The sequence below is a fragment of the Pleurodeles waltl genome, chromosome 3_1 (genome assembly GCF_031143425.1).
Source record: "Pleurodeles waltl isolate 20211129_DDA chromosome 3_1, aPleWal1.hap1.20221129, whole genome shotgun sequence".
Classification (NCBI taxonomy): Eukaryota; Metazoa; Chordata; class Amphibia; order Caudata; family Salamandridae; genus Pleurodeles; species Pleurodeles waltl.
The window spans coordinates 1,271,077,352-1,271,365,709 of NC_090440.1; positions in this window are offsets into that span (position 1 = coordinate 1,271,077,352).

The following is a 288,358-nucleotide window of genomic DNA, read 5'->3' on the forward strand; positions in this document are numbered from 1 at the left end:
TGGGCCCACCAGAGAAGAGCTGTGCCAGGGACAAAGAGAGTGTCCCACTCTTGATGGCCTGGGCAGACTGCTGCCAGGCAAGAACAAGGGGATACCAGTGGGACCCACAAGGTTTACTGGGAGGATGGAGTTCTCTACACTGAGGCAGGGGACACCAAACCAGGGGCAACCAGGAGAGTAGTGGTCCCCCAGAAGTATAGAGAATTCCTACTTACTTTAAGCCATGATATTCCCTTAGCTGGACATTTGGGACAGACCAAGACCTGGAACAGGCTGGTCAACCATTTTTATTGGCCCCAAGTGTCAGAAAAAGTCAAGGGGTTTTGCAGCTCCTGTGTCACCTGCCAAGCCATTGGCAAGGCAGGGGGCAAGACAAAGGCTCCCTTGATACCACTGCCAGTGGTTGGGACTCCCTTTGAGAGGGTGGGGATTGACATTGTTGGTCCCCAAGACCCACCAACTGCCTCAGGTAACAGGTACATTTTGGTGGTTGTGGACCATGCCACCAGGTACCCTGAGGCAAAACCCCTCCGGACAGTCACTGCTCCCACAGTGGCTAGGGCCCTACTTGGTGTGTTCACCAGAGTAGCATTCCCAAAAGAGGTGGTCTCAGATAAGGGCACAAACTTTATGTCTGCCTATCTGAAATCCATGTGGGATGAGTGTGGTGTTACTTATAAGTTCACCACCTCCTATCATCCACAGACCAATGGTCTGGTGGAAAGATTTAATAAGACCCTGAAGGGCATGATCATGGGTTTGTCTGACAAACTCAGGAGGAGATAGGATGTTCTCCTCCCATGCCTGCTGTTTGCCTACAGAGAGGTGCCACAGAAGGGGGATGGATTCAGCCCCTTTGAGTTACTGTTAGGGAACCCTGTAAGAGGCTCATTGTGCTTGAAGCCTCTCAGAGAGTCCAAGGAGAATGAGCTAGATTATGTGCTGGGCCTGCGGTCACGCATGGCTCAGTACATGAAGAAGGCAAGCAGAAACCTGGAGGCCAGCCAGGAGCTCATGAAGCTCTGGCATGATCAGAAGGCTACCATGCCTGAGTATCAGCCAGGACAGCTGGTTTGGGTTTTGGAGCCCATGGCTCCTAGGGCACTTCAGGCCAAGTGGACTGGGCCCTATCCAATGCTGGAGAAAAAGGGTGAGGTCACCTACTTGGTGGACCTTGGCACCCCAGGAATCCTCATAGGATCCTGCATGTTAACAGGTTGAAACCCCACCAAGACAGGTTGTGAAACTCTGCCAGACCTCCTGTCCTCAAATGCACAAGATGGGTCAGTGGAGAGAGTGGTACTCTCTCCCCAGTTGACAAACCAGCAACAAAAAGACTGCAGACAAGTTTTGGAGCAGTTTGCTAGTCTGATCTCCCTGACCCCTGGACTCACCAATTGGTGTGTCCATGATGTTGACACTGGTGACAGCTTGCCTGTCAATAACAAGCTGTACAGGCTGTCTGACCAGGCCAAGGCCAACATCAAAGCTGAAGTGTCTAAGATGTTGGAGCTCAAGGTAATTGAGCCCTCTGACAGTCCTTGGTCCAGTCCGGTGGTACTGGTGCCCACACCCAATCCCCAAGGTGGGAAGAAGGAATTGAGATTGTGTGTGGACTACAGAGGTCTAAATGCAGTCACTAGGACTGATGCTCACCCCATACCTAGAGCTGATGAGCTCATTGATAGGTTGGGGGCTGCCAAATTCCTGAGCACATTTGATCTGACCTCAGGATACTGACAAATTGCCTTAAGTCCAGGAGCTAAGGAGAGTTCAGCATTTTCCACACCAGAGGGCCACTTTCAGTTCAAGGTGATGCCCTTCGGCCTGAAAAATGCACCTGCCACCTTCCAACAGTTGGTGAATAGAGTCCTGTCTGGGTTGGAATCTTTCAGTGCAGCTTATCTGGATGATATAGCTGTATTTCGTTCCACCTGGGAGGACCACCTGGTCCACCTAAAGGAAGTGCTTCAGGCCCTGCTTCAAGCAGGCCTGATTATCAAGGCAAAGGGCAAAGCTCAGTTGTGTACCCGGGCCACCTTCTTGGTGGAGGCAATGTACAACCTCTCCAGCTCATGATCTAGACTATCCTGGATTGGGAGGCTCCTAAAACCCAGACTGAGGTCAGGGCCTTTCTTGGCCTGACTGGGTACTACAGGAGGTTTGTTCAGAATTATTGGACCATAGTGACCCCTCTGACTGAGCTCACCTCCAAGAAACAACCCAAGAAGGTCTTTGGACCCCAGAGTGTTAGAAAGCTTTTGACACCCTAAAACAGGCTATGTGTTCAGCACCAGTGATACTGGCTCCTGACTATAGCAAGGAGTTTATAGTGCAAACAGATGCTTCAGAGGAAGGGATTGGGGCAGTGTTAGCACAAGTTAATGAAGAGGGCCAAGATCAACCAGTTGCCTTCACCAGCAGGTGACTACTCCCCAGAAAGAAAAGATGGAGTGCCATTGAGAGGGAGGCCTTTGCTGTGGTCTGGTCCCTGACAAAGTTGAGGCCATACTTGTTTGGCACTCACTTCCGTGTACAAACTGACCACAGACCTCTCAGATGGCTGATGCAGATGAGGGGGGAGAACCCAAAACTGGTAAGGTGGTCCATTTCCCTACAGGGGATGGACTTCACAGTGAAGCACAGACCTGGGACTGCCCATGCCAATGCAGATGGCCTTTCCAGGTTTTTCCACTTAGCTGATGAGGACTACCAGGGTGTAGGTTAGTACCCATCACCTTTCATGTGGGGGGGGCAGTGTAGGAAAGCCCTCCTTTTTGCCCTGGTCACCCCCACACTTTTTGGACAGGCAATGGTGGTTACTGACTCTTGGCTGTGCCCTGGGTACTGCTTACCAGTCCCAGGGCCAGTGCTCTGTGTAAAAAGATATGCAAATTGGGCTAATTATAATTGGCTAAGTTAACCTACCTATAAGTCCCTAGTATATGGTAGGCCATGTAGGTTTAGGGACCACAGCATAGGTAGTGCACCCATAGGTGCACTGCTGAGGTGCCCAGTGTCATTTTAAAGACAGACCTGCCTTGCTGGCTGCTTTTAAATTAAAGTTATATGCAAATTCGACTTTGGAATTCAAAGTAGTTCCAAAGTCTTAAACTACCTTATTTTTACATATAAGTCACCCCTAAGGTGTGCCCTATGTGCCCCTAGGGCTGGGTGCAATGTAACTATAAGCAGGGGCCTTATAAAAATAGGTTTTTAAGCTCTGGTGAGGTAAAAACAGCCACATTTGTTTTTCCCTCATTGTAGTAAATGGCCTTCACAGGCTACAATGGAGAGACTTTGGGGGTGATTCTAACTTTGGCGGGCGGCGGAGGCCGTCCGCCAAAGTTCCCCCAACAGAATACCGCTACGCGGTCAGAAGACCGCCGCGGTTATTCTGTGTTTCCCGCTGGGCTGGCGGGCGACCGCCAGAAGGCCGCCCGCCAGCCCAGCGGGAAACCCCTTCCCACGAGGAAGCCGGCTCCGAATGGAGCCGGCGGAGTGGGAAGGGTGCGACGGGTGCAGTAGCACTGTCGCGATTTTCAGTGTCTGCATGGCAGACACTGAAAATCTTTTAGGGGCCCTCTTACGGGGCCCCACGACACCCCTCACCGCCATCCTGTTCCTGGCGGTCAAAACCACCAGGAACAGGATGGCGGTGAGGGGGTCGGAATCCCCATGGCAGCGCAAGCTGCGCCGCCATGGAGGATTCCTCAGGGCAGCGGAAAACCGGCGGGAGACCGCCGGTTTTCCGTTTCTGACCGCGGCCATACCGCCGCGGTCAGAATGCCCTTGGGAGCACCGCCAGCCTGTTGCCGGTGCTCCCGCGGTCGTTGACCCTGGCGGTCAATGACCGCCAGGGTCAGAATGACCCCCTTTATTTTAATTTTTAAAGTCCCCTTAAATGATGGATACCAGGAGTTTGGTATCAAATTAATTGTTATAATAAATCCCACAACTTCCAGTTGTGGGATTTAATATAACTTGTTCAGGTAAAGAGTTTTAAACTTTACCTGAAAAGTTGCCAATTTCAGCCCTGCATTGTTTTTGCTGCTGTGCTCTGATTGGCCAGCCTCTAGAAGCCTGGCCAGGCTGCCTTGATGAGGTGTGAAGTGGCCTGGCTTCACACAAAGGAATGTGCATGTGGGAGGGAATCTCCCCTCAGCAGATGGTGAGGGAGGAAGGGGTAGGGCTGCCAAACTGGTCTTCAAAGGCAGAGAAGGGAATTTGGAGCAACCAGCAACACCCCCACATCCTGCAACCCCAGACAACTAGGTGCCCCTTGATTAGATTAGGAGAGGGCAGGGGAGGGGTGTGTTTATGATTTTTAGCCACACCAGTGGGTGGGCTCAGCCAGATGTAACCTCCAAAAATCAGATTCAGCCATGATGGATTTTTGAAGAATGTTGTCTCCTGGGATTGATTTTTGCCACACTTCCCAGGAAGTGGTCATCACAGGGGGAAGGACCCTGCACCTGATTGGAGAACCAGGACCCCACTGCTTTTCACCCAGGAGCAAGGATAAAACTGGCAGACCTGCACCCACACCTCAGATCCCCATCAGACTCCAACAAGGAAGAAAAAAAGAAGAGAAAGGACTGTCCTGCTGGACCACTGGCCTGCACCTGGAACCTGCACTTAGAAGGACTGCACCAGCTACACACTTGGGCTTCACCACAAGAAGGACTTTGCCTGGCTTCATCTGGTTCAAGGAGGGACTCCCTGTTTGCTACAGGTACAAAATTGCTAACCAGAGACCCCTGCACCAACTCCTGAAGAAATCAACCAGCTGACCACTGCCCAGTGGCCAAAAAGGAGTTTGCACCAGGTGCATTGTGGGATTTGTAGTCTGCACCCCCAAGGACCATCTCAGAACTTCTGGACCCTTGAAGTGAGCTGTGGACCTCAAAATAACCTTTAAAAGGACATCTGGGAGAAGCCCCGGAAGTTTGGAGAGCTTTGGAGAACTTTTGAAAAAAAGCTCCATAGAGGGACTGACCCGACGAGGCAACTCTAGCCAGCTTGCCTCAACCACGACCGGCCTAATTTGCTGGTTCATCCCGGTAAAGAAAATCTCCGAAAAAGAGACTAAGGTGGTCATTACAACATTGGCGGTAAAAGGCGCTTACCGCCGTGCAGAAGACCGCCAATACACCGCTGCGGCGGCAGAATTCCGCCACAGCTATTATGTCACACATCTCGGAAACCGCCGAAATTCAGACACCCACACAAGTCTGCCACACCAAAGGTCAGTGATAAACTGGCGAAAACAAAACCTCCACGCCAACAGAAACACGCCCATGCTATTACGACCCATGAATCCACGCAACGGTATTTCAACCGCGGTATTCCATTGGCGGTACACACCGCCGCGCTCAAAATACACACACATCTCCAAAACACCACCACATTGGACAATTCCAAATGCACACACCTGATACACATACACACACCACTCCCACACACCCAACACAATATAAAACACACACCCACATCACCCACAAACCCCTACGACCACAATTCACGGACGAAGGCCAGAGAGACAGCACAGCCAAGCCAACCCCACCATACAGAGGCACACAACACCATCACCCACACAACATCCACGCACAAAACACCACACACCACTACACATCACCACACACATCAACACTCACACCGCCCCACACATCACACACACCACCTCATGGCACGCCAAAGACACCCCCGCTTTTCCGAGGAGGAGCTCAGGGTCATGGTGGAGGAAATTGTCCGGGTAGAGCCACAGCTATTTGGCTCACAGGTGCAGCACACACCCATAGCCAGGAAGATGGAGCTATGGCGAAGAATAGTGGACAGGGTCAACGCTGTGGGACAGCACCCAAGAAATAGGGAGGACATCAGGAAGAGGTGGAACGACCTACGGGGGAAGGTGCGTTCAACGGTCTCCAGGCACAACATCGCGGTTCAGCGGACTGGCGGCGGACCGCCACCTCCTCTCCCACAACTAACAACATGGGAGGAGCAAGTCTTGACCATCATGCATCCAGAGGCCTTCGGAGGAGTTGGTGGAGGATGGAACACTGGTAAGTCAAATCTTAACTATCATATCCCCCACCCTACCTGCATGCTATCACACACCCTCACCCTCACACCCTCCCCTATCACCCCAAATCCTCACTAATGTGTTCATAACACAAACTACACATGCCAACACCAAGCCCTGCATGAGACAACTAAGCATGGACACCTATCACCTAAGCATGCCCACTGCACATACCCAGAACAACCCCCTAACCATCATCTCACAAGCCCCCACATAGGAATGCTTGCACTGGGGTACACAGACACCCACCCATTGCACACCATCACACACACAAATGCTATAATCATGCTCTCATGCCCCTGCAGGAACACGAAGGACCGTCACCACACCAGAGGGTCCAGACAACACCACTCCACCCCCAGAAGAGGCCCACAGTGACGATAGCAGCTCTGCCCTACTGGAGCCTGATGACCAGCCTGGACCATCGTGGGCCTCAGGACAGTTGGTTCCCCTTGCACAGGCACAGCCCAACACTGACCTTCCACCCTCTGGTAACACCAGCACAGCACCCACCCAGCGGGCCCAAACCTCCGTACCCAGGACAGGTCAATCAGCAGTGTGTCCACCACTACAGGGAACCCAGGATAACCGACCACCCCAACAACAATAGGGACCTGGTTCTCACCTGTGTGTCACTGGAAATATTGCTGTATGACTGACTCCCTGTTGTCGTTGTCTTCTTCCTCAGCTTCCTCCTCATCACTGTCCACAGGCTCCACAGGCTCTACAGCTGCCACAACACCGTCATCTGGACCATCCTACTGCAGAAAAGGCACCTGGCATCGCAAAGCCAAATTATGAAGCATCGAGCAGGCGATGATGATCTGGCACACCTTCTTCGGTGAGTAGAATAGGGAACCACCTGTCATATGGAGGCACCTGAACCTGACCTTAAGGAGGCCGAAGGTGCATTCGATCACCCTCCTAGTCCGCCCATGGGCCTCATTGTACCGTTCCTCTGCCCTGGTCCTGGGATTCCTCGCTGGGGTCAATAGCCAGGAAAGGTTGGGGTAACCAGAGTCCCCTAATAGCCATACACGGTGCTTCTGGAGTTGACCCATCATATCAGGGATGCTGCTATTCCGCAGGATGTAGGGGTCATGCACTGAGCCAGGGAACATAGCATCAACCTGGGAGATGTACTGGTCTGCCAAACAGACCATCTGTACATTCATGGAATGATAACTCTTCCTGTTCCTGTACACCTGTTCACTCCTGTGGGGGGGGGGCAGAGCTACATGTGTCCCATCAATGGCACCTATGACGTTGGGGATATGTCCAAGGGCATAGAAGTCACCTTTAAATGTAGGCAAATCTTCCACCTCAGGGAAAATGATGTATCTCCTTACGTGTTTCAGCAGGGCAGACAACACTCTGGACAAGATGTTGGAAAACATAGGCTGGGACATCCCTGATGCCATGGCCACAGTTGTTTGAAAAGACCCACTTGCAAGGAAATGGAGCACTGACAGCACCTGACCGTCAGGGGGGATTCCAGTGGGATGGCGGATTGGTGACATCAGGTCTGGCTCCAACTGGGTACATAGTTCCTGGATTGTGGCACTGTCAAACCTGTAGGTGACGATTACATGTCGCTCTTCCATTGTCAACAGGTCCACCAGCGGTCGGTACACCAGAGGATTCCGCCATCTTCTAACATGTCCCAGCTGACGGCGCCTACGAAGGACAACAGCGACGATAAAGTCAATTTTCCTCCAGGTATGTACCCACAGTTACACAGAAGACTACACCAAACACTAAACCCTTCCTGTATGTGTGTTGAGTGTAGGCCTAGCTATGTGTGAAGCAGAAGTAAATGAAGCCATGTGGGCCCCTGAAATGGCGGCTGCCTGACCTCTAAACTGGGACAATGGGATTGTGGGGTAACTGCGCTGGCGTTGCACACCGTCGCGGTAGGCGGTCGTAGACCGCGGCGCAATGCTGCATTGGTTAACATATGACCCTATGGGTCCCAGGAGCCAATGAACAGGTGCGCCAGTGGTGATGATACGCACCGTCGCGGATGTCATCGCCGCGGACGTCACCGTCATTTTCTATCTGTTCAATCACTAGATACCTGACCTTCGACAAGAGAGGACCTACACTGCAAGTGCTGCTGTGACCTCGATCTGGAAGCGACGATGGCTGCTGCGTCTGGGGAAAGGGCCACTGCCTTCACTGCTCAGGAGTTGAAGAAACTGGTAGACGGGGTCCTCCCCCAGTACACGCTACTCTACGGTCCTCCAGACCAACAGGTTAGTACACAGGGAGCACGTTGTATGGGCTAGGCCTGGGTGGAGAGTGCTGGTTGAAAGAGGGAAGGGGGCAGAGTTCAGGGTACATTAATGTATGTCAATGAATGGGCCACATGGCTAGAGTAGGGAGGGGGCCACTCACATCGACGGTGCAGTTGGTAATGACTTTTCGTCTTCTGTTGTGCATGTCATGTAGGTCAGCGCCCACCAGAAGAGGGACATTTGGCGTGCCATCGCCACGGACATCCGGAGCCTGGGGGCCCACCTGAGACGGGGCACCCACTGCCGGAAGAGATGGGAGGACATTCGCCGCTGCAGCAAGAAGACGGCGGAGGCTCAGCTGGGGATGGCCTTCCAACGTGGGAGGGGTGCCAGTCGCACCATGACCCCCCTGATGTTCCGGATCCTGGTGGTGGCCTACCTGGAGTTGGATGGGCGTTTGAGGGCATCACAGCAGACACAAGGGGGTGAGTACAACCTCATTCTGTGGACTTTGCGCGCAGTAGAGGGGTCTGGGTGGGGGAGGATGCCTGTGGGTGTACCTAGGCCAGCCAGAAATACGTAGACTAGGCCCCTCTGTCATGCAGGCCATGTGGCGCTCCACACCACCGCAGTAGAGAGCCAAGTACAGGTATATATGCCCCTGTGGCATCCATGTGTGCAGATGTCCACCATAGCCATGTAGCCCATAGCCCAGGAATTGCAAAAGCAGAGGCTAGGAGCACGGCGTAGTGCAGGGGGCTGCTGTGTCTGTCTTGTCCGCCAACGGTAGCGGTATGCCATGCACTCAACCTGTTCTTCTTCTGTCTCCCCCCCTTTTTGTGCTCTCCCTGTTCTTTTGTGCATCAGCATCATCAGGCGGAGGTACAGTGGCACCGGAGCACGAGGGAGCTGCATCCCACATGGCCATGGAGGGCCACACCACGGACTCAGAATGCACCTGTGGGACGGAGGGCGAGGGGAGCTTCACGTCGGCCACCAGATCACCAACCAGTGACACGGACTCGTCCTCCGATGGGAGCTCCCTTGTGGTGGCGGCACCATCTGTGCCCCCCACTTCTACAGGTACAGCTGCCACCTCCCCTACCAGCACCGCCCTCCCAGCAGCCCCTCAGCATTCGCCCCTTGCCCGCTCACCAAGGAGGGTGGGCATCACCTTCGTCCCAGGCACCTCAGGCCCTGCCCCAGTCACCCCTGCTGCCCTCAGTGAGGAGGCCATTGACCTCCTCAGGTCACTCACTGTTGGGCAGTCTACCATTGTGAATGCCATCCAGGGTGTAGAAAGGGAGTTGCAACACGGTAATGCATTCCTGGAGGGCATTCATTCTGGTCAGGCTGTCCTTCATCGAACCCTGCAATCTCTGGCCTCAGCAATGATGGCAGCCATTGTCCCTGTGTCTAGCCTCCCCCCTCCAACCTCCTCCACCCAGACCCAATCCCCTGTACCCCAGCCCATCCAAAGCACACCTACAGACCAGCATGCACACAAGTCAACACACACAAGTAGCTCAAGCAAACATAGGCACCACACAACCCACAGGCACTCACGCAAGCCTCAGCCACATACAGACACAGCAACATCCACTGCCTCCACTATGTCCCCCTCCTCCTCTTCTCCCTCCTCCCTCCCAGTCCTGTCTACACACACACCTGCATGCACTACATCTACAGGCACCAGGAGCCGCTACAGAACACCCAGCACCACTTCCCCCTCACCTGCACTCATCACCTCCACTGCCATTTACACTTCCCCTGTGTCCTCTCCCAGTGTGTCTGTGACGCCCCCTCCCAAAGTACACAAACGCGGCCACCCACACACCCAGCATCCATCCACCTCACGACAGCCTCCAGTACCTGCACCCAAAACACCTAAAGTGACACCTCCTACAACCACCTCCTCTTCCTCCACTCCCAGGCCCCAGCCAGCTACCCATCCCAGTGTTCGTCAGAAACTGTCCCTCTGTAAAGTTGACCTATTTGCCCCCACCCCCCCTCCAATTCATCAGTCCCGTCGTAGCACCTCAGCCAAAAAGCCTCCAATGCCAGTGGTGCCTGTTCAAGGTGTGTGGAGTGCACCGGCCACCAGGGCAGACAGTATGACCCGGAGCCAAGGCACTGGCAGCCCACCCCCTGTAAAGGCTCTGAAATTGGAAAGAGGACGACGGGACCGTGTGAAGACTCCTGGAGGGAAAACAACTCACAGGGGTCCCATGGGGATTGGAGAGTCAGCTGTGACTCCACCAAAGGTCGGGAAGGGCCAGAGGAAGTCTGCCCAGCTTGTTGTGAGTATCACAGCGGAGAAGGGCGGCATCCTTCCCAGTGGTCGAGATGCCACCTCCAGCACCGTCGTCACTGGTCCGGAGACAACCGCCAGAGTCAGTGCCCAGGAGGGCCCAAGTATTGTCACTGGTCAGGAGACCACCGCCGGAGTCATTGCCCAGGAGGGCCCAAGTATCGTCACTGGTCCAAAGACCACCGCCAGAGTCAGTGCCCAGGAGGGCCCAAGTATCGTCACTGGTCAGGAGACCACCGCCACCACCGGAGTCAGTGCCCAGGAGGGCCCAAGTATTGTCACTGGTCAGGAGGCCACCGCCGGAGTCAGTGCCCAGGAGGGCCCAAGTATCGTCACTGGTCAGGAGACCACTGCCACCGCCGGAGTCAGTGCCCAGGAGGGCCCAAGTATCGTCACTGGTCAGGAGACCACCGCCGGAGTCAGGGCCCAGGAGGGCCACGGCTGCCACAGCCCAGGTGGGCTATGAGGGAACGTCATGCCACACACCAATGCCCAGTCCAGGGAACGTCATGCCACACACCAATGCCCGTTCCAGAGACCGCCATGGCAAAGCACCGCTGAACAGTCCAGAGACCGCCATGGCAAAGCACCGCTGAACAGTCCAGAACCGCCATGGCAAAGCACCGCTGAACAGTCCAGAGACCGCCATGGCAAAGCAACGCTGAACAGTCCAGAGACCGCCATGGCAAAGCACCACTGAACAGACCAGAACCGTCATGGTAAAGCACCGCTGAACAGTCTAGAGACCGCCATGGCAAAGCACCGCTGAACAGTCCAGAGACGCCATGGCAAAGCACCGCTGAACAGTCCATAGACCGCCATGGGAAAGCACCGCTGAACAGGGCATGCACCGGGTAAGAATGAAATGACCGCCACATCAAGCATCGTTATCCCATGTGCAGCTGGGACAGTGATGGGACAGGAACTTTCACGGGGAGGCTAATCCATTCTGGGCACCAGTCCCCCTCCAGAGACAGTGGCGGCTGTTATCTACTTGCGAAATTGTGGCTTGGCACTCCCCAGGATGGAACAGTGGGCAAGCCACCCACTGTAGAGACTTGTGAGACTGTGGCTTTGCACTCCCCAGGATGGAACAGTGGGCAAGCCACCCACTGTGGAAACTTGAGAGACTGTGGCTTTGCACTCCCCAGGATGGTCCAGTGGGCAAGCCACCCACTGTAGAGACTTGAGAGACTGTGGCTTTGCACTCCCCAGGATGGAACAGTGGGCAAGCCACCCACTGTAGAGACTTGTGAGACTGTGGCTTTGCACTCCCCAGGTTGGAACAGTGGGCAAGCCACCCACTTGTGAGACTTGAGAGACTGTGTCTTTGCACTCCCCAGGATACATCAAGGGGCATGGAGCCCGGTCGTGGATCTGGCGTGGTGCTGTAATCCGGCTGAGGTGCCCCCCCTTCCCTTCCCCCTGAGGTGCCTGTAGTATTTCTATCTGATGCCCCGGCAGTGTTCTCTCCGATTGTGGACAGGTATCTACTGTGGGCTTCGCCCATGCATTTTTGGACTAGTGGTGCACGGACATTGCTATGTGCATATCTGCACTACTTCTCGTAATGTATATTTTCTGGCTGATTTTCTTATATATCTGTATATTTTTGACAGACATGTATATTGCTACATTACAATGTTTGAACTGATTTCGCTTTGTCTTTGCATTCTTCTGGGGGGATTGTGGGTTGTTACTGTGATTTTTGTGGATGCATTAGTGTGTATGTTGTAATATGCGAGGGTGGGGGTGGGGGTGTTTCGTGTGTGTCCCCCTAACTTTTGCCTCCCCCAACCCCCATGTCGTAGGTGCAGTACTCACCGTTGTCTTCGGCAGCGCCGCTGTTGGTCTTCGTAGATGAGTAGGAATACAAGGGACGGTAGAATGTGTAATTCGGGCTCCATGGAGTCCTCGTTCCTCGTGGGATGTGTTCAGGTGAGCGTTTTCCCATTGCAGTAACTGTTTCTGCCGTGTTTTTATCCACAGTGAATCCGCCCCGGAAAAGGTGGCGGATTGGCCTGTTGTAATATTGTGGGCGGTACATTGTCTTCCGCCTGTCTGTTGGCGGTCACCGCCGCGCTGCTTGTCTGTACCGCCGTGGCGGGCGGTGTGTTAAAGTGGCTGTCTTTGTTGGCGGTTTCCACCAGGGTCATAATTTTTTTGTCCGCCGGCCTGTTTACGGTATTGCCGCACCTTTAACACCGTCCGTCAGGGTTGTAATGACCCCCTAAGTTCGAAGGTAAAAAATTGACCGGGACCTTCCAGCCAGCGTATCCGAGGAGGGCTCCAGGGATGTCGGATCAAGATCCAGGTTTACCCCGGTTGAAGGATTTTCACCTCAAATGAACAACTAAGTCAGAAGGTAAAAATCTCCACCGAGGATTCCCGTGATGAGTATCCGGAGAAGGGCTCCAGGAGGTCAGATTGGACTGGCAGGTTCGTCCCGCTGAAGAAAATCTTCAGAAAAGAGACTAAGGGGGTCATTCCTACACTGGCGGTCCGAGACCGCCAGGGTAGGGGACCGCGGATGCACCGCCAACAGGCTGGCGGTGCATCCAGGCCCATTCTGACCGCGGCGGTAAAGCCGCGGTCAGAAAAGGGAAACCGGCCCCACATTGATTTCCAGTGTCTGCATAGCAGACACTGGAAATCGCGACGGGCGCAACTGCACCCGTCGCACAAAAGCAACTCCGCCGGCTCCATTCGGAGCCGGCTTCATCGTTGCTGTGGCTTTCCTGCTGGCCGGGCGGGCGGCCTTTTGGCGGTCGCCCGCCCGCCCAGCGGGAAAGCCAGAATGACCGCCGCGGTCTTTTGACCGCGGTACGGTCTTCTGGCGGTTCCCGCTTGGCGCTAAGTGTGAAGGTAAACTTTTAACCAAGGCCTCCCGCGGACTGTAGCCGAGCAGGGCTCCATCGCGGTCGGCCTTAAACTTTGACTTTGCCCCGGTCGAGGTGCAACCAGATGACACGATTGGCACTTTTTGTTTCTAGATGCTAAAAAAACAATAATTCTTTAAAAAATCATATCTCCGGTTCCCCTTATCCGATTTTATTCGTTGTTGTGTCATTTTAAAGATAAAAATATAATATATATGTTTTTTAATTGCTTTTGGATTTTTAAACTGTTTCTTGTGTTTTATTTAATTACTGTTTTGTGATATTTGAATGCTTTACACTCTGTCTCCTAAGTTAAGCCTTGTCGCTCGTTGCCAAGCTACCAAGGGTTGAGCTGGGTTTAATTTACTGAGACCTAACTGGACCTAAGTGTAGGTTAGTGGCCTATTGCTAAGTGTAGCTACCTACCTGTCCTTAACAATAACCCATTTTCCAACATTACCCTACTACCCCAGAAACACACTAAAGTCATGATATGAGATTCTGCAAAGACAACAACTGACTGCAAAGCACTGAATATGGATTCCTGGACCTGAGGACCTGTAAAGGAAGGGGACCAAGTCCAAGAGCCACGCAAGTGTCCAGGGGAAGCAGGAGCCCACTAAACTCCAGATGAAGGTGCAGAAGGGCTGCCTCATGGTGGAAGAAGCTGAAGAGTCTGCAACAACAGAAGATGCCAGGAACTTTTCCTTTGCACAGAAGATGTTGTGCTGGAGGATGCAGAGTTGTTTCCACACAGAAAGACCACAAACAGGCCTTGCTAGCTGCAAGAGTCGCGGTTGAAGAAAATGGATGCTGCCTGGGCCCGGGAAGGACCAGGAGGTTGCCCCTTGGAGGAGCACAGAGAGCCCATGTAGAAGCAGGCAAGCACCCGCAGAAGCTCTTGAACAGGCGTTCAAGAAATATGAGCACAGCAGTCGTCTCAACACTACAAAGGAGGGTCCCAAGAAGTCGGTGGTCAACTCAGCAAGTTGGGCAATGCAGGATGGAGTGCTGGGGACCTGGGCTATGCTGTGCACGAAGGATTCCTTGCAAAAGTGCACAGAAGCCCTAGCAGCTGCAGTTCATGCAGTACACAGGATTACTGTCTGGAGTGGGGAGGCAAGGACTTACCTCCACCAAATTTGGACAGAAGGACCACTGGACTGTCAGGGTCACTTGGATCCAGCTCCTGTGTTCCAGGGACCAGGCTAGTCAAGATGAGAGGGGACCCAGAGGACCGATGAAGCAGAAGTTTGGTGCCTGCGTTAGCAGGGGGAAGATTCCGTTGACCCACTGGAGATTTCTTCTTGGCTTCCAGTGAAAGGTGAAGGCAGACAGCCCTCAGAGCATGCACCACCAGGAAACAGTCGAGAAAGCTGGCAGGATGAGGCACTACAATGTTGCTGGTAGTCTTCTTACTACTTTGTTGCGGTTATGCAGGCGTCCTGGAGCAGTCAGCGGTCGATCCTTGGCAGAAGTCGAAGAGGGAAGTGTAGAGGAACTCTGGTGAGTTCTTGCATTCGTTATCTGATGAGAAACCCACAGGAGAGACCCTACATATCCCCCAGAGGAGGATTGGCCACATAACCAGGTAAGGACCTATCAGGAGGGGTCTCTGACATCAGCTGCTGGCACTGGCCTTTCAGAGGCATCCATTGTGCCCTCACACCTCTGCATTCAAGATGGCAGGGGTCTGGGGCACACTGGAGGAGCTCTTGGCACCACCCCTGGAGTGGTAATAGACAGGGAAGTGGTCACTCCCCTTTCTTTTGTCCAGTTTCGTGCCAGAGCAGGGGCTGTGGGATCCCTGAACCAGTGCATACTGGTTTATGCAAGGAAGGCACCATCTGTGCCCTTCAAAGCATTTCCAGAGGCTGGAGGAGGCTACTCCTCCCCAGCCCTTAAAACCTATTTCCAAAGGGAGAGGTTGTAACACCCTCTCTCAGAGGAAATCCTTTGTTCTGCCTTACTGGGACTGGGCTGCCCAGACCCCAGGAGGGCAGACGCCTGTCTGTGGGTTGGCAGCAGCTGTAGCTGCAGTGAAAACCCCAGAGATCTAGTTTGGCAGTACCCAGGCCCATGCTGGAGCCCCGGGGAAGCATGTCATTGGCACCCCAATACCAGATTTGGCATGGGGGACAATTCCACGATCTTAGACATATTACATGTCCATATTCGGAGTTACCATTGTGAAGCTACATATGGGTATTGACCTATATGTATTACACGTGTGTAATGGTGTCCCCGCACTCCCAAAGTCCTGGGAAATTGTCCTGAACAATGTGGGGGCACCTTGGCTAGTGCCAGGGTGCCCTCACACTTAGTAACTTTGCACCTAACCTTCACTAAGTGAGGGTTAGACATATAGGTGACATATAAGTTACTTAAGTGCAGTGTAAAATGGCTGTGAAATAACGTGGACGTTATTTCACTCAGGCTGCAGTGGCAGTCCTGTGTAAGAATTGTCTGATCTCCCTATGGGTGGCAAAAGAAACATTGCAGCCCACAGGTGCAGGAGGCTGGCCTGGCTTGTAGTGGGTACCAGAGGTACTTACACCTTGTGCCAGGTCCAGTTATCCCTTATTAGTGTAGAAGAGGTGTTTCTAGCAGCTTAGGCTGATAGAAGGTAGCTATGGCAAAGCAGCTTAGGCTGTGTCATATGCACAATATCATAAGAAAACACAATACAAAGAAGTACTAAATATAAAGGTACTTTATTTTAATGACTATATGCCAAAATTATCTCAGTGAGTACCCTCAGTATGAGGATAAGTTATATACACAAGATATATGTACAAAATCCAAAATTATGCAGGTAATAGCAAGAAAAGTAATGCAAGCAGTGTAAAATTACAGTAGATTGCAATAGGAGCACATAGGTATAGGGGCAACACAAACCATATACTCCAAAAGTGGAATGCGAACCACGAATGGACCTCAAACCTATGTGAGCTTGTAGAGGGTCACTGGGACTGTAAGAAAACAGTGAGGGTTAGAAAAATAGCCCACCCAAGACCCTGAAAGGTAGGTGTAAAGAGCACCTAGTACCCCCAGAGAGCACAGAAGTCATGATAGGGGGGTTCTGCAGGAAGAACAAACACCAGCAATGCAACAACAGTGGATTTCCGGACCTGAGTACCTGTAAGACAAGGGGACCATGTCCAAGAGTCGCAACAGTGTCGAGAGTGGGCAGGAGTCCAGGAAATGCCAGCTGAGGGTGCAAGGAAGCTGTCACCTGTTGGAAGAAGCTTGGAGTTCTGCAAGAAAGAAAAGGACTAGGAACTTCCCCTTTGGAGGATAGATGTCCCATGTAGTGAAGAAGCTTGCAGAGGTGTTCCCACACAGAAAGACCACAAACAAGCCTTGCTGGCTGCAAGGGTGGTGGTTAGGGTTTTTGGGTGCTGCTGTGGCCCAGGAGGGACCAGGATGTTGCCACTTGGAGGAGGAGACAGAGGGGGCGCCCAGCAACGTATGGAGCCCTCACAGAAGCAGGCAGCACCCGCAGAAGTACCTGAACAGGCACTTAGAAGAAAAGTGAACCGGAGTCCACACGAAGTCACAAAAGGGAGTCCCACGATGCCGGAGGACAACTCAGAAGGTTGTGCACTGCAGGAAGTAGTGTCGGGGACCCAGACTTGGCTGCGCACAAAGGAAATCCTGGAAGAGTGCACAGGAGCCGGAGCAGCTGCAAATCACGCGGTACCCAGCAATGCAGTCTAGCGTGGGGAGGCAAGGACTTACCTCCCCCAAACTTGGCCTGAAGAGTCACTGGACTGTGTGAGTCACTTGGACAGAGTTGTTGAGTTCCAGGGATCACGCTCGTCGTGCTTAGAGGGGACCCAGAGGACCGGTGATGCAGTCTTTTGTTGCAGGCGGTTGCAGGGGGAAGATTCCGTCGACCCACAGGAGATTTCATCAGAGCTCCTGGTGCAGAGACGAGGCAGGCTACCTCCAGAGCATGAACCACCTGGAAACAGTCGAGAAAGCCGGCAGGATGAAATGATACAAGGTTGCTAGTAGTCATCTTGCTACTTTGTTGCGGTTTTGCAGGCGTCCTGAGCAGTCAGCGGTCGATCCTTTGGTAGAAGGTGAAGAGGGAGATGCAGAGAAACTCTGGTGAGCTCTTGCATTCGTTATCTGAAGAATTCCCCAAAGCAGAGCCCCTAAATAGCCAGAAAAGGAGGTTTGGCTACCTAGGAAGGAGGATTGGCTACCAAGAGAGGTAAGAGCCTATCAGAAGGAGCCTCTGACATCACCTGCTGGCACTGGCCACTCAGAGCAGTCCAGTGTGCCACAGTCACCTCTGTTTCCAAGATGGCAGAGGTCTGGGACACACTGGAGGAGCTCTGGGCACCTCCCCTGGGAGGTGCAGGTCAGGGGAGTGGTCACTCCCCTTTCCTTTGTCCAGTTTCACGCCAGAGCAGGGCTGGGGGGTCCCTAAACCGGTGTAGGCTGGCTTATGCAGAGATGGGCACCATCTGTGCCCATCAAAGCATTTCCAAAGGATGGGGGAGGCTACTCCTCCCCAGCCTTCACTCCTATTTCCAAAGGGAGAGGGTGTTACACCCTCTCTCAGAGGAAATTCTTTGTTCTGCCTTCCTGGGCCAGGGCTGCCTGGACCCCAGGAGGGCAGAAACCTGTCTGAGTGGTTGGCAGCAGCTGCAGTGGAGACCCCGGAAAGGAATTTTGCCAGTACCCGGGTTCTGTGATAGAGGCCCGGGGGATCATGGAATTGTCCCCCCCAATGCCAGAATGGCACTGGGGTGACAATTCCATGATCTTAGACATGTTACATAGCCATGTTCGGCGTTACCATTGTGACGCTGTGCATAGGTAGTGACTTATGTACAGTGCACACGTGTAATGGTGTCCCCGCACTCTCAAAGTCCGGGGAATTTGCCCTGAACAATGTGGTGGCACCTTGGCTAGTGCCAGGGTGCCCACACACTAAGTAACTTTGCACTCAACCTTCACCAGGTGAAGGTTAGACATATAGGTGACTTATAAGTTACTTAAGTGCAGTGGTAAATGGCTGTGAAATAACGTAGACGTTATTTCACTCAGGCTGCACTGGCAGGCCTGTGTAAGAATTGTCAGAGCTCCCTATGGGTGGCAAAAGAAATGCTACAGCCCATAGGGATCTCCTGGAACCCCAATACCCTGGGTACCTCAGTACCATATACTAGGGACTTATATGGGTGTACCAGTATGCCAATGTGAATTGGTAAATTTTGTCACTAGCCTGTAAGTGACAAATTTGGAAAGCAGAGAGAGCATAACCACTGAGGTTCTGGTTAGCAGAGCCTCAGTGAGACAGTTAGGCATCACACAGGGAACACATACAGGGCACATACTTATGAGCATTGGGGCCCTGCCTGGCAGGGTCCCAGTGACACATAGACTAAAACAACATATATACAGTGAAATATGGGGGTAACATGACAGGCAAGATGGTACTTTCCTACAACAGGAATCTCCTGGAACCACAATACCCTGGGTACCTAGGTACCACATACTAGGGAATTATAAGGGTGTTCCAGTGTGCCAATCAGAATTGGTGAAAATGGTCACTAGCCTTCAGTGACAATTTTGAAAGCAGAGAGAGCATAAGCACTGAGGTTCTGGTTAGCAGAGCCTCAGGATCACATTTAGGGCCAGATGTATCAAAGGGTTTTACCCATTTTGTGTCTATGGGAAAATGCTTTAGTACATATGGCCCCTAGACACCAAACAGGGAACACATAGAGGCCACAACCTATGAGGACTGTGGTCCTGGCTAGCAGGATCCTAGTGACACAGACAATACAAACTGACACACAAGTAAAAATGGGGGTAACATGCCAGGCAAGATGGTACTTTCCTACAAATATGTTTAAAGTTACGATGGTGCTCTGCTAAAGACGGTGAATACCATTGAGCTGATGGACAGGTTTTCAAGTTCTTTTGACAGAAGTCAGCGGGCCAATTTATTAATAGTATTAGCAACCCAGGTGTTAAAAGTGGTAACCCTTTCTGATATATCACCTCCAAGAATGGGAGTTGTAGTAGATAACTCAGTAGAGAAGATAAACGTTTTATCCTTTGGCGAACATTGGGACTAGATAATAGAATCTTGGTGTTACAACTGTTACTTTACAACCCTAGCTTAAACAGGATTGGCATGTGGTCAGACCAAGCCTGTCTTATCAGGGGGTCAACTACTAAGTTAGAGATGGTGGAAAAGACTTAATCGAGGGTATGTCCAGTGATATGAGTAGCAGAGGTGGTCAATTGATTCAAACTTAATGTGCTTAGAATATCCATAAAATTTACCACCTCAGTATTAATTTTAGATTCTAAATGTAGATTAATGTCTCCTACGAGAGTTAAACATGCATATCTCAAGATGGGCGGGCAATAGCCTCGCCCAGGGAAGGTGAGAAATTAGCACAGTGCCCAGGGGGATGATAAACTAAACCATCAACAAATGATGCGGAGGGGTTAAGCTTGAGTGAAAAACACAAAATTTCTTCCCCTTCGAGGGGACCCAACTCAAATGTCTGACATGGAAATACATCCAAAATAATGATAGCAAGGCCTCCCCCTCAGTGGATGGGTCTGTCCTGTCTAAGAATGGTGTAGCCTGGTGGTAGAACCTGGCCAATATCAGGATTGCACTAGCCATGACTCTTTGATAAATAAAAAGTCCAGCTTGAGTTTATTGACCAAATCAATTATTTCTCACATATGTTTGCTTAGAGAACGTGAGGTTATACGGCCTTTGAGAGAGACTTCCCCCATATGACTGAAATGTGTTATCAAGGTGGGCAGAAGAGGTCCCAAACACAGTTCTGCACTTTATGTAGGACAGTGGTCCCTCAATTAAGGGGAAATAAAAGGGATCACAGAGCTTACTGGCCACATTTAAGGTTTTTAGAGTGTCTGGTATCATAAACGTATCTTGAGGAAAAAAGGACAGTGTGGTTGGTGCTGGTAACGTCCTGTGCTATTTCGGAAATAGTGTAATCAGTTGGTATAAAAAGCTGATTCATTTTGATCATGGTTAATCTCACCACGTTTTCAGGTGAGAGACTGGTCCTTCGCACTGCAACAACTGCACCAGCTGAACTGAACACATGTTCAGCAGACATGTTGGCTACAGGACAAGCCAGATACATTATTGCCAGCCTGCTGAGCTCTGTCTATTGCTGTGCCTTCCCATACCAATACACTAATGGGTTTTGATCCCAATACACCTCTTTTGAGTCATCCAGATACTCCTGAAACATTGGTACTGCCACTTGCTTGGCCTCTTTTGCCTTTGCCTCTGTATTGGCCTAAGACCTGCCACTTGAAATCAAGCCAATACAGAGGTTGGTCCAATGCTTCTAATGCTGTTGTTGCCGGTGTTCTTGTTGCTGGTGTTGGTTGCTATGAGACAAGACTGCCTTCTCTGGAAATTGAAGGTGGCACCCCAGAACTGGGGAGTGGGACTTTAAGTTCCAACTGTTCTTCTTCCAGTTCTCCAGATTGCTCAACAATCCACCTTTTAGATTTTTACGCATTTCCTTCAGAAAAAGGAACTAAAGTGGGAAGAACTTTTTTGCAGTGTGGATCAAGTAGGGTGGCACTGATGTACTCTTTGGACAAGACAATGTAATATTTCAGCCTTGCATTGCAAGTCAAGCGATAGCTTAGATTCTTAACCAAGGCATGTGCTTCTGGGTTTTCATTCATACCTCCAAGTGCGAACCTTTCAGACACCTTCTTTAGCTGCTCCAGTAGCAGATGCTACAATGGGATAGTTTGGCCCATCGTATTGTCCTCCTTGCTTCCCTTGTGAGAACTTCAAAATGGAGCAGCAACTGTTATCAGGCATTTGACCAGGCCCCATTTGTCCTCATCCATGGTCAAAGCCTTCCCATTTGCATCCCCTCCTCTTTGAACAGCACAGTCATTAAGCTGTCTGTACTGCTCAAACAGAGGCTGCAACATATAGTAGGTTGAGTTCCAATGTGTTGATACCTCCTGTATCAGGGTTTTAACTGGTACTCTGTTAGCATGCTAAATAATCTGCAACTGCTTCCCGGCTTTAAAGGAATGGCTGAAATGAGTTCAGATTCATCTGCAGGTGGCCATTATGTTGCTGACTGTGTCTTCTTTTTTAGAAAGTCTTGCACAACCAGGTTGATGCAGTGCTTGAAACACAGGACCCCAAAATAGCCATGGCCTGTCATTGTCTGTGGCAATAAATCCTATTTGGAGAACTTTGGGTTGCAGCCATTCAGACACCTTGCTATTACGTGCACCCAAGATATTTGCAGCTGTATGCGATTTCTCCGTGTCAAACATGGCTACTGTTGCATGCCACCAATGCTCTTAAACATTTCTTCAGGGCCAAGACCTGTAGATAGCTTTTGCTTTACCACTGCAAAAGAGATCCAAATTGCAGTGTTGCACAGGCAATCAGTAGCCTGAGAACTGGTCCACATGTCTGTTGTCAGGTGGATAGTGTAGACAACACTTTGCTGCAACACTTGTCCAACCAATTGCAGCACATCGTGAGGCACTGCTGGAATAGCAACTTTGGCAAAATAGGTTTGACTTGAAACCTTCTTTTTTATTCATAGGGCTGCCACAAAATCTATGGATTCCACTCCTTCCAAAAAAGAAAAAGGGAGGAGTTCCAGCGCTAACATTTTAGCCAGCTTCCCACTGTATAAACCTGCTATTGGGTGGTTGCAGTTGTAGGGTCCCTCCTGCCTAAACATGCCCATAATAGTACCCTGGATTTCCTTCTTTTCTGGGGCCACTGACGCAGGTGACTTTCGAGAAGTAGGTGCTAGTAGACTCAATGGGGCATATTTATACTCCGTTTGCGCCGAATTTGCGTCGTTTTTTTCGACGCAAATTCGACGCAAAACTAACTCCATATTTATACTTTGGTGTTAGACGCGTCTAGCGCCAAAGTATGAGGAATGAGCGTCATTTTTTTGCGTGAACGCCTTCCTTGCGTTAATGAGATGCAAGGTAGGCGTTCCCGTCTAAAAAAATGACTGCGACGCAAATGCGTCGTATTTATACTCCCGGGCAAAATCACGCCCGGGAGTGGGCGGGGCAAAAAACCCCGCATTTGCGCCTCTTTTTAACGCCTGGGTCAGGGCAGGGCAGGTCAGGGCAGGCGTTAAGGGACCTGTGGGCTCAAAATTAGCCCACAGCTGCCCTCCCATGCCCCCAGGGACCCCCCCCTGCCACCCTTGCCCACCCCAGGAGGACACCCAAGGATGGAGGGACCCATCCCAGGGACATTCAGGTAAGTATAATTTTTTAAAAAAAAAAAAAAATTTTGGCGTAGGGGGGCCTGATTTGTGCCCCCCTACATGCCACAATGCCCAATGACCATGCCCAGGGGACATAAGTCCCATGGGCATGGCCATTGGGCAAGGGGGCATGACTCCTGTCTTTACTAAGACAGGAGTCATGTAAATGGCGTCTGGGCGTCGTTAAAAATGGCGCAAATCGGGTGGAGGCGATTTTTTTGCCTCTACCTGACTTGCCCCATTTTAAGACGCCCTAACGCCATTTTCCCCAACGCCGGCGCTGCCTGGTGTACGTGGTTTTTTTCCACGCACACCAGGCAGCGCCGGTCTGCTAGCGCCGGCTAACGCCATTCAATAAATACGGCACCCGCATGGCGCTTCAGAATGGCGTTAGCCGGCGCTAATCTTTTTGGCTCAAAACTGCGATAGCGCAGTTTTGCGTCAAAAAGTATAAATATGGCCCAATGTGCGCTGTGGTGCAGTCACTGTATGCCAATGTGTCTCCTTTTGACTCTGAGTCTTCCTGTGCCATTGTGAGGTTGCTGAGGTGGGTGATTCTGGTGCACTGCTGGGGACATTTGCTGTTTTGCGTGAGGCTATCACCATCATCTTCCTCACCTTTTGCCGTGATTTGACCAGTTGTAGCTGATTTTTCAGCGCTCTCCTCACCTTCACCACTGCAACCACATTCAGCAATTATTTTTAAGGTTCTCCCCCTGCCGGATTGGGTGATGTTTTTTCATATAGTCATCTGGCCTTTGGTACCATGATATGAACCAGGCCTCCCTCGATGAACAATTACATGGCAAATGGAGCATATTGCAATGTTCTCCTCCTGTTTGCCAAGCGTAAAAAAGTCCAAAACTGGAGAGGAGTACTTTCCTAGTGAGCCACTGCCAATGCTTGATGAAGAACTGGAGGTAGGTGGGTGTGTTGATTGCTTCATTGCAGTGCATACTTCTACTGAGGTAGGAGTTGGTGCAGGTCTCGGCTGGGGCCTTACAAATATGGGAGCTGGCGGTGCTACCTATGCCACATCCCTTGCAACAGGTTGTAAAGTAACACCAGACTTCGACAATGACTGTCTCATTGTTGCCATCCTCTTCTTCATCCCCTTCCATGATTCTAGGGCTTTCTGGAACTTTTCTTTTCCCTCGCCTCTCTCTGCAACTCCTGGACTCTTCCACGATCCACTCCATGTCTCTATCATTATCACCAGAAGTGGTGCTTGGAGAAGATGTGAAGTAGTATCCTTACTTTTTCTTGCTGCAGATCTGGGGGCCATTGGTTCTAAAAGAGGAGGTTCTTACTAAGAAGGAAGCTTGACCTCCTGTTCTGCTCCAACTTCAGGAAAATCTACTATTGCCGGCTGCAGCTGTGGTGCACTTTGATTTGTTTCCTGAAACAATTAGGAACTATTTTGTGAAAAGGACAAATCAAATTCAGTGTCACTGCTTGTCTGCATCACCATGATTGCAGTGACTGTCTCAATGACAGACATGGTCTTGGGCTTAGGTTGGGGTGGTGATGTTGATGCGGGAGTTCTCCCAGGCTCCTCCCCATGGGCCGTTGTGGCAGGCACACGTCTTCTGAAAAAGGTTGTGGTTGGCATGCCGCTGGTGAAAAGCTGCTTCTTCTCACTGATCATGGAAACAACTTTCTTTGGGGATGTCTTAAAGCTCTCAATTGACAGTGTAACTAAGCTGCAAAAGTGGAAGAGATTAGAGGACTGAAAGCACTATGTAGGCCTTCTATTTGGCAGTGTCTTCTTTTCTCTTCTGCACTTGAAGGCAACCAAGCAAGAAAAACATGTAGTTAGTGAAAAGTGGTGTTTCTCTGGTTGAAATATGAAAGACTAATGCAATATTAGTTTGGTTGGTTACTTTTGTAATAAATTCCAATTGAATCAAACATTGTAAAGTCAGATCACATCACCACAACATAAAATTGAATTTCAAGCCAGGCACCACAACATGCAGAAATAGATCTTTGCTTTATCTCCATCTGTTTTAAAGGAGACACCTGTGGTAGTCAGAGAAAGCTGAATGGGTAAATGGAACAATCCTTAAAAGATCTATGGAGTTAAGGTGGTCCAGGGGAAATGGAATAATAATTCAAAAGAAGAATAATGCTCCTGATGTGTCTGCTGTGCACTGCAGCGAGGGTGTCCAGGAGAAAATGGAATTATTATACACCTAAACAAACCAAATGTTGTAGTGCAGCTGTGAAACTATTGTGGATGGGTGGAAGGGTGGATCAAGGCGAAATGCAGAACTAAATAAATTGAAAGAATAAAAAAATTTAAAAATTGAAAAACTGAAAACCAAAAATATATATATATAAAAAACAAGAGACTAAATTAAAAATAAAGCATTAAAATAAAAAATAAAAAACAAATTAAAAAATAAACTTTCATTAAACAAATGATCAATAATTGCCAAGGTGTGTATGGGAGTACAAGAAGACAAAAAACCTATTGTGAAGAAAGTACAAAGGAAGCACAAAATAAAAATGTTAAATAAAAAAAAGTAAACTAAAAAAGTATAAATAAAACAATTAAAATAAAAATGTAACTAAATTAGCCTATATACTTAAATTAAACAAATGATCAATAATTGCCAATGTTTGTATGGAGGGACAAGGAGAAAATACCTATTGTGAGGAAATGGCAAAGAAGGCACAAAACAAAAAATGCAAAAAAACAGAAGGATATATTATAAGCAATGTCAATGATCCCGAAACATATCAATATTACACTCATATCATATCAATCCATGCAAGCCCATGGCAAAGGCACATTGGATAGATGCACAAAATCTCTGCCAGCCACATGGTAAAACAATAACAACAAGGGGCAAGGATCCATGGGGTATGGCAAAGGCACACTAGCTGGATGCACAAAATGGCTACCGGCCACATGGTCAAACAATAACAACAAGGAGCAAGGAAGCATGCGGAACAAAGGACACATGCACGCTTTTGGCAAGAAGACACCAGCTGGATGCACAAAATGGCACCAGCCTTATAGTCAAACAACAACAACAAGCAAGGAGGAATGGAGAACAAAGAACACATGCGAGCCTATTGCAAAAAGACACTGGGTGAGTGCTCAAAATGACCACCAGTCTTGTGGTCGAAAAACAAGAATAAAGAGCAAGGAATCATGGGGGACAAAGAACACAGGCAAGCCTATGACAAAAGACACTGGCTGGATGCACAAAATGGCCACCAGCCACATGGTCAAAGAACAACAACAACAAGGAGCAAGAAAGCACCAGAAACAAAGAACACATGTAATCCTATGGCTAAAAGACACTGGCTGGATGCACAAAATGGCTGCCAGCTACATGGTCAAGCAATAAGAACAAGGAGCAAGGAGGCATGGAGAACAAAGACCACAGGCAGGCCTATGGTAGAAAGACACTGATAGATTGCACAAAATGGCCACCAATCACATGGTCAAACAACAACAACAAGGAGCAAGGAGTTGTGGGGAACAAAGAACACATGCAAGCCTATGGCAAAGGTACACCTGTTGGATGCATGAAATGGCTTCCAACAACATAGTCAAAAGGCAAGAAGGTACAAGGAGGAATAGGGAATACATAAAGAAGCATATGCAAGCCCATGACAAAAACACACCGGCTGGACACCAGCCACGTGGTCAAACAACAACAAAAAAGCGGGAGCAAGGAGGCATGGGGAAAAAAACCACATGCAAGCCTATGGCAAAAAGACACTGGCTGGATGCACAAAATGTCTGACAGACACATAGTCAAACAACAACAGCAAGGAGCAAGGAGAACAAAGAACACATGCAAGCCTATGGCAAAGACACACTTGCTGGATGCACAAAATGGCTGCAAAAAAGGAGGCATGAGGAACAAAGAACACATGCAAGCCCATGGGCATAGACTACACCAAATGGCACCTTGCCACATGGCCTAGAGAACAAAGACAAATGGTGGATACTGGCCATGAAGAGGCATGGTAGTAGCAGTGAAGAAAACACTAACATTAATTCAGCAATGCAAAACACGAAAATTAACTGAGACATAAAATCGTCACAACACACATCCTCCTATGCCATCAAATATTACCCCACAAAATATACACTTTTGCAAAAAATACAAATAATAGTAAATATGTTAAATTTAATCCAAAGCAATCACTGCCCCAAACAGTAAAAGCATAGATAACTGAGACATGTATTTCATGTACTGGTGATTACTAGTTCTGGCCCTACTGGCTAGATGGCCCTTTGAAAATCTAGGCATCGTAGCAAAATGAAATTGCACATTACAAATATGTAGAAAAGGTACTAAGCTGTGCAACAATTTTGATTTACAAAAGATGAAAAATCTATGAAATGAAAAATAAATTATAACTGGGTTTATAATAAAATTTCTGGAAATTCACCACTATAAAATTTAAAAATCAAATTAAAGTGCAAAGAAATATTGGTGCATGCCCAAGCAAACAAACAACACCATTATGCAATAGTTTTTTTGTCTTACTTTTGTGATTTCACAAAAACAAATCCTTAAATCCAAAGGTATATCCAGGAGACAAAGGGAGTGATCCTTCCACCTCACAATCCAAGTCAAAAGTGACCAAGAGATAGACAAAGCACTGAAACAAGCATGCTGCACAGGAATAGAAAATGTATGTCTCTGGGGCACTTCTTTGCTGTTTGAAAAGAAATAGGTTTTTCACACTACAAAACAACCTGAAGGGTCCATTGGAGAAGAAAACCCTCTCAAAAACTTATTTTTGACTAGATTTAGATGCATCTTGAGTAGAAAATCTACTCCATGTGAGTTTGTGCTCGCGGCACTGCTTTGGCCATTGTCACATCCAGAAGCAGCATGAGAGAACATGAAGTCTTGCATGCTTGGCTGGAAGAAGAGCGTTTGAACGCCAAGTCTTGCACACATGGCAGGAAGAAGTGTGATGAAATACAAAGTCATGCACGCACTCACTAGCAGCCCAAGAGTATTGTGGTGTTCTTGAGTGAGTGCCAAAACCAATTCTTGTGTGCAGGAACAAACGCTGCTCCACCCTGGATGGTGGAATTTGAGAACTCTGCACTAGCACGAAGTGCCTGAATTCAGAAAACTCTGCCGGCGTAGTGGAATTCTGCACCTGGGCCTAATCTACAGTAGCAGCTAATTACCCCAATGACACCATTTGCCTATGTATTGACCTTAGAGCAATAAATAGAGAGGTAATTGTTTACAAACTTCCTCGTACCCAATTAGAGGAGATTCTTTCATTGGCTGGTGCAAAGTGTGTTTTAACGCTTGATCTCACATCAGCCTATGCTTAATTTTCTGTTGATAAAAACCGTTAGGCTCTGACCACTTTTATCACTTCAGTGTGGGTATTTGGATTTAGATGGATGCCTTTTTGTTTGATATCAACGGTTACAGTATTTGGAAGAGCTAGGAACCCAATCTTGAACGGTGTCAGTGGTTTAAAATTCTATCAAGAAGGCCTCTTGGTGTATTGTACCATGAAAAATGCAAATGATACTAGGCTACTCAAAGTACTTTTGGGGTTGATGGAGTCTGGTTTAACCCAGAAAGCAGATAAATATAGGTTCAGATTGAAAGACACAAAACATTTGGGACATTTGATCACTGAGAGTGGAGTTAGTCATAAAAAAAGACGTGCTGGTTACCATTGTCCGATTGAAAGAACCGATCAATAAAAAAGAAATATTCTCTCTATAGAGATCATTAGAATACTGTGGAAAATGTTTAAAAACCTATGCAAGTCAAACATATAATATGAAAAGAATTTTAGGCAAGAAGTTGTATTTGTTTGGGATGACAAGTGTATGAAGGAATTGAAGGACAGGAAGGGAGAATTTCAATAAGCACATTGTTTGCAGACCTGTGAGCAAACAGACCTTTTTACAGACACCAGGTCAAAAGGGTTGGGTGAAGCATTATCGCAAAGGAAAGAGTGTAAAGAACTTCTCATTTCAGTGTCAGGGGATGCTTCTGGGAGAAAGTATAATTTACAAATATACATAACTTGTGCCTCAAGGGCACTCTGAAGTGGAGAATATAATTATCCCTTAATTAATACGGAACATCTCAGGGTATATTAGGTTTTATTGAATCAGGAATTACATTTTTGGAACCAAATTTAAGGTCAGCACTGATTACAAACTTAGTGGAACTTTTCATAAAAAGTGTATGTTTGCGCATCTTCAAATATAGGGCGATGGATTATAAGTTTGCAAGATTTCTCATTTGTGGTGACATCTATATAACTGGTATACACAATTGTGGAGTAGAGTTTTTGTCTAGGATGGCAGGGTTACAAGTAAACAATAAAGCAATAAGTGACTCAGGAGATTCGGTAAAATCTAATTTGGTTGAAAGGAATATCCATTTGCGTATTGTGACTCCAGGTTTGATTTTAGAAGAAGAGTGGAGGTTAGAGTTGACAAAAGATGAAGAGTTGAAACAAATTTCACAGGGTTTTAAAGATAGGAAACTATTTAAAGATCCTTTAACTAAACTAGGGAACTTATAAGGAATGGTAAGACATGAGCGATAGATGACATACTGCTGGCGGCACCAGGTTTAAGCATCCTACTAGTGTTCATAGAAAAGTGTTTAAATTAGCTCATAAAGATCAACTAGGCCTTGTAAAAAGTAAAATAAAAAAACTTTGTAGTGATTTCTGGTGATCTTCATTTGACAAAGATGTGGAGATGTAGGTAAGGGAATGTGTGGAATATTTAAAAAGTGATAACCTTTGCAAGGTAAGTCTAACACCTTTGCCATGTTTGAGTTACCAACTTACCCAAGGGAAGACATTGCTATTGATAAAGTAGGCTTTTAAGAGGAACACGTGCCACTACTTATTTGATCCCCCTAATGATTTCTATAAAAGATGGGTGGATGCTTCTTGTGTAAGAGAAGTTCCTGCAAAATCCATTATTAGATTCCAGGAAAACATATTGATAAGTGAAAGCTATCCTAAGTACTTCATATCCAACAGTGGTGTGCAATTGTGTTCCAATACAATGGAAAATGGTTGGAAAGATTATAGAACAATAAGACACAAGTAATCTTCTTTGCCTCACACAGAGACTGATGGTGCATTAAAAGGACAATCAAGAAACTAAAGTAGGTGCACAATTGGCTGGAGCTAACGGAATAGACTGAAAACGAGACCTCCAAATGTGTTTATCAGCTTATCAGATGTCTCCTCAAACAACAACAGGAGAATCTCCGTTTGTGTTGTTTAAGGGATGGATGACACTTACCGATATTCTTCAGTTCTACCCAACTGTAAATGAGGCTGTTGTCTTTACGAGGAAGTGCTCTCTCTATCAAACAAAAAATTAGGCTCTAACTTACTTGCAAGAATTCATTCTGAGATAAACATGTTTCACTATTACTTTCATTCACTGAAAAGAGATTCTAGATTTTGAAAAAGTGTCAGCTGGAGATTCTATGTGAATGTGTCACTTGGTTACAAGCTGCTCTGCAGAGCAAAATACCAATTTGGGGAATGACTTAGGAATATTGTGCATCCAGCAACACTTCAACCTGTAGGACACTAAGGGGCATATTTATACACTGTTTGTGCCAAATGTGCGTCAAAAATTTTGACGCACATTCGGTTCAAACCGTGCACCATATTTAAACTTTAACGCTCGAGCCCGCAGACGTCAAAATTCCTCTGTGTGCGTCATTTTTTGGATGCGGGAAACTGCCATGCGTTAATCACGTGCAAGTTAGGCGTTCCCGCCCAAAAAAATGACTTTAAGGCCTGTGCGCCTTATTTATACTCCTGCGTCATTTTGACGCACAGGAAGGGGCTTGAGTCAAGAATGTATAAATATGGGCCTAAAAGAGCAGCTTAGGGCCAGAAGTAGGAGTGATGGTGCAAAGCACAACAAGGTGAAATGGAGGTCGTGAGTTGGTGGCCGTCCTGTTCCAAAAGCCAGGTGTCTAAAGAATTTGAAGCGCAGGTTACAGATGCTGAAGTGACACCACAATGTTAAAGCAGGGTCCACTGCTTTTTTGTATGATTTATAAAAAGACCAAAGCTGGCATCATACATATATTTGCTATCTTATGTTTGATTTGGCAATAGATCTTTAAAATGTAGTAACATTATTATGATGGTACTACGAAGGTTTTTCCATCTTTCAGGTATGTATGAAAGAGTCACTATGCATTATTCTGGTCTGTGAAGTTTTATTTTAGTTAAGTGAGCAAAGGTTGCTTGTGTTGCTGAAAATATAGAAAGAGAAGGCCCATTTTTGCTAATACATGAGTTAGGAGGAAAACGTGCAGAGTCATATATGCTCAGAGAGGAATACAGGCCCGAGTGCTCATGGCATCCAAGTAAAAAGGTCAGTGCAGGAGGCAGAGAAGTGAGACAAAGGCATAGTTATTTACAATGCAATTGTAGTAGAAGGGCCTAGAAGCTTGAATCATAACTCGATAATATGGTCACAGGAACGGCACGCATTTCAATTCCACGTTCATAAGTAAAGGGAGTTTCAGGACAGGACCACAATGAGCATTGATGCTTGAAGGCCAGCAGCTGTGTGAGGGAGGCCAGACAGACGGGGGGTTCCAAGTCTAGAGTTAGAAAAGGAGGAAATACAGACAGCCTTTAGAACGTGAGATAAAAAGGTATTGCTGTTTATTAATAAATAAATTACATGACAGATATGTAACCTTCACTTTCCTGAAAACGTGTAATTAGATGCTTTTTCATGAAAAACGTGGCTTTATGCTGACGTAAGTAGTGATACAATGTACCAAACAAGCGCTTAAATTAAAAATGCATGACGAGTGATAAGACACCTTCAAGGTGGCAAAAACATATAAAAAGGGCTGCTTGAGTTGATGAATTTGAGTGCGGTTTCAGACTTAGAGCTGTGCTGCCCTCCCGGCAGTTATTCATAAATGCTCATATTAATTGCCAAACTGAGTCCTGTCGTTCTTTATTTGTGACCTGCCAACACTTGCAAGGACCTCATATTACAGATATATATTATTATAATTGGGCTCTCATTACAGATATGTTCTGTCTGTCTCAGAGGATGTTTTTTTTACCAAGTCCACATAAAGGCTGAATGGACTGCTTTCCTATCCGCGCTGCCATTTTCTGCTCTGTGCTTCAATGAAAAGCTGAGCAGAAATGTTCCTACTTTCCAGAAAAATGCAGTGTACCCTCACGCAAACCGACAGTGACTTTATTCTACCCTCCTGGATGGTGGCTTTGGTCGTCAAAAACTCTGACTCTATAACACATCTGAGGGATACCCACTGCACCCCCAAAAGTAAAAAGCATGTTTAGGTTAGAAAAAGGTTGGCCTCAGAGAGGGTGATGTATGTCTGCATATATAGCAACAAATTTGTTTTAGTACTTGGCAGTTGTAGAATGTAGCTATAGGCGCATTAGTGGCCCACATACATTTACAGTTCACACCAACATTCCTGCTCGCAGGGGTCACCAACGAATCACTGCTAGCACAATGTGAAGCAATCGCAGGTCCCCACACTCCAACCACTACCAGCCATTAATACAAGGAGGGGTACGGCATAAGGTAATGGGGCCATTGTGTCACTGTAATAATTTTCGATGTAGGTGGAGTAGGCTAGATGGCTCAGTGGAGGGTATTCAGGAGGCAGAAAAATTGGAAAGTAGGAGGAACCTACTGGGTATTTCAAAAAAGGAGTTCAATTAAGGAGGTTCATATAAAAGAGTTGTTGGCATCCATTTCAAAATCTACCCTAGCTTGCTCTTGCCACCCACTTTCCTCCATAATGCTGCTGTAATTATTCCCTGTCCTATGTCTCCAAGGGAGGAAGAAATGCCCACAGTGCACATTTCAAACCATCACAGCAGGAGATGGGATTCTCCTCCTCTTTCTTAAGGTGAAGCCCCCTTTTACTTGTACTCCTCCATATACACTAAGTAACCTTAGCTTTGTGTGCTGCCAGAGTGTTATCCTGTGGAAGCATTGCTTGAAGATGTAGCATGATTCTTAATGCACTCGCGGTGCACTGCGTTGTCATAAGGGTACTATATTGGAAGCACTGAGCTGGCTATAAGAAGAAAAAGCTGAATGAGCAACATTCATGTTGCTGATCTGTAATATATCTATTTGTCACCATGATAAATTACAAAACACCTAAACTTATCTACCACTACATTTTTTCACAGTTTCACTCCCATTCTTTATATTTATTTTTCGTTATTGTCTTTAGTTCTAAATTTCTTCTCATTGTCATACCGGACGCATTTTCTTTTTCAATTGGTACGTTTTCACCCACTGGAGGGTGCTGCAGGTTTTCAGTCATTGTGAACTGTAATTTTTGCACTGATACAAGTACTGAGCTGCCATCTGCTAGTACTTTCTTCTCATGTGACTCCTTCACCGCCTCCTGTCATACCTTTTCTCCACTGCTGCTTACAGCAGTCTCACTTCCTGGTGTCACTTAAGATCATGCTGGATTCTATGGGAAGCCGTTCATGTCAAAATTACAGCTCCCCATATTGGACACCTCCTGAAATGCATAGCGTGCTGCAAAATGAATATGACACACACCAGAATGAATGTACTATGTGTCAAAATAGTTATGATACCTGACAGAGTGAATCTGAACTGAACCAAAACAAATATGAAACCTGGCAGAATGAATATGCTACTTAGTGATTAATATGAATAACACACACACACCAAATTGAATAAGAAATATACTGAAATATATGGCCCTCACTGTAAACAATAAAGCAATCACTGAAACAAATACAATATTTACCAAAAAGAATGGGGCATTTCTTGAAATGATTGACTTATGCCAAGAGAAATATGACATACATTGAAATTAATATGGCAGATTGAAAATAATATAAAGTATTGAAACAAATATATTATATTCTGAAAAGAAAACAATGCACATTGAAACTAACACAATGTACATTGAAATAAACATTAAACATATTGCAATGAATTTGAATTGTGTTGAAATAATTATTACCGAGAAGGCAATGAATATAAGACACACAGAAATTAATAGGAGACGATTGAAAATGAATATGGCTTGTACTGAAATTAATGCAACCCCATTGAATTGAAGTTGACATGTCTTCAAATGAGTATGACCACAGCTCAAATTCACATGAGATTTGTTCAAATGAATATGGCACGCCTTGAAATTAAAATGACACATATTCAAACTAATATGATACATATTCAAATTAGGATGACATATGTTAAAATTGATAAGTTGCATCTTAAAATTAACATGACAAGTGTTAATATGAATATGACATCCATTGAAATAAACTTAACATTGATTGAAAAGAATATAACACATGTTAAAATTAATATGACCTATGTTGAAATGAATATGACCTTCATTGAAATGAATTTGACATGTTTTAAAATGAATACGAGTAACGTTAAAATTATCATGACATTTATCACAATGAATATGGCTTGCATTGAAAGTGATATGATACACATTGAGATGATTACAATATATGTTGCAATGGATATGATTCATGTTAAAATTAAGATGTGTTAATATGAATGAAGCATCCATTGAAAGAAATATGACACATGCTAAGATGAATATGACATGCATTGAAACAAATATGAGCTCCACCGAACTGAATTCAACATGTCTTAAACTGAATATGACCAATGCTGAAATTAAAATGAAACTTGTCAAAACGAATATGTTGTGCTTTGAAATTGATATGATACATAGCAAAGTAAATACTGCATATATTGAAATTAATATGACCTATGTTGAAATGGATATGACCTGTGTTAAAATTAATATGACAGGTGTTAAGGTGAATATGACAACCATTGAAATGAAGGACATTCGTAGAAAGGAACATGACACATGTTAAGATGAATATGAGCCACTTTGAAATGAATATGACACCTGATGAAATTAATATGGCCCACATCAAAAGTTATATGACATTCTGTAACATGAAAATCACACTTTTTGAAATGAAAATGAAACAGTGAGATAAATGTAACATGCTTTGAAATGAATTAGGCAAATATTGAAATGAACACAAGCCATGTTTAAATGAATATGACTGCTGTTTAAATGAAAATGGCTTGCTCTGTACTTATGTGGATTTGCTTTAAAATTAATATTACATATTGGCAGTCAGACCACAGTATTACAATGCTGGCAGTCCCATAGGGAAAGTCTGCCGCAGTCCCGCCAGCACCACCAGGCAGCGCAGACCACTGCGGTGGCGAGGCACGCAAAAAAGGCCGACAGAGCCGGTGTTTCAGATGGAAACATTATGATGTTGCCTACCGCCAGCGTGACCGTGGCAGTCCAACCACCACATCCTAACAGGTGGAAACGGAAAGCATAAAGGAAGCAACTCACCTGCAGGCAGTGTTCCCTGACCGGTGCCGCCATGGAGCCCATCACACACACGTCCTGCCGCTGGTGCTGCTCATCGATGGACCCACACAGCACCCACATTGCAACACAATGGAAGGTCAATGGGATGCACAATAGGTTGTGAAAGGAATATCCAAAGCTCACAATGCAAACAATACCTGCATAATAGTGATGGCGACATCAGGAGCATTCATGGACACATTTCACTTTGCACATGCCCCTAAAACAGCATTTGCATAGGAACTGACCCTTCATGTATCTCAAGGACAAACAATATTTGAGCCAAGTGATATGCCTAGCTGCCAAATGTGTAAGTGCAAGTCTAGAAAGCACATACAACGGCAACAGCATGGTCCAGACATCTAGATGATATAGCCGTAAGGTACACATATCAAAGTGGACACATGGTCAGTCAAATCCAAAGGAAGCTACCACGATTTAACACCCTCCATGTGTGTGTAGGAAAGTACCATCTTGCCTGGCATGTTACCCCCATATTTCACTGTATATTTGTTGTTTTAGTCTATGTGTCACTGGGACCCTGCCAGGCAGTGCCCCAGTGCTCATAAGTATGTACCCTGTATGTGTTCCCTGTATGATGCCTAACTGTCTCACTGAGGCTCTGCTAACCAGAACCTCAGTGGTTATGCTCTCTCTGCTTTCCAAATTTGTCACTAACAGGCTAGTGACTAAATTTACCAATTCACATTGGCATACTGGTACACCCATATAATTCCCTAGTATATGGTACTGAGGTACCCAGGGTATTGGGGTTCCAGGAGATCCCTATGGGCTGCAGCATTTCTTTTGCCACCCATAGGGAGCTCTGACAATTCTTACACAGGCCTGCCAGTGCAGCCTGTGTGAAATAACGTCCACGTTTTTTCACAGCCATTTACCACTGCACTTAAGTAACTTATAAGTCACCTATATGTCTTACCTTCACCTGGTGAAGGTTGGGTGCTAAGTTACTTAGTGTGTGGGCACCCTGGCACTAGCCAAGGTGCCCCAACATCGTTCAGGGCAAATTCCACGGACTTTGTGAGTGCGGGGACACCATTACACACGTGCACTGTACATAGGTCACTACCTATGTACAGCGTCACAATGGTAACTCCGAACATGGCCATGTAACATGTCTAAGATCATGGAATTGTTACCCCAATGCCATCCTGGCTTTGGGGGGACAATTCCATGATCCCTCGGGTCTCTAGCATAGTACCCGGGTACTGCCAAACTGCCTTTCCGGGGTATCCACTGCAGCTGCTGCTGCTGCCAACCCCTCAGACAGGTTTCTGCCCTCCTGGGGTCCAGGCAGCCCTGGCCCAGGAAGGCAGAACAAAGGATTTCCTCTGAGAGAGGGTGTTACACCCTCTCCTTTTGGAAATAGGTGTCAGGGACGGGGAGGAGTAGCCTCTCCCAGCCTCTGGAAATACTTTGATGGGCACAGATGGTGCCCATCTCTGCATAAGCCAGTCTACACCGGTTTAGGGATCCCCCAGCCCTGCTCTGGCGTGAAACTGGACAAAGGAAAGGGGAGTGACCACTCCCCTGACCTGCACCTCCCAGGGGAGGTGCCCAGAGCTCCTCCAGTGTGTCCCAGACCTCTGCCATCTTGGAAACAGAGGTGTTTGTGGCACACTGGACTGCTCAGAATGGCCAGTGCCAGCAGGTGACGTCAGAGGCTCCTTCTGATAGGCTCTTACCTCTCTTGGTAGCCAATCCTCCTTCCTTGGTAGCCAAACCTCCTTTTCTGGCTACTTAGGGTCTCTGCTTTGGGGAATTCTTCAGATAACGAATGCAAGAGCTCACCAGAGTTCCTCTGCATCTCCCTCTTCACCTTCTACCAAAGGATCAACCGCTGACTGCTCAGGACGCCTGCAAAACCGCAACAAAGTAGCAAGACGACTACTAGCAACCTTGTATCGCCTCATCCTGCCGGCTTTCTCGACTGTTTCCAGGTGGTGCATGCTCTGGGGGTAGCCTGCCTCCTCTCTGCACCAGGAGCTCTGAAGAAATCTCCCGTGGGTCGACGGAATCTTCCCCCTGCAACCGCAGGCACCAAAAGACTGCATCACAGGTCCCCTGGGTCCCCTCTCAGCACGACGAGTGTGGTCCCTGGAACTCAGCAACTCTGTCGAAGTGACTCCCACAGTCCAGTGACTCTTCAGTCCAAGTTTGGTGGAGGTAAGTCCTTGCCTCCCCACGCTAGACTGCATTGCTGGGTACCGCGTGATTTGCAGCTGCTCTGGCTCCTGTGCACTCTTCCAGGATTTCCATCGTGCACAGTCAAGCCTGGGTTCCCGACACTCCTTCCTGCAGTGCACATCCTTCTGAGTTGTCCTCTGGCATCGTGGGACTCCCTTTTGTGACTTCAGGTGGACTGCGGTTCACTTTTCTTCCAAGTGCCTGTTCAGGTACTTCTGCAGGAGCTGCCTGCTTCTGTGAGGGCTCCCTGACTTGCTGGGTGCCCCCTCTGTTTCCTCCTCCAAGTGGCAACATCCTGGTCCCTCCTGGGCCACAGCAGCACCCAAACACCTGTACTGCAAACCTTGCAGCTAGCAAGGCTTGTTTGCGGTCTTTCTACGTGGGAATACCTCTGCAAGCTTCATCGCGATGTGGGACATCCATCCTCCAAAGGAGAAGTTCCTAGCTCTCTTCTTTCTTGCAGAACTCTAAGCTTCTTCCAACAGGTGGCAGCTTCCTTGCACCCTCAGCTGGCATTTCCTGGGCTCCTGCCCACTCTCGACACTGTCGCGACTATTGGACTTGGTCCCCTTGTCTTACAGGTACTCAGGTCCGGAAATCCACTGTTGTTGCATTGCTGGTGTTTGTTCTTCCTGCAGAATCCCTCTATCACGACTTCTGTGCTCTCTGGGGGTAGTAGGTGCAATTTACACCTACCTTTCAGGGTCTTGGGTTGGGCTATTTTTCTAACCCTCAGTGTTTTCTTACAGTCCCAGCGACCCTCTATAAGCTCACATAGGTTTGGGGTCCATTTGTGGTTCGCATTCCACTTTTGGAGTATATGGTTTGTGTTGCCCTTATACCTATGTGCTCCTATTGCAATCTATTTTAATTTTACACTGCTTGCATTACTTTTCTTGCTATTGCTTGCATAATTTTGGTTTGTGTACATATATCTTGTGTATATATCTTATCCTCAAACTGAGGGTACTCACTGAGATACTTTTGGCATATTCTCATAAAAATAAAGTACCTTTATTTTTAGTACTTCTGTGTATTGTGTTTTCTTATGATATTGTGCATATGACACCAGTGGTATGGTAGGACCTTTACATGTCTCCTAGTTCAGCCTAAGCTGCTTTGCCATAGCTACCTTCTATCAGCCTAAGCTGCTAGAAACACCTCTTCTACACTAATAAGGGATAACTGGACCTGGCACAAGGTGTAAGTACCTCTGGTACCCACTACAAGCCAGGCCAGCCTCCTACATTGGTTGTGCAGCGGTGGGATAAGTACTTGTAACTACTTACCACTTTGTCATTGTGTACTTTTCATCAGAGAATAGTATACAAAACAGTTCAGTGTATGCACACCTAACCAAAAAGTTTTGCTTTTCTCCTCTTAAACTTTTTACAAAGTGCTGAAAAGTATTCTAAAACTTTTAAAAGTTTGAAAACGTTTTTTTCTCTGTTCTTTAAAAAGTTCTAAACCTTTTTCTTCCTTCTCACTATTTCTAAACCTTTTGCTATCATGTCCGTGGTAGATTCTACTCTTAAAATGGTCAATACTACTTATGACAATTTGAATTATAAGAGACTAAGGAGTCTCTGCTTAGATAGAGGTTTAGTGATAGGAAAGAACCCTACAAAAGAGTTTCTATATAACTTGCTTATTGTGAATGATGAGTCCCAAGCAGGCACATCAAATGAGAGGTTAATAGAAGGTTCCCATTCTGACTCAGGGGCTCTCCTTGAGGGAGGTGGGGAGGGTTCTGTACCAGATCTGCCCCCTAGCAGGACACCTAGTAATGTTGGTAGTAATGGAGGTTCCCATCACAGTAGGGGAGTCTTTATTCCTGGAGGCCAAGTTGCTAGGGTTCAGTCAGTTAGGGACAGATCCCCCTCTGTTGTTTCCAATTACCCTTCTGTGTCCAAGCATTCCCAACCCACCCACCCTGAAGACAACATGTTAGAAAGGGAACTCAAAAGGTTGAGGGTTGAAGAGACCAGACTGAAGCTTAAACAGCAACAGCTGGCCTTAGATAGGGAATCCCTATACCTGGAGGGAGAAGGAAAGACAGAGATTGGGGTTAGGGCCCCATGGTGGCAGCAGCATTATTACTGATAGTAATCCTGTTAGAGAGCATGATTCCAGGAATCTGCAGAAGATAGTCCCCCCTTACAAGGAGGGGGATGACATCAACAAGTGGTTTGCTGCACTTGAGAGGGCCTGTATGGTACAGGGGGTCCCTCAAAGGCAGTGGGCTGCTATATTGTGGCTATCTGTCAGGGAAAGGGTACAAATAGGCTCCTTACTGTTAGAGAAAGTGATGCTAATAATTTTACAGTTTTGAAGGATGCACTCTTGGATGGATTTGGCTTAACCACTGAACAATACAGGATTAAGTTCAGAGAAACCAGAAAAGAGTCCTCACAAGACTGGATAGACTTTGTTGACTATTCAGTGAAGGCCTTGGAAGGGTGGTTACATGGCAGTAACGTTTCTGATTATAAAAGCCTGTATAATCTTATTCTGAGAGAGCATATTCTGAATAACTGTGTGTCTGACTTGTTACACCAATATCTAGTGGACTCAGATCTGACCTCTCCCCAAGACTTGGGAAGGAAGGCAGACAAATGGGCCAGAACAAGAGTGAACAGAAAAGTTCATACAGGGGGTGACAAGGATGGCAAGAAGAAGGATGGTAAGTCTTCTGACAAGGGTGGGGACAAAAGTAAAACTGAGTCTTCATCAGGCCCACAAAAATCCTCTGGTGGGGGTGGTGGGTCCAAATCCTCTTTCAATAATCAACCTAAAAAGCCTTGGTGTTATTTGTGTAAAGTCAAAGGCCATTGGACAACTGATGCCAGTTGTCCAAAGAAAAACACCAAACCTCCCACTACCACAACCCCTACTGCAAATTCTAGTGTCCCTAGTAATAGCAGTGGTGGTGGGAGCAAACCTACTAATAGCCAATCCAAGGGAGTAGATGGGCTCACTTTTGGTAACTTAGTTGGGGTTGGTCTTGTTAGGGAGACCACAGAGGCTGTATTAGTCTCTGAAGGTGCCGATGATTTGGCCACCTTAGTTGCTTGTCCCCTTAATATGGATAAGTACAAGCAACTTCCCCTAATAAATGGTGTTGAGGTTCAGGCCTACAGGGACACAGGTGCCAGTGTTACCATGGTGATAGAGAAACTGGTGTACCCTGAACAACACCTACTTGGTCAGCAGTACCAAGTGACAGACGCTCATAACAACACTCTTAGCCACCCCATGGCTGTTGTGAATCTCAACTGGGGGGGTTACTGGTCCAAAGAAAGTTGTGGTTGCCTCAGATTTACCTGTAGACTGTCTACTAGGGAACGATTTAGAGACATCAGCTTGGGAAGAAGTGGAGTTGGAGGCTCATGCAGCAATGCTGGACATTCCTGGGCATATTTATGCTTTGACAAGGGCTCAGGCCAAAAAGCAAAAATGACAGGGTAACTTGTATCCTGGAACAATGGACCAAATGCTCCCTAAAGCTAGGGGTAGCAAGGGTAAATCCCTACCCACTATCCCTCCCTCTACAGATGATTCTCCTTCTGAGGAAGAAGAATTTCCTCCCTGTGCAGAACCTTCACCAGATGAGCTGGCAGCAGACACGGCTGAGCTTATGGGTGGAGGGGGGCCTGCAAGGTGAGAGCTGAGTGTGGCACAGCAAAGCTGTTCCACATTAGAGGGTCTCAGACAGCAAGCTGTCAAACAGCAAATTGGGGATGTCAGTGACTCACATAGAGTTTACTGGGAGGACAACCTCTTGTACACAGAGGCAAGGGACCTAAAACCTGGAGCAGCCAGGAGAATGGTCATTCCCCTGCAGTACAGAGAGTTCCTCCTAACTCTTGCACATGACATTCCTTTGGCTGGGCAGTTGGGTCAGATCAAAACATGGGAAAGGCTTGTCCCCCTGTTTCACTGGCCTAGGATGTCAGAGGACACTAAATATTTTTGCAAGTCTTGTGTGACCTGCCAAGCCAGTGGCAAGATTGGTGGCACTCCAAAGGCTCCCCTTATTCCACTACCTGTGGTTGGGGTCCCCTTTGAAAGGGTAGGGGTTGACATAGTTGGCCCCCTTGACTCTCCTACTGCTTCAGGCAATAGGTGTATCTTGGTGGTTGTGGACCATGCCACAAGATATCCTGAAGCAATTCCTCTAAGGACCACTACAGCTCCTGCAGTGGCAAAGGCCCTCCTGTGAATCTTTTCCAGGGTGGGTTTCCCTAAAGAGGTTGTATCAGACAGGGGTAGCAACTTTATGTCTGCATACTTGAAAGCTATGTGGAAGGAATGTGGTGTAACCTACAAATTCACCACTCCTTATCATCCACAGACTAATGGACTGGTAGAGAGGTTTAATAAAACTCTCAAAGGTATGATAATGGGACTCCCTGAAAAACTCAGAAGGAGATGGGATGTCATGTTACCTTGCCTCCTTTTTGCTTACAGGGAGGTACCCCAGAAAGGAGTGGGCTTCAGCCCCTCTGAACTCCTCTTTGGACACCATGTAAGAGGTCCACTAACAATTGTGAAGGAGGGTTGGGAACAACCTTTAAAAGCTCCCAAACAGGACATAGTGGACTATGTACTTGGTCTAAGATCCAGAATGGCTGAGTACATGAAAAAGGCCAGTAAAAACCTTCAGGCTGGCCAAGAGCTCCAGAAGCAATGGCATGACCAGAAGGCTGTTCTGATCCACTACCAACCAGGACAGAAGGTGTGGGTATTGGAGCCTGTGGCCCCAAGAGCACTACAGGACAAATGGAGTGGACCCCATCTGATTGTTGAGAAAAAGGGCGAAGTCACCTATTTGGTAGACCTGGGCACTGCCATGAGTCCCCTTGGGTGATTCATGTCAACCGCCTAAAACCCTACTATGACAGGGCTGATCTCACCCTACTCATGGCAACAGATGAGGGACAGGAAGAAGAGAGTGACCCTCTCCCTGATCTCTTTTCCACCTCTGAAAATGATGCTTTAGTGGAGGGAGTAGTTTTGGCAGATTGTCTGACTGCAGAACAGAAAGACAACTGCATAAATCTCCTTGGAAAGTTTTCTGAACTCTTTTCAACTGTGCCAGGCACCACATCTTGGTGTGAACACACAATTGATACTGGAGACAGCTTGCCTGTCAAAAGTAAAATCTATAGGCAGCCTGACCATGTCAGGGACTGCATAAAACAAGAGGTTCAGAAAATGCTTGATCTAGGTGTGGTTGAACCTTCTGAAAGCCCATGGGCGAGTCCTGTGGTGCTTGTACCAAAGCCTCACTCAAAAGATGGAAAAAGGGAGATGAGGTTTTGTGTAGACTACAGAGGTCTCAATCAGCTAACAAAAACTGATGCTCACCCTATACCCAGGGCAGATGAGCTCATAGATACACTGGCATCTGCCAGGTATTCAAGCACCTTTGATTTGACTGCAGGGTATTGGCAGATCAAATTGGCTGAGGATGCTAAACCTAAAACTACATTTTCAACTATAGGAGGGCACTGCCAATTTACAGTGATGCCCTTTGGTTTGAAAAATGCACCTGCCACTTTTCAGAGGTTGGTGAACACAGTCCTGCAAGGGTTGGAGGCTTTTAGTGCAGCATATCTAGATGATATAGCTGTCTTTAGCTCCACCTGGGATGAGCACCTGGTCCACCTTTGGAAAGTTTTGGAGGCCCTGCAAAAGGCAGGCCTCACTATCAAGGCCTCAAAGTGCCAGATAAGGCAGGGAAAGGTGGTTTATCTGGGACACCTGGTAGGTGGAGAACAGATTGCACCACTGCAGGGGAAAATCCAGACAATCATGGATTGGATTCCCCCTACAACTCAGACCCAGGTGAGAGCCTTCCTAGGCCTCACTGGGTATTAAAGGAGAGTCATTAAAAACTATGGCTCCATAGCAGCCCCTCTTAATGATCTCACTAGTAAGAAGATGCCTAAAAAGGTATTATGGACAGCCAGCTGTCAGAAAGCTTTTGAGGAGCTCAAACAGGCCATGTGCTCTGCACCTGTCCTAAAAAGCCCATGTTACTCCAAGAAATGCATTGTTCAAACTGATGCATCGGAATTAGGGGTAGGGTCAGTCTTATCACAACTGAATTCTGAGGGCCAGGATCAACCAGTTGCTTTTATCAGCAGAAGGTTGACCCCTAGAGAAAAGCATTGGTCTGCCATAGAGAGGGAGGCCTTTGCTGTGGTCTGGGCACTGAAAAAGTTGAGGCCATACCTGTTTGGCACTCACTTTATTGTTCAGACAGAGTACAAACCTCTACGTTGGCTAAAACAAATGAAAGGTGAAAATCCTAAATTGTTGCGGTGGTCCATATCTCTACAGGGAATGGACTATACAGTGGAACATATACCTGGGAGTACCCACTCCAATGCAGATGGACTCTCCAGATATTTCCACTTAGACAATGAAGACTCATCAGGTCATGGCTAGTCTTATTGTCCTTCGTTTGGGGGGGTTGTGTAGGAAAGTACCATCTTGCCTGGCATGTTATCCCCATATTTCACTGTATATATGTTGTTTTAGTCTATGTGTCACTGAGAACCTCCCAGGCAGGGCCCCAGTGCTCATAAGTATGTGCCCTGTATGTGTTCCCTGTGTGATGCCTAACTGTCTCACTGAGGCTCTGCTAACCAGAACCTCAGTGGTTATGCTTTCTCTGCTTTCCAAATTTGTCACTAACAGGCTAGTGACTAAATTTAACAATTCACATTGGCATACTGGTACACCCATATAATTCCCTAGTCTTTGGTACTGAGGTACCCAGGGTATTGGGGTTCCAGGAGATCGCTATGGGCTGCCGCATTTATTTTGCCACCCATAGGGAGCTCTGACAATTCTTACACAGGCCTGCCAGTGCAGCCTGCGTGAAATAACGTCCACGTTATTTCACAGCCATTTAAAACTGCACTTAAGTAACTTATAAGTCACCTATATGTCTAACCTTCACCTGGTGAAGGTTGGGTGCAAAGTTACTTAGTGTGTGGGCACCCTGGCACTAGCCAAGGTGCCCCCACATCTTTCAGGGCAAATTCCCCGGACTTTGTGAGTGCAGGGACACCATTACACGCGTGCACTATACATATGTATAGCGTCACAATGGTAACTCCGAACATGGCCATGTAACATGTCTAAGATCATGGAATTGTCACCCCAATGCCATTCTGGCATTGGGGTGACAATTCCATGATCCCCCGGGTCTCTAGCATAGTACCCGGGTACTGCCAAACTGCCTTTCCGGGGTCTCCACTGCAGCTGCTGCTGCTGCCAACCCCTCAGACAGGTTTCTGCCCTCCTGGAGTCCCGGCAGCCCTGGCCCAGGAAAGCAGAACAAAGGATTTCCTCTGAGAGAGGGTATTACACCCTCTCCCTTTGGAAATAGGTGTGATGGCTGGGGAGGAGTAGCCTCCCCCAGCCTCTGGAAATGCTTTGATGGGCACAGATGGTGCCCATCTCTGCATAAGCCAGTCTACACCGGTTTAGGGATCCCCCAGCCCTGCTCTGGCGTGAAACTGGACAAAGGAAAGGGGAGTGACCACTCCCCTGACCTGCACCTCCCAGGGAAGGTGCCCAGAGCTCCTCCAGTGTGTCCCAGACCTCTGCCATCTTGGAAACAGAGGTGTTTGTGGCACACTGGACTGCTCTGACTGGCCAGTGCCAGCAGGTGACGTCAGAGGCTTCTTCTGATAGGCTCTTACCTCTCTTGGTAGCCAATCCTCCATCCTTGGTAGCCAAACCTCCTTTTCTGGCTATTTAGGGTCTCTGCTGTGGGGAATTCTTCAGATAACGAATGCAAGAGCTCACCAGAGTTCCTCTGCATCTCCCTCTTCACCTTCTACAAAAGGATCGACCGCTGACTGCTCAGGACGCCTGCAAAACCGCAACAAAGTAGCAAGACGACTACTAGCAACCTTGCATCGCCTCATCCTGCCGGCTTTCTCGACTGTTTCCAGGTGGTGCATGCTCTGGGGGTAGCCTGCCTCCTCTCTGCACCAGGAGCTCTGAAGAAATCTCCTGTGGGTCGACGTAATCTTCCCCCTGCAACCACAGGCACCAAAAGACTGCATCACTGGTCTTCTGGGTCCCCTCTCAGCACGACAAGCGTGGTCCCTGGAACTCAGCAACTCTGTCCAAGTGATTCCCACAGTCCAGTGACTCTTCAGTCCAAGTTTGGTGGAGGTAAGTCCTTGCCTCCCCACGCTAGACTGCATTGCTGGGTACCACGTTATTTGCAGCTGCTCCGGCTCCTGTGCACTCTTCCAGGATTTCCTTCGTGCACAGCCAAGCCTGGGTTCCTGACACTCCTTCTTGCAGTGCACAACCTTCTGAGTTGTCCTCCGGCATCGTGGGACTCCCTTTTGTGACTTTGGGTGGACTCCAGTTCACTTTTCTTCCAAGTGCCTATTCAGATACTTCTGCGGGTGCTGCCTGCTTCTGTGAGGGCTCCCTGACACGCTGAGCGCCCCCTCTGTCTCCTCCTCCAAGTGGCGACATCCTGGTCCCTCCTGGGCCACAGCAGCACCCAAAAACCTCTACCGTGACCCTTGCAGCTAGCAAGGCTTATTTGCGGTCTTTCTGCGTGGGAACACCTCTGCAAACTTCATCGCAACGTGGGAAATCCATCCTCCAAAGGAGAAGCTGCTAGCTCTCTTCTTTCTTGCAGAACTCCAAGCTTCTTCCAATAGGTGGCAGCTTCCTTGCAAACTCAGCTGGCATTTCCTGGGCTCCTGCCCACTCTCGACACTGTTGCGACTATTGGACTTGGTCCCCTTGTCTTACAGGTACTCAGGTCTGGAAATCCACTGTTGTTGGATTGCTGGTGTTTGTTCTTCCTGCAGAATCCCCCTATCACGACTTCTGTGCTCTCTGGGGGTAGTAGGTGCACTTTACACCTACCTTTCAGGGTCTTGGGGTGGGCTATTTTTCTAACCCTCACTGTTTTCTTACAGTCCCAGCGACCCTCTATAAGCCCACATTGGTTTGGGGTCCATTCGTGGTTCGCATTCCACTTTTGGAGTTTTGCACTATACCTATGTGCTCCTATTGCAATCTATTGTAATTTTACACTGCTTGCATTACTTTTCTTGCTATTACTTGCATAATTTTGGTTTGTGTACATATATCTTGTGTATATATCTTATCCTCATACTGAGGGTACTCACTGAGATACTTTTGGCATATTGTCATAATAATAAAGTACATTTATTTTTAGTACTTCTGTGTATTGTGTTTTCTTATGATATTGTGCATATGACACCGGTGGTATAGTAGGAGCTTTACATGTCTCCTAGTTCAGCCTAAGCTGCTTTGCCATAGCTACCTTATATCAGCTTAAGCTGCTAGAAACACCTCTTCTACAGTAATAAGGGATAACTGGACCTGGCACAAGGTGTAAGTACCTCTGGTACCCACTACAAGCCAGGCCAGCCTCCTACAGTGTGGACAAACAAAACTCTAGCTCCCCCACATGAAACAAAAGTACAATCTATATCAGGGGACAAATCTACACCATACATGCTGACATTGGCCAACACAAGATTAAATACTTACCCTAGCAAGCATAACACAATGCAATGACACCCCATTTGGATCAACACCCACATATCCATACAATGAACATCTACCCTTGTCTTGGTTGACCAACACTTCCCACAAAGTCAGATATAAAAAAACAACAGCAAATGTGGTGGATGTGTCTGTGGGTGTTGTGGTGGTGCCTGGGGGTATGGTGACTGAGGTGTGAGGTGCTGTGGGTTGTGAGCTGTTGTAGTAGGCTGGCCTGGCTTGTAGTGGGTACCTTGGGTACTTACACCTTATACCAGGTCCAGTTATCCCTTATTAGTGAAATGTAGTAGTGTTCTAGCAGCTTAGGCTGATAGAGGTAGCTGTAGCAGAGCAGCTTAGCTGAACTAGGAGGCATGCAAAGCTCCTGCAATACCACTTATAGTTACACAGTACTTATACACAATAAAAGACAATACTCTTATTTTAGTGACACAAGACCAAAATTATCTTAGAGGCAATACTCCTTCTGGAGGTAAGTATTATACACAATATATACACTAGGCACCAAAATCAGGTAAGCAAATAGTCATAGGATAGTGCAAACAATAGAAAATACCATAGAATGCAATAGGAAGAAATAGGCCTTGGGGCAACACAAACCATGTACTAAGAAAGTGGAATGCGAATCACGAATTCCCTCCTAGGCAAGTGTACTGTGTAGAGGGGCACTGGGAGTGTAAGAAAACCACAAAGGTTGGTAAAATACCCCACCTTAGAGCCCAGGAAAGTAGGAGTAAAGTACTGCAGGTTTCCTTAAGACACACTAAAAGTCGTGAATAGAGTTATTGCAAGAACCAAGCAAGACTGCAAGCAACAAATGGTGGATTCCTGGACCTGAAGACCTGTAAAGACAGGAGACCAAGTACAGAAGTCGCAGAAGATTCCAGGAAGGACAGGAGCCCCTGCCAACCTAGAAGATGGTGCAAAAGAGGATTCGCCGGTTGGAAGAAGTCTGCAGAAGAGCACCACAGAAGATGGCTGTGGGTTCCTGCATGATGCAAAGTATGTCCCACATGGAGATGTTGGATGCAGGCCAGTTGTAACGCTGGATTAGTCTAACAAGCCTTGGTTCAAGCAATGTCGCAGATTGTGTCAAAATGGCGCTGCCTGGACCCAGGAGGGACCTGGGGGCTCCAACTCAGACTGAGGAGGCAGAGGGGGCTCCCAACACTGGAGGGAACCCACAGATGACCAGGCAGCACCCATAGAGGTTCCAGGACACGGGGACAAAGAAGGTGCAAATTCCGGTTGCTGCAGCACTACAAAAGAAGGTCCCACGTCGCTGGAGAACAACTCAGCGAGTTGAGCATAACAGGATAGAGTCCTGGGGAGCTGGTCCAGGCTGTGCATGAAGGATTCTTACAAATAGTGCACAGAGGCCTCAGGAGGTGAAGATGACGTGGAGCACAGGGGTACTGTCGCAAACTGGGAAGGCAAGCTCTTACCTCCTCTAAATTTGGACTGCTGGACCTTAGGACAGTCTGTGTCAACGGGGTCCACCACCTGTGTTCCATGGAGCACGCTCGTCATCAGGAGAGGAGTCCCAGAGAACCTGTTGTCGTCTTAGAAGGTGCCTGCTGGAGCAGGAAAGTGACTCTGTCACTCCAGAGGAGATTTCTTTGGTCCTTCTGGTGCAGGGTGAAGACAGGGAGTCCCCGGAGTGTGCACACCATGGAAACTGTTGCAGTTGCTGGTTGGAGCTGAAGTTGTAGAGTCGCAGTAGCCTTTCTGGATAAATTGTTGCAGTTACAGCGTTTTCTGGAGCAGTCTGTGGTTGATCCGAGGTCAGAGGATGAAGCAGGAGTTGCAGAGGATTCCTGGTGGAAACTTGCAAGCCACATCTGAAGAGGAACCCACAGGAGAGACCCTAAGTAGCCCTGAGAGGGGGATAGGCTACCTAACCAGGTATGCAATCATCAGGAGTGGTCTCTGACGGCACCTGTTGGCACTGGCCACTCAGAGATTTCCAGAGTGTCCCCACACCTTGGTAAACAAGATGGCTAATGCAAGGGACACAATGCAGGAGCTCTGGGCACCACCCCTGGAGTGGTGATTGACAGAGGAGTGGTCACTCCCCTTCCCATTGTCCAGTTTTGTGCCAGAGCAGGGACAGGGGGTCCCTGAACCGGTGTAGACTGGCTTATGCAAGGAGGGCACCATCTGTGCCCTGTAAAGCATTTCCAGAGGCTCTGGAAGGCTACCCCTCCCAAGCCTGTAACACCTATTTCCAAAGGAAGAGGGCGTAACACCCTCCTCCCAAGGGAAATGCTCTGTTCTGCCTTCCTGGGACTGGGCTTCTCAGACCCCAGGAGGGCAGAACCCTGTCTGTGAGGTGGCAGCAGATGTAGCTGCAGTGCAAGCCTGAGAGAGCTGGTTTGGCAGTACTAGGGGTCTATGGTGGAGCCCACAGGATGCATGGGATTGGCCCCCCAATACCAGATTTGGAATGGGGGGACAATTCCATGATCCTAGACACCTTACATGGCCATATTCGGAGTTACCATTGTAAAACTACATATAGGTATTGACCTATATGTAGTGCACATGTGTAATGGTGGCCCCGCACTCACAAAGTCTGGGTATTTGGCCCTGGGCTGTGTGGGGGCACCTTTGCTAGTGCAAGGGTGCCCTCAGACTTAGTAACTTTACACCTAGCCTTCAGTAAATGAAGGTTAGACATATAGGTGACTTATAAGTTACTTAAGTGCAGTGAAAATGGCTGTGAAATAGTGTGTGCACTATTTCATTCAGGCTGCAGTGGCAGTCCTGTGCATTGGTTTGTCTGAGCTCCTTATGGGTGCCAAAAGAAATGCTGATGCCCATAAGGATTTCCTGGAACCCCAATGCCCTGGGGACCTAGGTATCATATACTAGGGACTTATAAGGGGGGGGGGTCCAGTGTGCCAATTGGAATTGGCATATGAAGTCACTAAACTATAGTGACTAATTTGGAAGCAGAGAGAGCATAAGCACTGAAGTTCTGGTTAGCAGAACTTCAGTGACACAGTTAAGCACTACTGAAAACACACACAGTAGGCCACAAACTATGGGCACTGGGGTCCTGGATAGCAGGATCCCAGTGAGACAGTAAAAACACACTGACATATACTCACAAGCCAAAAGTGGGGGTAACCATGCTACAAAGAGGCTACTTTCTCACAGGTGTTGCCTGGGTGTATGGTGGGTGTGATGGATGTGTCACTGGGTGTTGTGGTGGTGTCTGGGGAATGGTGGAAGTGGTGTGTGGGTCAGTGGGAGTGTCTGTTGAAATGGTGGCTGATGTGGTGTCTGTGGATGAATGTTGAGTGCCTGCATGCTGGCGTGCCTGGTAGAGTTTGTGTTGCTGTGTGCTGCTTGTGTGTGTTGAGGTTGGTGCATGAAGATGTGTCTTTATGCTTTGGACAAGTAGGGGAATAGGGAATTTGGATAGGGAAGAGAGGGGATGTGGGAGGGAGGATTGGGGATAGATTGCTGTCATCATTGAGGAGGCCAGAGCCTGAAAAGATTTCTTTAGGCCAGACACCATCGAAATCATGAACATCATCCACTCTGGCTCTCCATATGACCCCTGCACTCACCACATCCTCAACAAAGCAAGATCCGTCATCGCACCCCAACTACGGAAGATCATCAACAGCTCCTTCAAATCTGCCACCTTCCCAGAGAGCTGGAAACACGCCGAGATCCACACCCTCCTCAAAAAATCCAGGGCGGACCGAAAAGACCTCAAGAACTTCCGGCCTATCGCCCTGCTCCCCTTCCCTGCAAAATTCATAGAGAAGGCTGTCTACACACAACTAAACCACTTCCTCGAGGAAAACTGCACTCTGGACCCTTCCCAATCCGGATTCCGCAGCAACCACAGAACCGAAATCGCCCTCATTGCCGCCACCGACGACATCAGAACCATACTGGACAAAGGCGATGCCGCGGCCCTCATCCTCCTGGACCTCTCGGCTGCGTTCGACACCATCTGCCACCACACCCTACGCTCACGCATCAGCAATGCAGGAATCCGCGACAGAGCCCTGGACCGGGTCACCGCCTTTCTCACCGGCAGAACCCAGACAGTCCGCCTCCCCCATTCCGCTCGGATGCCACCAAAATCATCTGAGCCGTACCCCAGGGTTCGTCCCTCAGCCCGACCCTCTTCACCGCCTACATGGCCCTTCTTGCTAACATCACCTGATCCCACAACCTCAACATCATCTCATACGCCAACGACACCCAGCTGATCCTATCCCTCACCAAGGACTCCACCAAGACCAACCTCCACAAAGGAATGAAGGCCATCGCCGAATGGATGCCTCAAACTCAATTCCGACAAGACGGAAGTCCTCATCTTTGGCTCCACCCCCTCTGCATGGGATGACTCCTGGCGCCCTGCCACACTCGGAGCCGCTCCGACTCCCACCAACAATGCACGCAACCCAGGATTCATCTTGGACTCCCCATTATCCATGACCCAACAAGTCAACGCCATCTCCTGTTTCAACACCCTCCGCACGCCCCGAAAGATCTACAAATGGATACCCACTGAAACCAGAAGAACAGCCACCCAAGCCCTTGTAAGCATCAAACTGGACTATGGCAATGCCCTCTACGCAGGAACCACGGCCAAACTCCAGAAGAGGCTGCACTGCATCCAGAACGCCTCTGCACGCCTTATCTTGGACATCCCCCACCACTGCCACATCACAGACCACCTGAAAAACCTGCACTGGCTCCCAGTCAACAAAAGAATCACCTTCAAACTCCTCACCCACGCTCACAAAGCACTGCACAACACCGGACCAGAATACCTCAACAGACGGCTCTACTTCTACACCCCGACCCCGCATCTTCGCTCCGCTCCACTGACCTCACCCTCACAAGCGTCCCACGCGTCCGGAGAACTACAACCAGCGGTAGATCATTCTCTCACCTCGCCACCAAAACGTGGAACACTCTTCCAACCCACCTGCGCCAGACCAAAGACCTCCTTACTTTCAGGAAACTTCTAAAGACCTGGCTGTTTGAGCAGTAGGAACACTCCCCCTTTCTCCCCCTCTCCTCAGCGCCTTGAGACCCTCATGGGTGAGTAGTGCGCTTTACAAATTCCTGATTGATTGATTGATTGACATGTCACTATGAATGTCTTCCAGGAAAGCATTTGTCTGAAGTTGGCTTACCAACCCCTGGATGGTATTCACAATGGCAGTCTGCCCCACAGAAGGCTATTGACCTCCTGATACTCCTCAGGAGGTCAATAGCCTTCTCACTCAGGGCAGCAGGATAACAGGGGCCGGCACTGAGGTACCTAGGGCAAAGGAGACGCCCACCCTTTTAGGCGAGTGGGCATGGCCAATTGGGTGGGGAGCAAAGAGGAAGGGTGGTGCTAGTACTGGGGGTGGCGGACAAGGATGGTACAGGAACAGGTCCTGATGGGTCCCCCACCACTAGGGAGTGGCCACTGGAGGTAGAATCTAAAGATGACGAGGTTGATCCTGTGTCCTTGGTGGCACTCCCCTCACCTTCCGGGTCACTGGGTCCCTCCGTGTCGGTGGTGTCATGACTGGATGTACTGTGGCCAGATGCTTCCCCACTTGGTTTCGTCCTGTCTCCTTCACTTGCCTGGGATTATGCTCCAAATACAAAAGGGAAAAGGGTCTCCACATGTTCCTGATCACACCTGAACAAAAGCTGTGATTTACAAACAGAACCATGACGTCAAGTAGGCCCCAGCAACAAACTACTTCAAGGTGACTCCTACATGAATCATACATATGCATGTATGCCATATGAACTGTCAACAGTTGCCCACAGAAAAATCAGGTCTCAGATCTTCAATTGCACGGGTGAAGTTGTGCAATCATAATAACCATTGAACAAGTAGACCATATCACCTTCAATGCTTTGCCTCATGGACCATACCTGTTGTAATACAATAGAAGGCCAACGCCAAGTTCATTCCAACAGATCCCACAAGGTCATGCAGACATCTATTTGTCGCATACTCAATAACACAACAAGAAATAATGCTCCAAATCCTGCCATGTTGCTGACAGCAGTACAGTATCCTGAAGAAGGTGACATGGAAACATGTCAACAATGCACACTTCACCATGTGTAAATTGTCCTAATTGAGTCATGGAGGTAGTACTAATGTTGCTCAGATATACTATACTACATATTTGGCAAGGAAATGTACACTGTAGTAAAAATGTGCAAATTGACAGGGAGATATGTTGCTGAAATACATAACACAATGAAACAGCTAGGCCCCTGAAAATCACCACTACTATATGGCACCCCTTACAATGATTGCATCAGTAGAAGCCATTAGTTCTTTGTATATTGTAGAGGCCCGTGGATTTACAAGAACTTGTAGAAGGCCTTGGACATGTTGCCCAATGGGAAGCTACATCACTGTCTCCATTTTGGTCCTGCAAACCCAGATGTCCGTGGATGAATGGTTCTACCCAACCTCATGTGATTCCAACAAAACTGGAAGTCACTCCATGATGTGTGCCAACAGTCCGGCAACAAATCTTCCCATTTAACATGTGCAGTGCACTTTGCCACTTGATGCCACATCAATGGCATGGGAATGGACATTGTGTGTAAAAACTCAAGTCCTACATGTCATATCTCTCATTGCTACTGAAGTTGTACATACCAAATGACATGCAATGACGGGTGAAAGTATGTGTGAGCCAACAATCAATGGTGACACAATCCTGTCTGTGGCACCACATAAAATGTAGCCCCATTGCATATGTCCAATTCCAAAGACAGGTTGGCATGCAACTATATGTGAGGGAATACAGAAATATTCCTGTGAACACAGGTAGACGAAACATGAAACAGCACATTTTGTTAAAAGAGAATGGGACAAATGCTAACATGTCAGCACAAGGAATTTTGGCAACAGTGAAACAGGGACATAAATCATGTCAATGGGCATTCACCAATTACCAAGGGAAAGTTTTGATCTGTAGCTGCACCCAAAGAACAATGTATGCTCTGTCACATGTGTGATGCCACATTCACATGTCAGACAGTAGTGAGGCACCAGCACTCATCACACACTGAAAATAAGTGGCCTCTTGGAAGCAGATGCCAATTTACTCACTTAACCAGACACATGGCTGAGGACAATGATCCATCACTTCTTTTTCTTTGGACTGTAACACTGAGAAGTAGGGGTCTATTGCGTAGAATTTAGACGCACTACAACAACAAACCTTCCTTGATTGATCACTGTACAAAGCAATGTGTTGTCCTCTAAGAGCAATTGTTTTGTGGATTGTACTCAGTTGTGATCTAGGTCCCGGGGCTAAAAGGCAAAGCACATCAATATGCACCAAATTACATATCTGCACAAACAGTTACTCATCTTGTGTGTCGCACATGGTCCATCCCCAGTCATCAGGAGGAGATGTCAGAACCTAACACATTAACATGGCTGTGTGACAGGCAGTAATATGTCCTGTACTCATTGTGGCTGCTGTGCTCCCTGCAAATGCCCATCAAGGTCCGGGTATGCTACTGCCAGAATGCGGGCCCTTTTGGGGGGTCATGCTTCCAGGTGTGCCCGCCCACATTGGGAGGAAAGCCCTATCTGAATCTCTGAGATCTTCTGGCCCAGCACCTCAGGTCCTTCCACCTCTTGCAACAGTGGGCACTTTGCCGGCTATGGTACCCCAGGGTCTGCACCTCCTGGGTGATGGCTCTCCAAATCTCCTTCTTTTGATGGGTGTTTACCTATATGGATGCAGGAGACAAATCAAGCGATTACAAACACAAGTTTTTGCTGAAATGGTTGTGTCACACACGTCAGAAACACCAAGCATAAAATGGGCACTTTGGCAACACACCACAAGTGTGAAGCACATGCCAATAAGTACAGGGACATGACTACACACTTCTGGATTCATTTGCAGACTAACCCACTACACTGCTCAAGGCCTACTATGACTAAGCAAGCCTAATGACATCAGGTATTCGATGCTCCAGCAACATGTACTGTGATGTGAGCCACAATGAAACACCACACAGCAAAAGGGTAAACTTGTTAGGCCTGACTGGACAAACACATTTACACTCTGCAACACGGACTCAATGCATACATTCCCTACAGGCAACTATCATAGTACAGATTTCACCCTTACACTTGAGTGGCAATGAAAGGGCTGTCATGGTGGGCACGGAAAGAATCTTCCCTGTGCATGTGTGGACATGTGGCCTAGCAAATGCAGACTAATGTCACTTCAGAGTAGGTTTCAGTGGTATGTACCTGTACCACAAAACACTCATTTAAACATATGTTTCTAACCTACAAACAGAACAACTCAGCAAGTTGAGCGTCACAGGATGGAGTGCTGGGGACCTGGGCCAGTCTGTGCACAAAGGAATTCTGCAAATAGTGCACAGAGGCCTCAGGAAGTGAAGAAGATGCAGTACACAGGGGTACCGTCACTGTTAGGGAAGGCAAGGTCCTACCTCCTCCAAATTGCGTCAGCAGGACCTCAGGATAGCCTATGTCGATGGGGTCCTCCATCTGTGTCCATAGGAGCACGCTCGTCGCTGTGAGAGGAGTCCAAGGGTACCGGTCGTCGTCTTGGAAGGTGCCTGCGTGAGCAGGGAAGTGACTCTGTCATCCCATAGGAGATTTCTTTGGTACTTCTGGTGCAGGATGAAGACAGGAAGTCCCCAGAGCGTGCACACCGTGGAAACTGTTGCAGTTGCTGGCTGGAACTGAAGTTGCAGAAGAAAAGTATCCCTTGTGGATACTTTGTTGCTGTTACAGCGGTTCCAGGAGCAGGCTGCAGTTGATCCGAGGTCAGAGGGTGAAGTAGTAGTTGCATAGGATTGCTGAAGAAAACTTGCAAGCAGAATCTGAAGAGAACCCACAGGAGAGACCATAAATAGCCCTGAGAGGGGGATTGGCTACCTCATCAGGTAAGGACCTATCAGGAGGGGTCTCTGATGTCACCTGCTGGCACTGGATACTCAGAGCCCTCCAGAGTGCCCTCACACCTTGCAAAGCAAGATGGCTGAAGTCTGGGACACACTGGAGGAGCTCTGGGCACCACCCCTGGGCTGGTGATGGACAGGGGAGTGGTCACTCCCCTTTCCTTTGTCCAGTTTTGTGCCAGAGCAGGGCACAAAGGGTCCCTGATCCGGTGTAGACTGGTTTATGCAACGAGGGCACCATATGTGCCCTTCAAAGCATTTTCAAAGCCTGGGGGAGGCTACCCCTCCCCAGCCTGTAACACCTATTTCCAAAGGGAGAGGGTGTAACACCATGCTGTCAGAGGAAATGCTTTGTTCTGTCTTCCTGGGACTGAGCTGCTCAGACTCCAGGAGGGCAGAACTCTGCCTGTGAGGTGGCAGCAGCTGTAGCTGCAGTGCAAGCCTCAGAGAGCTGGTTTGGCAGTACTGGGGGTCCATGCTGGAATCCCCAGGATGCATGGAATTGGCTCCCCAATACCAGATTTCGCAGTCGCAGTGCAATGCCATATTGCTTTGTGACCGGGAACGCAGTCGCAAAGCAATCGCAGTTTGCACCCATTTGAAATGGGTGGTAACGAATTCGCAAAAGGGAAGGGGTCCCCATGGGCCCCTTTCCCTTTGTGAATGGAACTGCAAACATTTTTTCAGAGCAGGCAGTGGTCCTGTGGACCACTGCCTGCTCTGAAAAAATTAAACAAAAACATTTCATTTTTTAGTTTTGTAATGCATCTCGTTTTCCTTTAATGAAACCAGGCTGCATTACAAAGAAAAAAAAACTGCTTTAATTAAAAGCAGTCACAGACATGGTGGACTGCTGTCTCCAGCAGGCCACCATCCCTGTGAGTGCTGCGAGTCTCAAGGGGGTCATGTTTCAGACCTGCTACTGCAGTGTCTGTATCTGCAGTTTTAAACTGCCATTTCAACCTGGCAAGTGCACCCACTTGCCAGGCCCAAACCTTCCCTTTTTACTACATGTAAGGTACCCTTAAGATAGGCCCAAGGCAGCCCTATGGGTAGGGTGCAGTGTATTTAAAAGGTAGGACATATACTGGGGTATTTTACATGTTTACATGATAATGAAATACTGCTGTAGGAAAGTACCAAGGGCCAGATGTACGTTTATTCCAATTTGCGCTTGCAAATTGCCAGTCGGAGCGACTCGCAATTTGCGAGTCGCAAAATTGGACTGTAGGATGGTGTCCCTGACACCATCTGTGACTCGCAAGGGGGTCGCAAAGGCCCACCTCATTAATATTAATGAGGTGGGTCGCAATTTGCAACCCCCTTGAGACTTGCGGCACTCACAGGGGTGGTGGCCTGCTGGAGACAGCAGACCACCTTGGGGGTCATTGCAACATTGGCGGTAAAAGACGATTACCGCCGTGCAGAAGACCGCCAACACACCGCCGTGGCCGCGGAATTCCGCCACAGCTATTATGACCCACATCTCTGAATCCGCCAAAATTCAGACACCCACACAAGTCCGCCACACCAAAGGTCAGTGATAAACTGTCGATAACAAATCCTCCACCGTCACGCCAACAGAAATACGCCCACACTATCACGACACACGAATCCATGCGGCGGTCTTTCAACCCCGGTATTCCATTGGCGGTACATACAGCTGCGCTCAAAATACACACACTTCTACAAAACATCCCCACATTGGACATTTCAAAATACACACACCTGAGACACATACACACACCACTCCCACACACCCATTACAATATAAAACACACACCCACATCACCCACAACCCCCCACGACAAAAAATTCAGAAAGAAGGCCAGAGAGAGACACCACCAGCAAGTACAACAGCATCCACAGGCACATAACACCATCACCCACACAGCTTCCACGCACCTCACACAACACACCACTACATATCACCACACTTATCACCACACACTCCACCCCACACATCACCTACACCACCGCAAGGCACGGCAAAGCCACCCCAGGTTCTCGGAGGAGGAGCTCAGGGTCATGGTTGAGGAAATCGTCCTGGTAGAGCCACAGCTATTCGGAGCACAGGTGCAGCACACCTCAATTGCAAGGAAGATGGAGCTATGGCGAAGAATAGTGGACAGGGTCAACGCAGTGGGACAACACCCAAGAAATTGGGAGGACATCAGGAAAAGTTGGAACGACCTACGGGGGAAGGTGCGTTCCGTGGTCTCAAGACACCACCTGGCGGTTCAGCGGACTGGCGGCGGACCCCCACCTCCTCCCCCACAACTAACAACATGGGAGGAGCAGGTCTTGGCGATTCTGCATCCTGAGGGCCTCACAGGAGTAGGTGGAGGAATGGACTCTGGTAAGTTACATCTTAACTATTACATCCCCCACCCTACCTGCATGCCATCACATACCCCCACCCTCACCCTCACCCCCAGCACCCCAACTCCTCACAAATGTCCCATCATCACAAACCACACATCCCAACACCAAGCCCTGCATGCAACTACAAAGCATGGACACCCATCACCAAAGCATGCCCACTGCACATAGCCATACACCCCCCTAAACCACCATCACACAAGCTCCCACACAGGAATGCTAGCACTGGGGTACACGGTCACCCACCCATTGCACACCATTACACACACAGATTTAACAAACATCCTTTTATACCCCTGCAGGACCCCTACCCAACGTCACCGGACAGGAGGGTCCACACATGTCCACACCACCAACAGAAGAGGCCCACAGTGATGACAGCACCTCTGTCCAACTGGATCTAGATGACCAGCCCGGACCATCGGGGACCTCTGGACAGTCGGTTCCCCTCACACAGGCACAGGCCACCACAGACCTTCCCCCCTCTGGAAACACCAGCACAGCACCCACCCAGCGGGCCCATACCTCCGTCCCCAGGACACGTCAATCAGGTGTGTGTCCACCACTACAGGGAACCCAGGATAACCCACCACCCCAACAACAACAGGGACCTGGGGGCAGTGGCAGTGGGCACACGGTCCAGGGGACGGAGGCCCAGGAACACAGGGGAACTGGGAGGGCTGCCGTGCGACAGGGGGCGGACAGGCCAAGGGAACCCACTCTCCACGAGGCCCTCTCCTCCATCATGGGAGCATACCACCACTCCCAGGAGACGATGGCAACGGTACTGGCCAAGTTTCAGGAGACCCAGCGCATGCAGGAGGAACAGTATATGGGCTTCAGGGAGGAACTCAGAACCATCAGCTCCACCCTGGGCACCATTGTAAGGGTGCTGAAGGAAGTACTCAGCACCAGGAGGGGCACTACAAGGGGCCCCTGACACTAGCATGGACGATGAACTGCCCACCACCTCCGCCGGTGCTAGTGGACAGGACGCCCCGCCACAGGACCACCACACCAGCACCCCACCCCCTGCAGAGGGAGAACCACCCCGCAAACGGTCCCTGAGATCCAGGAACAAGACAGAGAACGATGCCAAGACCCCTCCAAGAAATGAGACCACCCTGATTGTCATCCTACTGTCCCACTTTGTCACCCTGTCCATAATTAAACTGCCCCAGCTCCACTTCCTATGCCCATATGGGCAATGCACCTGTGAGACTAATAGACTGGACTCTGCCATGGACACTCCTCCGCCATCACTCCTCACCATTTAACTTCTCCCTCCAATATTGTGCATTTAAATAAACACATCTAAAGCACAAAATGATCTGGAGTCTGTCTGTGATTTCGAAATAGTGTATTTGCAATTACAGTGACAAAATGTTTTTGAAATAGTAATGTCAACATACCTATGTCACTTAGCTCTAGTCCATGAGGAATTTAAGCAGATGTCACACAGTGGGACCCACATCTGTGAAACCATAAGGGAAAGTGACAACTCAGTGACCATACACTGGGTGAAAACGACAGACAGGAGAGAGGTAGTAGTGTAAAAGTACATGTAGTAGTCAGGATTGTATTCTTACCTGTGTTTCACTGGAAATATTGCTGGATCACTGAGTCCCTGTTCTGCATGTCTTCTTCCTCTGCTTCATCCTCATCACTGTCCACAGGCTCCACAGCTGCCACAACACCGCCATCTGGACCATCCTCCTGCAGAAACGGCAAGTTGTGAAGCATACAGCAGGCCACGATGATCTGGCACACCTTCTTTGGTGAGTAGAATAGGGATCCACCTGTCATGTGGAGGCACCTGAACCTGGCCTTCAGGAGGCCGAAGGTCCGCTCAATCACTCTCCTAGTTCACCCATGGGCCTCATTGTAGCGTTCCTCTGCCCTGGTCCTGGGATTCCTCACTGGGGTCAGTAGCCATGACAGGTTGGGGTAACCAGAGTCACCTGCAAATGGTGAGGGGCAACTGTTAGACACATACTAACCTGTAGGGATAACCCCAGACCCAGACAACCATTCCCACTGACTTACTTCCAGGTGCTCACCTAATAGCCAGACACGGTGCCTCTGGAGTTGACCCATCACATAAGGGATGCTGCTATTCCGCAGGATGTAGGTGTCATGCACTGAGCCAGGGAACATGGCATTCACATGGGAGATGTACTGGTCTGCCAAACATATCATCTGTACATTCATAGAATGATAACTCTTCCGGTTTCTGTACACCTGTTCACTGTGGGGGGTGACCAAAGTCACATGGGTCCCATCAATGGCACCTATGATGTTGGGGATATGTCCCAGGGCATAGAAATCACCTTTCACTGTAGGCAAATCCTCCACCTGAGGGAAAACGATGAAGCTCTGCATGTGTTTCAGAAGGGCAGACAACACTCTGGACAATACGTTGGAAAACATAGGCTGGGACATCCCTGATGCCATGGCCACAGTTGTTTGAAAAGACCCACTTGGAAGGAAATGGAGCATTGACAGCACCTGCACTTGAGGGGGGATTCCTGTGGGATGGCGGATTGCTGACATGAGGTCTGGCTCCAACTGGGTACACAGTTCCTGGATTGTGGCACGGTCAAACCTGTAGGTGCATATCAAATCTCGCTCCTCCATTGTCGACAGGTCCACCAACGGTCGGTACACCGGAGTATGCCGCCATCTCCTCACATGTCCCAGCGGACGGTGCCTATGAAGGACAACAGCGAGCACAGAGTCAAACAATTCAGAGGTACGTACCCACAGTTTACACAGAACACCAATCATACACAAAAGGTGGCCTTGTATGTGTGTTGAGACTAGGCCTAGGTATGTGTGACGCAGTTGAAAATGAAGCCATGTGGTCCCCTGAAATGGCGGCTGCCTGACCTGTAAAGTGGGACAATGGGATGTGAGGTAACTGCGCTGGCGTTGTACACCATCGCGGTAGGCGGTCGGAGACCGCGGCGCAATGCTGTATTGGTTAACATTGGACCCTATGGGTCCCAAGGAGCCAATGACGATGTACGCCGGCGGTGATGGTACGCACCGCCGCGGACGTGACCGCCATTTTCTATCTGTTCAATAACTCGATACCTTATCTTCAACAGGAGAGGACCTACACTGCAAGTGCTGCTGTGACCTCGGTCTGGAAGAGACAATGGCTCGTGCGTCTGGGGAAAGGGCCCCTGCCTTCACATCAGAGGAGTTGGAGAAGCTCGTAGATGGGGTCCTCCCCCAGTACACGCTACTCTACGGTCCTCCAGACAAACAGGTAAGTACACAGGAAGCATGTTGTATGGGCTATGCCTGTGTGGAGAGGGCTGGATGTAAGAAGGAAGGGGGCAGAGTGCTGCATGCATGAAAGATAGTGAATACATGTGCCACATGGCAAGGGTAGGGATGGGGGCCAATCACTTTGACGGTGCAGTTAGTAATGACTTCTCTTCTTCCCCTGTACATTTCATGTAGGTCAGCGCCCACCAGAAGAAAGGTATATGGCGTGCCATCGCCAAGGACGTCCGGACCCTTGGGGTCTACCACAGACGGAGCACCCACTGCCGGAAAAGATGGGAGGACATTCGCCGCTGGAGCAAGAAGACGGCAGAGGCTCAGCTTGGGATGGCCTCCCAACGTGGGAGGGGTGACCGTCGCACCATGACCCCCCTGATGTTCAGGATCCTGGCGGTGGCCTACTCGGAGTTGGATGGGCGCTTGAGGGCATCACAGCAGACACAAGGGGGTGAGTACACTCTCATTCTGCTGACTTTGCATGCAGTGGTGTTGTCTGGTTGGGGGAGGAGGGCTGTGGGTTTCCCTAGGCCAGGGCGAGTTCCGTAGGCAAGGCCCCTCCGTAAGGCAGGCCATGTGGCACCCCAGCCCACCTCTGTAGACTGCCAAGTACAGCTATTCATGCCCCTGTGTCATCTATGTGTGCAGATGTCGTCCATAGGCTTGTAGGCCATTTCCCAGTAATTGAACAGTGGAGCCCAAGAGCGTGGCGTAGTGCAGTGGGCTTCTGTGTCTGTCTTGTCCGCCAACGGTAGCGGTAATCCATGCACTCAACATGTCTTTCTTCTCGTCTCCCCCCTTTTTGTGTTCTCCCTGTTCTTGTGTGCATTAGCATCATTGGGCGGAGGAGCAGTGGCACTGGAGCACGAGGGAGCTGCATGGCCCTGGAGGGAGAGACTACGGACTCGGAATTGACCAGTGGGACGGAGGGCGAGGGGAGCTTCATGGCGGGGTACAGGAGCTGACACCAGCGACACCGACACGTCCTCTGATGGGAGCTCCCTTGTGATGGTGGCAACATCTGTGCCCCCCGCATCTACAGGTACAGCCGCTACCCCCCCTGCCAGCACCGCCCTCCCAGCAGCCCCTCTGCCTTCGCCCTGTGCCCGCTCTCCCAGGAGGGTGGGCATCACCTTCACCCCAGGCACCTCAGCCCCTGCCCCAGTCACCTCTGCTGCCCTCAATGAGGAGGCCATTGACCTCCTCAGGTCCCCCACTGTTGGGCAGTCTACCATTTTGAATGCCATCCAGGGTGTAGAAAGGCAGTTGCAACAAACTAATGCATTCCTGGAGGGCATTCATTCTGGTCAGGCGGCCCTTCACCGAGCTTTTCAAACTCTGGCATCAGCACTGATGGCAGCCATTGTCCCCGTCTCTAGCCTCCCCCCTCCAACTTCCTCCACCCAGACCCAATCCCCTGTACCTCTGCCTATCCCAAGCACACCATCAGACCAGCCTGCACACACCTCACCACACAAGGGAAGCTCAGGCAAACATAAGCACCACACATCCCACAGACACTCACGCAAGCAACACACACATGCAGACACACCAACATCCACTGCCTCCACTGTGTCCCCCTCCTCGTCGTCTCTCTCCTCCCTCCCAGTCTCGTCTACACTCACACCTGCATGCACTACCTCTACAGCCACTACGTCCCTCACCAGCACACCCCGCTCACGTGCAGTCACCACCCCCACTACCATTCACACGTCCCCTGTGTCCTCTCCCAGTGTGTCTGTGACGCCCCCTCCCAAGATACACAAACGCAGCCACACACCCACCCAACAGCCATCCACCTCACGACAGCCTCCAGCGCATGCACCTGCACCCAAAGTCACCAAACGTACACCTCCTACTACCACCACCTCTTCCTCCACTCCCAAACCCCCTCCAGCTACCCATCCCAGTGTGTCCAAGAAACTTTTCCTGTCCACCCTTGACCTCTATCCCACACCTCCCCCACCCCCTCCATCTCATAGGTCCCGAAGTAGCACCTCAGCCACAACATCTCTGGGACCAGTGGTGCCTGTAGTCACCGGTATGTGGAGTGCACCGGCCACCAGGACAGCCAGTGTGGCACGGAGCCACAGCACAGCCAGTCCCCCACCTGTGAAGCATCAGAAGTTGGCCAGTGCCCGGTGGGAGAGGGGGAAGACTCCAGCCACCAAAGCCGCTCCCAGGGGTCCCGGTGGGAGTGTGGAGTCAGCTGTGATACCTCCCAAGGTGGGGAAGGGCACAAGAAACCCGGCAAGTCTGGGAAGAGCTGCATGGCGGAGAAGACCGCCATCATCCCCGCTGTCCAGGAGGCCACCACCAGCCCCAGCCCCGCTGCCCAGGAGGCCACCGCCAGCCCAGCTGCCCAGGAGGCCACCGCCAGCCCCAGCCCAGCTGCCCAGGAGGCCACCGCCAGCCCCAGCCCCAGCCCAGCTGCCCAGGAGGCCACCGCCAGCCCCAGCCCAGCTGATCCGTGAAGGACCGCCAGCACAAGCCCCGTTGGGCCATGAAGGACCGCCAGCACAAGCCCCGCTGGGCCATGAAGGACCACCAACTCAAGCACCGCTGGGCCATGAAGGACCGCCAGCACAAGACCGCTGAACAGGGCACCGCCAGCACAAGCCCCGCTGGGCCATGAAGGACCGCCAGCACAAGCCCCGCTGGGCCATGAAGGACCGCCAGCACAAGCACCGCTGGGCCATGAAGGACCGCCAGCACATGCACTGATGGGCCATGAAGGACCGCCAACTCAAGCACCGCTGTTCAGGGCACCGCCAGCACAGGCACCGCTGGGCCATGAAGGACCGCCAACTCAAGCACCGCTGGGCCATGAAGGACCGCCAGCACAAGCCCCGCTGGGCCATGAAGGACCGCCAACTCAAGCACCGCTGGGCCATGAAGGACCGCCAGCACAAGCACCGCTGGGCCGTGAAGGACCGCCAGCACAAGCACCGCTGGGCCATGAAGGACCGCCAGCACAAGCCCCGCTGGGCCATGAAGGACCGCCAGCACAAGCACCGCTGGGCCATGAAGGACCGCCAGCACAAGCACCGCTGAACAGGGCACCGCCAAAACAAGCACCGCTGAATAGGGCACCGCCAGCACAAGCACCGCTGGGCCATGAAGGACCGCCAACTCAAGCACCGCTAGCCCATGAGCGGCAGGGGCACTGACGCAACTTGGTCCGTCACAGGGTGAGTGATGCACTCTGGGCACCAGTCCCCCTCCAGAACTAGTGGAGAGATCCATCCACTACCTCTGTCCTTCAAAGGATGAAGCACTCTGGGCACCAGTCCCCCTCCAGAACCAGTAGAGACATCCATCCACTACCTCTGTCCTTCACAGGATGAAGCACTCTGGGCACCAGTCCCCCTCCAGAACCAGTGGAAACATCCATCCACTACCTCTGTCCTTCACAGGATCAAGCACTCTGGGCACCAGTCCCCCTCCAGAACCAGTGGAGACTGTTATCCACTTGAGAGACTGTGGCTTTGCACTCCCCAGGATTGAACAGTGGGCAAACCACCCACTGTAGAGACTTGAGAGACTGTGGCTTTGCACTCCCCAGGATTGAACAGTGGGCAACCCACCCACTGTAGAGACTTGAGAGACTGTGGCTTTGCACTCCCCAGGATTGAACAGTGGGCAAACCACCCACTGTAGAGACTTGAGAGACTGTGGCTTTGCACTCCCCAGGATACATCAGTGGGCATTGAGCCCCCTCGTGGATATGGCGTCGTACACTAATCCGGCTGAGGTGCCCCCCCTTCCCTTCCCCCTGAGGTGCCTGTTGTATTTCTATCTGATGCCCCTGCAGTGTTCTCTCTGTTTTGATTGGGTATTGAGTGTGGGCCTCGCCCATGCATTTTGGGCCCAGTGGTCCACGGACTATAAATGGTGCAATACCTGGACTTGTATTATTGGTGTATATATTTGTTTATGGTGTATATATATTTTGGAGTACTGGATTTTAATAGATTACAATTGTTACAATCATTTCCTTTTGTCTTTGCATTCTTCCAGGGGGCTTGGGGGGTGTAACTGTAATGTATCAACATGTATTAGTGTGTGTTTTGTAGTGGGTGGGGGTGGGGGTGTTGCGTGTCTGAGTCCCTGTTTTTTGCCTCCCCCCTCCCCTGTGTCGTAGGTGCAGTACTCACCGTGGTCTTCACCGCGGGCGTTCGTGCTCCTGGTAGAGGAGCAGGAAGACTATCGCAGGTAGAATTTGGAGTTCCGGTTCCATGGTGTCCTCGTTCCTCGTGGGGTATGTAGAGGTGAGCGTTTTTCCTTCGGGATTCCTGTTTCCGTCGTGTTTTTATCCGCGGTGAATCCGCCCCGGAAAAGGTGGCGGATTGGCCTGTCATAATAGTGTGGGCGGTACATTGTCTCCCGCCTGTCTGTTGGCGGTGACCGCCGCGTTGTTTGTTTGTACCGCCGTGGCGGTCTGAGTGTTAAAGTGGCTGTCTTTGATGGCGGTTTCTGCCACAGTCGTAATTGCAATTTTTTTACCACCGGCCTGTTGGTCGCTTTAACACCGTCCGCCAGGGTTGTAATGACCACCCATGTCTGTGACTGCTTTTAATTAAAGCAGTTTTTTTTTTTTGTAATGCAGCCCGTTTTCCTTAAAGGAAAACGAGATGCATTACAAAACTAAAAAATTAAACGTTTTTGTTTAATTTTTTAAGAGCAGGCAGTGGTCCAGAGGTCCAAATGTTTGCAGTTCCATTCACAAAGGGGAAGGGGTCCTATGGGGACCCCTTCCCTTTTGCAAATTCGTTACCACCCATTTGAAATGGGTGCAAACTGCGATTGCTTTGTGACTGCGTTCCCGGTCACAAAGCAATCTGGCATTACACTGCCACTGCGAAATCTGGTATTGGGGAGCCAATTCCATGCATCCTGGGGATTCCAGCATGGACCCCCAATACTGCCAAACCAGCTCTTTGAAGCTTGCACTGCAGCTGCAGCTGCTGCCACCTCACAGGCAGGGTTCTGCCCTCCTGGAGTCTGAGCAGCTCAGTCCCAGGAAGGCAGAACAAAGCATTTCCTCTGAGAGCATGGTGTTACACCCTCTCCCTTTGGAAATAGGTGTTACAGGCTGGGGAGGGGTAGTCTCCCCGAGGCTCTGAAAATGCTTTGAAGGGCACATACGGTGCCCTTGTTGCATAAACCAGTCTACACCGGATCAGGGACCCCTTGTCCCCTGCTCTGGCGCAAAACTGGACAAAGGAAAGGGGAGTTACCACTCCCCTGTTCATCACCACCCCAGGGGTGGTGCCCAGAGCTCCTCCAGTGTGTCCCAGACTTCAGCCATCTTGCTTTGCAAGGTGTGAAGGCACTCTGGAGGGCTCTGAGTATCCAGTGCCAGCAGGTGACGTCAGAGACCCCTCCTGATAGGTCCTTACCTGATGAGGTAGCCAATCCCCCTCTCAGGGCTATTTATGGTCTCTCCTGTGGGTTCTCTTCAGATTCTGCTTGCAAGTTTTCTTCAGCAATCCTATGCAACTACTACTTCACCCTCTGACCTCGGATCAACTGCAGCCTGCTCCCGGAACTGCTGCAACAGCAACAAAGTATCCACAAGGGATACTTTTCTTCTGCAACTTCAGCTCCAGCCAGCAACTGCAACAGTTTCCACTGTGTGCACGCTCAGAGGACTTCCTGTCTTCATCCTGCACCAGAAGTACCAAAGAAATCTCCTGTGGGATGACAGAGTCACTCCCCTGCTCACGCAGGCACCTTCCAAGACGATGACCGGTACCCTTGGACTCCTCTCACAGCGACGAGCGTGCTCCTAAGGACACAGAGGGTGGACCCCATCGACATAGGCTATCCTGAGGTCCTGCTGACGCAATTTGGAGGAGGTAGGACCTTGCCATCCCTGAGAGTGACGGTACCCCTGTGTACTGCGTCTTCTTCACCTCCTGAGGCCTCTGTGCACTATTTGCAGAATTCCTTCGTGCACAGACTGGCCCAGATCCCCAGCACTCCATCCTGTGACGCTCAACTTGCAGGTTAGAAACATATGTTTAAAGGAGTGTTTTGTGGTACAGGTACATACCACCGAAACCTACTCTGAAGTGACATTAGTCTGCATTTGCTAGACCACATGTCCACACATGCACAGGGAAGATACTTTCCGTGCCCACCATGACAGCCCTTTCATTGTCACTCAAGTGTAAGGGTGAAATCTGTACTATGATAGTTGCCTGTAGGGGCTGTATGCATTGAGTCAGTGTTGCAGAGTGTAAATGTGTTTGTCCAGTCAGGCCTAACAAGTTTACCCTTTTGCTGTGTGGTGTTTCATTGTGGCTCACATCACAGTACATGTTGCTGGAGCATCGAATACCTGATATCATTAGGCTTGCTTCGTCATTGTAGGCCTTGAGCAGGGTAGTGGGTTAGTCTGCAAATGAATCCAGAAGTGTGTAGTCATGTCCCTGTACTTATTGGCATGTGCTTCACACTTGTGGTGTGTTGACAAAGTGCCCATTTTATGCTTGGTGTTTCTGATGTGTGTGACACAACCATTTCAGCAAAAACTTGTGTTTGTAATCGCTTGATTTGGTAAACACCCATCAAAAGAAGGAGATTTGGAGAGCCATCACCCAGGAGGTGCAGACCCTGGGGTTCCATAGCCGGCAAAGTGCCCACTGTTGCAAGAGGTGGAAGGACCTGAGGTGCTGGGCTAGAAGATCTCAGAGATTCAGATAGGGCTTTCCTCCCAACGTGGGCGGGCACACCTCGAAGCACGACCCCCCTAAGGGCCCGCATTCTGGCAGTAGCATACCCGGACCTTGATGGGCATTTGCAGGGAGCACAGCAGCCACGAGTACATGACATATTACTGCCTGTCACACAGCCATGTGACATCTCCTCCTGATGACTGGTGATGGACCATGTGCGACACATAAGATGAGTAACTGTTTGTGCAGATATGTAATTTGGTGCATATTGATGTGCCTTGCCTAGTAGCCCCGGGACCTAGATCACAACTGAGTACAATCCACAAAACAATTGCTCTCAGAGGACAACACATTGCTTTGTACAGTGATCAATCAAGGAAGGTTTGTTGTTGTAGTGGGTCTAAATTCTACGCAATAGACCACTACTTCTCAGTGTTACAGTCCAAAGAAAAAGAAGTGATGGATCATTGTCCTCAGCCATGTGTCTGGTTAAGTGAGTAAATTGGCATCTGCTCCCAAGAGGCCACTTATTTTCAGAGTGTGATGAGTGCTGGTGCCTCACTACTGTCTGACATGTGAAGGTGGCATCACACATGTGACAGAGCATACATTGTTCTTTGGGTGCAGCTACAGATCAAAACTTTCCCTTGGTAAGTGGTGAATGCCCATTGACATGATTTATGTCCCTGTTTCACTGTTGCCAAAATTCCTTGTGATGACATGTTAGCATTTGTCCCATTCTCTTTTAACAAAATGTGCTGTTTCATGTTTCGTCTACCTGTGTTCACAGGAATATTTCTGTATTCCCTCACATATAGTTGCATGCCAACCTGTCTTTGGAATTGGACATAAGCAATGGGGCTACATTTTATGTGGTGCCACAGACAGGATTGTGTCACCATTGATTGTTGGCTCACACATACTTTCACCCGTCATTGCATGTCATTTGGCATGTACAACTTCAGTAGCAATGAGAGATATGACATGTAGGACTAGAGTTTTTACACACAATGTCCATTTCCATGCCATTGATGTGGCATCAAGTGGCAAAGTGCAATGCACATGTTAAATGGGGAAGATTTGTTGCCGGACTGTTGGCACACATCATGGAGTGACTTGCAGTTTTGTTGGAATCACATGAGGTTGGGTAGAACCATTCATCCACGGACATCTGGGTTTGCAGGACCAAAATGGAGACAGTGATGTAGCTTCCCATTGGGCAACATGTCCAGGGCCTTCTACAAGTTCTTGTAAATCCATGGGCCTCTACAATATACAAAGAGCTAATGGCTTCTACTGATGCAATCATTGTAAGGGGTGCCATATAGTAGTGGTTATTTTCAGGGGTCTAGCTGTTTCATTGTGTTATGTATTTCAGCAACATATCTCCCTGTCAATTTGCACATTTTTACTACAGTGTACATTTCCTTGCTAAATGTGTATCTGAGCAACATTAGTACTACCTCCATGACTCAATTAGGACAATTTACACATGGTGAAGTGTTTATTGTTGACATGTTTCCATGTCACCTTCTTCAGGATACTGTACTGCTGTCAGCAACATAGCAGGATTTGGAGCATTATTTCTTATTGTTGTGTTATTGAGTATGCGACAAATAGATGTCTGCATGACCTTGTGGGATCTGTTGGAATGAACTTGGCGTTGGTCTTCTATTGTATTACAACAGGTAACAGGTATGGTCCATGAGGCAAAGCATTGAAGGTGATATGGTCTTCTACTTGTTCAATAGTTATTATGATTGCACAGACTTCACCCATGCAATTGGAAATCTGAGACCTGATTTTTCTGTGGGCAACTGTTTACAGTTCATATGACATACATGCAAATGTATGATTCATGTCGGAGTCACCTTGAAGTAGTTTGTTGCTGGGGCCTACTTGACGTCATGGTTCTGTTTGTAAATCACAGCTTTTGTTCAGGTGTGATCAGGAACATGTGGAGACCCTTTTCCCTTTTGTATTTGGAGCATAATCCCAGGCAAGTGAAGGAGACAGGACGAAACCAAGTGGGGAAGCATCTGGCCACAGTACATCCAGTCATGACACCACCGACACGGAGGGACCATGTGGCCCGGAAGGTGAGGGGAGTGCCACCAAGGACACAGGATCAACCTCGTCATCTTTAGATTCTACCTCCAGTGGCCACTCCCTAGTGGTGGGGGACCCATCAGGACCTGTTCCTGTACCATCCTTGTCCGCCACCCCCAGTACTACCACCACCCTTCCTCTTTGCTCCCCACCCAATTGGCCATGCCCACTCACCTAAAAGGGTGGGCGTCTCCTTTGCCCTAGGTACCTCTGTGCCAGCCCCTGTTATCCTGCTGCCCTGAGTGAGAAGGCTATTGACCTCCTGAGGAGTATCAGGAGGTCAATAGCCTTCTGTGGGGCAGACTGCCATTGTGAATACCATCCAGGGTTTGGTAAGCCAACTTCAGACAAATGCTTTCCTGGAAGACATTTATAGTGACATGTCAATCAATCAATCAATCAGGAATTTGTAAAGCGCACTACTCACCCATGAGGGTCTCAAGGCGCTGAGGAGAGGGGGAGTAACGGGGATTGTTCCTACTGCTCAAACAGCCAGGTCTCTAGAAGTTTCCTGAAGGTAAGGAGGTCTTTGGTCTGGAGCAGGTGGGTTGGAAGAGTGTTCCACGTTTTGGTGGCGAGGTTAGAGAATGATCTACCGCTGGTTGTAGTTCTGCGGAGGCGTGGGACGCTTGTGAGGGTGAGGTCAGTGGAGCGGAGCGAAGATGCCGGGTCGGGGTGTAGAAGGAGAGCCGTCTGTTGAGGTATTCTGGTCCGGTGTTGTGCAGTGCTTTTTGAGCGTGGGTGAGGAGTTTCAAGGTGATTCTTTTGTTGACTGGGAGCCAGTGCAGGTTTTTAAGGTAGTCTGTGATGTGGCAGTGGTGGGGGATGTCCAAGATGAGGCGTGCAGAGGCGTTCTTAATGCAGTGCAGCCTCGTCTGGAGTTTGCCCGTGGTTCCTGCGTAGAGGGCATTGCGGTAGTCCAGTTTGCTGCTTACGAGGGCTTGGGTGGCTGTTCTTCTGGTTTCGGTGGGTATCCATTTGTAGATCTTTCAGAGCATGCAGAGGGTGTTGAAACAGGAGATGGCGTTGACTTGTTGGGTCATGGATAATGGGGAGTCCAAGATGAATCCTGGGTTGTGTGCGTTGTCGGTGGGAGTTGGAGCAGCTCCGAGAGTGGCAGGGCACCAGGAGTCATCCCATGCAGAGCAGGTGGAGCTGAAGATGAGGACTTCCGTCTTGTCGGAATTGAGTTTGAGGCATCCATTCGGTGATGGCCTTCATTCCTTCGTGGAGGTTGGTCTTGGTGGAGTCCTTGTTAAGGGATAGGATCAGCTTGGTGTCGTCGGCGTATGAGATGATGTTGAGGTTGTGGGATCAGGTGATGTTAGCAAGCAGGGCCGTGTAGACGTTGAAGAGGGTCGGGCTGAGGGACTAACCCTGGGGTACGGCGCAGATGATTTTGGTGACCTCTGAGCGGAATGGGGGAGGCGGACTGTCTGGGTTCTGCCGGTGAGAAAGGAGGTGACCCAGTCCAGGGCTCTGTCGCGGATTCCTGCATTGCTGAGGTGTGAGCGTAAGGTGTGGTGGCAGATGGTGTCGAACGCTGCTGAGACGTCCAGGAGGATGAGAGCCGCGGTTTCGCCTTTGTCCAGTATGGTTCTGATGTCGTCGGTGGCGGCAATGAGGGCAATTTCGGTACTGTGGTTGCTGCGGAATCCGGATTGGGAAGGGTCCAGAGTGCAGTTTTCCTCGAGGAAGTGGTTTAGTTGTGTGTAGACAGCCTTCTCTATGAATTTTGCCGGGAAGGGGAGCAGGGCGATAGGCCGGGAGTTCTTGAGGTCTTTTCGGTCCGCCTTGGATTTTTTGAGGATGGTGTTGACCTCAGCGTGTTTCCAGCTCTCTGGGAAGGTGGCAGATTCGAAGGAGCTGTTGATGATTTTCCGTAGTTGGGGTGCGATGACGGATCTTGCTTTGTTGAGGATGTGGTGAGTGCAGGGGTCATATGGAGAGCCGGAGTGGATGATGTTCATGATTTCGAATGGTGTCTGGCCTAAAGAAATCTTTTCAGGCTCTGGCCTCCTCAATGATGACAGCAATCTATCCCCAATCCTCCCTCCCACATCCTCTCTCTTCCCTATCCAAATTCCCTATTCCCCTACTTGTCCTAAGAATACAGACACATCTGCATGCACCAACCTCAACACACACAAGCAGCACACAGCAACACAAACTCTCCCAGGCACGCCGGCATGCAGGCACTCAACATTCATCCACAGACACCACATCAGCCACCATTTCAACAGACACTCCCACTGACCTACACCCCACATCTACCATTCCCACAGACACCACCACAACACCCAGTGACACATCCATCACACCCACCATACACCCAGGCAACACCTGTGAGAACGTAGCCTCTTTGTAGCATGGTTACCCCCACTTTTGGCTTGTGAGTGTATGTCAGTGTGTTTTTACTGTCTCACTGGGATCCTGCTAGCCAGGACCCCAGTGCCCATAGTTTGTGGCCTACTGTGTGTGTTTTCAGTAGTGCTTAACTGTGTCACTGAAATTCTGCTAACCAGAACTTCAGTGCTTATGCTCTCTCTGCTTCCAAATTAGTCACTATAGTTTAGTGACTTCATATGCCAATTCCAATTGGCACACTGGACCACCCCCTTATAAGACCCTAGTATATGGTACCTAGGTCCCCAGGGCATTGGGGTTCCAGGAGATCCTTATGGGCAGCAGACAAACCATTTCACAGGACTGCCACTGCAGCCTGAATGAAATAGTGCACACACTATTTCATAGCCATTTTCACTGCACTTAAGTAACTTATAAGTCACCTATACATCTAACCTTCATTTACTGAAGGCTTGGTGTAAAGTTACTAAGTGTGAGGGCACCCTTGCACTAGCAAAGGTGCCCCCACACAGCCCAGGGCCAAATACCCAGACTTCGTGAGTGCGGGGCCACCATTACACACGTGCACTACATATAGGTCAATACCTATATGTAGTTTCACAATGGTAACTCCGAATATGGCCATGTAAAGTGTCTAGGATCATGGAATTGTCCCCCCCATTCCAAATCTGGTATTGGGGGCCAATCCCATGAATCCTGTGGGCTCCACCATGGACCCCTAGTACTGCCAAACCAGCTCTCTGAGGCTTGCACTACAGCTACACCTGCTGCCACCTCACAGACAGGGTTCTGCCCTCCTGGGGTCTGAGAAGCCCAGTCCCAGGAAGGCAGAACAGAGCATTTCCCTTGGGAGGAGGGTGTTACGCCCTCTTCCTTTGGAAATAGGTGTTACAGGCTTGGGAGGGGTAGCCTTCCAGAGGCTCTGGAAATGCTTTACAGGGCACAGATGGTGCCCTCCTTGCATAAGCCAGTCTACACCGGTTCAGGGACCCCCTGTCCCTGCTCTGGCACAAAACTGGACAATGGGAAGGGGAGTGACCACTTCTCAGTCAATCACCACTCCAGGGGTGGTACCCAGAGCTCCTGCATTGTGTCCCTTGCGTTAGCCATCTTGTTTTCCAAGGTGTGGGGACACTCTGGAAATCTCGGAGTGGCCAGTGCCAACAGGTGCCGTCTGAGACCCCTACTGATAGGTGCATACCTGGGTAGGTAGCCTATCCCCCTCTCAGGGCTACTTAGGGTCTCTCCTGTGGGCTCCTCTTCAGATTTGGCTTGCAAGTTTCCACCAGGAATCCGCTACAACTCCTGCTTCATCCTCTGACCTCGGATCAACCACAGACTGCTCCAGAAACTGCTGTAACTGCAACAAAGTATCCAGAAAGGCTACTGCGACTCTACAACTTCATCTCCAGCCAGCAACTGCAACAGTTTCCATGGTGTGCACACTCTGGGGACTCCCTGTCTTCACCCTGCACCAGAAGGACCAAAGAAATCTCCCGTGGAATGACAGAGTCACTGCCCTGCTCCAGCAGGCACCTTCCAAGACGACGACAGGTTCTCTGGGACTCCTCTCCTGATGACGAACGTGCTCCTTGGAACACAGGTGGTGGACCCCTTTGACACAGACTGTCCTAAGGTCCAGCTGTCCAAATTTAGAGGAGGTAAGAGCTTGCCTTCCCAGTTTGCGACAGTACCCCTGTGCACCACGTCATCTTCACCTCCTGAGGCCTCTGTGCACTATTTGTAAGAATCCTTCATGCACAGCCTGGCCCAGCTCCCCAGCACTCTATCCTGTGACGCTCAACTTGCTGAGTTGTTCTCTAGCGGTATGGGACATTCTTTTGTAGTGCTGCAGCAACCGGAATTTGCACCTTCTTTGTCCCCGTGTCCTGGAACCTCTGTGGGTGCTGCCTGGTTATCTGTGGGTTCCCTCCAGTGTTGGGAGCCCCCTCTGCCTCCTCAGTCTGAGTTGGAGCCCCCAGGACCCTCCTGGGTCCAGGCAGCGCCATTTTGACACAATCTGCGACATTGCCAGAACTAAGGCTTGTTGGACTAATACAGCTTTACAACTGGCCTACATCCAACATCTCCATGTGGGACATACTTTGCATCATGCAGGAACCCACAGCCATCTTCTTTGATGCTCTTCTGCAGACTTCTTCCAACCGGAGAATCCTCTTTTGCACCATCTTCTAGGTTGGCAGGGGCTCCTGTCCTTCCTGGAATCTTCTGCGACTTCTGGACTTGGTCTCCTGTCTTTACAGGTCTTCAGGTCCAGGAATCCACCATTTGTTGCTTGCAGTCTTGCTTGGTTCTTGCAATAACTCTATTCACGACTCTTAGTGTGTCTTAAGGAAACCTGCAGTACTTTACTCCTACTTTCCTGGGCTCTGAGGTGGGGTATTTTACCAACCTTTGTGGTTTTCTTACACTCCCAGTGCCCCTCTACACAGTACACTTGCCTAGGAGGGAATTTGTGATTCGCATTCCACTTTCTTAGTACATGGTTTGTGTTGCCCCAAGGCCTATTTCTTTCTATTGCATTCTATGGTATTTTCTATTGTTTGCACTATCCTATAACTATTTACTTACCTGATTTTGGTGCCTAGTGTATATATTGTGTATAATACTTACCTCCAGAAGGAGTATTACCTCTAAGATAATTTTGTTCTTGTGTCACTAAAATAAAGTACCTTTATTTTTGGTAACACTGAGTATTGTCTTTTATTGTGTATAAGTACTGTGTAACTATAAGTGGTATTGCAGGAGCTTTGCATGTCTCCTAGTTCAGCCTAAGCTGCTCTGCTACAGCTACCTCTATCAGCCTAAGCTGCTAGAACACTACTACATTTCACTAATAAGGGATAACTGGACCTGGTATAAGGTGTAAGTACCCAAGGTACCCAATACAAGCCAGGCCAGCCTCCTACAACAGCTCACAACCCACAGCCCCACACACCTCAGTCACCATACCCCCAGACACCACCACAACACCCACAGACACATCCACCACATTTGCTGTTGTTTTTTATATCTGACTTTGTGGGAAGTGTTGGTCAACCAAGACAAGGGTAGATGTTCATTGTATGGATATGTGGGTGTTGATCCAATTGGGGTGTCAATGCATTGTGTTATGCTTGCTAGGGTAAGTATTTAATCTTGTGTTGGCCAATGTCAGCATGTATGGTGTAGATTTGTCCACTGATATAGGTTGTACTTTCGTTTCATGTGCAGGAGCTAGAGTTTTGTTTGTCCACACATGGAGGGTGTTAAATTGTGGTAGCTTCCTTTGGATTTGACAGACCATGTGTCCACTTTGATATGTGTACCTTACGGCTATATCATCTAGATGTCTGGACCATGCTGTTGCCGTTGTATGTGCTTTCTTGACTTGCACTTACACATTTGGCAGCTGGGCATATTACTTGGCTCAAATATTGTTTGTTCCTGAGATACATGAAGGGTCAGTTCCTATGCAAATGTTGTTTTAGGGGCATGTGCAAAGTGAAATGTGTCCATGAATGCTCCTGATGTTTCCATCACTATTATGCAGGTATTGTTTGCATTGTGAGCTTTGGATATTCCTTTCACAACCTATTGTGCATCCCATTGACCTTCCATTGTGTTGCAATGTGGGTGCTGTGTGGGTCCATCGATGAGCACCACCTGCGGCAGGACGTGTGTGTGATGGGCTCCATGGCGGCAAAGGTCATGTAACACTGCCTGCAGGTGAGTTGCTTCCTTTAACCTTTCCTTTTCCACCTGCTGGGATGTGGTGGTTGGACTGCCACGGTCACGCAGGCGGTAGGCAACATCATAATGTTTCCATCTGAAACACCGTCTCTGTCGGCCTTTTTGGCCTGCCTCGTCACCGCGGTGGTCTGCGCTGCCTGGTGGTGCTGGCGGGACTGCGGCAGCCTTTCCCTACTGTGGTCTGACTGCCAATATGTAATGTTAATTTTAAAGCAAATCCACATAAGTACAGAGCAAGCCATATTCATTTAAACAGCAGTCATATTCATTTAAACATGGCTTGTGTTGATTTCAATATTTGCCTAATTCATTTCAAGGCATGTTACATTTATCTCACAGTTTCATTTTCATTTAAAAAAGTGTGATATTCATGTTACAGAATGTCATATAACTTTTGATGTGGGCCATATTGATTTCATCAGGTGTCATATCAAAGTGGCTCATATTCATCTTAACATGTGTCATGTTCCTTTCTATGAATGTCATTCATTTCAATGGATGTCATATTCACCTTAACACCTGTCATAATAATTTTAACACAGGTCATATCCATTTCAACATAGGTCATATTAATTTCAATATATGCAGTATTTACTTTGCTATGTATCATATCAATTTCAAGGCACAACATATTCGTTTTGACAAGTTTCATTTTAATTTCAGCATTGGTCATATTCAGTTTAAGACATGTTGAATTCAGTTCGGTGGAGCTCATATTTGTTTCAATGCATGTCATATTCATCTTAGCATGTGTCATATTTCTTTCAATGGATGCTTCATTCATATTAACACATCTTAATTTTAACATGAATCATATCCATTGCAAAATATATTGTAATCATCTCAATGTGTATCATATCACTTTCAATGCAAGCCATATTCATTGTGATAAATGTCATGATCATTTTAACGTTACTCGTATTCATTTTAAAACATGTCAAATTAATTTCAATGAAGGTCATATTCATTTCAACGTAGGTCATATTCATTTTAACATGTGTTATATTCTTTTCAATCAATGTTAAGTTAATTTCAATGGATGTCATATTCATATTAACACTTGTCATGTTAATTTTAAGATGCAACTTATCAATTTTAACATATGTCATCTTAATTTGAATATGTATCATATTAGTTTGAATATGTGTCATTTTAATTTCAAGGCATGCCATATTCATTTGAACAAATCTCATGTGAATTTCAGCTGTGGTCATACTCATTTGAAGACATGTCAACTTCAATTCAATGGGGTTGCATTAATTTCAGTTCAAGCCATATTCATTTTCAATCATCTCCTATTAATTTCTGTGTGTCTCATATTCATTGCCATCTCGGTAATAATTATTTCAACACAATTCAAATTCATTACAACATGTTTAATGTTTATTTCAATGTACATTGTGTTAGTTTCAATGTGCATTGTTTTCTTTTCAGAATATAATATATATTTTTAATACTTTAAATTATTTTCAATCTGCCATATTAATTTCAATGTATGTCATATTTCTCTTGGCATAAGTCAATCATTTCAAGAAATGCCCCATTCTTTTTGGTGAATATTGTATTTGTTTCAGTGACTGCTTTATTGTTTACAGTGAAGGCCATATTAATTTCAGTATGATTTATATATATTTCAGTATATTTCTTATTCAATTTCGTGTGTGTGTTATTCATAATAATCACTAAGTAGCATATTCATTCTGCCAGATTTCATATTGGTTTTGGTTCAGTTCAGATTCACTCTGTCAGGTAACATAACTATTTTGACACATAGTACATTCATTCTGGTGTGTGTCATATTCATTTTGCAGCACGCTATGCATTTCAGGAGGTGTCCAATATGGGGAGCTGTAATTTTGACATGAACGGCTTCCCATAGGATTCCGTCTGTTCACCCAGCAGGTCTTCACCCAGTAGCAGCGGTTGCTGATGATGGTAATGGGAGCACCGTTCTCGGCACTGAAGTACCTGAACCGGGCGGCAGTCCGCTGGTGTTACCCTCTGCTGTGGCTCCTGCACCACCTTATGCCATGGATTTTCTCCTGTTCTTCACAAGTGTAAATGAATACTAACCCCTACAATTGTCCATGTATATATCATATCTTTTCGTCTTATTGTCCGCGGTTGCACATGGGCTGTTATGTGCTACTGGTACCTTACAGTCGGAGTGTTTTTCTGTGTCAGGGACCATCTCTGAGGATACAAACCTCATTAGAAGCATGTGTGAGTGGAGGGGACAATGCCTCAAGGCTCACTACCCGTGACTCTCACATCAGTTCCATGGAGGTTCGGTCTATGATTTACCACTGTTGGGTGACTAAGAAATGAATTCAGGCTGCAAACTAAATAACAGAGACTCTCCAGAGGCAAACTCTTTACCTTTTGTTTCTCCCATTTCTGATTCAAACTCCGGTGTAGATACCTTCACTCGCAAGGCCTGATCTTCCCATAACCGAATGACCATCATAGGAGCTCACTGAGGGGCATATTTATACTCGGTTTGCGCCAAATTAGTGTCATTTTTTTACGCTAATTCAGCGCAAACCTAACTCAAAATTAATAGCGCCAAAGTTATGGCGTTAACGTCATTTTCTGGATGTGGAAACCTACCTTGTGTCAATGAGATGCAAGGTAGGCATTCCCGTGCAAAAAATTACGTTATGACCCTTGCGCCATATTTATCCTCCTGTGCTAAAATTGTGCACAGGGGGTTGGGGGACCTTAAATAATGGTACTAAGCTTGCTTAGCGCCATTATTTAACGCCTGGGTATGGGCAGGCATTAGGGGACCTGTGGGCCTATTTCCATTTTCAGAGACCAAGGAAAGAGCCCACAAGTGCCCTTCCCTGGCCCCATGGACACATCCACCCACCACCACCCACACCAGGAAGACACCTAAGGATGGGGGGGGGCCCTATCCCAGGTAAGTAGAGGTAAGTATAGGTGAGTATATTCAAATTATTTTTTTAAATGCCATAGGGGGGCCTATCTTGGGCCCCCTACATGGCACTGGCCCAATAGCCATGCCCAGGGGACTCAAGTCGCCTGGGCATGGCCATTGGCCTGGGGGGGCATGAATCCTGTCTTTACTTACACAGGAGTCATGTCCATGGGGGTTGTGCACCAAAATATGATGCTAATCAGGTTAGAGTCATTTTCTTGACTCTAACCTGACTAGCACCATTCTTTGACGCACAACCTCCAGTTTTCCCTACGCCACCCCCACCCAGTTAGCAGCAAATACTTTTTCGCTAACTGAGTCTTACTGCTGGCTAACGTCATACTATAAATAAGACGCCCAGCCAGCATCTTGGGATGGCGCTATCCGGAGGTATACTTGACGCTAAACTGTGCTAGTGCAGTTTATAGTCAAAAAGTATAAGTCAGGGCCTGAACCTGTGAAAGACACGACCAACTGAGGAAAGGCTGAAAGAGGGCGACCCATTGTCACACCCTGCACATGACCTGCTGTAGGCAGATTCCAAATGTGAATGATAGTCCAGTAAGTAATAGGCTGAATGTGGCTAACCGCAAACTCCCCTCTCTATATATTATTTTTATTTTCTTATTGCAAAGGCTCTGACATATAGCTAACACTGTCTTTAGGTAGGACCTCAAAAGTGTTTCACATCTTATCATTCTGCCTGCCTACCTCAAGCCTTCACAAACCCCCTTAGAGCTCTGCTGGACACTTTTTAAGAGAGAGCAGATCTTGCTAATCACAGCTTTGGCAGAGATGTTGCAGAAGTGTGGCATACATTGACCTGGGAGAAACAGGAAAATGACGGTTGTTACTACCATAACAGGAAACTCAATTCTCTGTCCCCTCAGTTCAACTAGTGATCGAGAGCGATAGAAAAGGCTGAGTGGGTAATAGATTGAAAGAAGATTCCCGGCACATTTGCCCCAAATGTCAAATTCTCCATGTCATTTAATGCAAATATAAACAGTCACAACATAAACGTTCATGGCTGTTATGCTAACTATTTCAGGTAAATCATGCATCTGCCATTAAGAGGGACTTACTGAATGGTACAATTCAGTCTTTTGCTATAGACTGGATTAACTGGGAAACAAAAAACATGATAAATGGTTTGGTTGAGTTAATCTCAGCTGCTGGTTATTACTCTGGGCTGCAATCTACTCCAATGCATTTTTGTCCACCGTAATTCTGGCCTAGCAAGTCTAGCTGTACTGTTTCTATTCGAACAAGGCCAAGGCTGACTAGTATATGCTTGGAATCTGTTTGAGGTGGCATGGTGGACAATAATTTTACTACATTGTGGGCCAGAATATTTATCAACGGATGGACTTAATGCAAGTATTCCACCCATTCACTTTTGCGTGTTCTCTTTAGACTGGATTAACAAAAGGTTTAAGTCTGGGTGGCACCAGAGAGTATAACTGATGGGTTTGAGTGTGGAGTTTGAACAGTTGACCATTGCTTGGCGTGTCATTGGCGCGTGGCCTGTGGGTAGAAGCCTTGTTGCATTTGTTTTATTTATGAAACTTTGGCAATTGTGGGAAAGTATGCGTCGCTTCATCTCAGATATGCCACTGTGATTATTGCTTAGTAGAATGATCTGGTGTCATTTGTGTTGCAACGTTAATGGCTGTGCCCATCAAGATGTGAACATTTTCTCCGCAAAACCTTTCCCAGGACCTTCTTTATAAATATTCTACCTGACGCCCTGGAAACTCAAATCCCTATGCTACATAACATGTACTATGGAGTAATGGGGATAAAGCTTACCCCACCTACAGTGAATACCGGCAACTACCAGACAAGAACTTATCATCTTACGGTGCTCATTATAAGAGCTGTAGCAGACTCGGTGCTGCTAGAATACCAGGTCCGCTGCAGCTGCGGAGGTAGTAATAACACTCAGAGTACACCCTTCCATTAACATGCCATCGTGATCTAATCAGAGATTGTAGAGTGCTGGGTGGCTGGCTGCTCGGTGCTCTAGGATTAGAAGTTTAGGGTGATCAAGACTCACTTGTGTCCAAACGCACTGGTGTGGAGTTATGGTGTGGTAAATAATAAAGTAAACTGATGAAGAAGCCTGCCTCCCGGAGTGCGATGTATCTTTGTGGAACGTAAATATATATACATATATCTATATATTTATATATATATATATATATATATATATATATATATATATATATATATATATATATATATATATAGAGAGAGAGAGAGTTAAGAAACAAAATTAAAAACAAACCTTAGAAATTCACTTAAAAAACAAAGGCATTGCTTGAGGTGTTTGATTGAACTGTCTGAACCTCCTCAACAAATATGAAAAGGCGCACGCGCCGACATGAAGCAGGGATATTACATAATTAATGGATACTCACTGATCACAACCAGTGCTTGTGGGTATGTGCCATAAAATGTGACACTAGTGGCTGGACAAAGGGTAAAGACTTTGGCCCTCATTACAACTTTGGTGGGTGGTGGAGACTGCCCGCCAAGGTTGAACCGCCAAGCGGCCGCCTATGCGGCCACAAACCCGCCGGCTGCATTACAACATCCCTGCTGGGCAGGCCGGCGGAAACAGAGTTTGTGCCCACAGGCCCAGCGGGGATGTCGGCCGTAACATTGCAGCCAGCTCCTAATGGAGCCGGCAGTGTTGCGGCCTTGCGACGGGTGCAGCTGCACCCATCGCGCTTTTCACTGTCTGCTGTGCAGACAGTGAAAAGCAGGGTAGGGCTGTGTCTGGGGGCCCCTGCACTGCCCATGTGCATGGGCAGTGCAGGGGCTCCCAGGGGCCCCGCGACTCCCCTTCCCGCAAGCCTTTCCATGGCGGTCTCTACCACCATGGACAGGCTGGCGGGAAGGGGAGTCATAATCCCCAGGGCAGCACTGCTAGCAGCGCTGCCCTGGTGGATTATAACCACCGGGACAACAATGGCGGAAATCCACTGGTCCCGGCAGTGTAAATGCGGCGCTACTGCTGCAGTCAAAATATGGCAAATTGTACCGCCAGCCGGTTGGTGGTACGATCGCCAAAACAACCCTGACGGTCTTTGACCGCCAGGGTTGTAATGAGGGCCTTTGTTTTAAAATCATGTCAATCACTCGTGGGCTATGAATACAGTAGACGGACGGTGCTCAACATACTAATGGATGTGTAATGCGCTCCCAAATCCACTGGTGAAAGAATGTTATTGTAACAAGTGCGAGTGCATATGCATGTCTACGGCACTTTATAATACGGAATAGTACACGCTGTAATGGTGGATGTCAAACTAAACAACTCCTGGAGAATAAGAATCCCTCTTTCCTTAAGCCATAATTGTTTCTCCAATGGGGGAGAGACAAGACATATGAAAAGATATGTAATTGATAATGTTTCTCATGCAGCATTGATTTAGGCAGTATTGCTGAAACACGTCTGTGAAGTTGAATAAATCGATACCCGTAGAGTGCTCTGCCTTCCATTGTAGATGTTTGTTTGAAATATAACTACCTGATACCACTCTCATGAAGGAGGCAGCCATCCTCAAAATTGTTCAACAGTAATGGAGTGTCCTTGTTTCAGGTGTTTGATTGAACTGTCTGAACCTCCGCAACCAATATGAAAAGGCACACCCGCCTACATGAAGCCAGGACTTTACTAAATGAACAGTCACTGATCACAAGACCACCACTTGCGGGTATGTACCATAAGATGGGTCACTAGCAGCCAGACGAAGGGTACAGATTTTGTTTTCAAATCATTTCAACCACTCCTGGGGCTATGAATGGAGTAGAGGATGGTGGGCAGCACACTAATGGATGTGTAATACGCTTGCAAATCCACTGGCAAAGGAATGTTTCTGTCACGACAACTGCAAGCATATATGCATGTTTATGGCACTTGATAATACAAAATAGTACACGCTGTAATGGCGGATGTCAAACTAAACAACTCATGGAAAATGAGAAGTCCTCTTTCTATTAGCCCTAATTGTTCATCCAATGGGAAAGAGACAAGACATATGAAAAGATGTGTAATTGACAAAGCTGTATCAACCAGCATTGAAGAATCCGTTACTTACCTTTGGTAGAGACTATGGTGGTCATAATGAACCTGGCGGTCTTCCGACTGCCAGGGTTAATGTGGCATTATCGCCGCCAACAGGTTGGCAGTGAGCACTGCCACATTATGAGTGTGGCGGGTTGGCTGCTGCCAACTTGCCACATCGCCACCCATACCGCCATGGTGGTATGAACTGCCAGGCCGGAGATGTTCATCTCCCACCCGACGGTTGACAGATGACCGCCGGCAGTATTAGGACCTAGCCCACCACCACGGTTTCTGCGGCAGTAGCACCTCCACGAAAACCATGGCAGTAGGGCTACCAGTGACAGGGAATTCCTTTCCTGTCACCGGTAGATGGCTCCCCTCCGAAAGAACCTGAACCCCACCACCCACTACAGTCACAGTGTTCTCCCACCCTCTTACTTACATAGCACCCCCCACCCCGCTACTCACATAGTGCCCCCATTCCCCACCCCCTTCCATACGTGCACACAGACACCCACACGCACCACGCATACACCCACTCAACTGCACTTCAGGACACGCATCCACTCACAGTCAACCATAATGTATTCACTCACACGCATTCAGACATGCATACACACAAACATCCAAAGATGCATCGTCACACACATACACATTGACATGCAGACACGCACTCACTTCAACATTTATACACGTATTCACTCACACGCATACAACCACGCATACACCACAACACTGACAGCCGCATTCACACACGCACACACACATGCATTCATAGACACAGACACTACACACTCAGACACGCACACACAACATTAAGTAACTTGTTCATCTGATAGAGGCTTCTAGCTCCAGATTCCTTACTTTTGAATGGATAACCAAGCCATACCATCCTGGCAGTGCGGGCAGATTTCTTATGCTAGAAAGTCCTGCAGAACAAAATGGGCAAAACATCCATCCCAGCAGACCTGGCTGTCCAGGCAGTAATGTTTAACAAAAGAGTGCAGTGATATCTGCGTTTCTGCCTGCCAGATGTCCAGGACTGGCACACTGCATGCTAACTCAGTGGTAACAGCTTTTCCCCTGGTGTAATGGGCCCTCAAGCACTAGGAAGGTTGCTTTCTGGCCAGAGTGTAGCAGATTTTTCTACAGAGAACACCCCAGCACAAAATGGTCTGTTTCTGTTCTGCTCAACATTTCTTTGCTCCCACATATCCCACAAAGAGTTTGTTGTCCACCCGGAGCTCTTTTGTGTGGTCAGGGTAGAATGACAACATTCTTTTTGGGTCCAGATGGTAGCGTCGCTCCTCTTCCTTAAAGGGATGCATGGAGCAAAGAAGGTACGCAGGGTGACAGTCTGGCCCAAATGAAATGGGTTCACCACCTTTGGCAGGAAAGAGGCATAGGTGTGAATCATCACTTTGTCATGAAACAGAGTAAGATAGGGAGGCTTGGATGATAAGGCCTGCAGCTCAATCACTCTCCAGGAAGATGTTTTAGCTACCAGAAAGACTGTTTTGATGGTGAGAAGCCTGAGGGGACAGTTATGAAGTGGCTCAAAAGGAGCACACATAAGGTAAGTAGGATCAGATTCAGGACACACTGAGGCATAATGAAGGGCAAGAGTGGGAACATATGAACAAACCCTTCAAGAAACGTTTTTCAATAGGGGACTTAAATAAAGAGGCATGGTCAGCCAGCTGCAGAACAGCAGATAAAGCTGACAGATAGCTCTTAAGAGTGCCCAGAGCAAAGCCCTGCTGGTGAAGGAAGAGAAGAAGAACATCAAAGAGAGAAGCAGAAAGAGGTCAATAGACTTCTCTGTACAATATTTTACAAATCTTTGCCATTGTCAGGCATGTACCATTTTTGTGGAGGAATGCCTAGCTGCCAAAATAATGTTACAGAGTTTGTGAGGAAGGTCAAAGGCTGTCAAAGGCTGTCAAAGGCTGTCAACTGCCACTCCCCAATCTCCATGCATGAAGGAATATAGTTGACATGTTCAGGTGAAGGTCCCTCCCCTGGTGTTGTGACAGAAGATTCTTTTGAAGGGCACCAGAGGATCAATGCTCATTTTCAGAAGCTCGGGATACCAGACTCTCCATGCTCAGTCCATAGCCAGAAGAATGACTTGAACCCAGTCATTCCTGATCATCTTCAGAACTCTGAGCATAAGTGTTATGGGCGGAAAGGCATCCCGGAGGCCTGAAATCCATTCAAAACAAAAAGCGTTGTCAAGCAATTGCCGCCTTGGAAACACCAACACACAAAACTGCCGACATTGAGCGTTCACTGTGGAGGCGAACAGATTTACCAAGACTCTCCCCACTGCTGAAAGAGTTCTTGCTCTACCTCTGAATGGAGATGCCACTCCTAATCCACTAGGCGACAATGGCTGAGTTCGTCCACCCTGGTTTTCAGAGAACCTGCCAGGGGTTATGCCCTGCTGTTCCAGCATCTTCCAGAGACACAGGATCTCTTGACAAATGGTCCACAACCCCATCCAGCCCTCCTTGTTGAAGTACCACATGGCTGTGGTGCTGTCCGTGAATACCTGCACCAACTTCCCCTTGACAGATTCTGGATTTCGTCGGAGACCAGAGATCTCTGATCTCCACCTTTGCCAGATGGCCGCCCCATCCCAGGAGTGATGCATCTGTGACCACTGTGAAATATGTTTTGGGAAGAGAGAGGAGTCTGCCTCTGACCGAATTGCAGTTCTTTATCCATCAATGCAGGTCTCTTGCAGTTTCCTCTGAGATCTGGACCATGTCGGAGAGATTTCCCAGATGCTGCACCCACTGGAACGTCAGGTTCCACTGCAGAGCCTGCATATGCCATGTGGCATGAATTCCCATCAGGATGCAGGAGGCCATGAGGCACAGCAGCCTTAGAGTCAGTTTCATCACAATCCATGATAGAGGCTGAAACATCAGTATCAAAGCCTGAACATCCAGGACTCCCTGCTCAGGGGGATAAGTCTGAAACTGCACTGTAACCAGAACAGCCCCAATGAAACAGAGCATCTAAGAGGGATTCAGGTGTGACTGTGGCCTGTTCATAGTGAACATCAGTGAATGCAGAAGGTTTGCTGTAGTCTGAAGGTGGGAGACGGCAGCCTGGGGCGAAGTTGCCTTCAACAGCCAGTGGTCAAGATAGGGGAAGACTGTAACCTCTAACTGCCGCAGATGAGCTGTGACCACCACCTTCACCTTGATGAACACCCAAGGGGCACTGGTAAGGCCAATGGAAAGTTCTGTGAACTGAAAGTGCTTGTGGCCTACCTTGAATCGGAGGTAATGCCTGTGGCCAGGCAGGATGGGAATGTGCAAATATGTATCCTGGAAGTCCAATGCTACCAGCCAGTTTCCTTGGTCTTGGGCAGACAAGACCTGAGCCAAAGTGAGTATCTTGAATCTCTCCTTTCTGAGGAAGAGATTAACTGTCAGTAAGTCTAGTGAAGGGTGAAGACCATTGTTTTTTTGGGTATCAGAAAGTAGCAGAAATAGCAAAGACAGATGATCCTCCACCAGCTGTTCTTGTGTTGGCAGTATAGGCGGAGATAAAGATTGGAAAGGGAGGAAGTAGCCTCTCTGAATGATCGGCAAGTCCCATTTGTCCGATGTAATGGAACGCCAGTAGGGGAGATGATGTTGACGCCTCCCTCCAACTGGGCACACATGGTCTGGAAAAAACAAACTAAAAGGCCTTAGAGGCTGCCAGGGGGTGGAGGATGTGGTGGATGAATTCTGGCTTCCAGATCCCCTAGGTCTGAAGACATCCAGCCCATGTCCTCCCATAGCTTGGGAAACCTGCACAGGACAGTTACTGGCATAGGGTCGGCGTGGTGGGGCACACGTTCTATAGCCACAAAAGAGGAAAAAGCAGGCTGGAAAAGAGGGATCACCAAGAAGCCCAAGGACTTGGCCATAGTCTGTGAGTCATTAAAGCGCTCCTGTGCCGAGTCTGCCTTCTCGCTGAAGAGACAAGTCCCATCATAGAGCATGTCCATGAAGTTGGCCTGGACATCCCCCAAAAACCCAGATGTTCTGAGGCACGTGTGGCACCTCAGGGCCACGGTTGATGAACCTACTCAGCCTAGCGACTCAGTTGTGTCCAGTCCACATTTAATGGTGAACTTTGCTGCATCTCTCCCATCTTTCACTGCTTGGGAAAGGCTGTCCCAGGCCTCCTCTGGTACCTTCTGGCACCACTTGCACAAACGTATCCCATGAGGTGTGTGAGAAACGGCCTAATAAGCATGAAGTGTTCCCTGACCACAATGCTAGGCTGGTGCAAGAAAACATCTTCTTCCCAAGTGCATCCCTCTTGGATTCCCTATCTGGTGATGTGGAAGGAAACGCGCCATGGGAAGTTGAGGATTGGAGTGCCAGGCTCTCAGGGGTGGAGTGCTGATTCAACTGTTCTGTTTACAGGAGCCCATGTGCTGGGCTTGGACCAAGTTCCCAACAGAACATCAGTAAGTGTCTCATTAGAGGGCAATAGGGGGTTCAGAGGATGAGTTCCCAGGTTGAAGCTCTTCTGTCAAGAGGTAGACTTCATAGCCATCAAAGGAAATTCAATGTCAAGGAACTCTGCTGCTTTCTTCACCACCATTGAATAAGAAGCTTCCTCCTCCAAAGTCACATTAGTGGGAGAGAGCAAGCCAGTATCTAGAGACGTGAGCAATCCACTGGCATCCACTTGTTCCTCACATCAGTCCAATTAAGTTAGGGTCTCCAACTGGCATTCTAAAGGCCCCAGTGACCTCTCCAACTCTTTTCCCATGCCTGGTTGCTCAAATGAATGCTCAGGTAGCGATCTAACACCAATGGGCGGCTTTGGTGCTGGAATCGGTGTTGGAGAACATGTTCCAGCTCTGGATCATCTGGAATTAGAATGGAGCTGGTGCCGCTGGTGGGCTATGACAGGGTTGGGAACATCGGCATAAGGATTGGTGGCAGAGTAGGTTGAGTTGGTACGATCTGTGATTGGATCCATGAGACCCCATCAGAGCCAAAGTCAGAGATGTAATCGCAGAACCTGATGGAGCCTCCTTCGACCCCACGGAGCCCAAAGGTGCTCCAGAAGGGTGGACCGCTTGAATGTGCAGCACACGGCCTTGTAAAAGTATTTTATCTGAGCGGGGGTCGCTGTGGCTCCCCGAAACAGGGGGGGTGTAGAGTCAAACATAGAAACAGCTGGATCGTCAATGTTCCTCTCTCGTTGCATAGGCCAAAAGATAAGGGGAAGTTGAAGTCCGCTTGGACTTCTTCTTTTTCGCCTCTTCCCTGAGTGTGCCGAGAATCTCGAGTGGGTAGAAGAAGACTTGGGGCTCCTGTAGCAGTCCCACAAAATTCTCCTCGACCAGGACCATGATCTCTGGGGAGTTGCACTAGATGACATCTACTGCCAGGCCGCAAGCAACTTTAGCAGCCGCTCCCTCAAAGCCTTCAGCACCAATGCCCCCGCTGTCCAAGCATGGCTTAGAGTTGTGGTTGTGCTAGAGATATCACAAGCACACCAGGTGCGGGTCCGTTGCCAACATGGCACAGTGACAGGTGCCACACAGCTTTAACCCTACCTTCCTAGATGACATATCTCAACACTCAGGAAAAAAAGATTTTAAAAAGTGTTGAAAAAAGCGTGTCAAAAAAGAGACAGAGGGGTGGCTCTTCTCTGAATCAGTGATAACTGGCACAGAAAGAAAAGATGTGACATCCGCTGGGTGGCACCCATAAAGGTGACTGCAATGTCACATCCTTCACCAATGTTGCTGAAAATGCCACGAGGAAGTGAACTAATACACCGGATGGCATGCAAAGGGGTACAGCTCAAGCAAAAGTTTCTGGATTCAGTATGACGCCTGGGGAAATTCAGGTAGGGAATCCACGGCTAAAAGTCTCTATCAGATAATTACAGTGTTTTCCCTTGTGGCTGTTTGAAAGAAAAAAAAAATATATATATATATATATATATATATATATATATATATATATATATATATACATACATATATATATACACACACATATATATATATATATATATATATATATATATACATATATATATATATATAAGCAAAAGGAAAAATATGTAATACTCGCACACTCGGGTTTCAGGAACAAGAAAAACAGTTTAATCTACACACAACGCGTTTCGACTGACACAGCAGCCTTGGTCACGTGATAAACATTTCCCATGAATCACCCTTTAAGTACCCTGTTGTTATAAACATAGAAATAGGACAATAAACATGTGCAACCAATAACCCTACAATTCTTTGCAAATATTATCATAATAATAATATTAGTAATTAAAACAACAAAAGCTACATAGAGACATAGGTGACTATGAAAGTGGAAGAATTCTAACTTTCAGTAGGAAATTTGATCACTTATACAAATCATCCCCAATGAATTATCCTTTACATGAAGGACATTCTGTTTCTGAAAGCGATGTGGAAAGTACAAGGGAATCTGATACTCCTAGTTCCACCGAAAGTGATAAATCCATTGAGGAAATTACCAACAAACCAGCCACTTTTTTAGACGAGTATCGCCTGCTGCGTCATGGCAGGCAAATTTCCAAGAACCACCAAGGACAGAATTTAAACTTCAAGGGAAGGACATCGGGTCGAAGAGGAAGACGGGGCGGACCAAGAAGAGGCGAGAAAGACTCAGGAACCATAACAAGCACAGACTATACAATGGGGCAAGTGGGAAAAATAACAAGAAGCTCCAATCTACAGTCATAATGGATAGCAATATGGTGAATAAGACAATTGTGAATTTATCCAGTTTTGTTTTGTCCGAAAGTGATAAATTGACATTATGTTTAGGTCTTTCGTTTTGCCCTACCGAACGTTTCAATTATGCTGAGACAAGGATTGATTTTTATAAATTCATCAGAAAATTGAAATTGAAAAAATGGTTTAAATCAAAGAATTCAACTGAGGGAGGGGATATCAGTCCCCAGACATCTGAACATCAGGATGTGTTGAGTATCAGTGATGTAGATTCTTTAGTAACACTGTACGAATTAGAGAGGAATGATTTAGATCCTAGTGCAACCAATAATGTTTATCAAATTTTTGATGAACTGAATATTACTTATGATTTATCGGTTCCAACTGGTTTTAAACCTAAGTCTACATTCTTTCCTACCATGAATCATGATAACATCGATACTTTTTACGATATGGTGGTGAAGGATTTAATCAAATTTCGTCATAAAACTTGGCTTAAACCTAGATGCAATCAGAATTTTACATCAGCACAGAGATCCCTTATTACGAAATTGGTTGATGATAAGGACACAATCGTTTGTCCCGCCGATAAAGGCGGTAATATAGTACTCATGGACAAACAAAAGTATATTGAGGAGGCTATGCGTCAATTAAATAACACACATTTTTATAAGGTCACCACCAAAGAGGCATATGTCAATAGTGTTACCGGAATTTGGCAGTTACTGATGGAATGGAAAGATAAAGGTCTACTGGTATGGGAGGAGTATTGTTTTTTGAAGAGAGATTTTTCCAAATTGCCTGTTCTGTATATCCTCCCTAAAATCCACAAAAATGAAACCAATCCTCCGGGACGTCCCATTGTATCTTCCTGTGGCAGTGCACTTGAAAATGTTTCCAAATATGTAGATCACTTTCTGAGAGAATTTGTTGTAAATTTACCTTCATATGTCCGTGATACAAAGGATTTTCTCGGCAAATTGGAGGGTATTGTTTGGGAAGATGATTTTCAGTTGTTGACGTCGGATGTCAACTCCCTTTATACCATTATAGATCACGATAAGGGTATCACTGCATGTAAACGCTTTTTGTGTACAAGGTCATTGAAATATCTGGCCCATACTGAGATGATAATAGATATGATAAAGTATTGTGTAACTAATAACTTCTTCTTATTTAATGGGGTACTGTATCAACAGACCCTTGGGACTGCTATGGGTACATGCTTTGCCCCAAGTTTTGCTTGTCTTTTTCTTGGTTGGTGGGAAGAGACTGTTTTCAAAGATGAAGAACTGTACCCAGAAGCGAATCAGGCTATTCTTTGGTTAAGATATATCGATGACCTTTTCATTATTTGGAAAGGAACCAAAGAAGAGGCTTTACAGTTTGTGGATAAGTTGAACAGAAATGATCTGAATATTTGTTTGACATGTAATGTGAGTAGCTCCTCCATTGAATTCTTAGATACTGTGATAAAGATCAGGGAACAGAATATTACTACCGAATTGTTCCGGAAACACACAGCGGGCAACAGTTTACTACATGCCTCAAGTGGTCATCCGGACAGTTTAAAATGGAGTATCCCCTTCGGTGAACTACTAAGAGCTAAAAGAATCAGTAGCACCGATGAAGCTTTTGAGGCTGAGCAAAGGGAGATGACTATGAGATTTAAACAACGAGGATATCCAGAATGGGTAATTAAGAGAGCAATTGATAAGACTAAGGAGATAAAAAGATCTGATACCCTCTTTGATAACATTACCAAACAAGAGGTAGATGACAAGGATGGGACTAGACTCATCATGACGTATAATGAAGATACAAGACAGATTAATAACATCATCTCGAAAAACTGGAATATCTTAAAAAGTGATCCCATTATTGGAGGTAATATACAGAAGAGACCCCAGATTACTTATAGAAGAGGACGGAGTCTACATGACATTTTGAGGTCTAATGATATTACCTCAATTCCACAATTGAGACAACACAATCTGCAAGGCTTTTTCCCATGTGGTCATTGCAAAGCATGTCGCAATAGCACAATGCGGAAGGAATATGCTATTTGCAAACCGGGGAAAGTCAGACAGATTAATCAATTTATAACATACAGTGCCCCCTTTGTGATCTATGTTTTGGAATGTCCTTGACTTCGATGGTAAATTGGCAGTACCAACCATGGCGTTAAGAAACGGATTTTAGAACACATGCGTGCGATCACATCAAATGATGAACATTATCCGGTAGCAAGACATTTCAAAGAAAAACACAATTCCGACTGTACCAAACTATCTTATTTTGGTATTGAACATGTTCCTCCACATCACAGGGGAGGAAACAGAGAACTAGTGTTAAGGAAAAAAGAGTCAGTATATATCTTAGAATTAAAGACTAAGACTCCGATAGGTTTGAACATGGGGGAGGAATTAAATACTCACCTGTATGATAACTATTAATTTATCTTGATGAGACTCTAGTATCTGCCTTTTTACCGATTGAGGAAATTTTGTATTAGTATACGCAATGAATTAACATTTTATTGAACATAGAATTAATTTTATCATGTATAGAATTAATGTATAAGATCTAGATCAGATATTATGGTCAAGTATGTGCTATGAGTGTTACTTTTATATGCAAATATTAATTTGATGCTTAAACTTCCAATTATTGATTCAATAATTTTTACTTTTATGTTATTTATTTTTGGTTATCCCGTCTAGATATTCTGGGTCAGATGAAGAACTACCAAATTCTATCTGCTGTCCTCAATTCATTCTTCACCATTCTCACGTTATTCCTGGGTGGCTAACTTTGCAGATTTTTAGATAAAATTATTGATATTGGTAATGTGGGTCGTTTTTAGCCCTGTATAGTCTATGATGATATATTTACAATGTATATGTTTTACCATCTGGTTGACTCTCTATTTTTTTTTTAAAAATGACAGTATTTTTACAGACATTATGGTCTAGAATGAAAAAATATGAATTTTAATAGATAGAGCACTGTTATTTATTGTGGTTGTTTCCCTTTCAAATTTAATAATGAATTTTCATAAAAATTGATGGTATTAATTTATTAATCTTATTAATAATATTGGGGGATATGATTTGCAATTTAATAATTATATTTAAATTATATCTAGCAATACATAGGGGCGCGAACTGATCTAAATACTAATATTATTATTATGATAATATTTGCAAAGAATTGTAGGGTTATTGGTTGCACATGTTTATTGTCCTATTTCTATGTTTATAACAACAGGGTACTTAAAGGGTGATTCATAGGAAATGTTTATCACGTGACCAAGGCTGCTGTGTCAGTCGAAACGCGTTGTGTGTAGATTAAACTGTTTTTCTTGTTCCTGAAACCCGAGTGTGCGAGTATTACATATTTTTCCTTTTGTTTAGATTAATTACCGGCTTGCTCGTACCGGTTCTCGCACCACCCCTTTGGGCTGATTGAGATCTTATTTCAAGCATTTTTGAAGTTACATATATATATATATATATATGTGTGTGTTACATAGTGGCGGTCAACACCAGGTAGTTACAGTTAGGTCCTAGCTTCTATATAAAAAGCATTTTTTTACTTGTCTATATCTTTGATAATGCTTGATGAATCGTCACTAATGTTTCCAAAACAATTTGCCAGTCCCATCAGCTGCTGCCTGGAAATGTTCGGGTTGATCAATCTAGGGGGGACGGGAGCAAAGGGCGTTCCCAAAACACATTTTCCTATTCATTTTTTCATAGGGATTTTGAACAGCAATAGCGTAAAAACTACCAGCCAGAATTTAACCAATCTCTGCAGAGATCTGTTTGGCTGATAACACTTCAACAACCGAAGCTGCTGAAGTGTTGTCAGCCATCTTCAAACCAAGTCCCAATAAAAAGTAAAAAAAAAAGAAATGGGGCCATGGTAAAAACACCATGATCCCTTAGCTCTGGTGGTAGGGTTACTAAAAGGACCCTCCCAAGGCTAAAAAGCATTTTTTTTAATTTTGCAAGCGGTGATGCGGTAGCTCCCTGGATCCGCTTGTAAAATAAAAAAAAAAGAAGCATGGTCGCCCTCACTTCTTTAGCCCTAATGCCCCCAGGTGAGCCAAGTCCCGGAGTTTATTTTTTTTAAAAGGGGGGGTGCTCCTGGCCCACTCCCAATGCAACGGGGACCACCACCTCTCTGGTGCTTATTATTTATATGCAGGGGCAGTGACCACCATCACCCCAGGGCTGCTTTACTCTCTGGGGAGATCTACCAATTATTGTGGGGGGCCCTGTGGCCGCCCAGGGGTCACCACCTGCCTGGGACTCATTTTGTAATATGCGAGGGGCCACCCGGCCTCCTCCCGCTGCCCTGGGGACCACGACCTCCTCGGGGCATTGAGTTAAAATTAAGTGGGGATGCTATAGCCCCCATGCCCTGGGGACCACCACCCCTTCAAAAAATACATTGTATTTGTAGGGGGCCTCGTGGCACCCCTGATTCCCCATGTACCACCACCCCCAGGGCAAATCTTTAAAAAAGGAAAGGGGGTCCCTTTGAGACCGCAAAGCCCAGGGGACCACCACCCCTTGGGGCTTCCATATAGATATATGGGGAGGGCCCATGGAACCCCGCACCCCGGGGATCACCACCACCTGCGGCAAAAAGAAAATAATTGAAATGGCATCCGTTTCGAACCCCTTAGCCTCGGGGACCACTAACCCCTAGGGCTATCCTCACTTTTGAGGGGGGCCACGCAGCCACCCTCTTGGAGCCACTGATGGCCCTGGGGACCGCCATGCCCCAGAGCCAGCTCCTGCTATGTCCCAGGGTTGCCAACCCGCGGGATATAGCTGTTTGCTGTGGAGTGGCTGCAGAGCTGTAGCCAAGCCACAGCATACACTCTGTTGTTTGATGGTGGGACCTTTAAAACAGGTCCTGCTGTCAAACAGCAGAGCTTTAATCTCTGTACACTGCACGCGTGGAGGGGATGAGAGGAAATGCTTCAGCAAGCACAGAGCTGCTGTCAAAGCAACTTCATGCTTGCTGAAGCAATGACACTGCAGGGGAAGCTGCAGTTTCAGGTAGCGCGTAAGGAGGGCATTTTATTAAAAAAATGAAAATAAAAAAAATAAAAATACAGCGGTCTCAGTTAGTCTGTAAAGGGCATTTTAGCTAAAAAAATTAAAAATAAAGAATTAAATAAGGAGGGAGCGTGGGGGGATCCTTTCAGGGATCCCTCGTGGTCCCAGATTGCCCATAAAGGGATAAAACAAATGAAAAAAAAAATCAGTAGCTCAGTATGAAGGTCGCAGACCTTCACACTAAGCTTTAGGGGCTCAAGTCCAACTGGACTCATTTCACTTATCTTAGTTAAAAAAAAATATATAAAAAAATACTTTTTTGATTTCAAATTGGAAACAAATAACTCTTTCTAAGTATATCAGACATTAAAGACTAAAAAACTCTATCTCTCTCACTCTTACTTTCTTCTCTTCTCTTTTTCTCTTTCAATGTATTCTCCCACTCACACACCCACTCACACACTTACTAACGCATTCATAGTCCTTAGATAGATACGCACCCACTCAAACACCCACTCTGACAGTCACACACCCACTCACAGACCCACCGACACCCTGATGCATCCACTCATGGACCCACACACATACTAGCGCATCCAGTAAAACACTAATGTACGCACTCTCACAGCCAGACAGGCAATGTGACAGCTCTCCCATCCCCAGAAACACCCTCTCACACCTATTCTCAAACCCAGAGAAGCCTTGGCCAACTCCTGCAGCGTACGGCCAAAGTGCTGTGCACATCATGGTTTTGGGTGGCATGGGGTTGTCGGCCGCAGGGTCTGGCTGCAGGCCAGGTCTTGCGGGCAACCTCTCCTGCGCACAAGTGAAGGCTGTGCACAGTGCAAGGTTGGATCCTTTTAGTAGTTTGGCCTCAGAGGTTACAGGGATGTTATAGTTAGGCAATAGAATTTGAAAAAAACATAGAAATTCACTTAAAAAACAAAGGTTATAGGGACGTTATAGTAAGGCTCAGATTTTAACCATACCAAACCTTGAAAATTCACCAGTTACAGATAGCGCTACCTCAAGTAACTATAACTCATGCCCTAAGGTAACTATAACTGGCGCCGTCGCCATGCACTGCAAATTACCCCACAAATTATGGCAATCATGCAATCTTTCATAACATCATTGATAATATCAATTTAATATCAACAGCAAAATCTTTGTGGAAAATCTGTGCATGGCTGGGGCATGAGTTATAGTTACTTTAGGGCTCCAGTTATAGTTACTTGAGGTGGCTCTATCTATAACTGGTGAATTTCTATAGTTAGGACCTAGCTTCGATTTAAAAAGCATTTTTTGACCGCTACATCTTTGATGCCGTTTGTTGAATATTCATGAAATGTTCCCCCCTAAAAATTGACAAGTTGGGTCTTGTTGTGCATGAAATGTTTCGGGGTGATCCGTCAAGAAAAAGGGGGATGTCAATAAAAGTGTGTTTCCCATGTTAATTCTCATAGAGTCTTTAGACGCACCTGCAGCCCAAACCGCTGGATGGAATTACATCACATTTGGCAGAAAGGTAGCTTCTGATCCGGAGACCAGCTTTTTGTTATTTAGTATAAATCATTCAGAGGTTTTTGAGATATTAAAGGGAAAATAATTGTAGATATCTAGAGCCACAGATCCCTGAGATTTCATGCTGAAGTGATGGCAGCCATTTTGGGACTCAGCTTCAACAGGGCTGAGAGCTTGAGAAAAGCAATGAGAAGGAGGGAAAGGCAGGGAGCAGACATGCACACAATAAGGCTAAGAGCCAGTGGAAACCAGTGAATCATTCATAACAGAAAGAAGAAAGCAAGCACGAACACAAGTGGGCTGAGAACCCATAGAAAGCAGAGAGAGGGAGGAACACGGAGGACACAGGCATGCTTGTGATGAAGCTGAGAGCCCACAGTCAGCAGTGAAAAGGAGGGATAGGCCAGCAGCAGGCACATACACAATGGAACTGAAGGTTCACAAAAAGCAGTGAGAAAGTGGGGCAGGCAGGCAACAAGCACACAAACAAGGGGGCTGAGAGTCCACAAAAAGCAGTGAGAAGGAGGTAAAGACAGGCAGCAGGCATTCACAGAGAAGAAGGGAAAGACAAGAAGCAGGCCCACACTCAACGGGCTGAGAGCCTTAGGAAAGCTGTGAAAAGTAGGTTCAGGCAGGCAGCAGGCCGACAAAAGCTGTGAGAAGAAGGAACAGGCAAGCAGCAGGCACGTACACAATGGGTGGCTGAGAGCCTGCTGAAAGCACTGAGTAGGACAGGCAGGCAGCAGGCACACACACAAGAGGACAGAGAGCCATAGAACATAGTGAGAAGGAGGGACAGCCTGGCAGCAGGCATGCATGCAACAGGGCTGAGGTCCTGCAGAAAGTAGTGAGAAGGAGGGTCAGACAGGCACCAGGCATGCACACAAAGGGGCTGAGAGCCTGTGAAAAACAGTGGGAAGTAGGGGCAGGCACACAGCAGGTACACACACAATCGGGCTGAGAGCCCAAGGAAAGCTGTGAGGAGACAGGACAGGCAGGCAGCAGGCATGCACATAACAGGGCTGAGAGCCTGCAGAAATCATTGAAAAGGAGGGACAGGCAGGCACACACAACAGGCCTGAGAGCCCTGGAGAAATTAGTGAGTAGGAAGAAAAGGCAGGCAGCTGGCTACAGAAGCAGTTAGTATCCACACAGCTGGGCTGGGAGCCTACAGAAAGCAGTGAGAAAGGGACAGGCAGCAGCAGAAACACACACAATGGGGCCGAGTGCCCAGGGAAAGCAGCGAGGAGGAGAGACAAGAAGGTAGCAGGCACACACACAAGTCTGCAGGGAGCCTAGAGAAAGTACTGAGAAGGAGGGACAGGCAGGCACACACATAAGAAGGCTGAGAGCCTGGGGAAAGCAGTGAGAAGAAGGGACAGGAATCCAGTAGGCCTGCACACAACGGGGTTGAGATCCCACAGAAAGCAGTGAGGAGGGACAGGCAGGCATTAGACCAGGGAAAGCAGGGAGAAGAAGGCACAAGCAGGCAGTAGGTATGCACACAACCTGGCTGAGAGCAAGGGTAAGCAGTGAGAACGAGGGAAAGGCAAGCAGCAGGCACACATAAAACGGGACTGAGAGAAAGGACAGATTAGTGAAAACAAGGAAAAGGCATGCAGTGGTTATGCACACAACGGTACTGAGATGCCCCAGAAAATAGTGAGTAGGAGGGACAGGCAGCAGGCATGAACATAACAGGGCTGAGAGTCCACAATAGCAGTGAGAAGGGGGGACAGGGAGGCAGTGGGCATGCACACAATGGGGCTGAGAGCCTACAGAAAGTTTTTAGAAGGGACTATACAGGCAGAAGGGACAAACACAATGGGACTGAGAGCCCAGGGAAAGCAGTGAGAAGGAGAAACAGGCAGGCATGCACACAAAGGACCTGAGAGTCCAGAGGAAGCAGTAAGAAGGAGGGACAGGCAGGCAGCAAGCCACGGAAAGCGGTGATTTAGAAAAAGAGACAGGCAGACATCAGAAACGCACACAAGGGGCAGACAGCGCTCAGAAAGGAGTGAGACGGAGGTACAGCCAGGCAGCAGGCACAAATACAACGGGACTCAGAGTCTGGGGAGAGCAGTGAGAAAAAGGGACAAGCAGGCAGCAGGCATGCGACCAAATGAGACTGAGTGCCCAGGTAAAGCAGTGACAAGGAGGGACAGGCAGGCAACACGCTTTCACACAACTTGGCTTACAGCCTGGAGAAAGTAGCGAGAAGGTCAGACAGGCAGGTAGCAGGCACACACACAACTGGGCTGAGAGCCTAGGGAACATAGTGAGAAGGAGGGAGATGCTAGCTGCAGGCACCTACACAATGGGGCTGAGAGCACGCATAAAGCATGTGAGAAGGAAGGACAGGCAGGCAGTGGGCATAAACACAAAGGGGCTGCGAGCCTGAGGAAAGTGTTGAGAAGGAAGGACAGGCAGGCAGCTTGCACAGACACAATGGGGTGGAGAACCTGGGGAAAGCAGTGAGAAGGAGGGACAGACAGCAGGGATACACAGAGTGGGCCTGAGAGCCCGCACAAAGCAGTGAGAAGGAGGTACAGGCAAGCAGACAGAAGGCCGTGGAAAGCAGTGATTTAGAAGGATGTACAGGCTTGCAGCAGGCATGCGCACAACTGGGCTGAAAGACTGCAGAAAGCAGTGAGAAGGAGGAACAGGCAGGCAGTAGGCATGCACATAACAGGGCAGAGAGCCAACTGAGAGCAGTGAGAAGGAGGGACAGCCAGGCAGTAGCATACAGACAATGGGGCTGAGAGCCTGAGAAAAGCAGTGATAAGAAGAAACAGCCAGGCCATGGAAAGCAGTTAAAAGGAAGGACAGGCAGGCAGCAGGCATTAATATAACAGGACTGAGGGCCTGCAGAAAGCGGTGAAATGGAGAAAAAGGCAGGCAGCAGTTATGCACACACTAAGGTGAGAGCCCAGGGAAAGTTGTGACTAGGAGAGAGAGGGAGGCAGCAGGGCGTGGAACAGCAGTGTGCACACAGCAGGGCTGAGAGCCTGCAAAAAGCAGTAAGAAGGGGGACAGGCAGCAGTAGGCACGCACACAATGGGGCTGTGTGCCCTGGGAAAGCAGTGAGAAGGAGGGACAGGAAAAAACCAGGCACATACACAAATATGGAGGGAGTCTAGGGAAAGTAGTGAGAAGGAGGGCCAGGCAGGCAGCAGACACACACAGAAATCTGCACGGAGCCTGTGGAATGGAGTGAGAAGCAGGGACAGGCAGGCACAAAATGAAGAAGGCTGAGAACCTGGGGAAAGTAGTGAGAAGAAGGCACAGGTAGCCGACAGGAGAGCACACAACAGGGCTGAGAGCCCACAGAAAGCAGTGAGAAGGAGGGACAGGCAGGCATTAGGCACACACACACTGGGCTGAGAGCCCAGGTAAAGCAGTGAGAAGATGGGACAGCCAGGCTCTGAAAAGCAGTTAGAAGGTAGGACAGGCAGGAGGCACAAATAGAACAGGATTGAGTGCCTGCAGAAAACAGTGAGAAGGAGGAACATGCAGGCAGCAGTCACGCACACAATAAGGTGATTTCCTAGGGAAAGTTGTGAGAAGGAGGGACAGGGAGGCAGCAGGCTGTGGATGCAACAGTTGTGCACACAACGGGACTGTGAGCCTGCAGAAATCAGTAAGAAGGGAGACAGGCAGCAGTAGACATGCACACAATGGGGCTCTGTGCCCAGGGATAGCAGCGAGAAGGAGGGACAGGCAGGCACCAGAAACGTACACAAATATAGAGGGAGTCTGGGGAAAGTAGTGAGAAGTGGGGAAAGGCAGGCAGCAGGCACAAACAGAAGAGGGTCGAGAACCCGGTAAAAGGTAGTGAGAAGAAGGTACAGGCAGCCAGCAGGACAGCACACAATGGGGCTGAGAGCCTGCAGAAAGGAGTGAGGAGGTACAGCCAGGCATTAGGCACACACACAAATGGGCTGAGAGTCCAGATAAAGCAGTGAAAAGATGGGACAGCCAGGCCCTGGAAAGTAGTTAGAAGGAAGGACAGGAAGCAGGCACAAATAAAACAGGATTGAGGGCCTGCAGAAAGTGGTGAGAAGGAGGAACAGGCAGACAGCAGTTACTCACACAACGAGGTGAGAACCCAGAGAAAGTTGTGAGAAGAAGGGACAGGGAGGCAGCAGGCCACTGAAGCAGCAGGTGTGCACACAACAGGGCTGAGAGCCTGCAGAAAGCAGTGAGAAGAGGGGACAGGCAGCAGCAGGCACACACACAATGGGGCTGAGTCCCCAGGGAAAGCAGTGAGAAGGAGGGACAGGCAGGTAGCAGGCACACATACAAATCTTCAGGAATCTTGGGGAAAGTACTGAGAAGGAGGGACAGGCAGGCAGCAGGCACTAACATAATAGGGCTGAGAACCTGGGGAAAGCAGTAAGAAGGGACAGGCAGCCAACAGGCCTGCACACAACGGGGCTGAGATCCCGCAGAAAGCAGTGAGAAGGAGGCACAGGCAGGCAAATGTCACACACACAACCAGGCTGAGAGCCCAGGTAAAGTAATGAGAAGAAGGAACAGCCAGGCAGTGGAAACCAGTGAAAAGAAGGGACATGAAAGCAGCAGGTGTAAATACAATGGGACTGAGAGCCTGTGGGAAGCAGTGAGAAGAAGGGACAGGCATGGAGCAGGAATGCGAACAATGGGGCTGAGGGCCCAGGGAAAGCAGTGACAAGGAGGGTCAGACAGGCAGCAAGCAAACACAGAAGGGAATATGTATTAAAAAGTGGTGTATCAGAGCTGATGCGCCACTTTTTCTGTGCCCCCCTACCGGCACCTATCAACACCATGTATGCGCCAGATTTATGATGCGTCATACCATAGCACATGTTAGGGAACTAGCATCATACATTTTGATGCTAGTTTGGTACTTTGCAGTATTAGTGCCAAAAATGTGGACGCTAATCCTGCAAAGTGAAAAGAGGCTCATTAAAAGAATGGGAGTCTCATTTTAACACCTGCCTAAGGCAGGCATTCAAAATGATGCTATAAATGTTTCAGTGGAATCACATAGATGTTACTGCACCATTTTTCTGGGCCACTCAATGACGAAACGCCCCCTTGCATCGATTACGCCTGAAACAGGCATAATGTGGCACAAGGGTTTACTAAGTGGGGCAATGTATGCATTGTGCCACTTTGTAAATATGGCGTGGCATTTTTGTCAACTTAAAGGCACATCAATGGCGCTCATGTGGTGCAAGGTGGTGCAAGGGCCTTCAAAATTATGGCCCTGAAATCCGCTGAGAGCCTAGGGATAGTAATGAGAAGGAGAGACAGGTAGGCAGCAGGCATGCTCATAAGGGAGCTGAGAGCCTGGGGAAAGTAGTGAGAAGGAGGGACAGGCGGCAGGCCTGCACACAACAGAGCTGAGAGCCTGCATAAAGCAGTGAGAAGGAGAAACAAACAGGCATTAGGCATGCAAATAACAGGATGATAGCCCAGGTAAAGCAGTGAGAAGGAGATACAGACAGGCAGCACACCACAAAGAAGGGAGAAGGGGGGCAAACAGGCAATAGGCATGCTCACAATGGGGGTGACAGCCCATAGAAGGCATTGAGAAAGAAGAACAGGCAAGATGCAGGCACACACACAGCAGAATAAGAGACCACAGAAAGCTCTGAGAAGGAGGAGCAGACAGACTTTAGGCATGCACACAATGGGATGAGAGCCTGGGAGAAGCAGTTAGAAGAAGGGACAGGAAGGTAGGAGGTATGTGCACAGCAGGACTGTGAACCCACCAAAAGCAGTATGAAGTAGGAAGAGGCAAGCATCAGGCATTGACACAACAGGGCTGAAAGACTGCGGAAAGCAGTGAGTATTATGACAGGCAGAAAACAGTGAGAAGGAGGGACAAGCAGACAGGAGGCATGCACACAATAGAGCTTAGAGCCTGCAGAAGCAGTGAGGAGGAACATGCAGGCAGCAGGCATGCACACAATGGGACCGAAAGCCCACGAAAAGCAGTGAGAAGGAGGGGCAGGCAGGCACAATCACAATTGGGATAAGAGTCATGGGAAAGCGGTGAGAAGAGGCATAAGCAGGCAGAAAACAATGATTGAAAAGGAGAGACAGGCCAGCATGGACACAGTGGGGCTGAAAGCCCATGGAAAGCAGTGAGAAGAGGGGACAGGTAAGCTGCAAGCACAAACAAATAGGGCTGAGATCACATGGAAAGCAGTGAGAAGGGACAGGCAGGCTTCAGGCATTCACACAATTGGGGCTGAGAGCTCAGGTAAAGCAGTTAGAAGATAGGACAGGAAGGCATGAGGCATGTACACAACGGGGCTGTGAGCCCACAGAAAGCAGTGAGAAGTAGGGCGAGGCAGGCAGCAGGCGTAGACACAACGGGGCTGAGAGACTGCTGAAAGAAGTGAGTATTAGGTACATGCAGTCAAAAGGCTCCAGAAAGCAGTGAGAAGGAGGGACAAGCAGCAATGAGAAAGTGGAGGATTGGCAGGGATCAGGCGCAAATGCAGTGGGGCTGAGATCCCATGGAAAGCAGTGAAAAGGAGGGGCAGGCAGGCAGAAGACACACACACAGCCAGGCTGAGGCCCCGCAGAAAGCAGTGAGAAGGAGGGACAGGCAGACAAAAGGCACAAACACAATGAGGCTGACAGCCCGCGCAAAGCAGTGAGAAGGAGGGACAGGATGACATCAGGTATGCATACAACGGGGCTGAGAGCCTGCTTAAAGTAGTGCAATAGAGGGACAGGCATGCAGCAGGCATCCACACATGGGGCTGACAGCCTATGGAAAGCAGTGTGAAGGAGGGACAGGCAGGCTGCAGCCAAGCACACAATGGGGCAGACATCCAGCAGAAAGCAGTGAGATGGAGCGACAGGCAGGTGACAGGCATGCATAAAAGAGGACTGAGATCCCAGGGAGAGCAGTGAGAAGAAGGGACAGGGAGGTAGCAGGCTGCAGAAAGCAGTGAGAAAGCAGGCAGGAAGGCAGCAGGCATGCTCACAACTGGGCATAGAGCCTGCAGAAAGTGGTGGGAAGGAGGGACAGGCAGACCGCAGGCATGCACACAATGGGGGTTAAAGCCTGCAGACATGCACACAATGAGGCTGACCCCCCCTCCCTTTGGGAAAGCAGTGAGAAGAAGGGACAGGCAGGCAGCAGTCATGCACACAACTGGGCTTAGAGCCCATGGGAAAGCAGTGAGGAGGGACAGGCAGGCAGCTGGAACGCAAACAACAGAGCTGAGAGCCCATGGGAGGCAGTGAGAAGGAGGGACAGGTAGGCAGTAGGCAAACACACAATGTGGCTGAGAGCCTGGGAAAGCAGTGAGAAGAAGGGACAGCCAGGTCATTGAAAGTAGAGAGAAGGAGGGACAGGCATGCAGCAGGCTTGAATACAATGGGAGTGAGAGTCTGCGGAAAGCAGTGAGAAGGAGGGACAGCCAGACAGCAGGCATGCCCACAATAGGGTGAGATCCCAGGGAAAGTTGCAAGAAGGAGGGACAGGCAGGCAGCAGGCATGGACACAACTGGCCTGGCAGCCTGCATAAAGCAGTGAGAAGGAGGGACAGGCAGGTAGAAGGCTGCAGAAAGAAGTGATTTAGAAGGAGAGATAGGCAGGCAGCAGGCATGAATACAAAAGGACTGAGAACCTGTGGAAAGCATACAGAAGAAAGAGAGGTAGGCAGAAGCCATGCACACAACAGCTGTGAGTAGGAGGGACAGGCAGCCAGCAGGTGTGAGAAAATAGCCTCTTTCTAGCATGATTACCCCCATTTTTAGCCTGTTTGTCAGTGTTTGTCAGTGTGTTTTTACTGTGTCACTGGGATCCTGGTAACCAGAACTCCAGTGCTTATGCTCTCTCTCATTCCAAATTTGTACTCCAAATCAGTATTCCACTACAAATTGGTATACTGGAACCCCCTTATAAGTCCCTAGTATATAGAATCTAGCTACCCAGGGCATTGGGGTTCCCGGAGATCCTTGTGGGCTGAAGCATTGCTTTTGCCACCCATAAGGAACTCATACAAATGCTTCTTTAGGACTGCCATTGCAGCCTGAGTGAAATAGTGTAAACACTATTTCACAGCCATTTTCACTGCACCAGGTCACTTATAGGTCATCTGTGTCTCTAACCTTTATTTACTGAAGGATAGATGCATAGTTCCTGTGTGTGAGGGTACCTCTGCACTAGCAGAGGTGCCCCCACATCATCCATGCCCGTATTCCAGACTTCGTGAGCGCAGGGACGCCATTATAAGTGTGCACTATATATAGGTCAATACCTATATATAGCTTCATAGTGGTAACACCAAATATGGCCATGTGAGGTGTATAAAAACTGCAAATTGTACCCCAATACTGATTCCAGTATCGTTTGCACAATCGCATGCACTCTTGGGGCTCCTCCATGGACCCCCAGTACTACCAAACTCACTCTCTGTGGATTCCACTGCAGACCCAGCTTCTGCCACCTCACAGACAGGCTTCTGCCCTCCTGGGGCTTGAGCAGCTCAGTCCCAGGAAGGCAGAACAATGCATTTCCTTTAGGAGAGGGGTGTTACACCCTCTCTCTTTGGAAATATATGTTACAAGCATGGGAGGAGTATCCTCCCTTAGCCTCTAGAAGTGCTTTGAAGGGCACAAATGGTGCCTTCCTTGCCTAAACCAGTCTACACCGGTTCAGGGATCCCCAGTCCCTGCTCTGGCGTGAAACTGGACAAAGGAAAGGGGAGTGACCTTTCCCCTGTCCATCACCACCCCAGGGGTGGTGCCCAGAGCTCCTCCAGAGTGTCCCTGGGTTCTGCCATCTTGTTTTCAGGATGGTCAGGGAACTCTAGGAGCATCTGAGTGGCCAGTGCCAGCAGGTGACGTCAGAGACCCTTCCTGATTGGTGCTTACCTGGTTAGGTGGCCAATCACCGCTCAGGGCTATTTAGGGTCTCTTCTGTCGGTGTTTCCTCAGATTTGGTTTGCAAGACTTCACCAGGACTAATCTGCATTCTGTGTTTCAGCTTCTGACCCTCAGATCAACCACAGAACTGTTCCAGGAACACTGTAAGAATAACAAAGTATCCAAGAAGGCTAGTGTAACTCTGTAACTTCAGCTCCTGCCAGCAACTGCAACAGTTTCCAGGTTGTGCACGCTCTGAGGACTACCTGTATTCATGCTACACCAGAAGGACTGAAGAAATCTCTTGTGGAGTGATAGAGTCACTTCCCTACTTCCCTGCATCAGCCCCCAGGAGGGCAGAAGCCAGTCTGTGAGGTGGCAGCAGCTGGGGCTGCAGTGAAAACCTAAGAAGGCTGGTGTGGCAGTACTGGAGGTCCATAGTGGAGCCCCCAGGGTGCATGGAATTGATCCCCCATTACCAGAATCAGATTGGGGGTACAATTTATCGATCCTACACATCTCACATGGCCATATTCGGAGTTATCATTGTGAAGCTACATATATGCATTGACCTAAATATAGTGCACACTTATAATGGCGTCCCCTCACTCACAAAGTATGGGAAATTGGTCCTGGACAAAGTGGGGGCACCTCTGCTAGTGCAGGGGTGCCCTCACACACATGTACTTTGCACCTAGCCTTCAGGAACTGAAGGTTAGACATATAGGTGACTTATAAGTTACCTGGTGCAGTGAAAATGGCTGTGAAACAGTGCTTGCACTATTTCACTCAGGCTGCAATGGCAGTGTGTAGCAGACTGGCCTGGCTTATAGTGGGTACCTTGTGGTACTTACACTTTGTGCCAGGTCCAGTTATCCCTTATTAGTAGATTAGAGGTGTTCTAGCAGCTTAGTCTGATAGAGGTAGCTATAGCATAGCAGCTTAGGCTGAACTAGGAGACATGCAAAGCTCCTACTATACCACTTATATCACTTAGCACTATATCATAAGAAAATGCAATACTCAGAGTTACTAAAAATAAAGGTACTTTATTTTAGTGTCAATATGCCAAAAGTATCTCAGAGGATATACTCCCTTAGGAGGTAAGTAATATAAACAAAATATACACACACAAACCAAATCAGGAAAGTAAACAGTTAAAAAAGTAGTGCAAACACTGTAGAACACAATAGAATGCAATAGGGAGAAATAGGCCTGGGGCAACACAAACCATGTACTCCCAAAGTGGAATGCGAATGGACCCCAGGCCTATTGTAGTGTGTAGAGGGTCACTTGGAGTGTAAGAAAACACTAAGGGGCATATTTATACTCTGTTTGCGCCGGAATTGCGTCGTTTTTTTTTACGCAATTCCGACGCAAAACTAACTCCATATTTATACTTTGGCGTTAGACGCGTCTAGCGCCAAAGTCCACGGAGTTTGCGTAATTTTTTAGCGTGGACACCTACTTTGCGTTAATGAGATACAAGGTAGGCGTTCCCGTCTAAAAAATTGACTCCGAGGCATGTGCGCTGTATTTACACTCCCGGGCAAAATTAACGCCCGGGAGTGGGCGGGTCAAAAAAAATGACGTACGGCCGCTTTTGCGCAGTTTTTTAGCGCCTGGAAAAGGCAGGGGTTAAGGGACCTGTGGGCTCGGAAGGAGCCTAGAGGTGCCCTCCCATGCCCCCAGGGACACCCCCTGTCACCCTTGCCCACCCCAGGAGGACACCCAAGGCTGGAGGGACCCATCCCAGGGACATTAAGGTAAGTTCAGGTAAGTATTTTTTTTATATTTTTTTTGTGGCATAGGGGGGCCTGATTTGTGCCCCCCTACATGCCACTATGCCCAATGACCATGCCCAGGGGACAGAAGTCCCCTGGGCATGGTCATTGGGCAAGGGGGCATGACTCCTGTCTTTGCTAAGACAGGAGTCATTTCTATGGGGGTTGAGAGTTGAAAAAAATGGCGCAAATTGGGTTGAGGCGAAAAATTTGCCTCAACCTGACTTGCCCCATTTTATGACTTCCAAGCTCCATATCCCCCTACGCCGGCGCTGCCTGGTGTACCTCGTTTTTTTCCACGCACACCAGGCAGCGCCGGCGGCTAACACCGGCTAACGTCATTGATTAAATATGGCGCCCGCATGGCGCTTCAGAATGGCGTTAGCCGGCGCTAATTTTTTTGACGCAAAACTGCGTTAGCGCAGTTTTGCGTCAAAAAGTATAAATATGGCCCTTAAGGTGTCCAAGGTACCCCACCCCAAGACCCTGAAAAGTAGGAGTAAAATTACCCTACTACACCAGAAAGACAGTAAAGTCGAGATAGGGGATTCTGCAAGGACAACAACTGACTACAAAACACTGAAGATGGATTCCTGGACCTAAGGACCTGCAAATGAAGGTGACCAAGTCCAAGAGTCGCGCAAGTGTCCAAGGGGGGGGTGGAGCCCACTAAACCTTAGATGAAGGTGAAAAAGGGCTGACTTTTGGTGGAAGAAGCCATAGATTCTGCAACAACGAAAGGTGCCAGGAACTCTCCTTTGGTCAGAATATGTCCCACGGCGTGCTGGAGGATGCAGAGATGTTTCCATGCAGAAAGACCGCAAACAAGCCTTGCTAGCTGCAAGAGTCGAGGTTCAGAATTTTGGGTGCTGCCTGGGTCCAGGAAGGACCAGGAGGTCGCTCCTTGGAGGAGGAGACAGAGGGGTGCTCAGAAACATGCAGAGCTCACGAAGAAGCAGGCAGCACTGGCAGCGAGTTGGGAAATGCAGGTTGTAGTGCTGGGGACCTGGGCTAGGCTGTGCATGAAGGAAGTCTTGCAAGAGTGCACAGAAGCCCTAGCAGCTGCAGTTCATGCAGTACACAGGATTACTGTCTGGCGTGGGGAGGCAGGACTTACCTCCACCAAATTTTGACAGAAGGGCCACTGGACAGTCAGGGACACTTGGATCCAGCTCCTGTGTTCCAGGGACCACGCTCGTCAAGATGAGAGGGGACCCATAAGACCGGTGATGCATAAGTTTGGGGCCTGCATTGGCAGGGGGAAGATTCCGTCGACCCACGGGAGATTTCTTCTTGGCTTCCTGTGCATGGTGAAGGCAGACAGCCCTCAGAGCATGCACCACCAGGAAACAGTTGAGATAGCCGGCAGGATTAGGCGCTACAATGTTGCTGGTAGTCGTCTTGCTACTTTGTTGCAGTTCTGCAGGCGTCCTGGAGCAGTCAGCAGTCGATCCTTGGCAGAAGAGGTAAGTGCAGAGGAATGCTGGTGAGCTCTTGCATTCGTTATCTGGTGAGATGCCCACAGGAGAGACCCTAAATAGCCCTCAGAGGAGGATTGGCTACAGAGAAAGGTAAACACCTATCAGGAGGGGTCTCTGACATCACCTGCTGGCACTGGCCACTCAGAGCTGTCCATTGCGCCCTCACACCTCTGCATTCAAGATGCCAGAGGTCTGGGATACACTGGAGGAGCTCTGGGCACCTCCCCTGGGAGGTGCTGGTCAGGGGAGTGGTCACTCCCCTTTTCTTTGTCCAGTTTTGTGCTAGAGCAGGGCTGGGCGGGGTCCCTGAACCAGTGTAGACTGGCTTATGCAAGGAGGGCACAATCTGTGCCCTTCAAAGCATTTCCAGATGCCAGGAGAGGCTACTCCTCCCAGGCCCTTCACACCTATTTCCAAAGGGAGAGGGTGTAACACCCTCTCTCAGAGGAAATCCTTTGTTCTGCCTTCCTGGGACTGGGCTGCCCAGGACCCAGGGGGGCAGAAACCTGTCTGAGGATTGGCAGTAGCTGCAGAGAAAACCCCAGAAAGTTACTTGGCAGTGCCCAGGTCTCTATGCTGGAGACCCGGGGATGCATGGATTTGTCCCCCCAATACCAGAATGATATTGGGGTGACAATTCCATGATCCTAGACATGTTACTGGCCATGTTCGGAGCTACCATTGTGACGCTACATATAGGTGTTGACCTATATGTAGTGCACGCGTGTAATGGTGTCCCCGCACTCACAGAGTCTGGGGAATTTGCCCTGAACAATGTGGAGGCTCCTTGGCTAGTGCCAGGGTGCCCACACACTAAGTAACTTGCCACCTAACCTTCACTAAGTGAGGGTTAGACATATAGGTGACTTGTAAATTACTTAAGTGCAGGGTAAAATGGCTGTGAAATAACGTGGACGTTATTTCACTCAGGCTGCAGTAGCAGTCCTGTGTAAGAATTGTCTGAGCTCCCTATGGGTGGCAAAATAAATGCTGCAGCCCATAGGGATCTCCTGGAACCCCAATACCCTGGGTACCTAGGTACCATATACTAGGGAATTATAAGGGTGTTCCAGTGTGCCAATAAGAATTGGTTAAATTAGTCACTAGCCTGCAGTGACAATTTTAAAAGCAAAGAGAGTATAAACACTGAGGTTCTGGTTAGCAGAGCCTCAGTGATACAGTTAGGCACCACACAGGGAACACATACATTCCACAAACATATGAGCACTGGGGGCCTGGCTAGCAGGATCCCAGTGACACATATCAAACACACTGACAACATAGGGTTTCCCCTATGAGCACTGGGGGTCCTGGCTAGCAGGATCCCAATGAGACAATAAAAACATCCTGACATATACTCACAAACAGGCAAAAAGTGGGTGTAACAAGGCTAGAAAGAGGCTACCTTCCTACACAGTCCTGAAGATGTGTTTGTATGAGCTCCTTATGGGTGGCAAAGGAATGATGCATCTCATAAGGATCTCCTAGAGCCTTAATGCCCTTGGTACCTAGGTTCCATATACTAGGGACTTATAAGGAGGGTCTAGTACGCAAATGTGAAGTGGAACACTGGGTTACCAGTATGTAAGTACAAACTTGGAATCAGAGAGAGTGTAAGCACTGGAGTTCCGGTTACCAGGACTCCAGTGACACAGTCAAGCATACTGACAAAACAGTGAAACATACTGAAATGTAGGCCACAAACTATGAGCACTGGGGTCCTGGCTAGCAGGATCCCAGTGAGATAGTAAAAACACACTGACAAACACTGACAAAGAGGCCAAAAATGAGGGTAACCAATGCTAGAAAGAGACTACTTTCTCACAGGCACAAACGGTGCCCTTCTTGCATAATACAGTGTACAGTTCAGGGACCCACAGTCCCTGCTCTGGTGTGAAACTGGACAAAGGAAAGAAGAGTGACCACTCTCCTGTCCATCACCACACCAGGGGTGGTGCCAAGAGCTCCTCCAGAGTGTCCCTGGGTTCTGCCATCTTGTTTACAGGATGGTCAGGGAACTCTGGGAGCATCTGAGAGGCCAGCAGGATATGTCAGAGACCCCTCCTGATAGGTGCTTACCTGGCTAGGTGACCAATCCCCGTCTCAGGGCTATTTAGGGTCTCTTCTCTGGGTGTTTCCTCAGATTCATTTTTCAAGACTCCAGCAGGAATTCTCAGCAACCTCTGCTTCACCTTCTACCGTCGGATCAACCGCAGAACTGCTCCAGGAACTCTATAACGGCAACAAATTATCCAAGAAGGCTACTGCAGCTCTTTAACTTCAGCTCCTGCCAGCAACTGCAACAGTTTCCAGGTCGTGCACGCTCCAAGGACTCTCTGTCCTCATCCTGCACCAGAAGAACCGAAGGAATGTTCCGTGGAGTGGCAGAGTCACTTCCCTGCTTCAGCAGGCACCTCTCTGCAGCAACAACCGGTACTCTGCGTTCCCTCTCCTGATGATGAGCATGGTTCCTGGAAAACAGGTGGTGGACCAAAGTGACCCTGACTGTCCAAAGGTCTAACTGTTCCAATTTGGTGGAGATAAGAGCTTGCCTTCCTGAGCCAGACAGTACCCCTGTGCACCACATGTTTTGCTCTTCTCAGGGCTTCTGTGTGCTTCTCCATGGAATCCTTTGCGCACAGCGTTGCCCAGGTCCCCAGCACTCATACTGTGAGGCTCAGCTCCCTGAGTGGTTTTCCGGGGGGGTGGGATCCCTTTGTGTACTGCTGTGATGACCCGATTTGCAACTCCTTTGTCCCTGTGTCCTGGGACTCTGGTGGGTGCTGCCTAGTCTTCTGAGGGCTCGCTGAAGTGTTGAGAGCCCCCTCTGTCTCTTCAGTCTGGGTTGAGACCCCCAGGTCCCTCCTAGGCCCAGGTAGCGCCTTTTTAGACCAAATACATCTTTTGCATGAGCCAAGGCTTTTCGGCAGAATACAACGATGAAGACCAGCCTGCATCCATTCATTTGACGTGGGACATCTTCTGCACCAAGTAGGAACCCGCAGCTGTCCTCTTTGGTGCATCTCTGACTATTTCTTCCAACCGACGGTTCCACTATTGCACCTTCATTTGGGTTACCAGGGGCACCTGTTACTCCTCTACTCTTCAGCTGTTCTTAGACTTGGTCTCCTTTCTCTGCAGGTCTTCAGGTCCAGGAATCCATTGTTGGTGTCTTGCAGTCTTGCTTGGTTTTTGCATAATTGCTGTACTTTACTCCTGCTTTCCTGAGCTCTGGGGTGGGGTACTCTTCTTACCTTTGGTGTTTTCTTACATACACAGTGCGGGAAACACCTGGAACAACGACTCCTAAGCCACGAAGTCGTGGAAAATGAAAGCAAAGCAACGGTTTGGTTTTCCTCAGCTTCCAGGCCTTAACCATGCATGTGTGAACCAAGTACATGTGTGGTTAAGGCACAGAAGAAGGGAGTTGACGCTGTGAAGGAGGAGGTAAGTTGGGCTGGGACTGGGGTTGTTTTTTTGGGGGTGGGATGCGGTGGGGGTGGGCTCGGGGGGTCAGGGTTTAGGTTTTAGGGGTTGGTTGGGGGTTGGGGTGCTTTAGGTTTTAGGGGCTGGGGTGGGGACTCGGGGTATTTTTAGTTTTTGGGGTTGGGTGGGGTGGGGGGCTCGGGTGATTAGGGTTTAGGGGAGGGGGATGGGAGTTCAGGGTTTAGGTTTTAGGGGTGGGTTGGGGGGTTGGGGTGCTTTAGGCTTTAGGGGAGGGGGTTGTGGTAATTTTGGGGGTTGGGGGTTTGGGTAGTTGTGCGGGTGGGGGGGTCACGGTAATTTTTAGGGTTTGGGGGCTAGGAGGGACGCATGCTAGAACCGTGCATGCTGATCACTAATGCCGTTACTAGGAATGCCTTTACAACAAAAAATCGTTGTAAAGGCATTTGTGGTGAAGGCATTAGTGATACCACTGAGGTCATAGTTCCGAACTGAGCCATGGGTGGTTGAAGCACTCGTGGTTTCAACATATAACCGTTGTAACCTATGGTGATTTTCACTATTTGAACTATTTTATGACTGTTTACTTACCTCATTTTGGTTACTAGTGTATATTTTATGTGTAATACTTACTTCCTAAGGGAGTATATACTCTAAGATATTTTTGGCCCTGTGTCACTAAAATAAAGTACCTTTATTTTTGGTAACACTCACAGTATTGTCTTTCTTGTGTGTAAGTACTGTGTGACTACAGTGGTATTCCAAGAGATTCGCTTGTCTCTTATTCCATCCTTGGCTGCTCTCCCTACAGCTACCTCTAGACAGACTGACTTCTAGACACTGTCTACATTTCACTAATGAGGGATAACTGGACCTGGTATAAGGTGGAAGTACCTTAGGTATCGTCTGCAAACCACAACAACCTCCCTCAGGCAGCAGGCACACACACACCCAGACTGAGAGCCCACAGAAAGGAGTGAGAAGAGGGACAAGTAGGCTGGAGGCCACAGGAAGCAGTGAGCAGGATTTGCAGGCAGTAAGCAACACGCAACAGGGCTGAGAGCCCAGGGAAGACAATGAGAAGTTGAGACAGGCAGGCAGAAGGCATGCACACAATGGGGATGAGAGAGCACAGAAATCAATGAGAAGAATAAAGAGTCAGGCAGCAGGCACACACACTTCAGAATTGAGAGCCCAGGAAAAGCAGTGAGAACAATGGACAAGCAGACAGCAAGCATGCACACAACAGGGGTGAGAGGTTGTGGGAAAGCAGTGAGATGAACGGACAGGAAGGCTGCAGTCATGCATACAAAGGGACAGAGAGCCTACAGTGCAAAGGAGGGAGAGGCAGGCAGCAGTTGTGCACAAGATGGGGCTGAGAGCACCTCTAAGGCTGTTAGAAGGAGGTATAGGCAGGAAGCAGTCCCAGAGAGCAGTGAGATAGAGGAGCTGGCAGGCAGCAGGCATGTACACAACATGACTGAGAGCCCAGGGAAAGCAGTGAGAAAAATGGACAGGCAGGCAGCAGGCATGGACACAACAGGGATGAGAGTGCACGGAAATCAGTGAGAAAGAGGGGATGATAGACTGGGGATAACAGTTAGAAGAAGGGACAGTCAAGCAGCAGGACTGAAATCACTCAGAGAGCAATGAGATGGAAGGACAGCATATACACCCACACAATGGGCCTGAGAGCCTGCAGATAGCAGTGAGAAGGGGGGACAGGCAGGTACCAGGCACGCACACAACAGAGCTGAGAGCAAGGGTGTAGGAAAGTACCATCTTTCTTGGCACGTTACCCCCATTTTTACCTGTATGTCAGTATGTTTTTGCCTGTCTCACTGGGATCCTGCTGATCAGGACCCCAGTGCTCATAGTTTATGGCCTAATGTGTATGCCTGTGCAGTGCCTAACTGTGTCACTGAGGCTCTGTTAATCAGAACATCAGTGCTTATGCTCTCTCTGCTTTTAAATTTGTCACTGTAGGCTAGTGACTTAATTTACCAATTTCAATTGGCACACTGGACCCCCCTTATAAGTCTCTAGTATATGGTACATAGGTACTCAGGGCATTGGGGTTCCAGGAGATCCATATGGGCTGCAGCATTTCTTCTGCCACCCATAGGGAGCTCAGACAAACACTTACACAGGACTGCCATTGCAGCCTGTGTGAAATAGTTCACACACTATTTCACAGCCATTTTCACTGCACTTAAGTAACTTTTAAGACACCTATATGTCTAACCTTTACTTGCTGAAGGTTAGGTGCAGAGTTACTAAGTGTGAGGGCACCCTTGTACTAGCAAAATTGCCTCCACATAGTTCAGGGCCATTTCCCCAGACTTTGTGAGTGCGGGGACGCCATTACACGTGTGCACTACATATAGGTCAATACCTAAATGTAGCTTCACAATAGTAACTCTGAATATGGCCATGTAACATGTCTAAGATCATGTAATTGTCCCCCCATTCCAAATCTGGTATTGGGGAGCCAGTTTCCATGCATCCAGGGGGCTCCACCATGGACCCCCAGTACTGCCAAACCAGCAGCATTTTGAGACTTGCACTGCAGCTACAGCTGCTGCCACCTCACAGACAGGGTTCTGTCCTCCTCGGGTCTGGGCAGCCCAGTCCCAGGAAGGCAGAACAAAGCATTTCCTCTGAGAGCAGGGTGTTACACCGTCTCCCTTTGGAAATAGGTGTTACAGGCTGGGGAGGGGTAGACTCCCCCATGTCTGGAAATTATTTGAAGGGCACAGATGGTGCCCTTCTTGCATAAACCATTCTACACCTGTTCAGGGAACCCTTCTCCCCTGCTCTGGTGTGAAACTGGACAAAGGAAAGGGGAGTGACCACACCCCTGTCCATCACCACCCCAGGGGTGGTGCCCAGAGCTCCTCCAGTGTATCCCAAACGTCGGCCATCTTGCTTTGCACGGTGTGGGGGCACTCTGGAGGACTCTGAGTGGCCCGTCCCAACAGGTGATGTCAGAGACCCCTCCTGATAGGTCCATACCTGATAAGGTAGCCAATCCCCCTCTCAGGGCTATTTAGGGTCTCTCCTGTGGGTTGTCTTCAGATTCTGCTTGCAAGTTTCCTTCAGAAATTCTCGGCAACTACTTCCGACTCTTCTGACCTCGGATCAACTGCTGCCTGCTCCAAGAAACGCTGTCACTGCAACAAAGTGTCTACCATAGACACTTTTCTTCAGCAGGCTCAGCTCCAAGTAAGCAACTGCAACAGTTTCCATGGTGTGCACGCTCTGGGGACTCCCTGCCTTCATCCTACACCAGAAGGATGGAAGAAATCTCCCGTGGAGTGACGGAGTCACTCCCCTGCTCCAAGCATGCACCATCCAAGATGACGACAGGTACCCTGGGACTCCTCTCACAGCAACAACTGTGCTTCTAAGGACACAGAGGGTAGACATCATTGACATAGACTGTCCTGAGGTCCTGCTGACACAATTTGGAGGAGGTAAGACCTTGCCTACCCTGAGAGCAACAGAGCCCCTGTGTGTCTTCTTCGCCTGCTGAGGCCTCTGTGCACTCTTTGCAAAATTCCTTCATGCACAGCCTGGCCTAGGTCCCCAGCACTCCATCCTGTGATGTTTAACTCGCTGAGTTGTTCTCTGGCAGCGTGGGACCTTCCTTTGTTGTGGTGCATCAACCGCATTTTACACCTCCTTTGTCCCCGTGTGCTGGAACCTCCAAGGCTGCTGGCTGGCATCCTGAGGGCTCTCTGAAGTGCTGATAGCCCTCTCTTCCTCCACACACAGAGTTGTGGCCCCCAGGTCTCTCCTGGGTCCATCCAGCACCATTCTGACATAAAATGCACTTTTGTCATAGCCAAGGATTGTTGGTGACTTCCAACACGAAATCATGTCTGCAATGATCCTCATGCTGTGGGACATCTTTTGCATTATGCTGAAACCCCCTGGCATCTTCCTATGGTGCATTCCTGCTGTCTTTGACTAACCAGGAACTCTTCTTTTCCACCCTCTTCTGGGTTGAAAGGGGCTCCTGTCCTTCCTGGAACTTCTTTTGACTTCTGGACTTTATTCCCTTCCTTTGCAGGTATTCAGGTCCAGGAATCCAGCAGTTGTTCTTTGCAGACTCGATTGGCTGCTGCAGAATCCCAATCACGAGGTGTAGTGTGTCCTAAGGAAACTTGCAGTACTATACTCCTGCATTTCTGGGATCTAAGGTGGGGTAATTTACTTACATTTACTGTATTCTTACTCTCCCAGCAATTCTGCACACACTACACTTGTCTAAGGTGAAATTCGTGATTCGCATTCCACTTTCTTAGTATATAGTTTGTGTTGCCCTTAGACCATTTTCTCCCATTGCACCTATAGCATTTCCTACTGTTTGCATTGTTCTATGACTATTTACTTGTCTAATTTTGTTGTCTAGTGTATATGTTGTGTATAATACATACCTCCAGAAGGAGTATTGTCTCTGAGATATTTTTGATACTGTGTCACCCAAATAAACTAACTTTATTTTTGGTAACACTGAGTATTGTCTTTACTTGCGTATAAATACTGTGTAACTATAAGTGGTATTGCATGAGCTTTTCATGTCTCCTAGTTCAGCCTAAGCTGTTCTGCTATAGCTACCTCTATCAGCCTAAGCTGCTAGAACATTACTAAATTTCACTAATAAGGGATAACTGGACTTGGTATAAGGTGTAAGCACCCAAGATACAGAAGATGTCCCAGGGCGTGCTGGATTATGCAGAGTTGTTTTCACGCAGAAAGACCACAAACAAGCCTTGCTAGCTGCAAGAGTCACAGTTGAAGAAACTGGGTGCTGCCCGGGCCCAGGAAGGACCAGGAGGTCGCCCCTTGGAGGAGGAGACAGAGGGGGTGCTCAGCAGCACAGAGAGCCCACGCAGAAGCAGGCAGTACCTGCATAAGCACTTGAACAGGCATTCAAGAAATCTGAGCATGGCAGTCGTCTGAACACTACAAAAGAGGGTGCCACGAAGACGGTGGTCAACTCAGTGAGTTGAGCAATGCTGGTCCGATTGCTGGGGACCTGGGCTATGCTGTGCACAAAGAATTCCTTGCAAAAGTGCACAGAAGCCCTAGCAACTGCAATTCATGCAATACACAGGATTACTGTCTCGCTTGGGGAGGCAAGGACTTACCTCCACCAAATCTGGACAGACGGAGCACTAGACTGTTGGGGTCACTTGCATCCAGCTCCTTTGTTCCAGAGACCACGCTCGTCGAGATGAGAGAGGACCCAGTGGACCTGTGAAGTAGAAGTTTGGTGCCTGCGTTAGGAGGGGGGAGGTTCCATTGACCCACTGGAGATTTCTTCTTGGCTTCCAGTGCAGGGTGAAGGCAGACAGCCCTTTACCCTTTATTTTTGGTAACACTGAGTATTGTCTTTTATTGTGTATACGTACTGTGTAACTATAGTGATATTGCAGGAGCTTTGCCTGTCTCCTAGTTCAGCTTAAGCTGCTCTGCTACAGCTACCCATAGACAGTCTAAGCTGCTACAACACTGCCTACATTTCACTAATAAGGGATAACTGGACCTGGTGTAAGGTGTAAGTACCTTAGGTACCCACTATAAACAAGGCCAGCCTCGTACATTGATGGTGCTGCAGTGGGATAAGTACTTCCAGTGCCTTCACCCTGTACTGGAAGCCAAGAAGAAATCTCCTGTGTGTCGACGGAATCTTCCCCCTGCTAGCGCTGGCACCAAACTTCTGCTTCACCCGTCCTCTGGGTCCCCTCTCATCGTGACGAGCGTGGTCCCTGGAACACAGGTGCTGGATCCATGAGACCCCGACAGTCCAGTGGTCCATCTGTCCAAATTTGGTGGAGGTAAGTCCTTGCTTCCCCACGCCAGACAGTAATCCTGTATGCTGCATGAACTGCAGCTGCTAGGGTTTCTGTGCACTTTTGCAAGGAATCCTTTGTGCACAGCACAGCCTATGTCCCCAGCACTCTGTTCTGCATTGCTCAACTTGCTGAGTTGACCACCGGCTTCGTGGGACCCGTTCTTTGTGGTATTGAGATGATCGCCATGCTAATTTTTCTTGAGCCCATGCTCAAGTCCTTCTGTGGGAGCTATCTGCTTCTGCATGGGCTCTCTATGTTGCCGGGTGCCCCCTCTATCTCCTCTTCTAAATGGCAACCTCGTGGTCCTTCCTGGGCCCAGGCAGCACCCTTTTTCTTTGACTGGGAAGTTTGCAGCTAGCAAGGCTTGTTTGCGGTCTTTCGGCATTAAAACAACATTGCATCCTCCAGCACGCCGAGGGACACCTTATGTGCAAAGGAAAAGTTCCTGGCATCTTCCGTTGTTACAGAATCTTCAGCTTCTTCCACCTGCAGGCAGCCATTTTGCACCTTCATCTGGGGTTTAGTGGGCTCCTGCCCCCCCTGGACACTTTCGTGACTCTTGGGCTTGGTCCCCTTCCTTTACAGGTCCTCAGGTCCAGGAACACGTCTTCAGTGCTTTGCAGTCTGTTGTGGTGTTTGCAGAATCTCCTATCAGAACTTTAGTGTTTTTCTGGTGAAGTAGACTCACTTTACTCCTACTTTTCAGGGTCTTGGGTTGGGGTATCTTGGACACCCTTATTGTTTCCTTACACTCCCAGTGACCCTCTACACACTACACTAGGCCTGTGGTCCCCAAGTGGTTCGCATTCCACTTTCTTAGTACATGGTTTGTGTTGTCCCCGGCCTATTGCATCCTATTGTATTCTACAGTGTTTGCACTACTTTTCTAACTGTTTACTTACTTGATTTTGCTTTGTGTGTACATTTTGTGTATTTTACTTACCTCCTAAGGGAGTATATCCTCTGAGATATTTTTGGCACATTGTCACTAAAGTAAATTACCTTTATTTTTAGTAACTCTGAGTATAGTGATTCTTATGATATAGGCCCTCATTCTGAACATGGCGGTCCGTTCCGCTATGCCGTCGGGAGCAGTAGAAACCCCCAACAGAGGAGCGGTCCAGACTGCCAAATAATGATCCAAGTGAAACACACGCATCCCGCGAGCCACCCACCGCCAGGAAAGGAGTCCTGCCGACCACAGCAGAGTCCGCCCACATGCCGTCGGAAAGGCCCAACCCGCCCGTCAAATTATGAACCACCATTCCGCTGCCAGTTCCAGGGCGGGAACCACCGCCACACTAAGCCAGGCGGAAATGAGCCAAATATAAGGAAACACTCACCGGAGTTCCACAGAACGTGCAGCGGCAGCTATGGACAGAGAGCTACTGATCATGCCAGCGCTGCTCCTTGCCATATACCTACACGACCGAGACCGCCGACAAAGACGGTAAGTACCGCAACCTACGACACAAGGGAGGAAAGGGCACAGTTACATACCCACCAATCCCACCCACACTGCAACGCCCCTCCAACCCTTCCCAGCAACACAAGTCAGACACCCCACACCAAGAGGTACGTACCCGACCGAAGGCCACTGCAACTTGACCATAGTACATAGAATATCTCCACACCCATAGAAAGTAAAACAAACACCAGGGTGTAACTGTGTGCAGCCCAATCACAGGCCACACAGAAACTTTAATTATTAGCTCACTGAGCCAAACAGTGCTAACAGGGCCAATGGCCGGTCCATAAAATGTACATTGTCCTGGGCCTCAAATGGCCACACCTGACTCCCACAAGTGCTGGGTACTCCACAGAACGGGGCACCATATGGGGATCCAGGCACCTCAAGGAAGGGGGGCGGGTGGGGATTTTCGACGTGGGTGGGACTTTGACTTTCTTGTGGAGGTTGGAGGGGGGAGGGCTTCTCCTTTGAAGGGGTTGGGGGCTGTTTGGCTCGGGTGGAGCTTGATGGCCTAGGCTCTGACCAGGCCTTCTATTTCTCTGGGGAAAGTGCACAGGAATGGGAAGGCTGGACCAAGGTAGGCAGTGATGTGGAAGGAGCGGAAAGGGCAAGGAGTTGGGCACGTTTGGGGACAAGATGGGGTGGGCCAGTGGGTTGGAAGAGGTCAGCAGGTGTGAGGAATTTTTTTGGGGAGCAATTGGGGTGGGCGTGGGAGTGGAGGCAGAGGGAGTTGATGTATGGGGAGTAGGTGTGCATGTAGTGGGTGCAGGTGACTGCTCAGTATGCTGTGGTATGGTGGATGTCTGATGGGTGGCTGTCTTGGTGCATTTGTGTGTTTTGGGAGGTGGGGGTGGACACAGCGGGAGAAGACAGATAGCTAGTATGGATGTATGTTGGGTGGGTGTCTGCAAGTCTGCTGAGTGTGCTGCATGTGTCAACTACAATAGAGGTGGTGAGCGTAGGTGTGGTGTATGGGGTGCATGGATGGCTGTCTGCTATTTTGGTGAGTGCACGAAGAGGAGCAGTAACAGTGAGTGAAGGTGCAGTGCATGAGGGTGTGGATGTAGAGGGGACAGACAGGGAGGTGGGCACACCGGGGGAAGTGAACGTTGTTGTGTGTGCAGGTGTCTGTTGGCTGTGTGAATGCTTGTGGTGGGAGGCGTGGTGCTTGAGTTTTGAAGTGTGCTACTTGTGTGTTGATGTGCCTGTAAGCGGGTCTGATTGTGTGCTTTGGGCGGGTGAATGGAGTGGGGTGCTGGAAGGGGTAGAGGAGGTGGGAGTGGGGCAGAATGGCCAGGGAAACTGGCTGCCATCTGAGAGGAGGCCAGAGCCTGAAAAGATCTCTGTAGGGCAGACATGGCACTGTGAATGCCATCCAGATAGGCATTGGTCTGCTGCACCTCTGATGCCAGACCCTGGATGGCATTGATGATGGTTGTCTGCCCTACAGAGACGGTTCTCAGGAGGCCAATAGCCTCCTCTGTGATGGCAGCAGGGCTGACTGGGGCAGGGGAGGAGGTGCCTGGGGTGAAGGAGACGCCCACCTTTCTGGGTGGGCGGACACGGGCAACTTGATGGGGAGCTGAAGGGAGGGCGGTGATGGTATGGGTGGTGGCGGAAGATCTCATGGTAGTGGTGTGTGCACTAGGGTCCACCACTGCCGGAGGACCCCCATTGGAGGAGGTCTCAGAGTCACTACCTCCTGTGGTAGTAGCCTCCCCCTTGGAAGTCCCCTCACCCTCCCACCCACTGGTCCCCTGGGCATCTCTTGTCTCTGCCTCAGAGGATCCGTGGGCCACTGCCTCCCCACTTGCTGATGCCTCAGCTCCCTCGCCTGATGTTGATGCTGTACCAAACCAACACAAGAGAACAGGGATGGGGAGACAAAACAGGAGAGACACTTGTAAATAGTTGAATGCTGATACACAATGGCCAGACATGGACCCACCCAGCAAAGACACCCAACAGGCAGCACCATGCACTACGCCCATGGCCATGCCCCTGACTACTGACCAGAATACTGATCTACAATCCTCCCCTGAAATACTTTTGGAGCTTAGGTAGGTGGAACCTGACAGGGACACCCCTACACCCTTTGGGGAACATACAGTAGTTGGACACCAGTCAAATTCCCTGCTCTAAGCAGCATGAGCCTTATCGCACACACAGTCATCCTTCCAGACTGAAGTATGGTCAGTGAGTACTCACCCCCTTGTGACTGCTGTGCAGCCTTCAAGCGCCCATCCAGATCTGGGTACGCCACCGCCAGGATCCATCACATGAGGGGGGTCAGTGCCCGACGGGCACCCCTTCCATGTTGGGAGGACTTCCCCAGCTGGGCATCAGTGATCTTTCGTGCCCAGCGCCACAGGTCCTCCATCCTCTTTCGACAGTGGGTGCCCCGCCGGTTGTAGACCCACAGGGTCCGTACCTCCTTGGCAATGGCATGCCAATGTGCCTTCTTCTGGTGGGAGCTGACCTAGAAGGGTGACACAGAAATGGAACACAGAGGTCAGGCACTTGCGCGATGAGAAAGGCTGGCAGATTGTCCAATATAGGACTGACAGTACTCTCAGACATGCAGGACAGTGGCACGCAGCATTCCATGCACCATGGCCAATACAGGCTCAGAGGAGCACACATAGGTGCAATCCTCACCATCCATTACTCACACAGTGCCCCCCAAACCCAGACTCACCTATACCTCTGGCCGTCCATAGAGTCTTCCGTACAGTTGCAGGACCCCTTCCACTTGCTTCTCCAGTTCTTCCTGGGTGAAGGCTGGAGCCCTTTCCCCTGCACCACATGGAACATCCATAACCAGAGGCAGGCCACAGCAGTACAGAAAGTGGAGTACCTGTCAGCACGAGATCAGGGAGTCAAATGATCAAACAATGACAAACGCGCGTAGGTTCTGTGGCGGTATGCACTGTCACCGTCAACAGCGATCATGATACGCCAGGATTCCCCATTGGCATCCATGTTAGCCAATGAGGGTGCGAACAGCGGTCAACACCGTTGTACACTGTGACGTCAACCGCTAGCGGTATTAGGTCACTTCCACAACAAAGGGGCAGAACTACAGTGGGCATACATTTTGCCATCACCTACACATCTTGAAATTCCTATTACTCACAATGCAGGGCCTACTAGCCACATGAAGCACCAAGGCCTCTATCCATTCCTTATAGTAGCACACATGAATTACTCTATTCCCTACTAGTGATGTACATGTACATCTGTCAGGTAGTAGTTATTGTACAGACACTACTATGAACAATGCACTGCATGTATTTAGCAAATTTTGCCTATGTGTGTGTGCACATCACTCCTTTTTGTAACCCCTAGTAGGTATGACCCTTGTGGCGAGGAAGGGCACCATTGGTGTACAGACCACTTGTGGATATGGGGACCATGGTGGAGCGTCAGATCATCATCACTTACAGACTCACACGTGCAACTATTCAGGACCTATGTGCATTACTGGATCCTGCACTGACTCCAGGAAATCGTAATCAGCATGCTATTCCAACTGAGGTGCAAGTGCTCTCCACACTCCATTTCCTGGCCAAAGGCTCTTTTCAAGTGACAGTGGGCATGGGTGCTGGTTTCTCACAGCCAATGTTCAGCCGGGTACTGACAGATTTCTGAATGCATTTGTACAACATCTGCAATCATATTTGCGATTCCCCCAAAGTGCTGACCTCCCGGCCATCAAGTCTGACTTCTATGCCTTTGCAAACATTGCCCATGTCATATGTGCCATTGATGGCACACACATACCCATCATCCCCCCAAGAGTGAGTGAACAGGTGTACAGAAAAAGGAAGAACTTTCACTCCATGAACATCCAATTGGTGTGTACTGCAGACCAGTACATTTCCCATGTGAATGCCATGTTTCCGGGTTCAGTCCATGATTCATTTGTGTTGAGGAACAGTAGTGTGCCGCAGAAGATGGAACAACCACAAGAGGACAGAAGGTGGATCATAGGTAGGTTTGCCTGTCACTAACTGACAAATTGCAGAAAACCAGCCTGTCTGACTAAGGGACATTACAATGACAACTCTGTATGGAAACCATTTTCTAGGTGATTCTGGATATCCAAACTTGCATTGGCTCCTGACACCAGTGAGGAATCCCAGGACGGTTGCAGAGAGGAAAAACAATGAGGCCCATGGACGTACTAGGAGGGTGATAGAGCGTACTATAGGTCTCCTGAAGGCTAGATTACGGTGTCTACATATCTCTGGGGGTTCCCTGCCCTATGGGCCTGATAAGGTGTGTAGAATAGTTGTGGCCTGCTGCATGCTGCACAACGTGGCAGTGAGCCATTCTATCCCCCTTTTGGAGGTGGAGGGTGCCATAGGTCCTAATCAGCTACCTTAGAGAGGTGAGGAGAATGATGGTGAGGATGAGGAAGGGGAAGATGTCAATTCCAGGAAACAACTGATACAACTCTACTTCCAATAACTGTGTGGGACTTAAGCCTGTCATTGGGGTTAGTGACTGATACTGTCAGTGTGCTCCTATAGGTCTCCTGAAGGCTGGAGTCCGGTGTCTACATATCTCTGGGGGTTCCCTGCCCTATGGGCCTGATAAGGTGTGTAGAATAGTTGTGGCCTGCTGCATGCTGCACAACGTGGCAGTGAGCCATTCTACCCCCCTTTTGGAGGTGGAGGGTGCTATAGGTCCTAATCAGCTACCTCAGAGAGGTGAGGAGAGTGATGGTGAGGATGAGGAAGGGGAAGATGTCAATTCCAGGAAACAACTGATACAACTCTACTTCCAATAACTGTGTGGGACTTAAGCCTGTCATCGGGGTTAGTGACTGATACTGTCAGTGTGCTCTATCATATGGGGGGATTGGTCATGCTAGGCGATACATGGACCACTTCTGCATGGTACTGACAGACAATATATGCATTCCCTCCTTGCCTAATTTAAAACACAGTACCACCATCAAGCACAAATTGACAATAAAGATGTTATCTGCCAGTTGCATCCATACTCCACTTTGTTCAACATTGAAGACAGAGGACAGTGTTACTTGTGTGAAATGTGTTTTATTGATAGAATAGATTGAATTGTGCTATATACAGTGATGGGAGTCGTAAGGGTTGGGTGTCCTCAAAACCTACTTGGTGGCAGCCCTGTTGGATGTCTTAGATGGGTCCATTTTGCAGAATTGTACTTCAATTTGCACTCAGCTAAGTGTTGTTGGTAAATGGGTGGGATGGTTGCTTTGCATTAGTAGCAGTGTCAATTGTTGAAGGGGGGTTTGTTCTTAGCTGGGTTTCCAGTGCCATATCTTGGCCTAAGACTACATTTGGGCACCTGCTGTGGAGCTTCTTGGGGTGGCATGGTTGGCCCTTGTGATTCCTGGGAGGGTATTTCCTGTGCTGTTTCTGCTGCTTAGGTCATCTGTTGCTGGTTGTCCAGGGCTGTTGTAGAGGCCTCTTGTCCGGTATGGGTGTCTAACTGTTTGTTTACCAACTGCAGCAGTGCTCCAGCAATGGTGGCCATTGTGGCATTGTGCTCTTTCCACTGCTCCATGGCCTGTTGGTGTTGTTCCAGCTGCATCCTCTGTCTTTGCTCCAGGGTGGACACAATCTGTGCCAACCTGTCTTGGGTATGTTGGTAGGCCCCCAATAGCTCTGCAATAACGTCCTGGGCTGCTGCATCCATCCAGTGCCCTACCCACTGGGACACTTGAACTTGCCCTAGCTCCCTGTGCCTGTGCCCTCTGCGCAGGTTTTGACGTGCCACTTATACTGGGGCCCTCACCTTCCTGCATGTTGGGAGTGGGAGACTGTGGCCTCTGTAGCTGTGTTCCACCAGTCTGTGCCCTGGGTACATTGGTGTGGGTACGCCTCACCTGCCCTGCTGGTTTTCACTGGGTGTTAGGGGTGACAGTGGTTTCCTAGGTGGGGCTGCTGCATGGTGAGAATCCAGGACTGCGTGAGGGGCCTGCCTGCTCATCAGTGTCCAGGGATCCTTCGCCAAGGTCTTGTGATGTGCCTCTGTCTCCCTGGAGTGCTGTGGCACTCCTTGTCCCCTCCATTAGGGTTGCATAGGTGGTGGTGCCTGTTGGGGACATTGACATGTCTGTTACATAGCCCTGAAGGTTTGAGGTGTACAGAACTGGGCTATTTTGTGTTGGTATTAATTTCAGTGGCATCCCAGGGTGCCTTTGTGAGGTGGACATTGCATTTAGTGGCAGTGGTGTGGTTGCCTTGTGGTGGGGGGTATTATTCCATTGTGGGTACGTGCAGGGGCGGGTGGCTGTGCACAGAGGGAGTGATGTGGGCCTGTTAGTTGGTTGTAGGTGATGGTGGGTGGTGGATGTGGTGGGTAATAGCTGTGTGGCCTGTAGGTCGAGGTGGGTGTGGGTGGGGTGGGGTGGTGCATGCATTGCAGATGTGTTGTATATGGGGTATTTGTAGATGACTTACCCAAGTCCGTTCCTCCAGTGAGTCCAGTGAGTCCCTCTCGGTGCAGGATGGCGAGGACCTTCTCCTCCCAGTCGGTGTAGTCGGGTGGTTTTGGTGGCGATCTTCCCCTAGTTTTCTGCACTGCAATGTGGTGCCTAGATGCCATGGCCCTGACCTTCCCCCGCAGGTCGTTCAATCTCTTGCGGATGTCGTCCCTGGTGCGTGGATGGTGTCCCACTGCATTCACCCTGTTCACAATGGTCTGCCAAAGGCTGAATTTCCGCGTGATGGGTGTGAGCTGCACCTCGGACCCGAATATTTGTGGCTCCACCTTCAGAATCTAATCCACCATGATCCTTAGCTCCCTTTCGGTGAACCGTGGATTTTTGGCGGGGGACATGCTGAGTGTGGTGGATGGCATCGGATCTGGGGACGGGGTATGGGTGCTCCTGTGTGGGTCAAAATGCGTGACCTGTATGCTGGTATTCGCTGTCTGGCTCTGGTGCTCTCCGTCTTCTGGTCCTGGTTTCATTGCAAGGGATTGTGGGGTGTGTCTGGGGGTGTTTTATAGGGTTCTGGATGTGTGTCAGATGTGTGGGTGATACACCTAACCAATGTGTGCACTTATTGCTGTTGTGTCCACTTGCCGCCCGTGACGCTCGCATCCGCCAATGGTCGTATGGCCTCTACTGTCCACCAAGGTGATGTGTACATCATTATTTGGAGGGCGGGATGTGGGTTTGCTTGGTGGCAGCGGGCTGGGTTGGGCCAGGATTCCCGCAGACAGGGTCCTGGCGGGGAGTGGTGGTCTGGGAATTTTTGGCGGGGTTGGGTTTTTCAATCAATAAATGGAGTGTTTCCATTCGCCGCCAATGGCGGGGTTCTGTTCACCGCTGACACGGCAGTCGGCGGTCTTTCCCGCTATGTTCATAATGACTGCCACAGTGCTATATTATATAAGTGGTATAGTAGGAGCTTTTCATGTTTCCTACTTCAGCCTACGCTGCTCTGCTATAGCTACCTCTATCAGCCTAAGCTACTAGAACACTACTAATCTACTAATAAGGGATAACTGGACCTGACACAAGGTGTAAGTACCATCAGGTACACACTATAAGCCAGGCTAGCCTCCTACACATCCTAGTCGTGGAGGCAAGACAGTGATGGTTCCCACTCAGCCAAGCAGGAAGGGTAAGGATCCCACAGCCACTGCCATTAAGGGGAAAAAGCCCTCCACTCCTGCCATGAAGGAGAAGGAGGTTGCACCTCCTGCCATACAGGGGAAGGAGGCCACACTTCCTGCCATGAAGGGGAAAAAGCCTCCAACTCCTGCCATGAAGGGGAAGAAGCCGTTGACTCCTGCCATGAAGGGGATTGAGCCCTCACCTCCTGCCTTGAAGGTGAAGAAGCCTTCGACGTCTGCCATGAAGAGGAAGAAGCCCTTGGCTCAAGCACCACCACCAGTGTCACGGAGCCCTCATCCCCAGCTGAGGCAGTGCAGCCCACTCCTCCCGCAGAGGCTGCACCTTCACCCGCCGAGACAGTGCAGCTCTCACCTCCAGCAGAGGCTGTCCAGGAGGCACCATCACCTGTTGACACAGTGCACCTCTAACCTCCAGCAGAGGGCATATAGGCTACCCTCATGCGACTGCTGTACAGCTAGCCCCCTCCAGAACCAGTGGGAAAGTCACCCACTCCAGAGACTGTGGCCTTGCACTCCCCAGCACAGAGAAATTGGCATGGAGCCCCCACCAGAACCAGTGGGAAAGTCACCCACTCCAGAGACTGTGGCCTTGCACTCCCCAGCACAGAGAAATTGGCATGGAGCCCCCACCAGAACCAGTGGGAAAGTCACCCACTCCAGAGATGGTGGCCATGCACTTCACAATACAGAGAAATGGACATGGAGTTCCCTCCAGAACCAGTGGGAAGTGCCCCAACTCAGCTGAGTTTTCCCCCACCCCCCTCTTTCACCTGAGGTGCCTGCCTACTTACAACATGGTGCCTCTGCAGAGTTATGTGCAGTTGATGTCAGGAGACAAGTTGGGCCTTTGTCTGTGCCCTGTGGCTTTGGTGTTCCAGGTGGAGCATGGCGTAGAAGACCATCAGGAAGACTTGCAGGTCCGGTTCCATGGAGGCGGCAGAGTCCTCTGTGTACTTGTTGGTGAGTCTTTCATTTTCTATATTCTGTTTACGCCAGGCTTTTGATGGCGTTGCAACTGCCCCGGAAATCATGGCGGTGTGCTGTGTTACAATATGGTGGGCAGTACTTTGTCTTCCGCCTGGGTGTTGATGGCTACCGCCTTGGTCAGGGGTGTTAACGTCCTGGTGGATGGTGTGGTAAATTGGCTGTCTATGGGAGTTATCACCCGCATAGTCATAATTTGTCTGTAATTACCGCCAGCCTGTTGGCGGTATTTCCGCCACTTTATCACTCACAGCCAATGTCATAATGAGGGCCTATTTCTTCTGTAGAAGCTACCCCTAGGCTAGTCCAAACCACTTATGAAAACCTTAATTTCAAAAGTCTGAGGAGTCTCTGTTTAGAAAGAAGACTAAGGATTGGGAAGAACCCTAACAAGGATTACCTCTTGAAGCTCCTCTTAAAATATGACCAGGAGCATCCTGAGGGTCATGTAAATCAGAAGGGGCGGTAGATGGGGATTCTGACCATGTAGATTCAGGAGAGGGTCCTGAAGATCCAGGGGAGGGTCCATCCATAGATCTTTCCCTTAACAAATCACATGGTGTAGCTGGTGGTGGGAAGGGGTCTCACACAAGTAGGGCACCCTTCACACCTAGAGGCCAGGACACTAGGGTTACAACAGTTAGGGAGAGATCTACTTCTGCCCATTCTCACATCACTTCAGTCTCTGACGGGTCTCACATCTCCCACCCGGAGGATAACTCCCTAGATAGGGAATTCAAAAAGCTGAGAATGGAGGAGGCTAGACTGAGGCTGAAACAGCAACAACTGGACCTAGATAGGGAAGACTTTAATCTTTATTGTTTAGTTAATAAAAACCATAACAATCATCTCATAATACATCATATATAAAGAGAAAAATCTCAAAAATTCTATAAAATTCCGTAAATTCCTTGGCCATGAAACCATGCGAGGATCTAAAATCAGTTTCTTAACTCTAAGGTGCAAAAAGTGCGTGATTAAGCATACATCCCGGATAGCAGATTTACGTCTTTGGTGTGTGCAGTCAAGAATTTGATAAATTTGCATATTGATGGTGCATCATTAGGATCAAACATTGACATCACCGCTGACCGACAGGAACGAGTCCCATTTCTCATAAAAAGGGGTTTTAATAGTTGTCTGCGGGCTTCCTTTAAGGCTGGACAAATACAAATCAGGTGAACCATATCTTCTTTCGGGCCTTTACATAGCCTGCCTGCAGGAAGTCTCTTCTCCATTCTTCCACGATGGTTGATCCACTCTAGCAGGGGATGCTCCCAAACGCAGAGTCAAAAAGCGATGCTTGATGTGAAGTGCGAAGGTTGCGGCCAGGTATTGTGATGGGGCCATGGTGGTATAAGTATGCATTACCAGCCAGGCGTGTGAGCATTGCGCAAGTTTAGCTTTATCATCTAGAAAAGATTGGATACGTATTTCCTTTTTTATCGCTCAACACAAAAGGGAATACGAGATGTTGGAATCCCATAGGTACTTTGTTTTCGTCTCTTGCAAGGAGTTGTTCAGGTACCTTTTGTATACTGAATTAGGATTGCCGTTTACTGAATTCCATAGTGCCACTACTAGCGGGCTGACGGTATTTTTACTTATTTTGTATCAGATCTTTATTGTGTGGGCATTCCTGTCGAGCTGCTGTTTTATTAGACCAAATTCCAGCCTTATCTGTGCAGGGGAAGCAGAGCGAGGAAGATTAAAGACTTGCTTATAGATTTTTATTTGTTGCCTTTCCAGAAGGCTAGCATCTTTCCCGTATTGGGCTGCGCTTCCTTATGTAATTGCTGGAAGGAATTTAGCCGACATAACCGACATTAGTGGTTTATGTGATGGGCCCTTTAATCTTTTAGCAAGAGTGCAAAAAGTGAACGCCAAGGCTTTGCACTTCTGTAGAATATACTGGTTTTGCGGCACAAAATGGATCTTATTGTCTACAGTAAATCCAAGATATTTGTAGCTGCAGATCGTATCAAGAGTGATACAGTTCAATGTTATTTTATTTGCAGGATTCAAAGAGCAGCCTATTGACATTGTTTTTGTCTTTGAAGTGTTAACCTCTAGTTTGTTTGTCTTTGCAAATTCACCCAAGGCACTAACCAGCCGTTGCAACCCTATTTTTTTGTGGCTTAACAGAACAATGTCATCAGCATACGTTAGATGTGTTATAGCCAGACTTCCCATCCTTGGAGAATGCAAGTTGGTTGTGTCTAGTTTTGCAGAGAAATCTGCCATGAAGAGGTTAAAGAGGTGTGGGGCCAACACACAGCCTTGCTTTAATCCTATATTTGTTGGTATTCTACTGGAAACTTTTGAGCCGTCTTCTACCTTGATTCGTACCCAAGTTTTGTCATACAGCAATTTTATGCACCTCAAAATTAATTCTTGCAAACCCCAACACCGTAGTTTGTTCCAGAGAAATGCTCTGTCCACACAATCAAAAGCACTTTTGAAATCCACAAAACATATGTGTATATTTTTCCTTAATCACTTTGCTCGGTTGGCTATAGGTAGATAGATAGATAGGGAAGACTTTGCTGTGGAAAGGGACATAGAGGGGTTGGGGTTAGTTCCCCATGGTGGCACCAGCATTGAAAGTTTCAGGACTCATGAGGTCAAGGAGGACAACATTAGCTTCAGAAACTTACACAAAATTGTTCCCCCATACAAGGTGGGGGATGATATTCAAAAGTGGTTTGCTGCACTTGAGAGGGCCTGTAACGTTCAAAGGGTCCCTCAAAAGCAGTGGGCTGCTATGCTTTGGTTGTCCTTCTCTGACAAACGGAGGGACAGACTTCACAATTTTAGGGAGGAAGATGCAGACAACTACAACATTTTCAAGAATGCACTCATTGATGGTTTTGGCCTAACCACAGAGCAATACAAAATCAAGTTTAGGGAACCCAAGAAAGAATCTTCACAAGATTTGGTTGACTTTGTGGACTGTTCTGTGAAAGCTTTAGAGGGTTGGTTATATGGCAGTAAAGTGTCTGATTATCAGGTCCTGTATAATCTGATACCGAGAGAGCATATGTTGAATAATTGTGTGTCTGACTTGTCACACCAGTATCTTGTGTACGCAGATCTGACCTCTCCCCAAGAATTGGGAAAGAAGGCAGACAAATGGGTCAGAACAAGGGTGAGCAGAAAAGCTCATACAGCGGGTGACAAAGAAAAGAAGAAAGATGATGAAAAATCTCAGGATAAGCATGGGGACAAAAGTAAGCAGAAAGATCCTTTTTCAGGTCCACAACACTCCTCTGGGATGTGGGGGTAAATCATCTTCCTCTTCGTCTCACTCTACACACAATAAAAAGCCCTGGTGTTATGTGTGCAGAGGCAAAGGCCATAGGCCAGGGGATAAGTCCTGCCCAGGTAAAGCCCCTGAGCCTACCTCCTCTAATACATCAAGTTATAGTGCCCCTAGCAGTAGAGGTAATAGTGGTGGGACTACTGACAAAAGTCAAACAAAGAGTGTAATAGGGTTCACTTTTGGGTCCATCATAGAAACTCGGGTAGACACTCTCAAGACAGTTTCTGTCACACCTGGTGCATTGGCCTTGCTACCTTGGCTGCTTGTCCCCTTAACATGGACAAGTACAAGCAGTCAATTGTAATAAAGGGTGTTGAGGCCCATGCCTACATAGACAGAGGTGCCAGTATCACCTTGGTGACTGAAAACTTGGTATCACCAGCACAACACCTCCTTGGACAGAAGCATCAGGTTACTGATGTCAACAACTCCACTCAGTCTCTCACCTTAGCTGTAGTGCAACTTAGTTGGGGTGGAGTTACTGGCCCTAAGCAGGTGATGGTATCACCTAGCTTACATGTAGACTGTCTCTTAGGTAATTACCTAGAGGCCTAAGGTTGGGCTGAGGTAGAGTTTAGGACCCATGTATCCATGCTGGGTATCCCTGAGGAATTGCTTCCTCTCATTTTAGGTGAAATGAAAAAGCAAAGGAGAGAAAAATGCCTGAAATCTCAGGATACCTCTCCACCAACGGGTAAAAAGGGTATCAAAGTATCCCTTCCCCACCCTACCACTAAGGATACCATTCCTGTGGTGGGAGAAATCTCTCCTGGGGTGGAACCTGTACCAAAGGAGCCCACAGCTACCACAGCTGGACTCCCAGAGGTAAATGTACCTCTCTGTGGAACCATTAAACCAGATGTGCAAAATTGCACTGCTTTAGTAAATTTGGAGCAACCCTCCAGCCCCCCTAAAAATCCTTAGTGCAGCAGCCCTATACTACCTCTGAACACTTAGGACAGCAACCCTGTCCTAGTGTAGAGCTTATAGGACAGCAGCCTTGCCCTGCTCCAACCCAAGAGAAACAACAACCCTGTTCCCACTTTTCAGCCGCATGGACAAACTTTTTGCCCAGCTATTGCTTTATTTCGACAGCGTCCCTATCTGGCATTCTCTTCCTTAGGACAGCAACCCTGTCTTGACATAGGCTCAATGGAACAATCCCACTGCCCAACTTTAAAACTTACAAATAGAGACTCTGAGAATGTACACTTACACTGTTTCTAGGAAAAAATCTCCAAACAGGGTGGTACCCATACAGTGGATGATAAGTGGAGAGTAGATCTGCAATAGAGTGTTTACTCCCTTTATCACCACTCAGACAATAAAGTCTCAACTGGCCAAGGTTAGCCTTATTGTCCTCCATTGGGGGGGGGAGTGGTTATGTGAGAAAGTAGCCTCTTTCTAGCAACGTTACCCACATGTTTGGCTTGTTTTTGAGTGTTTGTCAGTGTGTTTTTACTGTCTCAGTGGGATCCTGCTAACCAGGACCCCAGTGTTCATAGTTTAAAAATGTATTTGTCAATGTGTTTTGTCTGTCTTACTGGGATCCTGCTAGACAGGACCTCAGTGATCATGGTTTGTGGCCTGTGTGTGTCAGAATGATTGACTGTGTCACTGAAGTTCTGCTAACCAGAACTCCAGTGCTTATGTTCTCTCTACTTACAAAATTTGTCGCTATAGTTTAGTGACTCCATTTTCCGATTCTGATTGGCACACTGGACCCCCTTATAAATCCATAGTACATGGTACCTAGGTACCCAGGACATTGGGGTTACAGGAGATCCTTATGGGCTGCAGCATTTATTTTAACACCCATAAGGAGCTCATACGAACCTTTCTTCAGGACTGCCACTGCAGAATGAGTGAAATAGTGCACACACTATTTCACAACCATTTTTCACTGCACTAAGTAACCTCTTAAGTCACCTATATGCCTGACCTTCATTTACTGAAGGCTAGATGCAAAGTTAATGTGTGTGAGGGCACCCTTGCGCTAGCAAAGGTGCCCTCACATTGTCCAGGCCCAAATTCCTGGACTTCATGAGTGCGGTGACACCATAATAAGCGTGCACTACATATATGTCAATAAATATATGTAGCTTCACAATGGTAAATTTGAATATGGCCATGTGAGATTTCTAAGATCATGGAATCAACCCCCCCAATCCACATCTGGTATTGGGGGGCCAATCCCATGCACCCAGGGGGCTCCACCATGGACCCCAGTACTGCCAAACCAGCTCTCTGAGGTTTCAACTGCAGGCCCAGCTGCTGCCACCTCACAGACAGGTTTCTTCCCTCTTGGGGATTGAGCAGCTCAATCCCAGGGAGGCAGAACAATGCATTTCTGTTAGTAGAGGGGTGTTACACTCTCTCCCATTGGAAATAGGTGTTACAGACATGGGAGGGGTATCCTTTCAGAGCTTCTGGAAATGTTTTGAAGGGCACAACCGGTGCCCTCCTCGAAAAATCCTGTCTACACCGGTCCAGGGACCCCAGTCCCTGCTCTGGCGTGAAACTGGACAAAGGAAAGGGGAGTGACCACTCCCCTGTCATTACCACCCCAGGGGTGGTGCCCAGAGCTCCTCTACAGTGTCTCTGGGGTTAGCCATCTTGAATTCCAAGGTGTGGGGACTCTCTGGAGATCTCTGAGTGGCCAGTGCCAGCAGGTGATGTCAGATGCCCCTCCTGGTAGATGCATACCTGGGTAGGTAGCCCACCCCCCCTCACAGGGCTATTTAGGGTCTCTCCTCTGGGTGTTTCCTCAGATTTGGTTTGCAAGATTCCTTCAGGACTCCTCTGCATCCTCTGCTTCAGTTTCTGACCATCGGATCAACCGCAGTCTGCTCCAGGAACTGCTGTAACTACAACAAAGTATCCAGGACGACTCCTGTGACCTGCAACTTCAGCTCCAGCCAGCATTTTCAACAGTTTCCAAGGTGTGCATGCTCTGAGAACTGCCTGTCTTCACCCTGCATCAGAAGAACCAAAGGAATCCCCAGTGGAGTGACAGCGCCACTTCCCTGCTTCAGCAGGTACCCTTTTGCGACAACAACTGGTACTCTGGGACTCCTCTCTTGACAACAAGCATGCTCCCTGGAACACAGGTGGTGGGCTGAAGTGACCCAGACTGTCCAAAGGTCCAGCTATCCAGATTTGGTGGAGGTAAGAGCTTGTCTCCCCATGCTGTGACAGTACCTTCTGTGCACTTCTTCCAAACGTTCTTCATCTACAGTGTAGCTGAGGTTCCCAGCACTCCATCCTGTGACGCACAGCTCTCTGAGTTTTTCTCCAACGGCGTGGGACCCTCCAGTGTAGTGCTGCGATGATCGTACTTTGCATCTTTTTTGTCCCTGGGTTCTGGGACTCCCGTGGGTGCTGCCTGGTTTTCTGAGGGCTCTCTGAAGTGCTGAGAGCCCCCTCTGTCTCTTCAGTCTGTGTTGAGAACCCCAGGTCTTTCCAGGGTCCAGGCAGCAACTCTTTGACGCAAACCGCATATTTGCTTGAACCAAGGTTTGTTGGTGGAATCCAACAACGCAAACAGCCTGCATCCAACAACTCAACATGGTACTTCTCTTGCACCAAGCAGGAACCCACAGCCATCTTCTTTGGTGCATTTCTGTACTTTTCTTCTAACCGGAGATTCCACTTTTGCAACTTCTTCTAAGTTGGCAGGGGCTCCTGTCCTTCCTGGACTCTTCTTCGACTTCTGGACTTGGTCTTCTATCTCCACAGGTCTTCATATCCTGGAATCCAGCGTTTGTTGCCTGCACTCTTGCTAGGTTCTTGCATAATACTTCATCAGGACTTGCAGTGCGTCCTGAGGAAACTTGCTGTACTTTACTCCTGCTTTCGTGGGCTCTGGGGTGGGGTACTTTACTTACCTTTGGTGTTTTACTACACTCCCAGTTCCCCTCTCCACACTACACTTGCCCAGGGGGGGAATTCTACATTCGCATTCAACTATTTTATTATATGGTTTGTATTGCCCCTAGGCCCATTGCAATCTATTTTATTTTCCACTGTTTGCAGTATTCCATGACTGTTTACTTACCTGATTGTGGTTACTAGTGTATATATTGTGTATAATGCTTACCTCCAGAAGGAGCAGTATCTCCAAGGTTTTTGTGGCCTTGTGTCACTAAAATAAAGTCCTTTTATTTTTGGTAACACTGAGTATTGTCTTTTATTGTGTATAAATACTGTGTAACTATAGTGGTATTACTGGAGTTTTACATGTCTCCTAGTTCAACCTAAGCTACTTTGCTACAGCTACCACTAGACAACTTAAGCTGCTAGAACACTCCCTATATTTTACTAATAGGGGATAACTGGACGTGCTGTAAGGTGTAAATACCTTAGGCACCCACAACAAACCAGGCCAGCCTCCTACACACACACAACCAGGCTAAGTGCCAGAGGAAAGCAGTGAGAAGAATGGATAGGGAGGCAGCAGGCATGCACACAACAGGACTGAGAGCCCACTGAAAGGAATGAGAAGGAGTAACAGGCAGGCAGCAGGCAAACACAATGGGGCGGAGATCCCGGAGAAAACAGTGAGAAAAAGGGGCAGGCAAGCAGAAGGCACATACACCATAGGGCTGACAGTCTGTAGTAAGCTGTATGGGATAAAAACACATGGAAAGCAGTGAGAAAGAGGGAAAGGCAGGCAGCAGCATGACCACATTGAAGATGAGAGACAGGGGAAAGCAGTTAGAAGAAGGGACTGGCAAGCAGCAGGATTGAAATCACTCAGAGAGCAATGAAATGGACGGACAGAATATACACCCATACAACAAGGCTGAGAGCCTTCAGAAAGCAGTGAAAAGAAGGGAAATGCAGGCAACAGGCACATACTCAACAGGGCTGAGAGGCCGCAGGAAAGCAGTGAGACGGAGGAACAGGAATGCTAGAGTAGCACATACAATGGGACTGAGAGCCTGCAGTGAACAGGAGGGACAGGCAGGAAGCAGGCATACATAAGATGGGACTGAGAGCACCTCTAAGGCTCAGAGAAGGAGGGATAGGCAGGAAGCAGTCACAGAAAACAATGAGATAGAGGAGCTGGTAGGCAGCTGGCATGCACATAACAGGCCTTAAAGCCTATGGAAAGCAGGGAGAAGGAGGAACAGTCAGGCAGCAGACACACACAGAACAGGGCTGACAGCCCCTGTAATGTAGTGAGAAGGAGGGACAGGCAGGCAGCAGGCATGCACACAAGAGAGTGAGACCCCGGGGAAAGCAACAAGAAGGTGGGACATTCAGGCAACAGGCACACACACAACCAGGCTGAGAGCCAGAGGAAAACAGTGAGTAGTAGGGGCAGAGGGGCAGCAGGCATGCAACCAACAGGGCTGAGAGGACATAGAAAGGAGTGAGAAGGAGTAAGAGGCAGGCAGCATGCAAACACAATGGGTCTGAGATCCCGGAGAAAACAGTGAGAAAGAGGGGCAGGCAAGCAGAAGGCCCACACACCATAGGGCTGAGAGTCTGTGGAAAGCAGTGAGAAGGAGGGACAGGCAAGCCAAACAAATGCACTAAATGTGGCTGAGAGCCCAGAGAGCAGTAGGGAGGAGCGACAGACAGGCAGGAGACACCCACATAATGGGGCTGAAAGCCTATGGAAAGCAGTGAGATGGGGGGACTAACGTCGTTGAGAGTCCACTGAAAACAGAGAGAAGGGGGGAAATGCAGACAGCAGGCATACACAACAAGGTTGACAGCCCTTATAGAGCATTGGGAAGGAGGGACAGGCAAGCGGCAAGTACATATAAAATGAGGCTGGGAGGCCATAGGCAGCAGTGACAAGGAGGGGGAGGGAGGCAGTAGGCATGCACACAACAAGGCTGAGAGCCTGTGAAAAGTTCTGAGAAGGAGAAACAGGCAGAAAGCAGGCAGGCACACAATTATGATGAGAGCCCAGGGAAAACAGTGAGAAGGCAGGACAGGCAGGCAGCAGGCATGCTCATAATGGAACTGAGAGCTAGCCAAAATAAGTAAGAAGGAGGGGCAGGCAAGCAGCAGACTGTGGAAAGCAGTGAGAAGGTGGGACTGGCAGGCAGCAAGACCTCACACAACAGGACTAAGAGCTGATAGAAGGCATTGAGTAGGAGGGGCAGGCAGGTAGTAGGCATGCACACAGTAGGGCTGAGAGCTTATGGAAAGAAGTGAGAAGAAGGTACAGGCAGGCACACATACACTGGGACTGAGAACTCAAGGAAAACATTGAGAAGGAGGGAACAGCAGGCATGCACACAATGAGGCTGAGAGCCTGGGGAAACAGTGAGAAGGAGAGACTGGCAGTCAGCAGGACTGCAGACAACAGGGCTGAAATACCTCAGAAAGCAATTAGAAGGGACACAGATGCAGCAGACATGCCCACACAATGGAGCTGAGATGCTGCAGGGAGCAGAGAAGCAGAGGAACAGACAGGCAGTAGGCATGCACACAACATAGCTGAGAGCTGGGGCAAATTAGTGAAAAAAAGTAACAGGCAGGCATTAGTCATGCACATGTTGGGGTAAGAGACCAGGGAAAGCTGTGAGAAGGAGAGCCAGGTAGGCAGCAGCTTGCAGAATGCATTGAGAAGGAGAAACAAGCAGGCATGCATAGAATGGGGCTGAGAGCTGGGGAAAAGTTGTTATAAGGACGTACAGACAGTCAGCAGGCTACAGAAAACAATGAGGAGGGACAGGCAGGCAATAGGCCATGGAAGGCAGTGAGAAGGAAGGACAGGCAGGCAGCAGGCATGCACACAATGGGGCTGAGAACCAGGGAGAAAGCTGTGAGAAAGAGGAACTGGCAGGTAGCCAGCCACAGTAAGAAGTGGGAGGGAGGAACAGGCAGGCTGCAGGCCATGGAAGGCTGTGAGAAAGAAGGACTGGCAGGCAGCAGGCATGCACACATCAGGTATGAAAGCCCACATAAAGCAGTGAGGAGGAGGGACAGGCAGAAGACACACACATCACAGGCAGAGACCAAGAGGAAAAACGGTGAGAAGGCTGGACAAGCAGGCAGTAGGTCATTGAAAATAGTGAGAAGGGTGGGTTTGCAGGCAGCAGGAATATTTCAAATGAGACTGAGAGCCAGCAGAAAGCAGCGAGAAGGAGGGACAGGCAGGCAGCAGGCAAGGAAACAACTGGGCTGAAAACCTACTGAAAGCAGTGAGAAGGAAGGAAAGGCAGGCAGTAGGCATGCACACAACAGGGCTGAGTGCCCAGGGAAAGCAGTGAGAAGGTGGGACAGGCAGTGAAAAGGTAGGACAGGCAGGCAGCAGGCACACACACAAGGGAGTAAAGAGCCCAGGGAAGGCAGTGTCAATGCGGGACAGGCAGGCAACAGGCACACACAAAAGGGGTCTGGGAGCCCGCAAAAAGCAGGGAGTGGCTTGGACAGGTAGGCAGAAGGCACGCACACTAGGGGCCTGAGAGCCGAGGCTAAGCAGTGACAAGGAGGGACAAGCAGGCAACAGGCAGGAACAAAACAGGGCTGAGTGCCTGCAGAAAGCAATGAGAAAGAGGGATAGGCAGGCAGCAGGTATGCACACAACATGCTGAAAGTCCAGTGAAAGAAGTATGAAGGTGGGACAGGAAGGTAGCAGGCACATACAGAACAGGGCTGAGAGCCCATAGGTAAGAGTGAAAAGGAGGTTTAGGCTGACAATGGACACGCAGTACAAGGGTGATGAGAGTCCAGGGAAAGCAGCATGAAGGTTGACAAGCAGGCAGCAGGAACAAAGAACAGGGCTGAGAGCTAATGGAAAGGAGTGAGAAGGAGGGATAGGCAGGCAGCTGACACACTGCAGAAAAGGACTAAGATCCTGGGGAAGGCAGTGAGAAGGAGGGGAAGATAGGCAACAGGCCACAGAAAGCAGTGAGAAGGAGGCATAGGCAGGAAGCAGGCATGCACACAATGTGGCTGTGATCTGGCGAGAGCAGTGATGCAAAGCAGTAAAAAAGAGGGACAAGCAGGCAGCAGGTATGCAGACAATAGGGCTCAGAGCCCAAGGAAAGCTATGAGAAGGAGGGACAGGTAGGCAGCAAGCCACAGAAAGCATTGACAAGAAGGGACAGGAAGGCAGCAGACATCCACACAACAGGGCTGAGAGCGGGGGCAAAGCTGTGTGAAGGAGTGATAGGAAGACAGCAGGCTATGGAAAGCAGTGAGAAGGACGGACAGGCAGGTAGCTGGCCATGGAAAGTAGTGAGAAAGAAGGACAAGCAGGCAACAGGCATGGACACAACAGGGCAGAAAGCCCGGGTAAAAGAGTGAAAAGGAATGACAGGCAGCAGGTACGCACACCACAGGACTGACACTACATGGAAAACTGTGAGAAGGGGGGCAGGTAGGCTGCAGAAAGCAATGAGAAGGAGGGGCTTGCAGTCCGCAGGTACATGGAAAATGGGGCTGAGAGCCCACGGAAATCAGTGAGAAGGAAAGACAGGCAGGCAGCAGGCACAAAACCAACTGAGCTGAAAACCCACTCAAAGCAGTGAGAAGTGGGGACAGGGAGGCAGCAGGCACACACACAACGGGGCTCAGAGCTGGGGAAAAGTATTGAAAAGGAGGGACTGGAAGGCAGAAGGCACACACAATGGGAGTGAGAGCCTGCAGAAAGCAGTGAGAAGGAGAGACAGGCAGGCATCAAGCCATGGAAAGCAGTGAGAAGGAGGGGCAGGCAGGCAGCAGGCATGCACACACCAGGGCTGAGAGTCCACAGGAAGCAGTGAGAAGGAATGACAAGTCGGCAGCAGGCAAACACAACAGGAGTGAGATCACGGGGAAAGCAGTGGGAAGAAGGGGCAGGCAGGTGGCAGGCATGCACACAACAGGGTTGAGAACCCAGGGAAAGCTGTGGGAAGGATGGACAAACAGAGATCCCAGGAAAAGGAGCAGGCAGGCAGCAAAGTCAAAGTGTAGGCACACAAAAAACGGGGTGGGAGAATGGGGAAGCAAAAAGAAAGCAGTGAGATGGAGCGATGTAGAGGCAGCAGGCATGCACACAACGTGGCTGAGAGCCCACAGACAGCAGTGAGAAAGATGGACAGGCAGCAGGTAAGCACACAATGGGGCTGAGACCCAGGGTAAAGTAATGGGAAGGAGGGACAAGCAGGCCACAATGGGGCTGAGAGCCCATTGAAAGCAGTAATTGGAGGGAAAGGCAGGCAGCAAGCACACACAATGGGGCTGAGACCCAGGGTAAAGTAATCAGAAGGATAGACAGGCAAGCATTAGGAAGGCACACAATGGGTCTGAGAGCCTGCAGAAAGCATTGAGAAGGAGGGACAGGCAGGCAGGAGGCAGGTACACAATAGCACTGAGACCCGATGGAACGTAGTGAGAATGAGGGACAGGCAGGCCATAGGCACACACACAAGAGGGCTAAGAGTTTTTGGAAATCAGATAAAATGAAGAACAAGCAGGCCACAATGGGGCTGAGAGCCCATTGAAAGCAGTAATAGGAGGGAGAGGCATTCAGAAAGCACACACACAATTGGGCTGAAAGCCCATGGAAAGCAGTAGGAAAGAGGGAAAGTCAGGCAGTAGGCATGCACCCAACCGAACTGAAAGCCCAGGGATAGCTAAGGGGTGTTTCTAGTAGATCAAGGCACTCACAGATTCACACTATTTGTATTTTTATCAATATATACATTTGTGGTGATCCTGGAAGGAGGCAGTCCACCCAACTCCTCTGTAAATTCATCCAAAGATTGACCAAAACATAGATTCAAATCCAAGGCACACACACAAAATAATATAAAGTCCATGAAACATTTTGAGGATTTCTTGTTGCTTGATTTATAATTGACTAGATTTATTCTGGCGCTACACAATCCTAGCAAATACATGTTTTGTCATATGGGAGAATCCTTATGACTTTGTCAGGGCTGGAAATAACATAAATAGTAGCCATTGTAATATACTTATTATACAATTAGTTAAAATCCACCAACACCACTATACCCAACAACAGTGATGTGTTCTACATTTGTCGTACTGCAAGTCGAAACCCATATGCACAATTATTTCCATAAAGAAGTACATTGGCAGAGCATGATATACAAAATGATCAAATCACATAGTATGTGTCTTATTATTATGTAGGTAATAAGTGTTTCAATAGTCAGAAAAGTACCATTCTGCAGGGCCTATGATACAAACCAAGAAAGACCAAATGTGAAAGAGTCGTAAAACTTGAACATTTTCATCCCATGCAAGGAGAATGGCATGCACCTCATGTGAGAATTAAAAAAATAAAAACACATGCAGGTGCTACCCATAGTATGAGCACCACAGATAACTACTTGCCTTTTATGGGCTGTTTCTCTGACAAAAACATCCTTATTAGTATGAAGTCAATCACACCAAATAGTAACCCTCCTATATCAGAGGATGCAACATAATTGAAAAGATGGGAAAACATTGGCCACAGCACACAGAGAGTAATGTCCAACAGTAAGGCAGAAAAAGATATTCCTGGTGTGGTTCCGAGAGTTGAGGGAAGTATAAAGTTGAAACGAGTCTCAAATCCTGTTTGCAGATGGTGTCTTTATTCGTAGGTGCTTAGAAAGCATTAAGTCATCATGGAGATACAGCCAACACGTGTTTCGTCACACAAGTGACTTTATCAAGGCTGAGTAAATGGTAAAGAACTGAAATAGGTATGGCTGCGCCAGGCAGCTGCAGGTGCGTGTGTAAAAGGCTTGCATGAAATCGAAGATATGAGAAGGCCCTGATAAGCCTATAAAATGACCGAGTAGTAGCGTAGTGGTGAGCTGTCCGGTAAACGCGAGATCGAGTAATGATTGAAAAGATAATAATGTAACAACCTTCTTCAAGCAACTGAGATCAGAAGAGAAAAGATTAAGTGGAGCACTTACCAATTTAATTTAATTGGGCATGTGCATTGGATTTCAATCTAAGCCCAGGGAAAGCTGTGGGAAGGAGGGACAATCAGGTAGCAGGTTGTAGAAGGCAGAATGAAGGAGAAACAGGCAGGTAGGAGGCACACACACAATGGTTCTCAGAGTCCACAGAAAGCTGTGAGTAGGAGGGAAAGGCAGGCATGCACACAACAGACTGAGAGCCCGCTGAAAGGAATGAGAAGGAGGGACAAACATGAATCAGGCATGCACACTCCTGAGCTGAGAGCCCTGGGGAAAAATAGTGAGAAGGGGGTACAGTTAGGCAGCTGGCATGCACACAACGGTGCTGAGTGCCTGCGGAAAGCAGTGAGAAGGAGGGACAGGCATGCAGCAGACACACACAATGGGGCTCAGAGCTCCGGACATAGCAGTGAGAAAGAGGGACAGGCAGGCAGCAAAGTGAAGGCACAGGCACCCGAAAAACTGGGGTGTGTAGCAAGGAGAAAGCAGTGAGAACAAGACAAAGGCAAGCAACAAGCAGAACAAAATAGGGATGAGAGCAAAAGCAAAGCAGTGAGAATGAGGGAAAGTCAAGGAGCAGGCATGCACGAAATGAGTCTGAGAGCAAGGAGAATGCAGTGAGAACAAGCGAAAGGCAAGTAGCAGCCATTCATTAAATGGGTCTGAGAGCAAATAGAAAGCAGTGAGAACCAGGGAACGGTAAGCAGCAGGCACGCTCAAATGGTCTGAGAGCAAGGAGAAAGCAATGAGAATGAGGGAAATGCAAGCAGCAGGCAACTCAAACCAGGACTGAGAGAAAGTAGAAAGCAGTGAGAAGGAGGGATAGTCAAGGAGCAGGCATGCAAAAAAACGACGGTTGGCGGAAGCAAGGAGAAAGCAGTGAGAGTAAGTGAAGCGCAAGCAGCAGGCACACCCAACCACCCTGCTTTTTGTGTGCATTCCCCTTGCTTTTCTCTCAAAGGCTGTGCAGGCCCTGCGGTCAACCCACATAGTGCATTAAAAAAAACCATAGACATTCACTGAGGAAAACAAAGGTTACAGGCACGATCTAGTTAGAAAAAAACTATTTTAAAAAACCTTAGAAATTTAATATAAATTCAAAGGTTACAGGGATGGTATATTCAGGAAATAGAGTTAAAAAAACTCAGAAATGCACTGAAAAAAATAAAGGTTACAGGGATGTCTTAGTTAGAAAATGTAATATAAAAAACATAGAAATGTACTGAAATAAAAGGTAACAGGGACATCATAGTTAGGAGATAGATTTTTTTTAAGAACCTTAGAAATTAAATGAAAAACAACGATGGTTACAGGGACTTTATAGTTAGGAAATACAATTAAAAAATCTTAGAAATTCACTGAAAAAAACAAAAGAGACAGTGGCATTATAGTTAGGAAATATAGTGCAATAAACGTAGAAATTCACCCGAAAAACAATGGTTACAGGGACGTTTTTTAGTTAGGAAATAAAATAAAATAAAACTTAGAAAGTCACTGAAAAAGACAAACAGACATATTTACAAGCCCTTTGCACCTCAATGCGCCACGTTAGCACAATTTTTTATGCTAATGTGGCATTAGGTAGTCATTTCTGATGCACCATGTTAAAAAAGTGGTGCAATGTTTGCATTGCGCCACTTTGTAACCCCTTGTGCCACATTCTGCCTGAGCGGGGGGATGTTCCGGCACTGAGAGGCCACAACAAATGGTGCAATGAAATTTACAAGATTTCACTGCACCATTTTTTGTGTAATTTTAACGCCTCTTCAGAGCAGGCATTAAAATGACGCATCCTTTATGTTAAATGGGCCTCCTTGTGCTTTGCTGCACTAGTGTCAACATTTTTGACGCTAATGTAGGATAGTGCAATAATACCATCAAAAATGTTGACGCTATTGTCCTCACGACTCCCATGGTGCACTGTATTGTAAATACGGTGTAACCATGGTGTCGTTAGGTGCCAGTAGGGGGCACAAGAAAAGTGGTGCATCATCTATGATGCACCACTTCCTTGTAAAGATGCCCCAAAGTTTACAGGAACATTATAGTTAGAAAACAGGATTTAATAAAAACTTAAAATTTCACATGAAACCAAAGGTTACAGGGGACGCTATAGTTAGGATATAAAATTTAAAATAAGCCTTAGAAATTCACAGAAAAAAAACAAAGGTAAGAGGGATGTTATAGTTATAGAGATAAATTACTTGGACATTGGCATCTCTATACAAAATGCTAATATGTGTTATAAGATTCAGAGGAAAGTGTCTAATTACAAAAGCACATTACACACAAATAGTAGGCATCCACGGGCACTCAAGTGAAGTGTACCATAAGGAGAATTTTTGAGAGTCAACCGCAATTATTCAGAAGATAAGGAATGTGAAGCACAAGCTAGAGATACTTACACAAGATTTATTCACAGAGGTTATCCTAAATCTGTGTCAGATGATGCCCTGACAAGAGCTAGAAAGCATAAATGAGAGGAATGTTTAAATCCCCCAAAACTAAGTCAAGATAACGTGGCCAAAGAGAGTGAGATAAGATGTATTATGCAGCTTGATGCTTCTAGTCAACAAATTAAGGAACTACTGAAAGAGATTTGGGAATTGCTGTTGATTGATGATACACTCAAGGCAATATTACCAGACCATCCAAAATTCACCTATAAAAAGACATCAGTAGGTGATTGTTTAACAAGGTGTTTCATGTCAACAAAAAGAACAGACAGACCCAAAGGGTTAACAAAGAAACAACAAGGCTTTTGAAGATATCTTATTTGCAAAGCATGTTCATTTGGCAGAAACATGACATCTTTTGAATTCTATTATGATAGGAAGATGGAAATCAGCAAATTAATTAGTTGAGAAACCTCATTTGTAGTTTATGTTCTGGTGTGCAATCAACAAACTAAGGGCCAGATGTAGCAAAGGGTTTTTCCCATTCTGTGTCAATCGGAAAATGTGTTCGTACATATGGCCCTAAATCTCTGAATTTTACAGCACCTTCGAGCCATTAGCAACAGAGACTTAGGGGCATATTTATACTCTGTTTGCACCGAATTAGTGTCATTTTTTTTAACTCTAATTCGGTGCAAAACTAACTCCATATTTATACTTTGGTGCTAGACCCCTCTAGCACCAAATTTATGGAGTCAAAGTCATTTTTTGAAAGTGGAGAACTACTGTGCCTTAATGAGATGCAAGGTAGGCGTTCCCGTACAAAAAATGACTCTATGGCCTTAACGCCATATTTAGGGGCATATTTATACTTTGCGGCATATTTATACTCTGTTTGCACCGAATTAGTGTCATTTGTTTTAACTCTAATTCGGTGCAAAACTAACTCCATATTTATACTTTGGTGCTAGACCCATCTAGCACCAAGGCCCTGATTTAAACTTTTTTTGCACCGCATTAATGTCATTTTATGACGCAAAAGTGGCGCAAACTTACAAAATATTGGCCCTTATTTATACTTTTTGCTGCAAAACTGCACTAACTCAGTTTTGCACCAAAAAGTTTAGCACCAGCTTGCACCATTTCTGTGCACCAGCCGGGCACCATATTTATGGAATGGTGCAAGCCGGTGCAAAGGGTAGGCTAGAGTTTTAAAAAATGACTTTAGTCGGTTGGGGCTGGCAGTATAGAAGAAGAGGGTTTAGCACCAAAAAATGGCTTTAGGCAGGTTAGAGCAAAAAAAAATGACTCTAACCAGATTAGCGTCAATTTATGGTGCTAAACCTACCATGCCACATGACTCCTGCCTTAGAAAAGGCAGGAGTCATGCCCACCACCCCAGTGGCCAGCACAGAGGACAGGGGTCCCCTGGGCATGGCCATTGCACCCTGTGCCATGTATGGGGGCCCATTTCAGGGCCCCCATGGCACTTTCAAAAATAAAATGCACTTATCTGTACTTACCTGGGATGGGGTCCCCCATCCTCGCAGTCCCTCTAGTGTGGGTGGGGGTGCCCCTAGGTCCTAGGGAGGGCACGTCTGGGCTTATTCCATGGTGTTCCACCATGGAAATAGGGCCACAGGTCCCCTAACGCCTGCCCTGACACAGGTCTTAAAAAATGGGGCAAAGCAAGTTTTGCCCCATTTTTTACCCCTCCTCCCTCCCTTGCACCATTTTTACATGGGAGTATAAATATGGTGTTAAGGCCATAGAGTCATTTTTTTGCACAGGAACGCCTACCTTGCATCTCATTAAGGCAAGGTGGGTTTCCACTTCCAAAAAATGACTTTAACTCCATAAATTTGGTGCTAGACGGGTCTAGCACCAAAGTATAAATATGGAGTTAGTTTTGCACTGAATTAGAGTTAAAAAAAAATGACGCTAATTCAGTGCAAACAGAGTATAAATATGCCCCTTAGCGTCAAAAAATGATGCTAATCTGGTCAGAATCATTTATTTTGACTCAAAACTGCCTAACGTCATTTTTTTTTAAGCTAGCCTACCCTTTGTACCGACTTGCACCATTCCATAAATATGGTGCCCAGCTGGTGCTAAAAAATGGTGCAAGCCGGTGCAAAACTTTTTGTGGCAAAACTGCCTTAGTGCAGTTTTGCACCAAAAAGTATAAATAAGGCCCCAAAGCCCTCATTACAACCCTGGCGGTCAGTGTTGAAGCGGTGGCAATACCGCCAACAGGCCGTAGGGAGGGTACCTCTGGGCTTATTCCATGGTGTTCCACAATGGAAATAGGGCCACAGGTCCCCTAACGCCTGCCCTGACCCTGGTCTTTTTTGACCCCTCCTCCTTCCCTTGCACCATTTTTACATGGGAGTATAAATATGGTGTTAAGGCCATAGAGTCATTTTTTTGCACAGGAACGCCTACCTTGCATCTCATTAAGGCAAGGTAGGTTTCCACTTCCAAAAAATGACTTAAACTCCATAAATTTGGTGCTCGACGGGTCTAGCACCAAAGTATAAATATGGAGTTAGTTTTGCACTGAACTAGAGTAACAAAAAATTACGCTAATTCAGTGCAAACAGAGTATAAATATGCCCCTTAGCGTCAACAAATGATGCTAATCTGGTCAGAATAATTTATTTAGACTCAAAACTGCCTAACGTCATTTATTTTAAGCTAGCCTACCCTTAGCACCGGCTTGCACCATTCCATAAATATGGTGCCCAGCTGGTGCTAAAAAATGGTGCAAGCCGGTGCAAAACTTTTTGGGGCAAAACTGCCTTAGTTCAGTTTTGCACCAAAAAGTATAAATAAGTCCCTTAACATTCTCAATGACCAAACATATTTGAGAACATGAAAATGGCGAAACTTCTAGACTGAAGTACAATGGTATTCAACATGTAGCTCAGGGACACAGAGTAGGTGATTGTGAATTGGTGCTCAGAAGATCTAAATCAAAATGGATCATCTTGATAGGAACTGAAATACCGTGAGGACTGAGTGCAGATGCAGACTTACATGTACATTTATGATTAAACAGTTTGTGGGTTAATAGAAAGAACAGGTTCTAGGGTGGGCTATCTGATCTTTCGTCCCACTCCAACAGGCATTGGAATTTACTTTGTTCTCGATGGTCAGACAGGTATGTTCAATCTTGGTGTTGAGTAGTACAACGTTGATAGAATATTCTTCAATGAATTAACTTTAGAATTTGTCTTCCTGCCATATACATTGGCCTTGAAACTGTATCTCTTATTATATAATTTTGATTTAAGAGCATGGATATTTTTCACAAAATATATTTTTGCACTGAAAAGGTGTTATCTTGTCTTTTTGCTTTCCCACTTTAGCAGTGGACATCTATTTGACTTGTTTTTGGGTATTAATATTGGCTCTTAGCCTCCACCTTGTATTTTACACTCATCCAAATAATGTGCTTGTTCCCTGCACAACTGCAGGAGTTATCTGCAGGGTAATTGGAGGGTGATAGTTGTTAATATTTTAGACACTTCCCCCCATTAACACTAACAGTTTACCGCATAAAACTGTATACAAGCAGAATGTATTCTGAGCGATGTGTTGGTCACTAAGACTTTGAAGCAGGCGTTGGTTGCATAAGTATATGCACTTTATCAACTTTATGACTGAACCAACCACTTTATAACTGGGAGAAACAGTTTATGTTGTGTTGGGAATTGAAATAATGTACAGGTTTATATACAGATACTTTTGTTTATGAGTAAACCTCTTTAATCTCTTCATAGAAGCACACTAATATTAGCACTTTATATTTGCATATCCTTTTAGATTTACCTTGGGAAAGCTTGCATTTCAGTAATTTTAAATCTGCGCCTGTAGGTATTGTTATTGCACAAGCACTTTCTCTTGGCAAAATTCGCACTATGGGCTATAGGTTCCAATCAAAGCACCTTTGTCTTTGGAATTGCCCTGAATGCACCTTACCACAATATTAGCACCAACACTTTGTTTTTGTGCTATTTCCACAATGCATTTAGCATCCCTTGGTTTTATGTTTGCTCTAGGGGATTCCTGGGCTGGGTTGAGTAGAAAGAAATGCAGTACATAATCTGAAAAATAATTTTAGGACAGATGAGTGATACTTTATCAGAGATTTTGATTATGTGTTTGGCTGTATTTTGTACCATTCCCAGAATCTAGAAAGCCATGCACATTCTCAAGTGCTGTAGATACAAGGATATTTTTTGTGTTGGACCACTTGGTGTATCCCTTTAATAGGCAATTCCTGGGAGCACATACATGGCATTGAGCATGTGCACCCAAAATTGAAGTTAAACATGACGAGAAACATAATGCTATGGAGAGGGAACCCTATTAGGATATTGTCATCAGGTACTCAGATTTGCAAGACTAAGAAGGGACATCAGTGCAATGTGCATCTTGAGAGTGGGAAAGTACACATGACATTGTTACCCCTTGAAAATGGAATGGTAAAATGTCTAATTTGCATCAGATGTACTGGAGATTTGGGGGGTGATTCTAACCCTGGCGGTCGGTGTTAAAGCGGCGGCCAACCCGCCAACAGGCTGGCGGTAAAAAAAATGGGATTCTGAGCCTGGCGGGAACCGCCAACACAGACAGCCACCTTAACACTCCGACCGCCATGGCGGTACAAACAAACAGCGCGGCGGTCACCGCCAACAGACAGGCGGGAGACAATGTACCGCCCACACTATTCCAACTCACCAATACGCCACCTTTTCCGGGGCGGGAGCACCGCCGATAAAAACACGGCGGAAACAGACTACGGACGGGAAAACGCTCACCACTACGCACTCCAGGAGGAAGGAGGACAGCATGGAACCCGAATTAAACATCCTACCTGCTCTCGTCTACCTTCTCATCTACCACGAGTACGAAGTCCGGCGCAGACGACAACGGTGAGTACTGCACCTACGACACACGGGAGGGGGAGGACGAAAGGTCACGGGCACACACATATGCGACCCCCCCCCCCCCCAACTATGTACTCACCAATGCAGAGCACCAAGTCACAGTGACACCACCCAAACACCCCTGAAAAATGCCAGGACGTAATCATATTTGGAATAAATATTTATGTACCAAAAAGCTCCAGAAAATTAGAGTACAACCATGAAAGATATCCACAACAAAACTAATGACATACACATCAGTGTATAACTGAAGTAACAAGTCCTGCACATCCTACGAATTCAGCATGTCCGTGGGCCAAAGTCTTGAGAAACAAGGGCAAAGCCCACACAGGAGACCTGAGTCCTTTGGAGAGAACACTGCAGGGGCATCAGATGTAAAAACTACAGGCACCTCAGGGGGAAGGGAAGGGGGGGCACCACAGCCACATGAGTCCACGACGCCAGATCCACGAGGAGCCACCATGCCCACTGGACCATCCTGGGGAGTGCAAAGCCACAGTCTCTCAATGTCTCTACAGTGGGTGGGCTGCCCACTGGACCATCCTGGGGAGTGCAAAGCCACAGTCTCTCAATGTCTCTACAGTGGGTGGGCTGCCCACTGGACCATCCTGGGGAGTGCAAAGCCACAGTCTCTCAAGTATCTACAGTGGGTGGGCTGCCCACTGGACCATCCTGGGGAGTGCAAAGCCACAGTCTCTCAATGTCTCTACAGTGGGTGGGCTGCCCACTGGACCATCCTGGGGAGTGCAAAGCCACAGTCTCTCAATGTCTCTACAGTGGGTGGGCTGCTCACTGGACCATCCTGGGGAGTGCAAAGCCACAGTCTCTCAATGTCTCTACAGTGGGTGGGCTGCCCACTGGACCATCCTGGGGAGTGCAAAGCCACAGTCCATCAGGTGGATGACAGTCTCCACTGGTCAAGGAGGAGGCATGGTGGGCACAGTGAACCATAAACGGTGCTTGAGACGGCGGTGCCCAGCGGAGCGGTGCTTGAGACGGCGGTGCCCAGCGGAGCGGTGCTTGAGAGGAAGGGCCCAGCAGAGCGGTGCTTGAGAGGAAGGGCCCAGCGGAGCGGTGCCTCAGAGGAAGGGCCCAGCGGAGCGGTGCTTGAGAGGAAGGGCCCAGCGGAGCGGTGCTTGAGAGGAAGGGCCCAGCGGAGCGGTGCTTGAGACGGCGGGGCCCAGCGGAGCGGTGCTTGAGACGGCGGGGCCCAGCGGAGCGGTGCTTGAGAGGAAGGGCCCAGCGGAGCGGTGCTTGAGAGGAAGGGCCCAGCGGAGCGGTGCTTGAGAGGAAGGGCCCAGCGGAGCGGTGCTTGAGAGGAAGGGCCCAGCGGAGCGGTGCCTCAGAGGAAGGGCCCAGCGGAGCGGTGCTTGAGAGGAAGGGCCCAGCGGAGCGGTGCTTGAGACGGCGGGGCCCAGCGGAGCGGTGCTTGAGAGGAAGGGCCCAGCGGAGCGGTGCTTGAGAGGAAGGGCCCAGCGGAGCGGTGCTTGAGAGGAAGGGCCCAGCGGAGCGGTGCTTGAGAGGAAGGGCCAGCGGAGCGGTGCTTGAGACGGCGGGGCCCAGCGGAGCGGTGCTTGAGAGGAAGGGCCCAGCGGAGCGGTGCTTGAGAGGAAGGGCCCAGCGGAGCCGTGCTTGAGAGGAAGGGCCCAGCGGAGCGGTGCTTGAGACGGCGGGGCCCAGCGGAGCGGTGCTTGAGACGGCGGGACCCTGTTCAGCGGTGCTCTTCTCCACGGCGGGGCCCTGTTCAGCGGTGCTCTTCTGCACCGCGGGCCCTGTTCAGCGGTGCTCTTCTCCACGGCGGGGCCCTGTTCAGCGGTGCTCTTCTGCACCGCGGGCCCTGTTCAGCGGTGCCTATCTCCACGGCGGGGCCCTGTTCAGCGGTGCTCTTCTGCACCGCGGGCCCTGTTCAGCGGTGCTCTTCAGCACTGCGGGCCCTGTTCAGCGGTGCTCTTCTCCACGGCGGGGCCCTGTTCAGCGGTGCTCTTCTGCACCGCGGGCCCTGTTCAGCGGTGCTCTTCTCCACGGCGGGGCCCTGTTCAGCGGTGCTCTTCTGCACTGCGGGCCCTGTTCAGCGGTGCTCTTCTGCACCGCGGGCCCTGTTCAGCGGTGCTCTTCTCCACGGCAGGGCCCTGTTCAGCGGTGCTCTTCTGCACCGCGGGCCCTGTTCAGCGGTGCTCTTCTGCACCGCGGGCCCTGTTCAGCGGTGCTCTTCTCCACGGCGGGGCCCTGTTCAGCGGTGCTCTTCTCCACGGCGGGGCCCTGTTCAGCGGTGCTCATCCAGCAGGTCAAGGGAGCCAGACCTGGCCTCGACTCCCTGCTCAGTCGCCCTCGGACCGTGACGTTTCTGGACCCTTCGGGGACGGACTCCTGGCCTCCTTAGTGTCCTCCTTCCCAGCTGGGATGTGGCATGTGGGGTCCACCTTCTCCGCGCTCCTGCTGGCCTTCCGCTCCTTTGATGGGGCTCTCGGGCCCTTGCCTCCCCTAGATGGTGTCGGGGGTGAAGTGGCCGCACATTGCTCCTTGGGGGCAGCCCTGTCGGTCCTCGCACGGCGGTCCTTGGTTTTGCGGGTCCTCTTGCCGGGGGGGGGCTGGACGTGTCCTTGCTGCTGATCGATGTGTCACTGCTGGCAAAGGGTGGGCTCCAGAACCCAGGCACAACAGTGACACCCGAAGCTGGGCTGGTGGTGGCTGCGGTGCTCTTGGGACTCTTTGAAGATGGATGGGGGAGGTCATAGGGGGGAAAGAGGTTAAGGTTAGCCAGGAAAAGTTTTTTAGGGCCAAGGTAAAGGGTAGGAGAAGTGGAGATGGAAGTGGAGGTAGAGGAGGTGGTTGTAGGAGAGTCAGGTGTGCTGTCATTGGGTGAAGGTGCTGGTGCTGTAGGCTGTCGTGAGGTGGATGGCTGTTGGGTGGGTGGCTGCCTGCGTTTGTGTGTCTTGGAAGAGGGGGTGACAGACACAGTGGGAGAGGACACAGGGGACGTGTACATGGCAGTGGGGGTGGTGACTGCACGAGTGTGGACTGTACTGGAGGGTGAGGTGGTGATGGAAGCACTGGCTGATGTTGGGGTGCATGCAGGTGTGAGTGTAGACGTCACAGGGAGGGAGGAGGGAGACGAGGAGGAGGGGGACACAGGGGTGGCAGTGGCTGTTGGCATGTCTGCATCTGGGTGTTGCTCGGGTGAGTGTTTGCGGGATCTGTGGTGCTTGTGTTTGGATGAGCTGCTCTTGGGTGTTGAGGTGTGTGCAGGCTGGTCTGATGGTGTGGATGGGATAGGCTGAGGAACAGGAGACAGAGACAGGCTGGAGGCAGTCAGAAGAGGGAGGCTGGAAACAGGGACAATGGCTGCCGTCAGTGCTGAGGCCAGAGCAGTGAACGCTCGTTGATGGGCAGCCTGACCCGAATGAATGCCCTCCAGGTACGCATTGCTCTGTTGCACCTCCCTTTGCACACCCTGGATGGCATTCAAAAGGGTCGTCTGCCCAACAATGAGCGTCCTTACCAGGTCAATGAGCTCCGCAATGAGGGCAGCAGGGGCAACAGGGGCAGGGGCTGAGGTGCCTGGGGCGAAGGAGACGCGCGCCTTCCTGGGCGAACCGGCACGGAGCGAAGACTGAGGGGCTGCTGGGAGGGCGGGGCTGGTGCGCTGGGTGGCGGCTGTACCTGTAGAGGCGGGGGGCACGGATGTTGCCGCCACCCCTAGGGAGCTCCCATCCGAGGACGTGTCGCTTTCGCTGCTCTCACCAGCGGTCCCCGTCGTGGTGCTCCCCTCGCCCTCCGGATCACTGGTGCCCTCGGTGTCTGTTCCTGGGCCCACCGGGGCCTTGTGTCCTGCAGCTCCCTCGTGCTCCGATGCCATATCTCCTCCGCCTGATGATGCTAATGCACACATGCACAAGAAGATGAAGAGAAAGGGTGGGGGGAGAAAAAAGAAGACCAGGTTGAGTGCATGCAATGTCAACACCGTTGGCGGAGAGGACAGACACAGGTGCCTAATGCACTAAGCCGCGCATTCGGGGTACACTACTCAGTACTACTGACTAAGACAACAGGCCAAGAGACGTCAAACGCGCACATGGGAGATGCTGGACCTTCAATGGCTGTACTTGTCACCCTACAGAGGTGGGGGCCGGGGGCACAGGGCCATGCCTAAGGGAGAGGACTACACTACAGAAAGCGCCCTGGCCTAATGTCACCCACAGCCCTCCTCCCCCACCCAGACGCCTCCATTGCGCAGAAAGATAGGAGAATGTGCTGATACTCACCCCCTTGTGTCTGCTGTGATGTCTTAAAGCGCCCATCCAATTCAGGGTAGGCCACCGCCAGGATCCGGGACATCAGGGGGGTCATGGTGCGACTGGCACCCCTCCTAGGTTGGGAGGCCATCCCCAGCAGTGTTTCTGCGGTCTTCCTTGTTCCGCGGCGGATGTCCTCCCACCTCTTGCGGCAGTGGGTGCCCCGTCTGTTGTGGACCCCCAAGGTCCGGACTTCCTTGGCGATGGCACGCCAAATCTCGATCTTCTGATGGGCGCTGACCTATTAAACATGTACAGGGTGGAAAGGAGGAAATCATCAATGACCTGCATGTTAGATGTAATTGGCCCCCACCCACCCACTTTGCCATATGGCACATGCTCTCATCTGTCGGGCGTTGCACTCCTCATTCGCCCCCCACCCCACCAACTTACATCCACCCCAATCCACACAGGCATAGCCCATTCCATTAGCACCCGGTGTACTCACTTGTTGGTCTGGAGGACCGTAGAGTAGCGCATACTGGGGGAGGACCCCATCCACGAGCTTCTCCAACTCTTCAGACGTGAAGGCAGGGGCCCTTTCCCCAGGCGCAGCAGCCATTGTATCTTCCAGACCGAGGTCACAGCAGCACTTGCAGTATAGGTCCTCTCCTGTGGATGATCAGGTCTCGAGTGATTAAGCAGATAGAAAATGGCGGTCACGCCCGCGGATGTGCGTACCGCGGCGGTGCGTACCGCGACCGCCGGCGCACTTCGTCATTGGCTCCTGAAACCCATAGGCTTCAATGTTAACCAATGCGGCTTTGCGCCGCGGTCTTCGACCGCCTACCGCCACGGTGTGCCCCGCCAGCGCATTGACCTCACATCCCATTGTCCCACTTCACAGGTCAGGCAGCCGCCATTTCAAGGGCCTACATGGCTTAATTTTGACTGCGACACACAGGCCTAGGCCTTGCATTGCCACACATACACGCCTTTCAACCCATTGCCATTCTTTAACTGTGCAAGCTGTCTGTACGTACCTGTGGTTTGCCTGACTCTGTGCTCCATGTTGTCCTTCCTAGGCACCGTCCGCTGGGACTTGCGATGAGAAGGAGGAATCCTCACGTGTACCGACCGCTGGTGGACCTGTCGACAATGGAAGAACGCCATATAATACTTCGATACAGACTTGACCGTGCCACTATCCATGAACTGTGTGCCCAGCTGGAGCCAGCCCTGATGTCCCCCATCCGCCAACCCACAGGGATTCCCCCTCTGGTGCAGGTTTTGTCAGTCCTCCATTTTTTGGCCAGTGGGTCATTCCAGACCACAGTGGCCATGTCATCTGCAATGTCTCAGCCTATGTTTTCTAAGATTTTGAGCAGAGTGTTGTCTGCCCTGATGAAACTCATGCGGAGCTACATCATTTTCCCCGAGGAGGGTGACTTGCCTACAGTGAAGGGTGATTTCTATGCCCTTGGACATATCCCCAACATCATTGGTGCCATTGATGGGACCCATGTGGCTTTGGTACCCCCAAAAGACGATGAGCAGGTGTACCGAAACAGAAAGAATTATCATTCGATGAATGTCCAGGTGGTCTGTTTGGCTGACCAGTACATCTCCCATGTAAATGCCAAGTTCCCAGGGTCAGTGCATGACGCGTATGTGATGCGAAATAGCAGCATCCCCTATGTGATGGAGCAGCTACAGAGACAACGTGTGTGGCTAATAGGTGACTCTGGTTACCCCAACCTGCCGTGGCTACTGACCCCAGTAAGGAATCCCCGGACAAGGGCAGAGGAACGCTACAATGAGGCCCATGGGCGTACTAGGAGGGTGATTGAGCGAACCTTTGGCCTCCTGAAGGCCAGGTTTAGGTGCCTGCATATGACAGGTGGATCCCTAATGTACTCACCAAAGAAGGTGTGCCATATCATCGTGGCGTGCTGTATGCTTCACAACCTGGCTTTGCGACGCCAGGTGCCTTTCCTGCAGGAGGATGGTCCAGATGATGGTGTTGTAGAAGCCGTGGAGCCTGTGGAGAGTGAAGAGGAGGAAGACTCAGAGGACGACACAGACAATAGGGACAGAGTGATACAACAGTATTTCCAGTAACACCCAGGTAAGAATCACCCACGCCATTTCACAATTGCTTATAGCCTCCTGCATCTGTACTTTCTGTAGTTCCCCACAGATGTTTGTCATTGATTTTTGCCTTTCCCTTCCCTTCTCAGTGCTGTCTGACTCAGTACCTGACTTCTGCTTGGTTCGCCCATGAAATACAGCGTATTGACATTGGTATGTTGTCATGACTAATTGACAGAACAGAAATCGAACAGTAATATGTAATACATTTGTCAATAATACAGCATGACTCAAAACAGATTTGTGTGCAAAATGTGATTTATTTACAGTGCTAGATATCGGTACATGTGATTCTTAGGGTGATGGGTGGGGGTGGAGGAATATCCATGGCAGAGTCCAGTTCTCAGTCTCACAGGTGCATTGTCCTTTTGCCTGTGGAAGGATGGAGCATAGGCAGTTCATGGTTGGACAGGGTGGCAATGTGGGACAGTGGGAAGACTTGAGGGGGTATGTCCTGCAGGCGGGGGTCTTGACATCCTACTCTGTCTTTTTCTTTGGTCTCAGGCTCCTCTTACGGGGTGGTTGTTCTTCAGCAGGAGGTGGGGTTCTGGGGGGCTGTTGAGGTGTTGGGACCTCCTGTCCACTAGCGCCGGCGGAGGTGGAAGGCTGTTCCTGGTCCGGGCTAGTGACAGGGGCCCTGTGTGGTGCACCATGGTCCCGCAACGCGTCCTCTATCCTGTGGAGGGCCAGGACGATGGTCCCCATTGCGGTCCCGATGATTCTCAGCTCCTCCCTGAAACCCATGTAGCGTTCCTCCTGCTGTGCCTGGATCTCAGTGAACCTGGCCAGTACCGTCGCCATCGTTTCTTGGGAGTGGTGGTATGCCCCCATGATGGTGGTGAGGGCCTCTTGGAGAGTGGGTTCCCTGGGCCTCTCCTCCTCCCCCTGTCGCACAGCAGCCCTCCGAGCTGCCCGGTTTCCCCCGGCCTCTGTCCCCTGGACGGTGTGCCCGCCACCACTGCCCCCAGGTCCCTGTTGTTGTTGGGGTGTTGGGTTAGCCTGGGTGCCCTGTAGTGGCAGACACACCGCTGATTGAGCTGTCCTAGAGACAGAGGCATGGGCCCGCTGGGTGGGAGCTGTGCTGGTGTCGGCAGAGGGGGTCGGGTCTGGTGTGGCCTGTGGCTGCCTGAGGGGAACCGACTGCCCAGAGGTCCCCGATGGTCCGGGCTGGTCATCAGGTTCACTGTCGACAGAGCTGCTATCCTCAGTGTGGGCCTGTTCCGGTGGTGGGATGGACACTTCTGGACCCTCCTGGCTGGTGTGTTGTCGTTCGGGTCCTGCATGGGGTAAGAGAGTTTGGTTATTATTTCTGTGTGTGCAATAGCATGCGTGTTGTGGGTGCCCTTGTCCCCCAGTGCAGGCATTCCCTGGAGGGAGGTGTTGTGAGGGTATTTAGTGGGGGGGAGGGGTTAGTGCAGTGGTCATGCTTAGGTGATGGGTGCCCATGATTTGTGTTGGCATGCAGGAGTTGGTGTTGGGATGGGTGGGTTGTGCTGGTGAGACATTGTCAGGGAGGATGTGTGCTGGGGGGTTGGGGGTGAGGGTGGGGGTGTGGGTTGGCATGCTGGTGGGGTGGGGGGGATATAGTAGTTGAGATTGGACTTACCAGAGTCCATTCCTCCGGCTACTCCTGCGAGGCCCTGAGGATGCAGGATGGTCAAGACCTCTTGCTCCCACGATGTAAATTCGGGAGGGGTGGGTGGGGGTCCGCCGCCAGTCTTCTGGACCGCGATGTTGTGCCTGGAGACCATCGATCGGACCTTCCCCCGTAGGTCGTTCCATCTTTTGCGGATGTCCTCCCTATTCCTGGGATGCTGTCCCACCGCGTTGACCCTGTCCACGATCCGCTGCCATAGCTCCGCCTTCCTGGCTATACTGGTGTGCTGCACCTGCGAGCCGAAGAGCTGGGGTTCCACTCTTAGGATTTCCTCCACCATGACCCGGAGTTCTTGGTCCGAAAAGCGTGGGTGCCTTTGGGGTGCCATGGGGTGGTGTGGGTGAGGTGTGGGGTGGTGTATGTGATGAGGAGTGTGTTGGTGAGTGGTGCTTTGTGCTACTATGTGGTGTGTGTGATGGTGTAGTGTGCCTCAGTGTGTCTTGCTATGGATTGTCTGCTGTGTCTCTCTCTCCTTCTCTCAGTAATTAGGGTCGCAGGGGTTTGTGGGTGATGTGGGTGTGTGTTTTATAGTTGGTTGATTGTGTGGGAGTGGTGTGTGTATGTGTATCAGGTGTGTGTATTTCAAATTGTCCAATGTGGCTGTGTTTTGGTGATGTGTGTGTATTCTGACCGCGGCGGGGTGTACCGCCAATGAAATACCGCGTTTGAATGACCGCCGTGTGGATTCGTGGGTCGTAATGGCATGGGCGTATTTCTGTTGGCGTGACGGTGGAGGTTTGGTCATCTCCAGTTTATCGCTGCCCGCCGATGTGGCGGGCTGCAGTGGAGGACGGATTTTTGGAGGTTTGGCCGCTGTGGGTCAGAATGACCGTGGCGGTTGACCGCGGCCGCGGCGGTGTTATGGCGGTCTTATGACCGGCGGTAAGGGCATTTTACCGCCGAGGTCAGAATCAACCCCTTGGCTATCTCACAGATAACAGTGTGTTCATTCATGTTATGACACCTTTGGTTGTTGAATGTCACTTTGGTGCATTGTTATATCACGAATAGCATGGTTGGGGGACTTTATCATGATATCAACTTGTTGATGCTATGTGTAGGTACTTATAATGTTCCTTTCCTATAGAGAATTGGGCACCTTCATGTTGTCAGTCGTGTTATAAAACTTGGGGTTATTGAGGAGCGCTCTGTTTCATGATACCATTACTGCATACTATTGTCTTAGGGATAGTACTGCATTATCAGCTCTTCAAAATGGTATGTGACTGCATGCAATATGCTCAGATATATTTTTTGTTGACAAAAATTGTAAATCATGACTATAATGGAGCACGATTGTTGGATAATACATGGTACACTGGATGTACTGGACTAGCTCTAGGCAACCAACTTAAGCAATGTCAATGAGGTGCAAATCAATCATCACTCTCGGTAAGGAGGAGCACACTGGTAGCAAGTACAGTGCTTCAATTGGATCTGAGCATAAGCACATTTATCAGCAATAATGGTTTTACATTGACTTATACAGCTGTAGAATAGTTATATGAATATCATGAGAAGGCTGAAACTACTCACGAGGCATTGAATCTAAGGCACAACTGTAATTTTGTCAGTTACACTAGCACAGAAGGTTCACTCTGGATACTGAACCCAATGGCAAAGTAATCACAAAATGATATACAAGTGCACAGTGCAATCAAATTGCTAATAATTAAAAATGCGTGAATCAAGAGAAAGCAGTAGAGTCTGGCCCTTCACCCCTTGGGTCTTAACTTTCCACAACGCTAGAAAGCCCGTGCCTATCAACCTCTCGCTCTCTCTCCCTCTCTTTCTGGGAAAAAATGGTGTGATCGGTGGCAGCAGCTTGTAGGCTATGGCAGATCTGTATGCCTCTGTCTGTGATATCACTCTAGCCACTTACCACATCTCCTTTTACAACCTAAAAATTGGCTTGCAGGACAATCTGTTCCCTTCTCACAAGTTCTTCCACTGTTCTCCTTGTTTACAACTCTGCTTTTAATAGGATTCATCAATCATCCTCCCAGGGCCTGTAAACCTCTCCCAAGCCCTTTCAGGGTCAGTACACCCTCATCTCTATGTCTCTCCCATGATTCACATGGCTGCCTGGTACGGTAAACAACGCACCTTAATAGTTAGTGGTGTCTACGGAATGTTGAGAATAAGCATTACAAGCTCAGTGCAGCCTGGTATGACAAACAGAACATCTTGACCAATGGCTGCCTCTTTGAAATCCCAAAAACAAGCATCACAAGCTCAGCGAGGTACATGGGTTATTTCCACAGTGCATTTTCACTGAACACTGTCGAAGCTAACTAACATCACACTAACCCTATACTGCACACTGGATATTGCATATTGCTGTCTTAGGCATTTACCATACTATCATGTCCTTAAACTGGTATCTGGTTGCATGTAAAATGCTCCAATATTGGGTTGAGAATTAATGAAAATGGAGAATATCATGGAGCACAAGTACTGCAGGAGTTAGCGATCAAGCTTTTTAAATTTTTTAAATGGTAGTGGTAGGATGGGAGTATTCCATTTTAAAAGACACTCTATACACGTACAACTTTATAGCCAGTTGAAGCCTCTGGGTGAAACGCGTCATCATATTTCTGCACTTTGCACTTTATGGTTTAATAATCCAAATACATTTTGCCACAACTAAAGGGTTGGCAGTGCTGGCTGCTTTGTCTACTACCTTCAGTTTTGCATGTGGCTGGAAGATTGGTGCTGGTGAGCTCCTGTTCGTGGATGAGCTCCTGTTTCCATATATCTATATCTACATCTATACCTATAGCTATATCTATCTATCTATCTATCTATCTATCTATCTATCTATCTATCTATCTATCTATCTATATATATGTTGTTGAAGTACTTTACGACTATCATAAGATATTTAAAAGCAACTTGTTTATAACTACGTCCGGACCATCTGCCCGTGATTAGAAGTCATTTGACTTTTTGTGATCAAGGAGCATATTTATTTGTGTTGGCTCAGCATAACGGCCATATACACACATATACATGTATACAACATGGTTTATGATGGACACTATTGATTCATAACTATGTGCACGGCAGGATGTAGGGAAATCAGCATGGCATTAGGTCATTAAAGTTGCATATTTTCAGACAACTGACAAGAGATTTTTGTATTGGACATCAAAGAAATTGGGAGAAAAGGGGCTTAAGCAAAAAGTTAATTTGGAATGCCCAGTGGATGAGTTTTTCAGTGTGTTTGAAACATCTGGATTCTCTACAATTTGTCTGCATCATACTGAAGAAAACTTGTGGAGGTAGAGTAGACCGTGGAATTTGTAGGTCTACATTTGGAGGCCCTATTTCTTTGTCACTAGGATGGCTTCCTCCCTGGAGGTTAGACGAAAGGAAAAGTCTAGCAAACTTTTTTCCGCCCACATGACAGATTCAAAGGGCAGAATGGACAGTCATGTCAATGGTGGTTCAGAACCCAAATTGTAATTACTCTATGAAAAAATTGAAAAGTTATCAAGAAAGGAGATTTCTAAATGGTGGGAGATTGAATCCCTACAAAGGTATATTGATGTAGAAAGAGTACTGAGGGGCCTAAGAGTATACACTATACCTACTTATGAAGATCCGCATCCGGATATGCTTGAAGAGTGGGCAGAGAATTCAAAAGTTAGTTCATTGAATATGATGAAGATCTTGATAAATTATGCATTAAAGGATAGGAAGAAGACTTTGGATGAGATTGTGAAAGTGTTAACTGAGATCATGTTTCTCACATCGAAGGATGTTTTGGAAGAATTTAAGAAAAAATTGGAGAAAAAATTAAACAGATTTGAAGAAGACATTGGTGGTCATTACAACCCTGGCGGTCGGTGTTAAAGCAGCGGTAAAACCGCAAAAAGGCAGGCGAAAATAAAATGGAATCACGACCGTGGAGGGAACCGCCAGCAAAGACAGCCACTTTAACACTCAGACCGCCATGGTGGTACAAACAAACAGCTTGGCGGTCACCACCAACAGACAGATGGAGGACAATGTACCGCCCACAGTATCACAACCTACCAATCAGCCACCTTTTCCGGGGCAGATTCACCGCGGACAAAAACACAGCGGAAACAGGACTTCGAAGGGAAAACGCTCACGTCTACACACCCCACAAGGAATCCGGATGCCATGGAATCCGAGCTCCAGATCCTGCAAGCCCTTATCTTCTTGATCCTCTACCAGGAGCACGAACGCTGGCGGCGAAGACAGCGGTGAGTACTGCACCTACGACACAGGGGAGGGAAAAAACAGGGACACACACACGCAATACGCAACACCCCCACCCTCACCCACAACAACACACACACTAATACAGCATGATACATTACAGTTACACCCGCAACCCCCCCGGAAGAATGCAAAGACCAAAGAAAATGAGTGTAACCATTGTAATATATTAAAATCCAGTACGTAAAAATATATATATGCACTATAAACAAAATGTACACCAAGAATAGTAGTCCAGGTAGTGCTCCATTGAAGTCTGTGAAACACTGGGCCCACACGGTATGGGCGAGGCCCACACTCAATCCCCGAACATGACGGAGAGAACACTGCAGGGGCATCAGATAGCAATAAAACAGGCACCTCAGGGGGAAGGGAATGGGGGGGCACCTCAGCCGGTTGAGTGCACGAAGCAAAATCCACGAGGGGGCCCCATGCACACTGTTCCATCCTGGGAAGTGCAAAGCCACAGTCTCTCAAGTCTCTACAGTGGGTGGTTTGCCCACTGTTCAATCCTGGGGAGTGCAAAGCCACAGTCTCTCAAGTCTTTCCAGTGGGTGGTTTGCCCACTGTTCCATCCCGGGGAGTGCAAATCCACAGTCTCTCGAGTCTCTACAGTGGGTGGTTTACCCACTGTTCCATCCTGGGGAGTGCAAACCCACAGTCTCTCAAGCCTCTACAGTGGGTGGTTTGTCCACTGTGCAATCCTGGGGAGTGCAAAGCCACAGTCTCTCAAGTCTCTACAGTGGGTGGTATGCCCACTGTTCCATCCTGGGGAGTGCAAAGCCACAGTCTCTCAAGCGGATGCCTTTCGCCACTGGTTCTGGAGGGGGCTTTGTGCCCAGGGTGCTTCATCCTGCCAAGGACAGAGGTAGTGGATGTGATACTCCACTGGTTCTGGAAGGGGCTTTGTGCCCAGAGTGCTTCATCCTGCCAAGGACAGAGGTAGTGGATGTGATACTCCACTGGTTCTGGAGGGGGCTTTGTGCCCAGAGTGCTTCATCCTGCCAAGGACAGAGGTAGTGGATGTGATACTCCACTGGTTCTGGAGGGGGCTTGGTGCCCAGAGTGCTTCATCCTGCCAATGACAGAGGTAGTGGATATGATACTCCACTGGTTCTGGAGGGGGATGGTGCCCAGAGTGCTTCATCCTGCCAAGGACAGAGGTAGTGGATGTGATACTCCACTGGTTCTGGAGGGGGCTTGGTGCCCAGAGTGCTTCATCCTGCTCGTGACGTACTCAATAGCGTCAGTGCCCTTGGTGCTCATGTGCCAGCGGTGCTTTTGGCCGTGGTGCCCTGTTCAGCGGTGCTTGTGGCGGCGGTGCCCTGTTCAGCGGTGCTTGTGGCGGTGGTGCCCTGTTCAGATGTGCTTGTGGCAGCGGGGTCCTTTGCAGTGATTCAGCTGCTGGCGGTCCTGTCCGGCCCAGCGGGGCTGTTGCTGGCGGTCCTGTCTGACCCAGCGGGGCTGGTGCTGGCGGTGACCTCCTGGGCAGCGGGGATGATGGCGGTCGCCTCCTGGGCAGCTGGGCTGGTGCTGGCGGTGGCCTCCTGGGCAGCAGGGCTGGTGGCGGTGGCCTCCTGGGCAGCAGGGCTGGTGGCGGTGGTCTCCTGGGCAGCACGGCTGGTGGCGGTGGCCTCCTGGGCAGCTGGGCTGGTGCTGGCCTCCTGGGCAGCGGGGATGATGGTGGTCTTCTCCGCCGTGCTGCTCTTCCCAGACTTGCTGACTTTCTTGTGGCCCTTCCCCACCTTCGAAGGTGTCGCAGCTGACTCCACACTCCCACCTGTACCCCTGGGAGCGGCTTTGGTGGCTGGAGTCTTCCCCCTCTCCCGCTGGGCACTGGCCAACTTTTGATGCTTCACAGGTGGGGCACTGTCGGTGCTGTGGCTTTGTGCCACACTGGCTGCCCTGGTGGCCGATGCACTCCAGATTCCGGTGACTACAGGCACCACTAGTCCCGGAGATGTTGTGGCTGAGGTGCGAGGTTGGGACCTGGAGAGTCAGGCCCTAGGAGACGGACAGGGTGGGGTAAGGTGAGGGAAAGAGGTCAAGGTTGGACAGGAAAAGTTTCTTGGGAACACTGGGACGCGTAGCTGGAGGGGGTTTAGGAGTAGAAGAAGAGGTTGTGGTTGTAGGAGGTGTTCGTTTGGTGGCTTTGGGTGAAGGTGCATGCGCTGCAGGCTGTCGTGAGGTGGATGGCTGTTGGGTGGGTGTGTGCCTGTGTTTGTGTATCTTGGGAGGTGGCGTCACAGAGACACTGGGAGAGGACACAGGGGATGTGTGAATGGCAGTGGGGGTGGTGACTGCACGTGATCGGGGTGTGGTGATGGGTGTGCTGGTGATGGAAGTAGTGGCTGTAGATGTAGTACATGCAGGTGTGAGTGTAGATGAGACTGGGAGGGAGGAGGGAGACGAGGAGGAGGGGGACACAGTGAAGGCAGTAGATGTTGGTGTGTCTGCATGTGTGTGATGCTTGCGTGAGTGCCTGTGGGATGTGTGGTGCTTATGTTTGTCAGAGCTTCCCTTGTGTGTTGATGTGTGTGCATGCTGGTCTGAAGCTGTGCTTGGGATAGGCTGAGGTACAGGGGATTGGGTCTGGGTGGAGAAAGTTGGAGGGGGGAGGCTAGAGACAGGGACAATGGCTGCCATCAGTGCCGAGGCCAGAGTCTGAAAAGCTCGCTGAAGGGCCGCCTGACCAGAATGAATGCCCTCCAGGAATGCATTTGTTTGTTGCAACTGCCTTTCTACCCCCTGGATGGCATTCAAAATGGTAGACTGCCCAACAGTGAGGAACCTGAGGATGTCAATGGCCTCCTCACTGAGGGCAGCAAGGCTGACTGGGGCAGGGCCTGAAGTGCCTGGGGCGAAGGTGATGCTCACCCTCCTGGGTGAGCGGGCACGGTGCAAAGGCTGAGATGCTGCTGGGAGGACGGTGCTGGTAGGGGGGGTGGCGGCTGTACCTGTAGATGTGGGGGGCACAGATGTTGCCACCACCACAAGGGAGCTCCCATCAGAGGACGAGTCCGTGTCACTGGTGTCAGCTCCTGTCTCCACCGTGGAGCTCCCCTCGCCCTCCGTCCCACTGGTGAACTCCAAGTCCGTAGTGTCACCCTCCAGGGCCATGTGGGATGCAGCTCCCTCCTGCTCCGGTGCCACTGCTCCTCTGCCTGATGATGCTAATTCACACAAGAACAGGGAGACCAAAAAAAGGGAGGGGACAGAAGAAAGACATGTTGAGTGCATGCATTACCGCTACCGCTGGCGGACACGACAGACACCGAAGCCCCCTGCACTACGCCGCGCCCTTGGGCTCCACTGTTCAATCCCTGGGACATGGCCTACAAGTCTATGGCCGACATCTGCACACATGGATGACACAGGAGCCTGATTAGGAGGACTTGGCACTGTACACAGGTGGGGTGGGGTGCCACAGTGTCTGCCAGAACAAGGGGACCTAACTAGAACACTCACCCTGGCCTAGGGAAACCCACAGCCCACCTCCCCAACCCAGACGCCTCCACTGCGTGCAAAATCAGCAGAATGAGAGTGTACTCACCCCCTTGTGGCTGCTGTGATGCCCTCAAGCGCCCATCCAACTCCGGGTACGCCAACGCCAGGATCCTGAACATCAGGGGGGTCTTGGTGTGACAGGCACCCCTTACACGTTGGGAGGCCATCCCCAGCTGGGCCTCCGCCGTCTTCTTGCTCCAGCGGTGAATCTCCTCCCATCTCTTACGGCAGTGGGTGCTCCGTCTGTGGTAGACCCCCAGGGTCCGTACGTCCTTGGTGATGGCACGCCAAATATTGAATTGTACAGGGGGAAAAGAAAAGTTATTACCAAATGGACCGTCACAGTAATTGGCCCCCATCCCTATCCTTGCCATGATGCACATGCACTCACTGTCATTTAATGCACTCCTCAATCTCTCCCCCCATCTTTCATCCACCCCACTCCACACAGGCATAGCTCATACAGTATGCTCCCAGTGTAATTACCTGTTTGTCTGGAGGACCGTAGAGTTGCGTGTACTGGGGGAGGACCACATCCACAAGATTCTCCAACTCCTCCGATGTGGAGGGGCCCTTTCCCCAGACACACGAGCCATTGTCTCTTCCAGATCGAGGTCACAGCAGCACTTGCAGTGTAGGTCCTCTCCTGTTGAAGATCAGATATCAAGTGATTGCACAGATAGAAAATGGCGGTCACGTCCGAGATGGTGCGTACCTTCACCGCCAGCGTACATCGTCATTGGCTCCTGGGACCCATAGGGTCCAATGTTAACCGATAGAGAATTGCGCTGCGGTCTTCGACCGCCTACTGCGACGGTGTACAACGCCAGCGCAGCTACCTCACATTGTCCCACTTTACAGGTCAGGCAGCCGCCATTTCAGGGGGCCACATGGCTTAATTTTTAACTGCCTCACACATACCTAGGCCTTGCCTCAACACTCATACAGGCCAAATTTTGGATTATGATTTGTGTTCTGTGTAAGCTGTGGGTACGTATTTCTGAGTTGGTTGACTCTGTGCTCGCTGTTGTCCTTCATAGGCACCGTCCGCTGGGACATGTGAAGAGATGGCGGCATCCTCCAGTGTTCAGACTGCTGGTGGACCTTTCAACAATGGAGGTAAGACATGTGATCATGACCTACAGGCTTGATCGTGCCACAATCCTGGAACTGTATGCCCAGCTGGAGCCAGACCTGATGTCAGCTATCCGTCATCCCACAGGAATCCCCCCTCAAGTGCAGGCGCTGTCAGTACTCCATTTTCAAGCAAGTGGGTCTTTTCAAACTATCGTGGCCATGGCATCAGGGATGTCCCAGCCTATGTTTTCCAATGTGTTGTCCAGAGTGTTGTCTGCCCTGCTGAAACACATGCGGAGCTACATTGTTTTCTCTCAGGTGGAGGATTTGCCTACAGTGAAAGGTGACTTCTATGCCCTGGGACATATCCCCAACATCACAGGTGCCATTGATAGGACACATATGGCTTTGGTACCCCCCCACAGGAGTGAACAGGTGTACAGAAACCGGAAGAGTTATCATTCCATGAATGTGCAGATGATGTTTTGGCAGACCAGTACATCTCCCATGTTAATGCCAAATTCCCTGGCTCAGTGCATGACGCTTACATCCTGCGGAATAGCAGCATCCCTTATGTGAGGGGTCAACTCCAGAGGCACAGTGTGTGGCTATTAGGTGAGCACCTGGAAGCAAGTCAGTGGGAATGGTTGTCTGGGTCTGGGGATATCCCTACAGGTTGGTGTGTGTCTAACAGTTGACCCTCGCCATTTGCAGGTGACTCTGGTTACCCCAACCTTTCATGGCTACTGACCCCAGTGAGGAATCCCAGGACAAGGGCAGAGGAACGCTACAATGAGGCCCATGGGCGAACTCGGCGGATAATAGAGCGGACCTTCGGCCTCCTAAAGGCCAGGTTCAGGTGCCTCCTTATGACAGGTGGATCCCTATTCTACTCACCAAAGAAGGTGTGCCAGATTATCGTGGCCTGCTGTATGCTTCACAACTTAGCTTTGCAATGACAGGTGCCTTTTCTGCAGGAGGATGGTCCAGATGGCGGAGTTGTTGCAGCTGTGGAGCCTGTGGACAGTGAAGACGAGGAAGCAGAAGAAGAGGACATCGACAACAGGAACTCAGTGATCCTGCAATATTTCCAGTTAGACACAGGTAACAATACAACCCTGCCTACTACATGTACTTTACCACTACTACCTCTCTACTGTCTGTCGTTTTCACCCAGTGTATGGTCACTGAGTTGTCACTTTCCCTTACGATTTCACAGATGTGGGTCCCACAGTGTGACATCTGCTTTGTTTCCTCATGGACTAGAGCTGTGTGACATAGGTATGTTGACATTACATTTGAAAGAGCATTTTGTCACTGAAATTGCTAATACACTATTTCGAAATCACAGACTGACTCCAGATTGTTTTGTGCTTCAAGGGTGTTTATTTAAGTGCTCAATATTGGAGTGGGTTGTAAAATGGTGAGGGGTGATGGTGGAGGAATGTCCATGGCAGAGTCCAGTCTAGTAGTCTCACAGGTGCATTGCCCAGATGGGCATAGGAAGTGGAGCTGCGGCAGTTTGAGGATGGACAGGGTGACAAAGTTGGACAGAAGGATGACATTCACGGTGGTCTCCTTCTTGGCGGGGGTCTTGGCATCATTCTCTGTCTTTGTCCTGGATCTCAGGGACCATTTGTGGGGTAGTTCTCCTTCTGCAGGGGGTGGGGTGCTGATGTGGTGGTCTTGTGGCGGTGCCTCCTGTCCACTAGCGCCGGCGGAGGTGGTGGGCAGTTCATCGTCCAGGCTAGTGTCAGGGGCCTCTTGTCGGGCCACAGTGTCCCTCCTGGTGTTGAGTACTTTCTTCAGCACCCCTACGATGGTGCCCAGGGTGGAATTGATGGATCTGAGTTCCTCCCTGATCCCCAAAAGCTGTTCCTCCTGCGGGCGCTGGGTCACCTGAAACATGGCCAGTACTGTTGCCATCGTCTCTTGGGAGTGGTGGTAGGCTCCCATGATGTTGGAGAGGGCCTCGTGGAGAGTGGGTTCCCTTGGCCTGTCCTCCCCCTGTCGCACAGCAGCCCTCCCAGTTCCCCTTTGTTCCTGGGCCTCCGTCCCCTGGGCGTGTGCCCACTACCACTCACCCAGGTCCCTGTTGTTGTTGGGGTGGTGGATTAGCCTGGGTTCCCTGTAGTGGTGGACACACTGCTGATTGATGTGTCCTGCGGACAGAGGTATGGGCCCACTGAGTGGGTGCTGTGCTGGTGTTTACAGAGGGGGGAAGCTCTGTAGTGGCCTGTGCCTGTGTCAGGGGAACCGACTGTCCCGAGGTCCCCAATGGGCCGGGCTGGTCATCTAGATCCAGTTGGACAGAGCTGCTGTCATCACTGTGGGCCTCTTCTGTTGGTGGTGTGGACATGTGTGGACCCTCCTGTCCGGTGACGTTGGGTAGGGGTCCTGCAAGGGTATAAAAGGATGTTTCTTACATCTGTGTGTGCCATGGTGTGCAATAGGTGGGTGACAGTGTACCCCAGTGCTTGCATTCCTGTGTGGGAACTTGTGTGATTGTGGTTTAGGGGGTGTATGGGTATGTGCAGTGGCCATGCTTTGGTGATGGGTGTCCATGTTTTGTTGATGCATGCAGGGCTTGGTGTTAGTATGTGCGGTTTGTGATGTTGGGACATTTGTGAGGAGTTGGAGTGATGGGGGTGAGGGTGAGGGTGGGGGTATGTGATGGCATGCAGGTAGGGTGGGGGATGTAATAGTTAAGATTTGATTTACCAGAGTCCATTCCTCCATCTACTCCTGAGAGGCCCTGAGGATGCAGAATAGCCAAGACTTGCTCCTCCCATGTTGTTAGTTGTGGGCCAAAGCTCCATCTTCCTAGCTATGGAGGTGTGCTGCACCTGTGATCCGAATAGCTGTGGCTCTACCCGGACGATTTCCTCCACCATGACCCTGAGCTCCTCCTCAGAGAACCTGGGGTGTCTTTGCCATGCCATGGGGTGGCGTGGGTGATGTGTGGGGTGGTGCGTGTAGTGATAAGTGGGGTGGTATTTAGTGGTGTGTTGTGTGAGGTGCCTGGAAGTTATGTGGGTGATGGTATTGTGTGCCTGTGGATGCTTGGTAGTTGTTTGTAATGTCTCTCTCTGGCCTTCTCTTGGTAATTGTGGTTGTAGGGGTTTGTGGGTGATGTGGGTGTGTGTTTTATATTGTAATGGGTGTGTGGGAGTGGTGTGTGTATGTGTATCAGGTGTGTGCATTTTGAATTGTCCAATGTGGCTGCGTTTTGTAAACTTGTGTGTATTTTGAGCGTGGCGCTGTGTACCACCAATGGAATACCACGGTTGAAAGATCGCCGCGTGGATTCGTGTGTCATGATAGTGTGGGCGTATTTCTGTTGGCGTGACGGTGGAGGTTTTGTTTTCGCCAGTTTATCACTGACCTTTGGTGTGGCGGACTTGTGTGGGTGTCTGAATTTTGGCGGATTCTGAGGTGTGGGTCATAATATCTGTGGCGGATTTCCGCGGCCGCGGCGGTGTGTTGGCGGTCTTCTGCACGGCGGTAAGCAGCATTTACTGCCAATGTTGTAATGACCGCCATTATGTCTAAGAAGCAACGCAAATTTATACGGGACTTTAAAGATTATCAATCTGGTAGGATTTTTACGTTCCACCGCAAATATGACCATATGTATGTGGAAAATGAAAAGGAATCAGTGGTTGAAAATAGAAGATGGGAATTCACGTCAGAGGTGGAAGAGAGCAACATATCTGATTAAAATCAGTCCGATGTCTCGGATTCCCTCTTTGAGAAAGGATCAGTTGTGGATAAGAATGTTAATAGGTCACATTTTTTTAAACAATTTTGCCTTCTAAATCAGGGAAGGACAGACCAAAGAAAATACCTTTTCCCCAAAGGGGCAGGAGTCGCGTGCAAGAGGCAGAGGAAGAGGAACCGGGCAGCCAAGATACGAGCAAGGAAAAGAAGATCTCAAGCAAGCATGTGTAACAACCAGAGCCCGGAAACTGATATGAAAACAGTAGTGAATTTGTCAAAGAGAACATTAACAAAACAAGGGAGGAGCCTCTTGGCATTAGGTTTATCTTTTTGCCCTAAAACTGGTTTTGATTATGTACAGACAAGAATTGACCTTTTCCACTTGGTTAGAAAATTGTAATAAAAAAAATGGTTTCTCACAAAAGTTACATCGGGGGTACATGGTGGGGATAAGCAAATTGCCAATACATTAACCATCTCTGATGTGGAGGTGTTGCATATGTTATCATGTTTACATGATGGCATTGAAGCCCATGAAGATCTTGTGCTAAACTTAGTGGTCTCAGGCATTGAATTGGCTAGCCCGTGTCCTACCTCATTTAAACCTAAGTCGGTATTTTTACCTGCCATACAGTGTGAGGCTATTGACGTCTTTGAAAGGGATGTCATTAAACAATTGAGGAAAGTTAGATATCAAATGAGAAAGGGTGAACAACACAATTTGACTATTGCACAAAGGGTGGCATTACAAGGTTTGAAGGATGATTGCAGTATTGTAATCAGACAGTCAGATAAAGGAGGGAATGTTGTTGTTCTGGATAAGAACGCTTACTCCACAAGTAAATGACAACGCATGTTATACACCAGTGAATTTGATTGATATCAAAAAATCCAATACAATGTATTGTGATATGTTGCTTGATTGGAGGGACAAAGGAGTACTAAATTGGGAGGAGTACCAATTTTTGAAATGTGATTCACCAGTGATTCCTATTTTGTACCTATTACCTAAAATACATAAGGATGGTGTTATCCCTCCAGGGAGACCTACAGTATCTGCAATAGGATCTCTTTTGGAAAACACTTCTGGGTATATAGACTATTTTTTAAGACCTTTTGTAGAGAGTCTTCAATCTTATATAAAAGACATGACGCAATTTTTGAGGATAATTGATGGAATCCAATGGGAAGATGATTATCTTCTTCTCCCTATGGATGTCACTAGTCTTTACACTTGTATTCAACATGATTTAGGGCTTGCATCAATTCCACATTTTCTGAGGGCGAGATTGCTCTCTTACTTGATGCATACAGAGATGATCTGTGATATGATCAGCTTTTGTCTCAATAATAACTTTTTTCTATTTGATGATAAGCTGTACAAACAGATCCAGGGTACCCCGATGGGGACGTGTTTTGCACCCAGTTATGCGAATCTGGTGATGGGCTGATGGGAGGAGCAGATCTCTATGAGTTCACCGGATTATGATGAGAAGGTTATTCTGTTGTGTCGCTATATGTACAACATCTTTGTGATCTGGAAAGGTGATGAGAAATCGGCTAGGAGTTTTGTGGCCTGTTTGAATAGGAATGACTATAATCTACATCTGAGTGAACAATGTAGTAAGGAACAAATTCCATTTTTGGATGTGGATGTGATAGTCCAACAGCAGTCACTAAGAACTAAACTACATAGAAAGGCCACTGCTGGCAATAGTCTATTGAATGCGATTAGTGCTCATCCACTGAAGCTTATTGCCAGTAATTCTTTTAGTGAATTTTTGAGAGCTCGCAGGATTTGTAATACATGGGATGATTATCAGAAAGAAAGCGAGAATATGGTCAGATGTTTCTAGGAGAGAGGTTATAACAGTAAAATGATCCTTCAAGCTAGAAGAAAGGTGGATAATATAAAGAGGGAGAGTTTGTTATACCCAAGGTTAGAAACTGTTAGTAGTGAGCAGAATGTAAGATTTATAACAACATATTCCAATCAATCTCAAGTTTTGAGAGAGATCTTCAACAAGAGCTGGCATACTTTACATACTGATTCTGTTTTAATTAATGTCATATCCAGTATGCCCTTGATTACTTTTCGGAAGAGTAGGTCCTTGAGAGAAGATCTAAGTCCTAATAGAGTGACTAGTGCTGATAACAGAGTTGGGTCAATGGAGCATCCTGCTTTTCTTTTCTGTTGTAAACAATGCAAAGCGTGCAAGTATACTAAGAATTGCTTTGAAGTGTTGGGAGATAGTGGCCATTGGACCCATCAAATCCAAGGACATTATAATTGCAATGCCGACTTCTGCATTTACTGTCTGATGTGCCCATGTAAAAAACTATATGTGGGTAGCACAATACATAAGGCCAAGAAGAGGGTTCTGGAGCACATAAGAGCCATTCGTAATTATGATTGAACATACCCAGTGGCAAGGCATTTCCATGAGAAACACAATGGGGATGAGAAGTTGTTGAGTTTTGCAGTCATAGATCAGATCAAACCTAATAGGAGGGGAGGCAATAGATAAAAAATTATCAGGATTTTAGAATCCAAGATGATTATCAGACTTAGTACCTTGAGCCCGGGTGGTCTTAATTCAAGTGAGGAAATGAATGTGCATTTGGGTTGATTAGAGTTGCTGGAGTTGTTTTTTCGTGATAATACTTTTGACACAATCTAAGAAACATATTATATTTTTAATTAACTTGGAATATACAGGGTTTTACATTAAAAGATTTTTTCGTGGGGAGATGTGATTGACATGGGGGTTGCTCACCTGTTAGCCGGTAGATAGATATTTTTCTGCAGGAACACATTGATTAAGGAATAGGTACACTGTAGTGCTAATCGTATGTTCCAAAGTATAAGGATAATCAGGCTGCACAATGGTTTTATACTATGTGTGTTTTAGATGTCAACATACTATATAATATGGATATATATTTTTATAATAATACTTATGTAATATTTATTGAACACAAGATCATTGATGGGCTAATGATTATGAGATTGATTTATATGTACTTGGACATTTCAAGATGGCGTGTATTTTGCACAGTACAATGTAACTTTTCTTTCTTGTCGTCCTTTCTTTGTGTTTTGGTAGGTATGGGGTGTTTAAATTGGGTGTGGTACACTCCCATGTTGTACGTGAGCAAAGCTACGGCTGAAATGCATTGTACTGGGAGGAAGCATTGGTGATTAAAGAAATTTGGATTTCCATTTGTGTCCGGGTAATCTTCTATATGGCTTTAGAAGAAGTGCGCAATAATTAGTTGATAGCCAGATCCACGCTCGGACCGCTACTATTTCTAGCAGCCTCGGATGTCTGGCATTTGTTTGGAGTTCAATATATATATATATATATATATATATATATATATATATATATATATATATATATGTAAACGAGTGGTGCTGCAGCTTTGTAATGATAAATAAAAGTGCTTGTTATCCAGAAATCAGGTGTCAGCATAATCTTTTGATGTTTTCAGACTGGATTCTTCATTCCTCAAATGCTGAGGCTGCCCTAATAGGGTCATGGGCACCCTTAACACGGAGAGAATTTGCACCGTACACTGGTGACAGAGTGACAACCTGACTCACTTCCTCCACGAGTGAAAAAAGAGGATTTACCCTACGTGAAATGAGAAAGTGGAGGAATGCAAGGGATGTGGAAGGGGTCTTCATACCTCCTCTTGCTGATTACTGATTTTGGATGATGGCACTGCAGGAGAAATTAAAGTTATTGTGTCAGTATGGATCTGTTATGAGCAATAGCACATTGGAAAGCAACTTATTTCAACTGAGGACTCCAGCATTTTTTGGAGTGCATTGAATTCAGATGGTACATTTCAAGCAATGCTTTCTCGATTCATGTTTTACAAATTTTCCAAAGTGCATTCTGTGAAATTTATGCCTAGCAAGACTACAGAACTCCTGGATAGTCTGCATTTAAAAGCATGTGGACAGTTTGCACCAATAATGCTGTTCACCTGTGACCAAGACTTCTGTGAAACACAAAATGCGTCAAGATAACGAATGGTGCTGCTGCTTCTAATGATAAATAAAAGAGCTTGTTATCCAGAAATCGGGCAACAGCATACTCCTGTGATCTATCTGTCTGTCTATCTATCTATCTATCTATCTATCTATCTATCTATCTATCTATCTATCAACTCTGAGAGTTTTGTGTCCATGAAATGCAAAAATTTCCCAGCCAAAATGTGTTTCACAGCTTCTATGAAGTGAAACTCAGACTGATTTGGTGAATGTGAATGGTCACAAATGTATCAGGCCTGAGGAAGCAGCAGAGGCCATGAAACACATGCTGACTGTGAAAGTTTTAAATTTTTATAAATAAAGAAGATAACGTATGTTGAAGCCTACAGCTAATATGTTAAGTATCACTGGACTAATCCATTGTATAATGTTCATGGACTGTTTATGTGATATGGACATGAAACTCTCAGAGTTTTTTTATGTTATACAGCTCTGGCTGGTATCCAGAGAATGATAGTACACTAGGGGTGAAACTTTATTATCATTTTTTAAATAATATATATATGCCAACTACATCCCATATTACATTACTCATGACATCTTCAATTACATCAGTGATAATATCAATAACATTTGCAGTGAAATTGTTGATGAGAAAACTGTGCATGGTCTGCGTGAGTTATATTTACTTTTGGGCATGAGTTAATGCTACTTGAGATAACTATACTGGTGAATTTCTCTGCTTTTTAGAGTTTAAATCGTTACATTGTTACTCAGTATTTCACCTAACTATAACGTTACTTTAATCGTAGTTTTTTCTGTAATATGTACATATATAAACACATATAAATATAAATATATAAGTTGTAATTTTGCTTTTTTTAATACTAACAACTAAAGGAGCAATGCAACTTATCGCTATATAGTGCAGTGAAGCAAATTACATTTGTTTTAACACTAGTCGTTCTTATTATTATTATTGTTCTCGTTGTCATAATTATTACATACTCATCATCAGTCTTCCAAGTTGGGCCTCTCATGCTTACAGATAGAGCTTCTGGGATCACACTGAATAGCGTGTTTCAAAGGTAATTAACAATGAAAATAACATACATTTGAAACCATTCCCAGTGTTGCTAGGAAAAAGATCACGTCTTAATACAAGATGGCAGATGAGCACTTGGCTAATGTAAAAATTTTAAAATGTGTCCTATAGCGGCCTTTTCTCATTTTATCTATTATAGTCAAAGTAGGCCTGTGAGCCCTCCTATTTCTCTGAAGCAATTCGGACAGCATCAATTTAATCATCAAATGCAAAAAAAGATATGAGAAGTTTCTGAATTGCTAGAGGCAGAGCTACTACAATGCATTTTGATATGAAGAGACATGCAACCATTCCTATTTTCCAGAGGCACAGTAAAATAATTGCATTTCTCAGCTGCCGACTGAGATGGCAAACACTTGTTTTTGTGAAGTGTGTTGAAGGAGCATACCCTGGCTGTGTTATTATGCTTGTTAACATATGAGAAGAAGAGGTGGTTATTTTCCTTTTTTAATGTGTAAAACAAATTGTTAAACGTAGTGTAGTGAAATATATTAGTACAAGTGCATAATGAAGTCAATGTTCTATGTAAGCCACATTTAATACTCATTTGCAAGAAATGTCTATGTGAAAGTATTTTTGAAAAGTTATCCTTTATAATTGTTTTATATTCAACTAGTTAGACATTCAAAACCCATTGAACTAAAGTATATTCGTCTTCATTTTAGTTTGGTCTGAGTGAAGGCCGCATTCTTTTTGTGTGTTTTAATCTTCAACGTGAAACCTTGTTTTTCCAAAGCTGCAGATGTTGAAACTAATAAGAAGCTCCTTGTGCACAAGAGATAAGAGAGTCTGAGAGAATCACTTCTGGATGGGAGGGCTATCCTGGCATTGGCAGCTATATCCTTAGAGATTCCTGAATGCGAAGGTGTATCAAGGTTGAGTTTCAAAGGCTTCAGAAGACTGAAGTGTTAATTATAATTGATTTGCATTTTTGTTTTTCAAATCAGAATTTTAGTTATCATTTCATCATACCTGGAGGAACTAAGATTTACATGTGGTTTAGTAGGTGAGCGATTCAGATCCTCTTCGCCCCTTGCTCAGAGCGGACCTTTTTAGGCTACAGACCTTATACTTTCTGAGTGGCTCCATAAACCGAAACATAACCTTCTGTCAAACTTCTTTTGGCTAACCTTTCTTAGATATTTCTTTTGTAATAGATTAGTGAGTTAGATTAAATGGTTAGGCAAGAAAACCTAGGGCCTCATTACAACATTGGCGGTACTGACCGCCTACCGCCACGGCAACGGCTGCCAACATACCGCCGCCGTGGCTACCAGCTGTCTACGCATATCATGACCGCTGATGGTATGCCACCAGAATACTGGCGGAATACCGCTGACGGTCATGGCGGCGGACGGCGGTAAGGCAGCGCTGTTAACAGCAGCACCACCACGCCAGCAAAACACCGCCGACCGTATCATGCGCACTGATACGGCCTGGCGGTGTTTTGCTGGCGGACACAGCTGCTGACTGCAGCACCGCGGACCGTCTCCAGCCGGAGGACCCCCTGCAAGCAGGTAAGTAGGGTTCTCTGACTGGAGAGGGGTATTGGGGTGTTGTGTGTATGTGGGGGGGTGTATGTTTTGGTATGCGTGCATGCGGGTGTGAGACGTGTTGGATGCATGCATGAATGAGTGATTTTGAGTGTTGTGTGTTGTGAATGCATGTGTGTGACAAGCTATGTTGGATTGTGTTGCAGTGTGTGGGTATGTATGTGTGCATATGTGGGTGGTGGTGGATATGCGTGTGTGCATGTGTGTATTTGGGAGAATGTGTGGGTGTGTATATGTGCAGGGGCAGGAAAGGGAGGTGAGGGTGGGGGAGGACTCTGGGGATAGGGATGGGCAGGGGAGACCCGTATAAGCCAGGGAAGGGATTCTCTGGCATTGATAGTGCCTACCGCCATGGTTTTTGCAGCAGTAAGTTTGGCACGAAAACCATGGTGGTAGGCCGGGTCGTAATCCCAAGGGTGGGATTGTGACGGCCACCGGGCTGGAGACCGAAGTCTCCAGCCCAGCGGCCGTTACCACCCTGGCGGTTGGTGTGTGAAAGTGCCAGTCTTGGATTGCGGTAACTGCCAAGGTCCAAATCCCATTTTTTTACTGTTGGCGGTATTGCCACCGCTTCAACACTGACCGCCAGGGTTGTAATGAGGGCTTTAGGGCCTTATTTATACTTTTTGGTGCAAAACTGCACTAAGGCAGTTTTGCCCCAAAAAGTTTTGCACCAGCTTGCACCATTTTTTAGCACCAGCTGGGCACCATATTTATGGAATGGTGCAAGTCGGTACAAAGGGTAGGCTAGCTTTAAAAAAAATTACGTTAGGCAGTTTTGAGTCAAAATAAATGATTCTGACCAGATTAGCATCATTTTTTGACGCTAAGGGGCATATTTATACTCTGTTTGCACTGAATTAGCGTCATTTTTTTAAAACTCTAATTCAGTGCAAAACTAACTCCATATTTATACTTTGGTGCTAGACCCGTCTAGCACCAAATTTATGGAGTTAAAGTCATTTTTTGGAAGTGGAAACCCACCTTGCCTTAATGAGATGCAAGGTAGGCGTTCCTGTGCAAAAAAATGACTCTATGGCCTTAACACCATATTTATACTCCCATGTAAAAATGGTGCAAGGGAGGGAGGAGGGGTAAAAATTGGGGCAAAACTTGCTTTGCCCCATTTTTTAAGACCTGTGTCAGGGCAGGCGTTAGGGGACCTGTGGCCCTATTTCCATGGTGGAACACCATGGAATAAGCCCAGACGTGCCCTCCCTAGGCCCTAGGGCCACCCCCACCCACACTAGAGGGACTGCGAGGATGGGGGACCCCATCCCAGGTAAGTACAGGTAAGTGCATTTTATTTTTGAAAGTGCCATTGGGGGCCCTGAAACGGGCCCCCATACATGACACAGGGTGCAATGGCCATGCCCAGGGGACCCCTGTACTCTGTGCTGGCCACTGGGGTGGTGGGCATGACTCCCGCCTTTTCTAAGGCAGGAGTCATGTGGCATGGTAGGTTTAGCACCATAAAATGACGCTAATCTGGTTAGAGTCACTTTTTTTTACTCTAACCTGCCTAAAGCCATTTTTTGGTGCTAAACCCTCTTCTTCTATACTGCCAGCCCCACCCGACTAATGTAATTTTTTAAAACTCTAGCCTACCCTTTGTACCGTCTTGCACCATTCCATAAATATGGTGCCTGGCTGGTGCACAGAAATGGTGCAAGCCGGTGCTAAACTTTTTGGTGCAAAACTGAGTTAGTGCAGTTTTGCAGCAAAAAGTATAAATAAGGGCCAAGTTTGCGCCACTTTTGTGTCATAAAATGACGTTAATGCGGTGCAAAAATTAGTTTAAATCAGGGCCTTGGTGCTAGATGGGTCTAGCACCAAAGTATAAATATGGAGTTAGTTTTGCACCGAATTAAAGTAAAAAAAAATGACACTAATTCGGTGCAAACAGAGTATAAATATGCCGCAGAGTATAAATATGCAGCTAAATATGGCGTTAAGGCCATAGAGTCATTTTTTGCACGGGAACGCCTACCTTGCATCTCATTAAGGCAAAGTAGGTCTCCACTTTCAAAAAATGACTTTAACTCCATAAATTTGGTGCTAGAGGGGTCTAGCACCAAAGTATAAATATGGAGTTAGTTTTGCACCGAATTAGAGTAAAAAAAAATGACACTAATTCGGTGCAAACAGAGTATAAATATGCCCCTTAATGTTTTAATCCAAACATCTCAGACTTTTCCTTATTTTCTGCATTGTTGCTATTGAAGTTTTTGGGCCTGATTACAACTTTGGAGGAAGGTGTTAATCCGTCCCAAAAGTGACGGATATACCACCAGCCGTATTACGAGTCCATTATATCCTATGGAACTCGTAATACGGCTGGTGGTATATCCGTCACATTTGGGATGGATTAACACCTCCTCCAAAGTTGTAATCAGGCCCTTTGTCTTTTATGTGTTGCTTAGATTTAATATTGTGCAACACCTTAATTCTCTATTCTTGATTTTATATATCCATACTATGGTTTTGAGGCTCACCTATGTAACCTGGTCTTCAAGTCTGTAATAAAGCCCTTTGAAACTTTAATTTTAGACTCTGAGGTTTAATGTGTGACTTTTGAGTTGCACTGTGGTTGATTTGAATAACCTGGTAAAATCATCTCTTCACACCTCGTAACAGAGAGAAAGATTCATCAGACTCCAGATAAAGAAAAAGGCCTGGTGCTGGATCATACTATAACCTCAACTGAGCCCTGAAATATGAAGGGAATGTGTAAGCTCTTTCAACAATGAGAAGTAGTTACTAAAGGTAAAGGAGACATCTGAGCTCTATTATTAATTCCACAAAATGCTTTTGCAGTAAAGGTGCTAGTGGCATTGTTTCAAGCTACCCTTTCCCAACAAGGCTCTGCCTCCCTTAGGCCTCCATAGGCCTGGGTGTGGTTGAGAAAAGGATGGTGATTTTGGTTCAGCCACCGTGAGGGTCAGACATCTTCTATTCCACTGGGCAGTTTCCCTTTGGGCTGGGACCCTTTGAGGTCATTTTTAAAAGTCCAAGGCTGCCCTTGGTGTCTCTGTTATCTCTGAAAGTGATCATTGAATGCAAAGATGGAGTTAATTATCTCTTTTTAGGAGACTTAGCTGCATTAAGTCAGCTTTCAATAAGCAAAAAGATTGTGGCTACCAGTTGTCCAAACATAGTTATGTTGTCTCAAGGACAAAACAAATGTTTGACCTCTAATTACAAAACCACCTATTTACTTTCTGCTTGACAAGGACACAGATACAAATCTACTTGATTGTTCATGGTACTTTACTGTAAATTTAACTATCAGATCATGACAATAAATGATTGAATAATAACAGTTGATGATTAATATTAATAATAATAACACCATCAACAAAAACTCTGGGGATTCTGCTACACCGTGATTATCTCCGTCACTAGGCACTTTGTAACTCTTCTAGGCTGCTACTACTGTGTTATTTTATAATTTATCTGCTGCATTTTGACTTGCTTTAATTTAGGCTTGGTGAAATCACATTAGGTGGCCATTTTTTATAATTTCTGGAGAATTTTACTGGGCAGCAGTGGTGTGTTCAAAACACATGACCAGGATGTGTGTATACCGACTCTTGGGTTAGCGGTCTAGCTCTTATGGCACACTGATATTTAAGCAAGGGCACTGCGCTGAAATTGCTGGATTCTGCCACATTGAGGTTATCTACTGCAACAGGCACTTTATAACTCTTTTAGACTGCTACTGTGTTTTTTTTAAATAGTTTTTCTTCTGCATTTAACTTTTATTAAATTGAGGCTTAGTGAAATAACATTAGTGGGCATCTTTTTAAAAAAAAAATCCGGAGCCTTTTACTGATTGAAAGTGGTGTTTTCAAACTACAGGACCAGGAAGTGTGTGGACTGACCCTTGGGTTCAGAGGTCTAGTTGTTATGACACACTGTTATTTAAGACAGGGTGCTGCACTGTAATGACTGGATTCTGTCACACAGTGATTATCTGCTGCACTAGGCACTTTATTACTCTTCCAGGTTGCCAAAGGTAAGCCCATCTGCACCTGTTCGTGTCCAGACAGTGCCAGGGACCAGAAGCCCTGGACTTTTCAGACCAGCCCCCACCCAATATATTAAACATGGACGACTGGGTCCATGCCCTATTATGCCCAGTACTTACTGTAAATCTTTAAACTTCAGTAACAGGGACACTCACAGTGGCCATTGCAGTTTCACACTCTCTACCCCCCTAGTGCTGGCACCTAGAGTAGTTCTTGTTGCACGATCCCTCCACTTCCTTAAACATTTCTCAATAAACTTTGTGGCCAAATCTTTCAACCTTCACAAGGATCAAATACACAACAAGGTTGGGAGCCCTTTAAACCCAGAAAGATGTGTGGTGAATCATCAGCAATTACATCAACACCACCCCAATAATTTAAACAGCCTGGCCCATGTGGCCACAGAAGGAAAATTTCAATCAGAAATAAAGGTCAAAACCTTATCACAAACAAAAGCTCAAAGTCATGTACACTATGTGCAAAGCCAAGAAATAGAGATACATGATAATCAAGGTTTTCTCAAGGTGATGAAATAAATTCAGGCGTACTAACATCAGTAAAACTAAGCATTCAAGAAGAATGATACAGAAAGTCAACATAAATATCTGAGACACAGAAATGACATGGTGCTCAGATTTCACAATCATTTAGTCAATTCAGATTCAATTATTGTCAATAATCATTGGCTGGGAATAAATCAACTGTACAGCTAACCAAATTAAGGACATGCATGTGTGGTGAGTAACATGTGCAGGCAAAACACAAAAATGACAAAAATAATTTGTAAAAGATTAACTTGGGCTACAGGTCAATAACTAAAAATAAAAATAAAAAAGGAGTGTTGGCATGGTGTACTTTCTAATTGAAAAGGGCATTCGAAGGGACAAGGGCAAATGGACAAGAGTAAGAGACCTCTCCAAGTGTAACAGTATTCAGGGAATCTTCATCAGGAAAGCATCTGGTCAGCAAGGCATCTGCAAGAATCAGGAAAGTGTCTGTCTTTGATCAAGACAGGACTGCTCTGGACTCCTCTCTAAGCAAAGTTCGATCATCCAACGGTATATTAATCGACATTAATTTTTCCAATTGGTCTCTAGTGTTGGTTCATGTAATGTTAAAGGGGTATCTTCCAATCATAAATTATTACCAGACCTTAAGTCGCAACAGTTCAACATTTTCCCAGGTCTGTCATGAAAACATCACCTTTCCCATATGACTCCAATGGGTTGTAACAAATGTATAGCATTTCAATCCATATTCCTGCATTACAATAATTTCAATGCCAATTAGGTACTGTTCTGCTACAGTTAAACAATAGACTTTTAAGAATTGGGACTTTGCTTCTCATGTGAACAAAATCAGAAAGAAGATTTCACGTTAGGGAAAACTAATTCAATACTTTTACAGAACTGCAAAATGCAAGCTATGTAGGCCTCAATTATTCTAACGCAAGAGAATATAAAATGCTATTAATTCAATGCTTGTTCATAAAAAACTCATAATATTCAAACTTATAAATTCATCATTAATAATATTTAATCAGTATAAGTAAAACATTAATTATAAATGGAAAAGCTTTGTTATTGCATTACATTGAGTATAACAGAGAAGTGCATTTTCTCACTTGCACATATCTTCTGTCATTAATCTTTCACTAAACAAATTTGTTTTTATATTAGCTATTAGTTTAGAGTCTAAATTACATTTTAAAATCAACTTTAACCTTCTAGCTTGATTTATTTAAAAAGCCATCTTTGTTTAACTGTGAAGTGCTAGCAAATTGCACATTTAAAATGCGTGTCAGTGGAGCTTTCTATGTTATGTTTTCTCTCATCTTTCTTCCATGAAATACACTTGTCACAGGCAGCTGATTTCAGTGACACAAGAGACAGAGCTAAAATGTATGCTCTCTTAAGTGCAGCTCATTGGCAAAGCACAAAATTGAAATACATTACTTTCTTGAGGAGCATACACCAGGTGCTATCTTTTTTACTGAAACCTGACTTAACAAGGACCCCTCTGCTGATATACTGCCAGTTATCGCAGAAGGTTTCTCCATTGTTAGGCAGGACAGGCAGCTACAAAGAGGGTGAGATTGCAATAATCTTTAAAAAAGATCTCAAATGCTCTTTCTCTGGACTCTCTATAGGGGATGTCAAAACCTCCTTCTTTCCCCGGCTCTTTCTAAAAATGTTGCTGTGACAGGAACTCTTATCTACTGCCCCCCAGGACCACTGCTGAATTTTTCCACTCTACTAGCAGACTTGTTATCCCCCTTAGCTATGCTATTCTATTCTGCTGGTGCTAGGTGATTTTAATACCCATTTTGATTAAACCAATTGGCCATATTTGAAACCCTTAGTTGAAGACGTGGAGAGTCTCCAACTCCCCCAACTAGTTTTGCCCCTACACACAGATTAGGTCATATTTGTAACCATATGTTCACCAATATGACACATATTTAAACTCTGCCTTCCATCCCACTTATGTGGTCAGATCATTCGGTCATCCCCATAAGTATGCTTCATGTTAAGACACCAGTGAACCAGGCTCATGCCCCTATGTGGACATGACAATTGTCTAAAGTGACCCCTGACAGGCTCAGCCTTGCCCTTAACAACATTCAACCATCTTTGTACAACTGTATAGATAAAGCCTGCATTCAATTTGATGGCTGGCTCAGAGGAGCACTAGACCAGATTGCCCTACTTGTAAAGCATGTCACATGCAGAAGTAATCCCTCAGCAGGATGGTTCAATGATGAACTTGCGGCCCTTAAAAATAAATGCAAAAGGCTCCAGTACCTTTGGCTCAGAGCCTGTGACCAGAATGTAGATTTGATTACAAGATGGCTCTGAAAGCATATCACCTTCTCATCAACCAGTCCCACTGAGACTATTATTCTAAAAAAAATGGTCTAATAAAATATTAGCCATCGATAACTCTTCTCGTGCAATTATTAAAACTATTAAATCCCTCTGCTCGCTATCCCCAGTCTCACTCTTATCTCTGCCTTCTGATGAGAGCTGTAATGCTTTGGCCTACCTTTTCATTCAAAAAGTGGAAAACGTCGGTCTCCTTCCCAGGGGCAGCCAGAAATAACCCTCAGCTGATAATGTCAAGCTTCGGCATTTCCACCCTCTACAACCTGACAAACTTGCTTTCCTATGCTCTTTTATCAAATCTGGTTCTCTAGCTGATCTAATTTCTTCCTCCATCGTGGAGTATGATTGTGAAACTATTCAACCTGTCCTACGCGCATTGACCATTCTCTTTCTGCCTCCCAGTTGGGTCCCTCAGCTGTGGAAACAGACCATGGTGGTACTTCTCATGAAAAAACCTCTTCTTGACCCCAATAAGGCTGAAGATTATTGATCCATATCACTGTTGTCTTAATTCTCCAATATTGCAGAAAAACATGTGAATAAACAGCTCTCCAGCTATCTGGAGGATAACAATCTTCTGCACAGGACTCAATGTGGATTTTTGCCCCTCTTACAACACTGATTCCGCCTTATTACTAGCTTTACAGTTTGCCCGTTGATGGATGACTGTAGCCATACTTATGCTGTTCAGCAGGAAGTAACTTCACCCAACTCTTTGTAACATACATATACGGCCTCTGGCAGAGGTCATTGAGAGTTATGTTTTTACAATTATTTTATATGCCAACAACACACAAATTGTCATCATTCTATCGAAGAATAGCAAAACAGTGGCCTCTCCCCTATACTTGTCAGAGGTAGCATCATTGCTGGTCCTCAACTGCTTAAACTGAACGCTAGAAGACAGAGGTATTCATTTTGGGCAAACACCTTAACCTCCAGTCCAATGCTTGGTGGGCTTATAACCTCTGTCTTCTACCACCCAGCCCACTAAAGCCAAGGTAAAAACTCTGGTTTGATGGAAAACTTTCCTCAATGCTGAGATTACCACCCTTGCAGGGAAATGTTTTAGGATGTTGAGATCCTTGAAGAAATTTACCATCTCCTTCCTGAATCCACCCAAAAAATGGTAGTCCAGGCCCTGGTGACATCCAGGCTGGACTACTGCAATTTCTACTAGTTGGGTTTATCCCAGTCCCATTTGACCAGGCTTCAACAGGTCCAGACTGCTGCAGCTAGGGCTCTGCTCAAGCTACCTAAGTGGGCCTCCTTCAGTCCTGCACTAAGAAAGGTGCACTGTCTATCATAAAGCAAAGAGTCACTTTAAGGGACTCTGTTATTGTCATAAAGCTCTCTCTTTCCAAGGCCCTTGTTATCATCAGTCGATGGTGAAACACTATGTACCATCTAAAAACCTAAGATCGGCTGAAGCAAAATGGGCTCTTATTGGAATATTCAAAAGAGCCAGAATAGGAGGCTACTCTGCTGGCTTTCTTGTGCCCAAAACTTGGAACTCTCTTTCTTTAGGAATTCAGAAAGCTCCATCTGAAATGATTTTTGGGAAAAAAACTTTAAAAGTGGCTTTTGGGATCTGGTTTGATATATGGCTAGGATGAGCAGCATATTTTCTGGAGTCAGTTTCTTAGCACTTGGACACTTTGAGGCATATTTGGCAGAGCTGTGCTGTATCAGTTCTGAAATGCAGGGATGCGCCATATTTACATGAATACAGCGCATCCCTGCGTTTCCCCCTGCCCTGGTGCTAAATTAGCTGCCAAACACCAAAGCAGCCACCCTTGCTCCATAGTGCAAGGATGGCTGCGTTGTAGGGAAGATTGCTTTTGTGCAGGAAGGGACACCTTCCCACACAAAAACAATCTTCAATGATGATTTGCTCTTTCTGAATTTCTACTCGCCGCACCACGCTAAAGCCACCCCTGGGATGGCATTAGATTTTGGCACTGCCACAAATGTACAATTTCTTGTAAATCTGGATCAGTGTCAAAATACAATGGATGTTGCTGTGAAACATCCATTGCAATACACATTACACGCTCCTTCCACTCAAAGTGCTGCATGTGAAGGGACCGTATTTACAAGGTGGCGTTAAGCCACAAAAAGTGGCTTAACGCCGACTTGTACATATGGCGCAGAGCACAGTGCCACTGGAGCATCACAAAAAGTGAGGATGCGGTGGCGGTAGGGGCTTGTAAATATTTCCCTTTGTTAGAAGTAGCTATGCGCTCTATAAATTACAACTAAAAAAACTCAAGTCACTCATCAAAAAGAATAAAGACAAATTGATTTATAGTCAGATGTGTTATCAATTTAAATGCTCTGCACTTTGACAGATAAAGACCTATCAGATTTTGTGTAATTCCTACAAATGAAGTCCGTCCCTTGTTTGTAAATGTTGCATATATGGCTGTTTATAATGTTACCAGCAAAATGAGGGAGTGACTTCATTACATGCAATTAAGTTCAAACACAAATAATGCTTTGTCACACTGTATGTTCTCTCACCGCTTTGGGTTAACGTCAGTACACGTGCATTCTCGGCTACTTGTGGGCCACAAGCAGTGCTTAATTTGAGCTGGTGATTGCAGGTGGGGCCTTCCAGCACTTATTTTTGCACACCCACACATATGTTTCTTAATCAGACTTTGACTCTGAACAAGAGAGAGAAAAAGAAAAATGAGGCAAAGAAGGAGGAAGATAAAGATGGAGAAACTGCGACAAAGGGCTAAAAAGAACATGCAGGAGTAAGTTTGAAGAGCATGGAGTTCCTAGCGGTGGATTAAAAATGCATTCCTACGCAGCCTTGGTACTTGGCAGCTTCTGCAGCTCAGATGGCAGCATCCGGGCTAAGGTTTGTGACTGACACTTTTTATTTTAGAAACTAAACACTGACCACAAGGTGAACACATAAACGAATCTGGTAGGTTCATGCCGATAGTAGAATACCCAAAGACAAATCAATAGAAAAGTAACTCGCTGTGGTGCCTCTTCAGCTCCGTAACTATTGTTTATCTGCCCTACAGTGCAGCATCTGGAAGATGTTTGAGGTCCTTTATCCTTAAAATGCAGCGACAGTTAGTTTGCTGCTGCATTTATTTAAATTGCTGGCGATTCCTTGTTTCTGTTACAGTTATACCTGTTCATACTGCTCAGACCTAGCTACACATCACCACAAGACCAAAAAAGTTTTACATATTTTGTGGCACTGCAGTCGCAAAATTCTTGCTGAAATGGATTTTATCTATGTAATCCATCTGCAAGATCCAGATGGAAAGCTGTTTTTAAGGTCATGTTGTAAGGGGCTATTAATGAGCAGGCAAGATTAGTCAAATAAGGAGTTTTTCAGTACGTTTTTCAATTACTTAAAAACTATGGGGCATATTTATACTCTGTTTGCACCAAATTAGTGTCATTTTATTTTACTCTAATTCGGTGCAAAACTAACTCCATATTTATACTTTGGTGCTAGACCCCTCTAGCACCAAATTTATGGAGTTAAAGTCATTTTTTGAAAGTGGAGACCTACTTTGCCCTAATGAGATGCAAGGTAAGCGTTCCAGTGCAAAAAATGACTCTATGGCCTTAATGCCATATTAGGGGCATATTTATACTCTGCTGCATATTTATACTCTGTTTGCACCGAATTAACGTCATTTTTTTTTACTCTAATTCGGTGCAAATCTAACTCCATATTTATACTTTGTTGCTAGACCCATCTAGCACCAAGGCCCTGATTTAAACTTTTTTTGCACAGCATTAACGTCATTTTATGACGCAAAAGTGGCGCAAACTTACAAAATATTGGCCCTTATTTATACTTTTTGCTGCAAAACTGCACTAACTCAGTTTTGCACCAAACAGTTTAGCACCGGCTTGCACCATTTCTGTGCACCAGCCAGGCACCATATTTATGGAATGGTGCAAGCCGGTGCAAAGGGTAGGCTAGAGTGTAAAAAAATGACTTTAGTCGGGTGGGGCTGGCAGTATAGAAGAAGAGGGTTTAGCACCAAAAAATGGCTTTAGGCAGGTTAGAGTAAAAAAAAATGACTCTAACCAGATTAGCGTCATTGGTGGTAAACCTACCATGTCACATGACTCCTGCTTTAGAAAAGGCAGGAGTCATGCCCACCACCCAAATGGCCAGCACAGAGGACAGGGGTCCCCTGGGCATGGCCATTGCACCCTGGCCTATGGCACTTTAAAAAATAAAATGCACTTACCTGTACTTACCTGGGATGGGGTCCCCCATCCTCGTAGTCCCTCTAGTGTGGGTGGGGGTGCCCCTAGGGCCTAGGGAGGGCACATCTGGGCTTATTCCATGGTGTTCCACCATGGAAATAGGGCCATAGGTCCCCTAACGCCTGCCCTGACACAGGTCTTAAAAAATGGGGCAAAGCAAGCTTTGCCCCATTTTTTGACCCCTCCTCGCTCCCTTGCACCATTTTTACATGGGAGTATAAATATGGTGTTAAGGCCATAGAGTCATTTTTTTGCACGGAAATGCCTACCTTGCATCTCATTAAGGCAAGGTAGGTTTCCACTTCCAAAAAATGACTTTAACTCCATAAATTTGGCGCTAGACGGGTCTAGCACCAAAGTATAAATATGGAGTTAGTTTTGCACTGAATTAGAGTAAAAATAATTACGTTCATTCGGTGCAAACATAGTATAAATATGCCTCATGATGTGTTCATGATGGGGACACAGGTGACAGCTTGCCAGTCAAAAACAAAATTTGTAGACTGACCAAATCAAGACCTGCATGAAAGCTGAGGTAAGTTTTATGCTAGAGCTAGGGGTGATAGAACCTTCTGACAGTTCAGAATCATTTATTTTGACTCAAAACTGCCAAACATATATTTTTTTAAGCTAGCCTACCCTTTGCACCGGCTTGCACCATTCCATAAATATGGTGCCCAGCTGGTGCTAAAAAATGGTGCAAGCCGGTGCAAAACTTTTTGGGGCAAAACTGCCTTAGTGCAGTTTTGCACCAAAAAGGATAAACAAGGCCCTATGTTTATAGTAGGAATGTTCCCTTTTTGTATGGTCACTCCCACACTTTTCCAAAGGAAAGAGGAGCCAAAGGCAACACCTGAATTCCCTTGGACTAGAGATATTAGTCCCATGCAGCAACAGGTAAGAAACACACTCCCGGAACAAAAGAGTTACTTGCCATCCGGCCTGCAGAAGGATCAACCAAAAGTAAATGGTCTGGTGCATTGTGCGAAATGTAGTCCTGTCCTCAAGCATGTTTGAGACAGGTATTGTTTTCCCCTGGACTCCAGGACATTTAACTAACGAAAATCTGAATTTGCTACTGCCACGGCTTCTTGGTAGCCAGTAGGGCTACCACTAACTTTGTTCGATGCTGCACCTCAAGGGAACCCCACAACATCTTCAGCCTAATGCCCCAGCATCCTTGTTGTTAGGATTTTGCAGCCCTTCCCTCACCAACACCATCCAAGCAGCAAAACCAGCACCCGGTGTTCTCGTCTTCAGCACATGGACAGTCAGGTCAACTCTGGGCCTGGGCTATACCAGCCAGTTAAAAATCAACAGACAGCCCAAGCTCGGTCCAGGGACCCGCATCACCTTTAACTTCAGTGGATTCCACTGAACTCAACCTGCAAGTGACCTATTGTCACTAGTACATTTCCCCATTACCCAATGCTAACGATTTGCGAGTGTGGAATGCAATAATTTATTTTTCCTTTGAAAACCTATGACTCTAGTTCATCCAACTGTCTTCATTCTGGTGTCTAAAATTATTTGGAAATCTGCTTTCTTTTTTGTAAATTGGTGTCAGATTTCTTTTGAGTTGTATCAATTATTTATCATCCACTTTGGTACTCTGAAATGCTTAAAACATGCTTCTCTAGTAAACCCTGACTACCGCACTACCAGGATTGAGCTATGGATTTATCAGTGTGAATCCAAAAGACCTATTGAGGGTTATGTGAAGGTATTATGTAGTGAAGCCTAACCAGGCTCACTGCATAATACCCCACTTTCCTACATTGGTGTTGCAGCGGTGAGATCCTAAACTTGTATTTTGCAATACCACTTGTCCAGATGTGACTTTGCATGAGAAATACACTATAGAAATTGCACTCAAGTTTTTTTTAGGTTTTTTAAAAACTATTTTTAATTGGAATTGTTGGGGCCCTGTGAAGGCCCCCATTCCAAAGTAAATAAAAAGTTAGAAAGTTAGGAAAAAGTTGTAAAAGTTTTTGCAAAGTTTTAAAAAGATTCCAGTTTTCAGATAAAAGGTTAGCGCACAGTGGAGGTTGACAAGGACCTGTCCATCCTTCTAGCTCTGAAAATTAGTGATCTAAGAGTCCTGTGCAAAGTTAGTGGAATTGGCATACCAAAGACAGCCAAGAAGAAGGAGCTTGAGAAAACCCTCTGCTCCATTGAGAAGGAAGAGCTAGAGAGGGAAGGCACAGCCTCAGAAGAAGAGCTTGAAGAGGTTGAGGATGTTTCCTTGGCCCAAGTGGAGGACAATGAGGAAGAAAGTGAAGATCACAACTCTCCACCCTTTTCCAGACCCCCTTCACCACCAGAAAGTGACAGAAGTCACTCTAGAAATCCCCCTAATAGTAAGGTGGTAGTGACCCTTGAGGAAGAACTCAACCTCTAAACTACAGAAGAAGGCCTCTTCTCTCGCTAGAGGAGAAAAAGCTTGAACTTGAGGAAAGGAGTCTAGCCCTTGAATAAAGGAGGGTCAACTTGGGTTTAAAAACAATGGTGGCAGCAATAAAAACAGGGAGAAAGAAGAAACTTTTAACCCTAAGATCCCTGAAGGGATTGTCCGAAACTGTAGTAATGGTGATGACATCGACAAATGGTTTTCAGCAGCCTCTGAGAAGGCATGCAAAATGATGAGAATTGGTCATCAGCAATGGAGCTCTCTATTGTGGAATTTGTTCTCAGTCAAGGGCATAGACAGACTTCTGACCCTTAGTGAGGAAGTGGTTGAGTCCTACAAACAAATGAAGGAAAATGTAATGGAAGGGCCTGGACTCACCACAGAAGAAGTCAGAGTGAAGGACAAATCCAGACATGTTTGATCTTTGTAGGCTCATCTGACAATGCACTAAATGGCTGGGTAAAAAGCAATGAGGTTGATACTTGTGATGGGCTATACAATTTGATTATGAAAAAGAACATTTTAACTAATTGTACCACAAAGAAATTGTGCCAGTATTTGATGGATTACAAGTTAACTTCTCACAGAGAGCAGGAGAAAATAGCTGACAAAAGGGTCAGAACCAGGGTGTCCAGAGAGACCCATGATGGGTGTGACCAGAAAAAGGGTGCTCAGACTTCCGAGCGAAGAAAGAAGTGGGCAACAATAAGGATAAAAGGGAGCAGTTCTCCAAAGCCCCCCAAAATTCTTGTCTGGAGGGTGGGCTCTGAGGCTCATCCCAGTCCACAAACTGTGGCCCTACAAAGGATGCTGGGATAAGCTCTAACTGACATCAGTCTGGGAATGAAAGGGGGGATTCAACATGCCCCAAAAAATCCCACAGTAGTGGACTGTCTAAGAGATTGGCTAGCATAGGAGTGGGGATGGAGGTGTACTCTGGGAGGCTAGAGGCTACCTTAGTGTCTGTAGGCTGGGTGGATATTGAAACCCTGGCAGTCTTACCACCAAGCATGGAGAAGTACAGACAAAGACTAAAGATCAATAGGACGACTGAGGTAGAAACTTTGAGGGATACAGGTTCTTGTGGCAGCTAGACTGGCTTCCCTAGACCAAATGATATCTAGTGTTAATCAGCAGGTTACGAATGCTGACAATAAGACTAAGCTGCATCCAATGGCCTTGGTAAGCTTAGAGTGGGGAGTGGTTACTGGTCCTAAGAAGGTGCCCCCTACCATCCCAGTGGAGTGTCTGTTGGGAAATGTTCCTGAAACCTCTGCTCCGGAAAAAGTAGAGAGGCAGGTTACTTGCCAAAATGCTGGGTGTCCCTGAGTGGGTATATGCGGCAACCAGAGCACAGACAGCACAGCAGGGAAATCATGGGATTCTGGAGCCTAGATCAATGGCCCAAAGATCTCAAAGCAAGAGAAAGATCAAGAATACTGATCTGTCACCTTCAAAAAAGTCACAGAACCAGGGAGAGAGTTTTCCTGCGGGATATGCGCTGATACCTGAGGAGGGAACTGAACCTGAGGAAGCCTGGCCGGAACTGACAGAGTATCTAGATGCAGGAGGACCCTCCAGAGAGGGCCCATGCCAAAGACTAATGCCTTTCCCCACTCCTGAATGACTTAAGCTGCAAGCTAAAAGGTAAGAACAGGGAGATGTCAGTGACTCCCACAAGGTCTGTTTGGAAGATGGGCTCCTGTGCACTGAAGCCAGGGAACCCAAACCACCTGAAAAACTCAGCAGGAGATGGGATGTCCTTTTACCTGGCTTCTTGTTTGCATACAGAGAGGTGCCTCAGAAGGGGGTTTGCTTTAGCTCCTTTGAACCTCAGTTTAGCCATCCTGCAAGAAGTCCCTTACATTTGATGAGGTATGGTTAGGAGAAACACTCCAAAAGCCCAAATAGGATATATTGGACTATGTACTGGGCCTGCGTTCCTACATTGCTAAGTATATGAAAAAGGCAATCAAGAATATGGAGGCAAGCCAAGAACATGTCAAGCTTTGGCATGACCAAAAGTCAGCATTGGTTGGGTATAAACTAGGTCAATTGGTCTAGGTATTTGAGCCTAGAGATCCCAGGGCCCTCCAGGACAAGAGGACTGGGCCCTATTCCACCTTGGAAAAGAGAGAAGAAGTCACATACCTGTTGGATTTAGGCCCCCTTAGGAATCCTCACAGAGCACTCCATGTATATCACCTAAAACCACCCCAAGACATGGTTGACATAACCATGCTAATGGAGACCAGGAGGAGGAAAGTGAACCCCTCCTTGACTTATTGTCATATACCCCAAACAATGGTTCAGTCGAGGGTGTTGTCAGACTTTCTTACTGAACAACAGTAAGCTGATTGGAGACAAGTCCTAAACCATTTGCTGGTCTCCTTTCCTTGGGTTCTGGTCAGAGAACATAGGCCCTGATTTATACTTTTTGGTGGAAAACTGCACCAACTCAGTTTTGCCCCAAAAGGTTTAGCACCGGCTTGCACCATTTCTGTGCACCAGTGGATCACCATCTTTATAGAATGCTGCAAGCCGGTGCAAAGGGTAGGCTAGCGGCAAAAAAATAATTACTTTATTCGGGTTGGGCTGGCAGTATGGAAGAAGGAGTTTTTGCACCAAAAAATTACGTTAGGCAGGTTAGAGTAGAAAAAAATTACTCTAACCTGCCAGGACTCATTTTCTGACGCAAAACCATCCATACCAAATGAATCCTGTCTTTGAAAAGACAGGAGTCATGCCCACCACCCCAATGACCAGCACAAGGTACCAGGGTCCCCTGGGCATGACCAATGCACCCACTACCATGTAGGGGGGGGGGGGGGGGGCATTTCTGGGCCCCCAATGTCACTTTAAAAATAAAATAAAATACTTACCTATGCTGACCTGTATGTACCTGGGATGGGGTCCCCCATCCTCTGCTGTCCCTCTGGTGTGGGTGGGGGTGTCCCTGCGGCCTGGAGAGGGCAACTGTGGGCTTATTGCATGGTGTTCCACCATGGAAATAGGCCCACAGGTCCCCTAATGCCTGCCCTGACCCAGGCGTTAAAAAAATGGGGCAAAGCAGGCTTTGCACTATTTTTTTACCCCTCCTTTCTCCCGTGGACCATTTTTGCATGGAGTATAAATATGGAGTTAAGGCCATAGAGTCATTTTTTGCATGGGAACGCCTACCTTGCATCTCATTAAGAAAAGATAGGTTTCCACTTCCAACAAATGACTTTAACTCCATAAATGTGGCGCTAGACGGGTCTAGCACCAAAGTATAAATATGGAGTTAGTTTTGCACTGAATTAGAGTAAAAATAATTACGTTCATTCAGTGCAAACATAGTATAAATATGCCTCATGATGTGTTCATGATGGGGACACAGGTGACAGCTTGCCAGTCAAAAACAACATTTGTAGACTGACCAAATCAAGACCTGCATGAAAGCTGAGGTCAGTTTTATGCTAGAGCTAGGGGTGATAGAACCTTCTGACAGTTCCTGGCCTAACCCAGTGGAACTAGTCCCCAAACTTCACATTTAAGGTGTCAAACCAGAGACAAGGTTCTGTGTGTATCACAGATGTCTTAATGCAGTCATTTAAGTGCATGCATACCCCATTCCAAGACCAGATGAGCTTGTAAATAAGTTGAGTGCTGCCAAATTCTCGAGTACCTTTGATTTTGCATCAGAGTTTTGGATAATTGGGTCACTCAGACAGCAAATGAGAGATCAGCCTTTACTACTCCTGAGGGCCACTTTTCATTTAAGGTGATGCCGTCTGGATTCAAAAAGTCTGCTGCCACTTTTTTAAGGTTGGTGAATAGAGCTCTTTCTGGTCTGGATGCCTTTAGTGCAACATATCTAAATTACATTGTCATATTTAGTTCAACTGGTCCACCGGACGGAATAACTACAAGCTCTGCAGCAGGCAGGCCTAACTATCAAGGCAAGTAAGTACATTATAGAGCGGAGTTCAGTTGTCTACTTAGGCCACCTTGTGAATGGAGGACATGTGAGACCTCACCAGCCCCAAATCCAGACTATCCTAGATTGGGAAGCACCTAGGACTCAGGGCTTTCCTTGGCTTGACTGGATATTATAGGATGTTTGTGAAAGGGTATGGTACTATTGTGGCGCCTCTCACTGTGCTCACCTCCAAAAAGCAGCCTGGGAAGTCATCTGGACCACAGAATGCCAAAAGGCCTTTGACAACCTGAAAGAGGTTAAGTGCTCAGGACCTATTTTGAAACCACCAGACTATGGAAAAGAGTTAATTGTTCAAACAGATGCTTCTGAAAGTGGGAATGGGACAGTTTTGTCACAAACAATAAGGACCAGGGTGAACTAGCTGCCTATATTAGCAGGGGACTCCTTCCTAGAGAGCAGCATTGGAGTGCTCCCTGATGAAGTTAAAACCATGCTTTTTTGGGACTCACTTCAAAGTTCAAACCGACTGCAGGCCTCTAAGGTGGCTCATGCAGTTGCAGTTGAGAGGTGAGGACCTCAAGTTGAGGTGGTCCTTTTCCCTACTTGGTGCAGACTCTACACTGGAATGCAGAACTGGAAGTGACCATACCAATGCAGATGGCCTTTCCAGGTTCTTCCAGTTAGATGTTTAGAACTAGTAGGGTGGAGGTTAGTTGCTCATCACCTTTCATTGCACAGGTAGCCATGTAGGAAAGTGCCCTCTTTGTATGGCCACACCCTTACTTTTGTGTCTTCAATGCTGATGGTTATGACTCTGAAACAAGGCCCACACATCAGTGCTCTTTTACTAAATATAATGCATGTAAATTGGTAATCCCAAATAGCAAGAACTTGAAACCCCTTATAAGTTCTTGGTAAATGCTGCCAGTGGTACAGAGTGCATGGAAGCTAAAGGGGTCATCAGGACCTGAAGCACTGATTGTGTCATCTTAAGTGACCCAAGTAAACAGATGACAGCAGTCCTGCCACTGCAGACTGCATGAGCGGTTCAAGCTCTCAAACCTGTATTTGCCCTCAGCAAGAGTGGCAAGGTCACAGCACTATCTTTAATATATGTCAGTCACCCCTAAGGTAGCCGTCCTGAGCCCAGGAGACAGGGTGCATTGTGTTAAAGGTGTGGACATAAAAGTGCAAGCCTATATGCCTCTATAGGAGCTTCTTTCCATTAAGGGCCACTCTAAGTGTTCAGGGGGCTGTATGACAAGCTTATATGTCCTTTTAGTAGCCTCTTTCCATCAAGGGCTACTATAAGTGTTCAGGAGGCAATAGGATATTATGAGCTGGCACATTGCCATTCAGAGGTTGCCAGCTCCATTATGGTCCCACTGAAAAGTGTGATGTTTGGTATCAAACAACTTGTCTCATCAACCCCAACTTGCTCCCCAAGTTGGATTTAATGTGACATGCACTCAGGTGGCAACCTTAGAGGTTACCCACCTGGTTACCCCAATCTGTCATGTGCCCTTGCTCCCAGCCTGCATGTGCTGCCTCTAAGACAGGAATCTTACCCACTGCCAGGAGATATGAACACTGCGGTCTATGGTTAAGGTAGGACATATAGTAATGTGTTTTATATGTCCTGGCAGAAAATATTGCTAAATTCATTTTTCACTGTTGCAAGGCCTGTCCCTCTCATAAGTTAACATGGGGGCTACCTTTAAATCTGGTTAAAGTGTAGATTCCCTTTGGGAGTGGATGGACATGTGGAGTTTGGGGTCTCTGAGCTCACAATTTAAAAACACATCTTGTAATAAAGTTGATTTTAAGATTGTGTGTTTGAAAATGCCACTTTTAGAAAGTGAGCATCTTCTTGCTTATACCATTTCTGTGACTCTGCCTGTTTGTGGATTCCCTGTCTGGGTCAGTTTGACAGTTGGTCTGGTTGCACCTTACACTAGACAGTGACACAAAGGGAGCTGGGGTGTAGTCTGCATTTCCTGATGAGCCATCTGTGCTAGGAGGGAGGGGAGGAGTGGTCACTTACACCTGAAAGAGCTGTGCCTGCCCTCACACAATGCAGTCTCCAACCCCCTGGTGAGTGTCTGGGGCCTGGCCTGGGCCAGGCAGGATTTCACATTCCAAAGAGAATTTACTTTGAAGTAGGCCTACTTCAAAGGAGAAATTGGGTATAAGAAGGACACCCAAAACCACAGACTTTAAAAACCCTTCTGGAAACAAGAGGAACCTCCGCCTGGAGAAGAGCTGAAGAGCTGGGGAAGAAGAGCTGCCCTGCCTGTGACTGTGCTTTGTGGAGCTATCCTGCAGTTGCTGCTTCTGCCAGAGTAAGAGGGCAAAGACTGGACTTTGTGTGCCTTCCATCTTGAGAAAAAATCTTTATTTATATCTTGATTTAGAGCTTGCCTCCTTTTGTTTGAAGTCTCAGGGACAGCAAAGACTTCTTTCTGCCAGCACCTGGAGTCTCTGGAGAGACTCCTACTCTGCCCTGTGCTGCCTATCCAGTTCCTGGGACCCTGAAAGGGGAAGCTGGCAGCCTAAAGACAAGGAAATCCACGCACAGAGTGCTGTGCGGGGAAAAGATTGACGCAACTCCGATCTGTGACTGAAGAAACAATGCACCGCTGACTGGGCAGCTGAGAAATGATGCTCGCAGGAAACGAGACAGGAGTATCGACGCATGGAGCAGAGAAATGACACAAAGCATCGCTGACGGCGGCTGGAGATCACAATCCGCGCTGCGGGGTTTTCGGGTCATCGTGCAGCTGGATTCCTGACTCAAATACCACTGTGTGTGGAAAAACAACGCAAGGCCTGCCCGGACCCGAGAGTTTAGTTTAGTTTAGTTTTATGGTTTTATAGAGCGCATAGCTACCCTAGGGCATCCCAGCGCTAAGGTATGTGAAGGACTCCTGAGAAAAGAAAATTAGGACAGAGGGTTTGCTACAAAAAGGGCCATTTTTAGATTCTTCCTAAATTGATGTTCCGACGGTTCCTTGCGAAGCTCTGAAGGGAGGGAGTTCCAGAGCTGGGCAGCTTTAACCGAGAAGGAGTTGCCTTCCCAAGATCTCTTAGATCGGGCTATATGAACTTGCCGGGAGGTGGAAGACTGCAAAAATCTGGTTGGGACATGGACAGAAAAGCGATGTCTGAGAAAAAGGGGACCCTTGTTATGTAGGGCTTTGTGGACAAAACATAAGGCTTTAAATTGGATACACTGTTTTATGGGCAACCAATGAAGTGCTACCAGAGCTGGCTTCGCAGAAAGATGTCTGGGTAGATTAGTGAGGAGTCTGGCTGCAGCATTCTGTACAACTTGAAGCTTTTTTACCACATAGTCCAGAGAGCTGAGAAATAGGGAGTTGCCATAATCAAGACGAGAGAGAATCAGAGCCTGAATGATGATTCTTCTGGCCATGGAAGGTAGAAGATTAAAAATCTTCCTGAGAGATCTAAAAAGAAGAGCAATGAGTCTGTAATTGTCCAGGGAGATGGGATCAAGTTTGTTTTTTTTCAAAAGTGGTTTGATGACGGCGTGCTTAAAAGATTGAGGCAAAGAGCCCAAGGATAAAGAATGATTTTGAATTTTTGTCAGTGGCGGAACAATAATGTCTAAAGTCAGCGACAAAATGGGAGGAGGAGCGGGGTCAAGAGGAGAGCCAGATTTAACGTTAAGAAGAAAGTTGGTTACCAAAGCGTCTGTAAGAGGTTGGAAATTAGTTAATGTAATTCCAGAGAGAGAGGGATCAATGGACTGACAGTCCAGGGGTTCTTGAGGTGAAGAAGGAGGAAATGCAGAGTATATTTTAATGATTTTGTCCTGGAAATGAGCAGCTAACAGATTACTATGTTTAATACATGCCTCTATAGGAGAGTCGATTTGAGAAGCCAGGGTAAGTTCTTTAAAAATCTGAAAGATTTATTTTTGGGAGTTAGATGATTCTTCTATTCTGGTGCTATAGTAAGTAGTCAGGGCTGCTTTAATATTCTGATGGTAGTGTCTGATGGATTGCCTAAAAGCCTCCTTGGAGGGAAGGCTATAGTTCTTCCTCCAAATTCTTTCCAGTTTTTTACAATTCTTTTTAAGTTGTAACAGGAAAGGTGAGAACCAAGGATTAGTCTAGTGAATTGTTTTCTTTCATCTTGTTTTACTGGGCAAAACGGAGTCCAGGGAGGTAGAGATCCATTTATCAAACAACTCTGCAGTAGTCAAAGCCGAGTGATTATGGGTCATAGAAGAGGCACAAAGTGCATTATGCCATTCATTGGGCACCAATTTTGACCAGATTCGCCCCAATGTTTTAGTCCTGGGTTGCGCACCTAAAGAGTGCTTATAGGAGGGGGAAAACAACAAAAGGTAATGATCTGTCCAAAGTAGGGGCAGAGGGGTAAAAACTGCGAGATCAGGAGTGTTACTGAATATAAGGTCGATAGTGTGGCCTTTAAGGTGGGTGGGTCCAGTCAAATATTGGGTCAGGTCTAAAGCAGTCAGAAAAGCAAGTAAGGATTTGGCAGAAGAACAGTCTGCATTCCCGAAATGGATATTAAAATCACTGAGAATGGTTAAATTGGGAGTTTTACAGATGAGGCTGGCCACAGCTTCAGGTAAGGTACTAAGAAGCTAACACAACAGCCCGGAGGCCGGTAAAGAAGGATTTCAGAAAAGGTGAAGGTGGGCGACAGATATAGTGAAAAAGTCATGCTCTCGCAACCCGGGATAACAAGTGTCGAAGTGACACATTTAATCGTTTTCTTGTGTATAATAGCAATGCCACCCCCTCTTGTGTGAGGTCTATCTACATGAACTATTGAATAAGTAGATGGTAAAGTTCTACAGATATCGACAGATGAATTTTCCGTCAACCATGTTTCAGTAAGAAATAAAGTATCAGGTTGTTGATCTTCTAAAAGGGTGTAAATATGTAGGCAGTGTGCCGGCAAAGAGCGACAGTCGAGCAAAAACATTCTGCCTAATTGATGAGAAGAATTTTTAGAAGGTGGGGAAGTAGTGGGTCTCCAAGAACAACTGGGGCATGGTGAGGGGTCACAAAACATAAAGGGGGTTATTACAACTTTGGAGGAGGTGTTAATCTGTCCCAAAAGTGACGGCTATACCACCAGCCGTATTACGAGTTCCATAGGATATAATGGACTCGTAATACGGCTGGTGGTATATCCGTCACTTTACAGTCACTTTTGGGACGGATTAACACCTCCTCCAAAGTTGTAATATCCCCCAAAAGTGTCTGTAGGGACAGCAGATGCCATAGGGGTTCTGAGTGCAGGTAATTGTGAGGGAGAATAGACCAACCTGTTAGTGTCAGAAGGAACAGCATCTCTGGGCTCTGGGCTCTTCTGGGCCGTGGACAGGCGCAGACGGCTTGCCTCTGGCGCGCGTGCTGAGCGCGTCCGGTGCGCACTTCTGCTGCGCGCATCCACTGCACGCATCCGCTGCGCGGCCAGTGAACAGAAGGCCCTAAATACCCCATCTGGGGAAAGCCCAAGCCGGGAGATCTAGCGGCTAAACCGCTAACAAAAATGGCAGCCGGAGATGGCTTTGCGAGCAGAAAAGAAATGGAAGCTGCCGGAAACCACTGAACACGGGCACCGGCAGCTCCTAAAGTAAATAAATTGGAAAACAATGTCAGAAAAATGCCCCCGAAATATAAAATGTTAAAAAATAGAATGCCCAAAAAATTATGTAAAATAGCACCCATAAACAGTAAAAAAAACACAAATGTTATAAAGATCAGTTAAAAATGAGAGCCCAGCAAGGCCTGCGTGGATCATGGTAGCACCAGGAGGTCCGTCTGTGCTGACAGGATCGACGCATTGCTCTCCTGCGGAGAGAAGAAACAGCGCGCACAAACCCGGTGAAAGGAGAAATGGCGCACGGTCCCGCTCGTTAGTGGAATGAATGCATGGCAAGCCCTTTTTGACGCGCACTCGACCGTGCAGGGTTATTTTTGACACGCCCAAGGTACTTTTTCATGCTGACAGCATTAGTGTGTGTTTAAAACTACTTAAAGACTCTTTTTGCATTTTTATTGATAACTTGACTTGTGTATTGTGGATTTTTGTCATTGTGGTCTTGTTTTGTTTAGATACATAGGTGGTCATTCTGACCCTGGCGGTCTTTGACCGCCAGGGCGGAGGACCGCGGGAGCACCGCCGACAGGCCGGCGGTGCTCCAATGGGGATTCCGACCGCGGCGGTAAAGCCGCGGTCGGACCGGCACCACTGGCGGGGTCCCGCCAGTGTACCGCGGCCCCATTGAATCCTCCGCGGCGGTGCAGCTTGCTGCACCGCCGCGGGGATTCCGACCCCCCCTACCGCCATCCAGATCCCGGCGGTCGGACCGCCGAGATCCGGATGGCGGTAGGGGGGGTCGCGGGGCCCCTGGGGGCCCCTGCAGTGCCCATGCCACTGGCATGGGCATTGCAGGGGCCCCCGTAAGAGGGCCCCTACATGTATTTCACTGTCTGCTGCGCAGACAGTGAAATACGCGACGGGTGCAACTGCACCCGTCGCACAGCTTCCACTCCGCCGGCTCGATTCCGAGCCGGCTTCATCGTGGAAGCCTCTTTCCCACTGGGCTGGCTGGCGGTCTGAAGGAGACCGCCCGCCAGCCCAGCGGGAAAGTCAGAATTACCGCCGCGGTCTTTCGACCGCGGAACGGTAACCTGACGGCGGGACTTTGGCGGGCGGCCTCCGCCGCCCGCCAAGGTCAGAATGAGGGCCATATTTCTTATGTGTCTAAACTAGTGTTGTGTCATTTTGTAGTGTTTTCATTAAGTTACTGTGTGTTTTGGTACAAATACTTTACACCTAGCACTCTGAAGTTAAGCCTACTGCTCTGCCAAGCTACCAAGGAGGTAAGCAGGGGTTAGCTGAGGGTGATTCTCTTTTACTCTGACTAGAGTGAGGGTCCTTGCTTGAACAGGGGACACCCTGACTGTCAACCAAAGACCCCATTTTTAACACTCATCCATCCAATTATCTTCATTTTGGTGTCTAAAATTATATAAAAATCTGCTTTATGTTTATACATTAATGTCAGATGTCTTTTGAGTCATGTCAATTACTTATGGTCCATGTTGGTACTCTGAAATGCTTAACACATGTTCCTTAGTAATGCCTGTCTGCTCTGTGCCGAGTTAGGGATTTATTAGTGTGAATCTAAAGGATTTATTGGGGGCGGGTTATGTGAAGGTATTACATAGTGAAGTCTAAACTGCATAATTTCATAATACCCCACTTTCCTACATTCATTATACAAATACTTCCATGTCATAGTCTTTACAAATGAGGTCATCCCCACCTCTGAACAGGAATTTCTACTGCTCCAGTTCTGAGATGCTGACTGTGCTGATCCTTTCAAGGTGTTCCAATAGAGGAGAAAAAGGATTTCAAGCACATTTAGAAATACCTAAGCAATCCTGAGACAAAAATCATGATAAGGCAGGCAGGTTATAAGGACTGATGCATGGATGAGTGGCATTAAGTGTAATGTAAATTATGAATTAGTAATCAAGACATTACCAACATGCCTGTCTTCCTTGTTTTAGTCCTTAGTTATCAGGAATGCCTATGCAGTAACAAGCTCCTCCCTCTGTAAATGTAAACCCATCAAAAATGAAGATGTGCTGCTACCAACAAATACCATCAATTACTGTATTGTTGCCAATAGAACACCTCTCACAGCAGGAGAAGCATCTATGGCCAGCAAATCTAATCGGACCAGGTCGCAGCCCAGCAAATGTCTTGAAGAACTATCTTATGCATATCTGCTCCAGAAGTTGGTGAGGCCTAAATAATTGCTATAAACCAACTAACCTAATGGACTTTCAATGTCAACAAATTCTACTCAAACACTGAGGACCCAGGCCTAGAAGCCCCACACCCCTTTGACCAGCAACAATTTACCAATCAACTGCTTCCTTTCTCAATATATTCATGTGCATTCTTTTTTCAGTGGCCACTCCTGCTTTGCCACTACTTTATCTCATCTAACTCATTTGCACAGCATTTCACCTCTGATAGTTTTGCAGAGATTTTCATACAATCTCCTTATCCCACTGGCCTTCAAGATCAATCAGAAGCCTAACTTTTTCAAACGTGAGCTGTTCTCCAAACAGTTGTGTTTATTGTATATTGAATGTCAATGGAATTGGACCTCCATTTCACATGAAATTAACACAATACCACACGCAACCACATACATACATCATACCACATCTTTCACAAATCCAGGCCCTTTATACTCATACATTATATAAACAAAACCATACCTGGATATTATGCTTCAGGAAGCCCACACATCTCTATAATGAGTTATCTCCACTGCCAAAATTAACCTCTTACTCCTCTCTCATCTCATCGTATCCAGTTCTCCATAGTTTTTCTTTGAAAACCAAAACACGGTTTTAGACTTCCTGCATATTACTACATCAACCATTAGACTTTAGCACTGAAATCCAAACACAAATACCAAAGAGCACAAACTCCTCATTGAACACCTTCTCCCTGACCTTTCCCTTACTACCACATATTTTCTCTTTTTTTCACTTGACCTCATCCTCTTGTCTTTCATCTCACAGGTTCACTGGAACATGCCTTTCTGGCTACACTCTATCACACATGTCTATCACCATGTCTTTGCTTATGTGTACCAGCACTGCCCCTACCCCAATGGAATATGAAAATATGCCCATAAATTGCTTATCTCCTACATAGCACGAGCAAACAATGCTATTTTACTCAATTGCCGCTTGACTGATTCCATTAAATCATTTAAGAATGCCCACTAATAAGCTGATGGCCTCTTTCCTTCATTCAATGAAAACCTATATCCAAGTTCTCGATGCCCACCTCCAATTGCATTCTCAGACAATCAAATCCCTCCTCTACCTAATATGCTCTCACACCACCTTAAACAATTAGGTTACTTCTCATACAAGAACATAGTAAGATGAACCACTCAAAGCACTCTCCTCTCCAACTTATTCTTAGACAGATCACACCTTCCCATACCTCTGAACTACTGACCCCTGTCTGACATCATCAAGTGAATGGATGCCATTCTCTAATCAATACATACCTCCTGCATTTCGCTTGCCCTTTTACTCCCAATAAAATGATAAAACTCCCTCATTCGATCCACTGACATAGACATTCACCTTAACCTACTCTTTAATCCGTTGAAAACTCTCAAGTTCAGAGCCAAACTTCTTCAAACATCTGTGAAAATACATCTTCTCAAAAGGCCACCAATGACCAAATCACTTAATCTAACCCCAACCTATTTCACATCTGACATATTTCTACAACCTTCAAAAATTATACTTCACTCATTTGTTAAAACTGGGATGGCTCAAACTTCATCTCTTCCACCTAAGGAAATTAGCTCATTCAAGTGTGATTGTATTCTCTCCACAGAGTCTGGTCTCACCGTTGTCCAAACTTATGGTACATCAAATCACAAATTTGTGGCCCTTACCACCTAAAACTCCTCCACTTTCTCCTCATTTGGGATCATGGTCACAGTCCTGGTCATTTTCAACCCAGATCCTCTTTGGTCACTCCAGTGTGCTCCACTAATTTCCACTTCATTCAGCTCTCAGAAGGTGCCATAAAAGGGTTGCACCTGGTCTTATCCTTATCAGATTCACTTTGTGACATAATATAATTTTATTTTCATTGAATCTATTTTATTTTGGCACCCGCATATTCTCCTGTCTTACCTTCGGTGTCTAGGACTGAATTACTGCCACCATTCACTGAATAATTAGTCACTCATTCATATTGAACTCTGCCGAATTCAGCCCCTTAGGTGTCACAGAATCCAGAATCAGTGTTCCTTTCAATCATCAATAACTTATAATACTGCTAAGCTCTAACGTACTAAGCTTGAATTAACCACCCTTTTTCTGTGATAACCCCTCTATAAAAGTGCTCAGTTTTGCCAATTGTAGGCTTTTTATTTAGTTCATACCAACTCCTACTATTGAACTGAAAAAAATTCACACACCTCCATATACACGGTCGTATTCATGAATTTATGATCCTTGGTCTGTTCTTCAAGTCCATTAATGACATGGCATCTTTCTGTCAGCCATCATCAACTTCTACTGCACAGCCACGACCCTCCGCTCAGCTGGGCATGTTCCCTAGCCACCCACTGGTGTGCCAAGACCCAATTTAGAACTTCTTCTCCCCCGCCCTGAGCTGTGTTCTTCACGAGAATGTTTTCACTACTCTTTCAGCATTGACTTAAAAAAGCACTCCAGGCCCAGCACTCTACCCTTCACAGGAATGTTGTTGAAATGTTTGCATGCTTATACCGCTCACAGCTTACAGCATCCTTCCCCATCAAAACCCTTACATTTATGTAGCAGGTCTAATACATATTTTCAGTACAATCTTGTTGGAAATATCCTACTCGTGAAAATTAATACACGTTTGTTAACTTTATTTAATTGAAGTAAAAGTGACTCTTACGACCGTGCCTCCTGTTAATGTAAAGCGTGTCGCGTTCAAGCTTGCCCATTCTCTGAGTTTGTGACTGTCGCCATCAAGAGGATAAATAGCAAGGGATATGTGAAAGCTAGTTTGGAAAGGGAAGGTCAGTGACTAAAGGCCTGAAGGGCATCAGGGACTCATTACACATGTGCTTACATTGACATCAGTCCCACTTTATTGTCGTACAGCTATGCTTCTGGACAATCTATGCTATTTTGGAACTAGGTCACTGTCACGCAGGGATGAGTCCAGTCCAGATGGAATGAACCTCGTCCTCGGGAGCTCTATTGAAGTGTTTAGAACATTGGCAATGTTTCCAGATTGCGAGAACAGCCTCGTCTGGGAGAAGACATGCAGATGAACATTTGTTTGATGGGAAAAGAATAATCAGGACAGAGAAAATGTTGCATTTATTGAAACAATTAACAACGTCCAGCTGTAGCTGTCATTAGCGGAATGTTCTTTGCTATAGTTAGAAATTGAAAGGGAAAAGTTGAGTAAGAGCGCATATGTCTGTGCTTTCACAGAGATGGAGGCAACTGAGGACATATTGCAACACAAACAACGTTATTAAATATTTTAATATTAGTTATTATGAATATTCGAAATGCTATTCTTTCGGAGCTGGGTGTCAAGACGTTTTTAAATCTCAAAGTAAACCCAAAAGACCGCTTAAAATGACTACCCTGGTAAAAAATAAACATTTGATCAGTGCCTCCCAATGAAAACAAGTGTATTTTTAACCCCTTCGCTGCCAGCCCTTTTCCTCCTCAGGTGCCAGGCCTTTTTTTTGGCTATTTGGGGTAGTTTGTGCTTAGGCCCTCATAACTGTCCACATAAGCTACCCACGCCATATTTGTGTCCTTTTTTTCCAATATCCAACGGAATCTGGAGGTATCCATAGTTTGCGGATTCCCCTGAAGAAGACCAAGACATTAACCAAAATACAGCAAAAATGTTGTTTTTTAAAAATAAAATGAGAAAAAAGGGCTGCAGAAGGAGGCTTGTGGTTTTTTCCCTGAAAATGGCTTGCTGTGCTAAAATCACCATCTTCCCAGATTTCAGGAACAGGCTGACTTGAATCAGAAAACTACATTTTTTAACATAATTTTGGCATTTTACTGGGCCTTACCGCTTTTTTACAATTTTTTGTGCTTTTAGCCTTCTTCCAGTTAGTGACAGAAATAAGTATGAAACCAATGCTAGATACCAAAAAGCTAAACATTTCTCCAAAGTAGACAAAATTCTGAATTCACCAAGGGGTCATTTGTGTAGATCCTACAAGGTTTTCCTACAGAAAAAAACAGCTGAAATAAAAAAATATTGAAATTGAGGTTTAAAAAACAGTAATTTTTCTCCACGTTGTACTTTGTAACTTTTTCCTGCGATGACAGATTTTTCAAAGTAAAATACCGTTATGTCTGCTGGTCTCTTCTGGTTGTGGGGTTATATAGGGCTTGTAGGTTTATCAACCGTAGGTACCCAGATCCAGTAAATGAGCTGCACCTTGCAGTGGGTTTTCCTTGTATACTGGGACTACAGCAATTCATTTGGTGAAAGATAAAGACTGAAAAATAGGTATAAAGGAAACCTTTGTATTTCCAAAATGGGCACAAGATAAGGTGTTGAGAAGCGGTGATTATTTGCACATTTCTGAATTCCGGTGTCTCGATACTAGCATGTGAATTTCAGGGCATGTCTCAAATAGACATCTTTTTTACACACTGTCTTACGTTTGGAACGAAAAAATGCAGAGAAAGACAAGGGGCAATAAAACTTGTTCTGCTATTCTGTGTTCCACTAAGTCTCCCAATAAAAATAGTACCTCACTTGTGTGGGTAGGCCTAATGCCTGCGACAGGAAACGTAACATGGACACATGAAATTTTTCCATTGAAAACTGATGTGTTTTTTGGAAAGTGCCTAGCTGTGGATTTTGGCCTCTAGCGTAGCCGGCACCTAAGGAAACCTACCAAACATGTGCATTTTTTAAACCTAGACACCTAGAGGAATCCAAGATGGGGTGACTTGTGGGGCTCTCACCACGTTCTGTTAGCCAGAATCCTTTGCAAACCTCAAAATTTGGCTAGAAAAACACTTTTTTTCTCACATTTTGGTGACAGAAAGTTCATGGAATCCGAGAGGAGCCACAAATTTCCTTCCACCCAGCATTCCCCCAAGTCTCCCGATAAAAATAGTACCTCACTTGTGAGGGTAGGGCTAGTGCTAGCGACAGAAAATGCCCCAAAACACAGCATGGACACATCACATTTTCCCAAAGAAAACAGAGCTGTTTTTTGCAAAGTTCCTAGCTGTGGATTTTGGCCTCTAGCTCAGCCAGCACTTAGGGAAACCTACCAAATCTGTGCATTTTGTAAAACTAAACACCTAGGGGAATCCAAGATAGGGTGACTAGTGGGGCTCTCACCAGGTTCTGTAACCCAGAATCCTTTGCAAACCTCAACAATTTGGCTAAAAAAAACTTTGTTTTTCACATTTCGGTGACAGAAAGTTCTGAAATCTGAGAGGAGCCACAAATTTCCTTCCATCCAGCATTTCCTCAAGTCTCCTGATAAAAATAGTACCTCACTTGTGAGGGTAGGCCTAGTGCCCGTGACAGGAAATTCCCCAAAGCACAACGTGGACACATCACATTTTCCCAAAAAAAACAGAGCTGTTTTTTGCAAAGTGCCTAGCTGTGGAATTTGGCCTCTAGCCCAGCCTGCACCTAGAGAAACCTACCAAACCTGTGCATTTTTTAAAACTAGACACCTAGGGGACTCCAGGATGGGGTGACTTGTGTGGCTCTCACCAGGTTCTGTTACCCATAATCCTGTGCAAATGTCAAAATTTGGCAACAAAAACACTTTTTCCTCACATTTCAATGACAGAAAGTTCTGGAACCTGAGAGTAGCCACAAATTTCCTTCCAACTAGCTTTCCCCCAAGTCACCTAATAAAAATGGTACCTTACTTGTGTGGGTAGGCCTGGTGCTTGCGACAGGAAATGCCCCAAAACACACTGTAGACACATCACATTTTCCCAAAAAAAACAGAGCTGTTTTTTGCAAAGTGCCTAGCTGTGGATTTTGGCCTCTAGCTCTGCCGGCACCCATGTAAACCTACCAAACCTGTGCATTTTTTAAAACTAGACACGTAGGGGAATCCAATATGGGGTGACTTGTGGGGCTCTCACTAGGTTCTGTTACCCAGAATCCTTTGCAAACCTCAAAATGTGGCTAAAAATCCCTTTTTCCTCACATTTTGGTGACAGAATGTTCTGGAATCTGAAAGGATCAACACATTTCTTTCTACCCAGCGTTCCCCCAATTTTCCTGATTAAAAATGGTATCTCAGTTCTGTGGGTATGCCTAGTGCCTCCGAAAGGAAATAGACCAAAATACTATGTGGACACATCAAAATTATCAAATACAAAACTATCTGTTTTTGCGGGGGGCCTGCGTTTTTTGTCCTGGGCTCAGCAGCCATATAGGGAAATCTACCAAACCCAAACATTTCTGAAAACTAGACACCTGAGGGTGTCCAGGGAGGTGTGACTTGAATGGATGCCCCATTGTTGTCTTACCCAGAATCCTTAGCAAACCTAATAATTTGGCCCAAAAAAACACTGTTTCCTCACATTTCGGTGACAGAAAGTTCTGGATCCTGAAAGGAGCCACAAATTTCCTTAAACCCAGCATTCCTCCAAGTCTCCCAATAAAAATTACACCTCACTTGTGTGGGTTCCCCAGGTGCCTGCAACATAAAAAAAGCCAAAAACCTGTAGCGATTGAGGAGATAGCACAGCGAGTTGATAAGCACATATTTTTCTTTTATACATCTTTAGGCTAACTCTGCTTTGGGGACCCACACAAGTGAGGTATCATTTTACTTGGGAGACTGTGTGGAACGCTGGGTGGTAAGACAATTTTTGCTAGAGCGGTGATCCTACAAAGAAAAGTGAGGAAAATATGCGTTTTTAAGCAACTTGAGGTTTGCAGAGGAGTCTGAGTAAGAAAATGTTGGGGGATCCATGCAAGCCACACCTACCTGGACTCCTTGGGGTATCTAGTTTTACAAAATGTCTGGGTTTGGTAGGTTTCCCTAGATGTAAGCTGCACCCGGACCAAAAACATAGGTGCCCCTACCCCCCAAACACAGGTAGTTTTGTAATAGATCATTTTGATGTGTCCACATACTTCTTTGATGTTCCAAACACTAAAATTGTGAAAAGAAACACATTTAGGTTATGTTAAAAAGACCCCTCTCCCACCAACCAAGATGGTGGCATGCTTCATCATCAAGGTTCCACCCGAGACACCTAGCGTGTCACAGGTGTGCTGCGACGCCTGATTACAGTGGAGCAGGTTTGGGAATTTTTACCACACATACTGGTTGGATTTGGCACGAGGGTGAGTGATGGATCAATAGATCAAATTTTATCAGAAAGAGATTTCACAAAAATGAAATGCACTGTTAATAACTGAAAGGCCAAAAAACTGAACCAGTCACTCACAACTCGTGAGATGTAAAGCCACGACAAGGCATCAACCACTTTACAGCCCATTCACACACCTTTCAAACATGACATGCACAAGGCCCTTCACTCCACCAGCCACGGGAGCCAGCACATTACAACACTCGCATCGACAGACAGCGCCACTCAAAGGCCAATCACTTACATACGCCCACATGGCTGATACAGCATTAACACCATCTGATGGGAGTGTGTGGACTGGTGTTTGGCTGACACCGCCAGCCAAACGCCACTCTACGCACACTGCCATCCAAGCACCACTCCACGCACACCTCCAGCCAAGCGCTACTCCACGCACACCGCCAGCCAAGCGCCACTCCACATACACCACCAGCCAAGCACCAATCCACTCACACCTCCAGCCAAGCGTCAGTCCATGCACACCGCCATTACTTATTTTTTGTTTTAAAACAACATAGAATTCACTAGTTATAAATAAGTACAAAACTACAAACACAAACACAAAAGCTGTAACTGAATACATGACAGAAATGCCAACCATGAAACTGAACATATAAAAATATAAAACAGGCAGTTTACGCTCATAGTATTTCCCAGAAATGTTTTTTGGTGTGCTATCTGCTGAAACAGCCGGCCACACACAGCCTCGGCTTTGAAGAGCAATCAGGGTAGTACATCCGGCTCTCCCTCCAGATAACTCTTCGGGCACCAACTCTACATTTCTTAGTGGGCAAGTCTTTTTTGGGAGTGGGAGGAATGTGATCAGGAAAGTGGCGATCTTTCAATCTAGCCACATCCTCCACTACTGCTACTCTAGGAACTCTTGCCTGTTCCACCACAATAAGGCTCACTATCACTGACTCATGAAATTTAACAAATTTCATCCTTGACTCAGTTGAACAATCCTTGAACACAATAAAAGCATTAAAAGTTGCCAAATGAAATAAATGTATGGCCAACTTTTTATGCCACAAGTAAGACTTATGAAGAGCAGTGTAAGGTTCCAACCTCTGATCTACTCTATCAACACCACCCATGTGCTTATTGTAGTCCAAAATGCACGCAGGTTTGCTCACTTCGGCAACCTGACCCCAAACAGTCACAGGGGAAGTACTCTCATCATGGATTGAAGTTAACATGTACACATCCCTCCTGTCTGAAAATTTCAGAGGTAGAAGCTCATCATTTTGCAAGGCACTGCACTGTCCCCTCTCAAGTTTTTTAGAGACAAGATTCCTTGGATAGCCTTTCCAGTTAGAACGGATTGTGCTACAAGCAACAGAGTCCACTATGAACAATTCCTTGAACAACTGCACTCCAGTGTAGAAATTATCTACGTACAATTGATGACCTTTGTTAAACAGTTGTCTACCAAGTTCCCACAAACTTTTCTCGCCAACTCCAAAAGTGGGCAGACAACCAGGGGGGTCAATACTGGAATCCCTACAAGTGTTGACCCGGAAATTATACACAAATCTTGTACTACTTTCTGACAGCATATACAATTTAATTCCATACAGTGCCCTGTTGCTAGGAATGTACTGCTTAAAAATCAAACTCCCCTTGAACAGGACCAAAGACTCGTCCACACTTATTTCTTTGCCTAGAACATACACCTCTGAAAACCGATCTACAAAATGATCAAGGACAGGCCTAACCTTAAAAAGACGGTCACAATCAGTGATCTCGTGGCAAGGCTAAATCATTGTCAACAAAATGCAGCATCCGAAGAAGAAGCAAATAGCGAGTACGAGTCATGGTTGCAGGAAATATAGCTGTTGCCATCAAGGGACAAGTGGACCAATAAGAAGACAGTGATGGCTTCCTCATCAACCCTATCAAAAAAGTCAAACCTAAGAACTTTTTAATCTCTTCCAGATTTGTGGGAACCCACTGGGTAACTCTAGACTGAGGCCTAAGTCTGGCAGCATTGTCCCTCAATTACTGCTCCGCATAAAAATTAGTCTGCTCAACAATCTCTTCCCAAAAAACATTGTCCATAAACAACTCAAAAAAATTGAGAGGCAAAAAGTTTTCCGTATTCACTCTAGACCCAGGGAGACCAGTAAAGGCAAGCAACTATGGTTGCTCCTTGCTTGCGGCAACCCAGGTGTCAGGTCTTCCAAGGGGAAACCTTTCAGCCCCAGGTTGCTGCACTATTGGCACATCAGGGTCCTCCTCTAAAACAGGCCCTTCATCTGCACTCAGAGTGGCCTCCTCATCAGAAGATTCCTCTCGGACAGAAAACTCACTGCCAGAATCTCTCTCTTCCTCAGATGCAGAGTCAGTCTCATAATCATGGTCAGAAGGTGACTCAAAAACCATGCCAACAACTGGCTGAGCGGTCACTCTGCGGCTAGCCATGATCCTTTCTAACAACAAATGGATTCCCAACAACAAACAGCACTGTCTAAAATAAGTAATAAACAAAGTGTGGCTTTATCAAAAAGAGTTATGTACTAAAAAACTGTACCACTCACTTGCCTGAAAAAGCTGCAATCACCAATGCTATCCCACTAAAAAGAAAAAAAGAAAAGCAAATTAGACATAAGACAACACAAATATCATTGTACACAAATCTAAACACAATTTCACTAACAATCCTGCATTTAGTACACCACCTACAAACATGTCATTCATGCATGTCAATACTTCACCAGTCGACAAACACCCGCCACCAACAATTTATACATTTTCCCTGGTGCCTAAGTTTATTCTGCCCCCTTTGGGGGCAGTTGGGCCTAAAACAAATAGGCCGATCTGCCACCAAGTGGAGCAGAAATGGCCATAAGTATTGTGCCCCCTTTGGTGTGCAACCCTTGCCAAAGGGGCTGCCCCCCCACACAAAACACACACAAGATCCCTGGTGCCTAAGTGGAGCCTGCCCCCTTGAGGGCAGATGGGCCTATAAAAATAGGCTGATCTTCCCCCAAGGGGGGCAGAAATGGCCAACAGTTCTGTGCCCCCTTTGGGGGACGACCCTTGCCAAAGGGGGCGCCCCCAGCACAAAAAAAACAAAGGGGAACAAAAGAAAATTCCCTGGAATCGTTGTGGCTTCTGCGCCCCCGTGGGCGGATCGGCCTAAAAAAAGAAATAGGCTGATCTGCCCCCAAGGGGGGCAGAAATTGCCAACACTAATGTCCCCCCTTTAGGTGGGAAACCCTTGCCCAAGGGGTGCCCCAAGATACAAAACACACACAAAACACAATCCCAGGGGCCTAGTGGGTTTCGACCCACCTGAGGGCGGGATTGGCCAAAAACATGGCAGATCTAGCCCCGGGGGGGGGGGGGGGGTCAAAACATATTTAAAAAATTGCCCCCAGGGCAGCGACCCTTGCCTAAGGGGTCGCTGCCATAAAACATTATTTGAAACTGAATCCCTAGTGTCTAGTGGGTTTCGACCACTCCCGGGGGCAGATCCGCTGAAAAAATGGCAGATCTGCCCCCCCAGAGGGGGTCGAACCATGGACATACTTATGCCCCCATGGAAGCTACCCTTGCCCAAGGGGTCGATCCCCTAAATAAACATAAAATAATCCTTGGTGTCTAGTGGGTAGATTGCTGCTCCACGATCGCGGGCCTCACCTACGATCGTGGAGCAGGAATCCACTCAAAACAGGCACAGGAACAAAGGAAAAACTCTTTCCTTCTTCCCCTGTGTCTGTCCCCCCCCCCCCCAACCACCCCCATGAGAAGGACTCACCTTGAAGACGTCCTCTCTCCTATTGCACTGGAAGCAAATGGCTTCCATCGCTTCCCCGGCAGCATTTAATGACGTTGGCGTGCTGTGAGCGCACTGATGTTATCAGATTGCGAGGGGAGGGTCGGGGTGGAAGGGGAACCAATTCCCCTTCCATACCCGACTGGGGGGTGTGGAATGGAGGCCCAAGGTGGAAGTGCACCGTACCAGTGAAACTCTATTTAGTTTGTTTATTGTCTGATAATGATCACACCAGCCTTGAATGATCTTGACTGGGTGGCTTAGATCATGTTTTGGGGGAATTGGAACTCAATGTTTATTTGAAGGATTTCCTGAAAATGAGGAAGGTAGAGGAAGATGTGATGGGAAGGTGGATCGGTTCTCAACTTTAAGGTTGTAACAACGTCAGATGCTAGGTCCTCAAAATTCATGTCCTAATGTACTGATAGAGATAACATTTTACTAATACATTAGTGGCATAGAAGTTAGCATATGGTGATTTACAAACTCCTATTTAAAGACCTAACAGAGAAATTAACGCAAAAATGTAAAATGTGCATGTTTGAATTATGCTGGTCAATGTGACCACCTTCATTTTTTACATCAGGTTTTAACATAAAGGCATTGTGCACTTATATTTGAGTAAGCTACTGGCATGAATATTAGAAGTGAAGTGTTAGATCAATATGAATTAATCATGCTTATGTTGATTCAGATGGATTTTAAATAACATGAGTTATATGTCTGCGGAAAAATAAATGCACATTTAAACTGCTCTAACACGTTGTAAATAATCTTTGCAGAAAAACAATAAGCTTTGCATATTTGATTTTAATTGTAAAGTGTACAATAGGTTTTACAGATGTATTAATTTTAGTAATGTGAATTAAGGCTTTCTTAGCTTGACTAGGCCGGAAAGATTCTTTTCTCAGCAGTAGAGGAAAATTACTTGCTTATTCTGTTCCCTCTGAGCTGAATTGTTTTCCTAGGTTGCTGACGTGATATTGAATGTCCTATTGATCTGAAGATGAAGAACATGTTTCAGTGTAACTATGTAATGATATTTGTTCTAGCTGTAGAACAAGACAGGAAACTCATACTTTTCATGTGAGAACAGTTTAGTCCACCCTGTGTACCGTGAGAAAGGATTTTAAATTAACAAACAACTAGAAAATGTAATATTTTGTCATTACTGTATGAAATCATTAAAATGACAACCAACTTTCTCTGTGAAAATCCAGAATAGTTGAAAGTTTGATGGTGCCAGCCGCATCCATTGGATGCTGGATCTTGTGCGCAAGAGGAGCCCCCCTGAAGGACCATAGATATTTCTAGTTAGTGAGGAACTTTGGAACGTTAAGGTAATCTACTACTGCCTTGAGTCTACTATGTTTCTGTCAGAATCTGCTGATGCCTGGAGAAGGCTGCTGTTATCGGTTTCTCCTTCTGTCCCTTTCAAAGTCTTCAGCCATATTTAATCTTTCTATTATGAGTTTCTTCTAGTCTTAAATGCCCCATTAATTTATGCTGTTCAGTACTAATATGCCCAGCTAATTTTGAACTGCTGACTTGTCCTATGTACAGCCCGTGTTCTGCACCGTCCTGATTCTGCTGTCTACTGATGTCAGGAGATAGTGAGTGCTCTAGCTGATGAAGTATTCCTGTCTGCTGTTCCATGAGGAGATGTATAACTAAATGTGTTTTCTTATTTCATTTTAGCTTAGATAATTACACCAGCATATTTTTATAGAGAGTAACCCTACTTAGATGATTTTCCGATTTATTTTTGTCTTATCCTTTTGCTTTTGACTGCATGCATTAGCCCATTCCTACTCATGCAAGTCTAAATTCATGTTAGACATAAGGATTGCCCAGCCCTGAAATTGATTGTTAAAAATTGAATTTTGCTGACTTACTGATGTCACCATCACCTGCTTTGAAATCTGATATTAATGTGCTTATTGTGGTTTTGCTAATGTATGTTATTCTTTTGGAGTGTTCAATAGTGCTGATGTTTAGTAGGCCAAATCTCCTTACATGTTTTGGACAGCCTATCGTTTTCATGCTTATAACACCATATATGTGACATTAATTTTGGGATTGTAATAAAGCTTTAAAACTTTATTCAGTTTGGGTTTGATTTAGTGTTTGAATTGTTCATGTTGTTAAAATTGTTCATGGTTTTATGTCATTGATTTGTGATTGAATGAATCTGACTACTACACTCTTCACCAAGTCCAAAGATCTAGTCAACCTCTAATGGTGAGAATAATGATGGTACCAGAGTGCTTGCGGTTCCTGAACCCGAGGTGGAAAGAAGACCTCCACAAGCGCTCAAGTAGTTGTAAAGGTTGGGTTGCAAAGCAATGGAGTTTTTCAAAGTGACTACTTTGCAAACCATCTTTGATTTTGTGCTGTTATGGTTGTACTCCAAAAATGATCACAAAATTATCTGTTGATGATATTCGCAGAATCCAGCTTTCTTTATCAAAAATAGGATAGAACTCTGCAGACACCTCTGATCTGGCAGTGATTTCAAAGATGAGGCCTGCATGGAGTTGCGTACTGACATCCTTGCATTCCCAGTTTTAGAATGCTTAGTATATTTGTATTCCTGTCTATGTGCCTTAAAGCAAAAGAGATTGGAAAAAAAATAATAGTTATTCTGCAAATGAGCTTGGGAGATGCATGCAGCCCCATGGATCCCTGTCGCAGCTCCCATCTCCCAGTACCATCAGCCCACATTTACAATATGAAAGCTGTCCTTCATGAACAGTTTAGATTCCACTCTGTGAATGGATACCAACAATTTCCAGCGCCGGAATTCAAACAAAGTTTGTAACCACAATTATGATTGAAAACTGTTGATACATGGTGTAGCCGGGCACAGAACACCCGGCTACCCATGATGGCGGCCTCCAGAGCGGCTGAGACCCCGGGGGCACCGCAGGGCCGGAACCGGAAGACACGCCCCTCGGGAATCCGGGTATCTGGATTCCTGTTGCTAAAAAGAGGACGGGGTGTCCCTGGAAACAGGAAGACGACGCGGCCAAACAAAGATGAGAGGACGACGCCGAGAGAGGAAAGAAGACGGACTTGGGAGCTCTGAAATCCAGAGAACGATGAGGTGAAGAACCCCAGGAGGAGCTGAGCCGCCTGGGACAGCTGACTCCTGGAAGCAGACCCGACAAAGAGCAAAGGAGACCAGAAACGCCAAGACTCCGCCACGTCCCTGGAGGGTTGTGGCTCCAGCAGGTATGGTTCTGTCTTTATAACAGGATAAGCACTTTGCTGGGGAAAGAGGAAGGGGAGAGAGGGAGGGAAGGGGGTGGGGGAGGAGGAGGGAGGAAGGGAAGGGATCAAGAGGGAGAAATAACCAGCAGAGGCTGGTAGAGGCTGGTAGAACCTATACTTTTACTTTCCCTATTGTACCGTTGGCCCTTGTTTTGAGTTGCTTGAATAAGGGCAGGAAATATGAAGCGTTTTGTTTTTTATTTGTTGTTCTATACTTACCTTATTGACCCGGGTGAGTTATAGTGGACGGGTCCTCCATAAAACTTTATTTCACTAAGGTGGTTTACTATTGGGTAAAGGAACCCCCCCCCCCCTTTTCCCTTCTTCTCCTTCTCTGGCACCCTTTTCTTGGTAAGCACACCATGCCCCACTCTCTCCCCAGGACCTCTCACTATACTAACACGGTTCATGAAGTTAAGTACAGAGTCAAGACTTATCTTACCTTCTTTCCTTTCCCAGTTTTCCCTGGCGACGACGTTCCCCACGAGACCTTCAGCAGGACCCCGGGAGGAACTGAAAGAGAGAAGAGGAAAGATAGAACATTATATTGAGAAGGAAGTGACGAATAAACTGACAGGGAGGATTTGTGAATTATCAATAAAATATACATCTTCATAAATCTAAAACCCCACGTTGTCTTGTATGTCCTTCCTGCTACGCCCACCGCCAAACATGGGTTTGCAGTTTCGAAGAAGAAAGGGAAATCACTTTCTCAAAATTCACCCTTTTGAATCACAGTGAGTAGCAAAGTGTGATTTCAGACATTGTGACTTGTAGTTTTGTAGCTGCACCGTAATTCCCTAATGCATCAGGCTCTTAGAGAAGTGAATGGTGAGCAAATAGTAATGTCTACCCCTAAGGTAGGCTCTGAGTAGCTCACAGGGCAGAGTTGATTGTAATTAAAATGTTGGTCAATTACTTTTAAGCTTCCAATGTCCTGGTAGTGAAACATTCCAACATTTATCTTACACTACTGTGAGTCCTATCTACCATGGGATAACATTTAGTGCCGTTTTACATTTAACCCCTTTGCTGCCAGGCCTTTTCCCCTTCAGGTGCCAAGCCTTTTTTGGCTGTTTGGGGCAGTTTGTGCCTAGGCCCTTATAACTTTTTGTCCACATAAGCTACCCACGCCAAATTTGCGTCCTTTTTTCCTACATCCTAGGGATTCTAGAGGTACCCAGACTGTGTGGGTTCCCCTGAAGGAGACCAAGAAATTAGCCAAAATACAGCGAACATTTTTTTTTTTTTTTTAAATACGGAAAAAGGGCTGCAGAAGAAAGGTTGTATTTTTTTCCCTAAAAATGGCATCAACAAAGGGTTTGCGGTGCTAAAATCACCTTTTACCCAGCCTTCAGGAACAGGCAGACTTGAATCAGAAAACCCAATTTTTCAACACAATTGTGGCATTTTACTGGGACATACTCCATTTTTACTATTTTTTGTGCTTTCAGCCTCATTTCCGTCCAGAAAGCTAAACATTTCAGAAAAGTAGACAATATTTTGAATTCAGCTAGGGGTAATTTGTGCAGATCCTACAAGGGTTTCCTACAGAAAATAACAGTGGATATAAAAAAATATTGAAAGATTGAGGTGAAAAAACAGCCATTTTTCTCCACATTTTACTCTGTAACTTTTTCCTGCAATGTCAGATTTTTTTTAAAGCAATATACCGTTACATCTGCTGGACTGTTCTGGTTGCGGGGATATATAGGGCTTGTAGTTTCATCAAGAACCCTAGGTACCCAGAGCTAATAAATGAGCTGCACCTTGCAATGGATTTTCATGCTATACCGGGTATACAGCAATTAATTTGCTGAAATATAAAGAGTGAAAAATAGGTATCAAGAAAACCTTGTATTTTCAAAATGAACACAAGATAAGGTGTTGAGAAACAGTGGTTGTTTGCACATCTCTGAATTCCGGGGTGCCCATACTAGCATGTGAAATACAGGGCATTTCTCAAATGGACGTCTTTTTTACACACATTTGGAAGGAAAAAATGTAGAGAAAGACAAGAGGCAATAACACTTGTTTTGTTATTCTGTGTTCCCCCAAGTCTCCCGATAAAAATGGTACCTCACTTGCGTGGGTATCCCTAATGCTCGCGACAAGAAACGCAACATGGACACATCATATTTTAACATAGAAATCTGATGTATTTTTTACAAAGTGCCTAGCTGTAGATTTTGGCCTCTAGCTCAGCCGGCACCTAGGGAAACCTACCAAACCTGTGCATTTTTCAAAACTAGACACGTAGGGGAATCCAAGATGGGGTGACTGGCGGGGCTGTCACCAGGTTCTGTTACCCAGAATCCTTTGCAAACCTCAAAATTTGGCTAAAAAAACACTTTTTCCTCCCTTTTCGATCACATAAAGTTCTTGAATCTGAAAGGAGCCACAAATTTCCTTCACCAGAAAAATGGCAAAAACCTAAATAGATTGAGGGGATAGCACAGCGAGTTGATAAGCACATATTTTCTTTTGTACATCTTTTAGGCTGACTCTGCTTTGGGGACCCACACAAGTGAGGTGTCATTTTACTTGGGAGACTTAGGGGAACACTTGGTGGTAGGAAATTTGTGCCGGAGTGGTGATGCTACAAAGAAAAGTGAGGAAAATAAGCTTTGTTACGCAAATTTTGAGGTTTGCAAAGGAGTCTGGGAAAGAAAGTTTTGGGGGATCCAGGCAAGCCACATCTCCCTGGACTCCTTGAGGTGTCAGGTTTTAAAACATGTCTGGGTTTGGTAGGTTTCCCTTGATGAAGGCCGCTCCCAGGACCAAAAACATAGGTGCCACCCAAACACAGGTAGGTTTGAAATAGATCATTATGATGTGTCCACGTACTTATGTGATGTTCCAAACACTAAAATTGTGAAAAGAAACGCACTTAGGTTATGTTAAAAAGAGCCCTCACCCACCAACCAAGTTGGTGGCATGCTTCATCATCGGGGTCTCACCCGAGACACCTAGCATGTCACGGGTGTGCTGCGACGCCTGATTACAGCGGAACAGGTTTTATTATTTTTACCACACCTATTGGTTGGATTTGGCACGAGCCGCTGGATGCTGCACCATTGGCACATCAGTGTCCTCCTCGAAAACAGGCACTTCATCAGCACTGAGAGTGACTTCATCATCAGATGATTCCTCTCTAACAGAAAATTCACTTCCAGAATCTTGAACTTCCTCCTCTGCCTCAGATGCAGAGTCAGTCTCATAATCATGGTCAGAAGACGACTCAAAAAGCACACCAACAACCTGCTGAGTGGTCATCCTACCACTAGCCATGATCCTTCCATCAAAAAGTAACTGGATATATGCACCACCAACAACCAGCACTGTGTAAGATAAGTAATAAACAAAGTGTAGCTTTATCACTGAGTTATAAACTCAAAAACGATACTGCTCACTTGTCTGAAAAAGCTTGACTCACCAGCAGCTACTCGGCACAGCCACAGCAATCACCAATGATATCCCACTAAAAAGAAAAAAGAAAAGCAAATTAGACATAAGACATCACAAATATCATTGTGCATAAATCTAAGAACAATTTCACACACAAGCCTGCTTTCAGTACACCACCTACAAACATGTCATTTATGCATGGCAGCAATACTCCTTTGGAGTAAATGTATTTACTTACCTAAAACATGCAACCACTTGCAAAACTGCAACAAGCCACAGCAAATGAAGCAAAAGCTTTGAACTATAACAAAAATTGGAAATAAACTGTTATAATCACAAATGCAAATACTTTAGCAGTTGACAATCACCCGCCACAAACCACTCCTAATTTTTCCCTGGTGTCTAGTGTTCTCTGCTTGGGGGCAGATGGGCCTAAAAAAATAGGCCAATCAGCCCCCAAGAGGGGCAGAAATGGCATAGAATATATTGCCCCCTTTTGGGGGGCGACCCTTGGCCAAGGGGCCACCCCCGACACAAAGCACACACACACATAATCCCTTGTGTTAAGTGGATTTGGCCTAAATAAAAAATGCCAATATGCCCCCAAGGGGGGCATAACTCCCCAATAGTGCTTTTTGCCCCTTGGGGCTCCCCTTTCCCAAGGGGGTGCCCCCCCCCCAAAAAAAAAAGAAAGAAAAAAAAATCCATGGCATCTTTATGGTTTTTGCCCCTGGGGCAGAAGGGCCTAAAACAAAATAGGCCAATCTGCCCCAAAGGGGGGCAGAAATGGCATAGATTATATTGCTCCCTTTGGGGGGCAACCCTTGCCCAAGGGACCACTCCCCACCCAAAGCACACACACACACATGATCCCTGGTGCTACTTGGATTCTGCTCCCCTTGGAGGCGGATGGGTCTAAAACAAATAAACTGATATGCTCCCAAGGGGGGCAGACCTGCCCAATAATGCTTTTTGCCCCTTGGGGGTGACCCTTGCACAAGGGGGTGCCCCAAACACAAAAAAACAGCCACAAAAACAATCTGTGGGTGCTAGTGGCTTCTGCACCCCTTGGTGACAGATCAGCCTAAAAATAAAAAATGCTGATTTGCCCCCATGGGGGGCAGAAACGGCAATAAATATGATGGCCCCCCAAGGGGAGCAACCCTTGTCCAAGGGATTGCCCCCCCTTACTGTAAAAGCACACATTCACACACACATACTAATTCCCTGGTGTCTAGTGGGCATTCCTGCTGCAGGAATGGTGAAAGAGACATCGAGGGAAAGGAAAAAAAGCAAATGGCTTCCAGCGCGTCTTGCACCCTCTGATGATGACAGTGCATGATCGCACGCTGACCTGGTAGGGTGGGGGCGGCCCTCAGGGGGAGCACCAGTGCTTCCCCAGAGGGCCGTACCAGGACGTAATGGTTAAATCCGTGGCGCCTCAGCGCCGCAGCCACTGACGTAACCATAACATCCACAGCGGGGAAGGGGTTAATAATTGCTAACTTTTGATTGGGAGCCGGTAAACATTTCATGATTAGTGTCTTAGAAATTGTAATTACAAATCCTCTTTAATAATAAAATAAAATCAAAAATTACACTTTTTGGAAATGCCATTTGTAGAAAGTTGGCATTTTCTCACCCTGACTACTGGGTACCTACAGCCATCTTTTAGGACACATAACCAGGTGTAGTTTGCAGTTGAACACCAGAGAGGGATTACGTGTGCCTGCATGTGCCATCAACTGGCAGGATGGGGGTGGACTGGGTACAGCCCTGCTTGCAACTGAATACTCTGCCCTGCCTTCAGACAAAGGATTTGTCTCACCTAAATTGTTCATGCAGTCAGCTTGGAGCAAGGGCAGCAGAAGCAGAAAACCTCAAGCACTTCAAAGGGAATTCTCCAGAAAGTTCATCTACTTTAAAGAAAGCACCAGGTGTATTAATAGTACTCCAACTCACTCTTCAGTTCACTTTCTTGTCCTGCGGAGAGGACTGTCTGCTACTGTGGCCTGCTGTGTACTCCACAAGAATGCTTGGCTGCACCTGGAAGGACTGCTTTACTGCTTGGAGCCTGTCTTGAACCCTCAGAGCCTGCCTTGCTACTTGAACCCTGTTCCTCTGCGTGAACCCAGGACCACCAGAGTGATTCCAAGTGCTAGTTGACTGGCCTATTGATCAGCCTCTTTGAGACAGAAAATGCTCCAATTACCTTAAATCCACACATGGACCTCACCTGAGTGAGTCGTAACCCCCCCCAATTTGTCCCTCAAGTCCTGGACCCATGGTGGTAGTACTAAAGGTGCCCGGATAGTCAAGCTTCAAAATATTTGGCTAAAAATTGCTCCTAGACCTGGTAGAATACCGGTACTAACCTGCTTGTCTATCCACCCAAGGGGCATCACTGGTCAGTCTGACATTGCCACAGTGCCAACTACATTTCTCTCCGCAGCAGCAAACCCTGTTCAGTGGTTCTTTGCCAAAGGGTTATCCAGCCTGGAGGAACCCTCGATGGCTACAGCCTCTAGCCTCATCTACTGGAGATTTTTGACTTCCAAAAAAAGACTATACTTGAACACAGAAATTTTCAACACAACTTCGTCCTGCAGCTCCCCATGATAACACCTCCCCAGAACCACCTGCAGCCTTACCTCACTGAACATCTACCTTCCCAGATACTTTTTTTGTCAACATTTCTTCTAAGTCAGAAAGTGAGCACCAACTAGGTCCGATTTATTCTTTGTATTGGACCCACACTCCATCGCAATTGGCCATATGTTTTAACTTTGACCTGATCTTGCACAAGTAGATGACCACAGTTGGCACTTTGATCTTTCAGGTGCTAGTTTTTACCTTAAGCCTCAAAAATCATAGCTCCAGTTCTAGAAGTTGGACTTTTGTCACTTTGGTATCAAATATATATATATACATTTAATTTCCTGTATCTTTCTAATTTGGTGTGAGATTTTTTGTGTGTTGTATTTTCACTATGTTATTGTTTGTGTGCTGCATAAATACTTAACTCATTGCTTCTAAATTAAGCCTGACCACGTTTATGTAAGCTACCAGAGGGTTAGGCACTGGTTAACTTACTGACTTTTTGTTGTTCACCCTGAGAAGGAGAGTGTCTGAATGAGGTTTCCACCTCTGGTTCATTTTTAAATATACAACCTGAACTACTATTTTTTAATACAGTAGTGGAGGCGGGAAGCACCAGGTAGCAGGCATTCATGTAATCAGTTCTAAAAAGAATTGCAGCTTTCACTGCCACTGCCTTCAGTGATGGGGAACAATATATAAGATGGCTCTGATGAATCTCATCTCGAAGTAACATGAAGGCACTGCTGCATTGTCCTGTTCCCTCATACCTAAGTCTTTTTAGGCACAATTGAGACAGTTAAGCTAAGACAGAGTCTTGTTATATCCATGTTGGCAGGAATGTATGACTATGGTGTATGCCTGTAGCCTAGCACTATGTTTCCTATAAGTCTAAAATGCAAGTATGTTATTATACAGTATTATGTACAAGCCTAATTGGAAATGGGAAGAAAGGGTAAGAAACATAGAGAAAATGTCACTGGGCTCTGATCTTTGTATAACCCAACACCTGTAGACGAGACCAAGATCTAGAAAATACTATTGTGAATGGCAAGTGCTGTAATGATAAAGTTGTTCCAAGACATGGCATGCCACTCTTCTCATTCAATTCCTACTTGTTAAACCTGACAGCCTTAGGGTGGTCACCCTTAAGTTTTTGACTGCCTCCCTCCACTTTTTGGATACTGTTTTGCTGGTTTTAAGACTCTGCACACTTTACCACTGCTAACCAGTGCTAAAGTGCATATGTTCTCTCCCTTTAAACATGATAGCATTGGCTCATACTCAAGTGGATTATTTAATTGACTTATAAGTCCCTAGTAAAGTGCACTATATGTGCCCAGGCCTGTAGATTAAATGCTGCCTGTGGGCCTGCAGCACTGATTGTGCCACCCACTTAAGTAGCCCCTCAAACTTGTCTCAGGCATGCCACTGCAAGGCCTGTATGTGCAGATTCACTGCCAATTCGACTTGACATTTAAAAGTACTTGCCAAGCCTAAAACTCCCCTTTTTCTACATATAAGTCACCCCTAAGGTGTGCCCTAGGTAACCCATAAGGCAGGGTGCTGTGTAGGCAAAAGGCAGGACATGTACATCTGCAGTTTACATGTCCTGGTAGTGTAAAACTCCTAAATTTGTTTTTACACTGCTGTGAGGCCTGCTCCTTTCATAGGCTAACACTGGGGCTTCCCTCATATACTGTTTTAGTGTGGCCAGAATGGTGATACGAAATCCTGCTCACTGGTGAAGTTGAATTTAATATTACTATTTTAGAAATGCCACTTTTAGAAAGTGAGCATTTCTCTGCACTTAAATCCTTCTGTGCCTTACAATCCATGTCTGGCTGGGTTGAGTTGACAGCTCCCTTGTGCATTCACTCAGGCACACCCCAAACACAGGATACTCAGCCTCACTTGCATACACCTGCATTTTGAATGGGTCTTCCTGGCCTGGGATGGTGGAAGGCCTGACACATGTCAAAGGACAGCAGCCTGCCCTCTCACAAAGGACTGCCGCACCCCCTACTGGGACCCTGGCAGACAGGATTGAACTGAAAGGGGACCTTGTGCACTTCTATTCTAATCCACTCTTTGAAGTCTCCCCCACTTCAAAGGCACATTTGGGTATTTAAACAGGGCCTCTGCCCCTACCAACTCAGACACTTCCTGAAGAAGAGAACCTGAACCAGAATCTGCAGCCTTCCCAGAAGAACTGCCTGGCTGCCCAAAGGACTCACCTGACTGCTTTCTGTGAAGGACTGCTGCCTTGATGTTGCCCTGCTGTCTTGATGCTCTCTGGCTGTGCTGAGAAGTGCTCTCCAAAGGATTGGATAGAGCTTGCCTCCTGTTCCCTGAAGTCTCAGGACCGAAAAGAATTCATCTCTGCAAGAAGGACATGTGTGGCGAAAATTGACACACAGACTGCCAGAAATGACACACAGCCTGCATCGCAGTGAAAAATTCACTGTACGCCAAACCAGAACTACGCAGCCCGACCTCGCAAGGAGAAGATCGATGCAGCACCAGCTTAGCAAGCGGAAGTTCGACGCCCAGCCCACTGGATCGACACACAGCCGAGCCGGACTGACACAGCCCAACTTCCAGAGAGGAATCAACACAGCACCTGCCATGCGGTAGAAATGTCAACGCGACACACACTGGATCAACGCAGCCCCTCTGACTTTGTCCTGTCAGTGCCGGAAATCCATGCATTGTCCCCAGGGAATCCGAAAACCCTGCAACGCAAAGAGGATCAATGACCGAGCGCCGGAAATCGACGCAAAGATGTCCCTGCGTGAAAACTAAACAATGCCACGCCCTATGAGCGGCCTGAGAAATCAAGGCACACCTCCTTGTTTTCCACTCATCTCCTCCTCTGCGGTTCTTTGCAGAGATTTTGAACGCAAACCAGGTATTTTGTGCATGAAAGAGACATTTATTGCTTTTAAAAGACTAAATACACTTCATATCATTTTTACAGTGACATTTTTAACATATACGTATTGCATCCTAATTGTTTTGACCTGCATTTTCTCAGATAAATATTATATATTTTTCTAAACAATGCATGGTGTATTTTTGTGGTGCTATACTGTTTTATTGCATGATTCATTGCACAAATACTTTACACATTGCCTTCTAAGTTAAGCCTAACTGCTCCATGCCAAGCTACCAGAGGGTGGGCACAGGATAATTTGGATTGTGTGTGCCTTACCCTGACTAGAGTGAGGGTCCTTGCTTGGACAGGAGGTATTCCTGACTGTCAACCAAAGACCCCATTTCTAACACTGCTCCAGAATAATATGTTACCACTGAAACAGTGGTGCAAGAGAAAAGGAGACTGGAGAAAACTCCAGTTTCCAGATAAAAAACTGAGAGCAGAAAAAGATCTCTAGAGGACCAGGCAAGTGGACCGAAAATCTGACATGAACAGCAGATGTAACAGGAACAAGAAGTACCAGGAGGCTCCAAATAAAGCAAAACACATGGGATGACATTGTGATGCACAGACGTACATCCCAAAGCCTTTGTAAATAGGTCAAAGATGGAAGGATATATCCCAGGAAGTAATTATTGCAATTTTAAAAGAGCTACCAAGCCAAAATGGCTTTAACACAGTTGGTAAAATATAATAAAGGATTCAGGAATAAAATGTCCAGGTTTGACAACCAAATTGTCAGCAATTGCACAAAACTGTCAAACAGAGTTGAAAGACAGAAATGCAGCGATCCCATCTTCCTTCTTTAAAAGCACACCAATAGTCAGCATATTTACACTAAGGTAGTTTGTGTCCAATGTCCAGTGCAACAAGGATATGCACAGATAAACTATAAACTGCCCTGACAACTGTTGGGCAAAATACCTCCTGACTATCAAGACAGAATGACTGAGTAGTGTGCACAGACAAATCACTTCTCAATTCTTTATTGGTCAACAATCATGAGACATCCGTAGAAGATGAGGTTGGCAAAGAATAGCACTTTGACTAGTGTGTGTTAAATGACAATGCAACTGATCTATCTAAATATCTATCTATCTATCTATCTATCTATCTATCTATCTATCTATCTATCTATCTATCTATCTATCCATCTATCTTTACATATCAAGATATATGTACTTATATATCATATACAAATGTAATGTATTCTTTCTCTGTACACATGCACACAAGAACACCACTGTAATTTTGATTAGTTAGGTCAGACTTTCCAATGAAAGAGCATTCTTTATTTTCTTAAGAACTTTGGGACCATTTGATGAATCTTCATCAAACCTTCTAATAAAAAAGAGAATTAATTTTGGTTTATTATGATTCGTTGCAGATCCTCCAAGCAAGGGCTGTAAAAGGAGAGGTTCCAAAATTGACATTTCACATTACAACTGCCATAAGATTCTTTGCTCATAGGTATAGAAAAAGATAGCTAAATTGAATGATAGCAAACTTGGCATGCATGTATGTAAGACATGCTTTTCATGGTTTGGTGTAAATCCTTTCAGTTATCTAGAAGAAATAAACCTTTAAAAAGTGTCCTAGTCTGGTATGAAGTGGTTACATTATGGAGACATCTGAACTGTTAATTCGCTGATTCTCAGTGGATTCACACAGTCACAAGAGATTCACAATTCAAATAAGAAAAGGACTCCTTAGGGTGAGGGAATCTTTTTCTCCAGAATTCCATTGCAGAAATGCACATCTGGCTCTAGATTTTGAAATTTGCTGCAATGATTGCAGAACATTTTCTGTGGTGGCTACCATTACTCTACCACTTCCCAGAAAGGGCATGGAAGGAGTAGGGTGAGCTTATGTTTATACCCAGGCTCAACCGGAGAGGACCAAAGGGACGGCCTCCCTATGGCATGAAGAACACATTTCAAATAATTGTATATAAATATTGGATTCATCTTCCTGTGCCAGAGAAACGAATAACAGGCTCCTGTGGACTATCCTAATGTTTCAGGATTGGTGAATTCTGCACAGCATTCAGAGATACTGCATAAATGGTGAAAAAAAAACAGTCAAAGTAATTGTTGCTGTACAGCTGTGCTTGGGCAAGCACCACTGTACGTGGCCACGCACTGTGGTGCATAGCCTTTTATTGTGCATAGTTGGTCACATGGTATGGCCTGAGGCCATGGGCATTGGGTCTGAAACAAAGCTGTGGGCAAAGGGCTTGGTCATAGGCTGGGGGCAGGGCACCAGCCACCGACAGCTGAAGGTCATGAGATGTTCTGATTGACCACCCATACCACATTCAATACATAGCCAAAAGCCATACATGAGAGGTTGTTTGGCAGCAGTGGTTTGGGTAACATAAAGCTAGGCTCTGAGCTCAATCATGACTACCTGCAAAGGGTTTGGCACAGGGCATAGTATTGTGCAGCAGGGATAAGCCCTGTACAGAAAGTAAGGTACAAAGACCAGTTGCATATGGAATATGGTAACAAAAGTAATTGAAAAAAAACAAAGAAGAAAGTGGAGATACAGTTAGCTTTGTTTATAACCCCTCAATGCATTCTTGAAAAATCTCAGAAATTCACTGAAATAATAATATGCACTTACGTTTGCAAAACTAAACCAAAAAACATTGAAATTCACCAGTTATGGTTTGATAAACTAAACACAACTTGAGCCCGCCATGCTTTGTGTGTGTGTATCTATATATGCAGATATATATGTGTATATATATAAATATACATATGTAACAAAACACGGAATGATCGTTCTGGGCTCAAACGACCCAAGAGGGGTGGTGCAAGAAAACGTCACGAGCAAGCCGGTAATATTAAAATTCAAAGAAAAAGATATAGCTCGCACACTCAGGACTCAAGGAGAGAAAACAAAACTTTAATCACAACGCGTTTCGCCTGACACAGCAGCCTTGGTCACGTGAGGATTACCACCAATCAAAATCAGTTAAATACCAACTATTCAAAAAACATAAAAATAGGACAAACAAAGAAACAAAGGAAAAACAATCCAACTATGACATAATCACCCGATTATTAATCGCAAACAGAATAAAATATTGACATGTGGAAATATATTACAATTAAATAAATACTAATTACATATCAAAAATCATGTAACTGGGTAATCTTGTATTCATCTTATCACAATAATATATATATTGCCACATATATTCAAAAATTGCAAAAATTCCAGAAAATATCGGGAGAAACTGTTCCTAAAGCCATGTATACCTAATTTTAGAGCGGAAAATTCCTGTACCATCAGTAATAAATTTCAATAAAATATCGTCAATGAGAACTCTAGGTAAAATGTATAAATGTATATATATATATATATATATTTATATATATATATATATTAATCACCAATGTCCACTTGTTACTGCCGACCTCTTAACGGGTGCCTCCATTACGTGCTAGTGGCTGCACGTTATCAATTTACAAACAAAAGAGAACATGGGATACTCAGGGGTGCTTTGAACCCAATTTATTGTGCCACAGACGCGTTTCAGCAACACTTGCCTTTCTCAATGTGAATGCGCCAAAAAGAATCAAACAGCTGAGCAGTCTTTAAATAGATCGGTCGATATTTCAAACGGAAAGACAGTTGACGGACTATTAGTTCACCTTAACCCTGCCATCCAGGTCCTGCCATCATTCTATGTATTAGGCTCCATATTATTCAACCAATGACACCCTTATTTTTAATTTACTTTAGTAGAAGTCATTTCTTGAGTGTGTGTGGGTTGTCACTTTCTGTCAAGTTCTTAAAGGGCCCAGTAAATAGTGCTCTCCATTTTGCTCAGGTTAGTTCGAATTTCCTTTACTTTTAAAAAATGAAATACAGCAAGATGGAATATCCCTTGTTTACCATACATTGGCATATAATAGGGGGGTGGAGGTTTGGACACAGGGCCTAGCCATGCACAGCAGGGTGTTGGCTTGAGCATGGTTATAAAATGTTACTTTACATTAAAAAAACACTAGGCATTCACTGAAGAACCAAAGGGTAAAGTGATGATATAGTTGAAAATGTAAGTCACAATTTAATGTTTTAATCTAAAACAAAACACTGAAATGCACCAGTTGTAGTTATTGCTGGTAATTAAAACTCATGCCCTAAGGTAACTGTAACTCGCAGCCTCACTATGCACTGCTAATTATTTCACATATTATGTGGCTCATGACATGTTCTATAACACCGATGATAATCTCATTTTAACATTTAAAATATTATAATTGGTAAGAACACATGCGTGATGGATGATTGCAAGGGATGTGTGTAGTTATTTTTTGTGTTATTTGGGCCCATATTTATACTTTTTTAGCGCCGCATTTGCGGCGTTTTTTTACGCAAAATCGGCGCAAACTTACAAAATTCAATTGAATTTTGTAAGTTTGCGCCGATTTTGCGTAAAAAAACGCCGCAAATGCGGCGCTAAAAAAGTATAAATATGGGCCTTGATGTGCTGTGTGTGAAGCAAGGGGATTTCTTTTCTTTATTTTTAAGTTATTTAATCTAACCTTCATGTTTGTTGAATACTTTCTTTGTAGGCGCCTCATATGAACTAATTCATAACTGTTTTTTTTGTTTTTTGATCATTTTTAAAATGTAATTATACTGCTTGAGTTTAACTCTTTGTTACATTTTTTCAGAAAGAGTTCCTTCTTGCAAACTGGAGACAACATTTCTGTAATTCTTCTACAAATACTGGTTTATTAGTGACGAGATCATTCTTTGATTTTGCTTTTCTTAGAAAATCGACTTTTTGCACTTCATGCAAGTTTTCATATAATTGCAACCAAGGGTCACCCTACTCTTTATTGATCTTTTAAATTTCAACTGGGATTATTTATTCCCCCGCTTCTACTTTCTGTTTTTCCTCTCAAGCTCTGGCTCTGAATAATCGTTAGCATGTATGTTTGACGATTTAATTTTTTCTTCCTTTGGGGTGTGCAAAAATCGTCCACAGAAATGTTTTTTCTGAAGGACATTCTGCATTTCTAAAAGTCGTTGCTACCTATTTCCAATTCTTTAATGTCTTTTTCAGTATAGAGAAGCTGTAGAGTGCCCTCATGGCTTTGGATGCTGTGTGTGTTCTCTGGTCTTCAAAGTTGTCTTTTTAAGCATATCTTCTCCAATATGAGGTCTATTAAGAAGGGAAATCAAAACAGCATATGTAAAAGTGTAGAGTCATAGTGATTAGAGTATAACACATATGATGTGTTTAAGTAGCATTCTAGATGGGTTTAGCAAAGAGTGAGCAATCTTTAAGTCATGCTTTAAGGTGGAATGTCTAGGTCAGCATTTGCAATAATTGTTTTTGGAATTACGGGTTTTGCTTGATCGCTCAAATTTCAGCTTTCTAACTACCCTGTTACCCAAAATGAGTATCAAATTTGCTGTCAATTTTTGTAAAGTGCAGTTTAGTTTGAAAACGTACCGTAGTGTTTAATTTGAAGGTGTATATAGTGTCGGATCAACACCAAAGTCAATTTTTTTCACATTTCTGTGGGATCTTTTTATGTTGTCTGAGTTTTGCAATTTCAGAAACGCGGTCGCAAACTCATAGAAAGCTTGATTCATCCCTGCCCATTTCCGTATAGAAATAGTTCTTTATTTTGCACTAAGGTACATTATGATTATTATCAGTCAACAGTATTCTACCAAAGAAGACAGTTCAATTTTTTTGCTACCTGTTGCGTTTTGGGGAAAACTGTTTTTTGTGAAAAACAAGTTGTCTTCATAATAGGAAGAAAAGCAGGATAGAAGCAGCGCTTAGTTTGTAAAATAAAAGGTGCTAGGGCTTCAACTTTTGGTCAGAAGCTGCTGCCAGCACTGTGGAAAGTTATAGAGCCAAATACAAACGTTGCATAGTCTTGATGTTCCCCCATGCACCCGGTTCCAGGTACTCTCTGTATTTAAAACTCACTCCTGTATGTACTTTTTCATCCCTGCTTTTTCACTTTGCTGCTTTTTCTGTCTTTCTCTTCCCTCTTCTCCCCCCCCCCCTTTTGTCTTTTTCTCTATCTTGTTCTCAGTCAAATTTTGATTACGAAAATTAAGTGCTGGTGCCCAAACATAAGTGCCTGGGAGCCCCACCTGTAACCACCAGCTCAAATTAACCACTGGATAGAAGAAGGAGTCCTGAAAAGGAGGAAGGCACAGACGGTCAAGAAATAGTATGGAGAGGGTAAGTTACAAACTTTATCTCTCCACCAAAGTCAGTCTTATGGGAGCTTTTCATTATGCCACTAGGTGAAGCAGACTCACCCCAAAATATCACACATGAGAATAGTGTTTCAAGAAGCTAGTTGGGGGAATAGAGGAACATACAATTGTGGGCAGCTCCCAAGCATGACTATCTAGCAGCACAATTTAAAAAGAATGTGGTTGCTGAAAATTAGAATGGGACAGAGACAGCTATTCATGATCCACAGCCCTCCAGCATAAAACCCCAGCTGGACATGAACTTCTGGAAGCTATTTTATAGCCACATAAATAGCTAATTGATCCCTTCTAACTAGATGGTGTATAGTACATGGCATGCAAAAAATGTTAAGTTGTTGGGAACAAAAGTAAAGAGGTCTTCTGAACGTAGAAGTTGAGGATGAAAAAGTACACACAACAGACTTTTGATGAGCCCGGTTTTTGTTTTCCCATTTTAGGAATGTTTCACAAATGTTAATGGCTTCCAACTAGTACCTTTTGTTTTTCTTTTGTAAGGAATTGCTCATTGATCATGATAGAAGGTTTATAATAATGCCCTTGCTCTGCTAGCGCATCATCTGTGTTTACTATGAACCCATAATATGGAGCTGTTGGTCTGGAACAGAACGGAGAGAATGCCTTTCTCTGTCCGACGGTGCTTCAGTAGCCCTCACTTTTCACACTAGACCCAGAAACAGATAGCCAGCATAGTACTATATTTTTAGAGATGTATTTACAGGAGAAATAGGATTTCACCAACATTATCAGATACATTGTTTTGTTTTATTTGTTTTTTAGTGTCTTTGAGATAATAATTCTCTAATGAATCCAGAAACGAAGTGACTTGAGGAAGCAATGCTCTTCACTACTGGGGAACAAAAAGTTCATTACTATCATGAAATATTGCCTGGAAATCTCAACATTGAGGGGACATTGTCGTAATCAACCACTTGAAAGAAGGAGAAATGTTGGTTCTTCAAGAAATCTGGATTGTTTCACCATCTGCAATCCTTTTTCCCAAAGACCAGACTTGAAACAGCAGAGGTTTCTTTATGTCCTGCAGGGTAGAAAACGCCTGGGAGGGCACCCATGAGAATATCCTTGTTAGACCCGACAGCCTTAGGGTAGTCTTTATCCAACTTTTTGCCTACCTCCCTCCATTTTTCTCATCTCAGTTTTGCTGGCTTTAGGACTCTGCACATTTTACTACTGCTGACCAGCACTAAAGTGCTTGTGCTCTCTCCCCTAAACATGGCAACATTGACTCATACCCAATTGACATATTTAATTTACCTATAATTCCCTAGTAAAATGCACAGATGTGCCTAGGGCCTGTAAATGAAATGCTACTAGTGGGCCTGCAGCACTGATTGTGCCACCCACAGAAGTAGCCCCTTAAATATGTCTTAGGTCTCCCATTGCCAGGCCCGTTTGTGCAGTTACACTGCCACTTCAACTTGGCATTTAAAACTAACTCCCAAACCTACACTTCCCCTTTTCTTACACATAAATCACCCCTAGCTCATAGGGCACACTGCTACATAAGTAGAAGGCAGGGCATGTACTTATAAGGATTACATGTCCTGGTAGTAAAAAAAAAAACAAGGTCGTTTTTCACTAATGTGAAGCCTGTTCCTCTCATAGGCCAGCATTAGAAAATCCCTTATATGCTTTTAAGTGGTAATTTCTGATCTGAGAGGAATATACTTTTCATGTCTGGTATGGCTGGAATGGTAGTGAAAAATCCTACTTACTAGTGAAGTTGGATTCTTCATTACTATTGCAGAAATGCCCCTTTTAGAAAGTCGTCATTTCTCTGCACTTACTGCTCTTTGTGCTTCCAGCCTGTCTCCACTCCACGTCCGGTCTGTGTTGGTTGACAGCTCCCCTTGTGCATTCCACTCAGATAGCCATAAATGCAGGATACTCAGTTGCATCTGCATTCATCTGCATACTGATGGGTCTTCCTGATCAGGAAGGGTGGAGGGGTCTCACTTACACTTCAAAGGCCAGTGTCCTGCCCTCATACAAAGGACTGATACCCCCCACAGGACTCCTAGAAGACTCTGTAAAGTTTCCTCCACTTCAAAGGCACTTATGGGTATATATCACGGTTCTGTGACCCCACCAAATCAGATGCTTCTTGACCTGCAACTAGACTCTGTCAGAGGGACTGCCTGGCTGCCCAAAGGACTCATCTGGACTGCTTTGCTGGAAGGACTGCCTGCCTGCTTGTTGGCCTGCTGACTGCTGCCTGCTGACTCTGCTGGAAGAACTCTGCCTTCCTCCACAAGTGCTCTCCAAGGGATTGGATTGAGCTGCCTCCTGTTCTGAGGTCTCAGGGCTATCAAAGACTTCACCAAAGAGAAGAAAATACACTGCATCAGAAAATGGATGCAACGCAGCACTGGCCTCACAGCTGAAAAATCACTGCATCGCCTGCCAGACTGATGCAGTGCCTGTTGCCTCTGCTCCACGTGTTGTGGACTTTCAACGCATTGTCCCTGGGTGTCAAAATATCACCCACACCACAGTGAGGAACCTAGGCTGTGCTCCAAGAAACCGATGCATCCCATTACTGAAAGAAACAACGCATCGCCATTGCTGCGCCAGAAAAATGAATGCATCACTTTACTTTTTGATGCATCTCCTCCTCTGTGACGCCTCTAAATTGTTATTTTTGATGCAGCCCAGGTACTTTGTGTTAAAAGGATACAACCACAGATTCTTAGAGATTGAGACTCATCTAAACGTTGATATCTTGACTTGTGCATATTGGATTACTGTTGTATTGGTCGTATTTTAATCAGATAAATAATACTTATTTTCCTAAACTGCTGTGGAGTACTTTTTGTGGTGTTTTCAATGTGTTACTGTATGAGTTATTGCACAGGTACTTTACACATTGCCTTCTAATTTAAGCATTCCTGCTCTGTGCCAAGCTACCGGAAGGTGAGTACAGAATAATTTAGGCTATGTTGTGTCTTACTCTGACTAGAATTGTGGTCCCTACTTGAACAGGGTACATAACTCTGCCAACTAGAGACCCAATTTCTAACAATCCTGATGTGTGACATACATCTTCTAGATAACTCCCTGCTGATAATAATCAATATCTACTCACAACTAAAAGCTAGAGGGTTTTCTCAACTTGTTTGATTCCATCAAAGCATCAATTTAGAAACCTGCCTTCATCGAGCTTCTCATGGTTTCACATGTATATTTCAAATGCAAGATGATAAAATGGGGTACTCAATGAAGAAAAATGACAAACTGGTAGTACTTTTGCATATTCCTTCAATACAACATAGTTTCACAAACAATGACCCATGAGTCGGCCATCTCCAAACATTCTTCACTGCAGAGGTTTTAATATCAACTTTCAACTCATTTAAAAATAACTTCTCAGTGATTTGAAACTTACAGTGCACACAGTGCACAAACAGGAATAGAAACATTCCTCCTCAGACTGGAAGATTGGTGTTAGAAATGGGGTCTTTGGTTGGCAGTCAGGTTTTCCCATGTCCAAGCAAGGATACTCACTGTAGTCAGGGTAAGGCACACACAATCCAAATTATCCTGTTCCCATCCTCTGGTAGCTTGGCACTGAGCAGTCAGGCTTAACTTAGAAGGCAATGTGTAAAGTATTTGTGTAATAAATCATGCAATAACACAGTGGAACACTACAAAAAGACACCACAAAGATTTAGAAAAATATAAGGTATTTATCTTATAAATAAACAGATCAAAACAATCAAGATTTGAGAAGTATATGTCAAAATATCACTGTTAAAATGATAAATAGAGTCTTTAGTTCTTAAAAAGCAACAAGTGTCTCTTGCAAGCACAAAGTACCTGATTTGCATCTAAATTATCTGCACAGGACTGCAGAGGAGAAGATGAGTGGAAAATGCAGAGGTGTGCGTAGGTTTCTCTGTGCAAACACAGGCGATGCGTCAATGTTTTTCCATGCAGCAAGGGCTTTGCGTCTATTTCCGGTACGCAGGCTTGGATCCTCTTCAGATTGTGGGGTATTTGGATGCTCCAGGGACGATGGGGAGATATCCTGGGCGTGCAGGATGAAGTCACAGGAGCTGCGTCGATCCAGTGGGCAATGCTGGAAAGTTTCTGTCGCACGGCAGGCGCTGCATCGATTCCTCTCACAGGAAGTCGGGCTGCGTTGTTCCAGCTCGGTGATGGGTTGATCTGGTGGGCCATATGGCAAAGTTCTGGTCGCAAAGCTGACGCTGCATCAATCTCCACTCGGGGAGCTGGCTCTGTCGTTCCGGTTCCGTGATGCAGTGATTTTCTCACCAAGGGGCAGGCTGTGCGTTGATTCTGGAAGGCAGTGCATTGATTTTCGCTGCACAAGGAGTTCTTTGCAGAGATTAAGGGCCATATTTATACTTTTTGACGCAAAACTGCACTAACGCAGTTTTGCGTCAAAAAATTTTTCGCCGGCTAACGCCATTCTGAAGCACCATATTTATTCAATGACGTTAGCCGCCGGCGCTGCCTGGTGTGCGTGAAAAAAAACGACGTACACCAGGCAGCGCCGGCGTAGGGGCATATGGAGCTTGGGCGGCAAAAAATGGTGCAAGTCAAGCTGAGGCAAATTTTTCGCCTCAACCCGATTTGTGCCATTTTTTTCGACTCCCAACCCCCATTGAAATGACTCCTGTCTTAGCAAAGACAGGAGTCATGCCCCCTTGCCCAATGGCCATGCCCAGGGGACTTATGTCCCCTGGGCATGGTCATTGGGCATAGTGGCATGTAGGGGGGCACAAATCAGGCCCCCCTATGCCACAAAAAAATAAAAAATAAAAACTTACCTGAACTTACCTTAATGTCCCTGGGATGGGTCCCTCCAGCCTTGGGTGTCCTCCTGGGGTGGGCAAGGGTGGCAGGGGGTGTCCCTGGGGGCTTAAGAGGGCACCTCTGGGCTCCTTCCGAGCCCACAGGTCCCTTAACGCCTGCCCTGACCAGGCGCTAAAAAACGGCGCAAAAGCGGCCGGCCTCATTTTTTTGGACCCGTCCACTCCCGTGCGTGAATTTTGCCCGGGAGTGTAAATACGGCGCACATACCTCGGAGTCAATTTTTTAGACGGGAACACCTACCTTGCATATCATTAACGCAAAGTAGGTATCCACGCTAAAAAATGACGCAAACTCCATGGTCTTTGGCGCTAGACGCGTCTAACGCCAAAGTATAAATATGGAGTTAGTTTTGCGTCGGAATTGCGTAAAAAAAAACGACGCAATTCCGGCGCAAACAGAGTATAAATATGCCCCTAAGTCTTTTTGGCCCTGAGACGTCAGAAAACAGGAGGCAAGCTTAATCCAAGCCCTTGGAGAGCACTTCTCAGCAGAGCCAGAGGTCAGCAAGGCAGTAGTCCTTTACAGCAAAGCAGTCAGGTGAGTCCTTTGGGTAGCCAGGCAGCTTCTCTTGGCAGGTTGCAGGTTCTGGGGCAGAGTTTTCTTTCCCAGGAAGTGTCTTGTAAAGAAGTGTCTAAGTTGGTAGGGTCAGGGACCCGGTTTAAATACCCAAATGTGCCTTTGAAGTGGGGGAAGACCTCAAAGAGTGGCTTTGAAGTGCACAAGTTCCCCTTTCAGTTCCATCCTGTCTGCCAGGGTCCCAGTAGGGGGTTTGGCAGTCCATTGTGTGAGGGCCTTTGACAGGTAGGTATCAGGCCCTCCACCCTCCCAGCCCAGGAAGACCCATTCAATATGCAGATATGTGCAGGTGTGAGTGAGCATCCCGTGTTTGGGGTTGTGTGAGTGAAATGCACAAGGGAGCTGTCAACTAAACCAGCCAGACGTGGATTGTAAGGCACAGAAGGATTTAAATGCAGAGAAATGCTCCCTTTCTGAAATATCACTGGATACATATGTTTAATAAGACAATTAAGTACATTTAGGATGTATTAATTATTTGAGTACCTGACTGATTAGATATTGTACATTATTGACAGCTGAGAGAAGCCGTGAAGAAGTTTATGGGGAGATATGTACCCAGACGAAACACGTGTTGGCTTGGCTGTGGCTACTAAATAAGAACAATTAAAGAAGAGGATGAACGTTTCGAATGAAATAATGGACTTGTGATTTTAATGTTCATTGATATTACTTATAAGACTTGAGTGCTTCCATTGTAAAGTCCCTTTCTGAAAGTGGCATTTCTAAAATAGTAATACTAAATCCAACTTCACCAGTCAGCAGGATTTGGTATTACCATTCTGGCCATACTAAATATGACCTTGTTACTCCTTTCAGATCAGAATCTATCACTCAAACAGTATGTGAGGGTAGCCCCAATGCTAGCCTATGAAAGGAGCAGGCCTCACAGAAGTATAAAACGAATTTAGGAGCTTTACACAACCAGGAAACACAGAACACACATGTTCATGTCCTGCCTTTTACTTACATAGCACCCTACCCTATGGGTTACCCAGGTCCTACCTCAGGGGTGACTGAGATGTAGAAAAAGGGGAGTTTAAGACTTGGCAAGTACTTTAAAATGCCATGTCGAATTTGCAGTGAAACTGCACACGCAGGCCTTGCAATGGCAGGCCTGAGACATGGTTAAGGGGCTACGTATGTGAGTGGCACAATGAGTGGTGCAGATCCACTAGTAGCATTTAATCTACAGGCCCTGGGCACACGTAGTGCACTTTACTTGGGACGGACTTACAAGTAAATTAAATAAGCCAATTGGGGAAGAGACAATGTCACCATGTTTTACGGGAGAGAGCATATGCACTTTAGCACTGGTTAGCAGTGGTAAAGTGTGTAGAGTCCTAAAACAAGCAAAACAGTGTAAAAAGTGGAGGGATGCAGGCAAAAAGGGCGAGGGTGACCACCCTAAGGCTGTCAGGTCTAACAATTGGCACTACTTTAAAAATCAGCAGATTCATCAATGATTGGAAAGTGATCACAATGCTCTAGTTCTTGTTACAGAAAACGTGTCAAATGGGATAAAAGTCACAAAAGAATTAGACAGTTCCTGGGTCTTGGTAACAAAGTAGGAGGGAAATGGAATCAGACTCTTGAAAGAATGGTCAATAAATGGCTCACAGACAAAAATAATGAAAAAATGTCAGAGTCCATAACTGAAAACTCAGAAGGCCCTCCAAACGTTCTGGCCAACTTCCAAAACCTGATAACAACCTAATTACCAATTATAACAAAGGCGCTTAACAAGAGCAATAAACCACTTCCAAAAACCACTGGAAACTCTGGTTTAATGACGAGTGCAAATCCTGCAAAGGAGATCTGAAACTCCTCTTACATGCTAAGGCCAATCCTAAACAAATAAGGAAATGCTGAAACCACATTAAAACCCTCATTAAGAGGAAATTCGGGGTAGATATGGAGAACAAATGGTCAGAACTCAAAAAAGCAGCATTAAACAATAACTCATATTGCTTCTGGCAAAAAATATGAGATGATATTGAAGTACAAAGGAACATGTTGGAAACAAATATCTCAGAAGAAATGTGGATCAAATTTAATGCAGTCTTTAGCATAATAAATCTGCATTTGCACCCAGCACTCAGAGAGAGGGTAGAATCTCCACTCAACATAAGGGAAATGGAGCTAAAGATTCACTCCGGAGGAACCTTTTTTGAAGACATCTTAAGCCAAGATTAGCTGTAAAATGCAATAAAGATCCTTGCTTAGGGGAAAGCATCAGGATCCAACATATTCCAGGAGGGATCTTCAAATACTACCCCAAGTGTTGGGAAAGATTCTTAACAATAATTTCCATCCCCACCACATGTCCTCCAATTTAAACCAACAGTGTTATTAACCTACTATGCAAAAAGGGAGTAAAAGAAGACCCAATACCCTATAGACCCCATCAGTTTAATGAATATAGATCATTCTCGGTTCCATAGAAGGATGGATCAAGCAAGAGAACATCTAGAACAAAATACAAGGTGGTTTCAGAGATAATCTCTCTACAATAGATCAAATGTTCAACGTTGCGCACATGTATTCAAGAACAGCACCTTAAAAATGTCCCTCTATGTAGCCTTTCTTGACTTCAACACCATTTTTGACCTTGTGGCAAGAGTGAGACTATGAGAAAAATTGAGAGACACAGTTGGCAGCTTGCTATACTATCACTGATTCGGATGTTCTCTTCAGACACCACAGCACAATATAGGCGAAACTAGGAAAGCCTCCTATGCAAGAAAATTGCAAGGGTAAAGGGGGTAAAATAGGGTTCCCTCATAGCCCTCTCCTTTTCTCTTTTTAAAGAAATGCTAAAAGCAACACTAGAAGTATAATAAATGACCACCTTTCCAGTACCAGTCCAGCTATAAACAGACAACTCTATCCTGACTGCAACATCTAGAGGCCTCCAAGTTAAATTTAACACAATGACTGAATACTGTATACCAAACAACCTGAAAATAAACAAGTCTAAAATAGAAATCATGATTTTCCACTAAAGGACAAAGGAGAAAATAGCTTTCTATCCTGAGCACCAAATACTACAAGAAGTTAAGACATTTGCATACTTGGGCCTAACCCTGCAGACTAAAGGAAGTACATTTTGTACTTGTTTACAAAAGAACATAAAAGATGTGTTCTTTTTGTTCCAAAGTGTTACTGTTACTAAACTGACAGAATACTGCCACAAACACAAATCCGCCAGATCAAAGGTAAGTGTTAAACAGTCGGTACGAACACCCACACCGTCACGCCAACAAAACAACACCCTCCACATTATGAACCACGAATCACCATGGCGGACATTCAATGGCAGTAAACCATTGGTGGTACACACCAGCGCGGTCAAAATGGCCACCCAAATACAAAGCAACATAACATTGGCCAATACCAAAAACACCCACCTGACACTAATACACACACCACACCCACCCACACACAACACTATAAAACACCCACCCACATTTCCCACAACCCTTTACTAACACCAAAAATAGCTACGAGACAGACACACAAATCACAGACACAACTACACACACCACTAACACCCAGTCATCCTTCACGCACCCCACACCCCACCACATTATTCAACACGCACTGCACACCACACAATACCTATGTTTGCATAAAGACACCCCCGTTTCACTGATGAGGAGTTGTGGGTCATGGTGGAGGAAGTAGTCAGGGTAGAGCCACAGCTTTTTGGAGCACAGGTACAGCAAATTTCCATAGCAAGGAAGATGGAGCTGTGGCGGAGAATTGTGGACTGGTTGAACACCGTGGGACAGCATTCAAGAATAAGGGATGACATCAGGAATAGGTGGAACAACCTACGGGGAAAGGTACGTTCCATGGCAGCAAGGCACCAGCTCACCATACCGAGAACGGGCGGTGGACCCTCCCCCCCTTCCCCACAGCTGATAGAACGGGAGGAGCAAGTCTTGGCAATACTGCATCCTGAGAGGCTCACTGGATGAGCCGGAGGACTGGACACTGGTGAGTTAACATTCATGCCCTATCTCTCCCCATACCTGCCATCTCACCCCCTCACCCTGACTCCAAACACGCCACTCCATCACACACAGCGCACCTACACATATGACTAACCCCAATGCCAATCCCTGCAAGTCATATCCACTGCATGTACAGCCCTCCCAGCCCTACAAGTACACCCACCACCTATGTATGCACAGCATTGAGAACTAACAATCCCACAATCCATCACCATACACAAACCAAGGTGGTAGGGCAACAGCAATGATGTAGGGGAAGGTAGGGATGTAGAATATGTCACAGACATTAAGCATAATACATCACTTACATTCCTCGCTGCCCCAGACAATCCCAGCGGGGAGGAGGTGCCACAGCCACCCAGTCCCCCAATAGAATATGCCCCCAGTGATGATAGTAACTCTGGACATCTGGATCTGGATGAACTTCCTGGCCCATCAGGGACCATTGGTCAGTCGGCCACCCCAGCCCACTCCCAGTCCACCACAGAGCCTCCCCCCTAGGTATCCATCACCACAGCACCCACCCAACGTCCCCACACCTCTGTCCCTAAGACAAGTCAACCAGCAGTGTGCCAGCCTGTACAAGGACCCCAGTCCACACCTCCAGCCAAGACAATCAGGGTCCTGGGGTCAGTGGCAGTGTGTACACCGTTCAGGGGACACAGGCACAGGGGGACAGGGACACTGGGAGGACAGCTGTGAGCCAGGGGGAGGACAGGCTGAGGGAACCGACGGTCCAGGAGGCACTCACTGATGTCCTGGGGGCTTACCAACAATCCCAGGACAAGATGGGCCAGATTCTTGACATCATGCAGGAGAACCAGCGGATGCAGGAGGTACACCATCAGGAGATCAGAAAAGATGTGCTGGCACTCAACACCACCAGGGGTGCTGGCTGACATGGCCAACATAATGAGGGAATATACAACAAACCAGCAGGCCCCTTCCACTAGCCAGTCAACTGAACAGCCCACAACATCTGCTACAGCTAGTGGACAGGAGGCCCTGCCACATGACCCAAAAGGTGAACCACCCAGTAAATGTTCCCTGTGACCAAGACAGATGCCAGAGTCACTTGCCAAGAACAAGACCACCACCAGGAAATGAGGCCCTCCTGAATGTCCCCCTTGTGTCCCACTCTCTCACTTTGTCCACTTTCAACTGCCTTTGCTCGCCTTGAACTTACCTCTACCATCACCCAATTCCATTGCACTATTATGTCTATAAACACCCTTTAACACAACTTGAGTGATAGTGATTTATGTGAAGAAAATGTGCAATTATGGTAACAGTTACATCTTGAGCAAATGACCTGAACTCTGTGATAGCATACAAATAATGACCTGGAGCTGTCTGTAATCATCACATCAGTACACAGTAGTTATAAAACCAACATCTGCAAAATGAGAAAGCATAGGTGACAGTCAGTTGAGATGCAAAGGAATTGACTGCCATCATGCTACAGCCACACTGAAAGGATAAATATTCAGAGGAATGGTCAGTTCCACTGCCTCACCTGTGTGTCATTGGAAATTCTGCCGTATAACTGATGTTCTGTTGTCCACATCCTCATCCTCTTTCTCCTCATCCTCATTGTCCTCAGGGTCCACTGCTGCCTCAGAGGCATTTCCAATCTCCTCCTCCTGCAGATAAGGCACCTGTCATCTGAGGGCCAGGTTCTCAGGGGAGTAGCACAGGGATCCACCTTTCGGATGGAGGCATCTGAACTAGCCTCCAGGAGGCCTAAGGTACGTTCTATGATCTGCTTGGTTCGCCCACGTGCATCATTATACCGATTCTCAGCCCCTGTTCTGGCATTCCTCACAGGGGTCAGGAGCTACAATAGATTTGGGTAGCCAGACTCACCTGCAAGTATTGAGGGACAAACATTAGCCTTACACAATGTTATGGGGGATGACTCCTGAAGGCATACACTGACATACATTGGGTGGGGACTCTGGCTCACCTATTAGCCATACCCTATGCCTCTGTAGTTGTGCCATCACATTTGGGATTCTGCTATTCTTCAGGATGAAGGTGTCATGCACCGACCCAGGATACTTGGCAGTGACGTGGGATATGTACTGGTCCGCCAGCCACACCATTTGCACATTCAGTGAGTAGAAACTCTTCCGATTCCTGAATACCTGTTCATTGTGCCTGGGGTGGACAAATGCTATATGTGTTCCGTTAATCACCTCAATAATCTTTGATATATGTCCCATTGCATGGAATCCAGCCTTCACAGTGGCCAAATCTTCCACTTGGGGGAAAGCGATGTAGCTGTACATGTGTTTGACCAAGGCAGACAAAACCCTTGCCAGCACTATTGAGAACGTTGGCTGTGACATTCCTGCTGCCAAGACCACTGTCACTTGGAAAGAACTAGTTGCCAGGAAATTAAGCACTTATAGAACTTGCAGAAGAGGGGGGATCCCAGTGGGATGACGGATTAGGCTCCAATTGAGTACACAGCTCTCTGATTGTGGCCCTTTCCATCTATTCGTCAGTATTATGTGCCTGTCCTCCAGTGTAGCCAAGTCCACAAGGGGCTTGTACACCAGGTCTTGTCTCCTTCTCCTATTCCTCCGCAGTGGTAAGTATCTAAAGGACACAAGAGTGAGTAGGGTGTCACAAACTGGACAATGTAAACTCCACCTCAGTGTACACAGAGCATGTATGTAATCGGACAATGTGAAAGTATGCACACTTTATAGCAATGACGCAGTTTCCAACTTCTGAATGTTGTCCACCACCATAAAATGGCGACAGCCTGTCCTGTAATTATGGACAGGTGGAAGTGATGTTAATCCGCCTGCGTTGGGCATCATGGCAGAAGGCGGTCTTGCACTGCTGTGCTATTCCTCATTGGCTGAAATGGGGCTCTATGGAGTACAGTGTCTATTGGGGATCAAAGGCGGCAGTGACAGTGTACACGCCCGTGGACGTGACTGTGATTTTCTGTCAAAAAACCTCACTTGATTACTGACTTTCCACAGCAAAACACCTCCAGTGCTGCTGTGACCTGTGTCTGGATCCTGCCATGGCTCTTGTGGCAGGGGAAAGGGCTCCTGCCTTCACTTCAGAGGAGTTAGAGCGCCTGGTGGATGGGGTCCGACCCCTGTAAGGACAGCTGTATGGGCCTCCAGTACAACATGGGCACGATGCATGTGACAAGGTTGCATGGAGATGTGTTTTCTAGCAATGTATAATTTGTGGAGCATGTCTGGTGGTGATGTGTGTGCCAATGGAGATGGAAATGGTATTTGTGGGCCATATGTGTGACAGGCTGGATTGTATGATTAATGGTGCCCTCCAGTCTGTATTGCCTCTGCAGGTCAGCGCCCATCAGAAGAAGGGATTATGGCGTGCCCTCGCCCAGGACGTGCGGACCCTGTGGGTCTATAGCAGACGGAGCACCCATTGTAGGAAAAGGTAGGAGGATCTGAGGTGCTGGGCCCAAAAGACCGCGGAGGCCCAGATGGGGATAGCCTCCCAGTGAGGATGGGGTGCCCGTCGGAACCTGACCCCCCCCCCTAATGGCTCGCATACTGCCGGTGGCCTACCCAGAGGTAGATGGGCACTTGAGGGCAGCAAGCAGCCACCAGGGGGTGAGTACAGTGAGCGTGACAACAATTACTTTTAAGTGGCATGGGATCCTGGTGGTGGGTTTCAGTTAGTGAGTGCCCCTTAATGCCAGCTCAGCCATTGCTGCGTGATCCAGCTCAAGGTAAATTGGTGTATAGAAAAATCTGGTAACCTAGATAGATAGCATTCCATGTCAGACAGGGCTTAGTGGGTCCCAGGAGGGGTGCAGTTGGTGGTAGTTGGCTCTCATCTTGGTGTGGCACTTAGCCTATTTAATTCCAATGCAATGCATAGTGCTCAATCCTGATACCTGTGTGTGATGGTATTGTGTATGTCAAGTTTGGTGTTGGTGCTGTAATTGACCTAGTGCTCCCTATCTCTCTCCCCCACTATTTTCTCCTGCCATCCTGTCCATGTGTGCATTAGCATCATCTGGCAGAGGAGCAGGGGCACTGGCAACTGAGGGAGCTACATCCCATAGGACCCAGGAGGCAGAGTCCACCGACACCGAAGGGACCAGTGGGATGGAGGACGAGGGGAGCACTACGGTAGAAACAGGAGGTGACAACACTGCCTCTGATTCCTCCTCCAATGGAATCTTCCTGGTAGTGGCAGACACCTCTGGAACTACCCCAGCTACAGGTCCAGCCACCATCCCCCGTACCAGCACCGCTCTCCCAGTAGCCCCCCCACTGAGTTGCCAGTGCCCACTCACCCAAGAGGGTGGGCATCTCTTTCGCCCCAGACACCTCAGGCCCTGACTCAGTGAGCCCTGCTGCCCTGAGTGAGGAGGCTATTGACCTCCTGAGATCCATCTCTGTAGGGCAGTCAACCATTGTGCATTCCACCCAGGGGCTGGCATCCCAGATGCAGCAATGCAATGCATACCTGGAGGACATCCACACTGGGTTGGCGGCCCTACAGAGATCGTTTCAGGCTCTGGCCTCCTCTCTGATGGCAGCCAGTGTCCCTGTTCCTACCGTCCCCCCTCTAACTACCACTTCCCAGTCCCAGTCTCCTCAATCCCAAACCATCCTAGGCACAAAAACAGACAAGCATGCACACAAAACATCACACAAGAGCAGCACAGTCAAACACAGGCAGCACACTTCAGGCCATAAGCACTCACACAAACAACAGACAGTTGCACACAACCACATCCACTACCTCCACTGTCTCCCCCTCCTCCTCCTCCCTCACAGTCACATCCGCACTCACACCTGCATGCACTGCATCAAGAGCCACCACCACATCATGCAGCACACACACCTCACTTGCAGACACCTCCACAACATCCATCCATGCGTCCCCTTTGTCATGTCCCACCCAGTCTACCCTCTCTCCTAAGAGACAGAAACAAACGTGCTCAGACATCCAACAGGCATCCACCTCACACTTGCACACTATCCATGCACCTACACCCAAGTCCAGCATATGTACACCTCCGACAACTACTGCTTCAACCTCTACTCCCATCCCTCCTCCCACATCCCTCCCCAATCCCCCTAAGAAGCTTTTTCTTCCACGTCTTGACCTCTTCCCTCCCCTCAACCTCCCCGTCTTTCCCATAAGAGCAGGGTCCCAACGACCAAGCACAGCACCTCAACCAAACAGTCTGCCACTGCTCCCATCAAATCATCAGCTGCTGGCACAAAGGGGCCCCAGAGTGTGATGGCTGCCACTTCTACTGAGAGCACACCTCCAGCTCAGAAAGGAAGGACTAGGGTGGTGAAAAGCAAGGGACAGGAGATGGGGACGATAGAGGCAACTCCTAGTCCTAGAGGAAAGGATACAAGTGAAATGTCAAAGGCCAAGGGGACCCGTCACAAGATGGGAAACATGGATCCCCCTCCATCACCAAAGATTGCCAAGGATCCTCCTCCACCAGCAAATAAAGGGAAGGTTCCCACTCAACCACCAATGAAAGGGAAGGTTCACACTCAACCACCGTTGTAAGGCAAGAGGCCCACTCAACCACCAATGAAAGGGAAGGTTCACACTCAACCAATGTAGGAGGTTGGCCTGGTGTGTAGTGGGTACCTAAGATACTTACACCTTAAACCAGGTCCAGTTATCCCTTATTAGTGAAATGTAGGGAGTGTCTAGAAGCCAGGCTGTCTCGAGGAAGCTGTAGGCAGAGCAGCCAAGGCTGAACTAGGAGACATGCAAACCTCTTGCAATACCACTGTAGTCACACAATACTCACGCACAAGAAAGACAATGCTTATTGTTACCAAAAATAAAGTGACACAAGGCCAAAAATATCTTAGAGGCTATACTTCCTTAGGAGGTAAGTAAAACACATAAAATATATACTAGTAACCAAAATCAGGTAAGTACACAGTCACAAAATAGTGCAAATAGTGAAAATCACCATAGGCTAGAATGGGCCTAGGGGCAACACAAACCATATACTAAAATAGTGGAATGCGAAAGTCGGTTCCCCACCTAGGCAAGAGTAGTGTGTAGAGGGGTGCTGGGAGTGTAAGAGAACACCAAAGGTACGTAAAGTACCCCACCCCAGAGCTCAGGAAAACAGGAGTAAAGTACAGCAAGTTTCCTCAAAACACACTAGGAGTTGCAGTAAAGGATTATGCAAAAACAAAGCAAGACTGCAAGACACCAATGATGGCTTCCTGGACCTGAAGACTTGTGGAGAGAGGAGACCAAGTCCAAGAACAGATGAAGAGTCCAGGAAGAATAGGAGCCCGTGCTAACCCGGATGAAGGTGCAAAAGTGGATTCTCCAGTTGGAATAAAAAGTCAGAAATGCACCGAAGAAGACAGCTGTGGGTTCCTGCTTGATGCAAGAGATGTCCCACGTCGAGTCATTGGATGCAGGCTGATTTTCGTCATTGGATTCTGCCAACAAGCCTTGACTCATGCAAAGGTCGCGGTTGGCGAGAAAAGGTACTACCTGTGCCAAGGAGGGACCTGGTCCTCTCAACTCAGACTGAGGAGACAGAGGGGACTCTCAGCACTTTAGAGAGCCCTCAGAAGACCAGGCAGCAACCACAGCAGTCCCAGGACATGGGGAAAAAGGAGTTGCAAATTGCGGTTGTCGCAGCACAACTCAAAGGGATCCCACGCCACCGGAGAACAAGTCAGGGAGCTGAGCGTCGCAAGATAGAGTGCTGGGGACATGGGCTACGTAGTGCATGAAGGATTTCTTGGATAAGTGCACAGAAGCCCTAGGAGCTGCATAACACGCAGTGCACAGGGGTACTGTCTGGCTCAGGGAGGGCAAGCCCTTACCTCCACCAAATTTGGACAGCTGGATCTTTGGCCAGTCAGAGTCACTTCGGTCCACCACCTGTGCTCCAGGGATCCAGCTTGTCGACAGGAGAGGAGTCCCAGATTACCGTTTGTCACTGCAGAGAGGTGCCTGCTGAAGCAGGGAAGTGACTCAGTCCCTCCACGGGAGGTTCCTTCGGTCTTTCTGGTGCAGGAAGAAGACAGGCAATCCTCAGAACATGCACACCCTGGAAACTGGTGCAGTTGCTGGCAGAAGCTGAAGTTACAGAGTTGCAGTAGCATTCTTGGACACTTTGTTGCAGTTGTAGAGTTCCTGGAGCAGTTCTGCAGTTGATCCGACAGTAGAAGGTGAAGCAGAGGTTGCAGAGGAGTCCTGCTGGAAACTTGCCAAACCAAATCTGAGGAAACACCCACAGGAAAGACCCTAAATAGCTCTCAGAGGGGGATTGGTCACCTAAGCAGTTATGGACCTATTAGGAGAGGTCTCTGGCATCACATTCTGGCACTGGCCAATCAGATGCTCTCAGAGTTGGCAGAACCCAGGGACACTCTGGGGGAGCCCTGGGCATGACCCCTCTGTTGGTGATGGACACGAGAGTGGTCACTCCCCTTTCCTTTGTCCATTATCAAGCCAGAGCAGAGACTGGGGGTCCCTGAACCGGTGTTGACTGGATTATGCAAGGAGGGCACCATCTGTGCCCTTCAAAGCACTTCCAGAAGGGCTGGAAGGAAACCCCTACCATACCTGTAACACCTATTTCCAAAGGGAGAGGGTGTAACACCTCTCTCCTAAAGGAAATGCTTTCTTTTGCCTTTCTGGGATTGAGCTGCTCAACCCCCAGGAAGGCATAAGCCAGTCTGTGAGGTGGCAGCAGCTGGGGCTGCAGTGTAAACCTCAGAAGGCTGGTATGGCATTACTCGGGGTCCATGGTGGAGCCCCCATGGTGCATGGACTTGGCCCCCCAATACCAGAATCAGATTGGGGGTACAATTTCCAGTTCCTAGACACCTCACATGGCCATATTTGGAGTTACCATTGTGAAGCTACATATATGTATTGACCTATATGTAGTGCACACTTATAATGGCATCACCGCACTCAAGAAGTCTGGGAAAATGGGCCTGGACGATGTGGGGGCACCTCTGCTAGTGCAGGGGTGCCCTCTCACACAGGTACTATGCACCTAGCCTTCAGGGTCTGGAGGTTAGACATATGGGTGACTTATAAGTGACCTGGTATAGTGAAAGTGGCTGTGAAATAGTACTTATCCTATTTCACTCAGGATGCAATGGCAGTCCTGAAGAAGTGTTTGTGTGAGCTCCTTACGGATGTCAAAAGAAATGCTGCAGCCCATAAGGATCTCCTGGGACCACAATGCCCTGGGTAACCAGGCACCATATACTAGGGACTTAAAAGGGGGGGGGGGGCAATATGTCAATTTGGAGTGAAATACTGGTTTACCAGTATGTAAATACAAATTTGGAATCAGAGAGACCATAGTCACAGTCAAGCATACTGACAAAACATTAAAATATACGGAAATCAAGGCCACAACCTCTGAGTACTAAGGGTCCTGGCTAGCAGGATCCCAGTGAGACAGTAAAAACACACTGACAATCACTGCCAAACAGACCAAAAATGGGGGTAACCATGCTAGAAAGAGGCTACTTTCTCTCAACCACCAATGAAAGGGATGGATCCCACTCAATCACCAATGAAAGGCAAGAGGACCACTCCGCCAGCAGAGGGCAAGGAGCCCCCACCTCCAGCACAGCCATAGCAGCCCTCTTCACCAGCAGAGGGCAAGGCTCCCCCCCTTCAGCAGAAGCACAGCAGCTCTCACCTCCAGCAGAGACACAGAAGCCTTCAGCTACAGCAGAGACACAGCAGCCCTCATCTCCAGCAGAGGGCATGTAGGCCACCCTCCAGGGGCTGTTGTACAAGGATCCACCTCCAGAACCTGTTAGTGAGTCTTTTGTTTTCTTTGTTATGTTACCACCAGGCTTTTGATGGAGTTGGTACCGCCACGAAAATCCTGGCGGTTTGCTATGTCATAATATGGTGGGCGGTACAAAGGCTTCCGCCTGGCGGTTGATGGCTACCACTGTGGTCCTTGGTGTTAACGCCCTGGTGGTTGGTGTGGTACATTGGCTGACTAAGGTAGGTATCACCGCCATGGTCAAAATTTTGCGGTATTTACCGCCAGCTTGTTGGCAGTATTACTTCCACATTATCACTCACTGCCAATGTCATAATGACCACCTATGTGTGTTGATATTGTAACACTGTTTGTCTCTGAAACTAACCATGACCTCCTAAGTAGATATTAACCAGCAAGGAACAAATCAAAATTCATCATTTAGGTTGAGTAAAAGCCGAAGTTTTGTTTTCTTTGTTAACCAATGGAGTCATGTAGAGACATTTATCTGTGCTAATGATGTAAATAGTGCATTTCCATGTATTGTACATAATGGATGTACTCTCTGTTTACAGTCTGTTCACCTTACCTACAGTTGTTTGTGCCAAGACTGCAGAAATACAACATTAATTGTTCAATAGGAAGTATCACTATTTGAACTGCTCTACCTAAAGGTGTTTGCTTGTAAGCATGGAATTGCAGGTTTTCAACAATTTGGAAGTGTTTCTTTTAAATATATATGCCTCACTTTCAGAAAAAATCATGAATGCATAGAGACGACTTATAAAGATAAAAATATATATATATTTTTTAATTTTTATTTAAAAACATTCTAAAAATATTGACATAAATATTTAAGCAGTTTATTTACATCAAAATATAAAAAGTAACAATATTACTGTGTGAAATTTTGTACTGAGAAATAAATAAGAACAACGTGTTCTTGTAAAATATGTTTGATACATTAGTCAATAAAGGCAATGTTCATAAAAACAAATCTGAGCAGCCGGTAAACACTTCCAACGATGAGAAATTGTAATTAAGTTATTCCATTTTATTGTTGTATTATTTCATTTTGAAAATGCTATTGCTTGACTGTATCTTAACCTATACTTATACATTTTACCTTTATAACTCGATTTCGTTTTGATATTAAATAATGAGGGCAGTAACGTTAACGTGACTGCTACGTTTGTGGATTTCGGACATCGAGAAGCTATTTTTATTTTTGCTATCATATATTTGCGCATTTTCTTTTATTGTAGTAAACAACCCTTCATTTTCAAATGTGGCACGGCAAAGCATAAATCCAAGCATTCTGACAAACTCAGCATTTGTTTTCTCTGTAATATTTTATTTTAAGAACTTCTCACATCCTATCTCAAAGATTCTCCCATCTGTTCATTCGGCAAGTTTTGCTTAAATTAACAGTTTCATTCATGTGTTCTGCTTCCATTCACTTGCTTTGAGAAACCTGTATAAAATGGAGTGCTCCGTGTACAGAACTGTAGCATTATATGCTCTGATGCAGTTTGAGTGGAAGGTTGGTCAGCAATGGCAATACAAGGATGTAAGGATCTTCTTCAGTCAATTAACATTTAAATGCAAATCTTCAAAGGCTTAAAAGTCTAACATGTGTTTAATGGAAAAATAGCTATTAAGCCAGTTACATATTACATCAACAATTGCCTTTGCTGACCAGTGCTTCCTCTCAAATTGCACTAGAGGGTATAATGATACATTTCTGTACATCCAGTTCAGACAGAGTAAAAATGTCTGTCATTTCCCTGTTGGAGAACCACTCACCGTGTCTTGAGAGACTCCATGCCTAGCAGAAATCTCTTTGCTGTAAAAGTAATCACCACCCCCACTGCTCCTTCCACAACAGTGTAGTTTGGCAGGCAGACTGTGGGTCCAATTTACAAAGGTAAACTCGGACCTCAAGTCTAAGTTTAGACCTGAAGTAAAAAAGCCCAATTCACCAGGTAAGCACATATCTAAAGTCTAAGGGCCTCATTACGAGTTCGGCAGTCCGTCGACCACCATGGCGGCAGTGGTGGGCTGACCGCCGTTGGAATAGCAGTCGGACTGTTGTATTATGAGTCTTGCGGGTCTAAGGAGCAAAGACTTCAGTGGTTTCCCCGGCACCGCCAAGCAGCACAGAGCCCCACAGTCAAGCACAGCCTAGCAAGCACAACCTAGCAAGCGGAGGCAGTGTTTATGCTGGACACATTAGGAGATTGCACACCACCAATATGACCTACCACCATGTATCAGAAGGTGGACACAGAAAGTATAAAGTGAGACACTTACCTCTAGGCAGCCTCACACGTCTGGAGGTACCATGGAACCCATGATGCATGTCCAGGAACTGTTGGTAATCATTGATGGAGCACAAAATCACTGCTGTCGTGCATGCCACCAACCTTAAGTACACATACACCTACCTTTGTCATTATGCTCAACAGTAGATCGTTGTGCCGTCGTCCACATCATATGGGGATTACGCTATGGGCACCAAGTACACGTCTCATACACGTCTCATTGTGTCCCGGGTAGGTATTTTACACAAATCATGGCACATTCTCAGACACAACATGCCTCCTTTGGGCAGCTCACTCACACTGCAGTGTAACACTTCACAAAAACACACACCAACACATCTCAAGCACAGGGACAGTGATGGCTGCACAACATTCACTCACACATCACCAGCTACACACAAACATCACACATACAAATGCAACTCACACACTCAAATTCCACACAGGCCAGGTGCTGTCGTCAACATATGTATCAATGTGGCATGGACCACAAACACCACCACCATTAAACAGCCCTGCCAGGACACACACATCACAGCACAATGGAAGGATAACAGCATGAACAATACACTGAGAGACAAATAGACAAAGTGCACCATGCACAATATACCTGTACAATTGGGATGGGGCACCAGGAACACTCAGGAAAGGAGGCGGCACTAGGACACATATCACTTTGAACACATCCCTAAATCAACATGTGCACAGGAAATAGCCCTACATGTATCTCAGGGACAAACAGTACTAGACTCAAATGTCATGCCCATCTGCACCATGTGGAAGTTCAAGCCAACAAATCACATATAACTCCAACTGCAAGGGGCATACAACTACGGAAACTATCTGCAAGAGACAAAGATAAATGGACACATACACAGGCTAATGCTAACAAAGCTAGCACAACTGAACACACTCCATGTCTGCACTGACAAAACTAAAGCTGACACACATCAGATTTATACATAAGCCATATCTGGGGGACATGCCCAACACCATAACAAACACCACACAATGCCATGACACTACAATTGCATTTATATACACATATCCATACACTCAACATATATCCTTCTCTTGGGGGACACCAGCACTGCCCACAAAGTCACATACTGCAAACAACAGCAAAGGGAGCAGCAAGCAGGCTCAAACACACACAACGGTAGCCACACAACACAAGTTACTCAGGAACAAACTTAAGGTATAAAAGGAATTGCAGGTCAAAAAAACAAACTGTTTGGGTTTATTAATTATGAAGTATGAAGTCCATATAGTCTTGCCCCAAAGTAGCACGGTATTGTGCCAATCTTTACTCCCAACTGCCTGGAACCTCCATGGGAAGGGGAATCAAGGGGGCAGGCAGGCACCTCAGGGATTATCCAGGGGGGTCTAATTGGTAAGGGGGGTTTGGACTTGGACTTGGAAAGAGTGGTCTTCTTGGGAGTGGTAGGCTTCTTCTTCGGGGGAGAGGTATGGGTGCTTGTAGGGGGGCAGGGGAGGCCTGGGAGGTGGAAGGGAGGGACTGGGAGCTGGATGTGGGTCTCTTGGGTTTGAGACAGGGTGGAGGAAATAGGGGTAAGGTCCAGGACAACAAAAATGTCTCTTAGGGCCATGTGGACAGTCAGCAGAAGGGTGCAGGGATTTGGAGGCTGAGGGGAGTGGTTGTATGCTGTGTAAGTTTGGATGTCGTAGGTGAGAGCTTATGGAGGGATGCTTTTGTGTAGTGGGTGTCTGTTGGGTGTGTGAGTGTGGGGGTTTCTTTGTCTTCGGGTTAGGGGGTGGAGGTGCTGGGGATGAAGTGCTGGATGGGTGTGTGGCTGTTGGGGTTGTGACTGCAGGTATGGTGGATGTGGTAGACATGTGTGTCTGTAGTTGGGGTGTCTGCAGATGTGGTGCTTGTGGTGAATATCTGGGGGTTTGCTGGGGTGGTGTCTGTGGGTCTGATGGGTGTGGTGGGTGTGTCAGTGACTGTTGGTGTGGGGCGTGTGGGCTTGCTCGATGTGGTGTGTGATGCTGGGGGTGGTTGGGGTATCAAGGGAAGTTGTGATTGTTGCTGTGTCTGTGGGTGAATGTTGTTTGTGTGCCTGCCAGTGTGTTTTGTGGGGCTTGTGTTTGTATGCGCACTCTTGGATGTTGATGTGGATGCCTGTGGATTATTCTGTGTGCCTTGGGTAGGTAGAGGAAGGGGGGATTTGAATGGGAAGAGGAAGTTGGAGGAGTACGGAAGGTAGGGGGTGGTGACTTGCTGCCGTCAGTTAGGAGGCCAGAGCCTAAAAAGATCTCTGTAGGTCAGCCATTGCACTATGAATGCCTTCCAGGAATGCGTTTGTTTATTGTAGTTGAGTCGCCAATCCCCGGATGTCATTCACAATGGCTGACTGACCAACAGAGATACTTTTCAGGAAGTCAATAGCCTCCTCACATAGGGCAGCAGGGGTAACAGGAGCTGGGGCAGAGATGCCTGCAGTGAAAGAGACACCCTTCCTCTTTGGTGAGCGGGTACGCCCAACTTAGTGGGGAGCAACACGGAGGGAGGTGATAGAATGGGGTATGGCAGACAAGGATGGCACTGGTGGATTCCCCAATGGGTCCTCTACCACTGGGGAGTGTCCACTGGAGGAGGAATCCAATGATGATGATGAGGATGTTCCGGTCTCACCCGTGGCACTCCCCTCACCCTCCAGTGTTGGAAAGTACCATCATTCTTGACATGTTACCACTAATTTTTGCCTGTTTGTTAGTATGTTTGCCTGTCTCACTGGGATCCTGCTAGCCAGAACCCCAATGCTCAAAGTTTGTGGCCTATGTGTGTGTTGGACTCTTCTTCGACTTCTGGACTTCGTCTCCTCTCTCTACAGGTCTTCAGGTCCAGGAATCCATTGTTTGTTGCTTGCATTCTTGCTTGGTTCTTGCAAAATATCTTATCACAACTTGCAGTGTGTCCTGAGGAAACTTGCTGTATTTTACTCCTGCTTTCCTGGGCTCAGTGGTGGGGTCCTTTATTTACTTTTGGTGTTTTCCTACACTCCCAGCGCCCCTCTACACACTACACTTGCCTAGGGGTGAATTTGTGATTCGCATTCCACTATTTTAGTTTATGGTTTGTGTTGCCCATAGGGCCATTGCAATTTATTGTATTTTCTACTGTTTGCACTATTCTATGACTGTTTACTTACCTGATTTTGGTTACTAGTGTATATATTGTGTACAGTACTTACCTCCAGAAGGAGTATTTCCTCTAAGATATTTTTGTCCTTGTGTCACTAAAATAACGTATGTTTAATTTTGGTAACACTGAGTATTGTCTTTTATTGTGTATAAGTACTGTGTAACCATAGTGGTATTGCATGAGCTTTGCATGTCTCCTAGTTCAGCCTAAGCTGCCCTGCTACAGCTACCTCTAGATAGCTGAAGCTGCTAGAACACTGCCTACATTTTACTAATAAGGTATAACTGGACCTGGTATAAGGTGTAAGTACCTCAGGTACCCACTACAAACCAGACCAGCCTCCTACTTCCAGGCCACTTGGTCCCTCTGTGTCAGTTGTGTCTTGACCCGAGGTTTCTTGGCCAGATGCTTCCTCACTCAGCTCATCCCGTCTCCTTCACTTGCTGGTGGAGATACAGCAAATACAAAGAGAAATAGGGTTATCACATGTTCATTAACACACTTTAGCAACAGCTCTGATTAGCAAACATTATCATGATGTCAAGTAAGCCAAAGCAACAAACTACACCTAAGAGGCCCGTACATGTTCCATACCATATGCCTGCATGCCACATGAACTACCAACAATTGCCCACTGGGAAGTCAGTATCTCACAAAACTACAATTGCATGGCTGAAGTTGTGCAATCACAATAACCAATCAACAGCTAGGAGATCTCATCACCAACAAAGCTTTGTCCCATGAGCAGATCTCAGAAACCTGTTGTCACACAATAGTGGGCCAACTGCATTCCCACAGACCCTTACACTAGGGCATGCACGCATCTATGTGTCATATAGATAAAGAACCAACAATAAGGAAGGATGCTCCAAAATTCTGCCATGTTGATGACCAAAGTACAGTAGCCTGAAGAAGGTGACAGGAAATACTATTTTCACTCTAGAAGCAGTTGCACAATGCACACCTCACCAAGTGACCTATGTCCTAGATCAAGGAGCTATCATTCATGTCAATTACATCAAGCTTGGCCTGTCTAATTTTGTCAATACTCCCAAGTGTGGCATATACAAGCCAGTCAGTACAGGGCCATGATTACAGACATACATTTTCCAACCTGGAGGTCAACCCATCACCCTTCTGAGGCCCTATAATGATTAGGCAGGCTTACATACATCTTGTGGGACATGCTCTAGCAACCCGACTGAGATGTGAGCCACTATAAGACACATCACACCTCAGTGGCTTCTGAAAGGCATTAATGGAACAACACAGTCACACTCTGTAAGAATTACTTTGTGCATACAGTCCCTACAGGTGAATGCCAGAGTACAAACTCATACATCACACATGGGTAACAATGAAGGGACTGGAATGATGGGTACAAAAAGTGTCTAGCCTGTCCATGTGTGAACATTTGCAAGAACAAAGACAGACTTATGCCACTTCAGAAGACAGGGTTCTATGGTGTGCATCTGTACCCCAGAACATGCTTTTGGACATATGTGTCAATCTTACAGAGATGGCATCCAACAAAAAAGGCAGGCATTGTCCAGTTTCTACTCTGTGACCAACCTAATGAGTCACATATCATGAACTACCAGGAATCAACACACACTCTGCACTGTGGAAATGTCAGTTATGCAATCAGCCTGCACAGGAAAGATGTAACCTGTGTGAAGGTGACAACAGGGCTGTGGGAGTAAGGGACATGTCATGAGTCAGAGAGACACATTGACAATGATGCTAAGTGCACATCTGTCACAGAGCAGTAACTCACCCCAGTACCCATTCTTGATCTGATCAAAGGAATGGGGCATTCTGGAAAGCATATTACAAGAGATCCTCATATTGTCCCCATTACAGGATCTGCTGGGATATAGGGAATGGGCACAGTGCCACAGTTATATAGCCACAGCTACTTCACCCTAGCCTAGACTGGGACCCATACTGGGGTAGACAAGTGACAGGCCCTGGTCTCTGCCGGCTAAGCAAACATAACCTACATGACACTACACTCCCATCACTTCCATGCAATACAGTACATCATGCAGCCAACATGAAACTGGTATGTGATGTTTGTGGCAACCTAAAGGGCAGAGAGAATAATGTTATGTCTTCCAAACTACAGTCTAGCAAGGGCAGGTGTGGGAAGTAATCTCTGTGGCAATTTACAAATAGCTCACATTACTCACTAACACATACAACATGCATACTCAGCTCATGCTGCCATGAACATACATATTGTCTAACATATACAACATTCATAAGGAAAAAGACATCAGTGGATGGCTGTAATGTCACCTCACCTAGTTCTGTGCATCCAACACAAGGTGGATCATAGAACACAAAAAAAAAAAACACACACACCACAATGTGAATGAACTCAACATATAGCAGTGGCCACCAGTACCTTACCATTGACTCTCCCATTGATACAACGCAGACTGCAACAACAGGCCTATGGGTATTCAGTATGGCACATATGGGCACAATCTTGAGGAGGGAAAGTATGGTGAAGTACAGAGGAAACTGTGCACATTAGGCATTGACCTGCTCCTCTGGTGCACCATAGAGCTGTCCATACAGGGATAGGACCTCGGTCACCAGCTTCTCCAACTCCTCTGGCGAGAACGAATGGGCCCTATCACCTAGAAGCAGTGTCAGGAGTCAAGTGAGGGATTTTTCAGAACATGGGGGTCACTTCCACCACATATGTGGTTGTCACTGCTGCTGGACACAGCCATTGGCCTGGTGACGCCCACTGGCAACAACATTAGCCTATGGCTGTGTCCTTATGGTTGGAATCACCTACCAACATGATAACTGCCGCCGGCAGTCATGGGCGATTCCTAATGTCCAGCCACTACTTTAGGGGCCAGAAATGCAGGATTGGGCATTTTAAATTGCTTCAAACCTCAGACAATGTAGTTTGGAGCAAAAAAATCTGCTCAAATTGTTTTGTCATGTTGCTCCTACTACTCAAACATCATTGTGGCATGTTGTTGGACACATAGTACAATGGGGCAAAGTCCACACGCGCCCAAGGCAACTTTTGCACTGAGGACATCTAGCCACATTCTGCGTAGCATTTGTGTTGCATAATTTTCCTTCTGGTCCAGATACATGATGCGTATATGTGTGGCAAACCAAGGGGGTATCATGTGACCCTTGTATTTTTAGCAGCTGTGATATGTATAATTGTTTGTGTCCATCCCTTCTAAATTGTCATGTAACACATTGTCCATGACATGCATCATGTATGTTGCTGTGGCACAATGACTAATGTCAGAACTCATTTATTGTCATATATAGTTACCAGGGAAGATGCGACAACCACCTGCCCACTGTCCACTGCCACACCATCAGATCATGGTAGAAAGACACATCATCCTCCTCTATCATCTGAATGGGGAACCAATAGAGGTCTTTTGTCATCAGTTGGAGCCAGATAGGAAACCAGCTATTAGTTATCCAACCAGCCTACCACTCATTTTACAGGTCATGTCAGTGTTGCACTTCCTAGCCACAGGGTCCTTTCCAACATTTAGTGGTTCAAGTTGATGGAAAGTTCCAGCCTATGTTCAGTCTGGTGTTGAAGGATATACTCTCAGCAATGTTGAAAAAGACTGACAGCTACATCCATTTACCCTGATGTGAAGATTAAGCCCATGTAAAAACTGACTTTTATGGTTTTGCACGCACCCCACATGTGGTGAGGGCTATTAATGGCACACATGTTGGTTTTGTCCCACTGCATACCAATGACTTCCATTCCATCAATGTCCAAGTTGCATGTTTGGTGGACCTATATTTATTTGATTAATTCGGTCTAGAAGTCTAGACCATTTAACGTAATAATAACAATCGTACATAAAAGAAAAGAATGTGGTAAAAGCATAGTGACAATATAAAACCAATAATCGTCAGAACATTATAACAGTAAAAACAGCAGGACAAAGCATTTGATCATAAATATAAATACAATAAATACAACATGAAAAAATATAGTAAAAAAAAAAGATAAAAGCTAAAATATAGGGCTTTTTGTCTAGAGGACCAGTGTGCACAACCAGGAGACAAAAGGACAAAGATAGAGTTCCCATTTGACTAAAAGAGACATTATCAGAATACCAATCAAAAAAAAAAAAAAAAAGCAACAGTAAAAGCTATAGGGAAGGACTCTATAAGCTTATGCAATCTCAGGTGATCATATAGAAAGCGACAAATTCCTAAAGGAGATTTCCTGCTAAAAAAAATGCAAAGAAGATAAAAAGAGCAGATTAAAATCCTTCTAAACACTAATATAAAAATAACTCAGGGGCCTTTGGGTACAATGGACTTACGACGGATGTACCAGGCCTCCGATAAGTATTTAGTGACTGGAATGGCTACCCTGGGAGAGGAATCATGCGTGCAGATTCTAATGGCAGTCACTCTATCCTGAGATGACATATTTTTGCAAAGGGGAATAATCCACCTCTTTCTGGGTATCTTATACAAAGGGCAGAAGAATAATACATGCTCTATTGTTTCTTTACAGTGTTGGCAAAGGATACACCTGTCATTTGAAGCGATGTTAGATGACCAGTGGGCCGTGAAGCCATTGGTAGGCAGTGTACCATATCTTAACTGCAGGTATAAAGCGCGGGCATATGGAGGGATAGGGAGGTTCAGGAAATTCTCAGCCCAGGGTTCATGCTTAGTTTGCAGAAAATCCATTGTTAACCTACCTGCCCCCTTTTGGTGCAGGGAATATTCGTTAACTTTCTCCCAATATCTGCTTGTAACAAATTTCCTAGCATTATCAGGGATTTGGTCCGGGTATTTCCAATAATGGGGAAGACCCATTTTGTCCCAGGCAATTTTCATCTCTTTCAGCCAGGGGATTTTCTCCAGTGCCTTAGGGGCGGCTATCAACTCTCTTATAGCCAGCCTATATGGTTCAAGTTCAGCAGAATTCCATAATCGGATCCAATAGGAAAGGGGTCTTAAGGCCGCTATGGTTTTAATGCTATTTAAACCAAGGTCAAGCCTTAAAGGGGTCATTGGTGTACCCGTACCGAGCCTGGACACCTGCCTAAGGAAAATATTTTCCTTGGTTTGCAGAATGTCCAGGTTTTTGTGGGATCCCCAAATTTCCGCTCCATATAAGGCCGTTGCTCTAATTTGAGCGTTATAAATCTCCGCAAGAATGTTCAGGGGGGGGGCTCGGAGCCTTTCTAGATCTACGGACTAAGGCCCCACCTCTTTGGCCTATGATTAGAGCCCCTTTATCAATAGCTGCCTTCCATTTGCCTGATGTAGATAATCTGAAACCCAAATAATCAAACTCTTCTACTTTCTCCAGTGGGGTCGAATTCATCTCGATATTAACACGCAATCGTTTTTTGGAGGTAGTGAATATCATAAATTTGGTTTTCTTGACATTTACATCTAGACCATAGTCGCTACAGTAAGCACAAAACTGGTTGATCAGATGTTGAATTCCCATTGGCGATTTTGATAGTAGGATCGTGTCATCTGCGTATAGCAGACAAGGGATTTTTGTCCCACCCAGTTTTGGAGAATCATTTAAGCAGTTCTCTAGGTAGTGGATACAATTATTAATGTAGAGCAAAAAAAGAGTAGGTGCCAGAACACAGCCTTGTCTAACTCCTTTTTTAATAGCTACGGGATCAGTCAGCTCGCCCCCCTGTCCACACCTGATTTGGGCAAAGGTATCTTGGTGCAATTGAACTATAAGTTTCAGGAGGCCAAATGGCACTCCCATATTTAATAATGTTGACCTCAGAAGATTCCTGGGGATCAGGTCAAATGCGGCTCTTAGATCTATAAAAACCACATAAAGGTTACCCCTCCCCAGGTCTACATTCTTCCATTTTATTGACATAAATCTTAAAGTTTGGTCAACTGTGCTCACTGCGGGTCCTGCGGGTCTGAAACCCGCTTGTAAATCAGAGAGAGCTTTAGACTCAATAATCCATTCCTCAAGATGGAACAGAAGATGTTTCGCATAGATTTTTTGGAAATTATCGAGGAGACTAATGGGGCGGTAGTTAGCCGGAATGTTTGGATTTCCTTTTTTAAAGATCGGTACAATTTCAGCCCCTTTCCAAGTGGATGGAACTGGAGCTCCCGCTGCAATTGCATTGCAGATAGAATTGAGGTAAGGAGCCCATATGTCAGGTCTAGATTTATATAGATCACCTGGGATTTTGTCTGGGCCAGGTGCCTTCCCCCATTTCAGGGAGTCTATTGCTACTCTAGTTTCGGATAGGGAAAATGAAATTGGAATGATCTCTTGGTTTGTTAAATCATTGGGGGGCCGCAAGGAAACTTCAGGCGGACCTCCATAAAGTTGCCCAAAATGCTCTACCCAAGTTGCTGAGAGGATTGTAGAGCCAGGCGCGGCAGGGGAATCACTGTCATTATCAGCTATTAGTTTCCAGAACCTGGATGTATTATTGGATAAGGCAGAATCCAAAATAGTGGCCCATCTGGCCTCCTCCCAGCTTCTACGTGCCTTTAAACATTCCTTCTTATAAGCCCCCCTGGCTGTTCTCAACGTCACAGCATGGCCTTCTTTAATTGCATCCAAGAGGGCTAGTTGTGCTATTCTGCAAGATTTATTGAACCAAGGGGCATTGTACTTTTTATTGAAGTTGTTAAGAGTCTCTTTTGTAAAAAGTTGTTTTAAAGATTGAAACAGATCAGTGTGGGCTATAAGAAGGCTGTCGCCCTCCTCAGACTCAATGAACCGAGTCATGCGCTCCATTTGATTTGCGAGCAAACTGTAAATAGATGCCAGGTGTTTTGGGGAAGAGATAACAGATTCCCATTTGAGATTGCGTCTATTATTAGTTAAGGCCAGTTGGGAGGCATTTGTCCTGGAGTGGGGCGCTATGAACGAAGGAAAAAGACCTCTGGTTGATAAAATCAGAGGGTCGTGGTCGCTCACAGGCTGCTCATCTACCCTCATATCTACCATGTAACGCCAAAGACGAATATCAAGAAATATATAGTCAATGCGACTGCTGTATTCTCCGCGCCTAAAAGTGGGACGTAAAATAGCATCCGAGTGTGAGCGGCCATTACAGGCTCGGAGACCATGGGCTAGTGCAATGTCAGCCAATAAGAGCGCAGATTTGTTCAATCTTGGTTTTTTGTTGGAGACTAGCTGGGGGATACCCCAATGGGCATCCTCTTCTTTACAAATTCCTTGGACTAAAGGATTAGGTTCAAAAGTAACATTGAAGTCTCCTCCAATTAAGACAAGAAGGGAGGGATTACTTTTTAGAAAATAATCCAAATTAGACAGAACGTCCGACTCGGAGTGGGGACTCGCATTCCTGTTATAGATATTAATTAAAAGGAGGGGTTTTCCTTCAGAAATCATTAGCGATAGTGCTTGCAGATCCGGGCAACCTGTATCTATTTCTTCTATCTTGCACCTGAGAGAAGTATTTAGCCACACAAGCAACCCTCCCGAAGGTCTCCCAGAAGATGACTTACGGGCCGAAACCCAATAGCTTTTGAAACCGAGTCTATATTTGGGTTCTAATGCCCAAGTTTCTTGAAAGAGACAGATCAAGTGATCATCAATAAGGTTACCCCAACCTGGACTTTGTAATTTGCTTTCCAATCCAGCTATGTTCCAGCTGAGTACCTTATCGAGATCCTCTGAGCATGAGGACCCAGCTTTATTCTGGAAATATAGCATACTAGGGGGGGAACTGTTAAAGGCCATGGTACTTCCCTCGGGTGGATTAGGACCAAGAGAATTCTCGCTCTGTATCTTTAGAACCTCGCTGGATGTAACCCCAACAGCGTTTGAGTTTGGTAAATTGGCCATATGGATAGGCCCCAAGGTATAAGGAGCGTTTGACAGGTTAGAAATGCATTCCTCAGTTGCTTGACATGTTATATTTTTGGGTGATCCCAGGACAACAAAATCTGCCAAGATAAGGGGGGCAGGAGGAGTAGAGATGTTAAAAACAATAGGGCAAATGGTCTCAGCTTCACAATTAGGCAATACCACATCCGGAGAAGCATCTCCTAGTCAGTCTGCCTCAGAGAAAGAAGATAAAGGACGTCTAGGACCAATTACAGGGGTAGGCAGTGTGTGAGTAACCGGACCAACCCCGTATGATGGTGGCGATTGAATGCTCCAAGACGACATAAAAGGTGGATAAAACACTTGTAGCCTGCAAAGAGAAGTTTTGCCCGTTGTAGGATAAGGTCTGTTAGCATTTAAAAAAAGTCGTTGGACAAGATCGGGGGAATTAAAATTAATGACAATACAGTCCCCTGAACCGATCTTCGCTAGACCCACCCTACCCTTCTCACCATCAATATTGAGGATGACATGGAAAGAGCGAACCCCGCATTCACATGCAACCAGTGAATAACCTTGTTTTTGAGTTCGATAAAAGATTCAGAAAAGTGAGGTTTGAATTCAGGAACATTTGATATGATGAGGACATAAGGGCATGATTCTGGTGGTAAATGGAGCGCTTTTGGTTCTCGGGAGTCCCTGCTCGTAACCTTCTTTTGGTGTACTGGATGTGGTAATTCCCTGATAGGGATGCCGTCTCCCGAAATAGTTGCTGGATTGTTCCATAAGACGGTTCCTTTTGATAGGGAGGCTAAAGCCATATGAGGTTTGCTCATCAGGGTACTAGAAATTTTGGCAGAACTTGGCCAGTCGTGATTTAGAATGGGAGGAAATTTTTTGGGTGTTTGGCCAGTGTGTCTATTGGCAATAATAGAGTCATGATTAGGTTGAATTTCTACAGGTAAAGAAATTGTTGGTATTTGCCTAGTCGTAAGACTTTCAAGTTTGTCCTCGATTATTTGAAGACGGTTGGAAATAGGAAGAAGTAGTTTTGAGAGCTCATCTCTTATGAGATCCCTAATAAACTTGTTTGCATGGGGAATGTTGATATTGTGTGAGGAAATTGATGCCATATCTTTAATAGAGGGTTGGGCCGAGTTAGAGGGACTCAAGGTCCTAGATCGTTTATTCTTGAGTACAGGTTCCCTTCGCTTCCTTTTCCCTTTAGTATTAGATTCAGTTAAAGTAAGGGAACCTTCTATTGGAGGATGCTGGGCCAACAAAAATGGTGCGGCACAAATGGCAGTTGCAGTTGAAGTATCGTCAAGGATCTCTTGAGGAATTTTGGGCGGAGAAGGGGAAGGGATAATCGGTACAGACTGAAGCTCTAATCGCGGGTGGGGCTGTGAGGCTGGGCTATCATGGGCTAAACTAATAGATGCAGAAGGAGGGGCAGCAAGGCGTCGTTGCACTAATTCTATTTCTCTTTCGAGTTCCCCAACGGCCTTTTGTAAAAAAACGTCTAGGGTTTTGTTAGAATGCTGTTTCCCATCTGAGCCCCCCCACGTCGTCTGCCCATTTTACTAAAAACCAGGGGCCTTTAATAAGCTCCTGATTAATGGTAATACTGAGGCCTTTGGAACCCAACTTCTACCCCAAGCAAGCGTTAAATAAACTTCTCAAACCCTGCTAATTGCGGATCTCACGGACAAAACTGCAATCAAAGACCCAAATGCATATATGTATATGTGGTTTGGCCCAACCACTTATCATGAACAAGCAAACACAGGGCGAGAAATGGAAGGTGAGTTATAACCCCTTGACCTCCTACCACCCACCAAAAGACGTATTTCGGTTAGAGAGTATGTGGGGAATTAGTGGGAAATTCAACTGGAAACACAGCGGGCAAGCAAAAGCTGATTATTATTGGTAGTTGTCCACTAGCTTGATGGAGGCCTGGTGCTTGGTGGGAAAAGCTACCCCTACGCAATAAAAATAAGCTTGAATTTGTCCTTCGGGCAGTCAAAAGCAAAATGGTTATCTGGGACCACAGATTGAAGCAGATATCAGAGGGGTGGCCCTGCCCTGCCTCTTCTTGGCAATGACGGGCAAGGACGGGCCCGCCCTTGGCCCGGGCTTCGCCCGCGCGCGTCCCGCGGAGCGGGAGCGCTCACTGGTTTTTAAAGGGCTCCTGCCCTGATTGGAAAGGCAGCACACAGCTGCTGCCCGCCTCCTCTGTCCCAAGCAAGTGTTCGGCGCGTCCCGCGGAGCGGGAGCGCTCACTGGTTTTTAAAGGGCTCCTGCTCTGATTGGAAAGGCAGCACACAGCTGCTGCCCGCCTCCTCTGTCCCAAGCAAGTGTTCGGCGCGTCCCGCGGAGCGGGAGCGCTCACTGGTTTTTAAAGGGCTCCTGCCCTGATTGGAAAGGCAGCACACAGCTGCTGCCCGCCTCCTCTGTCCCAAGCAAGTGTTCGGCGCGTGGAGGACCTATACATTTCACAGGTCTGTGGCCATTATCTGGGTTCAGTCCATGATGCATTCATAATGCAGAACAGCACTAACTCCTAGCTGCTTTCACGACTGTACCCAGAGAGACCCTGGCTAGTTGGTAAGTCACATCTGTCCTGTTTGTGTGTGTGCAATGTCTGGTGTGACAAATCTGATAAGATGGACTTACAGTTGCACATATGTTTTGCTCCTTAACAAGAAGCTCTGCATATCCAAACCGTCCTTGGTTGTTCATGCCAATAAGGAATCCAACTACACCAGTGGAAGTCTGCTTCAATAAGGCCCATGTAAGAACAAGGCTGGTAGTGGAGTGGGCTTTTGGGCTCCTGAAGGCCAGATTTAGGTGTCTGAAACGAATATGACACTAAACCACTACTACCTAAACAACTACTACTTAAACAACGACTTCCCAACACCGAAAAAACCTATAAAACGAATTATTTTACAACGAAGTCTAAACAACGAAAAAAAACATTAACTAAATTATTCCTGAACAACGAACACCTATTTAACGACTACGAAAACCACAAAATCACGAATATTCCACTAAGCCACTACTATGTAAACCACGACTACCTAAACAACGACTCCCCAAATAATTACTACCTAAACAACGACTACCCAAAAAAAATATTACCTAGATAACGACTACCCAAATAACAAATACGCAAACTACTACCCAAACAACGAATACTTAAACAACGAATCCTAAAATAACTACTACCCAAACAAACGACTAGCCAAACAACGAATACCCAAACAAATACTACCCAACACCGAAAACGCCTAAACACCTAATATATTTAAAACAAACTCCAAACAACGAAAAATATTAATAATTAATATCACAACTAAACAATAATGATTAATAAATAAAATATTAAAACCACTACAGTACTGCATAAAAAATAAACGAAATCGAAAATAACAATATATTTCCTACATACAAAAAACAAAACATCACAAAAATCCAAAACATATAAACACCGTTTTAAATCAAAATAAATAATACTTAAATAATTATAAAACAAACACAACACAAAAAAAAAAACCTATATAAAACGATAGTCCTACAACACTTTCTACATGACCCAGGAAGTACTTCCTCTACTAAACAAACGAGAACGAACATAAAAAAAAATACAAACTACAAAACAAATACACTCCACAATTATATATATCTAACATCACAAACGAATTCATAATAAAAAAACACATCGAAAACACATTCAATTTACAAATAAAACAATACTTACAAAAACACATATAAATACCAACAACCTCCATTTTCTACTCATTACTAAACCGAACAACTTACAGAGAAGACGAGCATATCACTACGGAAAAGAATTAAAATATAATTCATCCAACACCGCCATCTACTGAGATAACAAGGTAAAATATCCATAAATAAATATAAAGAAATGTACTAACCTATACCATAGCTAAAATAATATATAGTTAATGTACCTTTCGTACTATTTTGTTACAGGCATAAATATCAAGAATCTGACCAAAATGATAAACACCACACCTTCACCATCAAAGGTAAACCATTACCATTATTCAAAAACAATTTCACTAAACCATAAACAATTGCATTAAAAAAATTGTTAAATAACGAATACCATAATATAATTAAAATATATATATAAAATATTAAATCTACTAATTAGTTAAAAATAAAAATTAATTCACCTAATAAATTTAACCAAAAACCAAATATTATTCACCAAATTTCAAACCTACTAAAAAAATTACTTCTAAATCAAAAAATTTATAATTAATAAAACAAAAGAATAAACTAAATAATACACTCTTTCTTATTTCTTACAGACTCCAAGAACCCCAAAAAACACCAGAAGACATAAAAAAGTGAAATAAATCAATACAAAAAAAAATAACATATGAAATAAGAAAATAAACTCAAAGTAAGTATAATATTTTCATTATAACATACAACCAGATTTTCTAGTTAAATAAAACTAAACAAACATTCTTATTTAAATACCCCTTAACTTAACACCAAACACATAAATTCAATAAAATTAAAAACACTTCACAAACACAGTACATATATTATATTACAAAAATAACTATTACAACTCCACCAAACACTTACCTCTAAACAGCTGCTGGACTATAAACATAAATAACTTTCACAACAAAACACCAACTTCCAAAACAACTAGTACCTTAACAACAAGGACAGAACACCAACCTTGTTCTTACTACTAATAATTTTACCACAAATGCCTTAACAACAATATTTCATTGTAAAAGCATTCTTAATAAAAGCATTACTAATAATCACCATTCACCCTACATCCCTCACCCCACCCCCCAACCACACCCCAAAACCTAAAACCCCTGACCCCTGACCCCCCACACCTCCCCAAAACCAAAAACGCCCCACCCCAAAACCTAAAACCCCCAAACCCCCACCCCCTCCCCAAAACCAAAAACACCCCACCCCAAAACCTAAAACCCCCTGACCCCCCTCCCAAAACCAAAAACACCCCAACCCCAAACCCCACGCCAAAACAGAAAACCCCCTACCCCCACACCAACTCCACAAAACCAAAAACACCCCACCCCCCCAACCCCACCCCAAAACCTAAAACCCCCTCACCCTCCACTACTTCCCCAAAACCAAAAACGCCACACCCCCCAACCCCACACCAAAACCGAAAAACCCCTACCCCCCCACCCATCCCCAAAACCAAAAACGCCCCACCCCCCAACCCCACGCCCAAACCTAAAACCCCCTGACCCCACACCCACTCCCCAAAACCAAAAACGCCCCAATCCCACCCCAAAACCTAAAACCCCCTCACCCTCCACCACTTCTCCAAAAACACCCCACCCCCCAACCCCACCCCAAAACCTAAAATCCCATCACCCTCCACCACTTCCCCAAAACCAAAAACGCCCCACCCCCCCAACCCCATCCCAAAACCTAAAACCCCCTGACCCTCCACCCCCTCCCCTCCCCAAAACTAAAAACACCCCACTCCCCCAAACCCACTGCAAAACCTAAAAAACCCTCACCCCAACCCCCTCCCCAAAACCAAAAACGCCCCACCCCCCCAACCCCACCCCAAAACCTAAAACCCCCTTACCCAACCCCCTCCCCAAAACCAAAAATGCCCCACCCCTCCAACCCCACCCCAAAACCTAAAACCCCCTAACCCCACACCCCCTCCCCAAAACCTAAAACCCCCCACTAACCTAATTACCTCAATAAATAACACACAATCACCAAATATAAAAGATAACAAACCACCTACACCAAACACTTACAAATAGAACACATTATATATTAATTAACTTACTAAGTAGTAAACTAAATCCACCACAAATATAATAATAAAAACTGCAAACTTCTTTTAACCTATTTCTTTTATATTATTTACAGATATTTCACAAATGGCATCGCAAGGAGAAGCAAGTTACATAACCTCAAGAACCGGAAACCAGCTACTAAAATATGAAGGTTATCTTTATTGCAGAGACAAGGTTGTGAACCTCAGGAGCCATTGGAGGTGTGTACAATTCTACTCTTCACATTGTAGAGGCAGAGCTGTAACTCTAGAAAACACAGTTGTTAAGACATCAGATCACAACCACTCTGCCTCTGCAATAGAAATTGAGATAAGAGAAAACATAAAAAAAATAAAAAACATTGCACACACCTCCAATGACTCCTGCGGACAAGTTATAAGGGAGGTAGTACAATATATTCCAGTAGAGATTTCTGGTAGCATGCCTTCTGTACCAAACCTTAGGAGAATATTTCAATGAGAAAGACTGGCAAGTAATACCCAACATATAACACCACAAACCTATGAAGACATTAACACCCCCCCAGAACTAACAATTACCTTCTCCAAAGAAACTTTCCTCATTCACGACAACGAAAACCCTCAAAAAAGAATTTTAATATTCAGCACAACATCCAACTTACTAATCCTACAAAATAGTGAAATTTGGATGATGGATGGAACTTTTAAATCTACACCCCATCCATTCACTCAAATTTACACCATACATGCCACAAAAAATAACACTACAATCCCCCTAGTGTATGCATTACTACCTGATAAACATTCCTCTACATACAATGAATTTTTATCAACAATCAAAAACAAAACATTAAATAAAACACCTAGAAAAGTAATACTAGATTTTGAATTATCAATGATAAATACAATACAAAAAATATATCCACAAACCCAAATTCAAGGATGCTTTTTCCACTTTTCACAAGCATATTGGCGTAGAATACAAAAATCATCCCTAAGTAGAGAATATTTCTCAGATTGCATACTACAATTTGAATTAAAAAAACTCACAGCATTATGCTTTGTACCACCTACAAAAGTAGATGAGTATTACACCGCAATAACAGAATCTAGCTATTATACACAAAATGAAGACAAATTAGAACCCTTATTAAATTACTTCGAAGAAACCTGGATTGGACACCTAAACAGATCTGGTCGCAGACGAAAACCAAGATTTCCAATAGAATGGTGGAACTGCTACCAAACCTGTTTAGAAGGTGGTGCAAAGACTATTAATGCCATTGAAGGATGGCACAACGCCTTCAATAAAGTAATAGGTAAACCCCACCCAAACCTGTATCATTTCTTGGAAATTTTGAAAAAGGAACAAAGTTTCCAAGAAATGAGACTTGCTCAATCACTGTCAGGTAACCTGAACCCACACACAAGTAAAAAAAGCAAAGAAATGACCGAAAGAATTTTGGCAAAAATACAACAATTTGATACAATAACACCATCAAGGTACCTCAACAGTCTAGCATATATTCTACATTACTAACAACCACTAACCTACTGAAAAATTACTTGCCAGTTCTAAAAAACACCAAACACCATCAATTAAATTGGCATTTTTCAAATTTTTTTTACACTAAATTTACACAACAAAAATTGTTCTTACCTTTCAAGTTTTCATGTCTTTATCCAAACATGTGATGCTGAATAAATCTTCTTCATTAATATAGAAAGAAGCATCTCATACTTAGAAAAGGAAAAAAAAAACCATTAGTCATCCAAAAACAAATAACAAATATTCATATTGCATGGATGATACAAAAAACAACTCTATATACTATAAAAACAATGAAAGAAATAAAATATAATACTTTACCAAACCAGAAATTCGAGAAATATCTAAAAAACGTAAAATACCAATTATACTTTTTTTTACCAAAAAAAAGTAAAAAAATTAATCACCTACTAACCAAAGCCACATCATTAATTAAAACATTAACTATCAAGAAAAAGACATGAAAACAATATAAAGGATACTACTAACACAAAATAAAAAATTAATCACAAAACCTATTAATCCCAAAACTAAATTTATCAAAAAAATATACATTTCTTTCCAACTACTACAAAAGCAGTATAATCATTTGTAAGATAAAACACTGCTAATCAAAATTGTTTACTTTTACGAAACCACTATCGTATTCAAAAATATACGATTACAAATAATTAAACATAAGAAACATAACAAACACCGAAAATCTACTACCTACCTTATAACTACCTCCAACAACTATTTCTGTAATAAAAATACCCTACTGCATACTGTAAAAAGAATTATAATCCCACTTACCTGAACGAGGTCTCCGCTTCCGTCCTATCTTGACCGCGACGCTCCACCGACTGAACACAGAAGACGTCAAACAACATAAACATGGAAGAGCACTAAAAATAGAAAACAGACTATTTCACTCATAGACTATAATAGGGAAAATAAGAAAATACCACAGAAAATAGATAAAAAAATATAAAAAAATAAATAAAAAAATTCTATAAATCTGTAAATATCAAACAATAATTTAAAACATTTTTTTTGCATTTTTTAAACTTGATTATGTTCAAAATAAAAAATATTTAAAAAAAAAGAATGGTATTTTTATTTTTTTTAAATTACATTTACATGAAAAAAAACATTATTGCAAATGCAAACATTTCTAACACCGAAAAAAAAAAAATTCTATATATAATCTACAAATAATTATTTAATTAATTAATTTTTAGAAATAATATTAAGACAAATTAATATATGTATACAATTATACATCCAAAAAAATAATTACAAAATATGAATAATATTAATTACATCAGATAAAAAAAAATAAAAAAAACATTTTAACAAATTTTAAAAATCACAATTTCTTTTTTAAATCTAATAAATATTTTAAATAAAACATTTTAACATTATAATATTCCAAAATCTACTATACCAACTACTATACTATTAAAAAATCAAATATACATTTTTAAACATAACTATTTTTAAACACAATTATTTTTACACCTTCAATAACAACAACCCAAAAATACAAAACCTAAAAATATAACACAAAAAAATAATTCACCCATAATAAAAAATTATAAACTATCAATACATGTCCAAATCATGATCCACCAATAAACCAAATTGCATCCCCCCCAAAAAAAATAACATTAAAACAAAAAAACTCAAACATAGAAAAAAAAACTAATCATAAGAACAATACCCCAACCATAAACCCTACATCCCCTATATCCCACCCCTAATTCTAAATATACTTTCAATAAAAATAAATAAAAAAATAACCAAATACAATAAATAATACCAGACTACTAATATACTTCCCACCCATAACTCCTAGATCGCATATGTCCCACCCCTAAACCCACAACATAAATTCCAAATTTTAATAAAATACAATAACTTAAATTAATACCCAAGTATTAATACACTTCCCCACCCATAACCCCTACATCCCATATATCCCACACCAAAACCCACAACATAAATTGCAAAATTTAATAAAATACAATTACTTAAATTAATACCCAAATATTAACACACTTCCTCACCCATAACAACCACAACCCATACATTCCAAAAATTAATCCACAATATACCCTTAATAAAAGATAAAAAAATACTTAAAGTCCTAATAAAATACTCAAATATGAATATACTACCCCACACCAATTTCACAAAACAAAAAAAAAATACCCAGCTATGTAAATTAACACCCAATTACTAATACACTTTACCACCCATAAGCCCTACATCCTATATATCCCGCATCTAAAACCACAACATAAACTACAATATAAAAAAATACAAGTACTTAAATTAATACCTGAGTATTAATACACTTCCCCACCCATAACCCCAACATCCCATATATCCCGCCCCTAAACCCACAACATAAATTACAACATATAAAAAACACAAGTACTTAAATTAATACCCAAGTATTAATACACTTCCCCACCCATAACCCCTACATCCCATATATCCCACACCAAAACCCACAACATAAATTGCAAAATTTAATAAAATACAATTACTTAAATTAATACCCAAATATTAACACACTTCATCACCCATAACAACCACAACCCATACATTCCAAAAATTAATCCACAATATACCCTTAATAAAAGATAAAAAAATACTTAAAGTCCTAATAAAATACTCAAATATGAATATACTACCCCACACCAATTTCACAAAACAAAAAAAAAATACCCAGCTATGTAAATTAACACCCAATTACTAATACACTTTACCACCCATAAGCCCTACATCCTATATATCCCGCATCTAAAACCACAACATAAACTACAATATAAAAAAATACAAGTACTTAAATTAATACCTGAGTATTAATACACTTCCCCACCCATAACCCCTACATCCCATATATCCCGCCCCTAAATCCACAACATAAATTACAACATATAAAAAAACACAAGTACTTAAATTAATACCTGAGTATTAATACACTTCCCCACCCATAACCCCAACATCCCATATATCCCGCCCCTAAACCCACAACATAAATTACAACATATAAAAAACACAAGTACTTAAATTAATACCTGAGTATTAATACACTTCCCCACCCATAACCCCAACATCCCATATATCCCACCCCTAAACTCACAACATAAATTACACCATATAAAAAAACACAAGTACTAATGCACTTCCCCACCCATAACCCCTACATCCCATATATCCCGCCCCTAAACCCACAACATAAATTACACCATATAAAAAAACACAAGTTCTAAAATTAATACCTGAGTATTAATACACTTCCCCACCCATAACTCCTACATCCCATATATCCCGCCCCTAAACCAATAACATAAATGACAACATATAAAACAACACAAGTACTTAAATTAATACCTGAGTATTAATACACTTCCCCACCCATAACCCCTACATCCCATATATCCCACCCCTAAACCCACAACATAAATTACACCATATAAAAAAACACAAGTTCTAAAATTAATACCTGAGTGTTAATACACTTCCCCACCCATAACCCCTACATCCCACATATCCCGCCCCTAAACCTACAACATAAATTACAAAATATAAAAAAACACAATTACTTAAAATAATACCTGAGTATTAATACACTTCCCCACCCATAACCCCTGCATCCCATATATCCCGCCCCTAAACCAACAACTTAAATTACAACATGTAAAAAAACACAATTACTTAAATTAATACCTGGGTATTAAAACACTTCCCCACCCATAACCCCTACATCCCATATATCCCGCCCCTAAACCAACAACATAAATTACACCATATAAAAAAACACAAGTACTTAAATTAATACCTGAGTATTAATACACTTCCCCACCCATAACCCCTACATCCCATATATCCCGCCCCTAAACCCACAACATAAATTACACCATATAAAAAAACACAAGTGCTTAAAATAATACCTGAGTATTAAAACAATACCCCACCTATAACACCCACAACCCATAGAATCCATTACTTAATCCACACAATATACTTTAAAAAACTAAACATATAACAATTAAACCATAAACAAATAAAAAACAAAACACAAAACTCACCTTAAAATTCATCAAAAAATAATTCACTTACTTTAAAATTCGTTGTTCTGGCATTAGTTGTTAAGGTAAAATCGTTGTTAAACCAGTAGTTGTTCAAAACTTTGTTGTTAAGACCCAGTAGTTCTTCAAGATTCGTTGTTAAAGCAAGTAGTAATTCAAACGTAGTTGTTAAGGTTGTTTCCCATCTGAAACACACTGATGGAGCCCTCCTCTACTCACCCGGTAAAGTATGTCAGATCATTGTGGCCTGCTGAATGCTCCACAACATTTCCCTGTGGAAGAATATCCCATACATCCCATTGGAGGGGAAGCCTGCAGTGCCATTTGGTGAGCCTCCTAAAATGCCAAGTGAGGAAGACAGTGGTGAAGAGGAAGGAGCTGACTTGCGGGAAGATCTCATGAATAGCTACTTTTCTTGAGTATAAGTATGTCATGTGATGTAATGACTGTAACTGTGTCGCGTAGGCTCTCATTATTCTAATGAGACTACTGGATTTTGAGCAGCAAGATCGTCCACAGTGTGGGGGACTAAGTCTGACCCATGGTGGATGACACTTGTCGCCCCAAATCCGGGCTTTGCTCCAGCTAACTAGCAGTGCCTCATCTCTCCCAAGAGGTAGAGATGATTGGGCAGCTGAGCGCATGACATATTGGTACTTCTCAGGAAAGTTGTGGTCACTCAGGTCTCACCCGGTTCTCTCATACACAGTGCGGTCTCATATATAAATGACAATAAAAGCAGTATGAGTTTTAAAGATTAGTTTAATAAAACAACTGCATTTTGCATAGCAAAGCATGAGCTGCAATAACCAGAACTACACAACACAACAATATTAAAATAGTGACGATGAGAGTGAAGCATAAGAATAATGCTATCATAGTGCCACTTGAATTGATGGACTATTCCCTATCTAAATCATATTTCGATCACAGCATGTTAAGCTTTAATCCTGCCTTTCAGGTTCCCCCGGGAGGACATCAACCCTCATACCTGAGCAAAGGGCTGTGATCTCCGTCAGCATCTGCAGCGGAGCATTCAGCATACAGTTGTGGTTCCCTGCCTAGAATCGCCCTCTTGACGTGTAATAGGACTAGAAAGTGTTTTTATAACTAACACAGCAGATGTTCTAAGAAAATGTCCCTACGTAAGGATGTGTATTTTCTACGAATGTTGGAGACTAAACTTCTACCACGTTTACCGGCAATGTACCAGACTGTAGCCTTGACTGAAGCACAGGGTGATCAAGAATGCGTTGTTTGAGAACACAGTGCTGAACTAAGCAAAACAGTTTGATAGAAGAAATTAAAACAAGAAAATAAAACTGGTTATTGTAAAAATAACAATGCAAAGCTGACTAAAATATATCTAGGTCAAGGTGCACAGCGACCTAGTGTATTAACCTAACGTGCATGGAGCTATACTTAAAATGGCTACACAACACCCTCCCCTTGTCGGTAGAAAGTGGTTCAAGCCAAAACTAAAATATCTCAACCTAAGATATACCTAAAACACTACTCAATTTTGACAAGCTAAGAGGACACACAAGCATACTACTTGACAATTTAAAAAATGAGCATGCGGCTTAGAAACCGAATTCAATGAAAAATGTCAATTTAGAGTAGTTCCGAATCAAGCACGAGCCATGGAAAGCAAGAGATCTTCCACTTCGGCAGATGACAAAACTGGAAAATCCACGCCAAAAACGACCAAGGAGCAGGTGTGTTCCATAGCCCCAGTATCAACCAAGGCGGCATCCCATGCAGTGACCATTAACGAGTTGATGGCAACTTCCTCCAGGAAGGGTAGCTCGTAATCAGCTTCACGTAGCAAACGCAACCACAGTGCGCATGTCTGGTAATGAACCCTCAACGAGAACATCAACAGATCAGCATCAATTGCTGGGGGGCTTTGCTGTGAAAGACAAACTTCCAGTGCAAGCTCAAAAGAGCACCAAAGGCTCCGAAACATGGGCTGCACACAATCCAAAACCGGTCTGAATGACAAAGACCAGTCACACCCCAAATGCTCTAGGCGTGTTGCTCCAAATTGCTGCATCATACGTTCACGACATAGCTGCACTCATGGGAGCGCCTTCATTTGTCCTTGTTGCGGCGGGACAGCCATTACAGAAAAACAACAGCAACAGCAAAATGCCGGCTAATAAAGCCAAAGTTATCGGAAATACCCCAAAAATACTACCGAAAATTGAGTGGATAGCTGAAGTTATCAAACTGAATATGGAGGAGAAGGTGTGAACAAAACCAAAACCTACAGCTTTGAAAAAATGTGCCAATCCAGCTGTGCTGAGCGCATTAAATATACGTCCCACGAGTTCACCAAAGTGTCTCGGAAAATTTGTATTTAACAGGGACTGTATTTCTGCCGACGACCTTGCCACTTGAAGTGCGTAGGTCTCGTGTGCAGATGTAAGGGCCACATGCTTCTGAAACAATAAAGCCTTGAGTCTACTCAACTTGTCAAAATTCACCTTTGAAGTAGCAATATGAGGCCAGATATCAGCTACCTCCTTTAATTTAGTGGGGGGAAACAGCACGTTCTCGCAGCATGTAACGACCTTAGAGACCGAAACAATGTAAACTATTCCGGCCCGCATGCCACAAAGGTCTTCACTATTAAGAAGGACGTAGAAGCCGTTTGAAAGCACCTGGAACGTAGGTCTAATCAAGGAGACTGGAACTCCCTTCAGATAACAAGTCAAGTTTGCAGCTGAGGCGTTACACGCCTCATGCAAGGACAGCTGTTTACAAATCATCGAATGGCTGACTGAAGTCTCGCATTCACTACCGCTAAGAAAGACCTCTTTCATACCATTGAAGCATTTGTACGAGAAGGGAATCTCCCACACCTCATGGATGTAACTATCTCCCAATTTTTCACATCTGCCTACTGGAATGTGTTTCTAACAGAAGGTGAATTGTAGTGTTGAAATAGGCAGATTAATAACCCTGTGTATTAACCACTCTGCCAATGGTATTTCTGCCACAGTGAAAGGCAGCCTTTCTATTTTCTCTATGTTAAGCATGACATAAGTTGCTTCTTTCCATTAGTTGTTGTTGCCGCATTAGATTAAAGGAGAAAAATATTTCCCTGGCACTAACGTGCTGCCACGGAACGCGACCCGCCTTCAATGTTTGAAGCGTCCAACCCAACTGCATAATGGACCTGGTCTGACTCTGTCCATGGTATAAAGAAGACATATCAGATCGTAAAATGTCTATAGCAGAAGAAACAATGTTGTTAATTGTTTATATCCAGTCGGACAAGGTATTAATCCCATTATCCACAACAGCTAATGCCTTTTTCAAATTTTCCTGATCTATTTGCCTTAACCGGGCTGCAGCATCTTGTTGGGAAAGTTTCCATATCTCATTGTATACTGCATACAAGAAACGCTTCCTACATGGTATTTTGGGGCCTGACAAGAAATCTTGTAAGTCAGTGGTGTTAGACAAGAGATTGAGGTGTGCTTTAACCGCATTTAGTGAGGATGATTTAAGCCACTGTTGGCACAATTTTCCTACACTCTATGTTGTAATTATATCAGCATGTTCTGGTGATATGTAGCGAGGGTCTGGCCTATTCGTCCTAAAACCATCCAAGGAGGTGACAAAACGCTGATGACACCCTTTGGTATCTATGGGCCACAATAACCACCCGCCTGGACGTATCAGTGAAGCATTAAACGTACCATTCTGGACCCACTCATTGAGCTCATCTTTGGTTGCATTCGTGTACTTTTGCCAGTTGTCAAATTTTTCAGGGGCAGGTATACTGGGCATGTTTAATTCTCTGATTGTTGCTAAGCCTAAACAACTTGTTTGTTGCACTGTTTCATTTAAAAAGACCATTTGAACAGGGATGAGACATGCTCTAAACAATGTTTCCTTTCCCTTGATCTGCCAATTTTTCATTCCCCAAACACTTTACAAATCAATAGATTTGGACCAATATTCATAACCTTCTATTGATAACCAGGAAACAAAGGATTCTGAATATATAAATTTCGTATTGGTCAATAACATATGTATATCCTTAGTAGGAGTTACTTTAAAATAATATGACTCAGCATTCCCTTGATGATGCCCTGAAAAATACGCAAAATTTCAGTATAAGTTTTAGAACTCCCTTGCGGTGGAGTTGGACAATGTTCCCATTGCGTGTAATTAAATATCGTTTTGGTGCTACTCGCTCTATGTATGAAGTGGTGCCCATAATAATTATAACAAAACATTTCACCATAATTTTCTTTGAATTGGTAAACATCTTCCTTTTTTTTAAGGACAGTGTAATATTGTAATTCTGCCATCATAGAATCAACTGTTTTCACATCCCAATCATCAGATACAATGCCTGGTATGACTATATCATTAATTGATAATTTAACACATACGGTTTTTGAATAATTTCCATGGGACCATATTTATCGAACATTACTTTGTCCCAAACAATCCCATCAGGAATTGGCACTGCGGAAATTTTCACAAAGGATAAGTCTCTCCGGACCTCATGTGATGAAAAATGTGGTTTCAAAACCTCCTACAACCTGTTCAACCGTTGATCTCTCGGGAAGAAAATGACCATGTATTAATAAGAAAAAGGTCATCACAAAACCAATCCAAAGCAGAAAGGCTAGGACAGTCAAAGAAAGCCATACATAGTTCCATGGAAAAATAAAGTATGTTTCTTTAAGCCACTTTGTTAGATTACGTGCCCTTGACAAATCAGCTGTCGAAGAAGTTAACGAGTCCGAGAAATCATTGCTGAACTCAGCAAAATACCCAGAAGCAGTTCGTGCAAATGGCGTAACCGTTGTCAATGGTGGAATTGGTGTTTCCTGTGGTGGCACACTGTAGACAGCACCATCCGCTTGGCTTGTAGACGAACTGACTTGGTCAAATGTTTCTAAATTATTTGATGTTAGTGGAACTACTGCAAGATCATCATCCACTCTCCCCAAGCTCGGAGAGGTATCAGTGTTGGTATAAACAACTTGTAGCAGAACTTCTTCTCCAGTAGTGAGAGGGATTCGGAAACTACTGGATGTTCCTCTTGGTCGGCTGTGCAGGATCAGCCACATGGTGTAATCTGACATTGTCAATTGAAACAAAACGATTTTCTTTGGCACCTGCCAGCGGAGGTAGAATGACAGTTCTAGTACCGTGTATCCCCAGCACAGAGACTGGTGCTCGATAAGAAGGGCCAAATTCCTTTTTCACTGTGACCTTTTCACGTACAAGATCCCCAACTCTGGGAATCCAGCCGATAGATGCTACAGGAACATCCTTCATTCCTGTGGAGGCAGCACTTTTAGAAGAATCATCTTCACGGAACTGTTGTAATTCCTGTAAAACAGTGGCACGTTCATTTATGTCAAAAGGTGTTTCTGCTGCCTTCATGCCAGGACCATCAAGATCCAGAACAAACATTCAAGTTCTGAACAGGCACTCATATGAATTACGACCCCCCCGGGACCTTCTAGGCAGGTTATTTAGTGCTCTCTGAACTTCATGCAGGTGAGTAAGCCAACTACGACCCGTACCTAAGACTCTGGCTGTTAAGGATTGTATTAAATCGCAGTTTAATCACTCCACAACACTATTTCCCTCGGGATGAAATGGATACGAGTACTGCAGTTGGACCCCCAATGAAGCGATGGTGTCCCTAAATGCCCTTGAGGCGAAAGCAGGGCCCTGGTCCGAGTGGAACGCCGCAACTGCATATGTACCGATAAAGACTCACAAATCTTTAATAACAGTCCAAGCGTCAGCCGAGCGTTGTGGCCACACCCATACAAACCTGGAGCATGAATCAACAGTGAGTAATATGTATTTGTATGCACTATCAGGTGTTAGTGGGCCGCAGTGGTCCAAGTACACACACTGTAACGGTTTACTTGAAATCAAGAGAGGTGTCTGCGGCGGGCGCTTGCCCGTAGAAACCTTAATTTGTTGACAGATGTCACAACAAAGGACATACTGCCTAGTCTCTTTGTACAGACCGGGCCACCAATAACAGGCCTGTAAGATGGAAATTGTAGCCGCCACACCAGCATGTGCAGATGCCACCTCCTCATGCGCTGCTTTGATCAATTGTGGTCTTATATATTTGTTAGGGATGTCACGTACGCTTGCGCCTGGTATTTTTGCTTCAGCGTTTATCATACTTCCCATATAGTATTGATATTTGTTTAGGAATCCTTTAGGATGTGGCGTATCATTAGCTGTAGCCTTTATAGTAGCCAAAATGTCTGTGTCTGGTTTGAACTCGAGTGAGTCACTGCAGCTACAGTGGCTACTGCCACTGCTGACTTTGAAGCTTCATCAGCAAAAGTATTTCCAGCAACGTGGGTTCCAACGCGCTGGTGTCCAAGTGTATGCACAACATGGACTCTCGGTAGCGTCTATTTCAGATCTGCTACCTTCCCCCACAGAAGTCTGTGTTTTATGGTGTAGCCTTTGGAATCTCTAAACCCATTCTGGCGTCAATAATGCAAATATTAATTAAAGGACTGGACACAGTAATATGAATCACAAACATTCAGCGTAGGCTGTGCCGGATCCGTATGTTCTAGTGCCATCAGCAGAGCTTTTAGCTCAGCCAGTTGTACTGTACAATCCCCTAAGGTTTGTGTAAAGGTATGTAGGGGACAGAATTTATCCCCTTCCATATAGCCACTTCCGACTGTGCAAGCAGCAGAATATTGATTTTCAGATCCAATCGCCGGTTGTGCAGAGCCATCGGTGTACATGAGTCTATGACATTGATCGATGGGCAAGGTATTTGCTGGAACTGGATATTCTACTTCATATTGTAGAAATTCCTGAGTTTGTAACTTTGGATCAAAAATGTAGTCTACATCAGTGGCTATTAAAGACGTAGCTCATTGTATCCAACGTGGATGTAGTGCTTTTGCGTTCGGAACGCTAGCTTTTGTAACAGCCTCTAGGGCTGGAATTGGAGAAACAACAATAATGTATTTTCCTTGGGCAAGAGGTCTTTCTTTAATAACAGCCATCTGCACAGCAGTGAGAATTTTCTCTGTTGGTGGAAAGCGTTATTCAGCTGCTGAATACAAATGTGATTTGTATGCAATCGGGACTGTCTCACCTTCATTAAATGTCACATAGGTGAAACCAATGGCCCCACTTATTACCCTGATGACCAAATGTGTTTTGTTTTCTGTTGTGTGTAAATGTTTTGCTGCTAACATGTCTGTCTGTAACTCTCGAAGAGTGCATGTATGTTCAACTGTCCCGAAAAAATCAGGATGTATTAAGTCATATAAAGGTTTTATGCGTGTAGCATAATTGGGAATGTAAGTTCTGCCAAAATTTAAGAAACCCAACAATGATTAGAGTTTTGTAATCGTATTTGGTGGTTGTAATTGTGCACATTTTTCAAAAATTTGTGGCGCTAGGCTCTTCCCTTCACTCGACAGCTCATATCCCAGGAACAGGACGGTGAGGAAGGCAATTTTTGTTTTTTTAAAGTTAAATTTGTAGCCAAGTTCGGCAAACCCTACAACAAAGCGGGCTACCCGTCTTAAATGTTGTAGTAACTCATCATCCGCGGGATATATATCATCCAATTATGACAATGCTTCAGAGTCAATGTCGTGTAAGATGGCAGTCACACGAGCTACAAACAGTCCTGGGCTGTTCTTATACCCCTGAGGCAAACAACATAATTTTTTCTGAGAGCCTAGTGCGCTAAAGCTTGTTAAGTCCCTGCTTTTAGGCGCTATATTCTGGCAGAAGAACCCATTTGAAATGTCTAAAGTTGTTTTGTATTTTTTCCGCACTATGTTGCACATCAGTGCAGTGCTATGTGAATTTTGTATAGCATATGTACGGGTATGACTGTTTAAATGTCTGTAGTCTAAGACTATTCTGTATGAATGGTCTGGCTTAGCTACAGGAAATAAAGAGTTATTCATCGGCGAGACACAGGGTTCAATCACACCCTGGTATGCTAATTGCGTGAGTATTTCTCTCACCGGTACCCTTGCTTCATGTTTTATGGGATACTGCGGTTGTGGCTGAGGATCACTTTTAATAGGGATGATATGGTAGGGGGAGTCCCTATCCCACCCTATGTGATTTCTGTATAACACAGGTGCCTGTGCTAGATCCTATTCAATAGAATAGGATTCAGCTAGTTCCTATGGAACAAGGGGCGAGAAAGAAGGTTTAATAATATCTTCTCCTTACGGACAGGTACGGACAAAGTCAGGCGGCCAATCTTGTTCAGCCAACAAGATGTCATACACTTTGACTATGCGATCCCAAAAGATTGCGTGTATTGTGCATTCATTGTCTCCTTCTAATTGCAGTGTTACTTTGTACACCCTATCAGGCTCGGAGACACAAATGTCTGCTGTCTACTTGTATAAAGTCATCAGTTGCTTTCACCTCAGATGCTCTAGAAGATTCCGGCGAACTATTGTGACCTCTGCTGTGCTGTCTAGCAATGCTAGAGCCCAGTTCTTGTTCTTCAAGATGACTCTCTTCCTGTGTGGCATTTCGGACTGCGACTGCTGCGACCTTTTTCTTTTTAAATTGTTGTTTTTGTTGGACAGGTTTCTCTTCCTTTTTAACAGAAACCTCCGAAGAGCATTGTGATTCCTGTCTCGGTTTCATGTACTCTGTTCTTCGCTCTGATCGCCCACCTCTCTCATTTCTCTTTTCCGATGAGTCCTGAAAGGAACAAGATTGGCGTGTATCAGTATATTGGTATCTATCAGGCATTTTGATACTGTCTCTATTTCTGAGATTATACCTATTCTGTGGGGTCTCCGTATGTGGAGCGTCTCCCCTTTCTTTTTTAGGCGTTTGTTGCTTTTTATCCCAGCATTTCTTATTACCCTCAGGTTGTTGTTTAGAGTTATCTTTATTTGATTTACCCTGAAATTGAGGTTTTTGTAATCTGGCCCTAGGCTATCTCGACCGATACTTGATTATGTTTCCGCTATTTGTTTAGGCAGCTCTCCTTCTTGATCTTGTTGCGGAACGTCACTGAGCCGCATGTGCACTGCAAGTGCAACTGCTTCCCATTTAAGGTTACTTAAAATGATTGAGGATACTGTGGCAAAGTTGCCCATCAGTTGCATCCCCAAATCTAGGGCCGGGGAAGCCCCATATTCATCTTGAATTTGTTTCAGCACTTTTGGCAAATTGGCAAGTGTCGGAGTACCTTGTGCGGTCGTATAGAGTGCAGTGAATACCGTGCCCCACGTATTACAGTTTTCTACTGTAGGGACCATCACAAAGGGCAAGCACATTGTTAATATTCTATGTTTATCCTGAGGTCCCGTATGGGGAAATACTGCCTCCAGCGTATTTATTTTTTGTGCTAGCCAAAACGGAGTCTCCTCTCGTTTGGCAGGTACTTTACCCATAATCGAATGCACAGTTGCAGGATTTATACCTGGGGTACTGCATGTGGGTGTGCTGGAGCAGCACATGCTGGGTTTGTATTAAATGTTTGCATCACAAATTGTACTTATCATCTGTATATTGCTATTAATTCAATATATAAGTGACCAACCTCAGCTACTGCTAAATTCCCAACCGCAGGATGTGGTGTATAAGTGGCCAATAAAGGCCAGGTAGGACCGTCATTACTTAGTGGACCTAACCTAACTGGTAGTATTGTATGGGGTAGGGCGCCATCAAGCCAATTATTATGTTCTTGATAAGATAGAGGTATGTCTAAATATGCGTACGCTCTGTATTGACCAGGCGCATTTGCAACTATATATGTGTGAAATGTATTTGTGTTCCCATCAACTGCCGGAAATGTGACCCAAGAGTAAAAAAGTTCTGTTCTATAAGCTGTGTGGGCATCCACCACAAACGTGACTGGACCTCCGTGGGCCGTTAGACCATTTGCTAATAAGTGTGCTGTGAGAGGTTGTCTCATGTTAACAGCTATTTGTACAATTTGGGGATTCGCCATAATAGAAGCACTGTGAGTTCAGAGAAGGCACACCAAGATGGGGTTTTCCTTTTAAAGTTCAAGCTTGAACAACCGCCATCTGTAATAGGATTACCTATACGGCTGTGGTGGAAATCCTCAGTACCATGGACGTCTCTGTATACGGCACTGAGGTGTCATTATATAAAATGAGACTGAGATACTCCGGTGGACCCGAAAATTAGAGCCTGACCAAACGTTGGCGGTTCCATGTCGAATAGGCTCTCATTGTTCTAATAAGACTACTGGATTTTGAGCAGCAAGATCGTCCACACTGTCGGGGACTGAGTCTCACCCACGGTGGATGACACTTGTCACCCCAAATCTGGGCTTTGCTAAGGCTAACTAGCAGTGCCTCATCTGTCCCAAGAGGTAGAGACGACTGGGCAGCCGAACGCATGACATATTGGCACTTCTCAGGGACGTCATGGTCACTCAGGTCACTCATACACAGTGTGGTCTCATATATAAATGACAATAAAAGCAGTATGAGTTTCAAAGATTGGTTTAATAAAATGACTGCATTTTGGATAGCAAAGCGTGAGCTGCAATAACCAGAACTACACATCACAACAATATTAAAATAGTGACGATGAGAGTGAAGCATAAGAATAATGCTATCATAGTGCCACTAGAATCAATGGACTATTCCCTATCTAAATCAAATTTCAAGCACAGCATGTTAAGCTCTAATCCTGCCTTTCAGGTTCCCCCGGGAGGACATCAACCCTCATACCTGAGCAAAGGCCTGTGATCTGCGTCAGCATCTGCAGCGGAGCATTCAGCATACAGTTGTGGCTCCCTGGCTGGAACCTCCCTCTTGACGTGTAATAGGACTAGAACGTGTTTTTATAACTAACACAGCAGATGTTTTAAGAAAATGTCCCTACGTAAGGATTTGTATTTTCTATGAATGTTTGAGACTAAACTTCTACCACGTTTACCAGCAATGTACCAGACTGTAGCCTAGACTGAAGCACAGGGTGATCAAGAATGTGTTGTTTGAGAACACAGTGCTGAACTAAGCAAACCAGTTTGGTAGAAGAAATTAAAACAAGACCGTAAAACTGGTTATTGTAAAAATAACAATGCAAAGCTGACTAAAATATATCTAGGTCAAGGTGCACAGCAGCCTAGTGTATTAAACTAACGTACATGGAGCTATACTTAAAATGACTACACAACAACTGTACGAAGAACTTTATTTGTCAGAATGTGTGTATTTGAGTAATTTGGCCAAACACTGGGGTGCTAATTCTCTCCAACATTCAGCCAATGTTTGCCTGAAGAATTAGCCTTTGGCATATACCCTTGATGTAGCAGCTTTCTTTGTGTCAGTCTCATTGCAATGTAACCTCATTGCCAGATCCTTGTTAAGTGATTTGTGTTATAGGTATGTTATTAAATCCATACTCCTTGTTTTGTCTGTGTACATGTACCTTCACCATGACATCCTTATGCAGGCTTTTCAGAGTTGTGATGTTGGCAGCTATCTCATGCTGTTCTGACATGTGAAATGGACATGGATTGTTCCAGGTAATGTAGGTATCAGATTTGGGGTGTATTAGACCTGTTCCAAGGCAGCTCTGCCAGTGTTTGGGTGGAAGGTCTGAATTGCACAATGTGCTTTTTCTTGCTGTGTTGGGCCAATTGCATCATGTGTGCCAATATGTGGGCATGAAATATGTTGTCATCAAGTCCAAGCTAGGCCTGCACCCTTCACATAGACTAATCATTCTTCTTGTATGACCTGTATGTAGCTCCAGATGTGTTTCATCATTGCAGGGCACAGTGCCTGTGCCACAACACTGACATATGTTTGTCTCATACCACCAGATGCATGATCATTGGATGGTGATGGGCCTGTGATCAGGGAATGTTGTACTACCCTTTGTCTGTACTTTGGTTTATTTGAAGTTGGATAACTTAGCTTTGGTATGTGATAAGGCTCATGCTGGTGACATTAACCACTTCTCAGTTTGGGGGACTGTACCACCGTATATCTACCTTGACACAACATGAGTCATCCATTCTTAGCTGTGACAGCCCTGGCATTTCAACGGCGTATGTGCTGTACAGTAAAATAAAATGTTTGGTGTGATCAGACACTAGTTTGCATTGATTGTAATCCTTAGGAGGACCCTGTACCTGTAACACATCCCTCATCGTCCTAGTATCATGTGCCTTCATCATTTGCTTCACATTACCTTACATCTCGACATAGCAATAATTGAAACAGAAGCAAGCAGACACAAATAGGTGGTATTTATTGTGAATTTCTGCATAGAATAAAAAGTAAGGGACATGGAGGAACAGAAAAGTGAAGGGTTCAGTCATGGTGGATGAAATCATTATAGTAGATGCCACAACATTGTTAGGCTAAAGTCCAGTGTGCTCCTCCCATAAGAAATGTAAGGTGGCTGAAGGACAGTCAAAAGAGTAAATCTGTGGCACACAAAGGAGTTCCTTCAGGAAGAGGTCACTTGCTGGTAGTGGTCGGTGTCTGGCCATCTGCACCTCCTGAATTCTTAGCTGGATGTACCCGTTTGTGTGGAGGAGCAGCTGCTATAGAGACAGGGGTGTTTGTGGCAGATTCTTCCCTTGCCAGGGTCTCTCTTCCAGTGGCTAGCACCGGTGAAGAAGTGCCTGGTGTTGCTGCTCCAAAGGAAGGGGTAAAGTGACAACCCCTGATCAGGATACAGTTAATGTCTCTCAGCACCCCTGTTAGGGAGGCCAGGTTGGTAATGGTGGCCCCCTACTGTTGAAGCATATCCCAATAGATGTCCCTCTGCAGGTGCTTCATCTCCAGCAGTTTGGAAGGTACCAGACACATCATGCCTTGTCACATCTGGTCGACCCCCATGACTTGGCTGATAGTGTCCTAACCAGTAATATCCCCAGTGGCCTCACCACAGTGGCCCAAACCATCCCACCCATACCCTCAATCCCCACAAGCCGGTGCCCTTGCTGCATGGTGCCCCTGCTACTAGTTCTAGAACAATCATTGTCCGAGGTGTTGTGCTGCTACTCAGGATCCTGGACTGGGGACACAAGATGGTTGCCACTGTCCTTGACACACAGGCAGGTAAATGGCTGCCTGTGATGTGGAGGCAACCGGGCTTGGAGCTGTTGATGTGACCACAGTGAGACTCAATGTAGGGGTCTGACCAGGTAGTCCAGATGAGCCACAACCGTTTTACACATCCATACATCCAGGAGTGCATTCTTCACTGAGGGCTTCTTCCATGGGGGTAGTGGCAATCTTTTCTGTGGGCTATGTTTGCCCAGTGGCAGCACAACCTGTTGATGTGAAAGATACAAT